The sequence below is a fragment of the Aedes albopictus genome, chromosome 1 (assembly GCF_035046485.1).
Source record: "Aedes albopictus strain Foshan chromosome 1, AalbF5, whole genome shotgun sequence".
Classification (NCBI taxonomy): Eukaryota; Metazoa; Arthropoda; class Insecta; order Diptera; family Culicidae; genus Aedes; species Aedes albopictus.
The window spans coordinates 312,120,528-312,375,079 of NC_085136.1; the positions used below are offsets into that span (position 1 = coordinate 312,120,528).

Below are 254,552 nucleotides of genomic sequence, written 5' to 3' on the forward strand. Positions count from 1 at the left end.
TTCTATCAGTTTATCTCTCAGTTAATAACTGTGGAAGTACTCATAGAACAGTGAGCTGAGAAGAGGCTTTGTCCCAGTGAGGATGTTACGCCACATAGTTTTTGAATGGAACTACTTTTTGGTAAAGGACAATTATCCATTTGGTTTTGCAAACTTTTTGGAAAACTTCACGTTTCAGCTTGCCCCACCCGTTTCACTTGTCCCGTGTACCTTATCTTAAAAAAAAATCCTCATAAATTTCCTTTACAATATTTTAGAAGAAATTCTCCAAAAAAATCCTTTTACACTTCGTCTTAGGATTATCTGAGAAATTTCACAAAGAGCTCCTATTCTAAATCTTCCATAGACTCATTTCAAAAGCTGCTTAATTCAGTTTTCCTTTGGCAATCTCTCAGGATTTTTTTTTGAATATTCACCAAATTTTTTAAACATTTTTTTAAATCCACACTTGATTTCTACCCACAAATCCTCCACCCATTCCTTAACAAATTATTCCTGAAATTCTTACATGATGTTTTCATAAATTCCTTCCGCAGATCCTTACGTAATATGTACTTGCAGGTATGTATTCAAAAAATCCATCAGATATTGTTTTAAGAATTCTTCCGAAAATTATTCCTGCTTTTTTTTTTAATTCCTGGCTTCCTTCAATAAATTTTCAAGGAATTTTTTAGAAATTTCCGAGGAAATGTCTTCAGAAATTTCTTTAGGGTTTCCTTCAGAGAGTTTTGCATGATATTTTTCAGAGATTTGAGCAGACATTTTTTTAAGGAAGTTTACATGGATTCCTTTCAAAATTGTTAGATGGGTTATTTCAGTCCAGAAATTCAGAATACATATTCAGAATTGTATATCTCCAATGCTTTACTTTTCAGAGATTTCTCCAGACAATCTCTCGGGCATTGTTTTTTTTTTTCAAAAAATATCTAAATTTATTTAAAGAATTATTTTTAAAATCCTCCTTGGATTTGTTCTGAAAATTGATATACGATTAAGAAATTATTCCAGAAATTCCTTCCGCAATTCTCTCAGGGATTTATTTAACACTTCATCCAGGAAATCCATCAGATATTCCTTTAAAAATTTCTTCCAAAATTTCGCCACATACTCAAAGAATTGTTTCAGAAATTTTCCAAATATTCTTTCGGAAGTGTTTCTGTGTTTTTATCAGAAATTCTTCCCGAAATTTCTTCAGACAATCCTCCATAAACTCCTACAACGTTTTTTGCAGGGATTTCTTTCGTTTGGATATCATTTAAAATTTCCGAAGGAATGTCTCAGCAATTTCTTTATGGGTTTCTCAAAGATTTATTTTTTATATTTTTGAGTGATTCAAGCAGGAATCCCTCTTGGGGATTTCTTCAAAAATGTTTTAGAGATTTCTACAAAAAAAATTGCAGAGAATCTTCCAGGGGCTTTTTAAATTTTTAAATTGCTGCATGGGTTCCACATCCCCTAGAAATTCTTTCCAGAAAATCTTCCACGGATTCCTCGAAATAATTCTTTCCATAAATTATTCATAAACTGTTTCTTAAAAACTCTTTTGATATTTTTTCAGAAATTTCTCTAAGGATTTCTCAAGGAAACCATTCATAGACTTTCACCGAAATTATACCATGGGTTCCTTCTGAAATCCCTCCAGAGTTTCTTTCGAAAAATCTTGCATGGATCACTTCAGAATGCTCAAAGCAACTCTATATAAAAATCGAATTTCTATAGATTATTTTTCAGTTCATTGGAAAAATCCTTCAGTGATTCCTCCAACAATTTCTCCAAAGATTTCTTTAGAAAATCTTCCAAGAATTCCTTTAGAAATTGCTCCGTGGATTATGTAGGGCTTCCACGAATTCTTCCAGATGTTCTCCAGAGGTTTCCTTACATATCTAGTTAGTTTTTTTTTTCAATAATTTCTTCAGAAATTTCTCAACGATTTTTAAGAAAATTTGGCATAGATTTTTTTTTCGCAAAATATTCCAGTGATTCAAGTTTTTTTGAAGATTTTTTTCACGAACTCATCCAGGATTTTCCAAAATAGAATGTTTGAAACATGTTATTAAAGAATAATGGAATGAAGAGGGAAGAAGATACAACACAATAAAGAATGTTTTCCGTCATTAGAATTAATCGAACAAACACGTTGATGAAAATAGAAGCTCCACAGGACATTGCACAGGTATCCAAGCGTCTTTTTTCGCGGCTAATTAAATACACTCGATAAACCCATAATTGATTCAGCGAATCTTTAAGGCCTAATTCCCAGCAGTCTGTTTCATTACTATGACTATGGCAGGCAGGCAGGCAGCTTATTGATTTTGGCGTGTCCCCAGTGGAATTTCACTGTGCGCCACGCAGTTTTCCGTTCAGCGCTTCCCCTTTTGGCTGTCTAATTGTTGATTTAATTAATTACGCAGCACACAATTCATCAAGTGCAGCAGATTCTTCCTGCTCGGCGGGGGCACCACGAGGAGCGCTCCTCCGCTGCTGATCCAACGCCCATCCTCGTTCGTTGTCAATTCGTTTAATGTATGTAGGAAAATAGCCGCAGTTATCAGGGGTTTCAGAGCCCATCACCCTATTACTTTGAGGTGGAAAATGACGAATCCGTCAAGCGGTAAATCATCACTGCAATCAATGGACCACTATTAATTATATGCTAATAAAACACGAGCCTGAATTCTGCTGCTCGATAAATTGAAGTTGGTGGGGAGAGGAAGAAAGGGTGGATTCCACAAAATGACTGCGTTTAAATAGAAATTTGGCCAGCTGCTTCAGTCACAGAATTTAATATTATATGTAGTTGATGTCCTTCAACCTTGGAGATTAATAATAATGGCAAACTGTGGAAACACTGATGTATCTTTTAAATGTGCACGTATAAACTATTTTTGTAATTGAAACTTATGGACATCTTTTACACAATCAGCATAATGACAGCATTAGTTAAAGTGGTTGTGGTTCACCAACAAAAACTCCTTCTCGTAGCAACCGACGAGAAGTAGTGGTGATCTCAATCTTTAGTAGCATCGCACGTCATACTGACATTCCTTCCTTTCCTCGATAACCGTAAGGACGTGGCCGGCGCCGTTATTGATTTAATAATGTTTAGAATTCCTGGAAGTGCGCATTGGGAATGGTAAGCTACTTGCAAATAGAGCAGAGCAGAACCACAGCCAGAGCCAGAGCCAGAGCCAGAGCCAGAGCCAGAGCCAGAGCCAGAGCCAGAGTCAGAGAAGAGCAGAGCCAGAGCCAGAGCCAGAGCCAGAGCCAGAGCCAGAGCCAGAGCCAGAGCCAGAGCCAGAGCCAGAGCCAGAGCCAGAGTAAGAGCAAGAGCTTCTAAGGAGGTGGCAGGAATGTTTCTGAGGAGTTTCAAGAATTTTCAGGGTGTTACAGGAGGGTGCTGTAGGAGTTTCCCCTTGAATTTAGGAGGAATTTGAAAAGCTTTCAAGGAAATGTCACGGGTTTTTAGAGGGAGTTTTGAGACGTTTCAGGTGACATCAGAGATATATCCCAGGAAAAGCTCTTCAAGCTCCACAAAAAACCCTAAAACCCCCTAAAATCTGCTAAAACACTTATGGAACGCCCCTAAGACCTTCTGAACAATCTAGAACACGCCTGAAATTCGCTGAAATGTTACTGAGACCCCCTGAAAAAATTGGTAACGATCCTGAAATCCACTGAAGCCCACTGGAACACCATGGTACATCTCTAAACCTCTATGAAATGCTCCTGAAACACCCTGGAACACCCCTGGAATGCCCGCTGGACCCCCTGAAGCCCCCATGGAACACCACCGAAAATCCCTGTAAGGACCCTGATCGCCTTTAAGCCCCTGTAACGCTCCTGAAACCTACTAGAACACCCTGACACATCCCTTAAAACCTTTAGAATGTCACTGAACCAAATGCCCGTCAAATCCCTTGATAACCTCTGGAACGCCCCTGGTTCCCTCTGAAGTCATTTGTAACAATCCTGAAACTTTTTGTTACTGTAAACCGGGGTCAAATTGATCTCCTAGTTGAAATTTATCAGACGATTTTCCATTAGATAAAGCATGCTCTCAATAGTTTCCATAGAAGTATCGTATCGTATCAGATTCCAACAGCACGATACTCGTAAGGAAAAAACATGAAGAATGCTGTATTTAACTGAAAAACGTCTGATCAATTTCGACCCGGAGATCAATTTGACCCCGGATTTCGGTAAGCCCCAGTAATCCCTTGAAACCCCCTGGAAACCTCTGAAACGCTCCTGAAACCTACTGGAATACACTTAAACGTCACTGAAATCCTATTGAACGCTCTTAAAGCTCCCTGGACCACCTCTGAAAACCATTGAAAACCCCTGAAACATTCCTGAAACCTCATGCAGCTCTCTGGAACACTTGGGCACATCTTCAATCCCCAATGGAACGTCCCTTGAACAGCCTGGAACACACCTGAAACGCCCATGGAGTTGCCTGAAGTCACTCCTCTCAAGTAAAATTTTAATGACCAACTAGACTTGTAGAGGTTTTAAGAACCGTCATAAAACCTTATACTTTTTGTTTTGGTTTTATGATGGTTCGAATAGCCTCTTCTAGTCTAATTGACTATAAAAATGTTATTTATGCTGAAACCCCCAGGAACCCTGAATCTCCTTGAAACGCCCCTAAAACTCCCTCGTATTACCTTACCGGTCAGGCTAAGGCCGGGGTGGCCTCTGCTGTACATAGTAGCCGCCTCCACTCCACTCGGTCAATGGCTGTTTGTCTCCAGTTCCGCACTCTGCGTAGGGTCCGCAGATCGTCCTCAACTTGAGTCGACCCACCTAGCTCGCTGCGCTCCACGTCTTCTTGTACCGGTCGGATGGCTCTCGAAAACCATTTTAGTCGGGTTGCTATCCGACATAATGATGACGTGACCCGCCCACCGTAGCCTCCCGATTTTCGTGGTATGGACGATGGTTGGTTCTCTCAGCAGCTGATGCAGCTCGTGGTTCATTCACCTTCTCCAAGTCCCGTCTTCCATCTGCACTCCGCCGTAGATGGTACTCAACACCTCCCGTTCGAAAACTCCAAGGGCGCGACGGTCCTCTTCACGTAGGGTCCATGCTTCGTGTCCATAGAGGACTACCGGTCTAATCAGCGTTTTGTAGATAGTTAACTTCGTGTGACGACGAACTTTGTTCGATCGTAGAGTTCTGCGGAGTCCAAAGTAAGCTCGATTTCCTGCCACAATGCGCCTCTGAATTTCTCTGCTGGTGTCGTTGTCGGCGGTCACCAGTGAGCCCAAGTACACGAATTCTTCAGCCGCCTCGATTTCATCACCGTCGATATAAATTCGGGGTGGCGGGCAAGGTGATTCCTCCCTGGAGCCCTTTGTCATCATATACTTTGTCTTCGCCATCATCTCAAATTTACGAGCTATAATATCAATATCATCAGCGAAACCAAGCATCTGAACGGACTTCGTGAAAATCGTCCCACTCGTGTTTATCACCGCTCTCCTTATCACAGCCTCTAACGCAATGTTGTGCAGCAAGCACGAAAGACCATCACCTTGCCGTAGCCCTCTGCGAGATTCGAAGGGACTCGAGAGTGTCCCTGATACTCGAACTACGCACATCACTCGATCCATCGTCGCCTTGATCAACCGTATCAGTTTATCCGGGAATCCGTATTCGTGCATAATCTGCCATAGCTGTTCTCGATCGATTGTATCATACGCCGATTTGAAATCGATGAACAAGTGATGTGTGGGCACGTTGTATTCGCGGCATTTCTGCAACACCTGGCGGATGGCGAACATCTGGTCCGTTGTAGCGCGTTCATCCATGAATCCAGCCTGATATTGCCCCACGAACTCTCTTGCTGTCGGTGATAGACGGCGGCATAGAATTTGAGAGAGTACCTTGTAGGCAGCGCTCAGTAGTGTGGAATTGCCAACTAATTGGATGATAGTTGGCATTGTGTGCTAGATCTATTCTAGTACTACAACTTTTCCAAAGAAAGTATGGTGCTATCTTGTAATACGCCAGAGATATTCGCTCACACCGCCAATTAGACGAAATCCCATAAGCTCTGGGATTCCTACAACACGGATTCCTACTGCACCCCCGAACCAATCGTGTAGTAGGAGTCTAGTCTGTACATAGATTATAACCTGAAATCGTCAACATTAGCCCTCTACAATTGGCTTTTCGGCCCGGATAAATTAGGGTGATTCTATTACATCCGGCGTCGTATAAAATCCGATCGTCGTGGAAGTCAAAACTCGATGGACCATGGTCGCATCAGACTGCTTCTAATGTTTAGCTCTTACAACAGATCTGGCATCACTGATTCAGTTCGCTCTCTCGGTTGCTGTGGTTTGGTTGTTGCTACGGATACCTTCATCTCTTGCATCGTACGTTGTCGTCATACGCCAGCTTTGCTCTCAATAGGTAGGTAGGTAGAAAGGTAAGGTAGGTGGCCAACGTCTCATTCAAGTGAGCTTTCCGCTTGAAACTGATTGTCCCCCACACGGGTCTCTTCCAGCATACTTTCACCCGTTTTTCACAGTGGTCGCGAGGAATAAGTTAAGGTCAAAATCAATAAATCGGTCTTATTCAAGGTGTATGAGGACTAGATATATTATTTTGATATTTCAGGCCAAACATTTCAATAGGTCCTATCTGCATTTGAGAGCCTCTCTTCGTTAACTTTCTCTTTAAATAATTGCAATGTAATGGTACACTTTTCAACTAGTTTTGCAGTACAAATCATAAGACGATTGTTTTGACCATCGTTCTCTGCAAGGAGGCAATCATAATTTTAACTGGCTTTCGCAGTCTAGGGGATCAAAACGGATAGTTTTGTTCTGCCCGACGTTTCGGCACTTTGTATTTGGCCTTTTTCAAGGGTGGAACTGTCTTGAAAAAGGCCAAATACAAAGTGCCGAAACGTCGGGCAGAACAAAACTATCCGTTTTGATCCCCTAGACTGCGAAAGCCAGTTAAAATTGAGAAATCATCCAGTCGAATAATTACGCAGGCAATCATAATTCAAATACAGCTGAGATATTACCAAAGCAAAACAGCTGAGATATTACCAAAAGAGAGGGAAACCAAAGAGAGCCTCTCTTCTGCAGATAGGACCTTTATATATGTTTGGCCTGAATTTGCATTTTCCCTGATGGAAGTGTTTATAAATTAAGCAGCTTAAAAAATGTGTTTTTTTTGTGGGACTTGAGCAGTCTTGCCAGTTGACAAAAAACATTATCCAAAACATAATATATAGAAAAAAACTAAATGAAAGTTTGTGCTCACTTAGATCTTGTTTAGTTTACGTGTGTTATGTATTAGAATGAATCCTACATGATAAGCTTATTTTATCGTATTCCAGCTTGATAAACAGTCATCATTAATCGAATATCTGCGGAGACTCAGATTCAAGCTCAGATCCCTGTTTACAGAAAATTCAAAATTAATGTTTAAATTTGACAATATAAATTAAGATTATACCCCTGATTTAGCAGTGCTGCCAGCCTAAAAATGTATCTTTTCACTATCCAAATCACGCACGCCAACTTTACCGTAATTCTGTATTTGCTACCTCATAATGTATCTTAAGTATTCTATTTTTTCTTTAACTTTATGAGCAGCGCCGCCAGACTGAATACGCTTGGTGGTCTAGTAGCTACCGCTTCTGATTCGTAAGCAGAAAGCTCTGGGTTTAGTCCCTGGCTCGTTTCTTCCCTCGTACATTGTATCTTCCTATATACCTTTTCCTTCCTTTCTACATATACAACTCATGTTCATGTACATGTTCATAGCCATCGCTAGAACAGAAATGGGTTGAAAAAGTCGTTTCTCTTCCTTCCAAACTTTCACAGCATTTTTATCTGTCAGATAACGCCTACGAGGTATGCAATCATGCGAATTGTGTCGCATATCTTCAGAACAATAAAACACACAATTCTATCACCATACGCCTGGCATCCACGCACCAATGTGTGAACCGTTTGCCAACCATATCCCACCAACACTCTGCTATCCGCATGAATTTGTTCAGACGTAGAGGTATATTTGGTCGGCTGTGGTTACATTGACCCCTTTATGAGCAGCGCTGCCAGTTTTTAAAATCACATGATCTTCAAGTTTTCTGGCCACGTATTTGATACACTTTTTTGTCAGTTTTGGCCACCACTTTCTAGAGAACCCCATCAATGTGCTTTCGCCAGAAAACGTGGACCTAGTTTCCCATGTATTTGTGCGGCGTTGCGTGTGCCATGCCGTAGGATCGAAGTGCCCCCAACGGGTGTCCCTTCTACTGGTATTGGTGTGTTGTTGTTCACCTGTTCCCTCATACTACTGGGGTAGGTACGTGCGCTGCATGCTGTTGTTGCTTCTTCGCCTCTCCCTGCTTCTCCGCAGCTCCTCACGCTCCAAATGTTCGTCAAGAGCAATTGAAAGATGTAATTTTATCGATTTTCAACGCTCACGACTCCCCCGCTCCAGTTTCCGCCGACATTGCACGTTGTTGCGGGCGGAGATCCAGCAGGTAGGTTCGAGTTGGATGCTGCAAAGACCGCGTGCTGATACTGCTGCTGTTGTAACGTACGCGAGACGAATACGCCGTTCGCCGAATCAACACGAGAGAGTTATTTTCGCCAACTCGCTCCCACCTTTCTCTCCATCAAAACACTCTCACTCGCGTCACTGTTCAAAAATTAGGCTCGCGAGGATGCTTCAAAGTTCAATACTCTCACGCTTCTTCACTTTTTCTCTCAAACTTTCTCCGCTCCCTTTCGTGTGCTCGTCGCATACTGCGATTCGGGAAAATTCATCCTTTCCCTTCACTCTCGCATTCACCACCCACCCACCCACTCACCGGGAAAATCATCTCAACACCCGCACTCTCAAACGAGAGCATAATTGTTCTTTGGGGCTGTCCATAAACCACGTGGTCATTAGGGGGGGGGGGGGGGGGTTCGGCCAATGATCATTTTGTATGGACAAATAAAAAAAATGTATGGACTAATGACCACGTGGGGGGGGGGGGGGGGGGTTGAAAAGTCCCAAAAAAATGACCACGTGGTTTATGGACAGCCCCTTTTGAGCTCTTCATCACCATCGCGGCAGCGACGGCGACGGCTCGTTCGGTCAATTTTCTCACTTCTTGCCTCCGCGCCCCCGCTCCCGGCCATTGTTCTCAATCTTCTGCGTATGTGTGTTCGTTCGGTTCGTTCGTTCGTTCGTTCTACGGAGGACGCGACGCTTGAATGGTTCTCACGCGTCGTGGCGCTCCTCTTGATTTGCTTGCTCACTTTTGATTTCACACTTGTGAGATTTTTTTTTCGCCGTTTTCGTCGTCGTCGTCGTACCAAAATCAACTCGCTGCTGGAACATCACGTGGAAAATGGCGTGCATCGCCGTCGTCGTCGTCGTGAGGGTGGATCAGCGCGGTATTGGGGGTTTCTTTTTATGAATTGTTTTGGTTGACTCGTGAAGGTGGGACGGAGTGCTGGTGACCGACCGACGACGATGGGATGTGAGGCGAGGTATTCTCGAGTGCTGAGTTGTGTGAGTGAGAGATTCTGTCTGATGGGTCGTGCTCCATGTTTGTGCGGTGCCTCCCGTTTTTTGTTTGTTTTTCTTCCAAGACGTAAAATAGAGTTAACTGTTTTCTTATTTAATGTTATGAGTAGTTTTTGCGAATGGGGAGGATGGTTTGTTTATAATTGGGCTTGGTTTTATTGGCGCTTGTTGGCGAGGTGTTGTCCGTGTACTTCGTACTTGGGGAATTTACTGGTTTTCACGCGATACGGGTTGGGTCTTGGGTGGTTGTTTACAGAGCTGTATAGGATGTTTCTAAAAACGAAGATTATAGTTTGTTTTTCAGCCAGATTTGATTAGTAGATAAGGCCGGAACAAATCTCATTTTCTTCTTTTGTGACTTTACTCGTTGACTCGTCAAGGGGGAGGATGATAAATAATAAGTGCATTTGATGCAAAATTACCCAAACAATTAGGCAAAATCGTCAAACTCATCGGATTTGTTAAGAAATTTTCTCGACGACTCTAATTTCACTTTAAAAAGTTTAAATTTCTTCAATAATTTATTTGTGTCCCCCCTCAAAATGTCGGATTCCGACCAAAATTTTCCAAGGGGGCGGTGACATTAGAGAAATTCGAAATTTGTGTCAGCCTAATGTGGACTATATTATCTCTCGGATTCTTTGCAAAGTTGCATTTGTTTTCGAACACTTCCTCTGCCATGGTATAAATCTATAAATCTATAAATCACTGACATCACAATCAAAAATTCTTTGGAAATTCCTTACATCAATTCTTGTAGGTAATGCTTCAGAAATGGCTTTGGGAATCTAGATTATCAACTGCTTCTTCCAGAATTTCTACGGCAATTCCTAAAGGAACTCCCTCTGCAGTTTTCTCAGATTTCCTATGACAACTTCTTCAGAAAATCCGTCGATAATTTCTTCGGAAATTTCTGCGATAGTTTTCTGAAAACTTCTTTGCCAATTCCTACGGGAAATAGTTGGGCAATTCTTTCAGAATTTTCATTGGAAATTGTTTCTGCGAATTCCCTGTGAATTTGTTGGCTGGTAATGTCCTTGGAACAACCTTTGGCAGAAATTCTTCGGTAGTTCCGTTGGAAACTCTTTCTATGAGATTTGATCCAACAATTGCTATAGAATTTTTCGTTGGTTTCTTGGGCATTTTTTAAAAAACTACTTCGGTAATCCCTTCAGAACTTTGTTCGGCAACTTTTGTTTATACTCGTTCGGCTATTATTTTGGAAAATAGTTATGTCATTTCCTTTCGCAATACGCTAGGTAATTGCTTCTTCAGTAATTTTGGTAGTTTCGTTGGCAATCCATTTGCTAATGAATTTGTTACTTTGATATTGTTTTTAAATAACTCCTTTCGGGGATCACTCGGCAGGTACTTAGAAAGTTCCTTCTACAATCCGTTTGTACATTTTATGGCTATATAAAAAAAAATGTGATTATTCCCCTGAAAATTCGTCTGACAATTCCTTTCGAAAATCATTATGTTGTTACTCTGGAAATTACATTAGATATTTTTTTTGCGATTTAAAAAAAAATCCAGGACTCCACATTGAAATGACCGAGGGGAATCACCAAAGAATTACCAAAAAAATTTCAAAAAAAAAAAATGAAAAAGAAATTCTCAAAGAATTTGCTATAACATTCCACGAAGCAAATTCCAAAAATGTTAACATAGAATTTGCCGAATGAATGTTCAAAGGACTAGCAACAAAAACTGCCAAAGGAAATCCGAAAGAAATGGCCAAATGCCAAACCCACACACATTTTGAAAGAAGAATCCAAAAAAACATGAAAATTGCAAATAAATGTCTAAAAGCACAATCGAAAGAATTCCAAAATCAATTCCCGAAAGAAATTCTAAAACAATTGCCGGAAGAATTCCTGAAGATATTTCCGAAGAAGCTGTCGGAAAAAATCCCTAAGAAATTGCCGTAGGAATTCCATAGTCTTGGCCAGAGAGATGTCCAATGAATTTTTCGAAGTAGTATAAAAGTTAACAAAGTATGCCGGAGGATGTGCTTAAGAAGTATTCAAAGGAATGGAAACAAAAACTATCAAGAGAATCCGGAAGTAATTGAAGGACATCAAAACTGAATTTCTAAAGAAGCATTCAAAAGGGTTGCAGAAGCGATAATGAATATTGAATAAGTTTCTAAAAGCACTACCAAAACAATTCCAAAATCAATTCACGAAAGAAAAGCTTACGTATTTGCCGGATGAATTTCCAACGAAATTTCCCACGAATTTTTAAAAGGAGTTGTAGGAAAAAAATTCCAAAAGTGTAGCCGAAGAATTTCCAAAGACATTGCTAGAGAGATTCTCAAAAAATTTGTCGTCAGAGTTGAAAGAAGAAATATAAAAAGAAATGGAATTCGCATAGGCATGACTGAGTGATTTCCCATATAAATTCTAGAAAGAAATTTCGAAGGAATTTGTAAATTATCTCTTTAAATAATTGCTAAATTACTTGTGGAGAATATATAAAGATATTGCAAAAAAAAATGCCAGATAAAACAAAGAATTAACGGAGAGAACTATCGAAGGAATTGCCGAAGAAACTTTCAAAGGAAATGACGATAAAATTTAGCCAATTGGAAATGCCAAAATTTTTTTTCGAAAGGGCTTTCGAAAAAAAAAACGATGATAAACTGCTGAAGGAATCCAAAATGACATTGTTGAAGGAATTCCCGCAGTAAATTCCGCAAAACATAGCAATTTTCTTTTTCTAAAAACAATTTTTCTAATTTCAAATAAATTATCGAAAAAAAAAGAAAAAATGCTTATTAGGGAGCGTCCATAAATGATGTAGCTTTTTAAAGCGATTTTTAATACGCTCTCCCCCCTCGTAGTATTTCGTCACTAATTTGGATACCCCCTATACATATATGACGTAGCTTGTTTAACAACCCCCACGAATATTATGAAAAAACAAAAACAGCAAGAAAACATTGATTGATTGATTGATTTGTCTTTATTAAAGAGACTTTCAGCCCTTGGCTGGTTCGTAAGAAAACATTGCCGACTGTGGAGCGGACCTGGTGTGATGGTTAAAGCACGTGACTATCACGCCGAGGACCTGGGATCGAATCCCACTCCCGACAAACTCGCAAAATGTGAGTTCTTCCTTCGGAAGGGAAGTAAAGTGTGGGTCCCGAGATGAACTAGCCCAGGGCTAAAAATCTCGTTAATACAGATAAAAAAAAATATTTCAGCCTTATGTTTTTTCAGCCTTTTGATATTTTCAGCCTTTCGTTATTCAGCCTTTTGTCATTCAGCCTTTTGTTATTTCAGCCTTTTGTGTATCAGCCTTTTGTACGTAACCCATGTTTTAGACACCCTCAGGTATAGGGCACTGCATTGTTTTGATTTTGTATGGGATTTTGACGTTTCTTGGCCTTGTTGTTTACAAAATTTCTGTAAGAGTGAAAGAGAAAGAGAGAGTTTCATGCAGTGCCCTATATATGATTTGGACAGGGCAATTATCTCAATGTTTAGCCATGAATAGTGTTAAGTCATAGAAGTAGCATAAATTAACAAATATTTTCTTGCAAGTAATCAAATATATCCGCTTAACAGGCATCTATTTGATAACTAGGGTTTTTATCAAATTTTCGTCTTCCCAAGCACCGACCAATAATGATCGAGTTTATTCTTGCACCTCTCCTAATGCCTCATTGCCAATTTGGTATTATTTACTAATTTATAAGTTAGCTTTCATATCACGTTGTGAAAGAACTATAATTTCCTTAAAATAATAAGGTTGAACAACTGTACCTCGAATTATATTTCCATCTTGCCCATGTCTATTTAGGGCGAAACCTGAATTGAATTCCGGGCACACTTTCTACGTGACACTATGGTACATAGGATGGTCAAAAATTATGATTTGACTTTAAGTGTTTATTCGAAAAGTCGATCGAGTTCTTCGCAACGCAAATCAAATCATGTTTACAAAGTATGATTGAACGGAAAGCTTTTTAAATAAGGTGGTTGTAGCTTGAGAATATCGACCAAAACATTCCAATTAATATTTTTGCCCACCAGATCATTACACAGTGCAAGGCGGAAACCATTCTCTGTGGTTGTAAAATACGATGTTTCGTATACGCAGAAAATCAACGCACACTTTTGCTTGCATCCTCCCTAGACGATGAAAGCTTGTTGTTTACATTTTACCGACGGGAAAAAATGATTTATTTAATTAATTGAACAGCTTTTGCTGCTTCCTGTAGCAGTGAAATCTATCTTTGAAGGACTACACTGCTTTTGTGGGGTGTGAGTTGAAGGTTGGTTCAGCAAGTGCATCTGCTGAAGTGAAAATTGAACGGTGATGACGATCAACTCGACTAGCTACTGCTTTGGTGTGGTTATCGTCGTCGCATGCAAAACGAGAAAAATTGGGAAGTCACAAGTGTGTGTGTGTGTGTGTGTGATCCAACTAACCTAAAGTGACCAGATATATTTTGCTCTGATGCGGGATACAGTTTTACTAAACCAGGATGTCGATTACCTGGAAAGCCAGGGACTGCTAGGGAATTTATTTCTGGGCTTGGAAAATCAGGGAATTTCACGGGGAATTTGGTTAACGATCAGGGAACTTTTTCACGACACTCAGGGAACAAAGTATTAGATCTCTACAAGGAAACTAGGGAATTTGGAAAACTAGCTTAAGATTTTTTTTCTAAATGTCTGATTTTTTTCATGGAAAATTTCTGCCAAATATTGAAGGGATAGCTGGAGAAAATTCAGGAATAAGTTTTTGACAAAACTATGGGAATTTTTCAGTTGCATTCAAATGTAAAGTACTGGTGGATTACTGGAGAACATTTTCCAAAACATTTCTTGGAAAGTATTCTGAAACAATTCTCCAATATTTCATCACAAATATGAAGTGTATCTTTATCAAACTTTATAAGAATATACCTACGTTTCTAAAAAAGATATTTGTTTCCTGGAATTCTTTCCATTTGTAGCTAAAAAATCTACCGCCGGTGGAGTTTGCAGAGTGATCCATATGCCATATACTTCTATGGAAATCCTTCGATTATTTCCGAAACCCCCCGGGAAAATCTGACAAGGGGAATCCTGTATGTAACCTTCCACGAATCAAGTAGCCATTTAGGCATGTTTATCTGACGGGTTCTAACAGATATTTCTATAAGAAAGCCCTGTGGATTGTTACTGGAAATTCATTTTTGGAATTTTTGAAAAAAAAAATATGAACAAAATTCTGGTAAGACACTTTTAAATTCACTTGCAGAGATTCAAAAATGTTCAGTCAGCTCTCAATTAGTCCACTTCAGTGTGAAGTGCTTATGAAAACCAAATTTTACCTTCATCCTCCTCCCAACAACTCTGCCTTTACTTTATACAATGTCAGATTAAAATCCTCAAAATTCTAAAACAATTGTAAGCCTGGTTAAATTTTGTTTTTGCTTAGCATATATATTTACATTTGTCTAAAGGTTGGTTTTCAGAAGAACTGAAACAATTCAACATGTTGGTCAAGAAAACGACATTTTAATTGTTGAAATCCGGGACATTTCCGGGACACTTTGCAGTGCGGGACGACTAGCTTGAATCCGGGACTGTCCCGCACAATCCGGGACGTCTGGTCACTTTAAACTAACCCCCACTGTCCGGCAGTGGTATTATGGAAGAAAGTTTTCTGCAATATCATTTTGACACTATTGCAAAAAGCTTTAGTCCGGGAGTTAGAAGGTGATAGCTCTATTGCAGATTCAGAGACCCATTTCAGAATGGCTGGAGAGACACGTCCATTCAGAAGTCACTTTCACTTACAATAAGCCCCGCATGTGTACATTACCGTTGTCATTTGGACAATGATAATGCAAACACACTTCCTGATTCAAAGGAAATCTTTGAAACTGGCGCGTAGTTTAGTTCATTTTGTTATAGTAAAAGTAATCAGAACATTCTCACCGGAATCTATCCAATCCAAGGTAGCGCTGCTATCACCATGGGAACGTCTTCGTTGTGCAGTCAGGCTTCCTCCTCGTCTCGCCACCGTTGTGCTTGCAGTCAGTCATCATTTGAACACACGTCACTTTAGCTCCCACAAAAATATGAATGTTAAGCCACACGGGATGATTATGTTATCCCTCGCGAATCACTGATGGCATGGCGGTACTTTCATAGCCACATACGTAAAAAAAACACGACAGAATACTGCAGTCGTAGCGCCTTTACAACAACTTTACTATGGAAAACTACTGGAAGGCGTAGCGCCATTGACCGTTCTACGTGAAAACGCGAAATAGACGGCACATTCCCACACTCTCGAAACAAATTTCAGCACCGTTTCCAAATCCGAACTTCTTTAGCAGCGGCATTCAAACACACACAATTTTTAACCCCCCCCCCCCCCCCCGCTGTCGCACGATTCATTTGAAAATTATAAATTATTATATTTCTTCAAAATCAATCAATCCATTTCTCACTATTAAAATTCACAAATGACAAGCACTCTTTCACACGCGGAAGCTATCCGGATGGCGTAGCACCGGCCAGAATCACAAAAAAATTGGCGAACGCGAAAAATACGCGACGAGCAAAACAAAACACGTCTGATCGCGGCTACGCCTACTGCGCTCTTCCAGAAAAATTGGGAAGTCGCAAGTGGAGTGAAATTGAAACGTGAAATTTTGCGTAATTATTTGATTTCCAGTGCTTAGGAGGGTGGTTGTCGATAGTCTACATCTTTTTGCTTCCATCTAATGAGGCATCGGCAAATGTAAGAAAGAATATCTGTAATGATTAGATATTTTCCTTCTGAGGAAACGAATATTAGTGCATGCGACGAAGTATTTATTTACCCTATTACAGTTTCTGTTAACATCGAGGAAATATCGCCAGATCTACAGAATACGCCTCCATGTATGCAATCGCATAGTATCTACATGTAGTTCGTCAAATGACCAAACTATATTTACAGTAGAAAACTTGTGATGTATTATGGACACCACCTTTTTTAAGCGTTCTAGATGAATGTTAAGAGATTGACTGCCTAATGCTTCTCTATAGGGCATTGCATGAAATTCTCTCCTTCTCTTTCACTCCTACAGAAATTTTGTAAACAACAAGGCCACGAAACTTTAAATTCCCATACAAAATCAAAACAGTGCAGTGCCCTATTGAACATTTTCCATTGCAATAAGGTTTTTTTTCTAAATTTCTAACGATTTTCTGGGTGAAAACTGGGTAAAGGGAACCAAATTAGTTCCACATTGACAACAAAGCAAGTTTATAAAGTTCTAGTCATGGTTGATACTACATGATAAACATGAGTTTGAGATTCCAAAAAATATCAATCTACCTAAAAATGTGATGTCTCATCGACCCTTAAAAGTGGCATTTTATAACGCTCTAGAAACCTCATTTTTGACAGGAATTGTTGGCAACTACGAGGATGACACCATAACATTTTTGATACGATATTCGCAATATTTGATGAGCTATTTGGTCGGCGTTAAGTCAGACCGGACCATCTGTTTTTCAATGATTTCGAGAAAATGTCCTGCAAGCACTTGAAATTTCAAATCTCTGACATTATTTTCATAAATAGGGTAGCGAACCACTTGAGCAGCGACCGGTATTTTGGGCACTCTTCGCTATAACTCAGTCAATTCCAAACCAATTGAATTGAACTTTTGTACACGGCTAGATACTATACGTTTCTCATCGCGTTCCAAAAATTGTGTCAATTGGTTTAGAATTGACTGAGTTATAGCAGAAAAGGACCCCTACCATGATGGTTCCACTTCCCTACTATTATTCTTTTAATGATACATCTGCATCGAAATAACGTCGAAAAGTTCAGGTTTAACGAATTCCTCAGCTTATCTTTACCTGCCCGAAAAATCGCGCAGTCCATTCTGCCTGATCGCTGACCATTTCAGATAATGATGACTACCCACGACGGTATACATAGGACAATCCATGGTGACTTACCGCGATGGGGTCACAGCAGAAAGTGTAAACAAAGTGTAAATACAACTTAACAAAGTTTCGTCAAGTGTCGTCCGTGCTTGACAAATTCTTTTGTGTTCAACTGTCACCCCGATCAGTGGATGTCAAAAATGCATGGTAAACAAAAGGAATCAGCTGTCTCATGGATTGCCTTATTGCCTAGTTTTTGCAGTTTTAGTGTGCCTTGATGTTTTAGTTATTTCATAGGATACATATCGCCCATTTCGAAGTCCCTTTTCTTCCATGATTACCTCGCAGAGCCTCATGCCAGATTCATTTGTTGTGTCCACGCCTCCTACAATTCCTCTATCGCAGCAAATGACTTTGTCGAGCGTCGATGTTGGAAGCACTCGCCTACTTTGTACCCAGCTCGCCATAACAGCCAGCAGCAGCGTGCTACGCAGAACGCGCGATCCAATCAGAACGACGACGACGACGCGTCTCTTAATTTAGAGCGAAATTTATTATCGCAACAATTATTGTCAAATTGACAGTAATCAGAACGCGAACGGCGGCAGCGTGACACAGCTTGCTGCTGGCTACACGGTGATTGTCGAACGACAATGCTGAGACTCTGGGACACAATACCTACAACAGGAGCATCGCCGTCGTCAACGTTGAGTTTTTGGTATTCTGCTAATGGTGACTGATGGCTGCTCGGCTCGCAATGAACGGTAGATGCTTTGTAGGTGGAAGATTTTTCACTGTAATGATATATGTATTTATTTGCAAGTCCGATAAGAGCAATAGCTTTGCCGTCGATATGCCTCAGCGTTGAGTGAAGAATTTACGTCATTTGACAATTCTAGGACTTTTACTATTTGTTTTACATGTTCATCATCAATCTCAGTATCGCACCCACTTTACAGCAAAATTCATATAATGTTATATGCCTGTTCTCCCTAATAGATATTTCCTCTTTTTTTTCCTTTTTTACTGATTTTCAACTAAAACTACTGGCAACCCTGTCCATGACATTGGTCAATTAATCAATCGACTATTGTTTTCATCGCATAACGTTCGGTAGCTTCCAAACGTAATCATGTTGCAATTATCGAACGCCCACTGTCCCATGGATGGTATCCTCTTGGCCACTGAGAACCTCGCTCAAGCCTAAGTGAACGAAGAGCAGGCTAATTATAGACCGCCGAGATTGACCATCGTTTCACGAAATTGTCGTCCGTCGCCGTTCTTGAGGGGTTTGTTGGTCAGCAGAGTCAGTCCTGCTCGCCCGTAGTCGGTGGTGAGGTATGAGCGCTTGCACGCTGACGTCATCACTGTCTCCTTCTCTTTCTTTCCTTCGGCGTCGGTCCATAAAGCCGTCCTTGCCCTCAAAAAAAATTTGAGGGCAATGTTTACAAATCGTATGAGAATTCGATAAGGTTATGTTTTTGATGCAAGCCTCTATGGTAGGCACTTCCGCGTCATTCGTCGCTTCGCGGTTAAGTTTGACAGCTCTATTATTCGTCGTTTTTGGCTGTGGCCGAATCATCACCCCTCAGCGTCTGACCCTCAAGAAGACAGGTAGTAAACAGATCAAAACCATTCATAAATGTTTCCGAGTGATCGAGGAATTGATGAGAGTATGCATTGAGAATGGCGATACGTCTCCAAAGACGTAATCAGCATTCAGATATCGCGAGATTCGCATCTCACAAACCAAAAGAAACCTGATGCACACCAAACCACAGACAGACGTAACACCTTGAACGATTTTCATGGAAATCAATCGCCCAGTTCACACTACCATCACCTGGTGGAAAAGTTGCACGAATCACTGTGTTGTGCAATATCGTCAACAGAAGGCGCTAGTGTGAAACGTCAAACGCATAGAAAGCCGATATGCGCGCCTCTGGTTGTGAAAGCCACAACTATGAAAATTTAAAATGATCGTTAAAAGCGTGGTTGATAGAAATTTCGCAAGTATTACGTCTGTTTGTATGTGACCAAACCTTCAACTAATAATAATATAAACCATGCAGATATCCTTTTTATTGTTTTATTAGGTAGATCACAGATGAACAGACATAACACTCTGATAATTCCCATCATACATTGATATATCGACTTATTGATAAAAAAAGAAAATGATAGTTGGTTAACTGACCACTCGTGGCGCTCGCATCGTTTTTGTTCCAGTTTGACGTTTGCCTACTACCACCACCTAGTTCATGGTTGGCCCAACTCAATCGTTTTAGAATTGGGCGAATATGTTTCCGTGACTATGATTTGGATCGAAAAATGTTCCAGATGTTACGTCTGTGGTTAGATTATATTTTGTTGAACGAAAACCTTAACTTTTCTTATTCAAGTTAGAGAAGACGTTTGATAACTGCTTACGTTTCACTTATCGAATGAAATTCGATAACTATAACAACTGACAAACGCCAAAGAACTGTCAGTTGCTGCAAAATGCAGCCAATTGACCAATCCAAATTCCTGTGTGGTAGTGGGTTGTGTTCAGATTTCCCGTGTTAATCTATCTGTAAGAACTTTGTAAACATCTTTTGTTCTCACGTATATGGATAGGCTTGCAGTAGGTTTCGTGAGACTTTTTTTGAACAGCTCAATGTGCATTCTGCAAACATCGCACTGCAACAGAAGTGCATGCGAAAAACATCGCATCTCTGATGGCATTTCACATGACAGATAGCAGTGTGATAACTGCAAAATTGTTGCAGTTAGCGGACTTGCAGTTAAAGCGTTTGCTCCGAGTGAACGTCTACTGTATATATACAACGAAATTCCGATAGTATAACTGTATATAACTGCAACAGACCATATACGGTCAGATGGTCAAATTTCCTAAATAAACCGCCATCTTCATAATGACCAACAGATGCCCAAACTGACGGCATACATATAGACGCTAATCAACCTTTTACTTATGGCGTAAATAACTACAGTTCAAAAGCGAGAACGTCGTCCCTTCGTATAGGACACTGCTTTTCGTTTTGTTGGGTTTGACCAACAAAAACAAAGGCGGATGCTGTAGATCCACACGAGCAAACATAAACAATGACATTCGACGAGCATGCAAATAAGGGTGGACAATGCGTAAAAGTTTAACTATGTACACTTTTATAGAGAATCAACCATATATACCCCGGTTGAGTGAAACATCAATCCACAGCAAACTTTTTCAGGAAAATGATAATGGGAGAACAGAAGAAATCTTTGAAGATGTTTTTGGGGAGATCCTGAGGTTATGTACTGTTAGGGTTTGGCCTCACAGCCTTAAGGGGAATGGAAAACATTAGTTTTTGATTATTCCCGACGTTTCGATCCATTTGGGACCTTTTTCAAGGGTTAAATTTTTAAGGTTTTGTGGTCAAAAACAGTTTTGCTAAACTTAAAGAGTTATACGTTCGTCTTGGTTTGGTTTTACCCCGATCGAGTATGGACCATCGTTATATGGTCAAACTGTTTCTTCTCTAGCGGTCTGGAATTCGGGTTCTATCTTCACGATCTTCCACCATTACTCAGGGTGGAGGGATCTTTGAAGACGTTTCTGAACGAATTTATGGTAAACGTATCCTAGAAACGTTCCAGAAGAAATCCTTCTGGACATATTGTTCTTGGTCTATATGACCCAGACAAGCTCGCTGAACGTATAGAACGCTGTCGTGGTGCGCCTAGCCTAACATCTTTGGAGGTTACCTACAAATTTTCAGGATATTCCAGAAGAAATTTCTGGAAACATTTATGAAAGAATTCTTAAAAATACTTTTTTGACATTTCGTTGTGAAAACGTCAACTTTTCACAGAGCAAACGGCCTACTTTTTTCATTGAAACATAAGTGCCGAAAAGTGCCACTTTTCGACACTTGTGCTGAAAAGTGGCACCAACATCCATTTTATTTATTTATTTTCGTGTGTGTAATAGTAGGATGAACTGAATGTTAATTGAGGTTGATTGACCATGCTACTCAGTCATACTTCGTTCTGCAGAAGTATATAACCTTAAAAAAACCTATTCAAACCTTATTTTTCGAAACGACAAAAAATTGTGTATGCAACGATTTTTTCAGCACTCATCGTATTTATGTACGAATCGTGCTAATATGTTATCTTTTTGCAGCTCGTTGCATCAATAACTATTATGCAATTCAGTATCATTATTTCAACTTTGTTATTTGTTTCAGTATCATTTCGTACGTTTTCGTACTAGTTCATTGCGCAACTGATATGAGTTGCATAATGAAAAATAGTTGCATAATGTTCAGACGCATAAATAACTGTTGAGGAAATTACTGGAGACATTTTTGAAGGAATCACTGAAATCAATCCGCAAGATTTACAGATGACTTTCCTTATGGATTGCTTGGAAACATTCCAGAAGGTATTCTCGTACGAATCGCTGATTGCATTATTTGCATTTCTCTGAAGGTATTCCCGAAAGACCCCTTGGTGAAATGCCCGAATGAATTTCTGCAGATATTCTTAAAGAAATTTCTATGGACTTCTCCGAATGATTCCCTGTAGATTCCCAAGAGACTCAATGATATAACTATCAGAAGACCTAGTGACATTACTAAGGGAATCTCAGATTAAAAAAAAACGTAACTACTTAAGAAATCTGTTCATTATCCAGAAAGTCCACTGGAGCCAAAGGAAAAACAATCTCTTTTTGAGAGTGCTGTTGAGTTGCATGAAGTGTCTGACGTACGGTGCACAGCTTTTAAAGAAGATGAAGAAGGAACAGAAACTCTTGAATGAGTCCCTGAAATTATTTTTCCAGGAATTGCTGAAGACATTTCTAAAGGAATTCTTTAAGATATTCCTGAAGGGATTCTTGGCAGAATGCTTGGAGCCATTCCTAAAGGAATTTCTGAAAACATTATTCAACGAATTCCTTAAACACCCTTAAAGAATTTCTGCAGACAATCCTGAAGGAGTTCCTACCCGACTAGAAAATTGTAACAAAAACATTACACAATTTTAACAAACCATGATATTTACAACTCATTGTGTTCTAATAATGTTCGACATTCTTGGTGTTTTCTAAATACTATATCTCAATTATATCACATTATGTTAGAAATGTTGTTTACTAACTCATTGTATTATAATTTTGTTCAAAGCCTTCGACAAATGTTACAAAAATATATCAAATTTAGATAGAAACTAGTAATCCTGAGGCTTAAATTCATACCACATTATGTTATAATTTTGATCTGATTATATCAGAATAGGTTATTATATTGATAAGACCGGTGTACTTTTTGTTACTATTTTTTACATCACCCTACATCTAGTTTATAACATATTAAGTTATAGAAATATGTCATAACATCATAACACAATATGATATAAACTAGATATAATTTTCTAGTCGAGTGTGGATGCTAATATTGAGTTTTGGATAAGCGATGATGCATGAAAATGAAAATGAGTAAAGAATTAAACACTTAGAAAAATAAGAAATCAAATTAATAAAGTTACTTAAAAACCCTTCTGCACGTCAGTATGCAAATTCAAAGAAGAAAAACAAAGAAAATTCGTAAGAACAGTATCATCCATGGCAAGGACGGACAAGCGGATGGATATACAGATGGACGACAGCGGCTCGCTAATCGAAATCGAAGGATTGGGGGGAGAGGGAGTGGAACCGCCGCACCGCAGGGGGACCGTAAAATCTGAAACCTCAAAACAAAATCGACGCGGATGAATGGTCGGACAGCATCCGAGTCGAGAACCCAGAGGAAAAGAATGGCGGACGATGGCGATGAAAAATAAAATCTTGGTCATTAGAGCGTGAACACGTTCCAATGTGATAATAAAAGAAGATTTTTTTGTCGACCGCTTTCGAATGGTAGGGAATTTGGACGCTGAGAAGTGTTGCTGATGCAGCACAGTATCGTACGCAACAGTTGGAGCGTTGACAGAGGGCGAGAGGCGCCTGCCCTACCGATTATTTCCGGGGAAGTGTATTTTCGTGCCAGAATGAGAAGCGGTGTTGGACCGTTTTCCGAATGCGAAGGAATGCCGCCAGTGGATGACAATTTATTTGGATTGATGACTTGGTTTTGGTTTTTGTTCCATTTTTGTAGTGAAGTGCGACACTCACTGGTAAGGTGACACCATGTTGGTACAGTACAGTAGAGTTTAAAATTTTGACCGGGTAAGCCCTATACGCATAACTCTGAATATCCACCTCGATCGTGAATTCGAAATTTTGCATTAACGACATTTTTATCCCTAGGTTAATTTATTTTGGGACCCACGCTTTACTTCTAGGGTGCGGGTACCGGTTTTGGCCAGTATAAGAGAAATCATTTTTATAAAAAAAAAACAATAATCCTATGGAAACAATCAATGCGCTTACGATTCGCCACATACACTCCCGTTCAAAAGTTTGGGATCACCCCCTCAAAAACATGTAATTTTTCTAGGCCCGTATCTCCGCCAATTTGCGTCCGATTTTAAAACCCTAGGTTTCATTCAAAAGATAATAAGTCAAAGAAACTTTGAACATGGTTTAAAACAAACTTTTTCAAAAAAAATTGTATGTAAACTTAACCCAAGGTTGCCAAATTTTCTAAAAAATGAATATAAACTTACGGCACTGTCGCTGGAAGTTGGGTCGACCAAATTTTAAGATGAGAGCGGTAATATGACCCATTTTCTATTAGCTTTCAACTGCTTTTCACAGAACTTAGCTAAAAAATCTAGAAAAAAAGTTATTAAGTAAATTAATCCTTGATGTCATCGACCAAAAGTTTGGGATCACCCCTCAATATGATGTTTCGGCCAAAAATTTGGGGTCACTTTCGTAAAACATGGAAAAGTGATTTGGTGATATCTTCGTCATCTATAGTTCAACTTTAATTATTTTTGGCTCATTTCAAAGATAATTAACTAAATTTACGTTTGATGTCTTCAACTTAACGTACTTAACGATTTTTGTATATAAAAATGTTATGTAAAGTTAGGGTCTCCAGTTTGCCTAGTGGTTAAGGCTATGGATCGCCAATCCGGAGACGGCGGGTTCGATTCCCGTTTCGGTCGGGAAAATTTCTCGACTCCCTGGGCATAGTGTATCATAGTGTACTTGCCTCACAATATACAAATTCATGCAATGGCAGGCAAAGAAAGCCCTTCAATTAATAACTGTGGAAGTGCTCAAAGAACATTAAGTTGAAGCGAGGCAGGCCAAGTCCTAGTGCGGACTTAGAGCCATAAAGAAGAAGAAGAAGCTTAATCATTTTTTATTCGAAGGACATCGTCAACTACGGACTGCACCATCTTCAAAGATAAGTCAAGTTCAGTCAAATGCCATTGGTGCGGACGGTATTCCGATCTCCTTCGTATAACTTTTATGTTCATTAATTTATCCTACTTACGACTATTTAACCTAAATAACTCCATCATAGACTTCATCATGGGACATTCCCGGCGATTTGGAAGAAAGGTTTTGTTACTCCGATTCCATAGATTTCGAATCCAGCACAATCCAAGGATTTTCGACCGATTACAGTGCTTCCTGTTATCTCCAAAGTGCTGGAGAAGTGTCTGCTATATTAAATTGTCGAACACGTGGACAGCAACGGTTCGCAACTGTTAGCGAAATATCTGGCAGGATACAGGAAGCAATTCAGCACAACCACGACGTTGGCTAAAATCACGCACGATGACTACAACAACGTCGATGGGGTTATGGTACTTCTCCGTCGCTTTCAACTGCGTCAACCACAGGAAGTTGCTATCAAAGCTACGTGAAGAATTCCACTTCTTGGTATGTTTCCTGATCCCAAGTAGAGCGCTCGAGTAAAATTCCTCCTTTTTCCGTAAGTAATTTTGACGTTTGTTTAACTGACAGCATTTTAACGAAACGGTACTGTAAAAAGGATGCAAAGAATATTCAAATTGACAATTTCTACAGGAGTTACTTGCAGGATTCATCCTTATTGAATTCCCTAAATAGTTTCTTCTAGGAATGCCTCAGTTTTTTTTTATTGTTATGCTTCTGAAAATTTTCCAGTAGTTCCTTCAAGAGCTTCTTAAGTCGTTTCTGTAGGGATTTCTATAACAATTCCTTTTGAGATTCTTGTAGAAACACTTTCTGGGTTTCCTCCCAGAGTTCTCCCAGAATTCCTTCTGTGATACTTCAGAGAATTGATTCTAAAATTGTCTCAAGCAGTTCATAACTATTTTCCGGAAATTCCTCCATAATAACCCTGATTTTTTTTTAGAATCTACACATTCTTCTTGCAGAAAAACCTCAGCTCAGGAATTCCTTCAGGAGTGCCACGAGAATTCCTCCGAGAGTTCCTACGAAATTCCTACAGGAGCCCCCCGGAATACCTCCACGGCTTCCCCAGGACTACTTCCTAGAATTGAACGGGATATTTCGAGAAATTCCCCAAGAATTCCTCCAGCATTTTTAGCCAAACTCCTCCAGGATTTCTCAGTGAATTCCTCTAAGGTGATTCCTTCATAAATGATCCTAAACAGTAATAATGCCCGGAAACTCATCTATCAGTTCCCTCAGTTTCACAAAATATCTTCCATAGTTCTCCGGGAATTCCTCCAGGAGTTTCCCGAGAACTCCTCCAGGAATGTACTGAGAAAATCCTTCAAAAGTTCCACGGCAATTTCTCCAGGAGCTCCCCGGTAGTTTCTTCAAGATTTCTCCGGGAATACCTACAGGAGTTCCCTGGGATTTTTTTCAGGTGTTTCCCAGGAATTCCTCCAGGAGTTCTTCGGGTTTTTCTCCAGGAGCTCTCCGAGATTTACTTCATGAGTTCCGCAGGAATTCCTACATATATCCTGGAGTTCCCCGAGAATTTTCGAGAAAGTTCCTTGGAAATCCCTTTTGAAAATCCCCAGGAATTCCTCTTGGAACTCCTAGAAAATTCTTCTAGGTATATTCCACGAATTCCTCCAGAACTCTTCCAGAAAATCCTAAAGGAGCTCCCTAGGAATTCCTGTAGTAGTTCCCCGGACATTTCTTCAAAAAATCTCCTAAGATACCACCAAGAGTTCCCCGGAAATTCCTCCAGGAGTTCCCAGGATATTCCCCCAGGAGTTCCCCAGGTTTTTCTCCAGGAGTTCTCCGAGATTTACTTCATGAGTTCCCCAGGAATTCCTCCATAAATTCTCCGAGAATATATCCTGGAGTTCCCCGGGAATTTCCGAGAAAGTTTCCCGGAAATTCCTAATGAAATACCCCAGGAATTCCTCTTGGAGTTCCTAGGAAATTCTTCCAGATGTATTCCACGAATTCCTCCAGGATTCCTCCAGAAATTACTCAAAGAGATCCCCGGAAATTCCTGTAGTAGATCCCTGGAAAATTATGGAGGAGAACAGCTTTCCCGGGAAGCTGACTAGACTGATAAGAGCAACGATGGACGGTGTGCAGAACAGCGTAAGGATTTCGGGTGAACTATCCAGTTCATTCGAATCTCGACGGGGACTACGACAAGGTGATGGACGTTCCTGCCTACTATTCAACATCGCCCTGGAAGGTGTTATGCGACGAGCCGGGCTCAACAGCCGGGGTACGATCTTCACGAAATCCAGCCAATTTGTCTGTTTTGCGGATGACATGGATATTATTGCCAGAACATTTGGACCGGTGGCAGAACTGTACACCCGCCTGAAACGCGAAGCAGCAATGGTCGGACTGGTGGTGAATGCCTAAAAAAAACAAAGTACATGCTGGTAGGCGGAACCGAACACGACCGGATCCGTCTGGGTAGTAATATTACGATAGATACTTTCGAGGTGGTGGAGGAATTCGTCTACCTCGGATCCTTACTGACGGCTGACAACAACGTGAGCCGTGAAATTCGGAGGCGCATCATCAGCGGAAGTCGGGCCTACTACGGGCTCCAGAAGAAACTGCGGTCGAAAAAGATTCACCCACGCACCAAATGCACTATGTACAAAACGCTAGTAAGACCGGTGGTCCTCTACGGGCACGAGACATGGACCATGCTCGAGGAGGACCTGCAAGCACTCGGAGTTTTCGAGCGACGCGTGCTAAGGACGATCTTCGGCGGTGTGTAGGAGAACGGTGTGTGGCGGAGAAGGATGAACCACGAGCTCGCTGCACTTTACGGCGAACCCAGCATCCAGAAGGTGGCCAAAGCCGGAAGGATACGGTGGGCAGGGCATGTTGTAAGAATGCCGGACAACAAGCCTGCAAAGCTGGTGTTTACAACTGATCCGGTTGGCACAAGAAGGCGTGGAGCGCAGAGAGCACGATGGACGGACCAGGTGGAGCGTGACTTGGCAAGCATTGTGCGCGACCGAGGATGGAGAGCGGCAGCCACAAACCGAGTATTGTGGCGTACTATTGTTGATTATGTCTTGTCCTAATGATGTTGAATAAATAAATGTATGTATGTATGTACCTTCACGGATCCCAGTAGATTATACAATGCTATTATCATTTATGGCGAAAAAACATACAATTAGTCTTGCAGATTTGAAGGACTTCACTATAGAACATTCAATTTAAATTTTCAGAGTACCTAGAAAACCCCAGACTACAAAACACCCTTTGATATTTTTGACGAAGGTTAAATGAGTACACGGGACGATAACACGCATCTAAATTGAGCTTTTAGAACAAGTGGTATGTCTATTATTTCGTTTCTCAAAACTTCATAATGTTCAGGATGTGCTAGGTAGTCAATTAAGTATCAGATACAAATATTTTCATTTTTCCTAATTTGGGACTCCATTTGCAACAACTTTGCCGAAGACAATGTACTATTTAATTAAATGTGTGAATTCTAGTTTAAACTGAACTGTTCTATTGTTTGATAATACAAATATTTTCATTTGCCGAAATTTTTGACAGTTTGTTAGAACAAACAGAGATATGGTAGTTTCAACATAAAATAACAGATTGTTTTGAACGACTGCGTTTTTGCCACTAACAAAGCCGGGAAGTGATTGTGTTGGTGACGGCAACTCCTGCGGTAGCTCGGAAATCTATTTTTAGACACTCGACAAGCGGATGGAAGCGAGAACGAATAAAAAAAGGCAAAAAACTAAGACCGGCCAACTTTTTTTTTGATGCTGTCTTGAGTACCTGCGTTATTGAGTTATCCATCACGGCCAAAACTGCACTTGGAAGTTGGAGTGATGGATTTGCTACACTTTCTTCGTTGTGGCGATGTTGGGGTAAGAATTTTGAAGATGTGTGAGTGCTTCCGGGTCATGTTTATGGTCCCCATTTTGTTGAAACAAATGCAAATTTTTACGCTATATGAAATGATGGGAATTGGTTGTTATGATCGATAAACTCTAAGTAAGAACAAAAAAATATAACTTTGGAATAAATAAATGCTCAGTTTAAAAATCAACCATGCGTTTTATTGTTTTAAACAAGCCTCATTTTTCTGCGTGTGTATGACCCATCCAGCTCCAAAGGATTAAAAATTTCTTAAACATTTCCTGCAAGCATTTCCACAAAGATTCCTTCGGAAATTCCTCAAAAATTTCTTTCAAAGATCCATTCAGGTGTGGCTCGAAACATGACGTCAGAAATTCATCAAAGATATTTTCCCATGAGATACTCCTGCTAGATTACTCCATGGAGAAATCTCTAATAGAATGCTTGGAGAATCTCGAGCATGAAACGAGCTCACCAATATTGTGTACTACATTTATTCTACTAACTTTACAAAAACATCTTTAACCATTCTTGCAGCAACCAGTCGATATGTGTTTCCATCTAGATTATGCATATGGATTGAATATCCATTATCGCAAACATCATCAACCACTGACGATGGGCCGCCACCGAAATTATCTGTTCCATATTTTCCACAAATCCATTCGCCTCCTATAATCAGGGAATCGCATTTCCACCCTTTCTCTTTCGCCAGCTCTCCCACTCCCACCACATATGTACATTGTTGAATGTTGATCCTTGTGGGTAAGGGCTTGTGTACCTGTGTCGCTCCGTCGAACCAAATGCAGACTCGCGAACGATAGAGCGTTTATAAATAATTGAATAAAGGATTTTCGATTCGAACCTCTACGATCGATGAAGGATTACTACCTTTGTGCTGGGAGGGGAGAACGAGATGCTGTGAGTCTCCATAGGGATTCGCAATGGTGGGAAAGTTTAAGCACGGTGGTGGTGGCGATGTGGACGCCAGGTTGGAAAATGTGAATTACCATCAATGCGCGTTCGAAGACAGTGCCAGTAAGAAGATCATCATCTAGGTAGAGTGTACCTACATTGAAGGATAAACGAAAGGGGAGAGAAAGTATGAAAAATGAATTCCATATTTAATATTGATGTAGCGGGAAAGGGATTGAAAGGACTGTTGGTGGTGTCGTGTCGATGATGAGCGTTTGATTGAATATGGTTATCGAACGTGCTGAATTATGCAAGTTTTTCATTTGATTTCCGATCGTGAATGTGGAGACTATCAGGACTGTAATGGGATTGTATTGTACCAGATGAGTAATATAATTGGGCACCTCTACTTCTTAAACTCATCTTACCATCTGAAGATTCTCTTTTATAGTAACTAGATTCTCATCTCTCTACAAGAAAGATACAGGATCCAGTAAAAACCCATCACCACGCTTATTTGCCATCGGAAAATTATGGAATCTCACCAATCGCAAAACAGCACGATACATCTCTCAGCGTGTTCAATTTTGAAATATTTGCTGAAAGACTACCTCCTGCCAATCCCGCCACCAACCCCATCCCCAGCACCAATTACAATCCATTCCTCTTCATCGTTCATCCATCATACACCGCTCGCAAACCGCAAATAAGCAGCACTGAAGCAGCTGACGATGGGAAAGCTGCCAGAAACGTCAAAAAGCGAAACACCGTCGTCATCATATCATCGGTGCCTAAACATTGCTGCAACAACCCTCCTAGCTAGAGGTAGGTACCTACATGTACGGACGGCACGGCACTCGGAAAGAATACCGATACATCAGCATATCGGAAAAAGGCAAAATAGCATCATCGTCGATACACGGCTCCGACCGGATTCCCACCCAACTTTGAGCATCGCAGGGCAACAAAGCTCCGGCATATCGAATCACATTTGTCTAGTGATGAACAGGGGGAAGAGTTACCTTCTCCTCCCCCTCCAACGCCGAGTTTCTGCGAATTGGAAATGCGAAGCGAAGCTTTCTCGAATAGATAAATGATGTGGGATAGAACAACGTTTTCAATAGGAGGCAATCAGTGAAGTACTAGATTGAAAGTAGTGAGCTAGATTTTTGTATGGTGAGATGATCAATTCTCCATTTCTGCAATGAAATGGTGCAAACAGCGTGGGTTATATGATTTCTTGCCTTATTTGATGCTGTTTGAGCAAAAGTTTGGGTTACTGTGTTGTTAAAGTTGCAAGAAATAAATAATACAACAACACAGTTATCCAAATTTTTGCTCAACTAGCATCAAATTAGGCAAGAAATCATATAACCCACTCTGTTTGCACCATTTCATTGCAGAAATGGAGGATTGATCATCTCACCATACAAAAATTCAGCTCACTACTTTCAATCTAGTACTTCACTGATTGCCTCCTATTTCTGCACCCAACACGTGAGGGCGTAACAAAGTTAACATTTTTTTTCAGTTTTATCGAACGTTTAAATGAGAAATTAAAAAATCATAGTTTCTCGTGTTTTTTACTCCGAGAAGCAGGGATCGAATATTTCTCCCAACAAAGCATTCAAAATGTGAGCTCTTTCTTCGGTTGGGAGTTCGAGCCATTAGTCCCAAAATATGCTGTAGTGTAGGTTAATAAAAACAATCACATTCACTAACGAGACTTGTACCCAGATGATTTTATTTCAATGTACATGCACCAACCCAAGGACTAAAGTTGATGCAAACCAGTGCTGCAATTTATTGACAGGCCTTTATGATAGCGATATTTTGCTTTTTTCATTTTCTCCGTTTTGGTTTTCCTGTCAAAGTTGCTTTCCGATCAGCAACACGGGAGCGAAATGAAATAGGTACTCACACTCGCACGCAGCGTGCTGAAAGCGAGAGCTGACAGGACTAAATTTCCATTCAATTTTATGTAGTTGAGTGTTTTCACCCGTGCTAACGTATAGGGCACTCACTCTCACAAGCCGCCACTTGAGACGAATGGCCTTTCAGCATGAGTAGTGTGTGGATGATTGGGAATTGATCTTGTTGGGTCGCTCACGAATGGAGCTCTCGGACTCTGTCAGTTCTCACATCGAGGAACTGAAAACGACCGCCGCAGTTATTCATTTTCGGCTGAAAAACAGGCACTGAGACTGATATTTTGCAGGACTGATGCTGACATTTTAAAATCAGTTCAAGTGCTACATAGAAAACAAAAGACTTAAAATCAGAAATTACCAAAGTAGCAGGAACCAAGAAAAATAGAAATAAATGGCAAAATATATAAATTTTCTTCAAAAATCCGAATTTTTGATGAAGTTTATTCAACAGTTTCTTTGGGAATTTCTTGCGTAGTTCCTTAAGTATATAGTAGTCCCTTCGGTAAGGTATATGGTTTTTTTTTCTGTAATATGTTAGAGAATTGAAAATTCCTGTGATGATTTTCTTTAAGAATTCTTTTGGTAGTTGCTGTGGAAAATTCTTCGGCAATAATTTGAAAATTGATCGTTATTTTCTATTTCAGAAATATGTTTAGAAATTATTTTCCGTGAATACATTTGGAACTCCTTTAATTTTTTTGGGATAGTTTTGGTAACTTTGACATTTTGACCAAGGTTCAGACATTGAATTCCTTCAAGCAAGCTTTGTTTAATCCTTTGGAGCCGGATTGTTGTTCCTCAGCTGTCGCAACCTCGCTGGCCTCGAATACGTTTCATATGCCTGGTTTCATTGCCGGGGTCATATTGACCCCTCCGGCTCCAAAGGGTTAATAGAGTTTTGGCAGTTCCATTGGGCTTCAACGATGTATTTTAAAATGTCTTTGGAAATTTCAACAGAAATTAATCAGAAATTCTTTCGGCATTTTTTTAACTTCTTCAAACATTCTTTCAGCTATTTACTGAGAAATCCTCCGGCAGTTTCTACATTCATCCGTACTGAACTTTCTTTGGAAAATGCATCGGCAGGTTTTTTTAGTGTTCTAAAAAACCTAACAATCATTTTTGACAATTCCTTCGGCCATTCATTTCACAATTTTTCAGGCAACTTCAGAAGTTCCTAACTGAAGTCGCTGAAGAAATTTATAAAAAAAATACGAAATGGAGTCCAAATTTCCAAATTTATACACAAATAATTTGAAAATGGATTTCCCGAAACCATTACTAATGAACTTGTCAAATAATTGATTTAAATATTGCTTCGTATTTTCGTCGAGAATTCCTTCAGCAAGGTTTTTTTTATGGTTTTTCGGTAGTTCCATTGGAACTTGTTCAGTAACTGTAGGGTGCATGTACCAGTTATCGCACTATCTAAGGAAAACTACTTCTACAAAAAAAAAAAGAAGAAGACCGATGAATGTCGTCGATATGTCAAATGATTGATTAGTTTTCATACTTTACAGGAAAAATATAGAATCGGATCCAAAATTAATTTTAGTATTTAATACAGCGTGTGCTAATGATAGGAACCCTGCATCAGTTATGGCCACACTTTCTTATTTCAGTTCCACTTCGCACTATTTCCATGCATTTTTATGGGATTACTCATAACTGGTACACTATGGCAAAATAGGGTGCAAGGAAGCCGACATTTTAAGGAAAATTATTTATTTCTATCATAATTTGACCAAATTGTGTAGTTTAAATGAGTGCAATCATCTTTTGTACACAATTTAAGATAGTAGTAGTTAATTTAGATATTGCTTAAATCATTTCTTCGAAAAATCAATCGGCAAAATTTAATTTAGAATGTTTTTGGTAGTTTCATTGGATTTTTTTTCAGATATTTCTATGGGCATTTCTTTAACCTTCCGTCCATCATGCGGTCGGTTACCACTGCTAACACCGCACTAGTGCTGTATACAAGAAGCGAGTATTTTCAGCGTGTTGTACAAAATCCAATAGCGCGACTACTGGAGGGTTAAGAAATTACGCCAGAAATAACTGTGAAACGTTTTCGGCATTTTGTTTGGAAATTGATTAGGTATTCCTTTGGTGTTTTGTATCATTATTTTTGAAAATTTAATAGGAAACATTTTATGGCAATTTTTGTGGATGTTCCTTCGGTAACTTATTTAGAAGTTTATTAGGAAACTCATTTATGATATAATTTGCAGCGTGCCTTCGGCATATTTTTGTGAATTGTTTCGGTCATTCCTATAAAAATTTTCTCTTTCAACTTTTTTGAAAATTCGAAAATTCCAAATTGAAATTACAGATGAAATATACAAAGAAATTTCAAAAGGGAATGCGATTATCACATGAAATGCCCAAATAATTCTAAAATGGTATTAACGAAACCATTTTCATAGAAATTATCGAAAACATCTTAACACTTGCCTGAACAATTCTCAAAGGATTCGCTAAAGGAACTCAATGGAAATTGTCCAAGAGTTTAATATTTTTTCATCTGTATTGAAGAGGCTTTCAGCTCTAGGCTGGTTCGTTTTAAAATTCCTGTAAAAATAATCAAAGAAATTTTAAAGCGAAAGCTGTTTCAATGGAATTGGTCGAATCAAATTCCATAAAAATGCCGAAAAACACTTCAAATAAGTTGCTGAAAAAAATCCCACAGAAATTTCCGAAAGAATTTTCAAATAAAGTTACGAAGAATCTGCCGTAAGAATATTTTAAATAACTGCTCGAAAAATTTCCAATTGAGCAATGTTCCAAAAACATTGCCAAAGAAATCAATCCTCAAAGAAGTTGCTGAAAAATTTTCAGACAAATAATCTGTAAGAATTATTTTATAATATTCATCAAAAAAATCTCCTAAAATATCCAAAGAAATTGTCAGCAGATTCACGGAAGAATCATTTATAGAACTGTAGCCGAAGCAACTACCGACGAAGTTCCAAAAAAAAGTGCCTGAGAATTTTTTAATTGAGTTGCTGATGAATTTCCTCAAGAAATTCTTGAAACAAATCCGAAGGAATGGCCTAAAAAAACTACCAACGGATGCCACTAAGAATGCAGTATGTACTAAAGAATCCACGAAGAAATCGTCTAAGGAATCTTTATAAGAATAAAAGGAGAAATGCGCAAAAGAACTACTAAATGTGTTGCCAAAAAAATCCTCAAAAAATTTGTCGGTGAAATTTCTCAAAGAATTTTTGGTGACTATCACCATAGTATAGGTATAATAATTCTGCAGAAATATAGAAATAGAAATGATTGAGAAAGTCCTAAAACTATTGGTAACAAAACTCCCGACATAATATCCAAAGGATTTGTCGATGAAATTGTAAAACTCTTGTTATGTTTTGAAGAACCGTGCAAATTTAATTCCGTAGAATACCCCAAAGAAGTTTTCCAAAGGAGTTGCTGATGAAATTTCAAAAAAAAAAATTCCGAAGAAATTCCCACAGTTATTGCCCCTTAAGTTTACACAGGCATCACAGGGGGATTTACCAAAGGAACTGCCGGGAGAATTCTCAAATAATAACGAATTGCAAAGGAATACCCGTACAAATTGGCGAGACAATTCCCAGGGAAATGCAGATAGTGTTTTCAAAGAAATTGCCAAAGGAATTCTTTAATAAATTTTCTCAAAAGTCGAAAAAAAAAATGCACAACGATATTTTGCTAGTAAAAAGTTAGTTTTTTTTTCTCTTTGTATTAACGAAATTTTTAGCCCTAGGCTAGTTCATCCCGGGATGCACGCTTTACTTCCCTTCCGAAGGAAGAACTCGCATTTTGTAAGTTTGTCGAAAGTGGGATTCGATCCCAGGTCCTCAGCGTGATAGTCAGGTGTTTTAACCATCACACCAAAAGTCAGTTACAGTTTCCAAAATAAATGATTTCCAATTTCCAGAAAATTAATCCCATAGAAATTCACAGACATAATTCACAAAAAAATCCCAGCGGGTGTTCTGAATGAACATTCAAATTCTTCAGAAAGAAATTTTCAAAGAATTGTGGATAGTATTTACAAAGGAAGGAATTGCCAAAGAGGCTCATAAAATAACCTGAAATTATTCAAGAAATTTGCCATCAAATTGCGCAGGAATTACTAAAAACATTTCCAAAGAAACGGACACAGAAATAGCTCTACTGAAGAATTCACGAAGGTCATTGTCAAATCCTCATTAGAATTAATGGAGGAATTTGCAAAAGAATTACTGAAGAAATTTTTATAAGTGGTGCCAAAAGATGCCTCAGAGAAATGGGTTCTTAAGCCTTACCTAGATTCTTGGCAAACCACCATCTACCCATAGATCATACTTTGAAGGTTTCATTAAGGTGAAACGGGACGCCGTGTTATTTTTCCTATCTTGCCTCTCTTTCTAACAATTTGCCTCGCGATTTTGATGATGGTAATCTCGAGTTCTATTGCACTGAAGATGATGAAAAACAATCAGCATGTGCAGTGCAAGTGAGCATACACAATGATAGGTTTTTGTTGCAAAATATGAAGTAGAATCTGAGTTTACCATCTCAGTAGCAACAGAGCAATGGCGGATATTTACTCGACCGTCCCGTCCGCCCTTAAGCACATATTTGAGTGAATCCAAAGATGGCCGTCACAATGGCTATCTGGCAAATAACAAAAGGACGGATATCGTCTTCTAAACAACAAACAGAGCTGTGGAGAGGACCTGGTGTGTTGGTTAAAGCACGTGACTATCACGCCGAGGGCCTGGGATCGATTCCCACTCCCGACAAACTCGCAAATTATGAGCGTTGGTCCCGAGATAAACTAGCCTAAGGCTGAAAATCTCGTTAATACAGATAAAAAAAACAGAGCTGAAAAATCAACGAGTAGCCTTGCTCACTCGTGGTGAACACTGAGTAGCATTTTCTTTTTCAGGCATTTTGTGGATGACGAGATCGGTGCTCGAGATAATTCACCTGGACGCGCTCCCTTCTTCTTTTTCTTCTATATGGCTCTACGTCCCACTGGGATTTGGCCTGCCTCGCTTCAACTTAGTGTTCTTTGAGCATTTCCACAGTTATTAATTGAAGGGCTTCCTTTGCCTGCCATTGCATGAATTTGTGAGGCAAGTACAATGATACACCAATGAGAGTCTAATAGAGGTGGGGAAGAAGATACTTCGTGTGCGTGAGATTCGTGTCTGGTGCAAAACATGTCACTACTACAAGCAAAGCCAGCTTCGATAAGAACGCGTGTCAAATAGTGACGTCACTATTTGTGTTTACATTTTTCTTTGCTTACTAATACATAGCCATGTCTTCTTATTCCCCACCTGTAATATACTCTCATTGATGATACACTATGCCCACTGCCCAGGGAGTCGAGAAAATTTTCCCGACCGGGACGGGAATCGAACCCGTCGCCTCCGGATTGGCGATCCATAACCTTAACCACTAGGCTAACTGGAGACCTGGAGCTCATGCTTTCAGTGATTTTTTTTTGCTTATACGTCAGATAGGACCATTTTGGAATCCCAAAAAAAAAAAAATGTGGAAATTATCGTATGCCATTAAGTCAAGTTCGATCTCAAATGTAAAATTGGAACTGTCTATCATTTTACGAATTTAAAGTTTTCTAATTATTTCTTCGTTTTTCACCTTTGAGAAAAGTACAGTTGCGACCAGAATGCCATTCTTGATCGAACTACTGTCGCGTCGTGTACTGAGTACACGCACCATGAAAAATGCACGCTTGTTGTACACAGCGTGACCGTGGTGTCGTTGAGGGTGTTCGAAGACGCGACTGCTGGAGGGTTAAAATTTCAAAATGGTTGATGAAAAAACTACCGAAAACATTTCCGAAAGATTTACTGATAGAATCAATTGCCAAATAATCTTCTGTAGAAATTGTTGAAGAAGTTTCCAAAGAAGCTGCCATAAAAACTTTAAAAGTTACTATCGATAAAATTTTCAAAAGATATTTTGGAAAACATTTTCAAGAAATTTTCAGACATAATACTGAATATATTAAAAAAACTGAAGGCGATTCAAAGGAGAAGTTGAAGAAATTTCCAAAGAATTTCTCGAAATCAATAGCATTTGAATATCCACAGGCATTACTGAGGGATTGCTCAAGGGAATTACCGGATCAATCCTCAAATACACTAGGGTCGAGGGTCTTTTTTTTTCACGAGGAATTCGTACCGTGTAAAAATAACCCGGGGATATCTTCAGATATCCGGGGATTATCTTAGAGAGTTCAAGTGGTAAGTGAGAAGGATAGTGCAGCAAGAGTGAGTTCTAGGGGTTGGCGGGAGGGGACAAGAAATGGTTTAAGGGTTTGTAGGGGGAGCGCATGCTGGTTTCAAGGAGGGGATCAGAGGATACTTAGAGGTGTTGAGTACTGTGTAGACGGACGATGCGAAGGATTGAGGAGACTGTCACGAAGTGTTCAAGAGGGTATATGCACAGTATATGGCTTTGTTTGGGTGAGGCATGAGGCTCAGAGGGTTTCCAGGAAAGTTTCAGCAGATCACGAATATAGGCCTTATGATATACAAGCATAATCATTAGGCTGTTGTTACATAAATAATAAGGGACAACACTCACAGGTACATAAGGCACAGTTTTGTAGACAATCATTTTTAAAAGATGTTCCAGATCATGTTCTAAGTTTTTCGCTAGTAAAGGCCTAATAATCTACCGTCAAGGCGCCATTCACCGTGGGGGCTCCATTCACCGTGTGCCTTCGAATATTTTTTCATTATTTCCATATTATGATTGAATGATATGACAATTTCCCTTCAATTTCACCAATACAACATTAATGTATTGTTACCATGTCAAAACGCTCATTAAAAACATCTAAAAGTATCATTTTGACACTAAAGTGTGTTTACATGAAGCGGGTTTCTGCTCGTTCTTTGCATTCATGGTGAAAAAACGAAAACTGCGCTAAGGTGATTTAAGCGATAAACTAAATGTAGTAACGTTTTTATTCCACCAAGAAGCAATTAAATTCACATATTAGGTATGTATTTTGCATTACCGAAGTAAGTTTAACAAGAAAGTACGATTACTCGTACTTTTTAATTGAAACCAAAAAGGCACGGTAAATGGGCACCCTAAAAATCAATGGTCTCCATTCACCGTGCCCCATATTGTCCCATATATCTAGAAAAAATCGAAAATTTGAAAATTTGATTTTCTGATAAAATCTTACAAGTTATTACTTGAAATGAATTTAAACGAAAAAAATTCCCTTGGCTGGGTTGTTTTGATCATTTTTAAACAAAGTAGAATAAAATTTCTCATACACGGTGAATGGTGACCTACCACGGAATTAGGCGACCCTACTACCCTTTACTAATTGTACTATATCACCAAATTTTGTGAAAATTTTTCTACTTCTTTGGATATTGCTTTAATTTTAACCTATAATAAAGGCAATTAAAAGCGGTACCAACCATGTTTATAAGACTGGTGTCACATGATAGCCCTTATTTGCCCCGAATCCTCTTAAATCCACGGTGAATGGTGCCTTGACGGTACATGAGTTATCAATGGGTTGTTGCTACAGTATTGGTGCGGTGAAACATCCTATAGATACATGGAGCGTTGTTCTGTACAGAACTAATTTCCAAAGATATTCAAGGTCATCCGAGTATTCCCCATGAGTAAAGGCCTTTAAATCTATAAGCATAATCAATTAATTGTTGTTACATTACTGATACGATGCAACATCCTACTAGCAACAAAGTACTAGTTTCCAAAGATGTTCTAGGTCCTCCTTCCACTTTCACGAGTGAAGGCCCTTGGATCTTCAAGCCTAATCGATGAATTGTTGCTAAATTAATTGCATGGTGTAACATCCTACAGGTTCATGGAGCATAGATTTGTATATAATTAGTTTTCAAAGATGTTCTACGTCCTTCAATAACTTCTGTGAGTAAAAGCCTTATGATTTACAAAGGAAATCAACGGTTTATTGTTACATTGTTGCGTTGTAACATCCTACAGGTCCATGCAGCATGGTTCTGGAGCGAGTTTTTCAAAGATGTTCTAGGCTATCCAAGATCTTACATTCGCGTAAAAAACGTGTGAAAGAAGACCTTAGTGTAAACAACAAATTGCCAAAAAAAATCCCTAAGGAATAACAAAAAATAAGGAATCACAGAAAGAATTTCCAAATAAATTTCCGAAGGATAGACTAGAGGAAAGGAATTTTTATTCTTTCAGTTCAAGAATTTATGGAAAACATTATGAATAACATTTCAAGTCAAGTCAAATAATGGACTTATTGTCTGTTTGAAGATATCTTAGTACTCCATTGAGCATAGGTCATCGAATTTACTAAGCTATTTGGTTGTCTTTAAGAGACTTATAATCAAAGTTTATACTCATAATGCCGCAGGTAACTACAGGTCTATCAAGTCTTTTTCTTCTTATTTATGACTCTACGTCCTCACTGGGACTTGACCTGCCTCGCTCAACTTAGTGTTCTTTGAGCACTTCCACAGTTATTAATTGAAGGGCGTTCTTTGCCTGCCATTGCATGAATTTGTATATTGTGAGGCAAGTACAATGATACACTATGCCTAGGGAAATTGAGAAAATTTTCCCGACTGGAACGAGAATCGAACCCGCCATCTTCAGATCCATAGCCTTAACCACTGGCTAACTGGAGACCCTGGAGGTCTATCAAGTGAGAGCAAATAAATTGTGAAGGCGGAAAACATATTCCAATATAAGCTAAATGGTAAGCATATTTGGTGGAAGTGTTTTTTTTTCATACTCGCAAAGTAATGCTATTTGATTGTGCAATGACGCTGAAGAGCAAGAGAGGTTATGAGTGCTGATTGAAAAAAATGGAAAAGAACCACACGTGAGGATCCGGCGCGATTGGACTTCCGCCGGGGGGAAGTGAAAAGAACCACATATGGACTTGTGTGAGGACCCGGCGCGATTGGAGTTCCGCTGGGGGGAAGTGAAAGGAACCACACATGGACTTGTGTGAGGATCCGGCGCGATTGGAGTCGCCGGGGGAAAATGGAAAAATCCACACATGGACTTGTGTGAGGACCCGGCGCGATTGGAGTTCCGCCGGGGAAAAATGAAAAGAACCACACATGGACTTGTGTGAGGATCCAGCGCGATTGGAGTCGCCGGGGGAAAATGGAAAAATCCACACATGGACTTGTGTGAGGACCCGGCGCGATTGGAGTTCCGCCGGGGGAAAATGGAAAAATCCACACATGGACTTGTGTGAGGATCTGGCGCGATTGGAGTTCCGCCGGGGAAAATGAAAAAAAGCCACAAACGAACAGCGACATCGGAGTGTGAAGATCCGTACGAGATTGAATTATCGTCGGTAAGTTAAAAAAAAACAGACGTTATGCAATTGGTTGTGCTTTTGATTGAGTGCTCGTATTGAAGAGCATCTTATGCATGTGGATTACCGTCAGAAGATGCAGATCGAAGCTCGAGAAGTGCCAGCTCAATGTTCATAAATCCGCATACATGGACTTGTGTGCGCAATTTCAGACGCGTTTGGACTACCGTCGATATTGTAAGGGAATTCATTTCTTGATTTTAACGAGAAGCTACAGGATGCTCACGTGTATTCATGTTCGTACGACTTGCGACAACGACAGCAAATAGTGCTTGTTGCGACTCTTTAGAAAGAAACCCAGCGGACGTGGTTATGCGTCCGTCTTTGTGGTGTACTGATAGCCTCGGATGTGCTTGGAGAGTCACCGAAATAAAAAAAAAAAGCATCTCGGATTGAGAAACTATGGAGAATATAAAAGTTACTGTACAATTTTTATAGATTCGAAAATCCCGGAGTTGTTTGAACAACATTGAACGCTTCTTTCACAAGTTGAATGTGTCCTATAATGTTGAAATTCATGCATAAAAACAAAAGATTTGAAAAACCGTCGTGCAGGTAGCGACATTAGTAATTTTGGCGTATTGTGAGTGCCCCAGACTGCAGGTGGAGGAAAATTTCCGTTAAACGAAAAATACTCAACTGGTTCACCAGATGTTTCATGTTGTGGTTTCTAAGGGTTGTAATTATGAGGTGCTATTGCGGACCGATTGGAGAACCGTTTGAATGAGAACGATTTCGCTTAGAAAAGATTTCATGTCAATTTAGTATTCTCGGGCGAGTTTTGTCTCACGATGAAAGGTACATTTCGTTGAAAAAAATCAAGAAAAGTAACATACCAAATGTGGTAGCAACCGGACATAAAACTAGTATATGAACCAACATATAAAGTCTTTAACACATCATTCATTACGTCTAAGTTTGCATTTTTGAAAGTTTTTCAATGGGAAATCTGTCAAACTACTGCCACGCAAAGGCATACGTACCATTATATGGAGCTTTTAAGACATGCACCGCATTTAGATTGCCAAAACATGTTCAGGAACATTTTTTAAATAAAAGGCAATGTTGAAAACAACTTGTATAAATTCACGAATGAAAATCGATCAACAGATTATGTCATCGAAATTTCTGTTAGGTATGAATCACTTAACACGGGCATTTTGAAACATGGACAATCGTCAGAATAATTATGTTTCAAATAAAACCATGCATGGAATAATAACATATTTAAGGATTCTCAAATAAATGCTTTGTTCGCATTAATAAATACTCCTTTTCAATTTAAAACTGTAAATGTGCTCCAAGAACACAAAGTTGGAGAGAAGCAGTCGTTCCAGTGAGAACGTAGAGCCACAAAAGAAGAAGAAGACGAAGAACCATGATAGCAACTAGAGAGATCACAAAGCTAAATTAAAAGCTATGGTTCGTGAGGACAAGCGAAGGCGGAAGAAGCACCCTGAGTAACGTTATGATTGAATGTTAATATAGAGTGAAGGAAGAGTCGATATTCAACCTACATAGTAATGCAGTATTGGAGGAGTATAATGAAAACATGGTGGTCATTTATGCATTTGGTCAAACCATAGTCGTCTCTAAATGACGAGATGTGGTTGCAACCATGCGAACGGGCCCTTCCGGTGTTCTGCAAGTGAGAAACAAGTGCAGGTTTATTCAAAAAACATACAGGACCTCGAAGAAGCAAATTTTAACAGCTAAGAAGTAACATTTTTGAATATAACTGGCACACGGACACGACTCTTACGATCATGAGATCGTCTGAGATTCTGGCAACGAAATGTTTCTGTTATTGGCTTAGTGGGTTTGCCTAGAAGAATCAATTGAATTACCCTGTGTTTTAGTAAATCAATAGGTTGACGAAATAATATTCCAGACGCATATGAAGGCCGTATACAATATGTAGCTGGGAGATGGTAACCTTTTTTTTGTGTTTTTTTGTCGAGAGGAGAAGGAAGATGTGGCATACCAGTTTAGCACCCTATGCGCAGAGATGCGAATCGTCAGCATTCGCGACCCAACCGCAACAACAATATTCCATCAGACACCGCGACTTCGCGACGTCGCGACGCGCACGTCGTCGGTCGTCAGCGACACGAAGACTCGAGCCGGTCGGACAGGAGAGACCGCGCCGCCGACGATCGTCCTCTTTCGCATCGCAGCAACCGGGGCGGCAAGCACGTGTCATCCAAAACAGGCTGGAGGCAATTTTGCGGCAATCGGCCGAAACTGTAGTGCGGAAATTTACAGCGGTGAAGTGATGACGTTTGATGGATTGTGTTCGTATGAAGTGGCCAAGTTTTGCGTTACGTAATTAATGTATCATATCCATGTAGCCGAGGCGGTAAACGCACGGGTATTCAGCATGACCATGCTGAGGGTGACGGGTTCGATTCCCGGTCGGTCCAGGATCTTTTCGTAAAGGAAATTTCCTTGACTTCCTTGGGCATAGAGTATCTTAGTGCCTGCCACACGATATACACATGCAAAATGGTCATTGGCAGAGAAAGCTCTTAGTTAATAACTGTGGAAGTGCTCATAGAACACTAAGCTGAGAAGCAGGCTTTGTCCCAGTGAGGACGTTACGCCAAGAAGAGGAGATCCAACGCCTCCATGGATATTTAATTTACTATTATGTGTATTTTTTATGTTATTTTATTGCACCAACCATTATAATTTTTAAATTAATTAACATTGTTTTAAAATCTTGTGTTAACCCTTTAGTGATCGCGCTGTTGTATATAGAACATATAGAACTGCTGTCGTAAGATCATATTTCTTCTTAAATTTGACTAATTTAAAAAAATAACTTGTGTTAAGAATTGTTGTCGTAAGATCACAGTTCTTATGGCACTCCTTGGAGTAATTCCAATTAATTTATTACATATAATTTCAAAAGTTCAAAAAAATTTTATCGTAAGACTACAGCATCTATGGAACTCTTTAGATCAATTCAGGTATTTTTTTAAATAAAATATAAATTTGGCTTATGTTAAGAATTGTTGTCAAAAGATCACAATTCTAATGGAACTCCTTGCAGCAATTCGGATTAGTTTACTGATATATATTTTTTATTTGACTTGTATTAAGAATTGTTGTTGTAAAACCACAGCTCTTATGGAACTCTTTGGATAAATTCTAGCAATTTTTTTAACATTTTAAAATTTGGCTTAACAATTCTTAACATTGTTGACAAAAGATCTCAGTTCTTTTGGAACTCTGGAGTAGTTCTGATCAATTTATTGGAATTATTTTTCTAATCTGACTTGTAATTGATCAATTCTGTCGTAAGACCACAGTTCTTATGGAAGTCTTTGGATCAATTCTGTTATTTTTTTACAATTATTTCAAAATTTGGCTTATATTAAGAATTGTTTTCGAAAGATCACAGTTCTTATGGCACTCCTCTGAGTAGTTCTGATTAAATTGTTGGAATTATTTTTTTAATGTGACTTTTATTGAGAATTTCTGTCGTAAGACCACAGTTTTATGGAACTCTTCGGAATGATTCTGAATTTTTTTTTTGTAATTTGGCTTATGATAAGAATTGTTTTCGAAAGATCATAGTTCTTATGGAACTTCTTGGAGTAATACTAATTTATTTATTGAAATTATTTTAGAACTTGGCATATGTTGAAAATTGTTGTAAAATCACAGCACTTTTGGAACTTCTTGGAGTAATTATGATTAACTGAATCAACTAAAAATTCTCAATTTATTTTTAGGATCTTTGCAACAATGGCTGATTCTCGAAACGTATTATAAGGATTTCTGGTACAAACTGGGAATGCACTGATTTTTTGTAAATCTTTGTGGTAATAGATGATTTTCGAAATATATTTTAAAGATTTCTGATGCCAACTGGAAATTCACAGATTATTTTAAGAATCTCTGCGGCATTGGCTGATCCTTGGAATAAATATTAAGAGTTTCTGGCGCCAACTGGGAATTTGCTATTTTTTTTATAAATCTTTGTGTTAATAGCTGGTTTTCGGAATACATTTCAAGGATTTCTGGTACCAACTGAAAATTTACAGATTATTTTGCGAATCTGCGGATATTGCTGATTCTCGGAATACATTTTAAGGATTATTCACAGATTATGTTTAGAATTTTTGCGGTAATGGCTGATTCTCGGAATATATTTTAAGGGTTTCTGGTGCCAACTGGAAATTCAGAGAATATTTTTAGGATTTGCGGCAATGGGCGATGCACGGAATACATTGTAAGGATTTCTTGTGCAAACTGGGAATTCACTGATGTTTTTTAAATCTTTGCGGTGGTAGATGATTTTCGAAATAAATTTAAAGGATTTCTGGTGCCAACTGAAAATTCACAAATTATTTTTAGAATATTTGCAGCAACTGAAAATTCACAGATTATTTAAAAAAAAAAATGCAGCAATGGCTGATCCTTGGAATACATTTGAAGGATTTCTGGTGCCAACTGAAAATTCAGAGATTATTTTAAGAATATGCTGCAATGGCTAATGCTCGGAATAAGTTTTAAGGATTTCTTGTGCAAACTGAGAATTCAGTGACTTTTTATAAATCTTTATAGTAATAGATGATTTACGAAATAAAATTTAAGGTTTTCTGGTGCAAACTGAAAATTCACAGATTATTTTTAGAATCTTAGCGGTTAAGGCTGATTTTCGGAGTATATTTAAAGGATTTGTGGTGCAAACTGGGAATTAAATGATTTTTCTTTATAAATCTTTGTGGTAATAAATGGTTTTTGGGATAAATTATAAGGATTTCTGGTGCAAACTGAGAATTCACTGATTTGTAATAAATTTTTGTGTTATAAGCTGATCCTTGGAATATATTTTAAGGATTTCTTATGCCAACTGGAAATTCACAGATTATTTTAAGAATCTGCGGCAATGGCTGATCTTCGGAACACATTTAAAGGATTTCTGGAGCCAACTGAAAATTTACAGATTATTTTCAGAATCTCTGTGGCAATGGCTGATTCTTGGAATATATTTTAAGAATTTTGGTGCCAACTGGAGATTCACAGGTTATTTTTAAAAATTGCGGCAATAGCTGATTCTCGGAATACATTTGAAAGATTTCTGGTGTCAACTAGAAATTCACAGATTATTTTTAGAATATATGCGGCAAAGCCTGATCCTCGGAATACATTTTTGGGATTTCTTGTGCTAAATGGGAATTTAATTATTTTTTATAAATTTTTATGGTAGTAGATGATCTTCGGAATAAATTTTAAGGATTCCTGATGCATACTGGGAATTCACAAATTATTTTTAGAATCTTTGCGGCAATGCTCGGAAAACATTATAAGGATTTCTTATGCTAAATGGGAATTCACTGATTTCTAATATTTTTTTAAAATTTTGGTGTTAATAGCTGATCCTTGGAATATATTTTATGGATTCTGGTGCGAACTGGGAATTTACAGATTACTTTTGTGATGTTTGCGGCAATGCTCGGAATATATATGAAGGATGTCTGGTGCAAACTGGGAATTCATTGATTTTTTATAAGTCTATAAATCTCATAAACTGGAAATCTACAGATTATTTTTAGAATCCTTGCAGCAATGGTTGATCCTTGGAATAAATTTTAAGGATTTCTGGCGCAAACTGCGAATTTGATGTTTTTTTTATAAATTTATGTGCTAATAGCTGATTTTCAGAATACATTTCAAGGACTTGTGGTACCAACAGAAAATTCACAAATTATTTTGAGAATGTTTGGGGCAATGGCTGATTCTCGGAATATTTTTAAAAAAAATTCTGGTGCCCACTGGAAATTCACAGATTTTTTTTTCGAATTTGCGGCAACTGCTGATTCGCGGAATACTTTTTAAGGATTTCTTGTGCAAACTGGGAATTTACTGATATTTTATAAATCTTTGTAGTAATAGATGATTTTTGAAATATGTATATTTTAAGGATTTCTGGTAACAACTGGGGATTCAAAGATTAATTTTGAATTCTACGGCAATGGCTGATCCTCGGAATACATCTTAAGAATATCTGGTGCCAACCGGAAATTCACAGATTATTTTTAGAATTTTTGCGGCAATGGCTGATTCTCGGAATATATTAAAAGGATTTCTGGTGCCAACTGAAAATTCAGAGATTATTTTTAGAATCTACTGCAATGGCTGATGCTCGGAATAAGTTTTAAGGATTTCTTGTGCAAACTGGGAATACACTGATTTTTTATAAACCCTTGTGGTAATAGATGGTTTTCGAAATAAATTTTAAGGATTTCTGGTGCCAACTGAAAATTCAAGATAATTTTTAAAATCTTTTTTGGAGTATATTTAAAAGATTTTTGGTGAAAACTGGGAATTAAATGATATTTTTTAAGAAATCATTGTGATAATGAATGGTTTTCTGGTGTTAATAGGGAATTCACTGATTTCTAATACATTTTTGTGTTAAAAGCTGTTCTTTGGAATATATTTGAAGGATTTCTGATGGAAACTGAGAATTAAATGATTTTTCATAAATCTTTGTGGTAATAGCTGATTCTTGTGATAAATTTTAAGGATTTCTTATGCCAACTGGAATTTCACAGATTATTTTAAGAATCTTTGCGGCAATGGTTGATTTTCGGAATATATTTTAAGAATTTCTGGTGCCCACTGGAAATTCACAGATTTTTTTTTCTCGATTTTGCGGCAACTGCTGATTCGCGGAATAATTTTTAAGGATTTCTTGTGCAAACTGGAAATTTACTGATTTTTTATAAACCTTTGTGGTAATAGATGGTTTTCGAAATAAATTTTAAGGATTTCTGGTGCCAACTGGAAATTCAAGATAATTTTTAGAATCTTTGCGGCTAAGGCTGATTTTCGGAGTATATTTAAAGGATTTCTGATGCAAACTGAGAATTAAATGATTTTTCATAAATCTTTGTGGAAATAGTTGATTCTCGGGATAATTTTAAGGATTTCTGGTGCCAACTGGAAATTCACAAATTATTTTTAGAATCCTTACGGCAATGTTTGGAATATATTTTAGGGTTTTTGAAAATTTACTGATTTTTTAAATATATTTATGTGTTATTAGCTGACCCTCGGAATATATTTAAAGGATATCTGGTGCTAACTGGGAATTCACAAATTATTTTAAGATTTTTTGCGGCAATGCTCGGAGTATATTCAAAGGATTTCTGGTGCAAACTGGGAATTCACAGATTTTTTATAAACCTTTGTGATAGTAGATGATTTCCGAAATATATTTTAAGGATTTCTGGTGCCAACTGAAAATTCACAGATTATTTTTAGAATCTGCGGCAAAGGCTGATGCTTGGAATACATTTTAAGAATTTCTTGTGCAAACTGGGAATTCAATTTTTTTTAATCTTTAAGATCATAGCTGATCCTCGGAATATATTTTAAGGATTTCTGGTACCAACTGGAAATTCACTGATTATTTTAAGAATCTTCGGCATTGGCTGATCTGCCCATAATCGCATAGTTGACGTAAGCACCACTGTAGTTTACAGCACACTATTGAAGTTTTAACAATGATTAATGAAAGGTTTATGATTTTTTTTCACGTTGATATCTAGCTGGTGATTAGATCTTGTGTTCTATTGAATATAACTGGGCACAATTATGCACATTTGATTAATATTAACTTGTGAGTGCTGACATTGTCAATGGTGGTTTCGTCAACTATTCGATTATGGGCAGTGATTCTCGGAATATATTTTAGGGATTTCTGGCACCAACTGGAAATTCACAGATTTTTTTAAAAAATTGCGGCAATGGCTGATTCTCGGAATACATATTTGGGATCTCTTGTGCTAAATGGGAATTAAATTATGTTTTATAAATCTTTGTGGTAGTAGCTGATTCTTGAAATAAATTTTAAAAATATCTGGTGCAAACTGGAAATTAACAGATTTTTTAATTTTCGTGGTAATAGCTGATCTTCGGAATAAATTTTAAGGATTTCTGATGCATACTGGGATTTCACAAATTATTTTAAGAATCTTTGCGGTAATGCTCGGAATATATTATAAGGATTTCTTATGCAAACTGGGAATTCACTGATTTCTAATATTTTTTTAAAATTTTTGTGTTAATAGCTGATCCTTGGAATATATTTTATGGATTGTGGTGCGAACTGGGAATTTACGGATTATTTTTGTGATGTTTGCGGAAATGCTCGGAATGTATATAAAGATTTCTCGTGCAAACTGGGAATTCAGTAATTTTTTTATAAATCTCTGTAGTTATAGCGGATTCTCGGGATAAATTTTAAGGATGTCTGGTGCAAACTGGGAATTCATTGATTTTTTATAAATCTATAAATCTTATAAATTTGAAATTCACAGATTATTTTTAGAATCTTTGCGGCAATGGTTGATACTTGGAATACATTTGAAGGATTTCTGGTGCCGACTGGAAATGCACGGGTAATTTTTAAAAATTGCGGCGATGGCTGATCCATGTTTAGGATTTCTTGCGTTAAATGGAAATTAAAAGATTTTTTATGAATCTTTGTGGTAAAAACTGATTTTCGGGATAAATTTTAAGGATTTCTGGTGCAAACTAGGGATAACACATTTTTCCTCCTCTGAATAAATTTAAAGGATATCTGATGCAAACTGGGAATGAAAGAACTGGGAATTCACAAATTACTTTTAGAATCTTTGCAACAATGCTCGGAATATATTTGAAGGATTTCTGGTGCCAAATGGGACTTGACAAATTATTTTTAATATCCTTGCGGCAATGTTCGGCATATATTTCATATATTTCTTGGAGGAATTTCCGAAGGAATTCCTAGAGGAATTCCTGATAATTTTTTTGCCGATATTCCTGGAAAATTTTTTGAAGGAATGCCTAATGGAATTCCACAGGGAATCCCTAGAGAAATTCCAGGAGGAATCCCTGGAGGAATCCCTATAGGAATTTCTGGAGAAATTCCTGTAGTAATTTGAAGCAATAACTGTAGGACTTCCTGGAGCAAATCCTGAAAGAATTACTGGAGGAATACCTGAGAGAATTTCTAGAGGAATTTCTGGATGAATCCCTTTAAGAATCGCCGGAGGAATTCCTGGAGGAATCCCTGAAGAAGTTCCGGAAGAAATCCGTGGAGGTATTCCTTAAGGAAACCATGAGGAACTGGAGGAACCCCCGAATGGATTCCGAGTTCCTAAAGGAATTCAAGGAAGACTTCCAGGGGGATTTCCTGCAAGAATGTCTTGAGATGTCACTGGGGATACCTGGGAAAATTCCTGAAGGCATCCATAGAGGAATTCCTGCAGGAATCCCCGAAGGAATACCTGGAGGAATCCTTGGAAGAATTCCTGGTGGAATCCCTGGAGGAATTCCCAGTGGATTTTTTGGAGAAATTACTGGAGGAATCCCTGGAGAAATTCCTGGAGAAATCCCTGAAGAAATTTCTGAAGGAATTCCTGGAGAAAATTCGGGAGGAATCCCTGGAAGTAGCCCTAGAGAAATCCCAGAATAAATCCAGGAGGAATTCCAGGAGACATTTTTGAAGGAATCAATGAAGAAATTCCTGGAGAAATCCTTGGAACAATTCCTAGAGAAATCTAAGGAGTGATTCCAGGAGGAATCCCTGAAGAAATTTCAGGAGGAATCCCTGAAGATATTCCTGGAGGAATCCCTGGAGTAATTCCAGGAGGAACCCCGTGAAATATTCCTTGAGGAATTCCTAGAGAAAAGCCTGGAGGAGTCCCTGAAGAAATTCCTGGAGGAAACCCTAGAGAAATTCCTGGAAGAATCCCTGGAGGAATTTCTGGAAAAATTATTAAATAAATCCCTGGAGATATTCCAGGAGGAATCCCTGGAGAAATTCCTGGAGCAATCCCCAGAGAAATTCCTAGAGGAATCCCTGGACAAATTCCTGGAGGAATCCCTGAAGAAATTCCTAAAGGAATCTGTGGACAAATTCTTGGAGATACCCCTGAAGAAATTCCTGAAGGAATCCGTGAAGAAATTCCTGGAGAAATTCCTGGAGAAATCCCTGGAGTAATTCCTGGAGGAATCCCGGGAGAAAGTCCTGGAAAAATTCCAGGAGGAATCCCTATATAAATTCCTGGAGGAATCCTTGGAGCAATTCCTGGAGAAATCTAAGGAAAAATTCCAGGAGAAATCCCTGAAGAAATTCCGGGAAGAACCCCTGAAGATATTCCTGGAGGAATCCCTGGAGTAATTCCAGGAGGAATCCCGTGAAATATTCCTTGAGATATTCCTGGAGAAAATCCTGGAGGAAGTCCTGAAGAAATTCCTGGAGGAAACCATAGAGAAATTCCTTGAAGAATCCCTGGAGGAATCCCTGAAGATATTGCTGGGGGAATCCCTGGAGAAATTCCAGGAGGAATCCTTGTAGTAATTCCGGGAGCAATTCCAAGAGAAATTCCTGGAGGAAACCCTGGACAAATTCCTGGAGGAATCCCTGAAGAAATTCCTAAGTGAATCTCTGGAGAAATTCTTGGAGATATCCCCGGAGAAATTTCTGGAGGAATCCCTGAAGAAATTCTTGGAGAAATCCCTGCAGTAACTCCTGAAGGAATCCCGGGAGAAATTCTTAGAGAAATTCCAGGGGGAATCCCTGTAGAAATTCCTGGAGAAATCCTTGGAGCAATTCCTGGAGAAATCTAAGGAGAAATTCCAGGAGGAATCCCTGAAGAAATTCCTGGACGAACCCCTGAAGATATTCCTGGAGGAATCCCTGGAGTAATTCCAGGAGGAATCCCGTGCGAAATTCCTAGAGGAATCGCTGGAGAAAATCCTGGAGGACTTCCTGAAGAAATTCCTGGAGGAAACCCTAGAGAAATTCCTGGAAGAATCTCTGACGAATCCCTGAAGATATTGCTGGAGGGATCCCTGGAGATATTCCTGGAGGAATCCCTGTAGTAATTCCAGGAGGAATCCCTGGAGTAATTCCAGGAGGAATCCCGTGAAAAAATCCTAGAGGTTACCCTGGAGAATATCCTGGAGGAGTCCCTGAAGAAATTCCTGGAGGACATTCTGGAGAAATTCCTGGAAGAATCCCTGGAGGAATCCCTGGAGGAATCCCTGGAGGAATCCCTGAAGAAATTGCTGGAGGAATCCCTGAAGATATTTCTGGAGGAATCCCTGGAAGTAGCTCTGGAGAAATCCCAAGAGAAATGCCTGGAGAAAATCCAGGAGGAATCCCTGGAGAAATTCCTATAAAAAACCCTGTAGAAATTCTTGAAGGAATCCCTGGAGAAATTCCTGGAGCAATCCCTGCAATAATTCCTAGAGGAATCCCTGGAAAAATTCCTCGAGGAATCCCTGGAGAAGTTCCTGGTGAAACCCTTGAGAAATTCCTGGCGGATTTGCAGAAGGCATCTCCGGAGAAATTTCTTGATGCGGGAGGAATTCCTGGAGGAATTTCTAGATAATTTCCTGGAGGAATTCTTAGAGGAATTTCTGGAAAAATCCCTGAAGGAATTAGAGAAATTCCTGGCTGAATTCCTGGAAGAATTCCTGGAGGAATTACTCGAGGAATCCCTAGAGAAATTGCTGGAGGAATCCCTGAAGAAATTTCTGGAGGAATCCCTGAAGATATTCCTTGAGGAATCCCTGGAGAAATTCCTGGAGGAATCCCTGGAAGTAGCCCTGGAGAAATCCCAAGAGAAATTCCTGGAGATATTCCTCAGGGAAACCTAGAGGAATTTCTAAAGGAAACCCTGGAGAAATTTCTAAAGAAATGCGTGGAGAAATTTTTGGAACAATCCGTGGAGGAATCCCTTGAGAAATTCCTGGAAGAGTCCCTTGGGAAATGCCTAGAGAAATTCCAGGAGGAATCCCTGGAGAAATTCTTGGAGAAATCCCTGAATATATTATTGGAGGCATCCCTGGGGAAATTCATGGAGGCATCCCTGAAGCAATACCTGGAGGAATCCTTGGAGGTATCCTTGGAGGTATCCCTGGAGGAATTCCCAGTGAAATTTTTGGAGAAATTACTGGAGGAATCCCTGGAGAAATTCCTGGAGAAATCCCTGAACAAATTCCTGGAGAAAATTCGGGAGGAATCCCTGGAAGTAGCCCTGGAGAAATACCAGAAAAAAATCCAGGAGGAATCCCAAGAGACATTTTTGGAGGAATCCCTAAAGAAATTCCTAGAGAAATTCCTGGAGAAATCCTTGGAACAATTCCTAGAGAAATCTAAGGAGAAATTCCAGGAGGAATCCCTGAAGAAATTCCTGGAGGAATCCCTGAAGATATTCCTGGAGGAATCCCAGGAGTAATTCCTGGAGGAATATTCAGTGAAATTCCTGGTGGAATCCCTGGAAGAATTCCTGGAGGAATTCCTGGAAAAAATACTCGAGGAATCTCTGGAGAAATTCCTGGAGGAATCTCTGGAGAAATTCCTGGAAGCATCCCTGGAGAAATTCCTGGAGGAATCCCTCGAGAAATTCCTAGAGGAATCCCTGGAGAAATTCCTGGAGGAATCCCTGAAGAAATTCCTTAAGGAGGCCCTTGGGGAATACCTGGAGGAATCTAGATGAATACCTGGCGGGATCCCTAAAGGAATACTCAGAGGAATTTCTGGAAAAAAAAACCCTGAAGGAATTCTTTGAGGAACCCCTGCAGGAATGTTTGGAGGAATCCCTGGGGGATACCTGGAGGAGTTCTTATAGGAATCTGTCTGGAAATTCCCAGAGGAATATCTGAAGGAAGCCCTGGAGGAATTCCTGGTGGAGTTATTGGATAAATTACTGGCGGAATCCGTGAAGAAATTCCTGGAGGAAACCCTGGAGAAATTCCTGGAAGAATCCCTGGAAGTAGCCCTGGAGAAAGCCCAGAAGAAATTCCTGGAGATATCCCTCAAGATATTCCTGGAGGAATCCCTTGAATGATTCCAGGAGGAATGCCGTGAGAAATTTCTAAAGGAATCCCTGAAGAAATTCCTGGAGGAAACCCTGGAGAAATTCCTGGAAGAATCCCTGGAGGAATCGCTGAACAAATTCCTGGAGGAATCCCTGAAGAAATTCTTGAAGAAATTCCTGGAGGAATCCCTGAAGAAATTTCTGGAGGAATTTTTGAAGAAATTCCTGGAAGAATCCCTGAAGAAATACCTGGAGGAATCACTGAAGAAATTCCTGGAGGAATCCCTGGAGAAATTCCTGGAGGAATACCTGGAAAAATTCCTGGAAGAATCCCTGGAAGTAGCCCTTGAGAAAGCCCAGGAGAAATTCCAGGATGAATCCTTGGAGAAATTCCTAGAGGAAACCCTGGAGAAATTCCTGGAGGAATCCCTGGAAGTATCCCTGGAGAAAGCCCTGGAGAAATCCCTGGAAGGAATCCCTGAAGAAATTCCTGTTAGGAATCCCTGAAGAAATTCCTGTTAGGAATCCCTGAAGAAATTCCTGTTAGGAATTCCTGAAGAAATTCCTAGAGGAATACCTGAAGAAATTTCTGGAGGAATCCCTGAAGAAATTCCAGAAGGAATCCCTGGAGAAATTCCTGGAGGAATACCTGAAGAAATTCCTGGAGGAATCCCTGAAGAAATTCCTGGAGGAATCCCTGAAGAAATTCCTGGAGGAATCCCTGAAGAAATTCCTGGAGGAATCCCTGAAGAAATTCCTGGAGGAATCCCTGAAGAAATTCCAGGAGGAATCCCTGAAGAAATTCCTGAAGGAATCTCTGAAGAAATTCCTGGAGATATCCCTGAAGATATTTCTGGAGGAATCATTGGAGTGATTCCAGGAGGAATCCCGTGAGAAATTTCTAGAGGAATCCCTGGAAAAATTCCTGGAGGAAACCCTGGAGAATTTCCTGGAGAAATCCCTGAAGAAATTCCTGGAGGAAAAGTTGGATAAATTCCTGGAGGAATCCCTGACGAAATTCCTGGAGGTATCCCTGAAGAAATTGCTGGTGGAATCCCTGAAGAAATTCCTGGTGGAATCCCTGGAAGTAGCCCTGGTGAAAGCCCAGAAGAAATTCCTGGAGAAATTTCAGGAGGAATCTCTGGAGAAATTCCTAGAGGAAACCCTGGGAAATTCCTGGAGGAATTCCTGAAGAAACCCCTGGAGGAAAAGCTGGATAAATTCCTAGAGGAATCCCTGGAGAAATTCCTGGAGGAATCCCTGAAAAAATTCCTGGAGGAATCCCTGAAGAAATTCCTAAAGGAATCCCTGGAGAAATTCCTGGAGGAATCCCTGGAAGTAGCCCTGGAGAAAGCCCAGGAGAAATGCCTGGAGAAATCTCTGGAAGTAGCCCTGGGGAAAGCCTTGAAGATATTCCTGGAGAAATTCCAGGAGGAATCTCTGGAGAAATTTCTAGAGGAAACCCTGGGTAAATTCCTGGAGGAATTCCTGAAGAAACCCCTGGAAAAGCTGGATAAATTCCTGGAGGAATCCCTGAAGAAATTCCTGGAGGAATCCCTGAAGAAATTCCTGGAGGAATCCCTGAAGAAATTCTTAAAGGAATCCCTGGATAAATTCCTGGCTGCATCCCTGGAAGTAGCCCTGGAGAAATCCCAGGAGAAATTCCAGGATCAATCCCTGGAGAAATTCCTAGAGGAATACCTGAAGAAATTCCTGGAGGAATCCCTGAAGAAATTCCTGGAGGAATCCCTGAAGAAATTTTTGGAGGAATCCCTGAAGAAATTCCTGGAGGAATCCCTGAAGAAATTCCTGGAGGAATCCCTGAAGAAATTCCTGGAGGAATCCCTGAAGAAGTTTCTGGAGGAATCCCTGGAGAAATTCCTAGAGGAAGCCCTGGAGAAATTTCTGGAGGAATCCCTGAAGAAATTCCTGGAGGAAACCGTGGATGAATTCCTGGAGGAATTCCTGGAGAAATTCCAGGAGGAATCTCTAGAGGAATTTTTGGAGGAATCCTTGGAGAAATTCCTGAAGGAGTCCTTTGAGGAGTACCTGGAGGAATCTAGATGAATTCCTGGCGGAATCCCTGGAGAAATTTCTGGAGGAATTATTGTAGGAATCCCTCGGCGAATCCCTAGAGGATTTGCTGGAGGAATTCCTGAAGGAACCCTTGAGAAACGCTTACGAAACTGCTGGAAAATTGCTGCAGAAATAATCAAATGATTTGCCAAAGAAACTTATAAAAGAAACTAAGAATAATTCCTCAAAACACTACTGTATACGGAAATTTCCGATGCTATTTCTTACTCAAATACATTAGATTTGTTCTTCATCATGCTTATTTTTTCCTCCGCTCTGCATAATTGCCGACGAAGGATCGGCGCTAGAGGTTTGCTGCTGCAGATTAGTCAAAACTGCGGCCTTTCCCAACCAATCGCACACTCGCGTACTGCATACGGGGATTCATACTCGACGCGCACGACGGGCCGTGTTCCGGTACGGGTCACAAATGGATTTGCACAGCGGAAAATCACAAGCAATAAAAAACCCAAAACGCCCTTGCCGGACGACGGCGGTCGTCCAATTTGCAATCACAACAAATCGCTGTCATTCCGCTCGATCTCGGACCGGGAGACACTCACACATTTTCAATTTTATACTGTGCATGTTTTGTATGTATTAGTGACCCAAAAGCTATTGCACACTAATACATTCACAACAGCATAGCAACTGATGGCACCCACACATTGCAGTTTGTCAATGTGTGGTTAAAAATTGTGCTCGAATTTTTGTGCGCGCGGGCGCACCATCAAATAAGCGCGGAAAAGTGCTTCTACCGCCGACAAGCCACTTTTGCGCTTGCAGCGTGAGCGCTTTCCTTCTAAAATATGCGCGCTTTGTTTTGGGTGAGTAGCAACGGTTGTCGAACTAACATTCCTTCCCTTTCCTGATGACCGTAAGGACGTGGCCAGCGCCGTTATTGACTTTAAATAGCTGAACTCTCGAATTGTGCACATTGAGAATGGTTAGCTAGTCCCAAGCTTTCACATTCATTGGCTCTCTGTGCAACTTCGATTGTTCTGGTCAATCACGGAGTAGCAACTACGATGTGTACGGTTATCTTTGCTTTGCTTTGCTTTGCTTGAGGTAGAAATTTCATGGCAGTCCCGTATGGAACCTATAAAAATAAGGCAAAAAAGAGATGAAATTCATAAATAAACTTTTTAAATCCAAAGGCATGCGAGGATCCTCTTGAAGGGTGTTCTACTGGAACTCTTCTTGGAATTATTCGTGGCTTATGTGTCTTTGTTGCAACTTTTAGAATACCTGACGATGGTGGAGTTTTTGAAGTTTTATATGTTCAACTACCTAGAGGCATTGTTGCATTTGTTTCGACTACTGTGGATTCCATAGGCAAATCCTTAGGAGTTTACTTGGCAATATTTTCGGGAATTCTTTGAGGAGTTTTTGGGGAATTCCTTCTGTTCTATATTTGGGATTATTTTCAGCAATATATTTGGGTATTTAAAATTGCTGTGATGACTTCTTTGAGAATTTCTTCGGCAATTATCTTCAAAAAGTTATTTGGCAGTTGCTTTGGACATTCTCCAGTAATGCATTTAAAATGAGCTCGTCAATTTCTATGGATTTGTTTTCCGAAATCTATTAGATTATTATTTTTTAATTCATTTGGAACTCCTACGCCATTACCTTTGGGATTTTTCGGTAAATCATTAAAATATTGCAAAATTCCTTCAAGCAAGTTTTTTTTTTTATTTTTTTCACCATTTCCATTAGAATTCGTTCAGCGATTCCATTGAGAATCTCTTTGGAAATCTCAAAAGCAAATCCTCTGAAATTCATTCGATACTTTTTTTTTAATTTTTCGGGAATATCTTTAGGCATTCCTTCAGCGATTTCTTCGAGAATTCTTCGAGAATCTTTTGGAAAATCCTTCGATGGTTTCTTCGTATGCCAAAATTTCAAGAATTTTTTGGTTATTTCTCTGGAAAATTGTTTCGGCCATTCATTTGTAAATTTCTCTGGCAATCATTCTAAGAATTTCTTCGGCATATTATTCGTGAATCTTTTCGGCAATTTCTTTGTTAATTGACAACTCAGACAACTTCTTTGGAAATTTGAAACTCCCAACTGGACTTGCTGAAGAAAATTGCAAAGGAAATTCAAAAGGGAGTGAGATTATTAAAATAGCAATCCAAAAAATATAAAAATTAAACTGCCGAATCCATTTCTCCCTGCCAAAGAACCAAAAAATAATACCCATATAGGAATCCTTGAAGAAATACCAATGAAATTCTTTAATAAATTTCGAAAGGCATATTAAAAAGAAATTCACAAATCAATTTCCGAAAAAAAATCCTTAAGAGTTTCCAGAAAAAAATATGAAAGAATTCAGAATAAAAGCTGTTTCCAATGGAATTCTTTAGAAATATGTCGAAGGAATTTAAGAATTACAGAATAATTTTTCAAAAATAATGCTTTTGAAACACTCAAAGAAATCCTACAAGCAATTGCTGAAGAAATTTCTCAGAAAAATCTGTAATAATTTCCGATAAATTCATGAAAAATAAAGCTCAAAAACAAAAGAATCACAATGAAATGTTCATAATGATTGTGAAGGGCATTTTAAAAGACATTTCCGAAGAAATTTTTGTTGAATTTGTTGAAGGAATCCCAAAGAGATTGTCAAAGGAATTATGAAGGAAATTTTCAAAGGAAATGCCAAAGCATTTACTTTAAAATTTGCAATGGTATTGCTGATGAAAATCCTCATGAAACTTTCGAAACAAGCTGAACACTTCGCGGGATTATTCGTGGCCTATTTATCTTTTTCGCAGCTTTTAGAGAACTTGTTGATGGAGTTCTTGTAGTTTTATAGGTGGCATAGATGCAATTATTTCGAGTATTGTGAGTTCGCTAGGAATATCATTAGGAGTTTACTCGGCAGTTACTTTGGTCATTCATCTTTAGGAAACTTCTTCGGTTATGCATTTGATTTTTTTTTCTGGAAATATGCTAGGGAATTGGAAATTCCGGTGATGACCGTTCCTTCGCCAAATATTATAAGTTTTTTTTCGGTGATCTTTTTAAAATTTTGTCTTCAATACACAGGTTTTTTTTTTTGGAAACAATTTTAGAATTTTTTGGGTAAAAAATTTGGAATTCTTACCTCTTCATTATGATTTTTTAGTAATTCAATGAGATATTGCTTTTCTTTAGGAACTCATTCGAATAAGCTTTCTTTTTTGAGAATATTTTCGGAAGTTCCAATATAAGTTATTCTGCAGGGCTTAAAATCTCTGAAATAGAGACAAATCAATGAGTCAATAAAGTTATTCTGTGTTTTTTTTTACTATATTTGGGAATTTCAGTTGCAATTTCTCTGACATTCCTTCGCCAATTTCTGCAGGTATTCTCTCAGTGATTTCTTTGAGAATTCCTTCGGCATTCTTTTTGGAAATACCATTGATGGTTTCTTTGTTTATTCCTATTTAAATTTCTTCGGAAAATCAATCGGCGGTTTTTTCATATTTTTTTTTCAAAAATTGAAAAGGTGACATTTTTGGAAATTCTTTCAGGAATTCGCTCGGCTTTTCATTTGTTAATTTACCAGGCAATTATTTTGGGAATTTTTTATTCGATTTCCTCGGCATATTGAACATAAGTTGTTTCGGCCATTCCTTTGGAAATTTCTCAGATAACTTTTTTGGAATTTCAGATACTCCCAATTGGATTTGCTGAAAAAAAAAAAAAAAAATGGCAAAGGAATTTTTCACCTTGGGTGTATCCCACATCATGGTGGTTCCTGAAGAATAATGTCGGCACCAGTCTCCACTCGCGAAAGAGTTGATCCATGGTGGTATGATGGCGGTGGTAGAAGATGGTTGTTTTTCTCGAATTTCATTTTTTTTTCTGTGATCAGCTTCGAAAACTGTGAATGGGAGGTGTCGGGGATTACTTATGCTAGATATGCACATATGTATAGGGCATGGAGATGTCGATGGCGACGACGTCGCGAAGGTGGAACCGTAAAGAAGAATTGTTACTCAAAGAGGATGGATTGGATAGCCTGCCTGACGACGACGCCACGTTTGAATAAGGGATTATATTTTTGAAATGTAAACACATCGGCACAGCGTTCGAGTATAGGTAAACCTTCTTCGCTTGGGAGACAACGTACTTTCGCTGTCGGTGTAGTTTGTTCTGCGGTGGGCTGGGTTGGGTTTGGGATAGATGAAGTTGCGTGGGAAAGGTTCCTTCTTAATCTTGGGCCGTGATGTGTCGATCCGAAATTGACGCTTGATAGGAGCAAATGGGAATGTTACCGGTAATCGAATACTTAACGAGAAGCTATTGTGAGCGGGAACGGATAAATGAGGTACGGTAACACCTGTATGCATCGCTCATTTGTACCATTAAGTAAAAGTAAAGTAAAGGTAAAGTAAAGGTAAAGTAAAGGTAAAGTAAAGGTAAAGTAAAGGTAAAGTAAAGGTAAAGTAAAGGTAAAGTAAAGGTAAAGTAAAGGTAAAGTAAAGGTAAAGTAAAGGTAAAGTAAAGGTAAAGTAAAGGTAAAGTAAAGGTAAAGTAAAGGTAAAGTAAAGGTAAAGTAAAGGTAAAGTAAAGGTAAAGTAAAGGTAAAGTAAAGGTAAAGTAAAGGTAAAGTAAAGGTAAAGTAAAGGTAAAGTAAAGGTAAAGTAAAGGTAAAGTAAAGGTAAAGTAAAGGTAAAGTAAAGGTAAAGTAAAGGTAAAGTAAAGGTAAAGTAAAGGTAAAGTAAAGGTAAAGTAAAGGTAAAGTAAAGGTAAAGTAAAGGTAAAGTAAAGGTAAAGTAAAGGTAAAGTAAAGGTAAAGTAAAGATAAAGTAAAGGTAAAGTAAAGGTAAAGTAAAGGTAAAGTAAAGGAAAAGTAAAGGTAAAGTAAAGGTAAAGTAAAGGTAAAGTAAACATAAAGTAAAGGTTTAGTAAAGGTAAAGTACAGGTAAAGTAAAGGTAAAGTAAAGGTAAAGTAAAGGTAAAGTAAAGGTAAGGTAAAGGTAAAGTAAAGGTAAAGTAAAGGTAAAGTAAAGGTAAAGTAAAGGTAAAGTAAAGGTAAAGTAAAGGTAAAGTAAAGGTAAAGTAAAGGTAAAGTAAAGGTAAAGTAAAGGTAAAGTAAAGGTAAAGTAAATATAAAGTAAAGGTAAAGTAAAGGTAAAGTAGAGGTAAAGTAAAGGTAAAGAAAAGGTAAAGTAAAGGTAAAGTAAAGGTAAAGTAAAGGTAAAGTAAAGGTAAAGTAATAGTAAAGTAGTGGTAAAGTAAAGGTAAAGGAAAAGTAAATCAATGGTAAAGTAAAGGTAAAGTAAAGGTAAAGTAAAGGTAAAGTAAAGGTAAAGAAAAGGTAAAGTAAAGGTAAAGTAAAGGTAAAGTAAAGGTAAAGTAAAGGTAAAGTGAAGGTAAAGTGAAGGTAAAGTAAAGGTAAAGTAAAGGTAATGTAAAGGTAAAGTAAAGGTGGAGTAAAGGTAAAGTAAAAGTAAAGCAATGGTAAAGTAAAGGTTAAACAAATGTGAAGTTAAGGTAAAGTAAAGGTAAAGTAAAGGTAATGTAAAGGTAAAGTAAAGGTAAAGTAAAGGTAAAGTAAAGGTAAAGTAATGGTAAAGTAATGGTAAAGTAAAGGTAAAGAAAAAGTAAATCAATGGTAAAGTAAAGGTAAAATAAAGGCGAAGTAAAGGTAAAGTAAAGGTAAAATAAAGGTGGAGTAATGGTAGAGTAAAAGTAAAGCAATGGTAAAGTAAAGGTAAAACAAATGTGAAGTTAAGGTAAAGTAAAGGTGAAGTAAAGGTAATGTAAAGGTCAAGTAAAGGTAAAGTAAAGGTAAAGTAAAGGTAAAGTAAAGGTAAAGTAATGGTAAAGTAATGGTAAAGTAAAGGTAAAGAAAAAGTGAATCAATGGTAAAGTAAAGGTAAAGTAAAGGTAAATAAAGGTGATGTAAAGGGAAAGTAAAGGAAAAGTAAAGGAAAAGTAAAGGAAAAGTAACGGAAAAGAAAATGTAAAGTAAAGGTAAAATAAAGGTAAAGTAATGGTAAAGTAAATGTGAGTAAAGGTAAAGTAAAGAAAAAGTAAAGGAAAAGTAAAGGAAAGGTAAATGTAAAGTTAAGGTAAAGTAAAGGTAAAGTAAAGGTAAAGTAAAGGTAAAGTAAAATTAAAGTAATGGTAAAGAAACTGTTTGTATAAGAAATCTTACTTTACGTTATTAGCTACGTCAAAGCCCTTATTGACCGTCGCTTTTTAACGCCTAAAGCCCATTAAACAAATTCGAAATGATCTCCAAACTTTTCCTCCCTAGGATACTCCTTGTTTTCTTCTTCCCAACGGAGACTTCATTTTTAACCCAGAAGAGCACAATACAAAATAAAATTACTTATTTCGATCGCCGTCGCGTTAGTCGCCTTCATCGCCGCCCATCCACCAAATTTCCGAAATTGTCATTTTCTTTCCATCCACCTCACGAAGAAATATCCGACCTCAGGCGGACGCGACAGTCAGTCGGCGCGGCAGGCAAGTACATTAGATATCACATCCCACCCGGAGCAGCCGGAACATTATCTCAAAAGTCAGTGTGTCGGAGACGCGCGCTCCAACAAAAACAAAAAAAAAAGTTTCGAAAGGAAAACGCGCGACCTCGAGAGATGTGTCACTTCTTTTCGACTGACTTGGTTGAGCTGACTAAATAGCCGGCTGTTGGTGGAGGTTTGGTGGCCTCCCGCTGCTTTAGCTGCTTCTCCGATCTGTTGTTCCAAGTTAGAAATGGACTTTTCGTGTTGTTCCGGTGTGGTCCATTAGCATCTGAATGGAGCTGACACGGCGACGGCAACGGCGACGACGATGATGACGATTCTGGGCTAGCTGTTTTGTGGAATTTTGTATCTTTTTGCACTTTTTGGCGCACGTGGTAGAAGGGAAGGCGGCCTTGTTTTGTGGTGCGCTGTCTTGTCGCACGCGCTTTTGGGTGGAGAATAGGGAGTGTTTTTTTGTGTGGTGAAGGGCGTCTCATTTGAGGAAGGTGCGAAAAGTGGGATTTCTGAGAACTTAATTAAAAAAGAATATTTTTCAAAGACATGTTATTGAGAAAACACGATAACTGTATTGTATTGTGTTTGGTAATGTGTAATTGCGGGCTGAGCGTCTGTTTTCAGGACAAGCGACTCACAAAAGCGCCTGTTCCCCATGCAAGGGATGGTTGGTGGACGTCCGAAATCCCCACCAGGGGGGAAGGAGATGGGTGACACAAGTTTTGCCCAGCCAAAATATCCTAAGAAGCCAAAAGACACGAGCAAACGACTGAAACCCGCAAAAGTCCAGAATCCCCGGAAGGGTTCGTCGACAATCCTTGAAAGGGATTCATCAAGAATCCTCGGAGAGATTCGTCGAGAACCCTCGGAGGGATTCGTCGAGAATCATCCTGTCGAGAATCTTCGGAAATATTCGTCTGGAATCTTTGGAAAAATTCGTCAAGAAGCTTCGGAGAGATTCGTCGAGAATCTTCGGAGAGATTCGTCGAGAATCTTCGGAGAGATTCGTCGAGAATCTTCGGAGAGATTCGTCGAGAATCTTCGGAGAGATTCGTCGAGAATCTTCGGAGAGATTCGTCGAGAATCTTCGAATCCCTCCGGAGATTCTGGACGAATCCCTCCGGAGATTCTGGACGAATCCCTCCGGAGATTCTGGACGAATCCCTCCGGAGATTCTGGACGAATCCCTCCGGAGATTCTGGACGAATCCCTCCGGAGATTCTGGACGAATCCCTCCGGAGATTCTGGACGAATCCCTCCGGAGATTCTGGACGAATCCCTCCGGAGATTCTGGACGAATCCCTCCGGAGATTCTGGACGAATCCCTCCGGAGATTCTGGACGAATCCCTCCGGAGATTCTGGACGAATCCCTCCGGAGATTCTGGACGAATCCCTCCGGAGATTCTGGACGAATCCCTCCGGAGATTCTGGACGAATCCCTCCGGAGATTCTGGACGAATCCCTCCGGAGATTCTGGACGAATCCCTCCGGAGATTCTGGACGAATCCCTCCGGAGATTCTGGACGAATCCCTCCGGAGATTCTGGACGAATCCCTCCGGAGATTCTGGACGAATCCCTCCGGAGATTCTGGACGAATCCCTCCGGAGATTCTGGACGAATCCCTCCGGAGATTCTGGACGAATCCCTCCGGAGATTCTGGACGAATCCCTCCGGAGATTCTGGACGAATCCCTCCGGAGATTCTGGACGAATCCCTCCGGAGATTCTGGACGAATCCCTCCGGAGATTCTGGACGAATCCCTCCGGAGATTCTGGACGAATCCCTCCGGAGATTCTGGACGAATCCCTCCGGAGATTCTGGACGAATCCCTCCGGAGATTCTGGACGAATCCCTCCGGAGATTCTGGACGAATCCCTCCGGAGATTCTGGACGAATCCCTCCGGAGATTCTGGACGAATCCCTCCGGAGATTCTGGACGAATCCCTCCGGAGATTCTGGACGCATCCCTCCGGAGATTCTGGACGCATCCCTCCGAAGATTCTGGACGAATCCCTCCGGAGATTCTGGACGAATCCCTCCGGAGATTCTGGATGAATCCCTCCGGAGATTCTGGACGAATCCCTCCGGAGATTCTGGACGAATCCCTCCGGAGATTCTGGACGAATCCCTCCGGAGATTCTGGACGAATCCCTCCGGAGATTCTGGACGAATCCCTCCGGAGATTCTGGACGAATCCCTCCGGAGATTCTGGACGAATCCCTCCGGAGATTCTGGACGAATCCCTCCGGAGATTCTGGACGAATCCCTCCGGAGATTCTGGACGAATCCCTCCGGAGATTCTGGACGAATCCCTCCGGAGATTCTGGACGAATCCCTCCGGAGATTCTGGACGAATCCCTCCGGAGATTCTGGACGAATCCCTCCGGAGATTCTGGACGAATCCCTCCGGAGATTCTGGACGAATCCCTCCGGAGATTCTGGACGAATCCCTCCGGAGATTCTGGACGAATCCCTCCGGAGATTCTGGACGAATCCCTCCGGAGATTCTGGACGAATCCCTCCGGAGATTCTGGATGAATCCCTCCGGGGATTCTGGATGAATCCCTCCGGGGATTCTGGATGAATCCCTCCGGGGATTCTGGATGAATCCCTCCGGGGATTCTGGATGAATCCCTCCGGGGATTCTGGATGAATCCCTCCGGGGATTCTGGATGAATCCCTCCGGGGATTCTGGATGAATCCCTCCGGGGATTCTGGATGAATCCCTCCGGGGATTCTGGATGAATCCCTCCGGGGATTCTGGATGAATCCCTCCGGGGATTCTGGATGAATCCCTCCGGGGATTCTGGATGAATCCCTCCGGGGATTCTGGATGAATCCCTCCGGGGATTCCGGATGAATCCCTCCGGGGATTCCGGATGAATCCCTCCGGGGATTCTGATGAATCCTCCGGGATCTGATGAATCCCTCCGGGGATTCTGGATGAATCCCTCCGGGGATTCTGGATGATCCCTCCGGGGATTCTGGATGAATCCCTCCGGGGATTCTGGATGAATCCCTCCGGGATTCTGGATGAATCCCTCCGGGGATTCTGGATGAATCCCTCCGGGGATTCTGGATGAATCCCTCCGGGGATTCTGGATGAATCCCTCGGGGATTCTGGATGAATCCCTCCGGGATTCTGGATGAATCCCTCCGGGGATTCTGGATGAATCCCTCCGGGGATTCTGGATGAATCCCTCCGGGGATTCTGGATGAATCCCTCCGGGGATTCTGGATGAATCCCTCCGGGGATTCTGGATGAATCCCTCCGGGGATTCTGGATGAATCCCTCCGGGGATTCTGGATGAATCCCTCCGGGGATTCTGGATGAATCCCTCCGGGGATTCTGGATGAATCCCTCCGGGGATTCTGGATGAATCCCTCCGGGGATTCTGGATGAATCCCTCCGGGGATTCTGGATGAATCCCTCCGGGGATTCTGGATGAATCCCTCCGGGGATTCTGGATGAATCCCTCCGGGGATTCTGGATGAATCCCTCCGGGGATTCTGGATGAATCCCTCCGGGGATTCTGGATGAATCCCTCCGGGGATTCTGGATGAATCCCTCCGGGGATTCTGGATGAATCCCTCCGGGGATTCTGGATGAATCCCTCCGGGGATTCTGGATGAATCCCTCCGGGATTCTGGATGAATCCCTCCGGGGATTCTGGATGAATCCCTCCGGGATTCTGGATGAATCCCTCCGGGGATTCTGGATGAATCCCTCCGGGGATTCTGGATGAATCCCTCCGGGGATTCTGGATGAATCCCTCCGGGGATTCTGGATGAATCCCTCCGGGGATTCTGGATGAATCCCTCCGGGGATTCTGGATGAATCCCTCCGGGGATTCTGGATGAATCCCTCAGGGGATTCTGGATGAATCCCTCAGGGGATTCTGGATGAATCCCTCCAGGGGGATTCTGGATGAATCCCTCCAGGGGATTCTGGATGAATCCCTCCAGGGGGATTCTGGATGAATCCTCCGGGGATTCTGGTGAATCCCTCGGGGATTCTGGATGAATCCCTCCAGGGGATTCTGGATGAATCCCTCCAGGGGATTCTGGATGAATCTCTCCAGGGGGATTCTGGATGAATCCCTCCAGGGGGATTCTGGATGAATCCCTCCAGGGGGATTCTGGATGAATCCCTCCAGGGGGATTCTGGATGAATCCCTCCAGGGGGATTCTGGATGAATCCCTCCAGGGGGATTCTGGATGAATCCCTCCAGGGGGGATTCTGGATGAATCCCTCCAGGGGGATCTGGATGAATCCCTCCAGGGGGATTCTGGATGAATCCCTCCAGGGGGATTCTGGGATGAATCCCTCCAGGGGGATTCTGGATGAATCCTCCAGGGGGATTCTGGATGAATCCCTCCAGGGGGATTCTGGATGAATCCCTCCAGGGGATTCTGGAGAATCCTCAGGGGATTGATGATCCCTCCAGGGGGATTCTGGATGGAATCCCTCCAGGGGGATTCTGGATGAATCCCTCCAGGGGGATTCTGGATGAATCCCTCCAGGGGGATTCTGGATGAATCCCTCAGGGGGATTCTGGATGAATCCCTCCAGGGGGATTCTGGATGAATCCCTCCAGGGGGATTCTGGATGAATCCCTCCAGGGGGATTCTGGATGAATCCCTCCAGGGGGATTCTGGATGAATCCCTCCAGGGGGATTCTGGATGAATCCCTCCAGGGGGATTCTGATGAATCCCTCCAGGGGGATTCTGGATGAATCCCTCCAGGGGGATTCTGGATGAATCCCTCCAGGGGATTCTGGATGAATCCCTCCAGGGGGATTCTGGATGAATCCCTCCAGGGGGATTCTGGATGAATCCCTCCAGGGGGATTCTGATGAATCCCTCCAGGGGGATTCTGGATGAATCCCTCCAGGGGGATTCTGGATGAATCCCTCCAGGGGGATTCTGGATGAATCCCTCCAGGGGGATTCTGGATGAATCCCTCCAGGGGGATTCTGGATGAATCCCTCAGGGGTCTGGATGAATCCCTCAGGGGGATCTGGATGAATCCCTCCAGGGGATTCTGGATGAATCCCTCCAGGGGGATTCTGGATGAATCCCTCAGGGGGATTCTGGATGAATCCCTCCTGGGTGGATTCCAGATCTGATGAATCCCTCCAGGGGATTCTGGATGAATCCTCCAGGGGGATTCTGGTGAATCCAGGATTCGTCAGGGGGATTCTGGATGAATCCCTCCAGGGGGATTCTGGATGAATCCCTCAGGGAGCGATCTTGGATGACTCCCCTCCAGGGCGATTCTGATCACAGGTGGGGATCTTCAAAATCCTCAGGGGGATTGTTCCAGAATTCCAGATGGAAATTGACTGGAGTTTATTGAGTTATTTGTTGTCGAAAGGATTCGTCAAGGATTATTAGATAGATTTATCTAGAAGTTCTGATGAGATTCATCGAAAACCCGATCTAGAGATATTGGAAAAGTAGTCAAAACAAGAATCCTGTTTTTTTGATGGACTCGCACCCTACAATTGGAAAAGTAGTCAAAACAGAATCTGTTTTTTGATGGACTCGCACCCTACCTCAATTACGTAATTTGGGTATAAAATTCTAAAGCACGGTTCACAGTTGTAAAAAAAATCGTCATGCCATTATAAGTACTACATATTGCGGCATAACACTTCCCTCTGAAAGCATCATTATGTGCGCCGAAAACGCATGCATCAACATTTTCCACCATAAGCTAGCGAGCCAGCACCAACAGCATCTACCGTATTTCACTTGGCTGGCATGGCATCTCGCGCCGTTCTACACCATACCTACAAACCATTCGTCCAAATTGGGTCATGAAAATTAATGCTACATGCTGCTCTGCCATCCCCTCTCGCGCCAGCCACTTCCTACCGAGCATGCTTCCCACAGCATCCGAGTTCAGTCAGAGTTATGACTGTTTACGAGTGTGCGTTCATTGCGCCCGTCGTCGTCTCCGTCGGATGCTGCCTGAGCGATCGAGAGAGTGCACGAGAAAGCGAGAGCCAACTCACTCAAGTGCATTCCGCCATACTGCTGTTCGCGGTGAACGTCGGTGGAAATTCACTCTCGCGTTTTCTCCCGCTTCCTTTTGGTTCGGGAAAATCGGACTTTTCTCACGCTCCCGCGTCATCGGCGGCGCTTGGCGCGGACTCTCCGGACTCGCGGCCGTGGTCAGTCTCTCGGTTCCGATCAGAAGTGCCAGCAGAAGCCACACGGTTCGACGTCGTCGCCGATTGCGCTCTCTTCTTGGTGTGGAAGAAAAACCATCACAACACACACAGTCTGTGCGCTTGATTTTTGAATAGTGGAAAATTGTGGGATTTCCTTTTTGGAGGAAAAACTGTGACGGGGGAGTGAGTGTGAGAATTAGCACCTGGAATCCTGGAGGAGGAAAAAGCATTGCGGGCGATCACCACGGTCGAAGTCAGCGGAGTGTTATCTGCGACTCGGAAACTGGTGTCTATTGGTTAAAGGGTTGTGATCGTCATGAACGTGATTCAGGAGTGAAAAAACGGGATCGTCCTGAAGTGTGATTAATGGGGGAAGGCCGAAAAAGGTTGTAGTGACCCATCGTCGGAAGTGCGGTGTGGCGCCGCGCCGAAGAAGATGCCCGGAAGCTGTGAAGCCATCGAGTGAAATTGCTCAACAAAAGCGAAAAAGTATTACGGTTAGTGAAAACGAAATTGCTCAAATGCGAAAACCCAATCCTCCGCCGTTGCCAATTCGAGAAACGAGGAAGAGTGGATTGCGATTGTGAACGAGTGCAAGAAAAAAAAAATACTGCCCAGCTCTTCAGCGGGAGTGGTGAAAGGCTCTTGAAGAGTGAAAAGAGTAGCTGCCTGAAGAAAAAACGAAGAATGAATGTTTCATAAAGAAGGATTTCCTCTGCTGCCAGCCGACACGACGGAAGCCCGGGATTACCGTCTTGTGAATCTCCAAGGAAACGACATCGGCTCTGTTGCGCGGCCTGCTTGGATCACCTGCAAACACCGACGGCAGATGTAAGTAACGGATCATCATCGCGTATCCCGTCGCCGTTGAATACATGGGGAACCTGTTTGCTCGACAGCGATGTTCCACAGCGAAACAGGAACTGTAACGAGGAAAAATCGATTTCTTCCTGTCGCACTGTTGTCATCGTCCGACATTGTCGTAGTCTTCGTCGTCGTCGCTGTCGGAGAAGGTGAGGGAAGCACAGATGGGTTACAGCTTCCCACCGTTTTATGGGTGGGAGAAATTTATAGGTCACGAACAGCTCACGGCAACTGGGACGCTATGCTGCTGTGGAGGTGGGCTTGTGTTTTTCTTAGTGGACGAAGCATGGAATGCATAACAAAGTACGGCCACCTGTGTGCTCGAAGGCTAAAATCGAGTTTTAAAACGGCGACAGGGAGACATTGACGTCAGCGGACTAAACAATTGATTCGTTAAAACGACTCGGAGTCGGAGTTGGCAGATTGACAGAAAGTTGACTGAATTGACAGAAAGACAGTGTTGACAGAGTTGACTGATTTGGCACTGAATTGTCACAACGATTCACTTCACTGTTTTCACTCTAAACACCTTCTCGTTTTGACAGCTGTGTTTACACAGAACCTACCTTGTTATTTGCCAAATTGACGCAACCCCGAAAAAAAAAACCAGGCGTGGTCACTTTGTAAACAAACCGACTGACACGCGCCGCTAACGCTTGGAAACGTGTGTGCGGGTGGGTAGCACCCGCACCAGTCTACGTTTGACAGGTTAATGCTGTTACCGTGACTACAACCAGTGCGGCTGCTGGCGCTGCCGTCTTCGACCCGTCGGTGTTCGGTCGACGCCACATTGGTTCCAATGCAGCTAGCTGCGCTGCCTTCGTCAAATTCGCGTCAGGTAGCTCCTGTGATTGTGATGAAAAATCTAGACCAACATGTGAAAAGGGCGGATATCCAAAATGTTAAAATCGAGAAAAACGCTTGTAAAGTTTCACAATCTAAAACTAATTCCTATTTAACACTTTGTGCGTGTGCACTCAATCTTTTTCGTTGTTTTAGAAGAAAACACTATCCTCTTGGTGATTTTGTGCCAAAAAATACAAACAAGCGTTTTTCCTTGAAGAAATTGAATGAAATGAAAATAACGCCCAAATAAAAACTCATTGGTCATTACGCCCGACATGCTACGCCGCTTGGTCGCCAGCACTGGAATTACGCCTGGTCAATATTACCTAGAACCGATCGCTTTTGTTGTTACGCCCGAAGAAATTTTGTATCGAAATTAGTGGAATGCAATAGATTTTGAACCTAATCCACTGCAATAAATTGATTTTGAAGCTTTCTTAACTTAAAGTAACTAATTGAAGTTTATCTGACATTGGACAATGGAGGAGGAAGGATATTTTCTCTTGACGTTGCCTACGATGAGTGGTAAAAAAACAATGAGTAAAATGCAATGGAAATCAGATTTCGATTGAAATCTATATTCTAGCTCTTATCTATGAACAACTACTCTTTACAGTTTATCTAGTATCGTACAGCAAAGGGGGAGTTGTCCCTGCCATTGTCCATAATGCGCGTTAAAAAAAATATATAGCTACAGTACCGATGGGGAAGCGCAGGCAGCATATTATGTTCCCAACAAGCCCGTGTACAACGGATGGGTTTTGGGGTTAAACTGCACCCATTGCCAATACTCTATACACAAGGCCTCCTTCACCCTTTGCTAAAATTGGGTAAAATCCCTCCCTTGTCGCCTTTTCTGTGCACGGGCCTGGTTCCCAATATCACCTTTTGCTGAATCTACCTTCTGTGACCTATGCCGGTCAATAGTTTTGAGACCATTCGCTAACATTTTTATCACTGAAGCTTTACCTTCTGCATATCATCCAAATCCTTTGGAGAAAATATATCCTGAATAGACATTGAAGCCATATTATCGTCACTTATTGCAGTCAGTCAGCGACTTTATTGAATTTTACGATGAAAAACGCACGATTTGATCTTGGGCGTAAGAACCATCCGTGCGCAACAAGAGCAATAAGTGCGCGGCGGATTTCCACTCAGACATTTTGATGGGCGCCGAAGCACGACGTAATGACGAAGGCTTTTCAATAACGGTGTAAGTAGTTTGGGGCGACTTTAATCAAACGTGGGAGTAAAAGTTTTGTGTAAATTTGATAAATATGAATGGGGAGATGCTGTTCTCGACTGTTTATTCAACAGTGTTAACAATTTTGTGCATTTTTGTGCTTTTTTTCAAAGGCGCAAGATCATTGGCGGAACAACCAAACAAAGTGATCAAAATCAGATGTGGAAATCCGTCTTTATTTAAATTATTGTTTTCCAGAAGTGGAAACTCATTTTTTGAGCTAACGTCAGGAAAAATCATAAGTTTATGAGTTGTTTCATCAAATTATGCTGAAAAGTGATTTGTTTACATTTTGGCTCTTCCGCCCTTTTCAAATGTTTGTCTAGAAATACGCTGCTGCTGCCGCAGTGGCCTGACCAATATTGCATTCATCCAGGACCAGAGTCGGGGCGTTTGATGTCTATTATAGGTAACCTTCCACAGCGTCAGTTCCGCGTAGTTCACGTGATGTTGTAATTCACACGATGCGATGGAAGTTGGGGCGCCGCTGCTAGCAGCTGCGATGACAACAAATACAGCGGGTGGTCTTCATATTTTTCCAACCTCGGCCATTGTTGTTGACTAATGAGAACTCCGTTGTCGTCGTCGTCGTCGTCGACATCGTCGGTTTGGTGCTTCGGACAACAATAGGATCCGGAAAACGAGCGGGGTTTGGATAGAGAAGCTCCAGCGACGACGGGCTATTGTAGGAGGAATACCCGATTAAAAAGGGATTCAAGGGATGTTTCTATCCAACATCTTGATCTTGCTATTGGGAGGAACCGTACGACATGGCAAGTCCTGCACTGGTGGTGGCTTTACATCACATCACACATCACAATTTGACAGATCAAATGTATTGCTAATTTAGAGAAAATTTTCCACATTACGGAAGATTGAAAAGCTACCGCAGCTGTCAGACTGATGATTTTCACCAATGTATCATCAAGCAGTCCAAGGATACCTTGGATCGAGCCTTGGATACGACGCCGATGATCATTGTTTGTTGTTTCTTTTCAGAACATTTTACTTTGCAAGCATGCTTTGATGTGACCAAACTTTTCAATGATTCGATCATTTTCATGGCTGCGGTAGGACTTTGACAGCTGCGGTAGAACTCGGCGGCTACCGCAGAGTGGAAAATTTTCTAAAAATCCGCAATAATCAAATGTGAATTTTTCTGATACTCACACCGCATCGTAACAAGGGCACCACCGTAGGCTTAAGCATTAGCTCAACGACTTGACTTGGTTGCTTCAAATTGTACTGTTACTCGTTTTTTTTTGTCAACAAATAGCTGCCAACGCTAGTTCGAGCAACTTCATTCCGCATTTTTACATTTGTTATTTTCAAACTTTTTGTGTTTATTATTAACATAATTTTGCTACATATTTCGATGAAACCAACAAGGAACACCATCTTTGGTTTCTTTTTATTTCGTTCGTGGGCAAAAAGTGTCAAAAACTAGTGCTTCTTCGACCTGGTAGAACTAGGTTGGACTATTTTGTCCGAGCGACTTCGAGTTGCTTGAAAACGGCACAACGAACACAAACCCGAGCGACTTGAAGAAGATTGTATACAAGAGAAATTGACAGCTGAACTGACGAGTTGACGAGATGACTAGCTAGGGGCCTGTCCATACACTACCTAGACAAAAGTCTAGGGAGGATTGAGGGGATCTAAGATGCGTCTAGTGAGTTAGTTTACGCTTTTTTTATTATTCCACCGTTACCAGTGGGTTTATTAGTAAAAGTTATAGAAGCTCCATGGCTTTGTAATATACTTCTTTCTGTCATGCGTATTTCCAATATGGCAGATCGAGGTGTTAGACATATTTGACTACATTTCTTCTAAATTTCTTGGGTTGGAGTGAGTCAATGAACGCCAAAAACTAGCTCCCAAGTTCAAGCAGCTCATTGAACACAACTATCGATCATTAAAGCAAACTTTGTTGATCCTCACCGTATCTCAAAATAAAGGCACCACCGTACATGTACTTTAAAACGGTGACAGCTGTGGAGTTATGTCAGTCGAACGTACAGTTTCAGGAGGGCACCCGCTGTTCATTTCATTGTGGACGCCATAGATATTCCAATAATCGTAAGGGTCTTCTGCCTAACCCAGGTAACAATTTAATGCTGTACAAACGTTTTCCGACTATTTTAGAGTAGCCTTCTGAGTACAAGAGGTATAATCATTCATTCAGCTCCTAAATATCTAATTTTAGTGATTTTATTCATCCTTTGCCTGATTTGCGGTTCATTGAAATGTCGATTGAGAGCTTAATATGCGCTTAATCAGCATTCAATCAAATTTATTTATTGTGTAAACATAAAAAAATGATTGCATTATATTTACCATTTGTGGCTTTTTATTTCCAGAAGAGATGTTTGTGAATGTGCGAATTAATCTATGAGAAAACTGGGAATTGACATATATATCCTCGAACACGAAAGCATTACTTGTTGTGTCTGTACAATCAAGAACATGAGATGAACTAAGCCTGTATTGAGGCTGGAGAAGCGATGTGAACTCTACAAAAAACTTGTTTGGGTCACCTGTCGAAAAATATTTGATTGAAGGTTGAACAAGAGATGATTAATTCTCGATGCTGGTGTATGTTTTAAAGCTGGTTACGCAGATGAATTATGTTCAACCTTATATTCAGCCATCCCAAAAAAATACCGAAATATGTCAGAATATCTCAGAAATATCTCAGAAACTAGTAGAGACATTCTTACCGTTTCTCACAAATACATTCGATAACATCTGTCACTTCGCGAAACCCACGTCCTATTGTTTTAGGCGGGAACACATTTTCTTTTGTTTTGCATCGCGTGTGTCACTGCGGCTGTATGCCTTGCGGGTGAACGACCGCCGTCAGTCTCTAATAAAATATAAGCGTGACAATAATTGCATAATTTGTCAAGTAGTTGCGATTAAAAAAAGCAAAAATAAAGCAACAACGGATGGGTGCTTTGCAATGGTGATCGATCAAGTGCAAGGTGTCAAGTTCCGGAGCGGTAAAATTCCGGAAGGGTTTTTCCACAGTTACCGAATCCCAACCGTTAACTGCTGTGCGGGAAAACTCTTTCCGTCCGACAATCATTGTTCGATAAAACAACACTGGACGAAAAATCGCCAATAATCGAGACCCTGAGGAAGGTCCTAAATGAGACCGAAACGTCGGACAAGATTAAATAGCTGTATTTAAATTTTGTCAAGACTGGAAGAGCCATTTTCAAGCTAAAATCCTTCACTTCACTTCACTTCACTTTACGATCTTCGACAAAGTTTTCTTTAACACATACGAGCTTGATGGTCTAATGGCTACCGCTTCTTATTCATATGCAGAAGGTCCTTGGTTCTATTCCTGGCTCGTCTCTTTCCTCCTACTTTGTAACTTTCTATTTACTTTCTCTCTTTATCTCTCTCCTACATATACATCTAATGTATATCCGTATGTTCGTAGCGAACGCTAGAACCAGAAACGGATTTGAGAAAAGGCGTTTCTCTTCCTTCCAAGTATCATCACAACATAGTATCAATCTATCATATAACGCCTACAAGTTATGCAACCAAGCGAACTGTGCCGCTTCCCAGTAATCTTCAGACAATCTATCACTTTACGCCTGGCATCCATGGACCAATGCTTGAACCTAGTGCCAAAAATAAAACATTTCCTACCAACACACCGACATCCGCATGACCTTGTGCAGGTGCAGAGGATTCAACGGCCTGTTGGCAACAAGCGATTACAATCATCACTTCCCTCCCCTCCCCCAATAACCTGCATCCTGACGCAGCAGACGCCATTGTCGCCTAAAAATACAAGAGCACCGACGCTTACACACTGAATATGCCTGTTATTCCCAAGCAGCTATCTCATTGGTTCCTTGTGTGAGTGTAGCTGATCTAGCGATACTGGAGTAGCAACTGCTGGCGGTCAATTAAGCTCAAGCTCAAGCTCAAGTTACTGACTTAGTAGTAGTACATGGAAAAATGACAAATTTTAGTAAACTCAAAAATTTAGTATCAAAAAGTTACCTGCAAAACATGTAGATAATTATTTTTCCCAAGTTGTTTGGATCTATATCAAGCTGTAAAAAATATAAAATGGCGGGTAGGGGGATTAGGGGCATAATGGACACCCGGGGCGAAATGGACACCCCTGTTTTTGCCGAAACCGTTGACTTTTATGTGAAATTTTTAATGCATAAGTGTAAAGGAACAAGTCAGTGTTCTATTTTTCAAAAGTTCCATTTATATTCCTTTAAAATATCCAAAATATCATTGAAATTGAAATATGTTTTTCATATGGTGGATTTCTTATAATTTTGAAGCAGCAGTGAATAAGGTATTACGAGTGTTTGAGTGTGTCCACCATACAAACAAGTGAATTGTTAGCTTATCTACATGTATACGCAGATTTAGCAATGGATGAAGTGTTATACTTTTGATCAGATCTTACTCAAAATAGCAATTTCAATGTTGTAGTCGATTCGGGGCGAAATGAACACTGGCAATTACGAATGGATGTACGCGCGTTGCATACTGTTAGGCGTTTTAGAGTGTTTGGAAAAAATCAATCCAATTTTTTTAGCCTAAAATTTATTTAATTAACTTGGATGTGAGGTAAACTCGTCTAAGATGGAGTATTATATCTGTGGTATGGATCTCCGTAGGAAAATTACCTAACCGGTCGATATTATCAATGATACAGCACTCTTAGAAAAAATCATGTAAATTTAAGTTCACTTGGATGCACATAAAAGGAGCGGCCCGTTTGACACAAATTTACGTCTTCTATCACAAATAAAATCGAGCCAGCAATCGCTAGAGTCGAAGTGAGAAATAAAACATATGTAAGTAAAATAATGAACTGGATTCGAACTCTGATCCGCTGATTGAGAGGCACGCACTATACCTCTCGGCTGTATCACCGAGTTGTGAGACAAACGATAAATGTAAAACTGCTTCTACCTATCTGGTCAGATCGGTTTGTTGACATCTTGTGCAACCAACTCGAACTTACATGAAGGATGTAAAATTGAGTCAAATTTGCCATTCAGTCATGAAATGTTTACGTACGTTGATGATTTACGTCACGTGTAAATCCCTAATTTGTTAAGAGTGAGTATAAACTATGCGGGGGTGTCCATTATGCCCTGTACCTTTCCTGCCAGCCCCAAAAAAACACACGGTTTAAATAAAAAGAAAACCGCGTTAACTACTGTTCCTTTGAATTCCACTAAGAATTTGCATCCTTTAACAGATACGTATTTCGACCTCAACTGTAAGGTCGTCTTCAGTGTCTTGCACTTGACTCGACTACAATTTACACGGTTTACAATTCATTATTTCTTCACAATACCTGCTGTAAATGATTGAAATACATAAGTTGAAAGCCAAATGATAATATGTTAAGTTTTTGTCTGTTATATTACGGATTTTTAGAAAAATTTCCACTCTGCGGTAGCCGCCGAGTTCTACCGCAGCTGTCAAAGTCCTACCGCAGGCTTTAAAATCATCCTGTCATTGAAACTGAAGGCCGAATCAAAGCATGCTTGCAAGGTGAATTGCACTGAAAATTAACAACAAACAATGATCATCGGCGTCGTATCCAAGGGTATCCAAGGCATCGCTAGGGCTCGCTAGGGTAGATCGATGATACCTCAGTGAAAATCAGTAGTCTGACAGCTGCGGTAGCTTTTCGTTCTACCGTAAAACGGAAAGTTTTCTCTAAATTAGCAATACAGGCCTAACATAGTCATTTGGTTAGGGTGTCCATTATGCCCCTAATCCCCCTATTGTTAATTTTTGTACGGTGAAAAATATTTGTATGATATTTATTACGAAAAATGACCATATTTCAAAAAATCTCGCCGGGGCGACCTGTAAACGTTATTTCTGAAAGTTGCCGTCATACAAAAGTTTGTTTCTAACACCCTTAGCTTTCATTTGCAGGGTGAGCCCCCAAGCTTTTTGACCATGTGCAATTTTGGGACATCCTAACCCACACACATTATTTCGCAGGTACTTACAAATTCAGTATAACTTATTTGTTGCAGAGAATCGTTGGTTAAAATGCCAGAATAGCGTTACGTAGTTATGGATTAAAATCCTATCAGGATCAAATAATAGCATCTTTCGAAAGAGTTAAGGGGGCATCCATTTAATACGTCACGCAAAATTTGGGAACTTTAGACCCCCTCCCCTTCGTACGGGTTTGTCGTATACCTAATATGTACATTGCTTGTCACACATTCCAAAACTCCCCCTCCCCCCTATGAGCGTGACGTGCTTTATGAATGCCCCCTAAGAAGCTTCCAAAATTTTCCGACTCCATCTATAACTTTCTGTCTTTGAAAGGTTGAACAATTTGAACGTTACTCAGTAATGTTACCAATACGCAGTCCTCATTGAACCTTTTTTCATATCTTATGTTTTGATCTCGCTTTAAGTATAACACCGGCGTATCTACAATAATCGATTTTTCTTCATCGATTTCCTTTCTTTGGATTATTCAGGGAAATACTATCAGTTTTCTGATGATCTCCGTGTAAGATGAATACCACCTGCATCTACAATTATAAAAATAATTGAATTTGATTTGCCGCCCAAGTTACCAAAGAGAAAAATCGACGAAGAGTATTCGATTATTGTAAATATGCCAATATGTGTAACCCGTGGTTACAATTTTGTGTACTTTTGTCGTTACGTGCCTTTCACCCACCTACACCACTGTGTTTTGGATCATTTTAATTTGTTTGTTTTTATATTTACTTTTTATTTGATATTTATTTAGTTAGAATGTAGGGAAATTGTATCGCATTTATTGTATCGGTGAGTCATTTGACCCCCAATCTCCCCCTCATTGCACACATCGGCAAAAGCAGCAGCAGCAGAACAATCGAGTGCGGTGTGTGGTGGCTGTTTTGTTTTGGATCGAAAGAGAGAAAGTGTCGAACCACGAATCGCGACGGACGCAACATTCTACAACTCCGCGGAATACGTGCCAAAGTTATTAATTATTGCCGTTTTCGCGTTGTCCGTGTAGCCTGGATGGTTGTTTCCAGTCTCGTTGGGAGTGAACATAAGTGAAGATTTGTGCCGGCCCGTGGTTCGGACACAAGAAGTGTAGTGCTTGTGACAGTGCTGTGCTAGGGTGAGGACCACCGCCATTGCGTTGCGGTTCGCAAAGCGTCCAAAATCCCACCGTTCTCGCTACACGGGCTCAGTCAATAGAGCTTTGTCTCGCCCGTGTAGCTAATAGCCAAGGAGAACGAAGGCAAGACAGTACAAAGGGGCGTACTGCCTGCGGTAGTAAACTGAGGTTTCTACCGGGACTTGCTACGGCGAGTAGCCTGTCCGGTGATTTTTCACCACCGTCGCTAGGGGGGATCCGACAAAGGAGCACGCTCTTCCCCCTAGCTAATAGTCAAGGACGGTTGCTTAGGTAACCCCCAAAGTTCCCAATAAGGGCCTGTCCATAAACTACGTAGACTCTTAGGGGGGGACGGGGGGGGGGGGGGGTTTGGCCAAAGTCTACGCTCCATACAAATTTCGAAAATTTTGCCCTAAGAAGAAGTGTAGAGTAAGAAAGAAGAAGAAGAAGAGAAGGAAGCTCCCCATAATCCGTGCGGGAGCAGAGAACGACCACCGCGCCGATCACCACAACTGCAGCAAGGGCCCCAACGAGCAACAGCAACGATAAGTGCAAAGAGGAGAACGGGGTAAAACGCACTTCAGGTTAGATTAGAATATAAGTATTTAAAATTGCACAATTATTTATGTTGTCATTAAATTCCATCCGAAATCCAGAATTTAGTGGAGGTACCCTTCTTAAAGCCGCCCTGCCGGGTAACAGCGGGTAAGGGCTGAAAGTCTCTCCTTACATATGATACTAAGCGTGAGAGATGTTCTCTTCTGTTCACTATTCGTAATTGACAATACTAGCTTCGAAATTTTGCTTATGGGCCATCCACAAGCCACGTAGTCATATTATGGAGGGGTTGTGAGAGATGGTTGAATTAGGGGTAAAGTTCATGGTACATACATATATACTAATTATAAATATTTCGTATGAACCAACGACCACGCAGGGAGGATGAGGGGTTACGACCACGTGATTTAGTGAAAGCCCCAACAATATCTATGAATGACGCTTTTGTTATATTACCTTGAATTCGAACCCACCTTGCTATTAAATATTTGCCATCCCTATTTGAATAACCCCCAGCCCTATGTGAACAGAAATCGAGAATAAAAGCAATCATTGTAGAACTACGAACCCACACGGTTTGGTTTGCAATCAGCTTTGCAGTCTGCAGCCCCTTTTAGAGCATTGGAGTTCTCATCTTGATCATGAAAGGTTCTACCGGTACATACAATGCTGTTTCAGTTGAAGCTCAGAAGCTTTCACTACAATCTTCTCAACTTCTCCTTTCATCTCCATTAGTGTATAGTATTCATGCTAACACAGATCGCAGATCACGGACTTGCAAAGATAAGTTTATTCAACCCAGTGCAGGTTAAACTACCTTCTACAATAACATAAACCATCTAATCTTTACCAGGCAAAGTCATAGTAAGCCTTTTTCTTTTATAACTATAACCAGACCTGGATCTAGGATTCTGGGTGTCCAGGGTTGGAGCGGATGTATGGGAGCTACAAAAGCGATGAGAAGAAAACTTCCTCTTTCTTTTCAAACGGTACTTGAGCAACGTCAAAAATAAAGTTACTGTGTGGTGACCAAAAATGTTATTGTGGGGCTCCTTAAATGTTGGGACTCGGGATCATGAACTCCTTCGGACTCCCCCTAGATCCTGCCCTAACTATAACTCATCAAGTGTACATATAATTGGTTGGAGAGAACTCATCTAGTTTCATCTCGTCAGCTTATTGGGTTTTTAAATTTTGAAAAATGTTTTGATTTTTTGGTGTTGTACGAAAGAGCACCTTTTTCTTAGCCGTTATGTTTTTTCAGATTTTTAGAACTTAATTTTGGTACCTTAAATCAATTTCGAAGAGATTTTTTAAATCACCTTTTGACAGCATTAACTCTACATTTACCATAGGTGCTTATTGGGCGACACAGTTCGGTAACTTTTTACAAAATGCTTTCTTTTTGCGCCTAAAAACTAACCTTCAAACTAGCCGCAAACACGATCACTTTTTATGTACTCTCTGCGCTGCACAGTGGCTGATTTCGTCATTTTAGCGCGCTTAATTAATAACTTTTAAACTATGACGTTTAGCGTCATGGTGTCTTCGAGAAAGTTTTTCGCTATAATAAGAAGCTTCTTTTGAACTATTGTAAGAAATGACCAATCCCCCTAAAAGTGAGATAGAAAAGTTATTTTTTGCATTTTTCAAGATACAAGATTGGTATCTTCACAAAAATTGTAGATAATGTTATTTGGAGCAACTTTGTCAAAGACGCCAAGTTTGTAACTCCGTTACTTTTCAAGATACGTTACGTTTTTTATCATCAGCCCCTTGAAAAGGGTTTTTGCGCAATAACTTTCGAAGGATTGATCCTACATTTTTCTGATGTTCTACAAAGTTATAGATAATGGTAAAACACATAACTTTGCCGAACACGACATCCTGCTAATTTCAAAAATAAAATAGTTATTACGGTTTTTGTAGTTTTTTGGGGCATATTTCAAGCATATATAAACTAGCTATAGGCAATTATATGCAAATTTCCTTTTACGCATGTAAATATACAAGTAATTGCCTCTCTTAGAAAGCCAAAACCATCAAACTGTAAGAGACTGTAAGATGGTTTTTGTACAGAAACTTTCAACCATCTATGCTACTTTTATATGGGATTTATCCGTATCTTCACCATATTTTTTTGAGAGTTCATTCCAGCTTGCATTTGTATTGTTATTGTAAGTGTGTGAATATATAGAAAGGATTGTGGTGCATTCTGCAACATTCATGAAGTACGTTACATGAAAACTTACTATCTACTTCTATTTTCTGACTAACTGGCAGTGCTGCACGTAGTCCACGAAAAGAACGCATAAAGTGTTACTTTTTTTGTCAGATCACGATTAAACAGCACCTTACTGTAAAGTACAATAAGATTTATAATTAGCTATAACTATTGTAGACATGTACTAGAGGGAGCCTTCACAAAATATGTCACGCGCAAGTTTAGAATTTGAGAAAAAAAAATGGGACTTCATTCGCTCTTTTCGTGGACTACATGCAGCACTGTGAGTTAGTAAGAAAATATAAATAGATGATAAGTTTTCGTGTAACGTACTTCATGAATGCTCCAGAATGCATCACAATCCATTCTATATATTCACACACACGTACAATAACAATAAAAATGCAAGCTGCCATGAACTGTCAAATAAATATGTTGAAGATATGAATAAATCCCATATAAAAGTAACATAGATGGTTGAAAGTTTCTGTACAAAAACCATCTTACAGTTTCTTACAGTTTGATGCTTTTGGCTTTCTCAGAGAGGCAATTACTTGTATATTCACATGCTTGAAAGGAAATTTGCATATAATTGCCTATAGCTAGGTTATATATGCTTGAAATATGGCCCAAAAAACTATAAAAACCGTAATAACTATTTTATTTTTGAAATTAGCAGGATGTCGTGTTCGGCGAAGTTATGTGTTTTACCATTATCTATAACTTTGTAGAACATCAGAAAAATGTAGAATCAATCCTGCGAAAGTTATTGCGCAAAAACCCTTTTCAAGGGGCTGATGATAAAAAACGTAACGTATCTTAAAAAGTAACGGAGTTACAAACTTGGCGTCTTTGACAAAGTTGCTCCAAATAACATTATCTACAACTTTTGTGAAGACACCAACCTTGTATCTTAAAAAATGCAAAAACTAAATTTTCTATCTCACTTTTAGGGGGATTGATCATTTTTTACAATAGTTCAAAAGAAGCTCCTTATTATAGCGAAAAACTTTCTCGAAGACACCATGACGCTAAACGTCATAGTTAAAAAGTTATTAATTAAGCGCGCTAAAATGACGAAATCAGCCACTGTGCGCTGCGCTGAACAACAAATTATTGGCAAGGAATCTTACGAATCTTGCTGTACATACGCTCACTTTTTCGTTTTGCTTCAAGCATTTTTGCAATTATTTTGCAGCATTCAAGATGGATCTCCGTATCTTCAGAATGAAGTTTTTCGAATAAAAATTTAACTCTTGATAACTGTTTACTCGGGCTATCAGTAGGGGTACCGCGAGCTGCAGTACAAAGTCCAAACCAGCAGCCAACCCGAGCAGGAATAAATAACTGCCACATAACTGGAGCATACCAAAGTCAGGTATCATACCAAGACAAGGTATTGGTCGGTTATCCAAGTATTGGAAATAATTTATTTTGGTATTTTGTAGGTGTTGGTACAATACCTCAGCGAGTTATTGGTTTGGTGTTGAGGACTGCTTGAGGTATTATTCAATTATGGAAAAATCGGTATTTGTATAGAAAAATCGCCGATTATTATTTAGGTATTGCCATACCTGATCTCATTATTCACGCGTTATGCACAGAATACACACCAGTTATTATTTTAGTTATTTTACCTCTTATGCAGGGCTGATTAAGGGGAAGCTTCATGGAAAACCTGGTAGAACCCGACTTTGGCGCACGTTTCGATTTTTTAAAAATTAATGGAAAGTGATATGAAAAATCTAAAAAAATCAGTTTTTAGCTAAGATCCTAAGGTTTATGTTCGTAAAAAAATATTTGATTTTACTCAAAATTTGAAGAAGTTGGACTCTCGAGAACACCAAAACTTTTGGTAGGAAAACCGCTCCCATGCCGCAAATTTTTGTGTTTGCACAACGATTTCTCCCGTAAAAATATGTTTTATCATATAACTATGTACGGTCATTTTGCTCAGAAACTAATAACGAGTCGAATGGTATATAAATATCAGGGGGTTTCATACAAAAATCTACATTGAGAGGCATTTGTATGAAAACATTTCCAAAATTATTGCGCGCCACCGCGATCGAACAGCAGCTAACGGTTTCTTGGCTGGCCTGCGGTGGGCACCCGTGCGGATGATGCAACGAAACAAAGCAGCAGATTTGCTTCACTGACGTTGATCCGGTAAAATAGTTGGACACAAATTGATTTCAGAAAAAATATGTAATTGATTGCATGTTGGTTAATGCACGTGCAGTACACGGATGATTTACTAATAGAAATAATGCATCTAGACAAATAAACAATGGTTACTCAAATATAGTGTTTCAGGTATGGTAATCGTATTTACATATATTGCAGTACAATATTGAAAAAAAAAATCATTTTTATTATTGAGTAGCTTGAGAAAGGAATGCGCGATATTTCTGATGAAAAAAAAAAACGCGATATCTCGCGTAATTCGTGATTAGGGCCTAAAAGCCATTGGTAACCAAGTGTGTAGCACGATGCTACCGAGTAGATGAATGAATAAACAAAAATTTAAACGCCAGCTTGATCAAGAGGAGACTGTCCTCTATCTGCCAATAGGTTGAATTTTGATGTTTACCTGCAATTCTACACAGAAACAACGAGCTACACACATGGTTACCGATGGTTTTTAGGGCGAGATCATAAGTTACACAAGTTATGATGATAAGTTCAGCTGAGGATCATTTTGGGGAATATAAATAGGATTGAAGAAATCTCGCAGCGGTAAACGTGCGGTTAACCAATATTTAGAAGGACCATGCTGAAATTACTGGACTCGATTTCCGAACGGTCCAGGATCTTTTTTGTGATTATTTGTGATTTTTTGTGATTTCTAATGAATATTTGAGTACACTGAGCTTGCTCGAGGATTTTTTAGAGTATTCCTCGATTTTTTGTGATTATTTAGGAATACTAATGAATATTTGAGCCTGCTGAGCTTATTCGAGGATTCTTGAAGAATGTTAGGAGTTTTCCTCGATTTTACGACAGCTAAGAAATTCAGATGAATATTTGAGTTCACTGAGTTTGCACGATGATTCTTGAAGAGTTTTAGAGTGTTCCTCGATTTTTTGTTATTATTTAGGAATTCTAATGAATATTTGAGTACACTGAGCTTGCTCGAGAATTCTTGAAGAATTTGAGAATATTCCTCGACATTTTGTGATTATTTAGGAATACTAATGAAAATTTGAGGTTGCTGAGCTTATTCGAGGATTCTTGAAGAATGTCAGGAGTTTTCCTCGATTTTACGATATTTGAAAAAATCAGATGGATATTTGAGTTCACTGAGCTTGCTCGTGGATTCTTGAAGAGTTTTAGAATATTCCTCGATTTTTTGTGATTATTTAGGAATTCTAATGAATATTTGAGTTCACTGAGCTTGCTCGAGGATTCTTGAAGAGTTTTAGAGTATTCCTCGATATTTTGTGATTATTTAGGAATTCTAATGAATATTTGAGTTTGCTGAGCTTGCTCGAGGATTCTTGAAGAGTTTTAGAGTATTCCTCGATTTTACGATATTTGAAAAAAACAGATGAATATTTGAGTTCACTGAGCTTGCTCGAGGATTCTTGAAGAGTTTTAGAATATTCCTCGATATTTTGTGATTATTTAGGAATTCTAATGAATATTTGAGTTCACTGAGCTTGCTCGAGGATTCTTGAAGAGTTTTAGAGTATTCCTCGATATTTTGTGATTATTTAGGAATTCTAATGAATATTTGAGGTTGCTGAGCTTATTCGAGGATTCTTGAAGAATGTCAGGAGTTTTCCTCGATTTTACGATATTTGAAAAAATCAGATGGATATTTGAGTTCACTGAGTTTGCTCGAGGATTCTTGAAGAGTTTTAGAGTATTCCTCGATTTTACGATATTTGAAAAAATCAGATGAATATTTGAGTTCACTGAGCTTGCTCGAGGATTTTTGAAGAGTTTTAGAATATTCCTCGATTTTTTGTGATTATTTAGGAATACTAATGAAAATTTGAGGTTGCTGAGCTTATTCGAGGATTCTTGAAGAATGTCAGGAGTTTTCCTCGATTTTACGATATTTGAAAAAATCAGATGGATATTTGAGTTCACTGAGTTTGCTCGAGGATTCTTGAAGAGTTTTAGAGTGTTCCTCGATTTTTTGTTATTATTTAGGAATTCTAATGAATATTTGAGTACACTGAGCTTGCTCGAGAATTCTTGAAGAATTTGAGAATATTCCTCGACTTTTTGTGATTATTTAGGAATACTAATGAAAATTTGAGGTTGCTGAGCTTATTCGAGGATTCTTGAAGAATGTCAGGAGTTTTCCTCGATTTTACGATATTTGAAAAAATCAGATGGATATTTGAGTTCACTGAGCTTGCTCGAGGATTCTTGAAGAGTTTTAGAATATTCCTCGATTTTTTGTGATTATTTAGGAATTCTAATGAATATTTGAGTTCACTGAGCTTGCTCGAGGATTCTTGAAGAGTTTTAGAATATTCCTCGATTTTTTGTGATTATTTAGGAATTCTAATGAATATTTGAGTTCACTGAGCTTGCTCGAGGATTCTTGAAGAGTTTTAGAATATTCCTCGATTTTTTGTGATTATTTAGGAATTCTAATGAATATTTGAGTTTCCTGAGCTTGCTCGAGGATTCTTGAAGAGTTTTAGAGTATTCCTCGATTTTACGATATTTGAAAAAATCAGATGAATATTTGAGTTCACTGAGCTTGCTCGAGGATTCTTGAAGAGTTTTAGAATATTCCTCTATTTTTTGTGATTATTTAGGAATTCTAATGAATATTTGAGTTCACTGAGCTTGCTCGAGGATTCTTGAAGAGTTTTAGAGTATTCCTCGATTTTACGATATTTGAAAAAAATCAGATGAATATTTGAGTTCACTGAGCTTGCTCGAGGATTCTTGAAGAGTTTTAGAATATTCCTCGATTTTTTGTGATTATTTAGGAATTCTAATGAATATTTGAGTTCACTGAGCTTGCTCGAGGATTCTTGAAGAGTTTTAGAGTATTCCTCGATTTTTCGATATTTGAAAAAATCAGATGAATATTTGAGTTCACTGAGCTTGCTCGAGGATTCTTGAAGAGTTTTAGAATATTCCTCGATTTTTTGTGATTATTTAGGAATACTAATGAAAATTTGAGGTTGCTGAGCTTATTCGAGGATTCTTGAAGAATGTCAGGAGTTTTCCTCGATTTTACGATATTTGAAAAAATCAGATGGATATTTGAGTTCACTGAGCTTGCTCGTGGATTCTTGAAGAGTTTTAGAGTATTCCTCGATTTTTTGTGATTATTTAGGAATTCTAATGAATATTTGAGTACACTGAGCTTGCTCGAGAATTCTTGAAGAATTTGAGAATATTCCTCGACTTTTTGTGATTATTTAGGAATACTAATGAATATTTGAGTTCACTGAGCTTATTCGAGGATTCTTGAAGAGTTTTAGAGTATTCCTCGATATTTTGTGATTATTCAGGAATTCTAATGAATATTTGAGTTCACTGAGCTTGCTCGAGGATTCTTTAGAGTATTCCTCGATTTTTTGTGATGATTTAGGAATTCTTATGAATATTTGAGTACACTGAGCTTGCTCGAGGCTTCTTGAAGAGTTTTAGAGTATTCCTCGATTTTTTGTGATTGTTTAGGAATTTTAGTAAATATTTGAGTTCACTGAGCTTGCTCGAGAATTCTTGAAGAATTTGAGAGTATTCCTCGACTTTTTGTGATTATTTAGGAATTCTAATGAATATTTGAGTACACTGAGCTTGCTCGAGGCTTCTTGAAGAGTTTTAGAGTATTCCTCGATTTTTTGTGATTGTTTAGGAATTTTAGTAAATATTTGAGTTCACTGAGCTTGCTCGAGAATTCTTGAATATTCACTAGAATTCCCAGGTAATCATAAAAATCAACAAAAATTCACAAATACTTCAACAACCCCTCGAGCAAGCTCATTGAACTCAAATATTTACCAGAATTTCCAGGTCATCATAAAAATTAACAAAAAATCACAAATACTTAAACAAACCCTCGAGCAAGCTGATTGAACTCAAATATTCAACAGAATTTTCAGATCATCATAAATCATAAATCAACAAATATTTACAAATACTTCAACAAACTCTCGAGCAAGCTCATTGAACTCGAATATTCACCAGAATTCTCAGGCCATCAGAAAAATCAACAAATATTCACAAATTCTTCCAGATCATCATAAATATCGACAAATATTCACAAATACTTCAAGAGCCCTCGAGTAAAATCATTCAATTCAACTATTCACCAAAATTCCCAGGTCATCATAAAAATCAACAAATACTTCAACAAACCCTCGAGCAAGCTCATTCAACTCAAATATTCACCAGAATTTCCAGATCATCATTAAAATCAACAAATATTCACAAATACTTCAAGAACCCTCGAGCAAGCTGATTGAACTCAAATATTCAACAGAATTTCCAGAGGAATTTCCTTTCAGAATTTCCTTTAAGAATTTCCTTTCGGAATTTCCTTTACGAATTTCTTTTCGGAATTCCCTTTAGGAATTTCCTTTCGGGATTTCCCTTACGAATTTCCTTTAGGAATTTCCTTTAGGAATTTTATTTGGGAATTTCCTTTAGGAATTTCCTTTCGGAATTTCCTTTAGGAATTTCCTTTAGGAATTTCCTTTAGGAATTTCCTTTAGAAATTTCCTTTAGATATTTTCTTTAGGAATTTCCTTCAGGAATTTTCTTTAGGAATTTTCTTCAGGAATTTTCTTTGGGAGTTTTCTCTAAGGATTTTGTTCAGGAATTTCTTTTAGAAATTTCTTTCAAGGATTTTCGTTTAGGAATATTATTCACGAATTTCCTTTCGGAATTTCCCTTACGAATTTCCTTTAGGAATTTCCTTTAGGAACGTCCTTTACGAATTTTTTTTAGGAATGTCCTTTAGGGATTTTCTTTAGGAATTTCCTTTAGGAATATCCTTTAGGAATTTCCTTTAGGAATGTCCTTTAGGAATTTCTTTTAGTAATTTCTTTTAGGAATTTCCTTTAGGAATTTCCTTTAGGAATTTCCTTTAAGAATTTCCTTTAGGAATTTCCTTTAGGGGTTTCCTTTAGGAATTTCCTTTAGGGATTTCCTTTAGGAATTTCCTTTAGGAATTTTCCTTTCGGAATTTCCTTCAGGAATTTCCTTTCGGAATTTCCTTTAGGAATTTCCTTTCGGAATTTCCTTTAGGAATTTCCTTTCGGAATTTCCTTTAGGAATTTCCTTTCGGAATTTCCCTTAGGAATTTCCTTTTGGAATTTCCTTTAGGAATTTCCTTTTGGAATTTCCTTTAAGAATTTCCTTTCGGAATTTCCTTTCGAAATTTCTTTTAGGAATTTCCTTTCGGAATTTCCTTTAGGAATTTCCTTTCGGAATTTCCTTTAGGAATTTCCTTTCGGAATTTCCTTTAGGAATTTCCTTTCGAAATTTCCTTGAGGAATTTCTTTTCGGAATTTCCTTTAGGAATTTCCTTTAGGAATTTCCTTTAGGAATTTCCTTTAGGGATTTCCTTTAGGGATTTCCTTTAGGATTTTCCTTTAGGAATTTCCTTTAGGAATTTCCTTTAGGAATTTCCTTTAGGAATTTCCTTTAGAAATTTCCTTTAGGTATTTTCTTTAGGAATTTACTTTAGGAATTTACTTTAGGAATTTCCTTTAGGAATTTCCATTCAGAATTTCCCTTACGAATTTCCTTTCGGAAATTCCCTTACGAGTTTCCTTTCGGAATTTCCCTTACAAATTTCCTTTAGGAACGTCCTTTAGGAATTTTCTTTAGGAATGTCCTTTAGGAAATTCAATGTTACCCCGGATTACGGTACTACGAATTTTTCGGTCAACTATGCTCATGCTAATCTGATTTTTTTTCTGACTATTGATTACTCAGGATTTCCTTAAAAATATTTCCGTAGGCCATGAATTCCAAGAGACAAGAGAAATTGCGCATTTTTGAAAAATCTGAACCTGATTCCGTTGCCGTAACGATATGTTAGGCTGATTTTGAAGAAGCTGTTACATAATTTGTCACTTACCTTTAATTTTCCAAAGAACACAATTTTAGGGATCTTCGCATATTGGTTGATTGTGATAGGTTTTTCTACGCTTTTTTTTTTTCATGTGCACGCATGCCAATTTTATATTTGCTTTCAAGGGCGTAGCCAGCTTTTCGGCCAGGGGGAGGCGAGCACCCTTACACTGAAAACCAAATTGCAGTTACAAGGAGTTCAAATACTTCATCATTTAAAAAATAAAAATAAAAGTGAAGTATGAAATATGGGCGATTTACAGGAATGGTTCAATGGAAGAATCATATATGATTATAAACCTGAGGAATTCCTCAAGATATTGCTTCAGGAATTTCTTAACAAATGCCATCAAGAATTTGAATTTATCCAGCAGTTTTCTCAGAAATTTCTTGAATATTTTTCCAGGTTATTTTAATGTAGATATTCTAGCAGAAATTACCTTCGGAAAACTTGCAGTAATTCCGTTGGGAATACCTTCAGAAATTTTATCAATAATTCCTCCAGAAGTTTTATTACGAATTTTACCATGCATTCTTTTGAGAATATCCCCAGTAATTCTTTACAAATATCATTCTTAATTCCACCAGAAATCCGTTTGAGAAGCTCCAGAAAATACTTTAAGAATTTCTCCGGGAATTCTTTAAAAAATTCCAATCAAATTAAGATTCCTTTCCTTGAGGAATACCCAAAGAAATGTTTGGATAAATTTCTTCGAAAAATCCTTTAATGAATTCCTAAGGAATTACCGGAAAAAAAATTTTGAAAATTTCTGGAGGAATATCTTTGGAAGTTGCCAGCTTGTGAATGGAAAAATTCAACATGCTGCACTCCTGTACAGACAGAATCGTGCAGATAGTCCATCGTGCCATCAGTGCCCTAACATCGAGGAAGATCTGGAGCACAAATTTACCGGTTGCCGTCGAACATTCGCATTATGGAGACATCTTCAACCACGGTTGGAAGCAACCCTTGGTAGGAGGACAACCTTCAACGATCTTCGGATACCAGAACTGGAAAACGTTTCCAGAGGAAGAAAATCACAGGCACTAAAGTTATTTATTAATTACGTTAATTTTGTTTTAGATGCCAACCACGATTTTTCGGTGGAAGCGTTAGATTTTGTTTTAAACTGTGTTTAATTCTGTAATATGTGAGCGTCTCGTTTGAATAAAGTACCAATAAATGTGTTAAAAAAAAGAGGAATGCATTCGGAAAATCTTTAAGGAATCAATTAAAAAAATATTTCAGGAATTTATTTCGAAAATCCTTGAGGAATTCCACCCGAAATTCCTTGACAAATTCTTCAGAAATTTCTTGAGGAATCCCTTAATTTCTAAAGCTCCTTGAGAAATTCCATAAGACATTCTTTCGATAATTCTTCTACGATTTTCTTTAGAAGATTCTTCGGGAATTCCTTGAGGAATTTCTTTGAAATAGATTTAGAATATTCCTTGAGGAACTCCTTCGGAGTTTTCGTGAGAAATTCTTCCGAAAATTCCTTGAGGAATACCTTCAAAAATTCTTTGAGGAATTCATCCGGAAATTTCTGTGAGAATTCCTTCCCAAATTCCTGAAACAATTCTTTCGAAAATATTGAAAAATATCCACTAAAAGTCTCATGAGATATCCCTTCTGAAATTCTATAAGAAATTTCTTTAAAAATATTTCAAAACTTCCTTGAAAAAAATATTTTGGAAATTCCAGAAGAAATGCTTTTTGTGATTTTTTATTTCCTAGGGGAACTCATTCGGAAATTCTTTGAAGAATTTCTTTAAAAATGCCTTGATAAGGAAAATTCGGAAATTGTTAAAGGAGTTCGTTTGGAAATTTTTTTGACAAATGTCTGAAATGTCTTATGGAATACCTTCGGAAATTTCGTGAGAAATTGTTTGATAAGTTCGTTGAGAAATTTTTTGGTTTTTTTATAAATCTTTACGAAATTCCTCGAGGAATTCCAGCGAAAGATCCTTGAGAAGTTTCTTCGGAAATTCCTCAAGAAATTCCTTCAAAAATGTATTGCGGAAATCCTACGAAAACTTGAGAAACTTCTTCAAACATTCCTTCAGAAACACGTTTGGGGATTATGTGAGAAAATCCTAAGGAAATTTTTTGAGGACAACCGTCAAAAATTTTTGGAGGAATTCATTCGGAAACTTTTGGAGGTATTTCAAGGCAAATCGATAAGAAATTTCTTTGGAAATTCCGGGAGGGATTTCTTTGGAAATTCGTAGAGGAATTCCTTCGGAAATTCAGGAGGAAATTCTTTGAAAATTCCAGGAGAAATTCCTTTGAAAATTCCTGGAGGAATTCCTACGGAAATTCCTGGACAAACTCCTCCGGAAACTCATGGAGGAATTCTTCGTGAAAATTCTGGAGGAATTTCCTCGGAAATTCTTGGAGGAATTCCTTCGAGAATTCGTGGAGGATTTCCTTCGGGAATACCTGGAGAAATTCCTTCCTGAAATTTCTGGAGGAATTCCTTCGGAAATTAATGGAGGAATTCCTTCAGAAAATCCTTGAGCGATTCCTTCGCAAAAGTCCTGGAGGAATTCCTTCTGAAATTTATGAAGGAACTCCTTCTGAAATTCGTGAAGGAATTCCTGGAGAAATTCTTTCGAAAATTCCTGGCGGAATTCCTTCGGATATTCATGAAAGAATTCCTTCGGAAATTCCGGCAGGAAATTCCTTTGAAAATCCCTGGAGGAATTCCACCGGAAATTACTGCAGGAATTTCCTCGGAAATTCCAGGAAGAATTCCTTCGGAAATTGCTGGAAGATTTCCCTCGGAAATTCCAGGAGGAGCTCCTTCGGAAATTGCAGAAGGAATTTCTTTGAAAATTCCTGAAGGATCTCCTTCGGAAATTCCTGGAGAACTTCTTCCGGAAATTTCTGAAGAAATTCATCCGGAAATTCATGGAGGAATTTCTCAGGAAATTCCTGGAGGAATTCCTTTGAAAATTCGTGGAGGAATTTCTTCAGAAATTCGTAAATGAATTGTTTCGGAAAATTTCTGGAACAATTCCTTCGGAAATTCATGGAGGAACTTCTTTGGAAAATGCTTTAGGATGTCCTTCGCAAAATTCGTGGAGGAATTCCTTCGGAAATTCGTGGAGTGATTCCGTCGGAAAATTTCTGGAGGAATTCCTTTGGAAATTCATGTAGGAATTCCTTCGGACATTCATGGAGGAATTCCTTCGGAAATTCCAGAGGAAAAATTCTTTAAAAATTCCAAGAGGAATTCCTTTGAAAATTCCAAGAAGAATTTCTTCAGAAATTCTTGGAGGAATTCCTCCGGAAATTCCTCGAGGAATTTCTTCGGAAATTCGTAGAGGAATTCCGTCGGAAAATTTCTGGGGAATTCCTTCGGAAATTCATGGAGGCATTCATTCGGAAAATCCTTTAGAAATTCCTTGGCAAAATTCCTGGAGGAATTTGTTCGGCAATTCATGGAGGAATTCCTTAGAAAATTCATGGAGGGATTTCTTCGGACATTCAAGAAGGAATTCCTTCGGAAATTCCAGGAAGAAATCCTTTGAAAATCCCAAGAGGAATTCCCTTGAAAATTCCTGGAAGAATTCCTTCGGAAATTCCTGGCGGAATCCTTCCGGAAATTCCTAGAGTAATTCCTCCAGAAATTTGTGAAGGATTTTTTTCCGAAACCTCCTGGAGGAATTTCTCCGGAAGTTCCTGGAGGATTTCCCTCGGAAGTTCCTGGAGGAATTGCCATGGAAATTCCTGGAGAAATTCTCTCGGAAATACATGGAGGAATTCATTCGGAAAATCCTTCGCAAAACTCCTGGTGGAATTACATCGGAAATCCATTTAGAAATTTCTTTGGAAATTTCCAAAGGAATTTCTCCAGGAATTTCCGGCAGAATTTCTCCTGGAATTTCTGAAGGAATTCTTCCTGGAATTTCCAAAAAAAAATCCTTTAGGAATTTCCAAAAGAGTTTCTCCAGGAATTTCCGAAAGATTTTCCAAAGTGATTCCTCCAGGAATATCCAATGGAATTCCTCCGGGATTTTTTTAAGAAATTCGTCCAAGAATTTCCGAAGGAATTCCTCCAGGAATTTCCGAAATAATTGCTCCACGAATTTCAGAAGGAATGCATCCAAGAGATTCCGGAGGGATTGCTCCAGGAAATTCCGAAGAAATTCCCCTAAGAATTTCAGAAAGATTTCCTGCGGGAATTTCCAAAGGAATTCCTTCATGAATCTTCAAACGAATTCGTCCAGCAATTTCCGAAGGAATTCCTCCCGGAATTTCCGAAGGAATTCCTCCAGGAATTTCCGAAAGAATTCCTCCAGGAATGTTTAAAGGAATTTGTAAAGGAATTCCTCCACGAATTTTCGAGGGAATTTCTCTTGGAATTTCCAAAAATAAAAATCAAAAAGACTTTCCGAAAGAATACTTCCAGGAATTTCCGAAGGAATTCTTCCAGGAATTTGCGAAGGGATTCCTCCAAGAATTTTGGAAGGAATTCCTTCTGGAATTTTTTAAGGAATTCCTCCAGGATTTTTTGAAGGAATTGCCTTAGGAATTTCCGAAGCATTTCCTCCCGGAATTTCCGAAAGAATTCCTTCAGGAATTACTAAAGAAATTCCTTCTGGAATTTCCGAATGAATTCCTCCAGGAATCTCCATAGAAATTCGTCCAGCAATTGCCGAAGGAATTCCTCCCGGAATTTCTGAAAGAATTCCTCTAGAAATTTCCGAAAGTATTCATCCAAGATTTTTCGATGGACCTCGCCAAGGAATTTTCGATGGAATTCCTCCAGTAATTTCCGAACGAAGTCCTTAAGGAATTTCTCCAGAAATTTCCAAAGGAATTCTTCCAGGATTTGCGAAGGGATTCCTCCAAAAATTATGAAAGGCATTCCTCCAGGAATATCCAATGGGATTCGTCCAGCAATTTCCAATGGAATTCCTTCAGGAATGTTCGAAAGAATTCCTGAATTTCTATGGAGATTCCTGGAGGAATTCATTCGGAAATTCCAGAAGGAATTTGTTTAGTAATTCCTGGAGGAATTATTTCGGAAATTCCGGGAGGAAATGCTTCGGAAATTCCTGAGGCAATTCCTTCAAAAAATCCTGGAGGAATTCCTTAAAAAATTCCAGAAGGAATTCCTTCCAAAATTCTTGGAGGAATCCCTTCGTAAATTCCTGGAAGAATTCCGTCGGAAATTCCTGAAGGAATTCGTTCGGAAATTCCTGAAGTAATTCCTTCGGAAATTTCTGGAGGTATTCCTTCGGAAATTCCTTGGGGAGTTCCCTCGAAAAATCTTGGATGAATACCTCCGGAAATTTCTGGAGGAATTCTTTCAAAAATCTATAGAGAAGTTCCTCAGAAAATCCTTGGATGAATTCCTTAGGACATTCCTGGAAAAAAATATTCTAAACCTCTTAGAGGAATGCTTTTTATGATTCCTAGAGGAATTCCTTCTGAAATTACTGGACGATTTCCTTTGGTAATTCCAGGAGGAATTCCTTCGGAAATTGCTGGAATAATTTCTTCGGAAATTACTGGAAGAATTCCTTCGGAAATTCCTGGAAGTATTCTTTCGGAAAGTCTTTTTGGTTTTTTATTTTTTTATTTGGAAATTCTTGGACGAATTTCTGTAAAAAATCCCGGAGGAAAATTGGAAATTCCTGGAGGAATCCCTTTGGAAAATCTTTCGGAAATTCCTGGAGAAACTCTTTTGGAAATTCCTAAAGGATTTTTTTTTGAAATTCCAGGAAGAATTCCTTCAGAAATTCCAGGAGAAATTCTGTCGGAAATTCCTGGAGAAATTACTTTGGAAATTTCCAAAGAAATTTCTCCATGAATTTCCGATGTAATTCCACCAGGAATTTTGCGAAGGATTTTCCGAATGAATACCTCCATGTATTTCCGAGAGAATTCCTCCAGGGATTCCAGGAGAAATTCTGTCGGAAATTCCTGGAGAAATTACTTTGGAAATTTCCAAAGAAATTTCTCCATGAATTTCCGATGTAATTCCACCAGGAATTTGGCGAAGGATTTTCCGAATGAATACCTCCATGTATTTCCGAGAGAATTCCTCCAGGGATTTCCATGGCAATTCCTCCAAGAATTTCCGAGGGAAATCCTCCAGGAACTTCCGGAGAAATTCCTCCAGGACGTTTCGGAAAAAATCCTTCACAATTTTCTGGAGGAATTACTCTAGGAATTTCCGGAGGGATTCCTCCAGGAATTTCCGAAGGAATTCTTCCAGGAATTTTCAAGGGAATTCCTCTTGGGATTTTCAAAGGATTTCCTCCTGGAATTTCCGAAGGAATTCCTTCATGAATGTTCGAAGAAATCCCTCCATGAATTTTCGAAGGAATTCCTCCATTAATTGCCGAACAAATTCCTCCAGGAATTTTGCCAAGGAATTTCTAAAGGATTTTCCGAAGGAATGCCTCCATGAATATCCGAAGGGATTCCTCCAGAAATTTTCCGATGGAATTTCTCTACGAATTTCCGAAGAAATTCCTCGATGAATTTCCGGAGAAATTCCTCCAAGAATTTCTGAAGAAATTCTTCTAGGAATTTTCAAAGGAATTCCTCTTGGAATTTTTAAAGAATTTTTCCTCTGGAATTTCCGAAGGAATTCCTCCATGAATGTCCGAAGGAATTCCTACATGAATTTCCAAAGGAATTCCTCCAGAAATTTTCCGACGGAATCCCTCCACGAATTTCCGAAGGAATTCCTCCAGGAATTTTGCGAAGGACATCCTAAAGCATTTTCCAAAGGAGTTCCTCCATGAATTTCTGAAGGAATTGCTCCAGAAATTTTCCGAAAGGATTCATTTACGAATTTCTGAAGAAATTCCTCCACGAATTTTCAAAGGAATTCCTCCAGGAATTTCCTGAGAAATTCCTCCATGAATTTCCGGATGAATTTCTTCAGAAATTTCCGGAAGAAATTCTCCAGGAATTTCCGAAGGAGATCCTTCAGGAATTTTCAAAGAAATTACTTCTGCAATTTCCGAAGGAACTCCTCCTGGAATTTCCGAGGGAAATCTTCCAGCAATTTCCGAAGGAATTCTTCCTGGAATTTCCGAGGAAATTCCTGCAGTAATTTCCGGTAGAATTCCGGCAGTAATTTCCGGTGGAATTCCTCCAGGGATTTTCAAAGGAATTTCCTGCCGGAATTTCCGAAGGAATTCTTTCATGAATATCCGAAGAAATTCCGCCAGGAATTTTCGAAAGAATTTCTCCAGGAATTCCTTCACGAATTTCCGAAGGAGTTCCTTCATAAATTTCAGAAGGAATTCCTCCAGGACTTTTGCGAAGGAATCGCTCAAGGATTTTCCGAAGAAATTCCTCCAGGAATTCCCGAAGGAAATCCTCCACGAATTCTCGAAGGAATTCCTCCAAGAATTTCCGAGGAAATTCCTCCAGAATTTTCACGAAGAATTCCTCCATGAGTTTCCGGAGGAGTTTGTCCAGGAATTTCCGTAGGAATTCCTCCAGGAATTTTCAAAGGAATTTCTCCTGGAATTTTCAAAGGATTTCCTCCTGAATTTCCGAAGGAATTCCTCTACGAATTTCCAAAGAAATCCCTCCCGGAATTTCCAAAGAAATTTCTTATCGATTTGCCTTGAAATACCTCCAAAAATTTCCGAATGAATTCCTCCAAAAATTTTTGACGGTTGTCCTCAAAAAATTTCCTTAGGATTTTCTCACATAATCCCCAAACGTGTTTCTGAAGGAATGTTTGAAGAAGTTTCTCAAGTTTTCGTAGGATTTCCGCAATACATTTTTGAAGGAATTTCTTGAGGAATTTCCGAAGAAACTTCTCAAGGATCTTTCGCTGGAATTCCTCGAGGAATTTCGTAAAGATTTATAAAGAAAACCAAAAAATTTCTCAACGAACTTATCAAACAATTTCTCACGAAATTTCCGAAGGTATTCCATAAGACATTTCAGACATTTGTCAAAAAAATTTCCAAACGAACTCCTTTAACAATTTCCAAATTTTCCTTATCAAGGCATTTTTAAAGAAATTCTTCAAAGAATTTCCGAATGAGTTCCCCTAGGAAATAAAAAATCACAAAAAGCATTTCTTCTGGAATTTCCAAAATATTTTTTTCAAGGAAGTTTTGAAATATTTTTAAAGAAATTCCTTATGGAATTTCAGAAGGGATATCTCATGAGACTTTTAGTGGATATTTATCAATATTTTCGAAAGAATAGTTTCAGGAATTTGGGAAGGAATTCTCACAGAAATTTCCGGATGAATTCCTCACAGAATTTTTAAAGGTATTCCTCAAGGAATTTTGGGAAGAATTTCTCACGAAAACTCCGAAGGAGTTCCTCAAGGAATATTCTAAATCTATTTCAAAGAAATTCCTCAAGGAATTCCCAAAGAATCTTCTAAAGGAAATCGTAGAAGGACTCTCGAAAGAATGTCTTATGGAATTTCTCAAGGAGCTTTAGAAATGAAGGGATTCCTCAAGAAATTTCTGAAGAATTTGTCAAGGAATTTCGGGTGGAATTCCTCAAGGATTTTCGAAATAAATTCCTGAAATAATTTTTTAATTGATTCCTTTAAGAATTTCCGAATGCATTCCTCTGGCAAGTTCCAAAAAATTTTTCCGGTAATTCCTTAGGAATTTATTAAAGGATTTTTCGAAGAAATTTATCCAAACATTTCTTAGGGTATTCCTCAAGGAAAGGAATCTTAATTTGATGGGAATTTTTGAAAGAATTCCCGGAGAAATTCTTAAAGTATTTTCTGGAGCTTCTCAAACGGATTTTTGGTGGAATTAAGAATGATATTTGTAAAGAATTACTGGGGATATTCTCAAAAGAATGCATGGTAAAATTCGTAATAAAACTTCTGGAGGAATTATTGATAAAATTTCTGAAGGTATTCCCAACGGAATTACTGCAAGTTTTCCGAAGGTAATTTCTGCTGGAACATCTACATTAAAATAACCTGGAAAAATATTAAAGAAATTTCTGAGAAAACTGCTGGATAAATTCAAATTCTTGATGGCATTTGTTAAGAAATTGAGGAATTCCTCAGGATTATAATCATATATGATTCTTCCATTGAACCATTCCTGTTAATCGCCCATATTTCATACTTCACTTTTATTTTTATTTTTTAAATGATGAAATTTGAACTCCTTGTAACTGCAATTTGGAATTTCCGAACGAATTCCTTCAGGAATTTCCGAAGGAATTCTTCCAGGAATTTGCGAAGGGATTCCTCCAAGAATTTTGGAAGGAATTCCTTCTGGATTTTTTTAAGGAATTCCTCCAGGATTTTTTGAAGGAATTGCTTCAGGAATTGCGAAGCAATTCCTCCCGGAATTTCCGAAAGAATTCCTCCAGGAATTCCTAAAGAAATTCCTTCTGGAATTTCCGAATGAATTCCTCCAGGAATCTCCACAGAAGTTCGTCCAGCAATTGCCGAAGGAATTTATGAAAGAATTCCTCCAGAAATTTCCGAAAGTATTCATCCAAGATTTTTCGAAGGACCTCGTCAAGGAATTTTCGATGGAATTCCTCCAGTAATTTCCGAACGAAGTCCTTCAGGAATTTCTCCAGAAATTTCCAAAGGAATTCTTCCAGGATTTGCGAAGGGATTCCTCCAAGAATTATGAAAGGCATTCCTCCAGGAATTTCCAATGGAATTCGTCCAGCAATTTCCGATGGAATTCCTTCAGGAATGTTCGAAAGAATTCCTCCAGAAATTCCTAAAGGAATTTCTCCTGGGATTTCCGAATAAATTCCTCCGGGAATCTCCAAAGGAATTCGTCCAGCAATTTCCGAAGGAATTCCTCCCAGAATTTATGAAAGAATTCCTCCAGAAATTTCCGAAAGTATTCATCCAAGATTTTTCGAAGGACCTCGCCAAGGAATTTTCGATGGAATTCCTCCAGTAATTTCCGAACGAAGTCCTTCAGGAATTTCGCCAGAAATTTCCAAAGGAATTCTTCCAGGATTTGCGAAAGGATTCCTCCAAGAATTATGAAAGGCATTCCTCCAGGAATTTCCAGTGGAATTCGTCCAGCAATTTCCGATGGAATTCCTTCAGGAATGTTCGAAAGAATTCCTCCAGGAATTCCTAAAGGAATTTCTCCTGGAATTTCCGAATAAATTCCTCCGGGAATCTCCATAGGAATTCGTCCAGAAATTTCCGAAGGAATTCCTCCCAGAATTTATGAAAGAATTCCTCCAGAAATTTCCGAAAGTATTCATCCAAGATTTTTCGAAGGACCTCGCCAAGGAATTTTCGATCGAATTCCTCCAGTAATTTCTGAACGAAGTCTTTCAGGAGTTTCCGATGGAATTTCTCCAGAAATTTCCAAAGGAATTCTTCCAGGATTTGCGAAGGGATTCCTCCAAGATTTATGGAAGGCATTCCTCCAGGAATTTCGAATGGAATTCGTCCAGCAATTTCCGATGGAAATCCTTCAGGAATTTCCGAAAGAATTCCTCCAGGAATTTTTTGAAGGAATTCCTAATGGAATTTCCGAAGGAATTTCTCCCGGAGTTTCCGAAAGAATTCCTTCAGGATTTTCCGAAGCAATTCTGCTAGGAATTTCCGACGGTATTCCTCCAGGAATTTCAAAAAAAAAATCTAAAAAGAATTTCCGAAAAAATTCCTCCAGGATTTTTTGAAGGAATTTCTCCAGGAATTTCCGAAGGAATTCATCCACGAATTTCCAAAAGAATTCGTCCAGCAATTTCCGAAGGAAATTGCCGAAGAAATTATTGCAGGAATTTCCGAAGGAATTCCTCCTGGAATTTCCAATGAAATTCGTCCAGCAGTTTCCGAAGGAATTCCTCCCGAAATTTCTGGAAGAAGTCCTTCGGAGTGTCCTGGAATTTCCGAAGGAATTCCTCCAGGAATTCCGCTAGGAATTTCCGAAGGAATTCCTGCAAGAATTTCCAAAAAAAAAATCCTAAAAATATTTCCAAAAAAAATTCTCCACGACTTTCCGAAGGAATTCCTCCAGGACTTTCCGAAGGAATTCCTCCAGGAATTTTCAATGAAATTCGTCCAGCAATTTCCGAAGAAATTCCTCCAGGAATTTCCAAAAGCATTCCTCCAGGGCGTTTGGAATTATTTTGTCCAGGAATTTCGTAAGGAATTCACCTAAGGATTTCCTCACGAATTTCTCTATGGATTTCTGAAAGAATTCCTCCAGGTATCTCCGAAGGTATTCATCCAAGATTTCCCCAAAGAACTACCCAAGGAATTTCTGAAGGAATCCTTCAGGAATTTCCGAAGGAATTCCTTCGGGAATTTCCGATGGAATTCTTCCAGGAATTTGCGAAGGAATTCCTCCAGAAATTTTGGTTGGAATTCCTTCATGAATTTCCAAAGGAATTCCTCCACGTATTTCCGAAGGAATACCCTCAGGAATTTTCGAAGATATTCCTCCAAGAATTTCCGAAGGAATTCCTGCATACATTAAAAAAATACAAGGATGCAGGAGAATTTTACTTTTACTAGTCAAAAACAGCTCTGATCATCTAAGTTTTTCGGTTAAGTTAGAATATAGTTGCTCGGTCAGGGGGGGGCCTACAAACCACCCCCCCTCCCCCCGGAACAATATTGCTTACAATTAGTTGTCAATGAATGAAACAAGGCCAGGTCTTATATTTTTTGAAAAAAAAAAATCTTTTTCAAGCTCGATGCATACCTGTGCTTTCGTTTTTGCTATCATTAAATCTCTCTAAAATGAGTTATAGTTTTATAGGCTATAACTTATTCAAATGAACTCGGATCAATTTGCGGTTTTCGGCAATTTTGTTGAAGATAGATTTTCTGATAAAGATGGAAAATTTGGTGATGGTTGAACATATACATCGCTACCTAGACTAAAAAACTGAAAACATGTTGTTTCTTCGTATATCTGGATGGATTTTCCCATACAAACTTCCAGACCGTTGAGCGCCCCCTTAGACTTGTAGACTTGTCCGATTTCGCTCAAAATTTAACAGTAGTTTCTGAGAGTCAACAATAAAATATTTTTGGGGTAAGACTTTAGATTTTAATAGTTTTATGTTTTCCGTACATACATATACATCGCGTCGGTTTTGTCGGTTTTGGATATGTACGCCATATGACAAAATGGTATGATACCCTATATATTGAACAATCCCGACAGATGTTTCACATTCTTTTTTATTTCTATATAATACTAAAAGTAAAATCGGACAGAATATATTCGACAAATAATCTTCCTCCGTATTTATTCGCTATAAAAATTAAAAAAAAATCTCTTATCATAAAAGCCACCATAATTGTTCAATGATCATTATTAAGATTCTTTCAAGTTTTCCTGCTAGAGTAAGTAATTCAGGCTCCTCTTGAATTTCTCAAAATATTAAGTCAGTAATTCTGACATGTTTTTTTTTAGGAATTTTGTCAACAACTCTGCTCTTAGTGTTGTATAAAAAAATCATTTGGGAGTAACGTATGAGGAGTATTTTAATTTATCCTTCTCAAATTATGCCACACGACGCGACGGCTGGTCGCGACGATTACACAAGTTTACAAAATAAAACGAAAGTCGTGAACTTCTGTCAACGACCAAAATTTTTGAAGCACAACTAAGTACTGATTTCGAAACCGACCTTCAAAAAATTTTAAGTAGAACAGTTTTTGAGTTTTAGCTCAATATCGAGTTTTGCAACTTTTCAAAATATGTAATTTACTAAAATTCAAATATATTGCGTTTTGTTCAACCAATTTTAAATCTTTTTTAATAAATTAAAAGCTGAATACAATACCATTCGATCATCTGAATACGGGTTTTGCGTCAGATTGATGAAATTCAAGATATTGGCGCGTTTTAGGGGCGATCTTCTTAAAATTTAGCAAAATTTCCAAAAATTTTTGAAGAAATGAATTTTTTTCAATAAGAAAAAACTAACTTAAAAATTCTTTCTCGTCGTTTATTTGACATATCATATGTAGGCGAGTTACAGTAAAAATTTCAGCTCAATCGGAGCATTGACTACGGAGAATGAGATGTTTGAAGTGAGCGACTTTGCTTAAAAATAAAACAAAAATCGATTTCAAATCATCAACCTTGTATGGAAAGTCGAAAAAAAATCCGTCCTACTGTAATTTTTTTCCTTCGCGTTTTCGAACTCAGGGCATGATTCTACACCAAAAACGATCATCAGCTTACCGAGTTCAAAAATGCTGTAAACTAGTGTTATGGTCTAACAAATCAGCAAAACTTACAATATACCTTTATACATAGCACATCACCATCACATGTTCCGGTTTGAAAACTTACTTCGCTATTTCTTAAACATTATGTGTAGAAAATGTGACACAACGGAAAAAACGTTAAAATATGCTATATTGACCAATACAAATTATCCCCTAGTTCTAGCATCTTTATTACACCCGCGAACTATGCATTTGTTCCATGTGAGCATAGCGACAAATCTTTTCTATTATTTTACCGTTTCATGTTCTTTCCCATCATTCGCACGGGTGCCCACCGCAGGCCAGCCAAGAAACCGTTAGCTGCTGTTCGATCGCGGTGGCGCGCAATAATTTTGGAAATGTTTTCATACAAATGCCTCTCAATGTAGATTTTTGTATGAAACCCCCTGATATTTATATACCATTCGACTCGTTATTAGTTTCTGAGCAAAATGACCGTACATAGTTATATGATAAAACATATTTTTACGGGAGAAATCGTTGTGCAAACACAAAAATTTGCGGCATGGGAGCGGTTTTCCTACCAAAAGTTTTGGTGTTCTCGAGAGTCCAACTTCTTCAAATTTTGAGTAAAATCAAATATTTTTTTACGAACATAAACCTTAGGATCTTAGCTAAAAACTGATTTTTTTAGATTTTTCATATCACTTTCCATTAATTTTTAAAAAATCGAAACGTGCGCCAAAGTCGGATTCTACCAGGTTTTCCATGAAGCTTCCCCTTAATATCTCATTTAGGTTGTAGGTATTCGGTTTTCCATACCTGAGTTAGTTATTATTCAGCTATTTTCTCCTGCTCGGGAAGCCATGCGGTTACTAGGCGAAGCGAGGGTGATAATTCTGTTTCTCTGTTCTGGACATGAACCCGCATATCAACCTGCCGTCGCAATCCAGACCCATCTCGTATAGTGCAAAGCCCGTCTGCTTTTCCATGAAATAGAAAAAAAATGGAATGAACTGAAAATTAATACGAGTGCTGCACACCAGTAGCGCTCGGTATTGCGATTTACAAGGAATTCTGCTGCTGCAGCTCGGTTTCAGAAGCCGGTCAAAGCTGGCTGACTGCGGAGGCTGGAAGGGATATTGTTTGGTTTACGTTACCTGCTGGTTGTCAAAGCAACGGGGTTCACGCTTTGGAATGAATTAACTACATCGGCTGTTTTCCTACTCTCCGCATCGACCATTGTGGCGCTAGCTTCTATGCGCGAAAAATCGCTAAAAGTAAATCGCAAAAATATTGTATGGCGAATAGCATCTAAAGGCAAATTTATCGAAGTGGAATACATTATTCGAAAAAATATTTGGTAGTGGTTGTGGACAATGGTGACTACTATAAAGCCTACCAAATATTTTTTCAGTAAAAGCTTTCTATTTCAAGTAATTCAAGTTTAGATGCTTTTCACCATACAAAATAAAATGGATTTTCTCCTGCTGATCAACTGTGGCTGCGCGCAAAGCGGGTAGTCCATTGTAAACACTGGGGATTTTGTAGATTGGCAGATGTAAGGTTTTTATTCTTAATTACTTAACCTAAATTACAGCTCTATTGTCCACTGGGCACTACGTGAGCAATTTCAATTGACAGTAGCATTTTATATTTTTGTACAGCGCCTAGATTCTATTCTACTTTATCGAACTGGTTGCCTTTCTGCTGCTTTCACTTTTTCTACTTTATACCTAGTAGAATGATGAGCACAAGGATGATGATGCATGGCCGTTGTTCCTTTCCAGTTCGATTGGGGGGTCCATTATGAGTAGCAGTTCGCACATGTCCAGGTATCCGGGTTCGTTTGATCCATGGGGCTCAGAAGAGGGTCAGTGTCAGTTGCTCTCGGGGAAGAGCAACTGACGAAAAAAAGTGCCGGGGCTGTTAATCAAACCCATGACCATCCGCATATGAAGCGAACGTGTGACCAAGTACGCCACGGGCCCCGGCAGATGTAAGGTTGGCAACAAATTAACAAGAATAAGTTCCAGTAAACAGAAATTAGAACACATTGAATTGCTTTGACGTCGATGCACATAACATGAAGACGTGGTAGATGGACTGCATGAAATTTAGATTACAAAAAAAAAACACATGCTCAGCTGGAATTCGAACCAACGACGCCTGTTCATTGGATGGCCGCTTCTGCGTCCTCCAAGCTACGGAGTTGTTTGAATATCTCTACCGCCCGTTGGCGTAGATCTGAATCCGATTTTCCCCTTAGCACATAGCACATTGCACACGTAAAAGTGGGAGAAAATATCTAATAATTCCGATGTTCAGTTTTTATATTAAGAATGTGCGACAGATGATGTACTTTCACCATCATGCATGAGTTTAAAAAGCATCTTTCAATAAAATTTGAGCACCAATTAATAAGAAACAAGTGAAACATATACTCACCGCATCCAGCAGAGGTGTTTCGATGTTCTAAATCATCAACTGCTTTACAGAGATTCATACATTTTCTCAACAAGTTTAGTGGTTACATGACAGCTAATAGCTTTTTCATATGACTTCATATTTACTTCATACTAAACTAGCCTTTGTTCCTAGCTTTGTTCTTTAGTGTGTCAAGTTCTGTTGAATTTGGTTTTGTAAACATGATCCGTATAGCAATTGTATTTGATTGATTAAAACTAGAACTGTGCACTACTCCAAGTGCAAAAAAAACTATGCAAATGATGTGCATCACAGCAAGTAAACAACTAAGAAAAAAATATGACGTTTGCGAGATCCTTCTCGATCGAGAAGGGTTGCCAGATTCGCAGAAATAACGTATGCTAATCCGGCAAAAACATCCTCATTTTTTAAGCGATTGTATAATTATAATTTATTCTCAAAGTTTCATCTCATAAGTAACCCCACCACCACCCTCGCTGCTCCAAGTGCGACCTCACGGAACTTGTAACAAATACCAAACGCCTGGACTTGGAAGCAGCGCAAGCACAGACATTTTCAGCAGCCAGTGTGCTTCTCCATTCCATGGCATGGCATGCTGTGAGAACCTAAACACCCGTCGCCATCGTCGTCGCCGTCGACGTCCTTGTAAGCGCAGCCGCCGCCATTGCTAGTAAAAACAACCCAGTCAGGCAGATGAGAATAAATGGGAAAACGGCAAAATAAATTAATTACCGGTGAAATGTGAGGTTAAATATAACTCAATTTGTTATCATCGCCACCACCACACCACGTGTACAACGGTGCCGGCAGTTTCCCACCGTCGTGGTCGCCATCGCATCGCCACAAAGACGCGACCGATCATGAGTTTCCGAGTCCGAGGGATTGCTGCGATTGAAAAACAACAACTAACCGTGGCTTGGGCTAAGATGAAGGCGACTCAATGGCTACTGTGATCATCTTCCCAGCCGAATGGAGTTTCCTGTTTCTGTTCACAGACAGGAGGTTCACTTTCTTCAGTCGATGATTAATTGAGGTTACCGTTACGGTCAAGATAAATAACGATTGTTTACCTCATGGCACGCGAGAGTTTATCCCACGCTTGTTAATGAGCTAGCTCTATCTATCTCTTTCGGATGGAATCTGTTCCTCTGATGCCCCACGTAACAGATAGTCAGCTCCGTCAAGTCCATAAGGACTGTCCATAAACCACATGGTCATTTTCTGAATATTCCAAACACAGCCCCCTCTCCCACCACGTGGTATGTATTTTGTTCATACAAAAATGTTTGAATTTATATGGACCATGGTCTTTGTCTTAGTAAGTAACTTATGTAGAAACGTCTTCATGAGTTACTCTGGTATCTCTGGAGTAATTTATGAAGGAATTCCAATTGCGTTCTCGGAGGAAATCCTCAGAGGCATCCAATGACAAATCCCTGGAGTAATTTCTATTGAAATCGCTGGGAAAAGCACTTTTTAAATTCCTGATGAAATTCCTGGATAAATACCCGGAGGAACTCCTGAAAAAAGCTTGCGGGAATATCTGCAGCAGTTTCTGAAGAAATACCAACATAAATTTCTTAAGAAACTCCAGCATGAATTCCAGCATAATTTCCAGCGAGAAATTCTAAAAAATATCTGAAGGGGTTTTCATGGCGTTTCAATGCGTTTGGATGTTTTTGAGCTTTCCAGAGGTCTTGTACTGACTTTTCGAACACTCTAAGCAGAATACCCTCTTCAAATGATTACACTCTAGCTCTGAGTGATCAATGTCGATGAACAGGTGGTGCGTTTGGACCTGGTATCCACGGCATTTTTGGAGAGTTTACCGCACGGTGAAGATCTGATCCGTTGTCGAGCGGCCGTCGACGAAGCCGGCCTGATAATTTCTCACTAAATCATTCCCTCCAGGTGAAAGACGACGGAATAAGAGCTGAGATAGCACTTTGTAGAAGGCATTCAGTATTGCGATCGCTTGGAAGTTTTCACACTTCAACTTGTTACTTTTCTTGTAGATGGGGTAAATGACTTCCTCTGATAGTAGTTCGGTCTCACAGATCCGGATTATCAGCCACTGCAGGTAGTTGGCCAACTTTTCTCGGGCCATTTGGATGAGTTCTGCTTCGTACTGCTGACGTACTGACTTATTCTTGAGCTGCTGAATAGCATTCTTAACTACCCTTAACGTGGGAGTGGGTTCGTTGTCGTCCAGTGCGGTACTGACGTAGTCATTTGTCCCGCTGCCCTTATCTTCCAAGTCTGCACTCCCCACGTCATTCAGGTGTTCGTCGTAAGTACTGCTTCCACTTTTTGATCACTTCACGTCCATCAGTCAAGATGGCCCGTCGTAATATCTGCACATCTAGGCTCGCGGCACGAATCATTTACTGGATGCGGTGAACATCTGATAGGACTTTCCTGTTTGCTGAAATTCCCTTTAAGAGTCCTGTAGGAATTTTTCTCAAAATTTCTAAAAAAAATCTCCAGGATTACATCCAGCGACATCATCATTTTCTTAGACGGCATACATTCTCTCCTTTTATTATCCCTTCAAAATGCAGTCACGTCCATGGATTTCCATGAGCATTTCCTCAGGGATTCCTCCAAAGATTCTTTCAGGAATTTTCCTTGGCAATTTTTCTGGAATTTCTCAAGAAATTTCTCAAAAGATGCTTCTTGAAACTGGTCCACGGGCTTCCATAGAAACTTTTCTTCCGAATTCCGAAATTCCAGCTGGGATTCTTTAAGGGGTTCTTTAGAATATATCTTCAACGATTACTATATAGGTGCAGGCTTCTATTGCTTCATGTTTTTCTTCAAACGTTTTTGATGACATTCCTACAGAAACATTGTCAACAAATTATCCAGGAGTTTTTTCAAGATGTCTTCAAAAAAAATTCAGAAAAGTTCTCAAGAAATACTTTTTGAAATTTATCTAGGGGTTTTCAGAGAATTTATCGTAACTTTTCTTCAAAAGATGCAATTCCAGAAGAATTTATTGTTACAAAGATTTGAAGATTCTTTAAGAATTGCCTCAGGGGGTTCCTTTTAGAAAATAAAAAAATCCCAAAAACATTCCCAGAAACTATTGCCTTATTTTTTTCCTGAGGATCCTTCAGGTTGTGACGAGCACCCAGGTGATCGTTGATATAGAATATTTACCGAACGATCATTCTATACGAGTAGTATAGGTTTGAACCGCTCTCTGCTCGGTCGCCTTTGGTTGCTATTGTTTTTTCCAGAAGTATTAAATAAAAGTGAGTGAATATCATAAAATCCAACTTTATTTCGGCGTTTTGTAAAGAAAAGTTCCTGACCAAATCATCATGTTACAAGGTATTACTTCAATTATTTAGGGATTTTTTGGGGAATGAGTTCGGAAATTCTGGAATTTCTGGAAGTTTCTCTAGGGGTTCAAGTATTCTTCATTTTTACCGATGATACTCTCAAAAATTCTTGGAGAAATTATTACAAAATCTATCTTTTAGCATTTTCAAGAAAATTAAAAAAATCTATGAATACCTGCAGAGGTTTCTCCAGTTCTTCCAGGTGTTATTTCAAAGATTTTTTTTTAACAAAATCTTGTTTTATTTCTTTGGAGGTTCTCTAAAGCATTCCTCCAGGACCTTTTTTTATTGGTTATGCAGAATTTTCTCCAGAAAATGCTCCAGGAAATAGTTTAGGTATTTTTGTGTACAAATCCCTTCAGAAATTGTAAAAGAAAATTTTCTGAGAATTTCTTCAAATGTATTTCCAAGATTTCTTAGAAATTTATTCAAGGATTTCTTTAACACTACCATCAGTACCTTTATCTGTGATTTCTGCGGACATTTTTAAGAGAATAAATTCCTCATACATTCCTTTACGGATTTTTTTCCAGCAATCTCTCAAGTTTCTCGAGCATTTTTATTTTGGAATTATTCATGCAGGAATTCCTTAAGAGGCATTCATACAGGAATTGCTTAAGGGATAACTTCAGAAAAAGCTCAAGGACTTTTGTCAATTCATGGACAAAAATACTTCAAGAAATTTTTCTAGGAGTCTCCAAAAGTATATCTAGGAGTTTCAAGCGACTTCTAGAGACAGGGGATTTCTTAGAAATTCTTTCAGAGTATAGTTTTTAAGTAATGTTTGTGAAATTTCTTGGGGAAATTCTGAAAATACCTGAAGGAATATCTGTACAAATTTAGCAGAGATCTCTTAAAACGTTTCAAGAGATAATTATGCGGCCACCACAAGAGCAATATTTAAAAAATCCAAGTCACAGAAGAATTTTCTCACAGAATTCTTGATGAAAGAAACGTTGAAAAGAAATTCTAAAGAAATCCCTGTATGATTTGAGAAGAGAATTTTTTTAAAGATTTCTTTAAAAAATGATTGAAGAACTTTGAAACGATGAAACCCCTTGCTGAAATTCCTGAAGCAAAAATTCTGAAGAAGTCTCTGGAGATGGCTAATTTTTGGGGAAATCTGTGGACTAATTTCTGAAAAAAAAAAACATTTTTTATATCTGTATTAACGAGATTTTTAGCCCTAGGCTAGTTCATCTCAGGACCTACGCTTTACTTCCCTTCCGAAGGAAGAACTCACATTTTTGCGAGTTTGACGGGAGTGGAAAAAAAACCTTGAATATCTAGAGCAACGCATAGATTAGCGTCAGTAGAGATTCCAGATAGGCTGTCGAGATATTTCCAATGGAATTTGCGTAGAAACATTTTTCAACAAAAAGTAGGAAACATTTTTCAATAAATTCCTTTAGGAATCTGTGTAGAGATTGGTGGAGTTATCCTTATAGGCAATGCTGAATAAACTTCTGGGGTAATACGAGGAACTTGGAAGAATATTTAAAGGAAACCCCAAAGAAATCTCTGTATGAGCTTCTGCTGGAATCTCTGGGAGAATTCCTATCTGAATTACTAAACGTAATCATGCAAGAACCTCTGGAGGAATGCCTAACGAATTTTCTGAACACATCCGTGAGGCAATTTTCAAAGCAATTCCTGAACAAATCTCTAGTGGACTTCCTGAAAAATACCTGAAGGACTATCTGGGAAATTTTTTGTAGAGGCCATTAGAAGAATTTATTGAACAATCTTTGAAATAATTTTTATAGGAATCCCTGTGGAACATTCTGAAGGAATCCTTGGAGCAATTCCCGATGATTTTTTAAACAAATCCCTAGAAGAATTTCTAAAATAATTCTCTGTGGAAATTCAGAAGCGACCCATAGAAATCTATCTAAAAATTCTTGGAAAAATTCATGAGGGAATAACTAAAGGAATCTATTGAGAAATTTCTTTAAAAATCTCTGCAAAAAAATCTGACAAAATCGCCAAAGTTTCTGCAAGAAATCTTAGTAGATTATTTAAGACCGAATTCCTACAGTAGTTTTTGAAGAAATCCATAGAAGAATTCCTTGGATTTGAAATCCTTTCACTAGTTTATGGAGGAATATCATAAGGATCTTTTTGAAGAAATTTTCAAGAAAATCGGAAAAATATCCTGGAAGAATTCCGGAAGAATTTTTGAAGAATTCATTGGAGAAATTCCTTGAGGAACCTTTGAGTTTCTTAAATAAACGCTGAATCCATGGATGATTTGCTGAAGGAATTTTCGTACGGATTCCTGAAAATGGAGGATTTTCTATGGCAAACTATAAAAGCTTTTCTGGAGGAATTTTTTGAAAATATTTTTTTGATTTAGGGTCTTGTACCATTTGGGCAGGTGTATCTATTTTGGGCACTTGCCGCTATAACTAAGTCACTTCAAACCGATTGATTTGAATTTTTGTACAGAGTTAGATACTGTACGTGTCTAACTCTATACAAAATTTCAAATCAATCGGTTTGAAATAGACTTAGTTATAAATGCAAGTGTCCAAAATAGGTACACCTGTCCAAATGGTACAAGACCCTATTTATTGATCCTTTAACGAATATTCCGAAGAATATTCTATAGGATATTTTGAAGCGATCCGTGGAAGAAGTTCTTATGAACTTTCAAAAGACATCCGTGGAAGACTCCCTGAAAAGAATTCCTGGAGAATTGTTAAAAGGAATCTATGGAGAAATATCAGGAAGAATCTATGAAAGACGTAACTAAAAAGTTCTTCAATTAATTTCTTGGGTGATCTTTTGAAAACCTTGGAGGAAATTCTAAAGGAAACTAAGATTTTTTGTTAAGGAAGCAATGAAATGATGCCTGCAGGATTAAAAAAATGTACCACGATGTGTCCCTTCATTTATGTAACGCTACTTAAATGGATAATGACTATATTCAGTGCTAAACATATGCTCCAGTTAGCCTAGTGGTTAAGGCTATGGATTGCCAATCCGGAGACGGTGGATTCGATTCCCGTTCCGGCCGGGAAAATTTTCTCGACTTCCTGGGCATAGTGTATCATTATACTTGCCTCACAATGTACCAATTCATGTAATGGCAGGCAAAGAAAGCCCTTTAGTTAATAACTGTGGAAATGCTCAATGAACACTAAGTTGAAGCGCGGCAGGCCAAGTCCCAGTGGGGACGTAGAGCCATAAAGAAGAAGAAGAGCATATGCTCAAAAACTACGGTTTCGAATGCTTGTGTTTTTAGAAGGTTGCGAGGGAAGTCGACTACACTAATAGATCATGGGGTTAATAGACTGAACAGGGCATTACGTTGAATAGTGCATGAAAAATATTTCTGATGATTTCTCGAGAAAATTTATAAAGATATCTCAGAAGACATGTATTCATGAAGGAATCGTTGGAACAAGTCATTTATGAAGGTACCCTGAAAAATGAAAATAATTTAGGTATCCCGGGAAGAATCTTTGAAGAAATCGTTGCAGAAATACTGAGAGTACTATAGAGAATACCCTGGAATAATCTCGGGGTATCCCAGGAGAAACCAATGAAAGGATTCTGAGAAGAATCCTTGCAGGATTACCAGGAGGAATTTTCCAATATTTTTTGGAATAAGTAGCCTTGACATGTCTTTATATCAGTCTATATGTCTATCTGTCTGTAATGATTGCATGCAAATGGGTAAAATTTTCATACTTGTGCCTACAGATCCAGTGAGGTATTGACAGGATCACCAAGGATAAGGTAGGACAACGGCAGACCCGTGCACAGATAAGGAGGAGCTTTCCCTAAGCCGGAGGGGCGCCGAGTATTTGCCGATGTTCCATGGCAATAGGAGATATTCAACCCCAAAACCCCTCCCTTGTGTACGGGCTTGGGCTTCGGAATAGGGTAGAGAGTAGAGCTGCGGGTTAGGGTGAAGGGAACAGTAGAAGATAGTGTAAAGAGTTAGGATAGACATTATGACAGTGGGAAGGGTAGAGGGTTACAATAGAGGGTAGGGTAGAGGTTTAGGGTAGAAAGTAGGGTGAAGAAATGAGCTTTTCTAGAGACACCTCCAGTTATTCATTTCTGGATTTCTTCAGCCATTTGCCTCGAGATTCGTCCCAGAATTTCTGCCAGGATTCCTCTAGATGGTCTTTCCGGACTTCCTCTAGAGATTCCTCTTCAGATCTCTTCAGGGATTTCTGCAGGGATTGTTTTACAAAATCCTTTAAGGATTCTTGTGGGAATGCTTGTTGGTATTGCTTCGGGGATTCCTGCTGAAATTCTCCAAATATTGCTTCCAGGATTCCGTAGAGGATGCAATCCTGGAGGGATTTGTGCCTGAATTCCTGACAGAATTCCTATCAAAGTTCTTCCCGAGTTTTCAGGAATATATTCTATGATTTTTTCCTCCTCAGCTTTCAGTTGGGATTCCTGCCGTGATTCTTCTAAGGATTTCATCAGAAATCACTTCAGGGTTTTCTTTGAGAATTGCTTTAGAAAGTCCTGAAAGGATTCTTTTAGTTATTCTAGCTGGCATATCTTTAGGTATTCCTGTTGGGGTGATTTTACGGATTCCTAATGGTATTCTTTCAATGACATATTAAAAAAAAAAAACTAGTGGAGTTCTTTTGGGTAAGTATGCTGGACCTCCTGCTGGTATTCCTTGAAAGATTCTTCCCGGGATTTTTTGAGAAATTCCTCTCGGGACTCCTTCTGGGATTTCTCCAGTAATTCGTCCGGGGATTTCTTCTCTGATTCATTCAGAGATTCCAGCCGAGAAAAACGATTTTCTGTTTGTACTTATCCAAGTAAGATTGTATTGTGTAATCCTTTGTATAATATTGTTAGATGTTATTAAGAGTTGAAGACGCTTATCTAGCGGAACTGATATGATTCGAGATGTGGTAGATAATGTCATACGACAATCGATGTCTAAGCTTCATTAACCTTATGTCAACATTCCGTACCAGATGCAACGGCCGTGGTGAGACTAATGAACGGCAGAACGGCCAACATTTGCACCTGTGCTAGAGTTATGTGCGATTCATCGAGACCCGATAAGGATTATTTGTCTTTGAGGCTTCGAGGCAATATTAAAATCAATCCATCTACTGGCAGCCACAAGGACAGCCATCTTGTTCTGTTGCACCCACCCACGAACAACAAAGGCAAATTCCAACACACGTCCGACTCAATGCGAATGCATTTCAAAGCGTGTTCATGGAAACGAGGAACAGGCAATGGCAGGGTTCCGGGGTCAGGAAAGTGGTCACCCCAACTCAACTCCATTCATCGCTCGAACAAAACATCCCCAACAACGCAGCGTCGATAGCGCGGCGATAAGGAAGTAAACATTGTATATTTTTCAATCCGCAGAAGAACTTTAACTGACCTTTCGACCTAGAACAAGTGCCTGGGGTTCTCCGTAGTCCGCACACTTTTTGGTTTGTCAACGTCGTCCCTCAACGATGATCATTAGGTTACGTCACCTACAACAGTACCTACGTTACGTGTACGTAACACTAATTCAATAAATCAAAGAAACTTTTTCCCGTGTTTAATTCGATAGCCTGCGGCGACGACGGTGACGGCGACGTTGGAGTCCCTCCTGTCAATGTTGGCTCAAAAAATCAACTCAAATCCAATTGCCATCCGTCCCTCGAGTCAGTCGGCTCTAATTCCCCACATTAGCCAATGACGTACCATTTGTACCAACCAGTTACCAGGCGTCTCCATCCGTGTGCCGCGAATCAACCCACGACTGTGTGACCTGACCTGGCAGCAGCCGCTCAGCAGCAGTCGTGGCTCAGCTTAGGAGAGGCAAAAATTAGATTTGTATTCATCCTGCGGATCTCCATGGAAGTTGAGGTGGGGGTGGTGATGGTGGTGGCAGTGAAGCAACCAAGCCAGCCAGCCAGCGCATCAAACTGTGTGACCACCTCAGGCACGGGCTGGGTCGCCTCCGGGCTGCATCACCACCACCAAGTACAAAAAGGTTGCTGAGCCGGATAACACGCTGCTGCTGATGCTGCTAGGTACAAAAGCCGGGCGAACGAGGGATGGATGGAGGAGGCGCTTGATGTTTTGCTCTTTGTGCGTGTGAGACCGGGTCGGTCGGTCGGTTGGTTTGATGCGGAGATGAAGTCTGAGTCGCCTCGGGGTCTGTGTGTTGTTGGTTGAGGCCTAGTGATGGTTGTGTCGACGGCAACGGCGACGGCGGAGCTAGGCACTTGTCGAAGGAAAATTATGTAAATGTAATTAATTAGAGGCACGAGCAAGTTAGGCGCTTTGGAGTTGTCTTCATCGTCGCCCCATCGACGCTGCGTTGTTGGGGATGTTTTGTTTGAGCGATGAATGGAGTTGAGTTGGGGTGGACCGCTTCCTTCTACCTTTGCATGTTCCTCGTTTCCATGAGCACGCTTTGAAATGCATTCGAATTGAGTCGGATCTGTGTTGGACTTTGCCTTTGTTGTCCGTGGGTGGGAGCAACAGAACAGGATGGCTGTCAGGTGATGGATTGATTTTAATATTGCCTGAAAGCCTCAAAGACAAATAATCCTTATCGGATTCTCGATGCATCGCACATTTGTCTCACCACAGTCAGTCGTTTCATCTGGTACGGGAGGTGGAGATAAGTGAAACCTTAATGTCGATGGGCAGATGGCATAATCTCTCACGTCTCGGATCATATCAGAACCGCTTGGTATGCGTCTCCTACTCTTAAATTTAGAGCCTAAACACAGAGAACAGACGTCCAAGCTCATGTAGTGCTATTGTGTAAAGCAATGCAACGGTTGTTTTGAAATAACTGGGAATGTGGCCATTACGCGGCGCTGTCAAATTTCGAATCGGGGTACAAATTTGCCGTTGTTTTACTTTTTGGCGCTAGTGTCACCAAGTGTGCACCCTAGTATAGTTCCAACAAGAAAATGTGTTGGTTTTACTTGGAAAACAATAATTGAATTCTTGTTCAACTTGTTTCTTATTGATTATAATGAAATTAATTATCAATGGGTTGCTCAAATTTTGTTGCTGGATTAGTGAAATAATCATAAACATCTTGTTATTCAAGCAAATACAGCTCAGAATCTGAGTAGGAAAATTTAAAGGTGCGCTAGTGAAATATTTCTTCAGAATGCGCCATCATGGTGTCGAAACAAGTTTTTGAGTGGGGAAGTCACCGTCGATGTCGCTACTGAGCTTGTTTTTTCTTTACACAACATTTTCAAGCAATTTTGTTCGAGCATGTTCGTCTGTTCTCTGTGGCCTAAAGAACATCAAACAATGTTACACAAAGGTAGACTTACACGGTAAACAACATAATGTCACATGGATAAGCACACATGACGAAGCCATTTTCCGTCTTTTTATTCTTGGGGTAACGTCCTCACATGATCAGAGCCTTCTTTTTAGTTCATTATCAATTGAGCACTTCTACAACTCTTTACTTAGAGTATCGATATTTCCATAACTAAAAGTTCCTTGACTGACCGGGAATCGAGCTATGATGACGTGGTCTTACATACTACATGCATGAATACGTCTTCGGCTAATTGGGTCTATTCGACTACACTGAAACTTCTCTTTATACAGGTTATTTTATGCACCTTTTATTTACGCACCATTTTGTATGCCCTGCATGAAAAGAAGAGATCTACGTTGAAATAAGGCGTAGCCTAAGGAGCTTCAGCGGAATACCAGGAACTCTCAGGAGTGTTTAAAGGGGATCCCAGGGGATTTCAGGGGACACCACGAGGTCTCAGGGGCGTTCAAGGGAGTTTCGGGATTCTCTTAGGAGTCTTTTCGGAGTGCCAAGGGGTCTGAGGTGCGTTTCAGGAGGTTTTAATGGGCCTCAGGGGCACTTCCATGAGTCTTAGGGGGTTGCGGGGCAGTTCCAGCGGATGTCAGAGGCATTTCATGGAGTTTCGGGGGCATGTCAGAAGCTACCAAGGGGTATCAGGAGGTCACACGGGCGTTTAAGAGCGTCTCAATGGCGTCTCAGGGGTCTCAAGGTGTTACAAGGGCTCGAGGGGGTCTTCGGGCTGCTTCAGGAAGTCCCTTGAGCGTTGCTGGGCTTCTCAGGGGTGATTTAAGAGGTTCTATCGTCGTTTCAGAGGATCCAAAGAGGTTTCAGGTGGTTTTTGTGGCATTTCAGGGGCTCCCAGGAGGTTTCAGGCAGTGACTATATTCTTTACGTTGAATAGAGTTTCGCAATGCAGACCTGCCGGCCCAGTGTTTCCGAAACCTGTCATGCAGGTAACTCGAGAACCGTAAATGCGAGAATGTGGGGACATTGATTTGAGGAGCAGGTTTCGGGGGTCTGAGAGGGTTTCCAAAGGCATTGTTGAGCGTTTAAGTGGGTTTTTGATGGGAAGGCGTAACAGGTGCGTTTTCTGTGGTTTGGAAAAATCTCATGTGCGTTACAAGGGGTTCGAGGAGGTTTTATGGGGATTGCGGCGGATTCAGAGCTGTTACGGAGGTGTTTTTGGGGGTTTCGGAGGGTCTCATGTGCGCTACATGGAGTCTAAGGGAGTTTTAGGATATTTCAAAGATTTTTCAGATATCCCTTCACAAAAACCCTTGAAACCTTTTGAATCGCTTCTGAACTGCCTCGAAACCTCCATAATCCCATTGAAGTGGATACAATCCTGACCTGAAATGTCTCGAAATCCCCTGAAACCGCCGTAATCTCATTGAATGGCCCTTGAAACACCTTGGAACGCCTTTTAAGGTCTCCAGAGTCCCCTGAAACGCACCTGAAATACTATCGAACGCTGTTTAAACCTCTAGGAATTTCTGAAACCCTCTGTAACACTCTAAAATGCCTTTAAACGCCCCCGAAATCACTTGCGACGCCCTTTGAAGGTTCCTGAGACCCCCCAACCCCAGAATCGTCCTCAAAGTCCCTTGAAACGTCCCAGAAACCTCCCTAATACAATTGAAACGCCCCTGTAATCTCCGTAATCCCATTAAAACGCCAACGAAACCTGATGGAATGTTCTTAAAAGGCCTCTGAAAACCCCTGAAACAACTCCCTTAATCGTCCCTGAAGCTCCTTAGAACCGCCTTTTCAGGCTTTCTGGGAACTTCCTGGAAATCCCTTTGTCCCCATCTCAATTTCCCAAGAGCAAAACCTGTTCTCCCGAACTAAAGCGCCCACTTAATCAGTTCGAGGGATCAACAGGTTTCAGGGGATTCTTAGAGGTACTGTTATTGGTTTCAAAGGATTTGAGGCACGTTAGTGGAGGTTTTTTTTTGGGTTTTCCGAGACGTTTCAGGTGTGCTATTAGAGATTTTATCGGGTGTTTATATAGTCGTTTATGTACTTTTAACCCTACTCTAACCAAACTATTATATCACCCCAATATATGACAGTAAATCTCATTCCTCCTTCATGGCAGGACTGCTCCGAAATTGTTCTTGTTTTATGCATAATAAAAATTACACTACATAATTCAATGTGTACATCCGCGCACGATTATCGGGATTCTAGGAACTACAGGGGTTTTCAGTAGCGATAGAAACTGTTACATGGACGTTACAGGAACTGCAGGATGATTGGAAGAGTGGGCCTCTAAGTCCCTGAAACCTCCTTTAACCCCAGAGAAGGTCTGAAAGTCCATGAACTTCTTGAATTCCTAAAATCCTAAAATCTCATAAAATCCACTGAAAATTCTCAGAAACGGTTCCGAAAACCACTTCAAACCCCCTCAAACTTGCTGTAACGCATCTGCAGCCTTCTGAAAGCACACAAAACCCCACTGAACTTTCAGGAACCCCTCTAAAACCCACTCAAAACCCTCCGTAATCCCCTGAAGTGGTTCCAAAACCCCTCTGAAATACCCTCAACCCACATGTAACGCATCTGAAATTCCCGAAAACGCCTCTGAAATCCCTCGATTTATAAAACCCTAGGGTTTTCGGAGGTGTTTGAGAGGTTTTTAGGGACTTTTTGGAGAATTTCTGAAATATCTCCGGAAACCACTGAGACCCTGCTTTGTAAGGCACCTATGAACACCTTCCGAAACTCCCATAGCGTGTCTGAAACCTACTGAATATCTCCTGAAACGTCATGTAAAGGTTCCATATCCCCTAAAACCTCCTTTAACCCTTTGGGGCCACAGCGGTCATATATGATTTCGGCGATGAAATAGAACACAACAAAACTTACTCGAGGCCAGCGAGGTTGCGAAAGCAGCGGCAAAACAAGCGGCTCCGAACGGGTAAACCCCCTCAAATACCCTGTACCGCATCTGCAACCTATTGAAACACCCAAATCTGGTGATTTCAGATGTGTTAGATAGGATTTCAGGAACTTCTCAGAAACCTCCAGCGAATCTCAGAGAACCCTCGAACGCCCTCAAAACCCCGTGAGACCGTCTGTCACCCTTCCGAGTAGCACACATGTTCCACAAAAGTACACAGGACTCATGTATGACTGAATTTGGTGGAATAAGAGTTGCACTATCTTTTGTAGAGTATGCGCCGCGATCTAGGCCGCGATTGATTTATTTGAACAATTCATCAGCTTCTAGAAACTTCCCGACTAGGAGATCATAACAAAATTATATCATTATATGTTATCATGTTATACAGATTTTTTCTAACATAGGCAGTTATAATTTAGATGCAGGATGTTGTTAAAATAACAAAAATTCTAACTAAAAATCATAAGGGTTCTAACAAAAGTGTACCAGAGTTTGTTACAAATACATCAAAAATATATCAAGCCCTGTTTTAAGTTTTGATAAAATATATCAAAATTATAATACAGTTTGATATTTTCAATTAGGGTAAAAATCAAATAGGGTAAAAACTAAATTTTTACTCATTTTTGGGTAATTACTTTAAGTGTGTTATTCTATTTTTAAAAAATAATAGGTCACATAAAAAAACTTTCGAGTTACAAAACTTACAAACATGGACGGGATTTGAACCACCAATCCTGCCATCGTAAATATACAGTCGCCTTTACCAATGAGGCTATCACAGCACTTGAAGTGAGGGACGATAGAAGCTTTACTGGTTCCACGTATTGCCAGTTTCTCTATTCCCCCATCTCTTGTTTGTCAGTCGCAGGATAAAAATAGACAGAGATTTGAATGCAAGATCAAACAATGAACCTCTCTCTCTTACCAACAGCGCTTTCGCGGTGCGCAGGCATGCGCACTGAAACACTAATAACAGTGGTGGCGTTCGCATGGCCCGTCGTCGGCTATTTATTTCCAAGGAACTAAGAGAACAACGAAAAAATTGCTAGACGACTATTTATGATTGAGCTTCGTCATGGGGTGCATTTTGGCGGCGACAAAGATTCTTTCAGGACGGAGATGATATTTATTTTATTTTTTGTTTTGTTCGCGCTGCGAGAACGGCGATTATACACGTACCTACGTGAGCGAAGGTAAAATGTGGCTTTGTTTTAATTTGTCACAATTATATCATATGCCGATATGATTACTTCTGCAAAGATGCTGTTTAGTTTTATTCTGTTTTAGATTATTTTTAGTAATGAAAAAAAATATTTATGATATAATGTCAAACAATATATGGTCGAATAATAATAGATCGAAAGAAAAAAGTTATAATAGACAAATGCAATCAATCATCAATTGAGAAGAATTGTCTGTATCATAGTTGACATTTTTATTGATTAGAATTATTTAGTAGGTGGGCTATCTTCCCGCTCACTAACATTTATTACTTCATAATACATAGTCTGTTCGGTACTTTTTGACGTTATAATTAGAAGTTAGAATAGCAGTACTGTTAAAATAACATATAAATCCAACTAAGTTTACTCAATTTCGAGATTAAAAAAAAAACTCATGTGCAGATGTATCACTTTTTGAAGCTAAAATTTTACTTAACCTATAAGAATTGGGAATCGTAGAAAAGTGATAGGATTTTGGCACCGTAACGGGACTAGGACATTGAAAGAAGGAAATAAATACTTAGATAAACATATCAATAGCTATGATCCTATATTTACCCAAAACTCAAATTAAAGCAATGAATAAAATAAAAAATACGGAAGAGTCTGATGAAATTTCTAGGAGTTGCAATGCCTTTACCGATATGGCCTTCGTGTGTTAAGGAAACCCCGAATTGCCATATGCGTGGAATATTCGATAGACCAGCTGCAGTAGCATATTTGCCCATCCTAGGCCCAAAGTATTGACTTTAAAGAAATCATTACGAAGCATGTTTCACGAGAGACCATGTCTTTTCAATACGCTAACTCCAACAATGACGATATTAGAATAGTGGGGCTTAGATGCAAAGGGGTGTAAGTTACAAAAACCCACTTTCGAGTAAATGAGCTTTGAAGTTTTTCACCAGTTTTTCATCCCATTCAAAATGTATGGAGTTTCAATATCAACCCAATTTTCTCTGATTACTGTATTTTTTTCTAATCATCATAAAAAATATCTTTAAAATGTTCCTGAAAACTTGAAATCTGAAGATTTTTTGATATGCTCAGTTCAAACTCGACAAAATGGTCACTTACACCTCTTTGCATCTGGGCCCATCAATAGCATAAAAACATGTTCCAGAAAATTTGGACTTTTGGGAATACCGCGTAACCCAATCGTTATATTCGCATAACCAATCAATAAAAAAAGATTTCTTATTCAAACGAGTCGAAGTTCACTTAAATCGGTTCAAAGTTGAAAAAAATATGAGTATTTTTCAGTTTTGAGGGTAGCCGGATACGCTTCCGGCATTCTACGCAATAAAAAACAAGCAAAACTGCAGCCCCTCAACAGCAATTGAATGTTTTTTTCATAAATTTTTCAATTACATGGAATAAAGCTGTTGCCTTTTAAGCATTTTTTGAACTTTTACCTGCATCCATCGACCTTTTGCTCTACAAGCAATGAGAAAAACGAATACATAATCAAATTTCTCATTGTTTTGTAATATAGTTAAAAATTAAAATAATTTCATATTCTGATATAATTATGTTATATTTTCAACTGATCATTTTGTTCAGTTGCAAAAATAACACAGTTATAACAGAGTTTGTTCTGATTTATTTGTAACAAAACTAGTTACAAAAGATTATAATATATTTTGTTATAATTTAGTTTGAAAAAGTAATAAACAGTCCATGTCATAACTAAATTATAACATAATTTGTTAGTTATATCACATTAAGATATAATTATGATATATTCTTGTTACGTTCATCTAGTCGGGTTCTGCGACGATTTCAGTAAAAGAGAAAGTAGGACGAAAGGAACGGTCCAGGGATTGAACTGAGGACCTTCGGCATGTAAATCAGAAGCGGATACTTATCGGATTAAGTTAGCTGACCTATTATTGATTGCCATCTGTTTCAAAACTACTGTGAAAACTCAATACGAAACCATCAGAGTGCCAAACCGCTTCGCCCCGTGATTCACAATGTGTCAATCTCCACCACCGCCACCACCAGTCGATTAATCATGGACTGACTAGTTCGTGTTGTTTGACACCTCCCACGCCCCAAAAAACCCAAAGTCTTCTTTAGAAACAAACAAACGGGACCGAGCACTCTCCGGCCAGCGGTTGAAAATCCATCAAGCCACTTTCCATCGGATCCCCTCCCTTCACAGACCAGACGACAATCCATCAGTGGCGTCATCGTCCGTCGGTGAGTGCGTGCCAGTTGTGTGCGCTTTTCCAACGCATTGATGGCGAATCGTAATTTGTAGATTTAACAGCATCTGGGAAGACGGTGAATCCAGAACAAGCAGTGACTGTAGTAATGGATGCCACAAGCATCCATACCATACGCTGCAGGACAATTGCCCCCCATCGGCGTATTCACGTAACGCCAAAATAAACCAAACAACATGTCATCAGTACGGACTGTTTCCATGTGTAGATTTGTAAAACTGAACTGTGCAGTTTTTTGATTGGTCTTGACCATCCGAAAAGAACTTTGGAAAAGTAAGTGCAATTCCAAAGGACTTGTATTGTTACAGTTCATTGTGCAAATAGCTACTATAGCGGTTGCAGATATCAAGGACTAAGCTTCAGGATAGTTTGGCTAAGTCTCAATGTCTCAAATAATATAGTTATATCCTTGGTCCAGCAATTATAGATAATGTCTCTCTAGTGAATTGCTTAAAGGGTTTAAAGCATGGTTTAAAGCCTTAATAGTGTCGAATTTGAAGTGTGTTTGATCCTTATTCATGTGAAGTTAACCCATCATTAGGCCTGAAACTCTTCCCAGAAGGTGTGCGTTCGTTCCAACGTGAAAATCATAATCCACATCATTCCAAACACACGCACCCACAATCGAGACCATCGTCATTGATTTGTGCTATTCTAGACATATTAGGAGGAGGCACGAGCTAAAACCGTAAATGTTCCTCCCCGATTACAGCAGTCCGATAATGGAGTCATTATCCAGTTCCTGCCTCCCGACCGCCTTGTCTCTCCTCACACCGTAATATGCTCGTATGCGAACCAACAGCCATCTAGCGGCGGCGATGGCCGAAGTCTCAGCTGTGCTTCCGTTGCCTAATCCTTTTCTGGTACAGTTGAAGCTGGTCCACATGAATCACCCCCCACCGCTGATACCGAAAAAGCATCGTCGATTACTAACGATGAGTCGTTCAGATATTACGAATCACCAGGACTTGGTACACTTCGATACATACATTCGCGTGATTTCAAACAAGTTTGTGAAAATTAATCAAACATCTAGTTTTTGATGACGGGCTTGATGGTCTAGTGATCGTCGCTCCGGATTCGTAAACAGAAAGCATTGGGTTCCAGCCTTGGCCCGTTCCTCCGTTCCTTTCCTCCTGCTTTCGTTCTTCTTTCTCTCTTCTATCCACATTTACAGCTTTTGAACATATGACTAGTTCACAGCCATAGCTAGAACTAGAAACGGGTTGAAAAAGCCGTTTCTCTTCGTTTCAAATTCACTAAAAAGTGTAAATCTAGCATATTACGCCTAGTAGGTACGCCTGGCAACCACGCACCAACGTGAACCTCTGCCACAGCGCCATTTCCTAAACATTCCAATATTCCAGCTTATACTTGCGTTGACCATTCTGACGTAGTAGGCGTCATTTTCGCATTGAAAAGAATATCATCAACACTCTCATACTGAAGATGCCTGTTAAGGCGAAACTGGATCCATTTCCTCACTTTTTGGTTTTTGATTATTTATTAAATAACGAAGCGATATTTTCAAAATCGGTTTTCGTGCACATGTAGAGTATGGATCAGGGTATCTTCTGATTTTTTTACGCGAGAGAAAATGTTTTTCGTTTTTGCAGAAACCATTTTTAAACAAAATTTCACTAAAAAATGGTTTCTGCAAAAACGAAAAACATTTTCTACAACGTAAAAAATTCAGAATATACCTCGATCCATGCTCTACATGTGCACGAAAACCGATTTTGAAAATATTGCTTCGTTATTTAATAAAAAATCAAAAACCGAAAAAATGAGAAAATGCTTCCAGTTTCGCCTTAATACTAAAGGGTGTAAAAAATTTAAAAAGGAGCAATTTCAAATAGTGTAGAATCAGCATCTAAGTTAAAATACACATAAATAAAAACTAAAAAAAAAAGCAATTTCAAAAGTTCAGTGTTGAGACTGGATCTTTATTCTGGAAGATCTGTGTTGCGAATCCAAATGAGTGATGTAAAGGATTGGATCCAGTTGAATCCTGCGTTACGCAGTCATTCGAAAGACCCCTCATAAAACTGACGAGAAGCTGATGACCGAGCCGGACCGAAGCCCAAACCGGACGGGACGCAAATAAATCATAAAATAGGATTATACACATCAGCGATAAATTATTGACGAGTCCTCCGGTTCTCTTCTGCTGGCTGGAACCGGGGGGATCCCCGGTCCGATTGCGTTGTTGATGATGACGGTAGAAAGAGGACGGGGCTGGACAGGGATGGAACAGGAGTGGCGCAACATAATACCTATCATTATCTCTCTATTGTACCTAAGTGGTTGGACAGGATTTCAGCATTTCGGTATCTCTCCGGCGGGAGCTTTCGACAAATGACAAAGACGGAGACGACGATAAGGACGTCGTCGGACGGGTGGGGGTGGGGAGGAATCTTGATTTCTCTTCTGTGTGGGAGGGACCGCACTTTGATACAAACGCTTTTCATTAGTCTGTTTGTGGTTTCCTCGTAGCCTTTGGGGCCTGCATGCCGGTCAGATGAAGGAACGGAGTATATATATATGTGTAGGTAACAGCAATCGATTCTATTGCTGAGGATGAATGTTTGGTCTGTGCTTCTTTTGTTTGGGACATAACCTATCCCCAGTAGATTACTGTAGCACTCGTTTGGCAAATGTTCACGCAATGATTTGGCTAGCTATTTGTATTTGCTTCCTGATTACATAGGGTAGGCCAAAATAGAATAAACCGGATTCTCGGCGGATCCAGTAAACAGATTGATCTGTTACGCCGACGCGACGGATCACCAAGTGGTTTCCCGTATTTCGACTGTTATAAATTCTTCTCTATCCAGGCACATCTGGCTGGCCATTCTGAAAATGTCAAGGGCGTCTTGATGACTACTGTCGAGATACCATCCGTACCCGGAGTCTTGTTCAACTTGGGCGACTTCGCTATTGCGGTGAGCTCGTCGTTCGACGAGCGTTCTTGGGGTTCCGACTCGCCCTTCATTTTGGCATCACCTCAAGGAGTCGTGTTTTCTGCCAGGCAGAGATTTTCGAAGCAGGTTCGTTGCGTAAACGTAATCTGTTTGTTCAGTGCCAGTTTAGCCGCTTTGTAGGCCTCACTTCGTTCTGTTCTGCCCTCATTGGTGCGAGCTCTTTACATCGTTCTTCTAGCTTTTAGGCAGGATTCACGGAGTTCTGCGATTTCTGGACACCACCAGTATACCGGCTTGCGTCAATTTCTGGGTAGGGATCGCCTTGGCAATGCGGCGTTACATGCACGGCTCAGGGTTCCGACTAGATCACCGCTGGATAGATCGTCGGTGTAACCTTCCATAAGCAATAGCTCCACAAATGCCGGCTTGTCCAGGCGCGAGGTCAACGTTCGATGACGTTCGGCTGTGGCTGTCTTCCTCCGTGTTCCACCTTGTATTGAATCGCCAGATGGTCACTGTGCGTGTATCCTTCGTCGACCGAGATAATGTTTAGACCCGGGCAGGTCAAAAGGTCGCATAAATGATGGACTCTGTATCATTCCTAATGAAGGTTTTTTTGTAGCCTACGATCGCGATATTCACGTTCAGTCTAGCCATAGCTACGAATTGAACCCAGCCTTTCGCATTGGCCTGGACATTTAGGCCCGCCCGTCGTGTGACCCTTGTTTGCCGTGCAAAACAGGCATTTTGGTGCCTAGTTCCACTCCCTGGCGATATGGACCTCCACTCCGCATTTCCTGCGAAGCTTGCTTCTGTTGAGGCCTTCAAACGCCCGCGACTTATGACCTTGATCAAACGATAATGCTTGTGTAACCCTGCTAAACGATAATGCAGGTTACACAACTAAATCTGAACCACTGTGAAGCAGCGCAGCAGTTGCTGTGGCAGTCAGTCTCGGAGTCAAGTACGGAGATCGCCCTGCTAGCTGACCCCTACCGCATCCCACCCGATAACGGGAATTGGGTAGCGGATAAGGCCAAGCTAGCGGCGATCTGTACAACCGGTCGTTTCCCGATCCAGGAAATAATTTCCAGGTCGCACGAGGGCTTCGCAATAGCGAAGATCAATGGGGTGTATTACTGTAGTTGTATTGCCCCACCCAGGTGGCCGATGGACCAGCTCTCAGCAATGCTGGATGCGTTAACAAACGCGCTAGTAGGGTTGAGCCCCGTGGTCATCGGCGGAGACTTAAACGCCTGGGCGATTGAGTGAGGTAGCCGATCGACTAACGTGAGAGGCTGGGCACTATTCGAAGCCATGGCAAGGCTGAATGTGGATGTTGCGAACGTAGGTGAAAAAATGACCTACAGTAGGAACGGAGCAGAGTCCATCATTGACGTGACCATCTGGAGCCCGGGTTTAAACCCTAGCTCAGACTGGAGGGTCGACGATGGGTGCACGCACAGTGACCACCTGGCGGTACGATATTCGGTGGAACATGGTGGAAGGAGGACGCAGCCGAAGGTCATCGGCAGTCATCGAGGATCTCGCGCTTCGATAAGGCGTCATTTGTCGAAAGACTTCTTATGGAGAATAACACCGACGATCTGTCCAGTGAAGATCTAGTCAGATCTCTAAGCCGCGCGTGCGATGCCGCGATGCCTAGGCGTGCGCTACCCAGAAATGGATGGAGAGCTCAGAGCGTCCTGCCTATGAGCTAGGAGGAGAATGCAAAGAGCTCGTACCGATGAGGGTTGAGCGGAAAGAGGTGAGGCCTATAGGGCGGCTTAACTGGCACTGAACAAAGAGATTAAGACACGAAAATGAGCGTTTTTCAAAAATCTCTGCCAGGCAGCCAACACGACACCCTGGGGCGATGCATACAGAGTAGTCATGGCCAAAACTAAAGGAGCGTCAGCGTCCCCGGAACGCTCACCCGTGATGCTGCAGAGGATCGTGGAAACGCTGTTCCCGCGCCACGATATCAGACTATGGGCTGCCACCCCCGCTGGCCGAACCGACCAAGAGGAGGTAGCCCCAGTGACGAACGATGAGCTCATCGTATTTGCGAAGTCGCTCAAGTCGAACAAGGCTCCGGGTCCGAATGATATCCTGACGGTAGCCATCAAGTCGGCCATTGAGGCATGCCCTGATATGTTCAGAATGGCTATGTAGATGTACCTGAACAGAGGTGAATTTCCGGAGCGGTGGATAAGGCAAAGATTAGTTCTGTTGCCCAAACACGGGAAGCCACCCGGCGACCCGTCGGCACACAGACCTATCTGCCTTCTGGACACCTCCGGGAAACTGTTGACACGAATCATTCTGTCGAGGCTAATGGTCTAACCGAGAAATCAGACGACTCTGGGCTCTCGGATAACCAGTTTGGCCTCCGGAAAGGTCGATCGACGGTGGACGCTATTAAGGCCGTAACCGAAACGGCCGAGATTGCGCTGCAGAAAAAGCGTAGAGGAATTCGTTACTGCGCGGTAGTCACGTTGGATGTGAAGAATGCGTTCAATAGCGTCAGTTGGTCAGCCATTGAATGCGCCATTCAACACCTAGGAGTCCCAGATAGCATACGAAGGATACTAGAGAGCTATTTCCAGAATAGGGTGTTACTCTATGACACGGACGAGGGCGAAAAGAGATACAACATCACCGCTGGAGTACCACAAGGGTCAATCTTGGGCCCGGTACTATGGAACGCGGCGTACTATGGCCTATTGAGGCTCACACTTCCACCGGACGTGAAGCTGGTCGGCTTTGCCGATGACATTACTCTCACGGTATACGGCGAGTCGATAGAGGAAGTAGAACTGACAGCGGCGCATGCAATTGGCATAATCGAAAAACGCGATGAGGTCACGTCACCCGGACAAGACGGAAATGGGGGTGGTGAACAACCGCAAGTCTGAACAACATGCGGTGGTCACCACAGGCAGGTGCGCGATCAACTCGAAGCGCTCATTGAAGCAACTCGGTTTCATGATCGAACTTTGGCAGCCACATGGAGTATGCTTGCAAGAGGGCAAGCATGGTGATTATGGAACTATCGAAGATAATGTCAAATAGCTCGGCAATAGTTTCGAGTAAGCGTAGACTTCTCGCGACAGAAGTGGTCTCCATACAACGGTATGGCACTGCTGCATGGTCGTGCGTGCTAGTGGTCAAGCGAAACGTAGAGCGGCTAGAAAGTACACACAGGTTGATGGGCCTTGGGGTCATCAGCGCATACCGTACGGTGTTAAAGGACGCGGTATGCGTGCTGGCGGGTATGATGCCCATAGCACTTGTGGTGTCAGAGGACGAGGAGTGCTTCGTGAGAATCGGCACAAGAGGCGCGAGACGGATAGCCAGAACATCGTCGATGTTGAAATGGCAGAGGGATTTGTCATTCTCCAACAAAGGTAGATGGACACACAGGCTCATACCGATCGTGTCCAAGTGGAAGAACAGGTCCCATGGCGAGGTGAATTTGGCATACATAATTTCTGTCAGGCCATGGATGCTTTAGGTGGTATCTGCACAGGCCCGAGCCTCCCAAGCAACACACATGTTATAATAAAGTTACGACAGCGCAAGTTTTAGTTGTATAGAAGTTTATTTTACGTAATTTTAACATTGTGTTGAAATAACGTAAAATAAACTTCTATACAACCAAAACTTGCGCTGTCGTAACTTTTATATAACAAGTGTGTTGCTTGGGCTCCGGGGAAGAGCGAACAACTTAAGGCGGTAGCAGGTGGAACGCTTACCATTAGAGTGTACTCATTGTACGAAGTCATCTCCCTTCTCGAAGTCATCCCTAACGGGCCTACCGCTAAGGTAAGGAAGAGAGAGAAAGAGGTTTTAGTGTCGACCCCACATCACCTGAGAACCCACCTCTCGGGTATCTGTAGAAGCAGATTTCCTCTTTCTATAAAAAAAAAGCACTTGAAGCACACCACTGGCGGTTCGTATAAGCTTAGCGGGCACACTGACCAGTCTACCCTGATGTTGCCGACTGCAGTGGCCTTGTTCACCACCCTTTCGGGGAGCTTGAATGTGGCAATCTGTGTGCACGCCGGGCCTTTTCGTACGTGAATTGGTACCTCTACCTCACATTGCAAGCTCCTCGGCTTTGATGGTATCGTCTAGGGTTTTACTCTGGATAGTCGCCTCCACCATCATTTCTTTGGCCTGCGCCTTCTCACCCTGGACCACTAGGGCCAAATGGTGCCTTGTAGGAGGTGCCATTTTCGACCACCTCTTTCTTCAGCACCATCATCATCTCCGACTCGGTCTTGAAGACCAGCGCGTCGCTCTCATTGTGCTTACGGGCTGGCTTAGCTTTTTTTCTCAAAGGTTTTTCTTTACCGTGATCCAAAAGTTCTCCTTCCCTTGGTCCTTTGGGGTTGACAACTTGGTGCTTGGTTTCAGCGCGCTTTGCAACCAGCTTGGGAACCTTCGTCCACGTTACTCTGCCGGGTGCTTATTGTCCCCAGCAGTGCACACCTCTTCGGCAGGTTTCGGCCATGCAGCCCGAGCCTTAGAGCGGTCTGCTGTTTCCTCTACGGCCTCAGCGAGCTGCATTGGTTCGTGCGTCATCGTCGGGCTTCCAGCTCAGAAGAAGCTGTCCGTTTAGGTGGACGCGCTTCGCCCCTCGACCAGAAGGTCGTACTTCTTCTTGGCCAGAGTCACCTACTTGCAGAGTTTAAGCAGACCTTGTTAAAGGTCCTTGCTGATGTTGTTCCACTCACTGGTGTACCCAATCAGCTCATCTGCTAACATCTTTTGTAGCCCACTACAAAAGATACAAATACCTACACGGTTCGTGGTTGCCGTTCTCAATCCTCGATCACGCCTGATGCTCGCCAGGTCACGCTTCACCTGGTCCGCCCATCGTGCTCTCTGCGCTCCACGGCTTCTTGTGCCACCCGGATCAGTGGCAAACACCAGCTTTGCAGGGTTGTTATCCGGCATTCTTGCAACATGCCCTGCCCACCGTATCCTTCCGGCTTTGTCCATCTTCTGGATGCTGGATTCGCCGTAAAGTGCAGCGATCTCGTGGTTCACCCTTCTCCGCCGCACACCGTTCTCCTGCATACCGCCGAAGATCGTCCTTAGCACGCGTCGCTCGAAAACTCCGAGTGCTTGCAGGTCCTCCTCAAGCATGGTCCATGTCTCGTTTCCATAGGGGACCACCGGTCTTATTAGCGTTTTGTACATGGTGCATTCGGTGAGTGGGTGTATCCTTTTAGACCGCAGCTTCTTATAGAGCCCGTAGTAGGCTCGACTTCCGCTGATGATGCACCTCCGAATTTCACGACTCACGTTGTTGTCAGCCGTCAGTAATGATCCGAGGTAGACGAATTCCTCTACCACCTCGAAAGTATCCCCGTCTATCGTTACATTACTACCCAGACGGATCCGGTCGTGTTCGGTTGCGCCTACCAGCGTGTACTTTGTTTTTGAGGCTTTCGCCACCAGTCCTACCTTTGCTGCTTCGCGTTTCAGGCGGGTGTACAGCTCTGCCACCGTTCCAAATGTTCTGGCGATAATGTCCATGTCGTCCGCAAAGCACACAAATTGACCGGATTTTGTGAAAATCGTTCCCCGGCTGTTGAGTCCGGCTCGTCGCATCACACCTTCCAGAGCGATGTTGAAGAGTAGGCATGAGAGTCCCATCACCTTGTCGCAGTCTCCGGCGAGATTCGAATGAACTGGATAGTTCACCCGAAACCCTTACGCAGTTTTGCACACCGTCCATCGTTGCTCTTATAAGTCTGGTAAGCTTCCCGGGAAAGCTGTTCTCGTCCATAATTTTCCATAGCTCTGTGCGGTCGATACTGTCGTATGCCGCTTTGAAGTCGATGAACAGGTGGTGCGTTGGGACCTGGTATTCACGGCATTTCTGGAGGATTTGTCGTACGGTGAAGATCTGGTCCGTTGTCGACCGGTCGTCGAAAAAGCCGGCTTGATAACTACCCCCGAACTCATTCGTTTTAGGTTACAGGCGACGGAAGATGATTTGGGATAGCACTTTGTAGGCAACATTCAAAATGGTGATCGCTCTGAAGTTCTCACATTCCAAATGGTCGCCTTTCTTGTGAATGGGGCAGATTACCTCTTCCTTCCACCCCTCCTGTAGCTGTTCGGTTTCTGTTGGAGACTAACATAGTAGCCAACCATCGATCAGTTGTTGTCCAAGCCTAGGACAGGATAAGACAACTAGTCAGCCCAAAAGAGACCAATTTGGGGACCAATAATCTTAGCAACGCGAAAAAACAAGCCAGCAAGCTATGAAATTAGACAGAGAAGTTGCAGATGTCACATCCTATCCTAGGTCCAAGCAATCATCGCTCATACCTTGGCAACCGCAGCAACCACCAATCAACCTAACAACTTGACACTATATAAGTACCGATACCTGTGAACACTTTTCATTCTGTACCTACCACTCGAACAATAAAGATTAGTAGTAAAGTACAACAGTTGGCGACGAGGTAATCAAGAATTCAACGCTCAAGAGGAAGAACCATGGCACCACCTGGCGGAGACAGCGAAACTCTGATGCAGCAAATTGTCCGGCAGAACCAGCAGATGGCAGAGCAAAACGCGCGGTTGATGGTCTTGCTGGAGCGATTCGGCATTCAAGAAGGCTCTGGATCCGGCCGATCTTCAAGCAACCCGGAATTCATCATTGAATCTCTGGCGTCGAACATCCACGAGTTCTCCTACGACCCGGACAATGGCCAAGTTTTCGACCGGTGGTATCGCAAGTACGAGGATCTCTTCCTGAAGGACGGTGCGAAATTGGACGATGCAGCGAAGGCACGTTTGCTCCTGAGAAGCCTCAGTGTCAACGTTTTCGACCGTTATGTCAATTTCGTGCTTCCGAAACATCCCCGTGAGTTCACCTTCGAGGAAACTGTCAAGAAACTCAAGGAATTGTTCAGCATCCGGATTTCGCTCTTCAGCAAACGGTACCAATGCTTCCAGCTGACGAAGAGCGATGCGGACGATTATGTGACTTACGCGGGAAAAGTTAACAAGGCCTGTGAAGATTTTGAACTGAACAAGCTAACTCCAGACCAGTTCAAAAGCTTGGTTTTCATTTGCGGACTTCGCTCAACGAAGGACGCGGACATCCGGACGCGGCTACTCTCGAAGCTTGAAACGAACGCCGACGAAGATTGCAAACTCGAATCGCTCATCACGGAATGTCAACGTCTTCAAAATCTCAAGCATGATACCGCTATGGTGGAACAGAAGCATACTTCGATCAGCTCCATCTGCGCAGTCAAACAGAAGAAGCCTCAATCGAACCCATCTGGACCAAAAACCAAACCTAGTGGCAAATCAAGCACCCCGAAGACACCCTGTTGGCAGTGCGGCGGCATGCACTTCGTTCGCGATTGTTCGTTCTCAAACCACGTTTGTAAGGACTGCAAGCAAACCGGACACAAAGAAGGCTACTGCGGCTGTTACTCAGCGAAGACATCTACCAAGAAGAAGAAGTCGAAGGTCAACGGTGTTTTCGCGATCAACCAGGTTAGTAGTGAGTCCCGGCGGAAGTTCCTGACCGTGAATATCGATGGATCTGAAGTGACGCTGCAGTTTGATACGGCTTCGGACATCACCATCATCTCTCGGAAAATCTGGAACAAATGTCTTGGATCCCCTCAACTACTTCCCACAACAAGAGCAGCAACAACAGCGTCTGGCAAGCCTCTTCAGCTTCTTGGTGAACTTCAAAGCGCAATCACACTTGGAGGTGTCACCAAACCAGGAAAACTTTACGTGGCCAGCAACAATCTCAACCTGTTTGGCCTGGAATGGATCGACTTGTTTGGACTATGGGACAAGCCATTGTCGGCGATCTGCAATCAAGTTCACGCCGATCAACCCAACGCAATCCAGCACTACAAGGCAAGATTCCCAGACGTTTTCCGGCAAGGTTTAGGACACTGCACAAAAACCAAGGTACGCCTGTTCCTGAAACCCGAAGCTATGCCAGTCTACAAACCGAAACGGCCTGTACCATTCACATCCGTGGAGAAAGTCGATGCAGAACTGGACCGTCTTCAACAACTGGGTATCATCAGCCCAGTTGACTTTTCCCAGTGGGCTGCACCAATCGTAGTGGTCAAGAAACCAGGAGGAAAGATTCGGATCTGTGCCGATTATTCAACCGGTCTGAACGCCGCCCTGGAGTCGAACAACTACCCGTTGCCAGTTCCCGACGACATCTTCAGCAAGCTCAACGGATGCAAGTATTTCAGCATAATCGACCTTAGTGATGCCTATCTGCAAGTAGAAGTGGATGACGACTCGAAAAACTTGCTGACCATCAACACACACCGTGGACTATTTCGTTTCAACAGGCTAGCTCCTGGGGTGAAGTCGGCTCCAGGAGCATTCCAGCAGCTGATGAACACGATGATCGCAGATATCCAAGGTGTCGAATCGTTCCTGGATGACCTGATGGTATTCAGCAAAACCGAGAAGGAGCATCGTGAAATCCTCACCGCTCTTTTTCAACGACTGCAAGAGTATGGCTTCATTCTCCGTGAAGAAAAGTGCAACCTGCTACAGCTTCAAATCAAGTATCTTGCACACATCGTTGACGAATCTGGACTACGACCGGATCCAGCCAAAATCGAAGCCATTGTCAAGATGCCTGCTCCCAGCGACATTTCCAGTCTACGATCGTTCCTCGGTGCGGTGAATTTCTATGGCAAGTTCGTATCAGAAATGCACCAGCTACGAAGACCACTCGACGCGCTTCTCAAGAAGGATGCCAAGTTCGTTTGGAACAACGACTGCCAGAAGTCTTTCCAAAGATTCAAAGAAGTGCTCCAGTCAGATCTTCTCCTAACGCATTACGACCCGACTCTGGACATCATCGTAGCAGCAGACGCATCCCAGTCAGGAATTGGAGCCTGCATCATGCACAAGTTTCCCAACGGCGCTCTCAAAGCGGTGGCACATGCATCCCGTTCCCTCACCGATGCTGAAAAACGTTACGGACAGGTGGAGAAGGAAGGTCTAGCCCTGGTATTCGCTGTAACGAAGTTCCACCGGATGTTACTTGGACGCAAGTTTACGCTACAAACGGATCATCAGCCGCTCTTGAGGATATTTGGATCGAAAAAGGGGATTCCAATCCACACCGCCAATCGCTTACAACGCTGGGCACTGACGCTTCTGTGTTACGATTTTGACATCCAGTATGTATCCACCACCCAGTTCGGAAATGCCGATGTTCTTTCCCGTCTCATCAGCGGCCATTCAAGACCGGAGGAAGATTTCATCATCGCTTCAATCCAACTGGAAGATGACATTGAAGTACCTCTTCAAGAAGCAGTCGAAGTAATTCCTGTGACGTTTGACATGGTACGTAGCACTACAACGAATTGCTCCGTTCTCCAGCAAGTTGTCAAGCACATCGAAAATGGATGGCCTACTCACATCAAGGACATTACAAACCCCGATGTTCGACCGTTCCATACCCATCAGGACGCCCTGGAATTGGTAAAGGGATGTGTTATGCTTGGAAACCGATTGGTGATTCCTGAAACATTGCGAAAACGGATTCTGAAGCAGCTCCATAGAGGACATCCAGGGATGGAAAGGATGAAAGCTCTCGCTAGAAGTCACGTCTACTGGCCCAAGATCGACGACAGTATTTCCGATTACGTCAAGCAGTGCGACAAATGCGCTACTCATTCGAAGACACTTCCGAAAGTTCCTCTTCAATCATGGCCGCTCGCACAATCTCCTTGGGAACGCATCCACATAGATTTTGCTGGTCCAGTCAACGGCCTGCATTTTCTAGTGGTAATCGACGCCTTTTCCAAGTGGCCGGAAATCAGCATTGTACGCTCACCGACCACAGCAGCAGTCATCAATTTCCTGGACGAAGTGTTTGCTCGCTTTGGAGTTCCAATCACCATCGTATCCGACAACGGCACACAATTTTCATCGGCGCAGTTCGCGGAATTCTGCAAGAAGAACGGAATCCAACATTTGAGAATCTCTCCGTATCATCCGCAGTCGAACGGCCAGGCGGAACGCTTTGTAGAAACCTTGAAGACGGCTTTGCTCAAGATTAACGAGGGGGAAAAGATCTCCGAGTCACTGCAAATCTTCCTACAAGCCTACAGAACAACCCCAAGTCGTATCCTGAATGGAAAAACTCCGTCTCAGCTGATGATCGGAAGGAACATGCGGACAGTCCTGAGTCTACTCCAACCACGACAGCCGATGACCCCAATCATCAATCAACGACAAAATGACCAGTTCAACCGGAAACATGGCGTAGTACCTAGGAACCTACAAGCTGGTGATGCAGTTTATGCCAAGGTCTACCAATCCAATTCAAAATGGAAATGGGCTCCCGGAGTCATTATTGAAGTCATTGGGCAAGTAAACTTCAACGTTCTATTGGACGAATGGCATGGCCGACGGAAGTTGATCCGTTCACATGCCAACCAAATCAAGCATCGCTTTGACGACCAACAACCAACAAAGGAACCAACGGAGAAATCTTCCCTCAACATATTCGTGGACGAGTTTGGACTGCAGGATAATTTCCAACAAAATGAAGTCACTACCGTTGCTCCTCCAGAACCAGTACCAGACCAAGAAGTTTCCATTGATGCCACCGTGGATGCCACTGATGATGACGAAGCACTACCAGAAATCGAAGTAAGCCTGCCGGAATCAATTCAGCATTCACAACCTGATGAGGAAGCCTCTACGAGTCGACCCAGGCGAATGATCCAGATGCCATCTAGACTGGAACCTTTCCTAGTATTCTGGAAATAAGAAGGGAGGAATGTTGGAGACTAACATAGTAGCCAACCATCGATCAGTTGTTGTCCAAGCAATCATCGCTCATACCTTGGCAACCGCAGCAACCACCAATCAACCTAACAACTTGACACTATATAAGTACCGATACCTGTGAACACTTTTCATTCTGTACCTACCACTCGAACAATAAAGATTAGTAGTAAAGTACAACAGTTTCCCAGATCCTGACTATCAGCCGGTGCAGACAGGTGGCCAACTTTTTTGGGCCCATCTTGATGAGTTCAGCTGCGATACCATCCTTACCAGCTGCTTTGTTGGTTTTGAACTGATGAATGGCATCCTTAACCTCCCTCAGCGTGGGGACTGGTTCATTTCCGTCCTCCGCTGCACTAGTGGTCCCCCGTGCCTACGTTCTCCACGCCATCGAAGTGCTGCTTCTACCTTTCGATCACGTCCGTCCTTATCCGTGCATCTTTCGGCCCGCGGCACGAAGCCGTTGCGGGATGCGTTGAGCTTTATATAGAACTTCCGTGTTTCTTGGGAACGGCGCAGCAGTTCCATTTCTTCACACTCCGCTTCTTCCAGGTGGCGCTTTTTCTCCCGAAAGAGGCAGGTCTGCTGTTTTCGCTTCTGTTTGTAACATTCCACATTCTGTCAGGTCCCTTGCTGCAGCATTACCTCCCACGCTGCGTTCTTCTCCTCCAAACTCGGTCTGCACTCTTCGTCGAACCATTCGTTCCGTCCATTCCGTTCCACGTACCCGATGGTGCTCTCTGATGCTTTCACCAAAGACCCAATTAAGACTTCCAACTCCCATACAATCCATCGAAATTTTAGGGCTCATGAAGTACTAGAACAATAAAGAACCTTACCTTCTTTTTGAACAACCTTATTCTTTGCTCTGAACTGAAAATCTAGAACTCCAGTGTTGTTGCTAGGAGAAAATTGCTTGTTGTTGACTCAATAACAAACAAGCAAAATGCCTTGCTTGGTGAGTAGTAACGATGGTAGGTATTTCATGGATAAATTTTCAACTAAAATTAACGCTTTATTTTTCATTTTAGAAGTTTTCCAATCCAGAAGATGCCGTATGATCTGACCAAAGACCCAATGGTAAACCAACCCAAGCGTCGATTCGCGAGAGATCTAGAAGCATCTCCAAATAAAAGCATTGGGTTACATATTGCGAATTATTTCATCAGGGTTCAATACAATTCGTCGGGCACATGACTATGGAAAAATTTGGATACTACAACCCCATAACGGATGCAAAAATGATTCTCTGGCCTTTATCATAATTTTAATCGCCAGATCGCCGAATGGCAAAATAATTCTCTTGCATTACATCATCCTCTCTTCCGTTTGTGTCATCCACACTGCAACACAGCCTACTACAGAAAAATGTCGAAAGAATACTATTTAGTTGCAAGGTAAGTCTAAAAAAGGTGAACTTCGATGTGTCAAATTTGGGGACCGGGACCGAATGAAGTACTAGAAGAGGTCCCTGGTTTGAACCCAAGTGCGACGTCTTAGTTGGGTCTTTGCTTTCACTGTATTCCAGTAGTCCTCTAGAGGGGCCTCATCGAGCTCGCCCTCGCCTGACAACGCGACCTCGAGATTCTGCGCGTATGCTGAGGTGTCATCAGGTTGTTTTAGTCGCTCTAGGTTGTACCGTGGTGGTCGCTGGTACCGTACATTGTTGATGACATAGAGTTTTGGGCGCAGTGTGACCATCACCACGAACGCCGATGCCGTATAGTTCTCCCAGCTACGTAGCTTCGCGAAACCTCCACCAACTCGAGCGATTCCTGCTGCGGCTGCGGTTCTTCCGCTTTCTCCACTTCCAGCAGCAACGTGATTCAGTGACATTTCAACTTTGGGTTTTCTTCTAGAAGTTTCTTGAAGTTGAAAACATCTTCAAGACTACTTCCTAGCTCCGGCTACGGTCCTCCTGTTGGGCCCATAACCTGTAGCAGAGCAACTACGAAAAACGATTGACTTCGTTGAATACTAGCAATGGACTCGTGAATGGAATGAAATATTTATTGACTACCTTAGGAACTGATAACAGGTCCATAACGACGTGAATTACAAAGCTACTAAGATCGCAACAGAAACGGTTCTAAGGTTTCCCACGGAACGAATTTAATACTGAAACCTTGGGAACTGATAGTAGATGAAATGCTTGACGTGTTTGGTACTGCTTCCCCGTTTATGCCACCACTTTCGCAACGCGCACAATATAATCAATCCTGACAAATTTTCTTTCTGTTTTCTCCGCAATTTTTCAGATAAAATCAACCACAGCCCCCATAACTGTTAACGACAGGCAAAACAAGCGGAATCTCGGATTTCAACGCTGTCGTCGCCATTGTTGCCGCATATCGCCCCCAGTAGAAATGGCTCGAAAAATCGCACTCAAAACCAAATAACTCACCGGCAAGTCACCATGTAGCCAGTGTGAAGACAAAAAAAAACAGCAGATCCGCCAAACGTAACGGAACGGGACGAAAAATGTGAACAAAACTCTTCGTAACACATTCGGGCTCATCCGTGCGACGGATGTCAGGTTGGCAGAACGCGGGCCGTCGAGCAACCAAGCGAAATTGAGCGAACGAACGAACGAACGACTGAAACCAGAAGAACCGCGGGCGGAACTATAAATGTAAATTAAATAATTAAAAATAATTTCTCATTTCGGGCCGAGAGAGTGAGTGGCGGAAAAATAAGAATCAATTCGCGTCGCGACGGGAAAGTGATTAGCGCGGTAGTGTGATGAAAACATTCCTCAAGGTGAGGCTAGAAAGCGAGGTGTGCCAAACGTCAAAACGCAGTTCAATCGCAGTATGCGCCGGGCAGAGGGGGTATTGTTGTAGTTATCCCCGAATTTGTGAAAGGAAAATCTCTTCTCCGAAGGTTGTGCTCTACAGTTTTACTCACTGTTTTAATATCTTTCCTCACGACTACATTGTAATAAGCTTTTAGCTAGATAAGAGTAAATAGAAAAGAAGTGTTTCTACACGTCGTACTCTCACAAGTATAAATATATATATATTTCTGTGGTAGTTACTGTATTAATGGGAAGAAGAAGAGAAAATGTTAAATAGTTGTTACTCGGTAGCTCTCTTTCTAGTGTAATTGTATAGTAGAACAAAGAAACGTATTTTCTATCGCAAAATTTTTAACCTGCTGTGAAACGTGTTGTAACCTGCTAGAAGCAGATATCTCGAGCGGTTGTGAACTCTGAGAAGAAAACCCAAACCTTTCCCACTATCAAGCGCGGAGTGAAGTTTCAACTCTGACGCAACCCGAAACCGGCAGACAAGAAGAAGAAGAAGAAGAAAAACCATCAAAGCAACAAAACCAAGTACACATATACATTCATAACGAGTACCGTCCTATTAAAAAAAAGTAGAGGAAATTTTAACCACACAAGAGCGAAGCAAATACTCAAAAGTCTCGACGAGTCTCCGAAAAATGTGCCAAATTCGCGTCGCCACTTCCGTACTGGTGGCCGCCGTATTCGTCGCGTCGAACAGCCAAGCTCAGCAAGCGAGGAGCACAACAGGTCATGTCTGTGGCTACTGCGACCGTCACTATTGTAACTGAGAGATGAGTGATGCCCTCAGTAGGCGGCATAGTTGAACGACGCGATTAAATACTAGAACAAGCGGGGAAAGTGATGGAGCAGCGTCCACCGTCGAATGTGTTGTTGTCGTTGTCGTCGTTGTTACTGTTGCTGGTGCTGCCGCCGACAGGAGAAATATGAACCGCGCGCCGGAAGGTGCCAACAAGGTCGCTGCGATATCTCGGAGGGATAGCATCTAACGGGGGAAGGTGAGAAAAACGTAATTAATCTTGATAATTACCGGGTACAACTCGGTGAAACTCAGCTGAATTACGGCAGCCATCGACGATATTAATGGGGTTCCTGTGAGTGTGGAAACAGAAGAATTGTTGATAAACAGAGTCCCAGACAAAAGCGCTGGACGCTCCCGTTGCATCGGTAATCGAAGAAGGCGTGCAGCGCGTGCAGAATACAGTTGCCAAGCAACGCGGAACGTGTCAAAAGCCGTCGGCCTACTGATTCTGAAGTGAAAAAGAGGTGATGTGAAGCTGGGTGTGAAGGGTCTTGATCGAACGACAAGTGAGCTAGTCAGCTGGTGTACCGAAGTGTGCGTGTGATTAGATCTTGTTCTACGGAGAACGAAGACCGTCGTCAAGTGGTTGTGGTTTGTGAACGACCCGGGAAATCCGGTAGTGGACGAATAGGTCAAGAGTACTCGTGGCTGAGACATCGCCGTTGCTGGGAAGGTTGTTTGGCAGAAAAGTGTTTGAACGAGTGAGAAGGAACTGTGAAACAGGTAAGAAAGGAGTGGAGGAAGTAGAGATGCGAGGGAAAACATATTTTGGGCAAATGTAGTCTGTTTACTTGCGTCACGCCGTCAGATGTCTCGTGCTGCGAAAATGGAGGACGCAACCCGACTGTTGATTACAGCAATGCTAAACGAGTACTGAAGCTAACTTAAAGTTAGTACATACAAGTTGGCTTATGTTTGTTGCACATGGAAAATGTTTTGCGCAAACATTTGGGAAAAAGGGTTATTTGATTTTCTTGCTAGCACATGTAGAATCCGCAATATTTATTGTGATAATATTATAGAGGATCTCCATTGAAATACAGTCAATATTTGTTGGTTGAACTAAACTAACCTTTTAGACCAGTTGGTCAAGAACTTTTATTTTTGACGTAACTCTTAGTTACAGGCACTTAAAACTGAAGGTTAAATGATGATCTATACATCTTACACAGAAAGAAAATCTGAAATCTACATTTGACGTAAGTTTTAGAACGTTTCAATTTCCATTTCATATCATTCGATTTTACAGAGAAGAATTTCTTGCACGCGAAGTTGCAAGCAAGCTGCATACTGCAGACAACATGTAATTTTACAATTCGATGGAGAATTGTGTTGAAAGCGTTGGTACTCATTTTGTTACAGCGAACACGATGTATCAATTTTGAACTGTGTACTTCACATTTCCGATAATCGTGGTAACAGTAGTCTTTGATAACTGCAAAATGTTAATGTTTCGCTCATTGGATGAAACTTGATAACTGCAACACATTGCAGAATTGTCAGCTGCTGAGTGGCAGAATGCAGCTAATGCAAGGAGTACTTGGAAAATATCTAAACCTTACCTAAATGCTAAGTTTTGCAGTTATAGCACCGTTATCCGTCGAATGCTAGAAAAACTTTAAGGAAACATGTAAATCTATGCGGACTGGACCTGGTGGGATGGTGAGAACACATGACTGTCACACCGAGGAACTGGGATCGAGTCCCACTCCCGACAAAGTCACACATATGTGGATTCTTCCTTCAGAAGAATAGTAAAGCCGTGGGTTTCGAGATGAACCATCCTCTCGTCAAAAATGTCGCTAGAAAAGATAAAATAAAATCTTAGGGAAAACGTACGATTTCAATTCAAATTGAAAAAAAAGCTTGTCCTGGAACAAGTCGTTGGTTGCAAGGAAGGAAGAGGACACTAAAAAACAGAAAATAGCAATACTGTAATTCTACTATAGCTGAAACCTTGTAGTAAAGAGCTGCTAATTTTGGCACTGCAGTCTTGTGGAATTAATTCGATATTTTTAGATTTTTCCCAACGTTTCAGCTCGTATTGAAGACTTTTTTCATAGGCTAATTCTGACTATTCGTTTTTTTTATTGGGGTGACAAAACGAGTTGAAACATTGGGAAAATCTAAAACTGCCGTTTTTATATTATGAAGACTGCAGTGCCGAAATAAGTAGCTCTATAGATCGTTACTGTAGAACTCTCTTCACCTATAGTAAACTTTTCTAGAACTGTTACAGAAATTACTCCAACGATTCCTTAAGAGGTTTCTCCAATATTTTTTCTAAGAAGTCCTCTACGATTCTTTTCAGCAATTTCTTAACCAGTTTCTCCAAGCATTCGTCTTGGAATTTTTGCTGCAATTTCTGACAATTTCTTAATGTGTTCTTCCGGTTTTTTTACAAGAATTTCTTCATGTCCGAACAAATTCTTAGAATTAGTATGTATGGAATCTTTAAACAAAAACTCTCTGATCAAAGGAAAGTTCTGACTTAGACTATTTAAGTTCTTCGCCCATCATTCACAGCCTAGCTTTTCCGTCCTCAATGACAAATTTGTTTCCAAAAATATTATCTTAAAAAATGCACGGAAAAACTTTGAAGATATTAGAGTAGCGCATCACTTGGGCAGCGGCCGGAATTTTGGGCACTCTCCGCTATAATTCAGTAAATTCCGAACCAATTGACTTGAAATTTTGTAAACGGCTAGATACCATACGTATTCCATCGCGTTCCAAAAATAGTGTCAATTGGTTCTGAATTATATGAATGAGTGTAATCAGTTTCGTACCTTTAAATTCCGCCCTATGTTGCTTATCCTTTGACAGATACGCGTATTTCGACTACCACTTGTAATCTTCCTCAGTGTCAGTGTCATGAATAAGCCTAAGGCTGAAAATTCTTATAACCAAGAAATTGCAGCGATGATCATCAAAAGGAGTCTCCAGTTAGCCTAGTGGTTAAGGCTATGGATCGTCAATCCGGAGACGGCGGGTTCGATTCCGGTTCCGGTCGGGAAAATTTTATCGACTCCCTTGGCATGGTGTTTCATTGTGCTTGCCTCACAATATACAAATTCATGCAATGCCTGGCAAAGAAAGCCCTCCATTTAATAACTGTGTAAGTGCTCAAAGAACACTTAGTTGGAGAGAGGCAGGCCAAATTCCAGTGGCAGCGTAGAAGAAGAAGAAGAAGAAGAAGAATCACAAGGAGTGCATGGGTAATGCATCAAAAACTTCGCCAAGGTGTTGTTCTTTCGAGAAATTCAGTATTTATCAGACAAATTCTCAAAAAGTGCCCGCGAACTTTTCTCAAGTTTTTTTAGAAGTTCTTCTGGTAGGGAAGTGGAACCATCTCCGCAAGGGTCCTATTTTGGGCACTTTTCTGCTATAACTCAGCTAATTCAGAACCTTGTACCGACTTTTCAAACCCTCTAAGCCAAATACCCTCTATGAATGAGTGTAATCAGTTTCGTACCTTTTAATTCCGCCCTATGTTGCTTATCCTTTGACAGATACGCGTATTGCGACTACCACTTGTAATCTTCCTCAGTGTCAGTTATCCACTGGACGTTGGTTTTTTAAAAAATCCTAAAAAAACTTTTTCAGAAATTTCACGACCTCCTTAAGGACTTTCCTAGAATTCTTCCAAGGTTTCTCCCAGGGATTCTACCAAGGATGATTTAGATAAGTTTTTCTATGATTATTTTTCAATTATTCCCATTATCCTTGACCAACTCTTCCAAAGTTTCTCCATAATTTCTTCCAGTATTTTTATTTGAATCTTTCTCCAGTAGTTTCCCACTCCAAGCACTCTGTCAAGGATTTTTTTTTCTAAAAAATCTTCCCAAGCCTTCCTTTGAAGTTTTTTTTTAAATTCAGTTTTGCTTCCAAGTAATGTCTTGGAGGATTTTTAGAACCCTTTCAGCAATTCTCTCACAAAACTCTCTAGGAATTGTTTCAATGATTGCTCAAGGAGTTCTAACAATGATTCCATCGGGTGTTTTCCCGAGAATCCCTCCCAAAGGCCCCAACAGCATTCTTCCGGAAATTTCTCTTGGCAAACGGAAGGATTGCGGAAGCAAAGTTTGGGAAGCGATACGAAATCCAGGCGCAACTTCTTGAAGGTACAACTAGACGAATTAAGGATGAATTTCCTGGATAATTCCTAGAAAAAGATCCCGAAGAAATCCCAAAAGGAACTTCTGAAGGAATCTATAATGAAATTTCTGGAGAAATCCTTAAGGAAATCCCTTGAAAATCTTGGTGGAATCTTAGAATGAAGTCCTAGGAAGTATCCTAGAAGAAACTTATAAAGGAATCTCATAAAGAATTCCTGAAAGAATCTCGGAGAGAACACTTGGAGAAAACTCAGAAGTATAAGGAATTTACTGAAGAATCTAAGGAGGAATTCTTGGACAAATTTGAAAAGGAAATCCTGAAGCAATACCTCCCTGCATCAAACGAATTTTCAGGTATTTTTGATTGACTGAAGTTCACACTAAACAACAGCAGCATTCTCTTGAAATGCACCATGGTTTCATTGTTATTCCATCAGAATTTTGTAATTTTCTAGAAACTCACAAGCAATTCCTGTGGAGTGGACCTGAAGTGATGGTTTGAACACTTGACTATCATACTGAGGACCTGGGATCGAATCCCACTTCCGACAAACTTACAAAATGTGAAGAGAAGTAAAATCGTGGGTCCCGAGATGAACTAGCCTAGGGCTCACAATCTCGTTAATACAGATAAGAAAAAAGAATCTTGCAATTCCTCCGACAACTGTTTTAGAATATAGTTCCTCCTATGTACTTCTTTAGATTTTATGCTCGATTACCTCAATTAACCCCGCCAGAAAAAAATGATGCTCTGTTGTTTATCCGTGAGTTGTGGATAGAGAAAGAGAGAATTATCGTGAGTGCTGAAGTAGGAGACTTTTTTCATCTCATGCAGAGAAATTTGATGCCTGATTTGCCAGAGTTTCTTCAGGGATTTCTCCAATCATTATTCCAAGAAGTCTACGAAGATTTTTTGCCAGGATTTTACGTTTCTGTGAAGGATTTTTTTAAAAGAAATTTCATTCAAGTTCGAATCGGAAACTCCTGCGCCAGCATCGCCCACAAGATCGCCTAGCATGCGTTTTGGAATTTCCAAAATTTCTCTTCGAAGTTATTGTCAGGAGCGCTTCTCGAAAATTTATTGAAACAATTCGTGGGAGAACTTTTTCAGAATTTTGTATGAGAAGTCCTTACCAATTTCTTTTAATGTATTGCCCATGCACCCAGAGACTATTATTATTGTTTTCTAAATGCTTCTTGGACTTTCTGTAAAAATTTGTGTGCGGAATTCTTGGTGAATCTTTAGGAGGAAATTCCAGAAAAAAACTACAGTAAATTTTTGTAGCATGGCAAAACTCTTTTTGAAATTTTCAGGCCTACTGAAGAATTTTCTCGTGGGAGTTCTTTCTAAGCAGGACTTTTTTCAGGAATTGTCCAACTATTCTCAAAAAAAAAAAAAACTCGTCCCCGTATTTCTTGACCAATTCTTTCAATGTGGCTTTTGCAGGCTTTCATGCAGAAAATCTTCCAAGGATGCTACCTGCGATTTTTTCAGGAGTTTCGCAAAATATATTTTTTTAGTAATTTCTCTGAATACTCTACAACCACTCCCACTGGAATTTCTCCATTAAATTTTCTGTGAATTTCTTGAAGGATTTTTCTGAAGATTTCTACAAAAATTGCATTAACGATTCCATTATAAACTCTATTTAAAATTTCTGCAGCAGATTTACTGGGATTTTATCCAATTTTCCAAAATCTTCCAAGAATTTTTCAAGGTATATTTTGTTTTGGTGAAATCGTCAGAATTTTTGAATTTGAATTTGAAAAGGTTCTTAAAAAAAATCAAACGAATCCATGGATAATTTTTTGGAGTCATCCCTGAAAAATATCATGGAGGAGTTTTTCAAGAAACACTTGGCGAAGAAATCCTGGAAAATTTATCGATGCATTTCTGAACTTCCTGAAGTACTTTTCGGAGGGAAATTTTTCAAGAATTACTCCTCGGATTCTACCAAGGATGTATTCCAGGAATTTTCCAATGAATGTTTTAAAAATAATTCATATAATGTATTCTTGATTTTCTCTTCCAAGGTATTCTCCATAGCTTCTACCAAAGCCTCCAATTTTGTTTTTTTTTTTTATGAAATCATTCTCCTAAAATTTTCCCAAGTCTTACTTCTAGAATTCTTTCGAAGATTTCTCCAGATATACTGCCAAGGTATTTTTCGAATATTCTCAAAGAATTTTTCTGATAAATCTTCCAAAACTTTACGGTTTTTTTTAACGATTTTTTTTCCTTCAAAGAAATTTCTTCGAAGATTTTTAAGGAACTTTATCCGGAATTATTGTCAGCTCTCTAAGTTTTCGGATTTAACAGATGTTTCACCATGTTTTGTGATTCTGGGACGCAAGTGTGCTCTTTCGGATAATCCTTCCTTTATAAATTCCTATATACATTTCTTCTGAGATGCTTTTAGGAATTTGGGAAATCTCAAGTTTTTTTTTATGAAATCATTTGGAAATTCTCCAAATCTAATTTAATGTTTTCCGAAGAAGTCTTTTATCTTTATTAACGAGATGGTTTTCTCAAAGCTAATGCATCTCATGACTCACGCCTCAACTTCCCTTTCGAAGGAAATAGTCACTTTTTATGAGTTTGTCGAAAAAAAAACATTCGATCCCAAGCCCTCGGCGTTGTGAGTATGTGCTCTAGCCATCCCGCCAGGTCCGGTTTGACCCAAGAAGTTCCTTCTGGGATTCCTCCAGGTTATCTTATATCATTCTGCTATTCAAAGACTCCTTTGAGAATTGGTTTTGAAATATGTTTCTTCCCATACACTTCTTTTGAATTTTCTCTTCGATTACCTCAACAAACCTCGCCAGAAATTCCATTAACTTTTTTTATTTCTAGGTTTATCATTTTTTTCAGAATTTTCATTGAAACAACATTCTCACAGATTTTTTAGAATTATTCCAGCGAGAACTTATCCAAAGATTTCTCTAGGTATTCCTTTAGAATGCCAGTATTTCTGTAGAAACTTCTCCAGAATTTTGATTAAAAAAAAAAGGAAAATCCTCTAGGTATTGTCTTTGGGTCTTCTTCAGGAATTTCTCAAGATTTTTTTTCAAAAGATTCATTTTGAAATAAGTCCACGGATTTCTGCAGATATCCATTTAAATATTCCTCCTGGGATTTCATCCGGAATTATTTTCAATTCCTTCATGTGTTTCTTCAAAGAATTTTGTAGGAAATCCTCAAACAATGTGATCAGAATTGCCTAAAAAAAGCAATTTCTCCAGAGGGTTCTTCAGGAATTCTCTCAAACATTTTTTCAAAAGAGGCATTCAGGGATTTTTTTTACAGGGGATTCTAAGGTTCTTTTTGGGATTTTTTTTTCAGAAATTTTTCTAAATTTTAACTTGGATTTTCCTTCAGTATTTTTTCCGGGAACTGTCCAAAGATTCTCTCAACAATTTCTGCAGTTATTACTCCAGAATCTATTCATTGGCTTTTTTCAGCGGATCCTTCAAAACAATATTTTCTTCGGAAATTTCCTCAGTGGCTCTCTGAAAATTTCCTTCAAGTTTTTGCTTTATTCTGCAGGTTTTCTTTAAGAAATTTCAACAGGTAGTACTTCAAGGTTTGAATTTTATCCTTCAGAAATTGTATAAGAAATTGTTCTTAATATTCCTTCAGAAGAGTGGAATTAACTGAGATATTTCTGCAAGAACTCCAGCACTAGCTTTGTCTTCAATTTCAGAAGACATTTTTAGAGAGATTTGTTAAGAAAATCTTCTATGGATATCTCCAAAAAATTCTCAAAAAAAATTTCCCTTGAAATTACTTTCTGAGGTCATCCACAGGTTTCTTTTGACTTTTTTCTAGGCATTAAGGAGGTATCTTAAGGAGTTTCTTCAGCTGTTCTCCCAGGTATTTAGCTAGGAACTCCTCTAGAGATAACTTCAGAAATGGCTTTCAAAAATGAATTTTGAAATCTCCAAAGGTATCAGCAGGTGTTATATTTTTTTCAATTTTTCTCCAGACAATTCTCCAGCGATTTCTTTTGAAAATTCTTCAGGATTTTTTCCCAGAATTCTTCCAGTATTTTTTGTGCCCTTTCTGGAAGAACTTCTAAAAAAACAATAAATCAAATTTCTCAAAAAATCTTTTAAATTCCGAATAAATCTCCGGAGATATTTTTGAAGTCATCCTTGGAGGAATTTCTGTTAAAATCCAAACAGGAATTTCTGAAAGAATCCATGAAGTAGTTTTTGAAGAAATCTCTAGTTGAATCGCTGAAGAAATCGCAAGAGGAACTCTTGAAAGAATATCTTGCGGAATATTTGATGATACCAGGGAAATTTTTTGATCTGCACCATTATTTCAGTATTTCAGTATTTCATTCCGTGTTTGTACGAAAAAATAATTGAGAAAATCGACCGGGAACGCACCGAAAACGAGAAAGTTTGAAATTCCATTCTGCGGGGCATTTTTCTACAGAGCTACATGTCAAAAAACACAGTAGGCAGGCTGAACGACGTTTGCCGGGACAGCTAGTTTTTTAATAAAATTCTGGGAGGTTTTCTGGAAGTATTCCTGGAACAATATGTGGATGTATGTAATGGAATTCTTGTAGGATTTTCTAAAATCTGGAGAAACGTTTTGATAAGTCTAAATATTTCTAAAAATATCCTGTTTCATAGGGTTATCCTTATAGGGGATTCTTGCTGGATATTCTGAAGAAATTTCTGGACATATTCCTGCGGGAATTTTCAATGGAATCCCTAGATCCATTACTCAACAAATCTCTGGTGGACTTCTAGTAAAAAAAAACTGTTCGAATTTGCGAAGGAATCTCTGAAAGATTTTCTGAAGAAACCACTGGAACTTATGTAAGGATCTTTAACCCTTATGTGGTCGACAGGGTATCCCGGTACCCAGCGCCTATTTAAAAAGCACGGTGTAGAAAAAAGCAAAAAGTTTGTCGGACAAATAACGGTTAAAATATTTTTTGAAGGATTATTGTAGGAAACTTCGGATGATGTCTGAATCAAAAATAAAGGATTTTTCGATCGAAGCTGTAGAAGTGTTTCTGACGGCGATTCAGATAGATTCCCAAGTAATAATGAATGCTGAACAGTGAGAGTAATAGCTGAACATTGGCTGGTCAATGGTGTCAGAGTCTGAATACAACGACAGTTGAACATTGGTCTGAAGTATGGCTTGTTCAACCTCTTAAGTCAGCAATACATAGATGGCTGAATATCAAATTAAATAGACTATTATTCATCTGTGTAACCAGCTTTAAAACATACACTAACATGTAGAATTAATCTTCTCTTGTTCAACTTTTAGTCAAATAATTTTTGACAGCTGACCCAAAAAAGTTTTTTGTAGAATTTACATCGCTTTTTCAGCCTCAGTACAGGCTTAGTTCAACTGATGTTCTTGATTATTCAGACACAACAAGTAATGCTTCCGTGTTTGAGGATACGTATACAATTGTATGTGGTGTAGGTACTAAGGTGAGTGACTAAATCAGGAGGTACGACTTCATCTCTTCTGGAAATTAAATGCCGCAGATGGTAGATATAATATTACGGAATTGTTTTTTACACAATGAATAAATTTGATTGATTAAGCTCATATTAAGCCTTAAATCAGCGTTTCATGAACCTCATAATAGCTAAAGTTTGATTAAAATCACCAAAATTAGATGTTAAGGGGCTGAATAAATACCTCGTGTGCTCAGCTTTTGTTCAAAGGAAGGATGCTTTCAAACAGTTGAAGAATAGTTTGTACTGTATCAAATTGTTACCTGGGATTGTTTTTTTTATATCATGCAGGAATTGCTGAAAGCGTTTCTGAAGGAGTCTGTGGATGATTTCATAAAATAATTTATTTTTTAGATTCTTTAGAGGAATCTGTGAAGAAATCCATGGAAGCTTCTATTGTTTTTGGAGAAATGGGAGAAATTGGAGGATCATCTAGGGAATATTCTAAAAGAAATTCTGGAAATGGGAAGATATTTTGAAGAACTTAAAACAATTAATGGAAAAATTTCTGAAAGAATGGTTTCTAAATAAATGCATTCAGCAATTTTAGAAGGAATTCAACAAAGGGAGGAGTTTCTCAATTAAATTCTGAGGAAATCTCTATAAAAAATTGGAGAAAATTCTAAAAAAAACTTAAATGTTTCTGATGGAATTCCAGGAATAATACTTGTAGGCATTCTCAGAGTTGTCTTCGAATGCATGCCTGGCAAACTTTCTTAAAATTTCCTAAGATTTTTCATCTATGTATGATTTTTTGAAAATATTCATGGATGATATTCTGAAGGATTTCTTCGATAAATTTCTTGAGGAATCTCTCAAGGATTTTCTGAAGGAATCATTAAATTATAAATATCTGAAGAAGTTCACGGGGAATTTTTGAAACAATGCATGGTAGATTTTCTCAAAAAAAAACTTTGGATTTATTTTGGAGAAATAGCCAGTGAAAATTCTGTATTAATCTTTGTTAAAAACTTTAGAAATCCCTGGAAGAATTTATGGAGTAATCTTTGAATAAATTTCTGAAAAATCCTGAAACAAATATCTGAAAGAATGCACGTAATATTTGTTTTATTTTGAGGAGATTCTTGAAGAATCCCTGGAAAATGACCCAATATCACAGAGTTTTTGCACATATGAAGGCACAAAAAACATGGGAAATCTCACACAGTTTCCTTTTTTTTAATATTCCTCTAGTAACATTTTTCAATCGAATAGACTAGAAGAGGTTCTTAAAACTGTCATAAAATAAAAGGTATGAGATTTTATGACGGTTCTCAAAACTTCGCCCCAAATAGAAGATCACCAACATGAAATTGGCCAATGGTAAATTCATTTTCTTATATGAAGAGCAAAACTTGACTGATGTTCTATTTTCTTTCCAAATCGAACTTGAATCGGATTTCATAGCACCTCAAAGCGCCGATTACTGTTGTAACCAGTGTGATCTTGACCAGCAGCAACTGTCCGAAACAAACGCGCCATCTGCCGGTGCGGTCGGTGACTGACGGTGAGAGTCGTTGTTGGTGCGAGTTTATGATGCGTGTTGCTGACTTTCTAATGTAACGGTCAACGGGAAAGAGGCTTCCCGCCAAGCAAGAAGTTAATGGCGAAATGCTCCCCTCATCAGCAGGGAAGGGAGACAAAGCACAACCCGGGTATAAGAAAAGAGCTCAATAATAGCATATTTTGATATTGAGATCAAAATGTGATATTAGTTTGATTGATATAAGAGATAAAAGATCTAAAAATAATATCTAAAATTTACTCTTGGAACATCATCATCAGATCATATTTAGATCTTGTAAGATCTAATCAATAGCAGCAAGTTATTCGTTTGATCTTGAAATATCAAATTTTGATATTGTTCAGATGTTCCAGGAACATTTTTCAGATATTATTTTCAGATCTTTTATCTCTTATGTCAATCAAACCAATATCACGTTTTGATCGTCAGTACTTCACCTCTACCCGGGAAAACTCAAAATACAAAAACCAGGCCTGACGCATAATTGCGCTCCATTTAATGACAACCAATCAGTCACACGCATCTGTCTGCGATCTGCGTGCGTCTCCATGCGAGTGGGATTCTGACTGGTGATGTCACTCAAAAGGGGGAAGGGTTGCCAGATTTTCGATTTCGTCAGCTGATGGATTTCTGAAACGTTCTGAACAGCAGTTATAAACAAAATCATAGTTTTGACAAAATTCCATTATTTGACAAACCTAGGATAGGTCCAAAATTTGTTAGATAATGCAAATCAATGTGCAATGGCTGCAGATGAGAATCTGACAACCCTTCCGAGGGGTCCACCATTTCGCATAATTTGTGTGGCGAGTGTAGACGAGAGGTTTCCCCGAAGCGAAACGTTCTTCCTCATTACGCCGATGATGCACAAGGCCTGTGGTGCATGCACTGCACGGGCAGTCTTGGAGTCCGGGCAATGGCCCTGCGGTTGGTTAGTGACAGGGGTAACCGAAGGGGGGATAAAACGGGATGATGTTGATGATGACGCCCTGCGGTTGACATATCTGCTAGGTTTTGGTTTTTGCTATATAGGCGAATCGTGATGGTTGTGAAATGCGTCGCCTGTTGTTGTTGCGCTGCGTGCGTTGCGTCGTGTGCATTACCGTTCTATCTGTTCGTATCTGAAGTTTCACGGAGAGCACAGCAGTGAAATTAATCAGCACATCATCAAGAATTAAACCTCGACGGACCGGGCTGTGATGGTGCAAGGATAATGGGGCGCTTGCTTGACGGGGTAGGGGTGCTCAAATAATCGAATTCCCAAGTTTTTAAAGTTTATTTTTATTTTTTTTTTCAAATTTTATTTTTTTTTTATTTTGTTTATTTTTTTAACGATTCAATTTTCTGCGTTAACGTGATTTGTTTCGCTGCAACTTTAGTGTCCTAATTTTATTTTTGCTATTATTTTGTATTGAAACTATCAGAAAATCATTTTTTACATTTCTTGTTTTTTTCTTTTTTTTTCTTTTTTTCAAATCTCAAACATTTGCTATGTTGATGTTAACCTTTGCATTGAAACTAAATTTTCTTAATGATCATAGCTCTATGGTTTCAAGACCTTTTTTTATTTTTTGTTTCAATTTATTTTTTTTTTATTTTTTTAGTTTTTGAACTGTTTTTTCTATTTATCCTATAGTAACAAATCTAGTTAAATTTCTTGTAATTGCCTTACATTTCTGATTGTGGTTAGCCAATAGAGTAATTCTGTACAATGCCCCACGTAACTATAACCTAATTCCCAGCAATGACCAACCCTAACTCAAACCACACTGTACAAGGCACAAACCGGTCAACGATAGTCCGCTTTTCCTTCTATCAAGCAGATTCCACTCACTTTTGAAACGCCACCAAGACTCTGTCACTGCCGGTGACAACAACGGCAACAATTTCCACCGTCCCACCATTACTCCTGCTTCACGAAGCTTTACACTTAGAGATGTTGTAAAATATATATAACTCTCTCTCTTGCGTCGCGCGAATGCAGCAATTCCTCGCCTCACTCATCCACTCCAACCGTGGCCCCAACCACACAGCTCCAAGCGAAACTTGTTTTGTATTGTTAGCGTGAACGCTATTAAAATACGAGAAAATTATCTTCATTATAATTTTAATTATAAAACCCCATGGGTACAGCCGCGGCCGTAGCCGTACATATGTGCCAGTCGTCGACGTCGCTTTTCCTGCTAGTGCACATACATAGATGTCCTTTGGTATGCCACAGAATGGGCCGCAGAACGTTGTGCACGGTGATCTTTCTCGCCGAGACCAACAATTGAAAATTTTGACTTGGTCGTGCATTTAAATAGTGTTATAACACTCGGTGCCGCGTAAGATTGATGCCATTTTGCATCTGAGACGGAAACATGATTCATCAGAAACGATGAAGTAACCACCTCAAAACTAGCACTTTTTATTCATGAAAAATTCTGGTTCATGAGGAACGAGGAACACGCCCATTATTGTTGGGATGACGAAGACGACGTGGTCTTCGTTGTTTTCTGTTGTTGAAAGAATGCAACACGGTTGATTAAGTGTGAGATTTTTGGCGGAACAGCTCATACTACTGCCCTATGACTGTTTTTACTAGGGGAAGGTCGCCACTTCTGTTGCTTGATAAAAGCCACTTCTGAAATATGACACAACCCATCTTTGTGGCATGACAGAAGCCACTTCTGTGGCTTCACAGAAGCCACTTCTGTGACTTGACAGAAGTCATTTCTGTGGAATAACAGATGCCACTTCAGTAGCTTGACAGAAGCCACTAATGTGGCTTGGTAGAAGCCACATCAGTGGCTTGACAGAAGCCACTTCTGTGGTATGACAGCAGCAACTTCTGTGGCATGATAGAAGCTACTTCTGTTGCATGCCAGAAGCCACTTCTGTAGTATGACCGAAGCCACTTCTGTGCTAGACGGAAGCCACTTCTGTGGCTTAACAGAAGCGACTACATTGGCATGACAGATGCCACTTCTGTGGCTTAACAGAAGCGACTTCATTGGTAGAAGCCACTTCAATGGCTTGACGGAAGGCACTTCTGTGGCTGGACAGAAGCCACTTCCATGGGTTGACAGAAGCCACTTCAGTGGCTTGACAGAAGTCTTTTCTGTGGCTTGACAGAAGTCTTTTCTGTGGCTTGACAGAAGCCACTTCTATGGCTCTACAGAAGCCACTTCTGTGGCTTGACAGAAGCCACTTCTGTGGCTTGACAGAAGCCACTTCTGCGGCACTAAAGAAGCCACTTTTGCTGTTTGGCAGAAGCCGTTTCTGTGGCTTGGTAGAAGCCACTTCTGTAGCATGATAGAAGCCACTTATGTGGCTTGACAAGAGCCATTTATGTTGACTTGATAGAAGCAATTAGTGAAACATGGCAGAAGCCACTTCTGTAGCATGACCGAAATCACTTCTGTGGCATGACAGAAGCCACTTCTGTGGCATGACAGAAGCCATTTCTGTGGGATGACAGAAGCCATTAATGTGGCATGACAGAAACCATTTCTGTGGCTTGACAGAAGCCCGTTCTGTGGCTTGACAGAAGCCAGTTATGTGGCATGACAGAATCCACTTCAGTGGCTCGACAGAAGTCTTTTCTGTGGCTTGACAGAAACCACCTTTGTGGCTTGGCAGAAGTCACTTCTATGGCATGACAGAAGCCACTTCTGTAGCATGACAGATGTCTTTCCTATGGTTTTACAGAAGCTACTTCGGTTGCTTGATAGAAGCCACTTCTGAAATATGACAGAAGCCACTTGTAGCTTGACAAAACTTCTGTGACTGCATAAATTTAATTTATACTATATGGCACTGTGGATACGACACTCCATTTTTTTTGTAGCCACTCCAATTGAACTATTCCATTTGTACCATTTAATGGAGATGCAGTCACGTTCATCATATTTTTTTAACTATCGAATGCTTCCCACACAAACTGTCGTCGCCATGCAAGGAAGGAAAAACTGCTGCACCATTTCCCACGAACTTAACAAAAAAAAAAACACCACCACCACCACGTCCATATTCATAAGAAAAATCACATAAATCAATGACAGATCGAAATGGGCATCAGCAGCGTGACCAACCTCCACCGTCCATCCACCCATGGCCGCTAGCCACGCGGAACCAACGCTACCGTTACGCGAACGTCATCCCGGTGCGATGGAACACAGTCACAGTGGGTACACAGGACAAACGCGAAAAAAAAAAATGCCAATATTTATGTAAACGACGACGCCAAAATTTATGCCTTCCCGAAATGGAACACACGGTGGAGTATGGGCGAGTGAGTGGTGGGAAAAACAACAACGAGAGATTTTTTTTTGGTCATACCTCTAACCTGGGTACGTGTACTGTACATACGAAGCAGTTGATCTAAATACGCTGTTGTAGAGTTAGCCACCGACCCGTGGCTGTTTGGCTTTACTTTCGGCGAGCACCTTTGCAAGAGGAGAAAGTTTTGAAATCGTACGGAAACGATTTTGTACATACGTAATTTCTGTGTACATCAGTTTTCATTAAAATTGAATTGATTTCCTTAGGGACGATAGTCAAGATGTTTCTGCGTTACATATAAGGTAACGCTTCTTCATGGTTCTGCAATAAAAGTCATCCCAATCTCAATTTGCAAAAAAAAAACAAAAAACTGCTTAAAAGAGTTATTTGAATCAAAAAAATAATGTGAAAACACATATAAAGTTACAATGAATAACGCGTTACATTGAATGGAGAATATGACCAACATTCAGCTTTATGGAAATCGCCTACTTTCATTTCAAAAAATAGAGAAAAATTAGCTTAAAACCAAGCTTAAAACACAATAATTGAAGCAAAAAAAATAAAAATAAAAAAAAAAACAAAAAAAATAAAAATAAAAATAATAAACATTTATTGCTATTAACGTTGAATAACGCTGATACAATGCGTTGCATTGTAGAAATCGCATACAACTATTTCCAAAAATAATGGAAAATTTGCAATATGTAATAAAAAAAAGGAACAAAATCTCAAATTTAAGTAAGTTAGCTCAACGCTGTTACAAACTATTATATTGAAAACAAGTTAAGTAGAATGCGATGGGCATACTCGTTGTGCATGACAGTTTTGCGGATGGAAACGAAGATTCCCGCTGAGCCAGGGATGACAAATGTCACACAATTTCTCGAAAAAAATGTCATGGCAATTTTCAGTCCTACCTTTTTTTGAGAATTTCCGTTTGTGAGCATCAACAATGTCAATAAACAATTCTCACTGTGGGCAATGGATTTGGAAAAAAAAACAAAATTACACTCTCATAACATTTCCCAACCCTGCTTTGAGCTGTCACGCAGCTGTCTGAGTATGATCGGGGCTTGCAATTTTGCATCTTTCACAGAGTCATGAGATGTTACAACACACGTCCCTCGTACGCACTTTGGGTGAATGATTCCCAGCCTTTTGACCTCGCAAATCTGACAAATGTGGCGACGACCAGGCTAGGGAGGAGGGCCGTGGCGAGGGGGCAACTCGGAGTGGTGGCATGCGAGGGGCATTTCCATGAAGTTATTCTTTATTGGCAAAGTCTGCGAATGGTTTCGACAATGCGCACCACCATTGTCGATCCCGGGAAAAAATCCAGGCTTTGCAACGAGTGGGGGTGTAAGTGAGTGGGATGAGGGCAGGAAACAGCCAGGGATTTATGGAACATTCTAGCATTCTAGCGTTAATAAATTTTGGATAACATTCGAAGCAAAAAAAAATAATCAAAAAAAAAATCAATTTTGTCACTGGTTTTTTTTTCCAGAATTTTCTTATGCAAATTTATTCTGTAATATCGTATTGTGAACTTGTCTGGATCGTCACTCTCAATTCAGGAGATATCCTGGAGCTCTTTCTCAAATTCTTCACAAAATATAACTAACAACTTTAGTAAGGACATTTTTTTATTACCGTACGGGATTGGGCCGAAGGGTTCCAGATTTTCATGAAACTTTTTCCACAGGCAGGGCTAATGAATATAAGAATAAAAAAAAAAATAAGAAAAATTCAGGGTCGCTTATTTTTCTCAGGTGGAAATTCTTTGTTTTCCCCTGACACTCTTTACTTGGAAAAATCATTACTCAAGAACGAAGCATCATAGAAACGAAGTTTTTTTTAGAAAATGAACGCAAATTTTCTCAGAAATTTAAAAAAAATATGAACTGGAAAAAGTTTTCTACAAAATTTTCCACAGTTGAGGGAATTCGTAAAGATCAGCCGGTAAAACAATGCCCGAACACGTAAAAAAATATCAAAAAAAAAATTTTGAGAAAGTTATTCAATAAGCTTTAATCGCTGAAATTTTTGGAATGCACTTTTTTTTTCGTTTTTGAGTTATGTTGAAAAATGTCCATATAAGCCTTTTCTTTGAAAAATCATAACTCAAGAACGAAGCATCATAGAAACAACTGTTTTTTTGAAAATGAAAGCAAATTTTCTCAGGAATCCAAAACAATATGAAAAAGAAAAAGTTGTCCATAAAATTTTCCACCGTTGAGAAAATTCATACAGAAAAGACGGAAAAACTATGCCCGAACTCGAGGGAAATTCCCAAAAAAAATATGTTTGAGAAGGTAGTTATATAAGCTTTGATGGCTGAAATGTTTGGGATGCACTTGTTTTTCGTTCTTGAGTTATGGCCAATTATGTGAAAAAATGATCACATAATATATGCGTACATGGTTATTTTTCACAAAATTAACCATAACTCAAGATAGAAAAAAAAAATCTATTCCAAAAATTTCAGCAAACAAAGCTTATAAAATTACCTACTCTAAAATATTTTTTGAAAATTTTTCCGCGAGTTCGGGAATAGTTTTTCCGTCTTTTCTTTTTGAATTTTCCCAACGGTGAAAAATTTAGTGGAAAACTTTTTCCACTTCATACTTTTATTGATTCCTGAAAAAATTGCTTTCATTTTCATTAAAAACTTTGTTTCTACGATGCTTAGTTCTTGAGTTATAATTTTTCAAAGAAAAGGCTTATATGATACATTTGGACATTTTTAAACAAAATTGGCCATATCTCAATAAGGAAAAAAAAGTGCATTCCAAAAATTTCAGCGATTAAAGCTTATTAATTAACCTTCTCAAAAATATTTTTTTTGAAAATTTTTCACGTGTTCGGGCATTGTTTTTCCGGCTTTACTTTACGAAAACTTTTTTCAGTTCACATTTTTTTTTAGATTTTTGAGAAAAATTGCTTTCAAAAAAAAAAAAAAAATCGTGGAAAAAAACTTTGTTTCTATGATGCTTCGTTCTTGAGTTATGATTTTTCAAAGTAAGTAGTGTCAGGGGAAGGCAAAGAATTTCCACCTGAGTTTTCCGGGAAAATAGACGACCCTGAATTTTTCTCAATTTTTTTTGTTCATATTTTTTTCTTGTTGGGTACATTTCCACTGCGACTAATTGTTGATCTATTGTGGCGGGCCCCTATTTAATATATATGCCATATGCCAGTGTGTCATACCACTATGAGTTAAGTGATTCCACTTGCTGACTGTAGGTATTATCCCAGTAAGGTATTACTAGATCGAATAAAATGTATATCCTTGCTAGGAGAAGTCATCCATACGTCTGATGGTTGTATTACACTCCTATCAAAATATGTGTGCCTCTTATGGAAAAGTGCATCACAGTTACACAATAAATGCTCCGAATCTTCCTTGCAACTTCTACAGAATCGACAAGTGTCATCTTCCAATATTCCTAGAAGTTTTAAAAAGTTTTTGCTTGAGCAGTGACCTGTTACTAAACCACAAAAAGTATTCAGATCTTTTTTAGACAAACTCAGAAGGTTTCGAGTAATGTTTTAGTTTGGAGATATAATTCTTTTAGATTGTCGTTCTATTACCGTGCTTTTCCAAACTTCTTCTATCATATTCTTCTCCCAGTTTTTCAGTTCCAGTTTGAGGGTACATTCTGAGGCCCCACAAAATGGTTCTGGACCTAGGAAAGGTTTTGAAGATCCAAGTCTTGCTAACAAATCCGCCTTTTCGTTTCCTTGAATCCCACAGTGCCCAGGTACCCAGAATAGATTAACAGTGCTGTTTTTAGCCACCTCGTGTAGTGATTGAATGCATTCCCAAACAAATTTTGAAGTGCATGTGAAAGATTTCAACCAAGAGCAGCCTGGCTGTCCGAGAAAATACATATATTTGCATGCTTATAGTTACGTCGTAAAGAAATAGAAGTACATTCTAATATTGCCTGTATTTCTACTTGAAATACAGTTGGCCATTTACCCATAGATATAGATATGTTAATTCCAGGGCCAGTGACACCAGCTCCAACGCTGTCATTTATTTTTGAGCCATCTGTGAAAAAAAAAACACTGAGCCTGGCCGAATATTAGGCCTGATTCCCACTCAGTGCGACTTGGAAATGTTACATTGAATAATGGTTCAAAGATATACTGCCTGTTCATCCAATACTGTTTTGTTCATATATTCATGAGCCCAGCCTGTGGAAAAATTTTCATGAAAATCTTTGACCCTTCGGCCCAATTTGTACGATAATAAAAAAAATGCCTATGCAAATGCAATTTTTGTGCTGTAAAACTTTAGTTAGGTACTGTTAAAAATGGTTTAGGAACAGAACTTCGAACGACAAAACATCGAATGCCAAAACATGGAAAGGGCTAAAACGTAATCTTAGTAATTGTGAGTTCATTATTCTTTTTAAGGAAATCCATTTTTTCACTTTTTGACCTTTTGTCCCTTCGACATTTTGCCCTTTCGACGTTTTGTCATCCATCCGTTAAGGGGCCATTAGACTGTTTGTCATAATGATAAATATTTGCCATTGCAGTCCGACATTCATCCGAGGTTGCCATGATTTACGTTGTATTGGTCATTTGTTGGGCTTGTTTGGCTCAATATTTGTCATGTCTAATGGGACCTTTAGAAATACAGACGTAGATCGATAGTTCGTATTCTCGATTTATTTTTGTACATCGAGTTCACCTTTTATTAATCAGTTATTGTCTACACTTCATTTCAAAACTCTGAAAATCTCTTATTTCGGTAAAACCAGATGATTAAAAATTCAAAAAAAAAATTAAAGAAATTTACCTAATGAAATTACAAAATTTTGATATTTTTGTTGAGCTGTTACAAAGAAGATCAATAATTCGCCATATTTTTGTTACTTAGACGAATCTTTGTTGTTGTTTTTTTTTCTTCACTTCTCAAATCAATACTGTCCACGAGGACATTTGATAGACTTTAGTCCCCCTCTCTGTGTGCAGCCATGGACATTTCTAGAATTCCGTTTCGCCTTATCAATTGTTTAACGTTGAATATGAACGGCCTCTTGGAAGAATTGCTGAAGCCATTAAAAAAAAAGCATACATTGTAATGACCGTAAAGTTTTGGCATTCATAAGAAAACCATTATTGGAAATGCTGTCATATAGTGTTTCAGACGTTTAAAATAAAAGTCAATATCAAGTTCCAGTCTCATTCCCACTACCATTCAAAAGTTGTGAAAATTTCTGAAAAAATCTTAAGAACTTATTGGTAGGCTTTACAGAGAAATTCCTGCAGTACATTTCTAAAGCCCTTGCCGGTGAAGTTTTTAGAGCAGATTATTGGTAGATGGAGGAATTGTTAAAATTAGATACAAACCAATTAAACATTGAAAATATGGTGAAAAATCTGATAAGAATTTTTGATGTAAGTACCTTGAGCAATTCTCTGTGAATTCCTCTAGAAAATTCATAATTTCCTTCTAAATAAACTTAAAAAAAATTCTAAAGATTCTAAGGAAACTGCTTCATGGAATCCTTATGAAAATTCTTCAGGTAGTCTTTCATAGATTTCTTTAAAAAGTTCTTTTGGAACATCTTTCGTGGCATAAGATGAATAGGCCTCGGGCCGTATATTTTTCCAATAAAGACACCTAATCATTCATAAGCTGCTTCAGAAATTCCTCATAAATTTCTTTAAGAATCTCCTGTATAATCCAGAGAGAATTCCTCCATAGTTTGATTCCTAAGTCTGTACGAGATTTTTTCCGGGAAATCATCCATGGTTTTCTTCAGAAAGCTTTCAGCGATTCCTTCAGAATATCAAAAGTTCAGATTTCCTTCAGAATTTCATCCAAGGATTCCTTTAGGGAATCTGTTCTGGATTCCTTCCAAAATTGCTTCATGGCTTTCTGCATAAATTATTCCTGGAACTCGGTTTTGAATTCTACCAATGTTTCTTTCAGAAACTTCTCCTGTGGCTTCGTCAGAAATTCTTCCGGGCATTCTTTCAGAAATATCTCTAGGGTTTCTTTTAGTTGTTCTCTGATGAATTTCTGCAGGAATCTCTCCAAGATTTTTTTTATAGTTCCTATTAGAACTTCACCAGGGATTATTTGTGAAAATTTTCTAATGATTTGTTTGGAAAATCCGTAGAAAATTACACCGTGGATTCCTTCACAGTTGCCTACAGGTAATCCTTTAAAAATTTTTCACATTTTTTTTCATGGATTATTCCAGTGTTCTTTTCAGAAAATATTCCAGAGACTCCCTCTAAATTTTCTACGGATATTTTTTTAGGAAATTCAACTAAGATTTGCTCAACAATTTCTTTGGGGGTTGCATTGTGAATTCCTGCAGATATGTGTCCTGGAATTTCTACGGGAATTCATCTAGAAAATCCTATTCCCGTTTCTCCAGTTGTTCTTGCATTATTACTTTCAGTGATTCAGGCAGAAACGGCAGAAATTTCTCTAGAGATTCCTTCAGGATGTCCTCCAGATATTCCTCTACGCATTCCCTCTAAGGATAACTCGTAGTATTTCTCCTTGGATTACTTAAGGAATTAATTCAGAAATATTTCCTAGGAATTCCAAAAGGGATTCTTTCGAAATATACCAAGAGTTTTTTTCAGCTATATTTATGCATGCGTTTTTCCGGGTATTCCTTAAGAAATTCCCCCAGAAATATTTTTAGAAAATCCGCCAAGATTATTACAAAATGATTTCTCCTGAAATTTCCCTTAAAATCATCAGTTAATTTTTCTAGGAATTCCACCAAAGTGTTCCGAAGAGTTTCTCCAGGAACTTTTCCAACAAATACCTGCAAAAGTTCTCCAGAGATTACAGTGACCCCACACCGATGAATCACCTTAATTTTTGTACACTATTTATGAATCACCATGTTGATCAAATGGAGTGATCCATAAACTGTGGTCATTTTTGCCGATTCATAAATTGTGGGGTCACTGTACTTCCGAATTCCTATGGAAATTCACTCAAGAGTACTTCTTAAAATTTCCAAAAAAGGTGTACAGAAAATTTCTTCCGAAATTGTTTATGGAATTCTTTTAGAAATCTCTGTGAGGATTCCCATTGAAATTCCTTCAGGGATTTCATTAAAAATATCTCCAGAAACCTCATCAAATTTATAGCGCTTTCTACAGGAATTTTCTTCCAAAATACTTCCATGGAGTTTTTTGGATTTATTCTAAAAATGTCTTCTTCCTTCGGAATTTCAGGAATTCATTGAGAAGTGCCCCCGGTTCCATTACAAACTCCTTCCGGATTCGTTGAAAGATGTCTGCATGAATACCTCCAGAGAGTTCCTCCAGAAATTTTTCAGAAGTTTTTCTAGAACTCGCAGAAAAAAAACAATACTGCAAGAATTCTAGAGAAATCCTTGAAGAAATTCCCAAGCAAATCTCTGTAGGATTTGCCGAGGGAATCCACTATAAACAATCCTGGTGGTGCCTTTGGAGATTCCTCGAAGAAATTCATGAAAATTATCTGGAGGGATATGCGGAAAAAATTGCTTTGGCAATTTCTGTAATTATTTTTGGAATAACTTCCGGATGAATTCCTGGGAGAATACCTGAACATACATCTTGATTCTTTGAAAAAAAAAAGATTTTGAGAAACTTGTGGAGAAACTCTGGAAAAAAATTCAAGGAATTGCTTGAGGAATTTCTGAAAGAAACTCTTGAAAATATCCACAAAAATTGCAGACAAAGATGATGATGGAATTCGTGAAAAAAATCCCATAGTAAATTCCAGAAAGATCTCTGGATGTTTCTCTGAAGGAATCTTTGTAAGAACTTGGATATATTCTCAGCAGAATTGATTCCAGCGTTTCTCAAACTGTAAGTCGCGACCCACTGGTGAGTCGCTGGCTGGTTTTTGGTGGGTCGAAGGCTTGGGCGAAATTATAATAAATATCTTATTTATCTTATGTCAGCTAGTCATTTTGTAATGTATATAAAACCCATGGATAATCGACAGAGTTATTTTTAGAAGTGCGTTTTCTCCTTAATTCTATTCAATTTTTTTGTGATAAGTTTTATAGAAGACACTACACCGTCTTCAGCCAGAGGCTGCACAGACTGAACATTACATACACGAGACAACGGACAACACACTTAACACCCAGTGGCCCAATGGAGAATTTTCCGTTTGACGAAAAGTTTTCCCCGACTGGAGCGGGAATCGGACCCGCACGAAACGCCTAGACGACTGACGCCGCTAACCGCACGGCCACGAAGCCCACTATTCTACTGTCTGCGTTCTGAAATCGATTCTGAAAGTATGAGTCTTAAATCAAACAGATTTTTGTTGTTGATTTTAGTCTGCATGGCCAGCGAGATATTTACTCACCAAGTTCAGCAGTTAAAATATATATAAAAAGAAATATCAAAAATCAGTTAAAAAAAATACATAACTTATACAAGGAACCTTACTTTTACCGAGCTTAAGTAAAGCTTACCTTCGGTAAAAGTCTGCTGAATGTCGATAATCTAAACTTTAACAGAAATCAGAACAACTGAAAGTGATTTCAATAAAAATATAATTAAAATAATTGTGTACAAAGGATATGACTAAAAAATTCAAGAGAATTCATCTGACCAGACCATCCAGCTGTACTATATGATGATGATGATGATGATTGAAGTGTACCCACCATCATCGCAAGGATTACCTATGGCTGCAGAATCACTGCATGGAATGATCTACCTGATGGTTTGATGTAGCAGGGCGAGTTAAAATTGCTGAATTCCTTCGGTAGTCAACATAAAGTTGCTATCTCATGACAAAAGTCTGGCTACTCCACGAACTTAAGTCCGGGCATCAGTTCATTTAACTCCCTTAGGCTACCCCCCTGTGTGTGTGTAAACCCCGTCATATGAATATAAAATTGTAATATATTATAATACAAAAACAATGGAATGTTAAATAAGATAACTCTTAATTGATATTTCTACCCAATTAATACAAACACTGTTGGTTTAAACAGCTGTACTATATTTCTAAAAACTCTTCTTGATGTTCACCCACTTGCTGTAAGTATTTATAGCATTTTCGACCCGATCTTTCATTTGAAGTTCGGCAGTGATACAAAAACGCTACTATACCTTCAAAGAATTTGTATAAAACGTATTTTTTTTGTTTATTTCTAGAATATGTGAGAGAAACCTTAAACCTGTTCTCTAGTGCTGTTTGATGTCAGACTTGGTTAGAAACTTGGAAACTTATCTCAAACTTCTAAGACTAAGAGTTTACCGAAACTGGGCACCTAGATACCTTAAGTGTGCAATAATAAGAAAACTTTTTTTTAAGTTTGAAAACAACGAACCGTTAGATTATTGAAGCCTATGGAAGTGATGAAATGTATTTATTAGAAAGTTAGTCTAAATTTGCCAAAATGACGTACACGAATTTTATGAAAATAAGTTCTGGTGGGTCGCCAAATTCTTTAAATATCAAAAGTGGGTCGCAAGCTGAAAAAGTTTGAGAACCCCTGGATTATTCAATATCAGCTGGGGTTAGTACATAAAAACCCTAATTAATTCACCTATCGGCGATGGCGCTTTTCTCGTGCCTTCGAAAACACATTTCATACGTTTATCAGAAATCCATTTCATGGCATCAGAGATCATATCGTTTATCTTTTTTTTTGAGCCTTAATCTCTTGAAAAACAACCGCAATCTTAAATTTTGAGCCGCCGTTTTGGATTTAAGTCCGGCAGCTAGGAAATTCTGGTCGCTATTTTTGGACTCCAGACTTCTTCCCCATACAAAATATATCCATATGACATGGTTTCAGGTCCTAAAACTCCATTAAACATTCGCAATCTTGAATTTAGAACCGCCATATTGGAATTTAATCCGCTATCTTGGATATTCTGGTTGCCACTTTCGGACTCCGGACATCTTCTTCATACCAAATATACCCATATGGCAGTTTTAGAGCCTAAAGCTCTATTGAACAGCCGCCACCTTTAAGTTGGAGCCGCCATCTTTAACATTAGGCTACCATCTTGAATTTTGGGCCGATAAATTTATCAACCATAATAAAGGTTACAAAAATCGCCGCAGTTTGATGTGTCGCATGATGGGGCTTGGTTCAGTTTAATATACGGCCAGTTCCACCGGTGCTGGTCCGGATAACTGAAATGACCATAATTCCGGAACGCCTTGACCGATCCGAACCATTTATGATAGCAAACAATGCGGTAAAATTCCGGTTCGATTCAAGCTATAATCCGAAATATTGGCCAATAGGAAGTGACTTTAAACTGAGTGAACTTTTTTGCGCACAGACATACATACATACACATATACAGACATCATTTCAATTTGTTGAACTGAGTTGATTGGTACATGTGAATTGACCCTCCGAGCCTACTATCGAAAATTTGTTTTTTAAGTGAACATATAGCCTTTCAGCACACTTTGGTGTACGAGAAAGGCAAAACCCTTTGCAAGGAGATTTTTTTCCAAAGGAAATCCTGCTAGAACAAAAAAATCCTGAGGAAGTCTATAGAGAACCACTGACTACTGAAATTGCTGCAAAATAGAAGATTTTTAGAAGGAATCTTTTGAAACATATACAGACAAACAGAAGAATCCTCTGCAGGTTCATTCATAGAAGAACTTCTTGAATATTTCCATGGCAAATGCCAGGGAATACATTCTGGAGTAGTTTTGCAGGAACTGTAATCTTTGTATTGCAGAAATTTCTAAATCACTAGAAACATTTCTGAACGAATTCCTGAAGAAAGGTCTGTTGAAATCTTAAGCTTTCTATGGAGCAGCTTCTAGAGAAACCCCTGAAGGAACTTCCAGATGAATTTCTGGAGGAATCCTTCTAGAGGAATTAAAAAATGCACAACATCACAATTAAGCCACGGTTCGTGGCTGCCGCTCTCCACCCTTGATCACACCCAATGCTCGTCAGATGACGCTCCACTTGGTCCGCCTATCGTGCTCTCTGCTCCCAAAGGATATAGAGTAATGCCCGGAGGATGCTCTGGCGAAATTTCAAAATATTTTCTGAAACAGCTCCTAGAAAAAAAATTTGAATTGCTTAATTAAACCCCAGGAGGAATTTCCGAAAGAAATTCGAAGTATCAATGATAGAAATTCTTCAAAAATTGCATCTTACAAATTGCCATTCTTACAAATCCCCGATGGAACCCGTAGATGAATTTCTAGAAGGATTTCTTGAGAATTAAAAAAAAACTTAGAGAAAAACTTTTTGAGGAAATTCTAATAATATGGCTGGAAGAATCCCTTCAGAAATGTTCGAAAAAATATATGCACGAACTTCCCCCTGGTAGGAATTTTATAAAAAAATGCTAAAGACTCAGAAAACATAAAAACCTGAAAAAAAATCTGAAGAAACTTGTAGACTAGATTCGAGATAAATATTTCGAGAAATTTCTTGAGAAACTCCTGGAGAAAACCCAAGAAAACTTCCTGAACAAATTAAATTAAATTTCAGAAAAGGAATATTCTTTTTGCTTTATTTAAGTAGTCAGGAAGGTTCGATGGGAGCCGTGCTTCCTAAAACTCATATGTTACTATGTAAATATCCAAGATTACGAGATAAAATTCCGGAAAACATTCCCAGTAATTTTTTTTATTGATTTTCCAGGTTTTCGTTTTAAAATATTTTGCAGGATATTTCGTTTTATCAGGAATTTGTGAGGAGAATATTTAATTAAATAAATGTAAAATCATGAATAAATTGTTTAACGAAATGCGCAGCACTGGAAAATCAATTACAATTGCTTCCAAAATTACCTGGGCACAATTGGGCATTCTCACAGAAATTTGACGACTAGTTTTTCCAGATGAAAAGTAATATTTCGCTCGAACATTCCCTAGAAATTCATTTACGAGAAGTGCTTGTAATCTTACCAAGCACTTCTGCCCTGTCCTGTTTCCTCCTAGAGATTGTCTTTGAGATATTTGTCTAATCTTCTTCAGTGAGGCCACCTTACTGGAAAAACCCCTTTAATAATCCACCTAGCGGTGATGGCGCCATTCTCGATCCTTCGAAGACCCATTTCAATAAAACTCAAGTGACATGTTGATGTATATCGAACTTTCATACAACGAATAGAAGTCCATTTCAGGATACCAGAAATCATATCGTTTATCTGGCTTTTAATGTTCAATCCTCAAACTGTTAAGAAAAAGCCACTATCTTGAAATTGGAGCCGCCATTTTGGATTTAAGATCGTCATCTTAGATGTTATGGTCGCCATTTTTGGAGTCCAGGCATCTTTCCTACGAAATATATACCCATATTGAGCCTAAAACTTAATAACCGTTATGTGTCCGAAAAACTTTTTGAATTTTTTCTACACCGTGCTTTTTAAATGGGCGTTGGGTACCCGGGTACCATGTCGGCCACATAAGGGTAAAACAGCCGCCATCTTGAATTTGGAGCGGCCATATTCGATTTTAGGTCGCCATCTTGAATATCCTGATCGCCATTTTTTACTCTGGGCATCTTCGCATACCAAATTTACCCGTATTGCATAGTTTTAGAGCCTAAAACTCTATTCAACAGTCGCCATCTTGAATTTGGAGCCGCCATCTTAAATTTTAGATCGCCATTTTAGATATTATGGTCGCCATTTTTGCACTTCGGACATCTTCCCTACACCAAATATACCAATATTGCATGGTTTTAGAGCCTAAAACTCCATTAAACAGCTGCGATCTTAAATTTGGAGCCGCTATATGATTTTAGGTCGCCATCTTGGATATCCTGGTCGCCATTTTTGGACTCCGGATATTTTCTCTACATCAAATATACCGACATTGCATGGTTTTAGAGCCTAAAACTCTATTAAACAAGCGCCAACTTGAATTTGGAACCGCCATCTTGAGCATTTGGCTGCCATCTTGAATTTTGGGCCCACATCATGGGGCTTCTGGTCTCCAGTGTTGATTTCCACACAAAATTGTCAACCATGCTAAAGGTAACAAAATTCGACGCAGTTTGATGTATCGCATTCTGTTTTATATACGGCCAGTTCTAATGGTGCTGAAAAGGCCATAACTCTGGAACACCTTGACCGATCCGGACCATTTTCAATAGCAAACAATGCGGTAAAGTTCTGGTTCGATTCAAGCTATAATCCGAAAAATCGGCCAATGAGAAGTGTCTTAAAAGTGAGTAATTTCATTTTGCGCACAGACATACACACATACACACATACAGACACCATCTCAATTCGTCAAACTGAGCTGATTGGTATATGCGACATGATCCTCCGAGCTTTTTTTTTTTTTTCGAAAAATCGTTTTTTGAGTGATCATATAGCCTTTCCAGTACACTTAGTGTTCGAGAAAGGCAAAAATCGTCTTAAGCAACTTTCATCGAGATTCTATAGTTTTCTAAAAAACCCAGATTAATCCACCTAGTGGTGATAGTGCCTTTCTCGTCGAATAAGTAATCAGTATTTTTCCGTCGACGTTAGCCAAAGTGTTCCTGAATCCTGAGGATACTCTAGAACAGAACAAATCCCTTTCTCTTTCTTTTGTCACAGTTCTCGTTGTCTCGCCAATGGGGAGATGATAAATAATACATGTATTTGATGAAAAAATACCCAATCAATTAAGCAAAATCTAGTTAAGCGATTTGTTGAGAAATTTTATGGAGGATTCTTTTTCACCTTAAAATTTAAAAATTTCTTGATTCATTTCTTTGTGCCCTTCCTCAAAATGTTGAATTCCGACTTAAATTTTCCAAGAGGGGGAGGGGTTAATATAGGAGAAAATTGAAATTTGTGTCAGCCGTATTCAGAAAAGCAAGAGTTTCATCAAAGCCATAATCAAATTTGGAAACTTATTATACTCTCAGTTGACTGCTTGACCGCCTTCACTAGCACTGGATGCCGATCATTATCAAGACAATTCGATTTTTTTTTTTCTGCACACTTCAGTCTATATTTTATTATCGTTGAATATAAGATTCTTATAAAATTTGTCGAAAAAAAGGCAAACACGTGAATGAAACCCATTCCATTTAACCAACCAGTTGCATCAAAATTGGGCGCAGCAATTTTAAACGCAAAAGGGGATTGATGCGATAAAATTTAAATTTTCAGTTTCGTAATTTCAGCGAAGCAATCAGGATTGCCGATAATCTTAGGTGTGGTCAGAGACTATTTTCTTGCTGACCGTTTATCTCCGGGGCACCTGGAGCCGGTTCCGGAACACAACCGGTGTTACGCAAAGATGCGTAGCCTTAAATTTGAACCCAACATTATTGAAAATATGAACACCCCTTTAAATCATATCAGTGAAGACATTTAGTAGCTAGCGAGAAGGTACCTTCAGTGAATGAGCAAATCGTGCTCCCTAATTTTATCAACGAATTTGTAAGTTAATTATTGTATATTTGTACTTATAATTTGATAAATATGAGTTTGCAGCTATGTAGCTGATCATGACAAATACCTGTCTAATTTCTGCTGAAAGAGTCGGTGGTATCGAGCACCTCCCGCAACAACCGGTTCAGATATCTCATTATCTGGATTTATTGGCAATTATCGTTGACAAATAACGGAAGCAGCTTGTTTGGCATGACGCTTTTCGACCTGCTATTCTTCGGTCTGCATCAGATGCCTTCAGCTGGATTCACCACTTCGACTCCGTCAGTATAAGCAGTTCAGATATGATCTGAAACTATTTTCCTGCTAAAAGCCCAGTTTCATGTTCGAAAGGAATCGCTCAAGAAATTTCTTGACCGATTCCTGGCAGAAACTTTCTATAATGACTGCCATTTCAACTGTCATTTCTTCTCAACCGCGTACTGCAATCGAAGAAAAACGATTTCTTGAGTGATTCAGGCAAGGAATTTCCCATGCATTCAGATAGGGTGAGAAACTCCTTCCGAACTGCAAACAGTTCTTTACCGTTCATCTGGTTATCGAAAAAGCCGCTATTTGATGTGTCATATGCATGAGTTTGGTTTAGTTATTTAATTGATCACTTCCGGCGGGACACCTGGAACCGGTTCTGGAACACTAACGTTTCAGATATTATCCGAAACTATTTTCCTGCTTACCGTTCATCTGGTTATCGAAAAGCCGCTATTTGGTGTGTCATATGCATGAGTTTGGTTTAGTTATTTAATTGATCACTTCTGGCGGGACACCTGGAACCGGTTCTGGAACACTAACGTTTCAGATATTATCCGAAACTATTTTCCTGCTTACCCTTCATCTGGTTATCGAAAAAGCCGCTATTTGATGTGTCACATGCATGGGTTTGGTTCACTTTCTCAATGTGCCACTTCCGGCGGGACCCCTGGAACCGGTTCTGGATCACAATCGGTTCAGATATGGTCTGAAACTATTTTCCTGCTAAACATTCACCTGATTATCTGAAAACTCGCTATTTTATGTGCCGCATGCCTGGGTTTGGTTCAGTTTTTTAATTGGCTACTTCGGAACCGGTTCCGGAATATTACCGGTTCAGATATGGTCTGAAACTATTTTGCTGCCTACCGTTTATCTGTTTATCGAAAAAGCCGCTATTTGATGTGTCGCATGTATGTGTTTAGTTTACTTTTATATTTGGCCACTTCCGGAGGGGCACCAGGAACCGGTTCCGGAACATTACCGGTTCAGATATAGTCTGAAACTATTTTGCTGCCTACCGTTTATCTGTTTATCGAAAAAGCCGCTATTTGATGTGTCGCATGTATGTGTTTAGTTTACTTTTATATTTGGCCACTTCCGGAGGGGCACCAGGAACCGGTTCCGGAACATTACCGGTTCAGATATAGTCTGAAACTATTTTGCTGCTTACCGTTCATCAGGTTATCAAAAATGCCGCGGTTTGATGGGTCGCATGCATGGGTTTGTAACATTTTCATATCTGGCCCCTTCCTGGGGTACCGGTCCGGAACACCTAAATGGCCATAACTCCGGAACGGCTGGACCGATCCGAACCATTTCCAATAGGAAACAATGGGACCAGATTCCGCGTCGAATGAACCGTCGGTCATTAAAATCGGTTGAGGTTTACTGCCAAAAAGTGATGTGAGTTTTTTTTGTACACATACACACATACACACATACACACACACACACATACACACACAGACATCACCTCAATTCGTCGAGCTGAGTCGATTGGTATATAAGACTTGACCCCTCCGGAGGCTCTATCAAATTTTCATTTTTGGAGTGAACATATAGCCTTTCGGTACACCTTGGTGTACGAGAAAGGCAAAAAAGGGTTTCCCCGAGTTCAAAAGTATCTCATCAATGTACAATTTTTAGACTCACCAAGCTGTAAAAAACACCAAAGGAAAATAACGGCCTCGATTGCAAAAAAAATCCAATGAATTTGGCAAAATCTTTTCTCATATCTCATGCGCCTTTATGTTATACAGGCTGAGTATAATTCCACACACTGCTTTCATCTTCCAGAAATATCGATTCATTCCAATAACGACCGGATGTCAAGACGGATTATCTTCCGAGCCGTACTGACATTTTACCTTGACCGGTTCGGCCAGACACTTCGTTCGTTCCGGTAATCTCATCTCTTGTCTTCATCATCTTGGAAGATCCAATCAAATCGACATTGGCTGTCCAACTCTAGTCGACTAGGGAACAACCACCCCGTCGGGACGCTCTGAAGTAACCAATCAATTCACCCAAAATAAAAGCCCCAGACCTAATCAGCGATTCCACTCACAACCTGCCAATCTAATGATTTGTGCGTTCCACTTGGGTTGCCCCTCCTCTGCTGTGTGGGACACGATTTCGACTTTCTTCCTAGTGCTGCTGGTTACTAGGACGAACAAATCTACTCCCCTTCTCAGATCCGAAAAGCTCTTTCCTCAATTGGGAAAAGAATCCGTTTCGCTTCCCCTCGCTCTATCGAACCACCGAACCCCGAAAGGCGCCGTCACCTTTCCACAAAATTGAAAATTCAGAAATCACAACACGCACACTTCCATTTCCGCCTCCGCGCCACACCGCCCCCCTTACATGGCCACCGCCACCAAGAGGTAGGTAGTGTGAAAGCAGAGCAGGGCAGGGAATCGATTCAAAAGTCAATTTCGAAGGCAGTTCGACTTCTTTATCCTCCTCACTTTGTTCGAGCTTCTTCGGTTCCGGGTCTTTTTCTGTGTGCTGCAGTCACCGCCAGCAACTTCTCCGCTGAAGTATAGTTGATTTGCGCCTCCCAATTTAGGCGAAACGACTTGAGTAATCCACTCGGTGAAGAAATGGTATTTCACGATCAAATGGGTTTGGAAAGGTCTTCCAGACCATCATATGGCATGAAGAAATGTTATTTGGTTGGCGATTCTCAGTACCTGACAAAATAATAGCACTTTGCATTGTTTCTCGGGTAATCAAATTAGTGAAATTTGAGGTTTTATCACGGTTAGATCGAGCAGAATTGAGGGGCGACACAGCTTTAAAGCCTTGATGATGTTACTTCCCAAGTAACAGTAACAGAGTCATTTCAGTTCAATGATGATTCTTGAAACCTCTTCAGAACCTCATAGACTGGAAATGGTTTTATCGCATCCCACTTGTCAGTTAATATTTACTCTAAAAAAATTAGGGCTTGTTCATAAATGTCGTAACGCTGAAGGGGGTGGGTGGATGCCAAGACTTAAATTTATCGGAGATGAACCAGCCGTGGGCTGAAAATCTCCTTAATAAAGCTAATAATAGAGACTTAAACTGGCATCAGAAATGCTTATTAGCGCCTTTAAATTCTGGATTTTATGGATGAATCTATACATTCTAAGTTGAAAGGCTGATTGCGATTCGATTCTTACTGCGAAATACGACAGATCTCACAAGTAAGAAAATAGATAACATCAAAGCATCCGAACAAAAACGTTTCTCAGTGGAAGAAGATACAAACTTGGAAAATGACTGAAAACTCGTCGTAGGTACTTTTTGTGTTTGAGTTTGGCGCCTTCGGTATTGCTGTCATACATCCTTCTGGGAAGGCAAAAGAGAACGTTGCCGTCGGTCGATGTTTAGGTGTTCTTATCGACGACAATGACGACGCGACGGTGATTCTTCTATTTCACTTTTCAGTGGCGGCCGATAATGAATATCAAGTAAATTGGTTTTTCTTTTCTAGTTTATCTTGAGCTTTGGAGTGGGAAATTCACTATTACGGTCTTAGAGTCCTTGTGAGACAGGAAAGTGATGTCAGATTCCATTACAATCGGTCGCCAGAAAATGTGAATATGATGTAATGTTATATTTGTCACAAGCCCCCTCGTAAATAATATTTGGCCAGATTATTTTTTCATTACATAGAATGTATGTGCAATGTGCATAAACTTTATAGTGATTCGAACGTTTTGAAAATTTCGAGAGCGTCTCTTTCAAAAGGTTTTGAGCATTTCTTCGGAAATCACTGTTTCCCAGTAACTCCATTGAACTTTTTCTGGATTTTTTTTTAAAACCCGTTGATGTACGTAGAGTATCTAACCCAATACAAAAATCAAATCAAATGGTTTGAAATTTTCTCAGTTTTACCGGCAAGTTCCCAAAATAGGGACACTTTCCCAAATTGTACAAAGCTCTCTTTGGGAATTCCTCCGGAAATTTCTTAGGAATATCGTTTAGAAACAACTTGGAAATTTTTTTGGCAATTTAAAAAAAATATATAAGCCAACCCTTCAAAAATTGTGACGGGAGCTTTTTGCTCCTCATTTTGGAAATTTCTCAAGCATTTTTTAATTGCTTCTGCAGTTTTTTTTTTGGTGTTTTTCTTATCAATTGTTTTGACCATTTTTTTTTTTTAAATTTACCAAGTCATCCCTTTGACAATCTTTTTGAAAATTTCTTAGGTAATGCCTTCAAAAATTAATTCGGCAATGCTTTTTGGACTTTCATCGCAATTTGTTGGGAAGTTGTTTTGGCAATTGCTATGAAATTCCCTGTGCAATTATTTCGGGCAAAGTTTTTTGTAAATCTTGTAAGAATTTCGACATCAATGCCTTCCGGAATTTCGACAGCAATTTCTTTGATGATCTTTTGATAGTTAGTTAATTTAAAAAAATAATTTATAAACATCTTTAAAAATTTAGATTTTTTATGAATTCTTTCTGTAATTCCTATGAATTCTTCAGACAGCATCTTAGTGAATTTTGCAGTGCAGCTTGAGAAAATTTCTGCGCCAGTTTCTTTGGGAATGTCTTTAGTATTTTCTTTCGAACTTGTATCTTCCTGTTACAGTTCCTCTAAGAACTCCTCTGGAAAATTCTTAATTTCTAAAGCAATTGTATGAGAAATATCCAATGAAACTACCGAATGAATTTCCAAAGTATATTGCGGAAGCATTGTTGAAGAATTTGTAACTTTTTTGCCTTGGAAATATCCAAATTTATTACTTGTAAAATTTCTGCCTCAATTGCCGTGGAAGCTACTTTTAAAATTTTCGACAAAAAAAATGATAGGAATTACTAAATATCGGCAAAATTTACAAAAAAGTTATCGAATGACCAGCTGTATAAATTTTGCATGAATTGTAGAAGCAATTAATAACATTTTTTTTTGAAAAAAAAAAAAAACTTTCTAATTAACTTGTCAAATGAAATGGAATTGCCGAAGAAGTTTTCGAGGAATTAACTTGCATACACTGAAATGCAAATAGAATTAGCAATTTCCGTATGATTTTACAATGAAATAACTGAAAATATTGCCAAAGAAATTGTCGTTGAAAATTCCATTTCTAGTGAGTTTTAATATACTTGCTAGTTCCTCACACATCAATTTCCGAAGATAGAAACTCCCAGAGAAAATGGTGAACAAATTCCATTCAAACTAACGAAGAAATTACCATTTCTTTGCAAACAAAAAAAAAAAAACAAAGAAATCACCGAAGCATCCTTTAGAACTACAAATCAAATTCTCAAAGGAAGGAGTTCCAAAGGCATAGCCGACAATGTTTTCGACAAAATTCATGATCTCCCCATTTGTAGTTTTATGATGATTTTATAGCTTCAAGTTTAAAAACTTTTTACTTTCATTAAGGAAAAGATCGTCTTCAAGCAATAAAACACCTAAGTTGTTGCGATATAAGTGAAGTTCAATCCGGAATTACCCAAACTCTGTCAGAAGTCTCTTAAACTCATATGTATGAATGAAACATTTTTTTAAAATTTCATTCAAAATATTGGCCAAATATCTCGAAGCTATATTTTCAACAGACTAGTAGAATAATGTCAGTTCTGTCAAAGTTTTTTAGGAAAGAGTAAAACAAAATCATGGTCAAAAATATAAAAACTTCATTTTTTTCCGACGAAGTTTTGGCAAAACTCATAGAGAAGTTTTCGACAGATTTGGTTCATAGTAATTTATATGATTCCTCTCTGTATTCTATGACCTATTCTAGAATGCACATATGGACTTAGACAAATGTTTTTCAATTTTCAGGAAACTTTTTTTCAGAAATAATTTATGTATTTCTATAATATCTTGTGCCCTCTGATAGTAATTCCTTAGGGTGTGTTTGAAATAGTATGCCTCGTTTTAGAATTTTAAACTGTGGAAATAAATAATTAATTAATAAAAAAAAAAATAAAACATAAAAATAGATAACTGTTCCCATGCTTTCAAAATATATATACATTTTTGAAAGTTTATAAGAGTCTTTATTTTTGGCGGAGCCTTGAAACAAATTTCTGCTTAAGTCTATTGGAGGTTCTAATGGGACATCTAATGTTTATTGAGTGTCAATGAAACTATACAAATTTGAAGGAGCACATTTTAGAAACTTCTGATGAAATACCAAAAAAAAAATCTTCAAATTTCAAAAAATCGTGGCAATAAATTGAGTGAGTATATGAAGTGAATCTTTGAATAGAGCTCCAAGAAAAGTTTTAGTACTTGAAAGGAAACCCCACTCGACGCACGCCAAGTGTGTTATTAAAAAATAGGATAACTTGTTTTTTTTCTTCTTATTCTGAAGTGTTATGGTAAATTTGTGAAAGATTTTTTGTTGAGCTTATGGTAAAGCCTTTATGAATCCAGAGTGAATTTATGTGCATTCTTTTTTGGAGAACTTCTTTGTAAAATTTCTGGTGGCAAAAGATTCCAGCAAAACTACTACATAAAATTCTCGGAAAAATTTGAGACAATTTTCAAAAGCAGCTGGAGCAGTCCTGATAAATTTTTGATAAAATTTCAATTAGGCTGACACAAATTTCAATTTTCTCTTATGTCCTCCATCCTCCGTTCGCATAATTTATGGTTGAAATTCAACATTTCGAGGGGGGCTCAAATAAATGAATCAAGAAATTTTAAAATTTTAAGGTTAAGTTAGAGTCGCCCAGATAATTGTACTACAAATCCGATTGGTTGACCGATTTTGACTGATTGTTTGGGTACTTTTTCTTCAAATACATTTATTATTTATCATCCTCCCTTGAACAGTCAATGAGCACTGTGATAAAAGAGAAAAATGAGATTTGTTCTGGTCTTACTTTCAAAAACCCTAATTAATCCACCTAGCGATGATGGCGCCTTTCTCGTGCCTTCTTCTAACATCAATTTTAACAAAACTCAAGTGACTTGTTGATGAATATCGACAAACACTTTAAACAAAAATCAATTTCATTGCACCAGTAATCATATCGTTTATCTGGCTGGTGATTGTTGAGGCTTAATTTCCATAAAACAGCCACCATCTTGGATTTTAGACCTCCACCTTGGATATTCTGGTCGCCACTTTTGGACTCTCTCATCTTCTCCATACCAAATTTACCATCTTCTCAATACCAAATATACCAATACCTAAAACCCGATTAGTCATCCCTCTTCTTGAATTTTGATCCACCATCTTGAGTAAAAGGCCGCTATCTAGAATTTTGGATCGACATCGTGGAATTTATGGTTTTTAGTGTTGATTTTAGCACAAAAATTGTCACCCATGCAATATGTCGCATGATACTTAGGACTTGTTTCAGTTTTATATAGGACCAGTTCCACCGGGCGGTGTTGGTCTGGATTACTAAAACGCCTTAACCGATCCGGGCCATTTTCAATAGCAAGCGACATCACAAAAATGGACAAACTCATGAATGACATAAAAAACAACAACAACGACGACTGTAACAGCCATGAACTCGGCCGACTAAAGAGAGGACAACGAACATCGATTCTATTTGGACAGAAGGGAGATTCTCGATTGCCATCGACGGTTCTCCGCTCTCCCTGTTCTGGAAGTGTGTCACATCATCAACACAGACAGGATGGTAAACAAACGAAGCGACTGCGACAGCCTTAGTATTATTTATGCAGGAATATTATACACACTAGAGACTACAACCAAAACAAAACACGTAGATAGGCAGAGAATTGACGACACCAACACCCAATGAGACCCAGTAGAAAATTTCAACCCACAGAACTTGCATACAACATTTTCACAGATTTCTGACACAGATTTCTGAATCAAATTGATGGTTTAAAATTGGAATAGCTTAGTGACAAAAAAAGTAGCGACCCGCCATACAAAACTTCCCAGTTTTTCGTGATGAAAAATAGTTAGTAGTGTCCTAAATGTTATGTAAAATTACTTGTTTTGATCATTGTTTGTAAAATTGTAGGAAATTGATGAAGTTTGTCCATAACCTGACTACATTCTACATTCTATGTGCAGAGTGTGATTTTGGATGCAAAGTAAAGAGACCGCTTCTTTTCATTCGGGCCGACCGCGTCGTCGTCGACGTTAATTTGAATGTGCACATCGTCGTACCCTTGTATAGTTGTAGCGATTCAATGTGATTTCGGAGAAGAGGTCAGTTAGTGGAAGATGCTGCAGCACTTACGCACTGGACACTTCGAAGGATGTTTATTGGTGAGCTCGTTCCATTTTATCATAATAATTACTGCTAAAGGTTGTATAAAATTCTGCTCTGCTTTTTGTGTATCTATCTAACAAATATTGAAAAGTTCGCCACGTCATGTGTCGGCGCTAGTTTCCAATGCACATTCAGTTGATAATAAATATCTTTCTTTCATTTTTTGCATTTACACAAAAAATTGAATGGTTCGTCATCTTCGGTGTCGACATCTGTAATATTTTAGTCAAAATGAATAAATGTTTTGACTCAAGTAAAGGTTGCATGAATCATCACTTACCAAAGTGAATCCAAATCATGCGACTCTCTCCCTCCCCACTAACAAAAACTCCTTCCCGTGACAGTCGTGGAGAAAATGAGGTGATCTCGGTCTCTAGTAGCAACGTACGTCACACTTACATTCCTTTCCTTCCTCGATGACAGTAAGGACGTGGCCGGCGCCGTTATTGACTAATAAAGTCTGGAATTCTCGAACTGTGCACATTGAGAGCGGTAGTTACTCCCAAGCTCCGTTTCTTGGTTCCTTGTGCAATTTCGATTGTTCTGGTAAATCACGGAGTAGCAACTACGAATTGTACGGTCATCTATGCTCATGCTCATGCTGAACCTGACTACATTCTATGTGCATTCCATACCACCAGACGAAGAACGATTTTTCTGTAAGTTTTGTAGTTTTTCCTGTCTAATTTTTATATGTACAATGTCCAATTTCAAATAGAACCCTTGAAAAAGATGGCATAGAGCATCGAAACGTCGGGCATAGAGAACATATGACGTTTTGATTGCATACCGAAGACTGCAAGGCCGAAAGAAACCCTCAAGTCCAAGAATCAAAAGTCGATAGCATCCACAGAGTTGCAATAGACTTGAGCTGTTTCATACCGTTTACCGAAAGATGTTCTAATCATCGGGCCACAGTTGGGAACTATTTTGCTCTCCTGCCACAAGTAGAGACAAATTCCTGGCCATCTTCAGCCTGTACAGCCTATCCGACTTCTGTTCAACCGCTACTACTTCCTGCTTGGGACTGACGGCCTTGCATGACTCATTGTCGAAGGTGACCTGGTACCAGCTTTGACAATTTTTGCTCGCGGATAATAGATTCAACATGCCGCAGCCCGTGGTGTAGTGGCTACACCTTCACTTCATAAGTGGATGGGCATGGGTTCGATCCCAGCCCCGGCACTTGCAATTTTTCACCAGTTTCTCGTCCCCCCGGGAGCGGCTGACGCCTGACCCTCTTCTGAGCATATGCTCTAACGGGCCCGGAAACTTGGATATCGGCCAACGGCAACTCATAATGGACTCCCAATCGTAGTGGAAAAAGAACAAGAGCCACACATCAATATTCTCGTGCTCATCATTCTACCAAGGACAGGGTAGAAAGGTGATAGCAGCGTAAAGGCAAACAATGCGATAAAGTAGAATTAGCATGGAATACATTTAGGCGCTGTACAAAGTGTAAGTGTAGCTGCCAGTTGGAATCGCTCACGCAGTGCCCTAGTGGACCAAAGAACTGATGGGTTAAGTGGTTGAAGAATAAAAAAAAAAAACCGGATTAATCCACCTAGTGGTGATAGTGCCTTTCTCGTCGAATATGTACTCATGATCTTTCCGTCGACGTAAGCATCCTGAATCCTGTGAATAATTTATTTATGAAATCAAGAATCCAAGCCATCATCGAGTTACTGAAGACACATATTTCCGGTGTTATGTTCAATGTATAGGCAGAGCTGAAAAATATCACACCTCTTAGTTGACTGCGTGACCTTTACTATTACTAGAATACCATCAATACCAAGACGAGAATAACAAGCTTAAATATAATTTATTTCACAACCAAAAATCACTTTACAGTCTTCGATAACCTTTTTCCTGCACACTTCAGGCTATATTTTATTATCAAGTGAAAGCAAGTGCAAGTGAAATTTTTCGTACTGAATCCAATTCAAAAAAGAACCATATCACAGAGCGCGAGGAGCAATCAGTCGGATCGAAATTTTGCGTAGCAATTTTAGATGCAAAAGGGGATTGAAAAGCTTTGCTCGAGGTTGATGCGATTAAATTTCAATTTTCTCATGGAACCCCCATTCTACTGTATATTTACACCTCAGGAATATGAGAAGATGTGATTTGATGAGCCTGCTTCAGTTTTGTTAAGATTTTGTTCTCTAACACATATTTATCGCTTGCATTGATTATTTTCACTGTTTTACTACTTCCTGTGAGATACCCAGAACCGGTTTCAAGACTGTACCTATTGTCTCAAATATGGTATGAGACTAGTCTCTTGCTAATTGTTCAACAGGGAAAATTGATGTGCATGCATGGATTTGATTCATTTTACATTTTTGTCATTCTGGCAGGACATACAAAACGGGTTCTACCGGTAGACTCTAATGTGATCTGAGACTATTTTTTTGTAAAACGTTCATCAGGTTATCGAAAAAGCTGTGGTTTGATATGTCGCATGCGAGGGTTTGGCTCTTATATGCATTTGACCACTTTCAGCAAGACACCCGGAACCGGTTCCGGAATACTACTGGTTGTCTCACTGGTTGCTAACCGTTCATCAGGTTATCTAAACAGCCGCGATTTGATGTGTTGCATGCATGGATTTGGTTCACTTTTACATTTGACCACTTCCGGCGGGACATCCGGAACTGGTTCTAGAGCAGTACCGGTAGTCTCTTCTGGCTATTTTCCTGCTTACTGTTCACCAGGTTATCGAAAAGCCGCTTTTTGATGTGCCGCATGCATAGGTTTGGTCAAGGGTTTGGTTCACTTTTATATTGGACCACTTCCGGCGGGGCATCCGGAGCCGGTTCCGGAACACAACCGATAGTCTCTGCTTTGATTAAAGGCTATTTTCCTGCTTACCGTTCTTCAGGTTATCGGAAAAGCTGCAATTTAATATGTCGTATGCATGGGTTTGTTTCCTATCTACATTTGACCACTTCCGGCGGGACATCCGGAGCCGGTTCCGGAACACTACCGGTAGTCTCTGCTGTGATCTAAAGCTATTTTCCTGCTTACCGTTCTTCGGGTTATCGAAAAAGCAGCTATTAAATGTGTCGCATTAAATGGGTTTGGTTCCCATCTACATTTGACCACTTCCGGCGGGACACACGGAACCGGTTCCGGAACACTACCAGTAGTCTCTGCTGAGTCAAAGGCTATATTCCAGCTCACTGTTCATCAGGTTATCGAAAAAGCCGCTATTTGATGTGTCGCATGCATAGATTTGGCTCACTTTTATATTTGGCCACCTCCGGCGGGACATCCGGAACCGATTCCGAAATACTACTGGTTCAGATATGGACTGAGAGTATTTTCCTGCATACCGTTCGTCAGGTTATGGAAAATGCCGCGGTCTGATATGTCGCATGCATGGATTTGGCTCACTTTTATATTTGGCCACCTCCGGCGGGACATCCGGAACCGATTCCGGAATACTGCTGGTTCAGATATGGACTGAGAGTATTTTCCTGCTTACCGTTCGTCAGGTTATGGAAAAAGCCACGGTCTGATATGTCGCATGCATGGTTTTGTAGCATTTTCATATCTGGCCCCTCCCTGGGGTACCGATCCGGAACACCTAAATGGCCATAACTCCGGAACGGCTGAACCGATCCGAACCATTTTCAATAGGAAACAATGGGAGCAGATTCCGCGTCGAATGAACCATCGGTCATAAAAATCGGTTGAGGTTTACTGCCAAAAAGTGATGTGAGTTTATTTTGTACACACACATACTCACACACACACATACACACACACACACATACATACACACACACAGACATCACCTCAATTCGTCGAGCTGAGTTGATTGGTATATGTGGCTCGACCCTCCGGGCCTTCTATCAAAAAGTCATTTTTGGAGTGAACATATAGCCTTTCCAGTACACTTAGTGTACGAGAAAGGCAAAAATAGATTTTTAACTGAATCTGGAGAGCACAGAACTCATGGTTATTTAATACGACTTACCTCCAATGTCCACCCCAGCACCCATGGCTGTGACAGCCGTCTCGAAGCTATTCACAACGTTGATGCTAGCCAACACGACAGGCAGCGGCCTTACCCGCAGATTGCTGTAGAACGCGCCATCGCAGTCCGGCTTGCAGTTATTTTGCCTTGACAATGTCCACTGACGACTCCAATCCCAGGATCATCGGTTCATGCTGCTTTGGTAGCCTCTTCATCAGTAAATTTGCCAGCAAGGCTTCTTTAGCAATTAAAGGCCAAATTCTAAAGGCCAGCTAGGCTTACCAAGAGAAATACCAAAGAAAATCTTGTAGTCATTCTCGAAGAAGCTGAAGAAATCTCTGAGTATACTCGAGAAGGAATCCCTGAGTATACTCGAGGAGGAACCCTTGAAGGAATCACTGGAGGAACGCCTGAGTGAACTCCTGAAAGAGTTCTTGGAAAACCCTTGGAGGTATCAAGGAAGGAACTTCAGTAGAAACCATAAACGGAACTTCTGGAGGAGTCACAAAAGGAACTTCTAGACAAATCCCTGATGGAGCTCCGAATCACATAAGAAATTTCAGGTGGAATCACTGGATGAACTTCGAGGATTAATTCCTGAAGGAGTTCCTGGAATGTATTTATTTAGGAATTCCTGGCGAAATTTCTAAAGCAACAGGAGAAATCTCTTCAGCATTTCCAAGAGAATATAGTCTGAAGGTTGTAAATAACACAAACTTAAAACATATTCGCGGGCTCGGCTTTCCATTTGTTAGCTGGGCTGCGGACCTGGTGTGATGGTTAGAACACTAGACTATCACGCTGAGGACCTGGGATGGAATCCCACTTCCGAAAAACTCACAAAAAATGTGGGTTCTTCTTTCGGAAGGGAAGTAAAGCGTTGGGTCCCGAGACGAACTAGCCTAGGGCTGAAAATCTCGTTAATACAGATAAAAAACAAAAACATTTCTTAGCTGATTCTCAGCAAAACAGTTGCCGAATTCCAGTAATGAACTGTCAAAGTTGCTGAGATCTTGGCTGTGCGGATCTCAGCGAAAGATTAGAACAATGCTGAGATGGAGGAATCCTCGAATGAACTCCAGGGGAAACTTCTGACGGATTTTCGAAAAAAATACATGAAAGTAACCACAAATAAATTCCTGAGGAAATTGTTCATGAATACCAAGAAGAAATTCCTCGAGGAGTCCCTGAAAGAGTACCTATAGGAATCCCAGAAGGCATGTCTAGAGGAATCGCTGAAGGAATCCTTGAAGGAGGTCCTAGAAAAATCTCTCCAGCAATTCTGAAGGAATTTCTGAATGAATTCCTGACAAACTTCTTGGAGGAATCTCTCTAGAAATGCCCCGAGAAATCTCTGAAAAACTTTCTGAATAAACCTCATGAAACAATTCCTGAATGAATTCATAATCAATTTTCTGGAGGAATTTATGAATAAACTCCAGGAGAAACACCTGAAGGAGTTTCCGTGGAGGAATCTGTGAAGGAACTCGTGAATTTAACTCTGAAGGAATCCCGGAAGAATTTGCTTATCCTTATTGTTAAAAGTCCTAGGGGAATCTTTTAAGAAATTCCTGAAGAATACCTTGTATGAGTTCCTGGAGAGATTCTTGGAGGAGTTTAGAAATCGCACAAGAAATTCCAGAGCAATAACTTCAAGGAGCCCACGATAAATTCCTCTGAGAATTTCAGTAGGAAGCCCTCAAAAGTTTTTAAAGTAAGCCCTGTAGGAAGCCCTGGAAAAAATCGTAGAGTAATGTCTGAATCAGCGGAAGTAAAAGAAAAAATGTCGCTAATTCGGTTTGAACTGAAAATATAACAATAATAATACGATCAAAAGTGCAAAATTTCAGAATCAGAACTATGTCACGAAGAACTCCACCAGCACTTCTATGATTCACTATCAGACAGCTGCCGAAATCAAGAAGTTGTTCACTTCTGAGCGCATTTTGATCGTCGAATTTCACTCAATTTATTAGGAAGATGTTGTTCAATTATTGATTAGATCCCTCCCCTCCTTCCTACTTCAAGTCTCACTCCGCCGCCGCCATCATCCAAAATTCAAAGATTGACGTCTGTTTTGCGTGTCAGCAGCCTCCGACCAATAATGGAAGAAGAAGCCTCGCAAAATGATGAACAATCCCTACTTTCACTTTGATTGAAATTGAAAAAGCCCCGGCGTCGTCGTCGTCGCCGGAACTACGAGCCTACGGAAGCGGGGTAGCAGCGTGTTGCCGGATGATGAAGCTGGATGGACGGGAAGCTGGAAGATTGTCCGGGTCCATTAGTGGTATGAAAAATGACGGCCCGAAAGCCCCGGCCAGATTGGCTGTGTGCGACGTGCTACAATTAATCATTCGCCGATTTTTCCGATCCGATCCGATGCGATGCGATGGTGTAAAGTTTATTGCTGCCGTTTTGAGGGATCGGGATTATAAAACCGGATCAATTCAATACCGACCGGCGTGCGAAGACCCTTTTGTGGTGGAAGCTTTTTGGGAAAATTAAGCCGGATTGGCCGGGATGCTTTTTAGGCAATCTTCTTTTTTTTGTCGGTGGAGGTTTCGACTCAATAAATTTAAAATAACTCCACAAACTGTTGCCAATGAATCTGAATGCTGGAATTGCTTTTTTCCACAAACAGCCCTAAAAATAAATCTAGCCCTTTTTATCTCAATCATTCAACCTGTTGCGAGGCAATCCGCTTTACGATTCGATTGCCTATCGGAGAAAAACTTTTAATGAACCGGAGCTGGAGCTGTCGCTATCGTTCGCTCTCCGGTCCGAGCAAGTTGTATTCAGCAGAAAAATCACTCCGAACTCAGGGCAATTAAACTAACAAGATGGACTCGACCGCGTTTGTGTTTGCATGCTAATCGTAAAGTTTTATTAATGTAATTATAATTTTACTGGAGCCCCTATCTCAATGTTTGCGTCCAGGAGACAGCCTTTTTAAAATCTCTGCAGCTTCTACTGCTCGCAAAATATTGTGCGTATAGGGTGAATGCTTTTAGTTGATCATCAATATGTACTGCATTTGTCGATCTTCCTAGATAGCTGTGTACTGTCAGCGGCTGTCTAAACCCGGTGTCTTTATACCGTATCATGCCTCGAGCATGTGTGCTTGTCAACAACTCAATCGTTGCTACACTGTTCTCTGTACTACCCGAGTAACCACGTCGTTGAAGCTGTACGTACTGTATACATGACATGGTACAATCATTACGTTAAAATTGGCCATAAAGTTCAATAAATTCAAACTTTTCGATGAGCTAAAAGTGCACCTTTTATGAAAATTCATCTTTTTAAATACTAAATACATGGCAATGTGATTCATAAGTTGAAGAGTATTAGTTTTCATTTTAATGTTCTTTGGGTAGAAGTTTTTGGCCAATAATAAGTTGAAATTACCTCCTAAAAATTTGTCCAACAATTTTTCGAAAAGATCCAACACTATCGCCACTTACCCTACGTAACGTCCTCGGTGCGGACAATGTTGATGACAGCAGCGCAGTCAGTCGTCGCGTCGGTGGCATAACAGTAGGTAATAAAGAGGAATTAAATTTAATTTCGGCACTCGACTTTATTGTTCACGCGAATAAATCGCTGGGGACAAGAAAGAGAGACACGGAAATTGGGGATCAAATCGTGCTCCCATAACGGAGAGAAGATTGCAATCGCACTCTTGCGTTCCGTCTGAATGGTTATTCAAATACATAATTCGCAACGATGAAAGATAACCTTAAAATAAATATTTCGTCGTTGAGAATAACATCGTTCGTTCAAACGAAAACTTTCCAAATGATTTCCTATGTACTTCTGTCAGCAATTTGGTAAAGTGTTTTTAATAGGAAAAATGGAAGTTTAACTCGTTAATTACAACTACAATCAAAATCTTTGAATACATTTTTATCAATAGTAAAGTTGCTGTGAAAAAAACATGTTTCCATGAAAATAATGAAAGTTTAAGGTGCAATTCCAAAAAAAATCAATGCAGGTCCTGATAATACAAGTTCTATTCCAACACATGCATCTTCTTACATCTTTTTTAGGGGTTTCTTCATAAAGGCGGATAAAATGAGAAGATTCTTTTTTACACGTGTATTTTTCCTTCCTGTTCATCTTTACACTTCCTCACTCCTTTTCTCCTAACCTCACTTTTCCTTTTCGTCATCTCACCTCTAATCACATCCTGCTTTCTTTTTTACGCCTCTTTCCGTCATTTACTGCTTACCGATCGGAATCAAACTGGTCTGGAACGTGCGCTAGCTGCTGACGCCGACGCTCCTCTCTGGCGGCGTGATTCTGCACCATCGCTACAGATAATCCGCGGGGCACTCCTCCTCGAACGATGCGCTCTTGTTTCCTAAGCGTGGGGCGACTCCAATCACGATCGTGCAGCATCCGGTAGGCTTCCGCCGCAAGCTGCCGGATCCGGTGGGCTTCTGCTGGCAAGATCCACCAACTAATCTTCGTTCGATCACGGATTGGCCTCCCGTCGAGCCGGATAATTGAACCCGGGATGCGTCTACTACCGGAAGGAAACGTCCTCGTCAAGCGCACAATAGGCGGATCTCGCACTAAAACCTTCATCGCGGATGCGTCGCGACCGATCTCCTAAACGAACACCCGGCTCGTAACCGTGACACTTTTCCCGGTTTAGCTAATCACGTCCGCACGGCTTGAAGGTGGCCCGAAGAAGAAGGACGTCTTTCTTCGCTTCAAGTTCGTATGCCTCCCGTTTTTGTTCCTTTAGTTCGTCTTGTTTACGAATGACAGCGAATGACGTGGCATTGATCCATGACAGTTCTCTTTTTGTCGATAAAATCGATTAGGGAACGTTCAAAAATTACGTCCATCATTTGGGGGAGGGGGGGGGGGGTCTACAAAAGTGTGACAGTACGTGTATTAGGTATAGGGAAAATGCGTGACAGAGGGGGGAGGGGGGGTCTAGAATGCCCGAAAAATGATGGACGTAATATTTGAATCTTCCCTTACCGGTGAGAGGAGTACGTTCGCCGATGAAGTCAACGCGTATGCCAGTTTATTCCGAATCGGTTATGCACTGAGCGAAACTTACTTAAAAATAGCGACATATCTGTTTTAACAAAGTTTTTCGACTGATGATTACTTCTCAACGCTACGCACATTTCTTTTATTTGAACGAAAGATCATGACTTACATCAAAACCTAACATAAACGTAACACACATTCTGATCCATATTGATACAAATCAATTCTAAACGAGTAACGAAGATGATAACTACTCAGTGGCTAAGGCTATGGATCGCCAATCCGGAGACGGCGGATTCGATTCCCGTTCCAGTTGGGAAATTTTTCTCGACTCCCTGGGCATAGTGTATCATTGTACTTGCCTCACAATATATAAATTCATGCAATGGCAGGCAAAGAAAGCCCTTCAATTAAAAGTGTGGAAGCGCTCAAAGAACACTAAGTTGAAGCAAGGCAGGCCAAGTCCTAGTGGGGACTTAGAGCCATAAAGAAGAAGAAGAAGAACACTATTGCCCAAAGTTTTGCTCAAATGGCTTCAAATTAGAGACGAAATCATAATACTTTTTGCACCATTTCATTGCAGAAACGGAGAATGCATCTAGTACTACACCAAACGTGTCCTATTGAATAAATACCGGGGGAAATCTCTGAAGGAATCCTTGATGGAAATCTTGTGAGGAATGCTTGATGGGAACTCACGTGGAATTTTTAAAGAAAACTGGGAAAAGCCCTAGAGAAGTCTTGTGAGAATTCAATGATGAATCCCTTGGTGGAATATCTGGAAAAAGCCCGGTAGGGATCCCGAAAGGAATGTTTAAAAAATTTCTGGAGAAATCCGTGAAAAAATACCGGGAATCCTTTTGGAAATGCAGGAAGAAACGTCTGAAAAAAAATAAAAGAGGAATTTTGGGCTGGAATCGGTAGAAGAATACTTGAAGTGGCCCTTCTTTGGATGAAATACCGGGAGGAATTTCAAAAGAAATCCTAGAACGAATCTCTACAGAATTTTTCGGAATGGTAGCAATCCAAAAATAATTCTCTGGATGAATTGCTGAATGTTTTCAGTGATATAAATCACATCACTAATATTCATCTAAAAATGTTCTCGACTTATTACTCTTAGGTTGGTTAACGAGAAAAAACAGCGAAGAGCGTTAAGTGGGGTTTAGGGACTAGAGAAGGAGTTGAGGTAGGTGCGATTATTAAGGGGTCCCCAAAAACTTTCATTGGCATCTTGCACCTATTTTTTATTCAGCTCAGAGTTTAATAACTGTCTAAGAGTGTCGAAGAACTACAGGCGTAGTCAGTTATCTGCTGGAGCATTTTGAATGAAATTCATGCTTTTCCTGCCTCGTGCAACCATGTGCTGTGAAGCTGTGAGTTTGATGTCAGTCTGCGATTTTCCAAAACCTCCCTTGAGGACAGGTTATCGGATCTACTTACAAACGTAACTATTTGTTTCCAATGCTTCATACTGATGTGCCCTTGAAGCTCTTCTGATAACGGGAAGTTCCCTCAATACACTGGAACAACCCCGAAAAGCCTTGAAACGCTTTCAAACGCCTGAAATCCTCGAGCACTCCTCTGAAACCCCCTGAAGTCTTCTGTAGCTCCCATGACTCGCAATTGGATTTGAAACGCTTTAAAATGCATTAAAACCACTTTGAAATCTCCCTGAAACCACCTCGATGCTCTTCTGAAAGCCACTAAAACAGGGCCGAGAACCTCTCTGATACCTCCTAAAGTTCCTCTGAAATCTCCCTGAAACTCCGCTTGACTTTACATTGAAGTATCGTTTACACTTTCCTTTCCCTAAACCCTTAGCACCTTCTTCCCCCGCAAAGATATCCACAAAGCCACCTGGAGATCACCCGACCACCAAACAGAAAACCAAATCGACCACATTCTAATCGACGATAAATTCTTCTCGGATATAACCAATGTCCGCACATACCGCAGTGCCAATATAGATTCGGATCACTACTAAGTCGCTGTATGCATGCTCTCAAAACTTTCGACAGTTATCACCACGCGTCGAAGTCGAACACCGCGGCTCAACATCGAGCAACTTCGTAACGTAGAAGTGGCTCAAGACTACGCGCAGCAGTTAGCAGTGGCCCTACCAACGGAAGAGCAGCTTGGCGCAGCTACACTTGAAGATGGCTGGAGGGACATCCGATCCGCCATAGGTAGCAGTGCTGAAAAAATCATTTCGCCATATCTAAATTCAATCACCTACAGCTCATTTCAGAAGCTGAACCTGAGAATATAGTATATGAAAAACTTGTGCGGCAAGACCAGTTCTGCAAGAAAGTCACGGAAAAACCGCTATATTTAGAATGTTTAAGGTAAATGTCACGAACTACCTTTGAAAAATACCAAATGATATTCATCGTGAATATCATTTGCATTTTTCGAAGGTAGTCCGTGACATTTACCTTAAATATTCGAAAAATATCGTTTTTTCAGTGACTTTCTTGCAGAACTGGTCTAACTGCACAAGTTTTTCATATACCGTATTCTCAGGTTCAGCTTCTGGAATGATCTGTAGGTGATTGAATTTAGATATGATGAAATGAATTTTTCAGCACTGAAGGTAGTACCTCGGCTACAGCACTAGGCTTCGCGACTCCGAATCACAGAAACGACGGTGAATGTGATCAGTTGAAAAACGAAAAGACTGCAGCATGGGCGAGAATGCTGCAACACCGTACGAGAGCGAATGAGGCACGTTACAAACAGGCGCGAAACAGGCGCGAAGCGATGGAAGAGCTGTACCGCGCTGAGGACACACGAAAGTTCTACGAGAAGCTGAACCGCTCGCGCAGAGGCTTTGTGCCACAAGCCGACATGTGCCGAGATAATCACGGGAATATTCTCACGAGCGAGCGTGGGGTGGTCGAGAGGTGGCAGCAGTATTACGATGAGCACCTCAGTGGCGACGTTGCAAGTACCGAAGGTGGCGTGGTAACAGATCTAGGAGTATGTGCACAGGATGAAAGACTTCCGGCCCCTGACCTCCAAGAGATTGAGGAGGAGGTTGGCCGGTTGAAAAACAACAAAGCCGCTGGAGCAGATCAACTACCAAGCGAGCTTCTAAAATACGGTGGAGAAACACTGGTGAGAGCACTACACTGGGTCATTACCAAGATTTGGGAGGGGGAAGTATTACCGGAGCAATGGATGGAAGGTATCGTGTGTCCCATCTACAAAAAGGGCGGCAAGTTGGATTGCGGGAACTACCGCGCGATCACACTACTGAGTGCTGCATACAAGATTCTCTCTCAAATTTTAAGCCGCCGTCTATCACCGATTGCAAGAGAGTTTCGTGGGGCAATATCAGGCTGGATTAATGTGTGAACGCGCTACAACGGACCAGATGTTCGCCATCCGCCAGGTGTTGCAGGAATGCCGTGAATACAACGTGCCCACACATCGCTTGTTCATCGATTTCAAAACGGCGTATGATACAATCGATCAAGAACAGCTATGGCAGATTATGCACGAATACGGATCCCCGGATAAACTGATACGATTGATCAAGGCGACGATGGATCGAGTGATGTGCGTAGTTCGAGTATCAGTGACACTCTCGAGTCCCTTCGAATCTCGCAGAGGGTTACGACAAGGTGATGGTCTTTTGTGCTTGCCGTTTAACATCGCCTTAGAAGGTGTTATAAGGAGAGCGGGAATAAACACGAGTGGAACGATTTTCACGAAGTCCGTTCAGCTGATTGGTTTCACTGATGATATTGATATTATTACTCGTAAATTTGAGACGATGACGGAGACGTACATCCGACTAAAGAGTGAAGCCAGGTGAATCGGACTAGTCATTAATGTGTCGAAGATAAAGTACATGGTGACGAAAGGGCTCCAGGGTGGAGTCATCGTGCCCGCCACTCCGAATTTCCATCGACAGTGATGAAATCGAGGTGGTTGAAAGCTTCGTGTGCTTGGGCTGACTGGTGACCATCGACAACGACACCAGCAGAGAAATTCAGAGACGCATTGTGGCAGGAAATCGAGCTTACTTTGAACTCCGCAAAACTCTACGAACGAATAAGGTTCATCGTCACACGGCGGGGGAAGAACAACTGACGAAAATTGGCTAGTGCCCGGGGCTGAGATCGAACCCATGGCCATTCACTTATGAAGTGAACGTGTAGCCACTACGCCACGGGCCCCGGCTCATACGAAGTTAATTATGTAAAAAACGCTGATTAGACCGGTAGTCCTCTATGGGCACGAAGTATGGACTCAAAGTGCAGAGGACCAACGCGCCCTTGCAGTTTTTGAGCGGATGGTGTTGGCGGAGTACAGATGGGAGACGAGGCTTGGAGAAGGCGAATGAACCACGAGCTGCATCAGTTGCTGAGAGAACAAACCATCGTCTACACCGCGAAAATCGGGAGGCTACGGTGGACGGGTCACGTCATCAGAATGTTGGAAGCAACCCGACTAAAATGGTTCTCGAGAGTCATCCGACCGGTACAAGAAGACGTGGTGCGCAGCGAGCTAGGTGGGACGATCTGTGGACCAATCGCATGAACCGAGTCCAATGGAGACGACTCCCACGTACAGCAGAGGATTCAGGTCTTAGTCTGACCGGTAACGTAAGTAACTTGGTAAGTAAGCTTTCAAGCTTAACTTAAAAAATTGTCAGAAACGTGATTAATGTGTTAGTCTTAACTACCCGAATATTGCATGATATAATGGTATACAGCAAAAAAAAAAGCTTCAAGTCCCACGTGCAATCTGATCCACAAAAAAAAACCATCCGTCCCTAATTCGATGAATTCACCTCAATCAGAGTGCAGAACACACAGAATATTCAGCCTCAGAGACAGGTCCCACATGGCAAGAGTCCAATTCGTGTGTCCATAGAACCACAACAAAAAGAGATTGATTCACCTCTTTTTTGTCCGTCGCCGTCGTCCGCATAGGAACAGAGAGAACAACCAGCACTCAGCATTGCCTTTGGGAACGCAGCTCAACTCACTGACGGACGATGGCGATGGCGACGCCATCGGTGACGAATTGCACCTACTTCCAAGACCAACCACCACTATGAGTGTTCGTTTGTTACCTTCCAAATGTGATTTTCCTCAAATGAGTCGTACCAGAATCAAATCTGTTTTGCTCGTCTGGTCTAGAGAGATGGGGGAAAGGAAAACCGAGCGAACTAAAAACTAGAAAAGCGCATCGACATCTCGAGACGCACACCTGTCGATGTCTGTTTAGAGGGAACCCAGAAGCAGCGTGTAGTGCGCTTCGCTCCTTTTGGTCCAAATTCTCAAACCATGGTGCGGTGTGTCGACCGGCGGGAGACACTAACCTGCCAGACTGCTACCAACTATGATCAAGTTGATGCCGGTTTCTATCCAATGCTATATGCTGATGAGTGGATGGCCTCCTCTTTGCTGTGGCGTCTCCCCGATTCTGAATACAAGGCGAGCTAGAGCATCGTCGTCACACTAGCGGAGCATAACGAGTCCGTCTTGAATTCGACCAGATCTTCTTCATGCCAAACGAGGGGCGTCGTAGAGCACCATGCGGCTCCACCTCGCCGCTGCAGCTTCATCAACCCGCGTGTCTCTCTAATGAGCTCGTCGTTTCGGCTGCTGGCCCACAAATTTTGGAACCAGTTCAAATCGTCTCCAAATTCAATCGAATCAAACTTATTTCGGCATTCCATTGCGGACCGCGTGGTTGGACCCCTCGTCATTCCTTAGCATTGCCACCACCACCACTAGCAGCCCCTGTCGCACAATCAAGCGGCTCTGATATTCTGACAGATCTATTGCATACAGAGACTGTTGTGTCTGCGTTGTCTCAGTACTGTGAATCAGACTTGAACATATCGCGACGAAAGGGAAAATCTTTTCAAAACTTCGTAAATTGTGGACTGACACTCCTTTTCAATATTACTTATTAAACACCTCTCATGGCAGCTAGTTGTCATAAATAAGTTTATTCAATTTGTATGATATTTGTATCTGGCTGTCTTCGTATCTCAAGATTGAGGAGGTACGTCCAGAAGTTTTGGTCACTACCCACCCAGCCCAGACAATCAGGAGTCACATAAGGGTGCATGTATTACATTTTACAAAGTTCTATTTTAAGTTATTTTCGCATATATGTACGGCGGTGTGACAACCTTCATTGCACGTGATGTTATTTTTTGAATTTATGGCGATATATCTCGTAAAGTCGTATAGAATAAAAATCAACTTATATTAATCACGACTACATCGCAATAAGCAACATTTTAATCGCGATGAGCGAGCGTGCGAACGAAACAAACAGTTTCAGATAAATTCGCCCTATCACGCACTGCGATGGTTATACGACTTCACATTGTACTTTATCTATATCAGTTTAGCCCTTTGAAAATTCACCCATTCGATAAAACAGAATACTGTCTTCGGCAAAGTTTTTGAAAACTGAGTCCTTTATTAGGGAAAAATGCGAATATTTGTATTTGGGACTTCATTGATAACCTTGAACATCCTGAACATCATGAAATTTGGAAAACCGAAATAATTGATATACCGCTTGTTCTAAAAGCTAAACTTGGAAGTGGGTTACGTTTATATGTATTCATTAAGCCTTCGTCAAGAAAATCAAAAGGTGTTTTATATTCTGGGATGTTCTAGGTGTTCCAAACAGTCCTACAGGGAAGTCCTTCAAATCTACATGAGTAATTTTATGTATTTTCGCCACAAATAATAGCATTGCATAACCTACTGGGATCCGTGAAGCTCCTGACATCTACAATGTCATTTATAGATACTAAAGGGAAATTTCAGGTCAGCCAAACTTCCTTGGAGTTCAGAACTTCAGGTCTACACTCGTAACAGTAGCTACTAACTTATTACAAACCTTTGGGACATTGAAGGTCGTCTAAACTGTTCTGTGATGAAGTCCTTCAAATCTACAAGAATAACTATATGTGTTTTCACCATAAATAATAGTATTGTATAATCTGCGGGGATCCGCTAAGCTCTTGAAATCTCAAATGTCATTTAGAGACACTACAAGGATATTCGAGGTCAACCAAACTACCTTGAAGTTCAGGACTTCAGGTCTACACTCGTAACAGTATCCATATCTGTTATACTGAGTACCATTGCATAACCAACCGCAGTTACTGGAGCAATCTAATGTCTACTAGCTTATTATAAACCTCTAGGACATTCAGGGTCGTCTAAATTGTTCTATAATGAAGTCCTTTAAGTATACAAGAAAAACTTTATGTGTTTTCGCGATAAGTAATAGTATGGCATAATCTGCTGGGATCCGCGAAGCTCTTGAAATATCAAATGTCATTTAGAGACACTACAGGGATATTCTAGGTCAGCCAAACTACTTTGGAGTTCAGGACTTCAGGTCTACACTCGTAACAGTATCCATATCTGTTATACTGAGTACCGCTGCATAACCAACCGCAGTAACTGGAGCAATCTGAAGTCTACTAGCTTATTATAAACCTTTAGGACATTCAGGGTCATCCAAACTGTTCTATAATGAAGTCCTTCAAATCTACAAGAATAACTTTATGTGTTTTGCCATAAATAATTGCATAGCATAGTCTGCTGAGATCCGTGCAGCTCTTGAAACCTCAAATGCCGTTTAGAGACACTATGGAAATGTTCCAGGTCATCCAAACTATTTTTGAGTTTAGAAATTTAGGTCTACACTCGTAATATCAGCTATATCTGACATACTGAGTAACGTTTCATAATCAATCGTGGTGACTGGACCAATTTGAAGTTCGCTATATATTATTATGAACCTTTGGGACATTGAGGGTCGTCCAAAATATCCTGAAGTTTAGCTCTTCATAGTAACAGTAGTTATTCTCACAAAGAACTGTAATCTGTAATCCCCCTGGCATATCATGAGTCATTTCAAGATAGTGTTGAGATATTGCAGATCAACAACACTACTCGGAAGACCATAGCTTTAGGTCTACTTTTGTGATAACAGCTTTTGCCACTACGTTAAGTAGTATTACATAATCCACTGTACTTGCCAAAGCAGTTAGAGGAACAATAAGCGTTTGGGATATTATAGGCTTCCTTGCTGTTATGAAGCTTAGTTGATGAAAACAACCACTGTAACTTTCAGAAGACTTACTGGACATGATAGATTACAAATCGTAGCTTTGTATAATGAAAAAAAAAAATTACCGTTGCACTTGTAGACTTTAGGATCTAAGCTCAAGAACAGTTTGGATGACCTGGGATATCCCGACTGATCTGATATTGTCTTTTGCCCTTTCAGAAGAGTTACTGGACATGATAGATTACAAATCGTAGCTTTGTATAATGAAATAAGTTATCGTTACACCCGCAGACCTTAGGATCTAAACTCAAGAACAGTTTGGATAACCTAGGATATCTCGACTGATCTGATATTGTCTATTAAGCTTCTAGAAGAATTACTGGTCATAAATAGATTACAAATCGTAGCTTTGTATAATGAAAAAAAAAATACCGTTGCACTCGTAGACTTTAGGATCTAAACTCAAGAACAGTTTGGATGACCTGGGATATCCCGACTGATCTGATGTCTGTTGAACTTTCAGAAGACGTAGCTTTGTATAATGAAAGAAGTTATCGTTAACTCAAGATCAGTTTGGATGACCTAGGATATCCCGACTGATCTGATATTGTCTATTAACCTTTCAGAAGACTTACTGGACATGATGGATTACAAACCGTAGCTTTGTATAATGAAAGAAGTTACCGTTATACCCATAGACTTAAGGATCTAATTTAAAGAATTGTTTGGATGACCTAGGATATCCAGAAAAAATATTCTTCATAATATTCTACCGTTATTATGCTATTGAAAACCAAAACTACAGAAAAGTGTCGAACAAACTCCATAATAACGCTTGGAAAAATTCCGGCTTCAAAGGGTTAAATCACATGTAAGAATAAAATCACATAAATGTGCAACTAAACCCGTAAAAAGTGTCCATACGAACTCGCATAAGCAAGAATCGTACACATTAACAGCTACAAGAAGGTTGTTTTCGTGGCCCTGATAGCTAACAATCGGTGTCGCTGGCTATATAGTGGCAGTTAAAACTGTGCGGGAAATCACGCTTCGTCCTTTTTAACTCCAGATAAAAGCGTAGGTAAACCAAGTGAATTTAACAATAACTAAGGTGAATTATAAACTCATGAATATCAATCAGTCTGTTTCATAGTTAATGTTAGATGTAAAGTGTAAAGAGTGACTCGTGAATCCAAACGTCATTAACTCGACACTGAAGTGACAACAATTACTTGTTATGCCAATTTTATGAAGTCGCATAAGATGATGTATTGTATCGTAAAAGTGCACATCCAAGTAACATTTTTCAGGCAAATGAACTAGAAGAGGTTCTTAGAACCACCATAAAACCAAAATAAAATATATAAGGTTGTATGAAAGTTCTGAAAACCTTAACAAGATTAATTGGCCTTCAAAATGTTACTTGTGCACCGAATATCGCAAAAGACTGCATCTTATGCGATGTAACTTCACCATACACTAAAACTTCAATTTATGCCCTTCCTCCGATTTACGCACTTATTCTCAAATAGTATTACCCCAATTTCCCTTCCTTGTGTGTATATTGCGGTTCTAGGAATTCAAAAACAACAACTAACATGTGATATGATGAAAATTTGAAGTTGTTTCTCAAATTTTCCGTCTCAAGGAGCACTTCCAAAAGCAGTGTTGTAAAATTGATTGGTTCCCAATATTGGATGACGGGCCACGCAAACTTCTCAAGATCCCACAGTTCCAGAAAAGGGTGCGCCTCAAGGAGCATGTGCATCACATGCATTACAATAGAGTGGTGTTGCACAGATCAGTGGTTCCCATGTAGAGGCCACGGGCCATGCTGATTCCTCAAACACCGACATTGCGTTAAGGAAGTAAAAAGGCATTCAGATTGTGTGTCGAAAGAAGCATTCATAACAATATAGTTGCGTTACAAAACTCAGTGGTTCACAAGCTGGGGTCAAGGGCCATGCTGATTTCGCAAGAATTGAAAGTCCGAGGAGCAGGCGTGAATGTGTCTGCCTCTCAAAGAGCACTTATTACATAATAGTCGTGCTGTAAGCCTCAGGGTTTTTCTTTCTGGAGTTACGGCCCATGTGAATTTTTCAAGAATTAATGTGGGATAAGAAAGTGGGAATAGTTTTCGTATTCTGCGTCTCAAGAAGCATTTATTACAGCATTGTAAAATTCAGTGGTTCCCTAGGGTCACGGATCATGCTATATTTTGCCATAAGAGAGGGTATGAATTCTTTTCAAATTTGCACTTTCGATGCACTTTTCCTTAGCACTTTCAATACTTGAGATATTCTTGTGGTCTGTGATTCCAGATTGAGGACCACTGAGTTTGGCAAAACAATCCGTTCTTCGTGAGGCGCAGAATCGAAAAAAACATTTTAATTTCACACTCAAATTTGTGTTTCTTAAGAATTCGTGCCCCGTGACCGTGGATTGTGAATCGCTAGTCGAATACAGCGTTAGCGCAGATCGATTTTTGGCTCTAACAGGCGCGCGTCCTGAATCTGTACTACATACCCAGTCAACCAGTGATCGCATAAGATGTTAAAGTGGAGGCGATATACGTACATTTTACATGCGCCTAAATGGAGGCATGTACGCATATGGCCTCCACTTTATCATCTTATGCAACTGAGATGAACAATCCGATTTCACAACTTCTACAGGTTCCCGTACTTGAGAAATTTCCGTGACCTGTGACCACATATTGGGAACCACTGAGCTATATTTTAGCACAGAGAAAAGACTTCTGTCTTTGCTTTCTACCATGTGTAAAACTTTGTAACGGCCATATCAGAGTATGTCGTTATGCTCCCGTTACGTGGCGCTAGCATCTCATCACTCACATTGTCATGTTGTCATTTTTGTTTCCTGTGTTCGCCGTTTTTGGCATTTGAGCGCTAGTGTCGCTTTGTGGGCTAGGGGCTAGTGTGTTTTAATGATGAACACCGCCATCGTGTGGTCGAATCGACTTCATACAACGTATTTTTGTTTTTTTTGTTCGAGTTTAAACGTCTGTTCTCTGCGTTTGAAGTTTCCGGTGGGCATGGTCCACCTTCCATCGAACAGATGATCGCGCAGAGATCATCCAGGTAGCGTTGCTATTGTGGCATCGGTCTACGGCCGCGCTTCCCAAACTCTGTTTTCGCGGCGCAACAGCCTCTTGCAGACTCGCCAAAACGAGTAGAAAAAAGCGAGCCTGCGACGCGTTGGGGCGCCGCGAAAACCGAGTTTGGAAAGCTCTGGTCTACGGGATTGAATCAGAGCTCTTGGATGGAAAGGGGTCCCCAGCAAACACGAAGTCGTATATGATACTGAATAGGATGCTAAGGTGGAGGCCATATGCGTACATGCTTTCATTTGACCGCGTGTAAAGTGTACGCATATCGCCAAATTTCAGTGCACGCGGTATCAGTTCTTGATATTTTCTATGGAGTTGGAAGCAGGCATGGTATCCACTCTGCCCGCCCTTCAATGCACCAGTACATTAGCTAGGTGTCCTCCTCAAAGAGCGTATCGTGATGTTTGCTGCTGCAAGGCTACGCAGCTTACCGTAATGGTGTGTTGTGCAACAGCCCCTCTCCAGAACAATGCCTGAGTGGTCCCATAGAGTTGTAGAGCTTGTCAGCAATGGACATGGTTGAGTGGGTCGAGGATGTAGTTCAGTCATACCGTGAAGTCTTTGCAGCTGTACACCAGTGAAACCTGGTGTGTATCACTCAAGAAATTCAACGGAAACGATCTAACTTTTTGCATGGAATTAGATGGAGGACGCATATAAACTTGATAAAATTAACCCAACAAACATTGATGCTGTACAAAAGTTGTATAAGCCACTCTTAAAATCAATTTCAAAAATTTTGGCTGAATAAGGTGTTATTCAGCTATCATTGTTAGTGTGGAAGTTTCAATAAGACTTATTCCAGGGGAACAGTGACAAATTAGCATCGCCGCCCAAGATACAAAACGATACTTATCATTTCTAGCCCATAGTGTGCAACCTAAAGGAATACACTCAGAGTGGACACCAGATGAAGAAGAAGATCGTTAGCCGTCGGTCATCTGCAAGCTAGGCGGCAAACGAAAGCAAAGCGAAGTTGGAAAGCGCGCATCGCCATGACTCTACCCAGGCAGGCCAACGAAATTCGACGTAATTTAATGATAAAAATTTAATTATGTTACATTTTGAGCTGAATTCTTTCGTCCGTCGTCATCGTAGTCGTCTGTTGTCTTCGTTCGTGCACACCATAGTCCCACAGAGAGTGAGCAGCCCTGTATAGCATTGCGATTCGTAGCTTAGTGCTCTTTCCGACGCTTGGGGAGGGGAGGAGGCGAAGCGCAACAACGGAGTCCGAGAAATTCCGTTACTTTGTCTCGGTTGGTCTTCTTCCACCATCCATCGCATCGCATCGCCGGTTCGCATTGTGGGACGATTCGTAGGAAAGTACCAATTTCGAAGGTTTTCAGAAAAGCAGCAGTGTAGCTTTGATGTTTTCTGTATACTGTTCCACTCCGGCATTGACTGGTGGAAATTCTAGAATGACAGTCTCGATGCTGCTGGTGGAGGAGAGGAAGGAATTCAGTCCGTTTCTTATTGTCAATTTCGAAATCAAAGAAGTGCACGGTGTCCGGGAAAACAAATCAACTAAATTGGAGCTGGGTTAAACAGTCTTTGTTTCTTTTCGGACGGTGGTGGCAAAATGGTTGTCGAATTCTTGCCGGGTGAAAGCTGAACGATTTCTTTGATGGTATGAAGATGTTCGAAGAAAAGCGATGCAGTCTCCGTCATGCGATGCCGTTGAACATTTTCTAATGAATTGTTGGATGCCGTCAGGCAACCGATTCTAAGCAAAAAAAATGTAGGTACAGATATGATTGTTCTATTTGAGAATTGCTAACTTCGAATAGCTAGACTTGAATTGAGCTTGTGGTACCGAAGCTTTCCAAAGGGCTTCCAGATGGCTCTGAATGGGTTAACAGGAGATTCCGGGGGTATTTAGGGCATTCAGAGAGGTTGCAGGGCGTTTCAGAGTTCCAGGCCATTAAGGATAATCGCCAATAACTGTACACCTTAAAAACTCGCCAATCGTTGCACACTTAATGTTATTTTTATGAGGTGTGCAACAATTGACGAATTACCCTTTCGAGGATATTTCCACTGAAAGGCCCTTGAATCCCCATGCAACCCCACATGGAACGTCTCTGAAACCCTATAGGACTCCAAGGAACTTCCATGCCTGTAGTTTCATTGAACTACCCTGAAACCCCTTAAAAACCCATGTCAAGTCAAGTCAGGGTCCGCAGATTGTCCTCCACTTGGTCGACCCACCTAGCTCGCTGCACACCACGTCTTCATGTACCGGTCGGATGACTTTTGAGAACCATTTTAGTCGGGTTGCTATCCGACATCCTGATGACGTTACCCGTCCACCGCAGCCTCCCAATTTTCGCGGAGTGGACGATGGTTGGTTCTCTCAGCAGCTGATACAGCTCGTGGTTCATTCGCCTTCTCCAAGTTTCCTCAGTTAAAAAATGGGTAATTCTTCCAGAAGTTTTTCCGACAATTGTCCTAATAATTCCTTCGGGGTTTCTTCTAGTTGTTCTTCTTCCACAAATTCCTTGATTAAATCTTCCAGAAGTTCCTCTGGGACCTGGTCCGGGGTATCTACAGGATCTTTTCCAGAAGTTTTCCCTGGAGTTCTGTATGGAAATTCTCTAGGAATTTCGATGATCTTCAGATGATCTGCTGGGAATTCTTCCATAAGAGTGCAGAAATTATGTCAGAAATTTCTCCAGGATTGTTATTGGGAGTGCTTGGAAAATTCCGAGGGGAAAAATGCGGAAATCCATAAATGTATCCAAATAAATGCTCCTCCTTCTGTTAAAAGGTGAAAACTCCACCAAGTGTTTCTGCGGAAACGTTTCTAGGAGTTTCTCATAGATTCCCGGAGTTATTTGAACAGGAATTCCCGCAGAATCTCCTTAACTTCACAGAATCGCAAAAAACAGTGCCTGCTGCAAAAAATAACGAAAGCATTTTTGAAGAAATTCTTGAAGATACTACCGAAGGAATTCTCGAATATATATCTTTACTCCTGTAAACAATTGTGTATGTTTTTTGTGAAAACAAATCCGGAAGACCTTCGAACTTCTGGTGGAATTCTCTAAGGAACTACTGGAGAGATCATCGAAGAAACTTCTGAAAAATTGAGGGAGGATTTCCCAAAAGAAATCTTCAAGGAGCTGCTGGTTGAACTCATGAAGAAATTTCTTATGAAATATAAGAGTTTACGGGGAGAGAAGGGAGAGCTCTTGATGCGATTCTGCTAAACATTTCTGAAAAAACTTTAGGCTTTTCCAAAAGCATTTCCGGATAAATTCCTGAAAGAACTTTCGAAAGAATTCCCAAAAGAATGCTTGGAAGCACTTTGAAAAGAGATTGTGAACTGCTATAAGTTTTTTAGGGACATTTTGACATTTTCAAATAAATTTTGGGAGGAATTTCTGAAAATATTTCCAGACGAATTACTGTAGAAATCATCAATGAAACTTTTCGAACCCTCAATGAATTCTTGTAGCGATTCTCAGCAGCAACCAAATATTGGTTTATGCTAGAATTTTAGGGGAACTCTGGAAGACATCACCAATTTGAAATTTAGGATGAATTTTAGAAAAAAAAACACGAATGAATTCTTGGAGGAATGCATCATGTAGGGATTTGGTTGATTGCTATTTCTACACTTTAAGCTCAGAGAAATGATTGAACGGATTCCTACAAGAACTCTTGTAGAGTTTCCTGAAGGATTTTGGAATTAAAAAGCGACAAGAATTGAAAAGCCGAAAAATACAGCAGGAATTAACATAAAAATTTAAAAACGAATTATAGAAAAAAAAAAACAAAAACATTCATTAAAAAATCTGCAACAATCCCCGATGGTATTCCAAAGAACCTCGATATAGTATCGTATAATTACACTAGTTTACAGCATTTTTGAACTCGGTAAGCTGATGATCGTTTTTAGTGTAGAATCATGCTCTGAGTTCGAAAACGCGAAGGAAAAAAAATACAGTAGAGCGGAAAATTTTTCAACTTTCCATACAAGGTTGATGATTTGAAATCGATTTTTGTTCTATTTTTAAGCAAAGCCACTCACTTCACACATCTCATTCTCTGTAATCAATGCTCCGATTGATCTGATTTTTTTACTGTAACTCGCCTACATATGATATGTCAAATAAACGTTGAGAAAGAATTTTTCAATTGTTTTTTTCTTATTGAAAAAAATACATTTCTTCATATATTTTTGGAAAATTTGCTAAAATTTAAGGAGATCGTCTCCAAAACTCACCAATATCTTGAATTTCATCAATTTGACGCAAAACTTGCATTCAGATGAACGAATGGTATTATATTCAGCTTTTAATTTATGGAAAAAGATTTAAAATTGGTTGAACAAAACGCAAGATATTTTAATTTTATTAAATTCCATATTTTAAAAAGCTGTAAATCTCGATATTGAGCTAAAACTCAAAAGCTGTTCTATTTTGAATTTTTTGAAGCACGGTTTCGAAATCAGTGCTAAATTATGCTTCAAAAATTTTGGTCGTTGACAGAAGTTCACTACTTTCGTTTTATTTTGTAAACTAGTGTAATATATTGTTAAATTTTCCAAAAAATCTATATATATAAAAATGAGTTTGTAGCTTCTTTGAGGCAACAAAACTCACGAACGGCCGAACCGATCAGCATGACCCTTGCACGTTTCAATTCGTATTCATGGTAGCTGTGTTTATATGTATAAAAAGTTACGGAAATCTTTTAAAAAGGTATGAAAATTGTGAAAATACTGATTTTTTATGAGCCGGGAACAAATTCAGCATGATCAAAATTAAATCAATCTAGAGTGCGGTGACGTTATGAGCTAAACAGTTGTCAAAACATCACAGCTAGGCAAGACGAAGTTTGCCGGGACAGCTAGTATTCTATAAATATTTTACCGAAGGAATTAACAAATAAGCCACCGATGAAGTTTCAAAAAGAAAAAATAAGAAATTTTCAAAGTAATTGCCAAAAATGTTAAGAAATCTTTAAAGGATTACCGAGGAGAATCTTTAAAAAAATATAGTTTTAGGAAGCAAGTAGGAATTCTCGAACGTATTGTTGTAGGAATTTCCAAAGACATGACTATTTCCTTTGACTATAAAAAAAACTGCACGATAAAATGTTTGAAAACACAGGAAATATTGATTTTTTACCAAAAGTAGATTATCCCAGGTCCCAAGCAACACACATGGTTACAAAACAGTGACGGCAGCGTATGTAAGGGTTGCACAGAAGTTACTGTGACTTACTGTGCAACTCTTACATATGCTGCCGTCACTGTTTTTTAATCATGTGTTGCTTGGGGTGTTTGCAGGTTAAAACAGTGCTTTATACGATGTGGTACGTGCATCCTCATGCGTTTTTGGTAGTCTGGGTAAGAATATAGGGCGGCAAAAAAAAATATAACAAAATTCCAATCATTGAATGAAATGAGCTCAAAAATCTTCCCTTTTTTCTGCATCAATCAACACCTTTTACACTATCACCCTTCTCGATCTGATAGCATTTTAACGTTTCAGAAAACAAATAAGAATTCCTTCAGGAAATTGCCAAGTGCTTGCCTGATGTGACAAAAAAATCAGATGGAATTCGCTAAGCAATTGCTGATAGATATCTAACGGAATTTAAAAATAACTATTGAAAAAAAAAACAAAAAGAAAAACAAGTTGTTGAACTAATGTTTACACGAATTTATATAAATCTTCCACAAGAAATTCATCAGAAATTCTCAAATATTCTCAAATAATAGGGGATATTGGCAAATGAGATACTTTGTGAGAGCAAAAGCATTGACTAAACCAAGCAGTCTGGTACATCTACTAGATTTTTTTGGAAGAATCAATACTATTTTTTTTTTTTGGTTTGAAATTCTGGTTTATTCTCGTCAATGCATTTTATCTACAATTTAAAAATCTAAATCTAGGTGAAAATTCAAAGCAGCTACATCAATTCTTCCGTTACAGGTGTTAACAAAGCAGATGTAATTAATTAACAATCTTAAAATTTCCACTCTCGTTGCGCGTCCGATTCCTGCTGGTCTCGCAAGGTCTTCAAAAGAGAGTCGCCTCCAGCCATTCATCGTACCTGCAAGCCTCTGCTGTAGAACCGTCCAAGCCGGGCCGACACGAGCACAGGTAGAAAACTTGTGTTGGAGGGTTTCAACTGTACCATTTCCACATATGGTGCAGTTCTCGTCTGTCACACGTTGCATGGTGAAGAGCAGTTTTCGATGTTCGGTTTTACCGTTTACGAACAGATAGAGCTGAGTACGCTGTGCCGAAGAAAGCTGCTTGTCTGCAATATTCCGCCAAACGCGTGGCCAGTTGCTGGCTGGATTGTTACGCTCCACCTTAGGCAGCTCAGTTTGCTCAATGAAATGCCGGTGGATGAGATCGGCGGAGGGGTTATCTTGGATCAGGTGGGGAAGTAGGGAGTGGTTGGAAAGGATTATTTTTATATCAGGAAGATCTATTGGAATTGCTGGGTGGGGATTATCGCGGAGTAGAAAGGATCTATAATAGGGAATGGAATCGATCTCGTGAAAGTGACGGTTGATAGCTAGGGACTTCGCCTTCAAAGCCACCAAATGAAGGTTCAAGCCTCCAAGCTCCTTGCGGCGAGCAAGCTGTATCATCGGAATGCGCGCAGTTACACCTCTCCACAGAAAGGCTTCATCGTTGACGTTATTTTCGCCGTGTGTATACCGAGCGGTGGTAACACAGAGAAAAGGTACCACAGCTTCGACGTGCCAAACGTGTTCAGCATAATCACCTTCTGATGTATGGTCAGCATGCGCAACGATTGTAGCCACATTAGCTGAGCAAACTTTCCCACCGCCGCGGTCCAGTTGATCGTTGTCATCAAGCGAATGGAATTCGCAAAGACTATGCCCAAAATTCTGACCGTGTTGGCTGTTTGAAGCCAGTGGGTGTCGATTTCATTGCCTTCGGTAGAACCAACATTGATTGCAACCGTTTTGCGCAGGTTGAGTTTCGCAGCGGCAACTACTTCGAAGCGAGTGAACATTTCATTCATTGCTTCAATTTGGGCCGTCGACGTCACAATTACGCTGATGTCATCGGCATACGCAACGAGAAGATCGTCGCCGCATATTCGTTCGAGTCGGCGTACCAGAGGGTGAAGGTACAGCACGAAGAGGTGCATGGACAGCGGATCACCTTGTCGAACCGAGCGTTGAATTTCAAACGGACGTGAGAGACGCCCGTTTATTAGCAGCCGAGAGGTTGATCGGCTGGCGATATGCGAGAGGAGTGCGATGAGATCCCGATTAAACCCGAGCGACCGCATGGTGTCGAAGAGAAAGGAGTGACGGACCCGATCGAAAGCATTCTCCAAGTCGAAGCTGATGAGCTTACCTGCGCGCCGCTGGTGTCGGAGGCTTGCTATCCGGTCTTTCAGAGCAAGAGTGGCTTGGAAGATGTTACGCTCCCCATTCGAGCATTTCTGCCCATCGCTTAGAACGTGGTGCGCTCTCATTACACTCTCCAGCCTGGTTTTGAGAATGCGTGAAAGTAACTTATAGTCGCTGTTGCACGCAAAAACGGCTACGCTCAAAAATGTGTTCGGCCTGCACATTTTTAGTAAACATCCATGCCGCACATGACTGTGTTGGAAACACACATTTTTTTTTAAATTGCTCGTACGCTCACATGAGCATGTATTTTGCAATAATTTCGACATGGCAACCTCACTGGGTTTATAAACCACCTTCAAATACCGAAAAATATTGATATTTTGCAAAAATGTGAGCGTACGAGCAATTTAAAAAAATGTGTGTTTCCAACACAGTCCCTGTGCGGCATGGGCGCTACTCAAAAAAATGAGAGCTTTTATTTTAGAGAGTGAGCAACGAGATGGGACGGTATGATCGGGCCGTGTTGTCGCCTCCTTTCTTTTTAACCAACACGATGATCCCTTCAACGAACGCAGGGGGAACATTGCCTGCTAATGCCTCGTTCATCAAGAGATTCAGCTCTCGATGGATGACGTCAAACATACGTAGGTAAAATTCTCGAGGTATACCATCGTTGCCGGGGGAACGCCGTGGGGCACTCGCTTTGATGGTTGAGAGAATCTCTGCTGTGGTGATCTCGCTTGTGCAGGCTTCGTTGAGGGGATCGTCTGGGGGGATAACTTGTTCGCATGCAAATCCGTCGTCGTTGTTGTTTGCTGGTTCTTCAGTATAGAGCCCCGAAAAGAAGTTCAACAGATTTGCTTCGATCGCCGGTGGGTCCGCAACGATGTCGTTCTCGTCGGTGCGCAGCTGCGTTATGGCTGTTCTTCTCCGCCGTCTTTCCCCCAAATGGAATATTGACATGGGTTCACCGGCCACATACGTCTCGTTGGCGCGCATAAACATGTGCGAAAAGTTACGTTGGAGTGCCAACATCTCTCCTTTTAAACGATTTATGGTGGCTAGCATTTCGGGGTGTTGATAGTACCCGTCGTACGCTAGCCGTAGTTGCGCATACAGACGCTGGTGCGCATCGTGAAAATCGTCGAATGCGATTCGTGATTTGCGCTTGAAGAACGTTTTTATTTTAGGCTTAGCGTACGACAGCCACCAATCGATCCACGAGCCGTAGTTTCTTCGCTGCCGGGTCCAATATTGCCACTGGTATTGGAACTCTTCAATGTTCTCTTCGGTGAGAAGATGTGGTCGGAGCGACCAGAAACCGCGTCCGGGCTCATGTCCGAGCTGTGGAAGGCAGAGTCGGAGTGTCAACGCCTTGTGGTCTATGAACGAGCAGACATGGGTGTGCGCAACACGTAAGTTGTTTCGCAAGCTACTGCTGACGTAAATGCGGTCGAGGCGTGATTGCGCATTCCGGCAGACGTATGTAAACCCTGTATCACGCGGACACAACTTTTCCCATACATCGTGGAGCTGTAGCTGCTGCACAGCTGCTTTGAGGGCTGGGCTGGTATTCGGGCTGGAGGAATCGCATTCGCGCAGCACACAGTTGAAATCACCTGCGAGGACGACGTGGGCAGTGGGGTGACGGAGGTAGTAGGCGAGCGTGCCGTTGAAAAAGTTCTCCCGAGCCACTCCACAATGGTCCGAATCCACGTTTTAGCAGGAAAAAAATCCGTATCTCTGTTTCCGTTAATTTTAGGCGTTTGGTGTCTTCAGAGAAGTTGTTTGAATTTGTTTGCTGCATCTTTTCCAAAATTTTTTGATTAGGGTGGTCCTCGTTTTAACTCAAATCTGGAATAGAACTTTTTAATTTTAAGTCATACGCGATCGAGTTCTTCAGCAAAGTTGTAGGCAATGCTATTTCAAGCAACTTTGCCGAATACGCCGTTTATCTAGCTCTTCATTTGAACATAGTAGGTCAATTTTAAGTTTTGACTTAGGGTGAGCCCCCAAAAAACGGTTTTTTCGCAATAACTTTTTTATTTGATTTTTTTCGAAGATGTGAGCTTCGGAGCATTTGAAGAGCAAGTAATGATGCATATTTGTTCTGAACATTGCATGTTGCTAGGTCTTGTTATTCAAATGTTATGGGCAATTTTGACTTAAAAACAACGATGTCTTAAAATGCTTATATCTCATGGAGCTGGTAAAATAAAAAATGTTCTTTAAGCGGCATTTGGAAGGTCACATATAAAGCCAAATTTGGAGCAAAAATTACAAGAACGTTATTTTTTAAATTGGAATAAATCGACTCCAAAAAAAACCCTTAAAAAATCGAAAAACTTCATATAACTCATACAATTTTAAAGATAGAGTCAAACTGTCTTCGGAAAAAATGTGGGTTTTTACCATACCTAAAAGTTTTCCATACACGAGTTTTTTAAAAAAACGTGAAACAAAAGCTTGAAATTGATAATTTGATTCTTAGGGGTACATGCTATGTTTTTCTAGGAAATCAGAACGATTATATTCTTTAAAACAAATTATCAATTTCAAGCTTTTGTTTCACGTTTTACAAAAAAGTCGTGTATTGAAAACTTTTAGGTATGGTAAAAACCCACATTTTTTCCGAAGACAGTTTGACTCTATCTTTAAAATTGTATGAGTTATATGAAGTTTTTCGATTTTTTAAGGGGATTTTTGGAGTCGATTTATTCCAATTTAAAAAATAACGTTCTTGTAATTTTTGCTCCAAATTTGGCTTCATATGTGACCTTCCAAATGCCGCTTAAAGAACTTTTTTTATTTTACCAGCTCCATGAGATATAAGCATTTTAAGACATAGTTGTTTTTAAGTCAAAATTGCCCATAACATTTGAATGACAAGACCTAACAACATGCAATGTTCAGAACAAATATGCGTCATTACTTGCTCTTCAAATGCTCCGAAGCTCACATCTTCGAAAAAAATCAAATAAAAAAGTTATTGCGAAAAAACCGTTTTTTGGGGGCTCACCCTAAGTCAAAACTTAAAATTGACCTACTATGTTCAAATGAAGAGCTAGATAAACGGCGTATTCGGCAAAGTTGCTCGAAATAGCATTGCCTACAACTTTGCTGAAGAACTCGATCGCGTATGACTTAAAATTAAAAAGTTCTATTCCAGATTTGAGTTAAAACGAGGACCACCCTAATCAAAAATTTTTGGAAAAGATGCAGCAAACAAATTCAAACAACTTCTCTGAAGACACCAAACGCCTAAAATTAACAAAAACAGAGATACGAATTTTTTTCCTGCTAAAACGTGGATTCGGACCATTGTGCACTCGTTGCGCGGTACCGGAGGGAGCGTAGATATTGCAAATTGTTGTATCGTGCACTCTCAGAGCAATCAGCCGGCCGTCCAGGCTTTTCTCGATGTGAGAGACCTGGATGTGTTCCTTCAAAGCAACAGCTGTTCCTCTTCTCGTGTGGTCTACGTTGGCAAAAACGACAAAGCCAGGCAAGGAAAGCTGTTCGTTCTCTACCTCTTGCAGACACACAATATCAAGGTCTTGGCTGTTGATGAAGGTTCGCAGCGCCGCAAGTTTCGTGGGATTGGTGATCGTGCCGATGTTTATTGAGGCGATGTTGTACGACGTGAGAGCCATTACAATAGCCGATCACCCTCCTGCTCATCGTCGGCGGTATCTCGACGGGGCTTTTTTCCGGGTGGTCGGTGCCTGCTTCGGCTGCTGTTCGTTGATGCTGATGACTCGTCAGTTTCGTTGCCGCCCTTGCTGGACGATCGTAGCGCGTAAGCTGGCTTCTTGAATAAATCAGCCAGAGCGGAGTCGGACTTCGAGACTTCGGGAAGTGAAGACTGGTGGGGGTTAGATGATGCATGAGAGCTCTGTGGCTGCACGCGGGACGATGTTGTGCAATCTGGTCTGATGGACCGTTGCCTCGTGTACGCGAAGCAGACTGTTCGGTCTGGCTCGGAGGCTTCGGCAGCTCGGGAAAAGCAGCCGATGATGTTAGCTGTGGCACGGTAGAGCCCTGACCAACCGGTTTCGTGTACGGTGGTCTCGCACCAGTCGATTTTTTGGGTGGTTGGCGGTTACTGCTTTGCTTCGCTACGTTGACATAGCTCTTTTGCACTAGCAGCTTCTTATTCTGGACACATGATATGCCAGTGTGTGCAGACTCTTTGCAATGTTTGCAAGATAGTAGTTGCCCCTTATACACGACAAACGCCTGTTGCCCATCGATGGTGACCCACGAGTCGATGTTGCGCTTGATCAGCATTCGGGCCGACCACACTCCTAGCGGAATGCCACCGAAATCGAAGCCCTCGCCCCACGTTAGTTCGTGAATCGCGATCACTTCACCGAACGCACTCAAGAACTCAACGGTCTTCTCTTTCGTCACATCTTCGGGAAGGTCGTGGACCTTTACTTCAACACTTCCATCCTCGATGGTTAATCGAAGCACGTATTTCTTCCCTTCCAGTTCCACTTCATGTCGACCGTCGTACTCGTCCACTATTTTCTGTGCGAGCGTCAGGTCGCTGACCTTGACGAACACACACTGTTCACCTCTACTACACTGTAGTCTTTTCACATCTTCTTTCTTCAGTCCGAGAACTGTGCGGCAAAATCCATGCACTTTCTCGAAGGACGGTTTCACCGGAAAGTTCGAGTAATCGATCCTGAAGGTGTTTTCTCGCCTCATCGCGTAATCACGGCACACGCGACGCGGCACTGCGAGGGTATAACGAGAACGACCAGAAAAAAAGCTTGACTTATGAGGAGCGCAATCGTAAATCACGTCTGTGTCTCTCAGAAGCTGAGCGATAACTGCCTATTCACAATCTCAGAAAATGATATTTTACCAACCGGAGGTAGTATTTTAAAAGATTTGTATCTTACGCTACTGGACAATAAATAAACAAACAAACAAACAAACATTTTTTTTAAATTTAAGGTTGATATACTCAAGTCATGTATTTTGGAGAACATAGGAGGAACACCTGAAACGTCTGGAAAATCCAGGAGAAATCTCCCAATAAAAAAATCCTAAACTATATTTTTGAATTCCTGGAGGAATCCATAGAGAAATTTCTAGGGGAAACTATTGGAGGAAATTCTGGAGGATTTTCTGAAAAAAAAACACAAAGGATTACACGGTTTAATTTCTGCAAGGATCTCTGCAAGAAAGTCTTACAACCCTTCCGTAAAAATCCTCATAAATATCTTTGAAAGAACATATGGAAAAAATTCTGAAGGAATCCTTGGAGAATTTTCAAAGACTTTTTTAAGAAATCCTTGGAGCAATTCTTGAAGAGAAATTACTTGAAAAAATATCTTATTGAATGTGTTGAAATCTGGGGAATTTTCTTATTAATCTCTTATAGAATTAGTAAAGCAACCCTTGGAGAGCTTCTGAGAAAATTTAGAAGAAATTCTGAATTTCTGATTCTTAGTGAATCCTGTTTCTAAATAAAATCCATGAAGTTTTTTTTTGAGAAAGTTCATGGAAGGTTTTTAGATGAATGTTTTTTAAAAACTGGAGGAATCTCTATGAAAAAAAACCAAGAAATTTGTAGATGAATTCTGAAGTCTAAAGGAATCTCTGGAATATTTTGTGAAAGAATTTTCGACTGTTTTTTGTAGGATTTCCTGCATGATTTTTTAAAGTGAACCTACAATGAGTTTCCAAAGGAGTCTCTGAAAAAATTTCTTCATGAATCCCTGGGGTTCATTTTTCAAATGTATCCTAGAATTGATTTCAGCAAGGGTCCATGAAAAAAATCTGTGGAAGGTTTTTCGAAGTAATTCTTGGAGAAATTTCCAGGAAAACCTCTGGTAGATAATCTGAAGATATTTCAGAAGAAATTATTAGTCGAATTTATAATAAAAGCCGTGTGAGATTTTCTGATAGAATCTCTCGAAAATATTTGTGATCGAAACCCCATAGGAGTTTCTATAGGAATCCCTGCAGTAAATTTCCGAATGGTTCTCATCATTTTTTTAAGACTCCCTGGTGGAATTTCTAAAGAAATCTAAGAAATCAAAATGCCTGGAGCAATTTCAAAAACAAATCCCGGAAACAGTTTTAGAATAAATCCTTGGAAGATCGTATGAGGGAATGCTTAAAGGAATTTCTGAAGGATTTTTCGGAAAGTCTTTCTAGTGCCGGTTTTTCTAGATCCGAGAATAAGGATAAATTTTCAACGTATTTTTTAAATCCCTAGAGGAATTTCCGCAGAACCTCATACACAATTTTCTTACACAACTCTTTGTGAAACTTCTGGAATAATCCCTAGTGGAATTTCTGGAGAAATTGGAAGTTGCTGTGGGAGTTTCTGGTGAAATCCTTGGAAGAGTTTTTAAAGTAAACAAAGTACAAATTCTTGAAGGAACTTTTGAAACATTTTCGAAAAACTCTGGAATAGTTTTAGAAGGCATCGCTGATAGTTTTGTTAAAGGAATCTCTGGAGAAATTTCAGAATATATGGCCAAAAAAAATTCTGAAGTATTCTCTGCACCCGTTTCTGAACGAATTTCAAAAAATTTCCGGATGAATCCATGGAAAATTTTTTGAAAGACTTCATGAGGGAGTTTTTGGCCAAATACTCGGACAAATTGCCGAAATAATTTTTCAAGAAAGATTTTTTAGAAGATTTTTAGAAGAAATTTTTGGCAGTTTTTCTAAAAGAATCTCTAATAGATTCTTCAAACGAACGCCTAGAGAAATCTTGGAATAAGAATCCAGAGGAATTTCTGAAGCAATTTATGGCCGAATTTCATAAACAGAATCTCTGAAATAATTTGTGAAAATTCATGGAGTAATTGGTAAATCAATTCATGCCAAATTTAGTGAAATGGTACTTTGTGACACTCCTGGAGTATCACGTGGATGCCTTTCTGCAGTAATCTGTAAGATAATCAATTGATTTGGAAAGTTTTCTTCAGAAACCGTCGTTATGAAGTTGAAAATTCTTTGTTCACCACAGAAAGGCTATATGTTTTTTCAAGTCACAAATACCAATCAACTCAGCTCGACGAGATGACGTCTGTATGTGTGTATGTATGTATGTCTGTGCATAAAAAAGTTCATTCACTTTAGAGGCACTTCACGCTGGTAAATTTTACGGATTTTAGCCCCAATCGAATTGAAATTTTGCCGCATTGTTTGCTTTTAAAAATGGTCTAAATCGGTTGAGGCGTTCCGAAGTTATGACCATTTTAGTGATCTGGACCAGTACCGGCGGTACTGGCCCCAATATATAAAACTGAACCGAACCCCATCATGCGACATATCAAATAGCGCTGTTTTTTTGTAACCTTTGACGTTTTTTTTTGCGGAGTTCAACAATGGAGACCAGAAATCCATGATGTCGGTTTAAATTAAAAATGGCGACCTATAATCCAAGATGGCGGCTCAAAATTTAAGATCGCAACTGTTTTGTTGAACTTTAGGCTCTAAAACCATGCAAAATGAATATATATGGTATAAGGGAGACGGCAGCTCGAAGTTCAACATGGCGGCCAAAAATTCAAGATGGCGGCTGTTGATGAGTTTTAGGCTTTGAAACTATGCAGTTTGGAAATGTTTGTGTGGAAAAGATGATCGGAACCCAAAAATAGCGGTCAAAGTTTCCAAACTGGCGGCCTAATATCCATGATGGCAGTCAAAAATCGAACATGGCGACCAGAAATTCAATATGGCGGCTGCTGTGATGAGTTTAAGACTCTCAAACAATTGAATATGGGTTTATTTGGTGTGGAAAAGATGTCTGGAATCCAAAGGTGGAAATTAAAATATCTAAGATGGTGACCAAAACCCAAGATGGTGCCAAACATTCAAGATGGCGACTGTTTTGATGAGTTTTAGGCTCTAAAACTATGCAGTTTGGAAATGTTTGTGTGGAAAAGATGATCGGAACCCAAAAATAGCGATCAAAGTATCCAAAAAGGTGGCCTAATATCCAAGATGGCAACCAAAAATCGAAGATGGCGGCCCACAATTCAAGATGGTGGCTGTTTTGATGAGTTTTTGTGTCTCAAAATCATGCAATATGGGTAAATTTGGTGTGGGGAAGATGTCTGGAGTCTAAAAATGGCGATCGAAACACCAAAGATGGAAGCTCAAAATCCAAGATGGCGGCCATAAATTTAAGATGGCTGTTGTTCTGATGAGTTTAAGACTCCTCAATCATGCAGTATGAGTATATTTGGCATTTGAGAGATATCTGGCATCCAAAAGTGGCAACCAAAATATATAGCGGCCTAATATCCAAGATGGCGTCCAAAAATCCAAGATGGTTGCCCAATATTTAAGATGGCGACAATTTTGATGAGCTTCAGGCTGTTTGATATTTTAAAGATGTCCGAATTACGAAAATGGCAGAGTATCCAATATGACGGCTCGAAATTGAAGATGGCGAAACAAATTTTTTTAGATGGCAGATGTTTTTGAAGTTTTATGGAGTTTTAACTCAGATATAATGTACTTTTATCATTCCTTTTTATCACTCCATAGAAAAAAAAGTATAACTCTGAGTGAAATGATTTGCATCGACAGTGATTCATTCCCGATCATCCCACACAGATTTCCTCGAGAAATGATTTCACTTATCCTTGCCAAAGGATTACTTTTAATTTCAACGCGAAGTTTTTTTTCCTCCTTTCCCAGAAATATCCTTCCCCTGGCCACCATCATCACCACCGCATTGCTGCTTGAAGCCAGACAGAAATAGCTCTCCAAGATCTTGGAAGAAAAATGTGAAAGAAAAAGAAACGCACCCAGAAAAAGTCACTTCCCATTTCCCAAGAACGCCCAAGTAGCTGAAAAGAACTTTTATTTTGCCTTTGGAGTTGCCTTCGAGTGGCTTTTCAGCCCCCAACGTTGAAATAACTTTAGTTACTGCCAGTGGAGAGCAAAAAAAAAAAAAAAAACGAAAAGAAAAGCGCCGAGCATAGGAGAAAAAACATCTTCGCCGCACAAACGTTCCTCCGTTGGGAAGCGCAAACCGAACGCGAAATGTAAATAAGCATTCGAGTTAATTACTTTTTAATATGAAAATTGAGATTGCTGTGGCTGCTGGTGGTGGGGCGAGGACTCGGTGCAAAAAGAAATAATGACACGGTCTCTGAACTTTCTTCTCCGGGGAAGGAAGGATCCGCTCTCCCCTCGGTCCTTGCGCCGAGTGATTCATCGATTTCCAGAAGCGAGATTCTTATTTTCTTTTTTGACGCGGGCACAAGTTTCCACTTGGCCGCACCCGAAGTCAATTTATCAGCTTGAGGAACCGATCAAACAACCTGTAATTAACGTCACACTGAACAACTGATGACCGCCGATGGATGAGGTTTGTGTTTTCTTTTTGGGTTCGGGATTTGTTGAAGAACTGTGATGAATTTTAAGAAATGAAATGAGAGAAGTTTGTTTGAAGGACTAGACTCATTGAGAAATTTGGATGGGTTTTATGGAGTTTTAGAAGTGGTCATTTTCTATAGGATAGCGCTCGATTTCCTCGAAGAGTTATTGCGAAAGTTGTAAACAATCTAGGGTTTTCAGGTAATTCAGAATTTTCGGTGACAGTTTTCATTCAAATATTTCCAGTTTTCTAGTTCAATTGACATTTTTCAATCGAGAATTTTCAATTGACATTTTTCAATTGACAATTTTCAATTGACAACTAACAATTGACAATTTTCAATTGACAATTTTCAATTGACAATTTTTAATTGACAATTTTCAACTGACAATTTTCAAAGAACAATTTTCAATAGACAATTTTGAATTGACAACTTTCAATTGACAATTTTCAATTGACAATTTTCAATTGACAATTTTCAATTGACAATTTTGAATTGACAATTTTCAATTGACAATTTTCAATTGACAATTTTCAATTGACAATTTTCAATTGACAATTTTCAATTGACAATTTTCAATTGACAATTTTCAATTGACAATTTTCAATTGACAATTTTCAATTGACAATTTTCAATTGACAATTTTCAATTGACAATTTTCAATTGACAATTTTCAATTGACAATTTTCAATTGACAATTTTCAATTGACAATTTTCAATTGACAATTTTCAATTGACAATTTTCAATTGACAATTTTCAATTGACAATTTTCAATTGACAATTTTCAATTGACAATTTTCAATTGACAATTTTCAATTGACAATTTTCAATTGACAATTTTCAATTGACAATTTTCAATTGACAATTTTCAATTGACAATTTTCAATTGACAATTTTCAATTGACAATTTTCAATTGACAATTTTCAATTGACAATTTTCAATTGACAATTTTCAATTGACAATTTTCAATTGACAATTTTCAATTGACAATTTTCAATTGACAATTTTCAATTGACAACTTTCAATTGACAATTTTCAATTGACAATTTTCAATTGACAATTTTCAATTGACAATTTTCAATTGACAATTTTCAATTGACAATTTTCAATTGACAATTTTCAATTGACAATTTTTAATTGACAATTTTCAATTGACAATTTTCAATTGACAATTTTCAATTGACAATTTTCCATTGACAATTTTCAATTGACAATTTTCAATTGACAATTTTCAATTGACAATTTTCAATTGACAATTTTCAATTGACAATTTTCAATTGACAATTTTCAATTGACAATTTTCAATTGACAATTTTCAATTGACAATTTTTAATTGACAATTTTCAATTGACAATTTTCAATTGACAATTTTCAATTGACATTTTTTAAACGACATGTTTCAATTTAGAATTTTCAATTGACAAGTTTTAATTGACAGTTTTCAATTGACAATTTTCAATTGACAAGTCTCAATTGACAATTTCCAATTGACAAGCTTCAATTGACAATTTTCAATTGACAGTTTTGAATTGACAGTTTTCAATTGACGGTTTTCATTTAACATTTTTCAATTAAAAAACCTCTGTAGTGCTTCCATTGCACTTCATGCTGTCTTCTATCTTGAAATATAAAAAAGTGACCGTCATTGTTGATCATTTCCATATCAAAGTTCTTATTTAATGCAAACAATCTGAACTGCGTATTATCTTCAACAAATAAAAGATCCAAACGCATCTCCAACGTCGTCACCCCAGTTTCCGTAGACCTGCACTGCAACGATGTCAATTTCGCAACGATTGTTATTACTGCCACCACGCCAAACTCGGTGTCTGTGCCCGCTGCTCCGTCGTCGCACCCATCGCTCGAATCGAAAAAGAAAGAAATCCTCGAAATAAAGTTAAATTTAATTACAAAAATTGTTCAGAAGAGCGTCTGCGGCGGTGGTGGCCCACCGCTGTGATCCCCCTCGACATCTTCCGAAAGCCGTGAGTGGCTCATGAGTAAAACAATTTCATTCCACTCCGATCTCACCTCACTCTCACCCCGCTCGCCTCGCACAATGGTCGTCCTTCGCGAGCAAACATTCTTGAAACATAATTTGTTGTTGTTGTTGATTCTTTCGGGGTGCTTCGCACAGAAAAATCGTCATCCCTCCGCCACCACCAGTCACCGTGGCAAGATTTCTTTTAACTCGAAATACTTTTGCTTCTTTTTCCCGTTGTTGTTACTCTTGGAGAGAAAATGGGGAGGTTTTGTCTACCTCCGTCGTCATCCGTATGGTGTGGTTTGGCTGTCTTTTATTACTTGTGGGTAATTATTTTGGATTCTTGCTCTCGATTGCTCTACTTCACAAACGGTGAGGTGCATTCTTTCCTGATAACTGGCAAAAAGTTATGAGAAAATTTCGAAGTAGTTTACTGGGAGAAGGGAAATGGGGAAAGGTACAGTTTCAAGGATCATAAATTGTGGAAAGTTTCTCCTTGGTAGTTATGTGGCGACATTGTTTTGTGAAAGGAAACTTTTTTGCGGGTTGGTTTTCTTATGAATTAATAATATTCAACTGACAGGATTCAGTTGAAAATTTTCAACAATCTGCGAGTTTTTATCATCAGCTTACAATAAACGACAATTTTCGATTGACATTTTTTCATTATCAATTTTCAATTGACAATTGACAGTAACCAATTGATAATCATCCATCGATGATTATCAATTGACAATTTTCAATTGACAATTTTCAATTGACAATTTTCAATTGACAATTTTCAATTGACAATTTTCAATTGACAATTTTCAATTGACAATTTTCAATTGACAATTTTCAATTGACAATTTTCAATTGACAATTTTCAATTGACAATTTTCAATTGACAATTTTCAATTGACAATTTTCAATTGACAATTTTCAATTGACAATTTTCAATTAGTTGACAATTTTCAATTGACAGTGTTCAATTGACAATTTTCAATTCACAATTTTTAATTGACTATTTTCAATTGACATTTTTCAATTGACAATTCGCAATTGACAATTTTCGACTTAAAATTTGCAATTGACAATTTTCAACTAAAAATTTTGAATTAACAATTTTCAATTGAAAATTTTCAATTGAAAATTTTCAATAGACAATTTTCAATTAACGATTTTTAATCGACGATTTTCAATTGACATTTTTTATTTGATAATTATCAATAATTTTCAATTGACCGTTTTCTATTGCCAATTTTCAGTTGACAATTTTCTACTGACAATTTTCTATTGACAATTTTCAAAAGAAATTCTATTCGACAGTTTTCGTCGATTTCAAGTTGATAGTGTCAACAAGCATATATGGGACATAATTCGCAACAATCTCTGCATTGTAGAATGCTTCATTTCGAGCAAACGAATAAACGGGTTTGCAACAAACTAAAGCTCATTTTCCTCCCGATGCAGTTTTCCAATTTCACCCTCGAAACCATCGTCGACCGAACGACGAATGGTTGCATTTGGGGAAATTTGGTACCTTCAGGCAGCCGCGAGTGCTCATTGCGTTGTCTGTACTGTGCTACTGTCTCGTAAATTGTGCTCATCCATTGAAGCAAAGTTGTACTTTCGCTGCGTGTGTCTGTGCGCGCGTACACAAATTTGCAATTTCGTTGAAAATCACTCCATCTCGCACTGACTGATTTCGATTACGATGCCGGAGACGGGACCGCGCCACTGTCCGACTGAAACCAGCTACTTGAGTGCAGACGACTGGTGATGACAACGTGGCAACCGATGACAACAAAAGTGTACCATAGCCCGAGAATAATATGATTTCGATTTGGAATTATTAAAAGCAAAAGCGTAAAACGGTGAGTGGTTAAATTGTGAATAACTGAAACCGGAACGATAATATAATAAAAAGAGAAAAGGAAAAAGAAGTGAAAAAGGAGTAAATATTGAAGAAAAAAAAAGAAACGATAAGAGAAAAGGAAACAAGAGCATACAAAAAAAAACGAAAACAGACGATAAGAGGAAAAGCGAAAAATACATGAAAAGACGAGAAGAGACAGAAAAGGACGAGAAAGGCAAGAGCAAACGAGAAGGCGAAAGAGATGAGATGAAACGAGAGTAGACGAGAAAAAACTAGAAGAGACTAGAAGAGGCTAGAAGAGACTAGAAGAGACTAGAAGAGACTAGAAGAGACTAGAAGAGACTAGAAGAGACCTAGAAGAGACTAGAAGAGACTAGAAGAGACTAGAAGGGACTAGAAGAGACTAGAAGATACCAGAAGAGACTAAAAGAGACTAGAAGAGACTAGAAGAGACTAGAAGAGACTAGAAGAGACCTAGAAGAGACTAGAAGAGACTAGAAGAGACTAGAAGAGACTAGAAGGGACTAGAAGAGACTAGAAGATACCAGAAGAGACCAGAAGAGACTAGAAGAGACTAGAAGAGACTAGAAGAGACTAGAAGAGACTAGAAGAGATTAGAAGAGATTAGAATAGACTAGAAGAGACTAGATGAAACTAGAAGGGACCAGAAGAGACTAGAAGATACTAAAAGAGACTAGAAGAGACGAGAAGAAATTAGAAGAGACTAAAGGAGACTAGAAAATACTAGAAGAGACTAGAAGAGACTATAAGAGACTAGAAGTGAGAAGAACAGACTAGAAGAGACTAGAAGAAAGAAGAGACTAGAAGTGAAAAGAAAAGACTAGAAGAGACTAGAAGAGACTAGAAGAGACTAGAAGAGACTAGAAGAGACTAGAAGAGACTAGAAGAGATTAGAAGAGACTTGAAGAGACTAGAAGATACTAGAAGAGACTAGAAGAGACTAGAAGAGACTAGAAGAGACTAGAAGAGACTAGAAGAGACTAGAAGAGACTAGAAGAGACTAGAAGAGACTAGAAGAGACTAGAAGAGACTAGAAGAGACTAGAAGAGACTAGAAGAGACTAGAAGAGACTTGAACAGACTTGAAGAGACTAGAGGAGACTAGAACAGACTAAAAGATACTAAAAGGTACTAAAAGAGAGTAGAAGATATAAGAAGATACTAGAAGATACTTAAAGATACTAAAAGAGACTAGAAGTGACTAAAAGGGAATAGAAAAAACTAGATGATACCACTAGAAGAGACTAGAAGAGACTAGAAGAGACTTGAACAGACTTGAAGAGACTAGAGGAGACTAGAACAGACTAAAAGATACTAAAAGGTACTAAAAGAGAGTAGAAGATATAAGAAGATACTAGAAGATACTTAAACATACTAAAAGAGACTAGAAGTGACTAAAAGGGAATAGAAAAAACTAGATGATACCACTAGAAGAGATTAGAGGGGTCTCCAGTTAGTTTAGTGGTTAAGGCTATGAATCGCCAATCCGGAGACGGCGGGTTCGATTCCCGTTCCAGTCGGAAAAATTTTCTCGACTCCCTGGGCATAGTGTATCATTGTCCTTGCCTCACAATATACAAATTCATGCAATGGCAGGCAAAGAAAGCCCTTCAATTAATAACTGTGGATGTGCTCAAAAGAACACTAAGTTGAAGTGAGGCAGGCCAAGTCCCAGTGGGGACGTAGAGCCATAGAGAATAAGAAGAAGAAGAGATTAGAATAGACCAGAAGAGACTAGAAGAGACTAGAAGAGACTAGAAGAGACTAGAAGAGACTAGAAGAGACTAGAAGAGACTAGAAGAGACTAGAAGAGACTAGAAGAGACTAGAAGAGACTAGAAGAGACTAGAAGAGACTAGAAGAGACTAGAAGAGACTAGAAGAGACTAGAAGAGACTAGAAGAGACTAGAAGAGACTAGAAGAGACTAGAAGAGACTAGAAGAGACTAGAAGAGACTAGAAGAGACTAGAAGAGACTAGAAGAGACTAGAAGAGACTAGAAGAGACTAGAAGAGACTAGAAGAGACTAGAAGAGACTAGAAGAGACTAGAAGAGACTAGAAGAGACTAGAAGAGACTAGAAGAGACTAGAAGAGACTAGAAGAGACTAGAAGAGACTAGAAGAGACTAGAAGAGACTAGAAGAGACTAGAAGAGACTAGAAGAGACTAGAAGAGACTAGAAGAGACTAGAAGAGACTAGAAGAGACTAGAAGAGACTAGAAGAGACTAGAAGAGACTAGAAGAGACTAGAAGAGACTAGAAGAGACTAGAAGAGACTAGAAGAGACTAGAAGAGACTAGAAGAGACTAGAAGAGACTAGAAGAGACTAGACGAGACTAGACGAGACTAGAAGAGCCAGAGCCAGAGCAGAGCCAGAGCAGAGCCAGAGCAGAGCCAGAGCAGAGCCAGAGCAGAGCCAGAGCAGAGCCAGAGCAGAGCCAGAGCAGAGCCAGAGCAGAGCCAGAGCAGAGCCAGAGCCAGAGCCAGAGCCAGAGCCAGAGCCAGAGCCAGAGCCAGAGCCAGAGCCAGAGCCAGAGCCAGAGCCAGAGCCAGAGCAGAGCCAGAGTCAGAGCCAGAGCCAGAGCCAGAGCCAGAGCCAGAGCCAGAGCCAGAGCCAGAGCCAGAGCCAGAGCCAGAGCCAGAGCCAGAGCCAGAGCCAGAGCCAGAGCCAGAGCCAGAGCCAGAGCCAGAGCCAGAGCCAGAGCCAGAGCCAGAGCCAGAGCCAGAGCCAGAGCCAGAGCCAGAGCCAGAGCCAGAGCCAGAGCCAGAGCCAGAGCCAGAGCCAGAGCCAGAGCCAGAGCCAGAGCCAGAGCCAGAGCCAGAGCCAGAGCCAGAGCCAGAGCCAGAGCCAGAGCCAGAGCCAGAGCCAGAGCCAGAGCCAGAGCCAGAGCCAGAGCCAGAGCCAGAGCCAGAGCCAGAGCCAGAGCCAGAGCCAGAGCCAGAGCCAGAGCCAGAGCCAGAGCCAGAGCCAGAGCCAGAGCCAGAGCCAGAGCCAGAGCCAGAGCCAGAGCCAGAGCCAGAGCCAGAGCCAGAGCCAGAGCCAGAGCCAGAGCCAGAGCCAGAGCCAGAGCCAGAGCCAGAGCCAGAGCCAGAGCCAGAGCCAGAGCCAGAGCCAGAGCCAGAGCCAGAGCCAGAGCCAGAGCCAGAGCCAGAGCCAGAGCCAGAGCCAGAGCCAGAGCCAGAGCCAGAGCCAGAGCCAGAGCCAGAGCCAGAGCCAGAGCCAGAGCCAGAGCCAGAGCCAGAGCCAGAGCCAGAGCCAGAGCCAGAGCCAGAGCCAGAGCCAGAGCCAGAGCCAGAGCCAGAGCCAGAGCCAGAGCCAGAGCCAGAGCCAGAGCCAGAGCCAGAGCCAGAGCCAGAGCCAGAGCCAGAGCCAGAGCCAGAGCCAGAGCCAGAGCCAGAGCCAGAGCCAGAGCCAGAGCCAGAGCCAGAGCCAGAGCCAGAGCCAGAGCCAGAGCCAGAGCCAGAGCCAGAGCCAGAGCCAGAGCCAGAGCCAGAGCCAGAGCCAGAGCCAGAGCCAGAGCCAGAGCCAGAGCCAGAGCCAGAGCCAGAGCCAGAGCCAGAGCCAGAGCCAGAGCCAGAGCCAGAGCCAGAGCCAGAGCCAGAGCCAGAGCCAGAGCCAGAGCCAGAGCCAGAGCCAGAGCCAGAGCCAGAGCCAGAGCCAGAGCCAGAGCCAGAGCCAGAGCCAGAGCCAGAGCCAGAGCCAGAGCCAGAGCCAGAGCCAGAGCCAGAGCCAGAGCCAGAGCCAGAGCCAGAGCCAGAGCCAGAGCCAGAGCCAGAGCCAGAGCCAGAGCCAGAGCCAGAGCCAGAGCCAGAGCCAGAGCCAGAGCCAGAGCCAGAGCCAGAGCCAGAGCCAGAGCCAGAGCCAGAGCCAGAGCCAGAGCCAGAGCCAGAGCCAGAGCCAGAGCCAGAGCCAGAGCCAGAGCCAGAGCCAGAGCCAGAGCCAGAGCCAGAGCCAGAGCCAGAGCCAGAGCCAGAGCCAGAGCACAGAGCCAGAGCACAGAGCCAGAGCACAGAGCCAGAGCACAGAGCCAGAGCACAGAGCCAGAGCACAGAGCCAGAGCACAGAGCCAGAGCACAGAGCCAGAGCACAGAGCCAGAGCACAGAGCCAGAGCACAGAGCCAGAGCACAGAGCCAGAGCACAGAGCCAGAGCACAGAGCCAGAGCACAGAGCCAGAGCACAGAGCCAGAGCACAGAGCCAGAGCACAGAGCCAGAGCACAGAGCCAGAGCACAGAGCCAGAGCACAGAGCCAGAGCACAGAGCCAGAGCACAGAGCCAGAGCACAGAGCCAGAGCACAGAGCCAGAGCACAGAGCCAGAGCACAGAGCCAGAGCACAGAGCCAGAGCACAGAGCCAGAGCACAGAGCCAGAGCACAGAGCCAGAGCACAGAGCCAGAGCACAGAGCCAGAGCACAGAGCCAGAGCACAGAGCCAGAGCACAGAGCCAGAGCACAGAGCCAGAGCACAGAGCCAGAGCACAGAGCCAGAGCACAGAGCCAGAGCACAGAGCCAGAGCACAGAGCCAGAGCACAGAGCCAGAGCACAGAGCCAGAGCACAGAGCCAGAGCACAGAGCCAGAGCACAGAGCCAGAGCACAGAGCCAGAGCACAGAGCCAGAGCACAGAGCCAGAGCACAGAGCCAGAGCACAGAGCCAGAGCACAGAGCCAGAGCACAGAGCCAGAGCACAGAGCCAGAGCACAGAGCCAGAGCACAGAGCCAGAGCACAGAGCCAGAGCACAGAGCCAGAGCACAGAGCCAGAGCACAGAGCCAGAGCACAGAGCCAGAGCACAGAGCCAGAGCACAGAGCCAGAGCACAGAGCCAGAGCACAGAGCCAGAGCACAGAGCCAGAGCACAGAGCCAGAGCACAGAGCCAGAGCACAGAGCCAGAGCACAGAGCCAGAGCACAGAGCCAGAGCACAGAGCCAGAGCACAGAGCCAGAGCACAGAGCCAGAGCACAGAGCCAGAGCACAGAGCCAGAGCACAGAGCCAGAGCACAGAGCCAGAGCACAGAGCCAGAGCACAGAGCCAGAGCACAGAGCCAGAGCACAGAGCCAGAGCACAGAGCCAGAGCACAGAGCCAGAGCACAGAGCCAGAGCACAGAGCCAGAGCACAGAGCCAGAGCACAGAGCCAGAGCACAGAACCAGAGCACAGAGCCAGAGCACAGAGCCAGAGCCAAGGCAGAGCCAGAGCCAGAGCCAGAGCTTGGTTCACTCTTTCAGATTATTTATGTGACAGTACTCAAACATCGTTCAGCTCGGGACACCATGTCGGAACTGGATGCACCGAATCCGTCTCGCGAGTCGCGCAGAGTAGTTAGTCTAAAATAGAGCAAATTGTTGATGAGCAGAAATGGCAACATTGTTCCGAATCGTTAAGCTTTTTGGCAGTTTTCCTCCGTCCCGCTGGCTGGCGTGGCGACACACGGTGGTAACAGCAGGCACTTGACGTTACCTATACTACCCTAAGTTTTCGAACCGGCCTGGAGGCAGCTGTTTGTCAATTTTAGGCTCACCCTTTTCAAAAAAAATAGGAGGGGGGTGATCAATTAACCGTGACGAGAGTTTCGTGGGTGTTTTTGACAAATGTGACCAACCCGTTAAATAGTTTGGGACCTACTTTGGAGTGACTTCCCCACAAGGACGGATTGGGACGCATGCGGTTAATGAACCGTTTTTACTAATCGGAAACTCCTCCTCCACTGTCTTTGAATTCGAACGGTCGTCTGGTTGATTGCTTGGAAAGGAATTTGGTTACAAACTTTGGACAAGCGCCCATGTTTGGTAGCTTTGACAGCACACGCAGCTGAATGACAGTTGAATCGTGGACGGTTGAGGCCATACGGGTGAAATTATGGGGAGGGATGGGTTAAACGGTGTGTTCAGGAATATATTGGATCATAATCGTGGAACACATGTCAAGCTATGTCTGAATTTTTAGTCTCCTGCATTTGTTTCTTCTTTTATTGATATCTTATGATTTTTCATTATATTTTTTTTCTTTATTTTTTACGTACCTTAAGTGTTTTATCGTCTTTTTTTTAAATATATTGATCAGTTTGCTTCTATTTCTTGTTTTCTATCTATTTACATCTTTCATACAAACTCTACATATTTTTTAAATTTTTTTCAGTTTTTTTTTTCGGTTTGATGTAAAGATCAAATAAAACTTTGTAATATTTTTGTTCTCCGACGTTTCTCTTAAGCTCGACAATTATGTGAAATAGTTGTTTCTCCCCTGAATCATCAATCCCGACGGGGTCAAGCTAGATTAGGAGCTGTTTTGGGGTAAGTGGCTTAGAGGGAGAAGAAGGGAAAAGTTTCTAATTAGACATCCGGCCCGGTCCTTTTCCGTCTGCTGTGATGCTTTCCGCAACAAACTTGCCAAGTGGTGGGTTGTCCGGAAAGCTCCGGATCATCATTAATTAATCGGAGAGGCAGTGCCAGTAAGTTTTGTGAGTTGAGAGTCGGACACGGGAAGAAGCTGTGGGGTGGACTTATGCATTAGGCCGTTTCCAGAGTGGAACTGTTTAGTGGAATTGCAGTCAAAGGGTAGAAAATTAAAAGTTTTCTGATATTTGTTTATCTTATATATGTTCGACTAATGAATGTGCTTTGTCCACGAAAAGCCTTGAATGGAAGATATGAAGCTTAAACTTTAAGACATATCATGAAATCATCTAATGGGTTACATTTGGAAATATAAAACTGAACTGAAAGGCTTCGAACCCTCTTCATGAATTGACTTACAAAAAAATATGTGTATGTTTTATGTATGTTTGGAGCGGATCTGGTGTGATGGTTAAAGCACGTGACTATCACGCCGAGGACCTGGGATCGAATCCCACTCCCACTCGCAAAATGCGAGTTCTTCCATTGGAAGGAAAGTAAAACGTGGGTCCTGAAATGAACTAGCCTAGGGCTAAAAATCTCGTTAATACAGATAAAAATAATTAAAAAAAATATGTTTGTTTAAATGTGTGTATAATATTATGATTATTTCTTGACCGAAGATATTTCAACGCAAGGCCGGTTAATATCATTAATCGTTAAACAAAAGTACTGCCTGATCAAAAAATGAATATATTAATTGTTTTGTTTTTTTTTCTTCTTTTTTCTTTTGGTTTACGAATATATTACTTATCAAATTCCATTTCTCTTTATCTGCTCCACAGGTTGGTACGCTGGCTAAACATCAGACTGTAGCGAAACGACTGAAACTCTCAATTGGTACGTAAACTCATCGATCCGCAATTTCTGGCGACCCAGATCTCATCCACTCTATTTCAATCAACAAGGGTGAAGTGCTTCCATCGCCTCTCATTTTTCGATTTAATCCCTCCATCAACCACTCGGCTAATCCCTTGAAGTTCGTCGATGGCAGGGCTACAGATGTGTATTCACCTCTCTCCACCTTCCCTAGTTCCCCAGTTCACTTGTGCCAATTAAGCGCACCTTTTCCACCTGAGATGTTGCTCGAGTATGGCGGCGGTGAGAGTTTTATCACGTTTCGTCACCACAGGTTGCCGTGCCGCCGCTGTCTTCAGGGGAGTGGAGATCCTTTTGCGACGTCTTTGCCCCTGCCTACTCTAGAAGGGATGGGAAAAAAGGAACCACGTCACAATAGAGTGAAGTGGGGGAAAATATGAAGTTGGAGAAGGTTTCGAAATGAAGTTATAAATTACACGGTTTCGCACATTTTTGCATTGCTCTAATTTTCACTTTTTTTTTATTGATATCGACTAGAAACTTATAATTCTGAAGTTTTTGGAGAGAGATATCGAACAATTTTGAGGTTTTCCGATCATTCCCCTCTCAGAATCGAACGAAACTTTGTGGACATAAACAATAGGTCTTTCTAAGCAACTTTGCATGTTTTGTTTTTCAAAATTTTTCAAGAGTAACATTTGAAGAGGGCCTGATTTTTTTTCATAGATTTTTTTCAAATCGATGTAGCTCAAAAATGACAAGACCTACAAAAAAGTGTTGTATGGCGGACTATCGTGAAATTCCAGGAAGTTTTTTAGAAAAATATCTTAAAAATACAAAATTAATTCCTACACTTAAAAATAAAGGTTTTAAAAAATTAAATCGATATTACAAAAAACCCTATGTTTTTAAATCGATGATTTTTTTTTCTGAAAAAAGGTATTTCAATTACCTACATTTTCTCCAAACAATGTTGCTGTGACATATATAAGGGAAAAAAGTTTTTCTAACAAAAACTTTTTTCATGTCCACATTGAGTGAATATTTTTCATCGTGTTTCGTGCCAACATGGCCATATATAGGTTCATTAGCCTCTCCTCAACCAATGAAACTTTATGGATGTTTAAAAAATTGTTGAAGAAGCAATTTTGCATAATCTAACATTTATCTAGACTACCATTTGAAAAGGGCGTATTAGGGTGGCCCACACTTATATGAAAAACATAAAATTCGAAAAATGACAAGTCTTCCAAAATTAACATTAACAGTCGAATCCTAAGGAAGTCCAGTTCTAAATAATGTTAAAGTTGTTTTAATTTCCAACACACTCATCCATTTGTTTTAACCATTCATTAATAAATATTACTTGAGCCAACATAATCAAGGTTTTTTCTAATATCATTTTTAATAGAAATTCCTTTAAAATTTCCAGAAAATAATGGCAGAAATCTCGAACGATTTTTTATTATATTGATACAGAAAATGTATGAGAAAAAAAAACAAGATTAATCCACCTAGTGGTAATAATGCCTTTCTCGTCCAATATGTACTTATGATCTTTCCATCGACGTTAGCCAAAATATTCCTGAGTCCTGTGAACACTTCATATAGTAAAGCAACAATTTTAACAAAGCCATCATCAATTAGGGAAACTTATTGATGGTACATATTCCGATGTTATGATCAACAGCAAAACAGAGCTAAACAATATCAGACCTCTCAGTTGACTGCTTGACCACCTTATCCCTAGTCGTTCATTGGGGTCATTATGACCCCATTCCAGGCACTTCGGCAGCGGGGTGAGCGGCAGCTAATGCATGAAGAAGGTTGACTTCATTCACAATCACAGATCACTTTGTGATCTTCGACAATTTTTTTTTCCAGCACACTTCAGGCTATATTATGTTATCATTGGTCCTTACTAGAAAAAATGCGGGAAATGGTAATTTTTCATTCAATTTTCAATCGCAATGAGAAGAGCGAGGGCTCAACCAGCCGTACCCAAATTGTGAGCAGTATCGAAAATTACTTAGCAAAGCCAGGTCAAGATCAAGAAAAGGAGATTGAAGATTGAAAAAACTTTAATCGGTGTTGATGTGATCAAATAATAATTTAACCATAAAACGTTGATCCATCCTACTATATATTTACACCGCAGGAATCTGAAATGGTGTGATTTGATGAGATCGCTTTGGTTACGATTTTGTTCTCTTGCATATATGAAGACTTTGACCATGTCTTCACTTATAATAGTTTCACCCAACGTTTAAAGGCTATCAAAAAACCACGATTTGATTTGTCGCTTTTGTTCACTTTTAAAATTCCGCTATTTGATGTGTAGCTTGCATGGGTTTTGTTCAATTTTGCGTTTGACTACTTCCGGCGGGACACCTGGAACCGATTCCGGTTGTCTCAAATATGGTCTGAGACTATGTTCTTGTCAACTGATCATCGGGTTACCTAAAAAGCCGAATGCTAATGTGATCTGAGGTTATTTTCTTGCTAACTGTTCGGCAAATTTTTGAATAAGCCGCGATTTTATGTGTCGCATGCATGATTTTGGTCCACTTCTATTTAATCACTTCTATTTAATCACTAAATACTATTAGAACTAAGATGTGGCCTGAGACTATTTTCTTATTGACCGTTCATCAGATTATCAAAAACTTCTATATTTTACCACTTCCGGCGGGTTACTCGTCTCGTCACCAGTTCTAGAACACTACCGGTTCCCCAAAATATGGTGTGAGATTATTTGCTGGGTAACCGTTTATCATGTTACTGTATAAGTCATTGATATGTCGCATGTATCGGTTCTCTTTTACATTTGACCATTTCTGGCGGGACACCCGGAATCGATTCCGTTACACACTGATATGGCTTGCGTTTATTTTCTTGCAACTGTTCATCATGTTACCTAAAAAGCCGTGATTTTAGGTATCGTTAACATGGGTTTGTTTCAATTTTATATTAAGCCGCTTTTCGAGGGAAATCCGGAACTAGTTTCGGAACTACTGGCAGTCTTTTATGTGATCTTAGCCTACTTCCTTGATAAGCGGTCATCAAGTTGTCGCTTTGATATGTCGCATGCATGGATTTGGTTCACTTCTATATTTGGCCTCTTTCGGCGGGACACCTGGAACCGGTTCTGGAACACTACCGGTTCAGATATGATCTGAGACTATTTTCTTGCCAGGTTTCATTAGGTTATCAAAAAAGCCGCGCTTTGATATGTCGCATGCATGGATATGGTTCGCTTTTATATTTGGCCACTTCCGACGGGACATCCAGAACCGGTTTAAATATAGTCTGAAACTGTTTTCTTGCTAACTGTTCATCAGATTATCGAAAATGCCGCAGTTTGATGTGCCGCATGCATGGGTTTGGATCACTTTTGTATTTGACCACTTCTAGCGGGACATCCGGAACCGGTTCCGGAACGCTACCGGTCCAGATACGGTCTGAGACTGTTTTCTTGTTAACTGTTCATCAGGATATCGAAATTACCGCGATTAGATGTGTCGCATGCATAGTTTTGGATTATTTTTATATTTGGCCACTTCCAGCGGGACATCCGGAACCGATTCTGGAATGCTACCGGTTCTGATATGGACTGAGACTATTTTCTTGTTAGCTTTCATTAGGTTATCAAAAAAGCCGCGCTTTTATATGTCGCATGCATGGATTTGATTAACTTTTATATATGGCCACTTCCGGCGGGACATCCGGAACCGGTGCCGGAACACTACCGGTTCTGATATGGTCTGAGATTGTTTTCTTGCTAACTGTTTATCAGGCTATCGAAAATGCCGCAGTTTGATGTGTCGCATGTATGAGTTTGTTACATTTTTATGTATGACCCCTTTCAAGAGTACTGATCCGGAACACCTAAATGGCCATAACTCCGGAACAGCTGGACCGATCCGAATCATCTTCAATATGAAACACTAGGACCAGATTCCGCTTCGAATGAATTGTCGGTCATTAAAATCGGTTGAGGTTTACTACCAAAATGTGATGTGAGTTTTTTTCTACACGTACACACATACACACACACAGACATCACCTCAATTCGTCGAGCTGAGTTGATTGGTATATGCGACTCGACCCTCCGGGCCTTCTATCAAAAAGTCATTTTTGGAGTGAACATATAGCCTTTCCAGTACACTTAGTGTACGAGAAAGGCAAAAAATGTGAAAAATAATCTCTAGATCTATTTTAACTTCTCCGCTAATTTCTTCTGAAATGCATTCTTAATTCGGAAAGAAAATCTCTAGAACTCAACCATACTTACAAAAAATGAGTCTAAACGCTTTAAATAATCCGCCGAAAGTTCTTGCTAGAGTTTTTCAAAAATGTTTCATCAGTTCTGGTTAGGTCGTATGTATGGTAAAAAGAATCAATTCCAATAATTCCTAAAATTCTTCTGAATTCCGGTAGAATTTTCTTGAATTTTTTTCAAGAGAATCATGAATTGTTTTTAATATTATCTTCGAAAATTTACAACAAAACTGAACAGGAATATTCCTACAATGCTTTGAAACGCTTCACGGAGAATTGTTCAAAATATCTTGAAAAATGCTCCACAGAAATAGACATAATTATTCAGCAGGATCGATTTGACTCTCCATTCGTCAGAATTTTTTCGATGATTTTTTTTTCAAAATTTTCAGTTAAATTTATTGTGATGTTGCACAAGACTGGCTAATCGAAATTAAAAAAAATGTAACGAGTTTGAGTGGAAGTAATTCTATATTAAGCTGGAATCATTCCAGTTAGAACCACAACATATTGCAAACATCTTGCCAGTAGACAGTTACTTAAAGCACTAATAATAAAAATAAAATCTTATGATGTTTATCGCACTATTTATTTTTCTTCTTTTTTTTTTCATGCAATTGTTTGCAATGATTTAGTAGTAGTTGGTAATTCTAAAGCAGCGATTACCAAATTGCGGCTGTTTAGTAGAATTTGTGCGGCCTGCGAAATGATTTTGAAATCACGTAAAGTATGTCCCGCTGATGGGTTTTATAATAACAACAAGAATTTTGAATTTATTTCTACCAGAAGTTATTTCCAATCATTCCAATCTTGTATTTAGGTCTATAATTAATCTTAACCTTTTGAGACCAGAGGGGTCATATGCGACCACGGCGATGAATCCGATCATTATAAATATAATTAGTTAATTCCATAATTAATTCCAAAGGAAAACAGTCTGGCTTCAAAAGACTAAAAGAAGATGCTACCACAGTTTTTCAAAATTGCTTTCACAATTTGGTGGAATTAAGTATATGGCAAGATACTATTGAAGTGAATCCAAAATAGGCTGTCCCAATAAAAGTCGATCTCCAAAAAGTCACGGTGCTCAACCCTAAAATGAAAAATATGGATATATGAAGCATTTTGCCTTTCTCGTACAGTAAGTGTACTGGAAAGACTAAATGTTCACTCAATATACGATTTTTCGAAAAAAGGCTCGGAGGGTTAAGTCTCATACTAATCAACTCAGTTCGACGAATTGAGATGATGTCTGTATGTGTGTATGTCTGTGCGCAAAATAAGTTCGCTCACTTTTAAGGCACTTCCCGTTGGCCGATTTTTCGGATTATAGCTCGAATCGAACCGGAGTTTTACCGCATGGTTTGCTATTGAAAATGGTCCAGATCGGTCAAGGCGTTCCGGAGTTATGGCCATTTCAGTGATCCGGACCAGCACCGGTAGAACTGGCCATACATATATAAAACTGAACCAAGTCCCATCATGCGACACATCAAACTGTAGGCGATTTTTGTAACTTTTACCATGGTTGACGAATTTAGTGCGTATATCGACACTGGAGACCAGAAATTCCACGATGTCGGCCCAAAATTTAAGATGGCAGCCTAATATTCAAGATAACGGCTCCAAACTCAAGATGGTGGCTGTTCAATAGTTTTAGGCTCGAGAATTATGCAATATTGGATATGATTGGTATGGGAAAGATGTCTGAAGTTTAAAAATTTCGTCCTAGACATTCAAGATGGCGGCTCAACATTCAAGATGCCGGAGGAAAATTTAAGATGGCGACTGTTTAATGGAGTTTTAGGTCATGAAACCTTGCTATATGGTTATGTTTGGTGTGGCGAAGATGTCTGGAGGGGATTTGTACAGGATTTTTTTTTTTTTCAAAATATCTCATTAAGATGTTTTGTTAGGTATTTCACCAAGAGTTGTTAGCTCAGAAGGAACCCAACTTTGGCTTCCTTAAATATTCCTGTTTTTTTAGAATTTCTTTTAGGAGTTCTTTTATAATTTACTTCAGATTTTTTTTTTAAATTCCTCCTAAATTTTTCTCCAACGATACTTTCGGAAATATCTTTATAGACTTTTTCAATATTCTTAAAATTACTTCAGAAATTCCAGCAGGGTTTCTTCAAAAGTTGTTTCATGGATTCTTTCAGAAGTTGTTCCAGCAGTTCCTTCAGAGATTGCTCTAGAAATTTATCCATGGCAATGACTGGCAATCCACGGCACATCTCGTCAGTAATCTGCCGAAGCATTACAATGTCCTTTTTATGGAATTTGTAATAAATTTTGGAATTCAATCAGCTGAATACACGCTAAGATAGTATCCTAAGCAACATTTTCATGGCCAATTAGGCTTGTGGAGCTGTCATAAAACCTTCTAGCTTTTATATTGTTTTTAAGATGGTCCTAAAGAGCTCTTCTGGTCCATTTGGCTAAGAAATGTTACTTGGGATAAGGTATCTACCAAACATTTCAGGAATAGGCATATTACAATTCTCTGTGAGGAAGTCATTAGAAATCTTGAAGGAAGTTTGTTGGAAAGCTTTAAGGACAAACGTCTTGAAATCCCGCTTCAACAGTGCATCAGAATTTCAGACGCACAAATCTCAAGAAGCAAGCTTCAAACAACAGTGCATTTTATAATTCTGTTCATGCTCACTTGCAATTAGCTTAAAATAAAAAGATCATATGCGCTAGTTTTGTTTACGAAGAGATTTGTGCGCACGAAATCGTGAGTAGGTGCTAAAGTCGGCCATTGTGGCGACCATTTTGGGATTCTAACAAGTCTGTCCTTAAGGAAAAGTCTGGTGAATGGGCAGTTTGCATGCATTCTCCAAAAATGTTGTCATTGCTGAGGGATCTGTAAAAAATATTGCCAGAGAATCACTCCATATACTCTGCTTATCGTGGTCATCGTTAAAGCGAGAGATATTTATAAATAATGAAGGCTCTATCCCATTTGGCATAATGCCATTTGGCATAACGCCGTTTGCATAATGTCATTTGGCATAAAGGCCATTTAGCATAGTGGTCATTTGGCGTAATGCCGTTTGGCATAATACAAAGAACAGCCTTCTAGAAAACACAGCCTCGTAAGAATGTGCATAATCCTCGTTATGCCAAATGGCCATTATGAAAGACAGAAAGGGAATGAAGACAGAAAGGGAAGCATGAGATTAAGGTAAATATTCAAAACTAAGTATGACATGAGATGCGCTTTGGCGCTGTCATGGGTGCTCCTCAAATCAATTTTTTGATATGAAGTGCTCCGTGAGTCAAAAAGTTGAAAACCTCTGCATAATAAAATAATACAAATTGCAAGTTTTAAACTGATTAGATATTAAAAATATTACCATTCAAAAATATAAATCGAAGTACAAAAAATCAAGGGTCTATATAATCGAGGGTCACCTAAATCGAGGTATACTTGTAATAATAATTTAATAGAGATAAAGTTTAGATATCCTGCCACAATTCACCGAGAAATGCTTGAATCAGTTCATGCTAATATTTCAACTAAATTTCGTCCCACTTTACCCTACCTCCAAGGTTGTTGCTCGTCACCAGCTTATCTCCTGTCGTGTTGTTGTAGGTTTTTCGCATTCGTTGAGTTAGGTAGCATACGTACGTATACGAAGAGTGATGCTCGTCGCAATACCCAGGACTACATATAAGAGAACCTGATGGTGGTAGGGTGCTTGTTAAAAAGTTGAGTGAGGTCGTCTGGCGTGTGAGAGTGTACTGCGTGCCTGCCTGCCTCAGCAATGTTTACGTTGGTACATACGAGAACCGTGATGAGCGTGTTTAATGAGGTCAAGTACCCCTGTAACCGGGTAACGATCAAGCCTGCCTAGCAGGGTGCTTACAGACAAAAGCTCAAAGCCTCGTCGCAGCTTCGTTCCTCTCTGTGTTGGTGGAAGATTGGCTTTGCTCGTCAGGACTTTCTTGGAGTTTGGCTCGGATAATGACGGGGTCGAAGATGAAGTCAAAATAAGCGGTTGTTCGTCGTAGGTATCAATTCACTAATAAAACATGTTAGGTAAAGAGTACTTTGGCATAGATTCAGAAACTGAACATTTGAGGGCAGGTGTTAAAAAATTTATGTCTTGCCAGCTTGATTATTATACCATCATCTTGGATATTTCAGTCGTAATTTTTAAGCTCCAGACATCTTCCTCATACCAAATATACCGATATTGCTTGGTTTTAGGGCCTAAAACACCATTAAACATCCGCCATCTTGAAGTTGGAGCAGCCATCTTGGATTTTCTGGTCGCCGTTTCTGGACTTTGGACATCTTCCCAATACCAAATATACCCATATTGAATGGTTTTGGAGCATCTTAACCATCTCAAATAGCCGCCATTCTTAATTTGGAGCCGCCATCTTGAATATTAGGCTGCCATCTTGAATTTTAGGTCGACGTCGTGGAAATTCTGGTCTCCAGTGATGTTTTCCACACAAAATTCCCATGTATCTTATGGGGCTTGGTTCAGTTTTATATACGGCTAGTTCTACCGGTGATGGTCCGGGTCACTGAAATGGCCATAACTCCGAAACGCCTTGACCGATCCGGACCATTTTCTATAGCAAACAATGCGGTAAAATTCCGGTTCGATTCGAGCTATAATCCGAAAAATCGGCCAATGGAAAAGGCCTTAAAAGTAAGTGAACTTATTTTGCGCACAGACATACATACACACACATACATACACACATACAGACATCATCCCAATTAGTTGATTGGTATATGTGACTTGAACCTCCCGGCCTTCTATCAAAAATTTGTTTTTTGAGTGAACATATAGCCTTTCAGTACAGTTTGGTGTACGAGAAAACAAAAAAAAAATAAAAAGTAAATAAAAGTCAACAAAAAAGGAAATCACAAATGATACATAAAATCGAAACATATTTTTTGCAATGATAAAAAAAACTGCAAGATACACAATGTAAATATAACGATACGAAAACTCCAAAACATTCTCTCCATCAGAAACGAGGAAAAGGTAATTCGGCTATAACATTTCAAAAAACCATAACATAATTCCTCCGAACCATATAAGATACTGATTCTCAATTGAAACGACCTCGCCATCAACCTGAGATATCGGTTTCTGACAGTATCTTCAAACCACCAAAAAAAAGTATCTCTAGATGTAACCACATCTGCCCCAAGGCCCTTTTCAATTCCAATCAAAACCGCTTTCATTTCCCGCGACACGTGTATTTTCATCTCTTGTTCGCGTCTTCTTGCCCTCAAGGGTATATTGTTTAGAGAATTGTCTTTCGAAACGACGACAGATAGATCGAACCGAGAACGTAAATAAACCGTACGACGCCACATTTTATGTTCCGTGTAGCTCTCGCCACTTGCCCCCCAATCAGCCCCTCCCGCGGATCCCGATCACATAATACAATCGAAACAAGACAGAATGAACACCACCCAACACCCCATTCATTCGCCATTCAGACTCACTCCTCCTCACAGACGGAGGACATCCATCCCATTGTGCTATTTAATTCTATAAAAAGAGCGACACGTCAACCATCCAACCAACTTCTGCCATGTTCTTTGCGTCTCACCCACACCTGGGAATCTCATCTTATGCCTCCCCAATCCCCCTTTTCGTGGACGAGGCACATAATTCGACACCTCTGACATCGACGACGGCAACGGCAACGCTGGTGGGGCGTCGCTATTGCGTCTTGGAAGATGTTTCGATCGGTGCGGTGGTCGGTCGGTTGACCCTTCCCATCCAGACGGGGAAGCGGGTTGTGGACCATTGCCAACAGAAATCTGGCCAAAATATGCCCGACGACGACGGCGGCGTCGTCGATCGTTCGATACACGGTGCGGTGGTGGTTGTCGGTCGTCAGTCAGGGAGAAGCTGCTTGTTCGTTGATGCGAGTCGAGTAGTGAGAGCAGTGGTAAGGGAGGATATCCAAAAGAACGCTGCTGTACCTATGTACGACTGTGGCGCCTCAAATGAGACGTTTCATGATGAATCACACTAATGAGCTTTCGCTGAGTGGTTTTTGGCTCTTTGGTTGGGTTGGTTTCGGTCGTTTTGCGGAGCGAGTGTGGTACAGGTGGACTGCGATTACGGCATGGCGGCGCGGATACGGGTGAATTCTTTAGGTTTTAGTGTAGAAGCTAGATACATAGCATGGGACAATTAGAAATTCCAGCGTATTTCAGAATATCTTTCAGAGATTTTATTCAGAAATCCCCAAGTAACAGAACTGGCTGGATAACAGTTTCTTAAGTTAAAGTTAGCTTAAAAGTGCTCAATATAGGACCCCTGCCGAGATGGTTCCACATCCCTATACCGTTCAATACAAAGTCGTTTTCACATACAAACCTATACAAACTAGTCAACTTTTAATTATCATATCTTATTTATTTAAATATTAACCGATTGCTTTAATTTTTCTGTGACAAAACATTTCTAATTTCAAAAACTATTGTAAATGTTCGGTAATAACTATTGTTGAAAAAGTTACAGATTTGTTGAATTTTAACAATAAAAATACATCAAGACCCAAACTTTAATAACAAAAAAATGGTTAATAGAAATGTCTTATAGTTCGTCACACAAGAATGAAAACAATCGGTTGAGAAATAAGTAAGCTATGGTAATCTAAACTTGACTAATTTGTATGGGAAAATGGCTTTGGTGCATTTTTAACGTTCGATACTGTAATAAAACCTAATACCTTTCATTTTGGTTTTATGATGGTTCTAAGAACCTTTTCTAGTTTATTTGACTATAAAATGGTACTTGGGAACTTGCTGTGATCAAGCAGAAATTGTTTTAGAAGTTTTACAAGCATTTTTTTTTTACAAGTTCAAAATATAAAGAATATTTTGCTTCCTTAAACCTTTGGATAAAATTTCTTCCAGCTGTATTACTTTAAATTGTTCCTACCATTTGTTCAGTTAGGGTCTCTCCATAAACTTCGTAGACTCGAAGGAAGGGAGGGGGGTTGTCTGGCCAAAGTATACGGTCCATACATTTTTTTTTAAATTTTGTATGGACGAAAGTTTACGATGGGGGAAGGGGGATTCTGAGATGACCAAACATAAGTCTACGTAGTTTATGGACAGGGCCTTATTGGAGTTACGGTTACGGTTCGACTAATTTCGGCACAGCAGTTTTGGGGAATTAAAACGATAGTTTTAGATTTTTCCCAATGTTTCGACTCGTATTAGAGTCTTCTTCAAGGGATACTGTAATTATGGGAATCATTATTGTGTAGATTACATGTTCCGATAGTTCACTTACATTCTGATTAATCGTTTTTCGTTTGGGTTGACATACATGTGTCGGTGTCTAAACTATTGAACATATTATTGAACATATTATTCTAAAAGTGGTTTGGATTAGACCTGCATGTATGATATTAAATGAAATGTAGCGAGTTTTCTAAATTTCACCTAATGAAGTAACTAAATTCTTTGCACTACACATCTGGTGGAGGTAACGGTTGGTTTGAAGATGGTGAATCATTAGTTGCTTGATGGGTTTGAAAAGTTTCGCAAAAGGTTTGTAAGATGGCTGCGTATGTTGAGTTTAACCCACTAATGTTTGTGCGATGATTTACTGTGTGTGACGTGTTTGTGATATGGCACATTTCCAGAAATGCGAGTGTATTCGTGTGGTTGCTTCTGTCTAACACTGTGACCTGGCCTAGATTGAGCATGTGGTCGTGATCGATGCAATGTTCGATTATCGCTGTTCGTTCTCTCAATGTTATATCTGTATCTGTTTTACTATACCCTAATTTTAGCCTGTTTGGTTTGTTAATATGTGTTTTGTGTCCGTATAATCTTGTTTGTAATCTGTTGTTGGTCATACAAATGTAGCGTTGTTTACAATTGCTGATTGGTATTTTGTATACTACTCTACTCCTATCTAGCATACTAATCGGGTCTTTTACAGGTGTATGGGAACGTTGAATGGTTTTGGTTGTCTGCATGTGATGGTGATTTTGTTGTAGTCTCTGTTTAGGATGCGGATGATGCATTCAGATAGTCCGATGACGTATAGGATGGATCGGCATATCAGATGTTCTTCGTGGTTTGTTGTTGTTGACTCGATGTTATATGCTTTTGGAGGTCGTTGAATTATTGAGGCAATTTTTCGTTGAGTGTCCATTCCAGGTGCTGAAGGATCTGTGCTGGTTATTATAGGAGGTCGTGTCGATGAGATGGCGTTGGAGCATGTTGATGACTGTAGCTGTGACTGATTTGTCGGACGATCGATCGATGGTTTGGATGGCTGGATTGTTGGTTGGGACGATTATTGGATGGTTGGCGGCATAGCTGTTCGGGCTGGTATTTCTGCGATAGAAGCTGTTTGTTCCTGTTTTCCGTGACGATTGTTTTGATTGATGTACAGATGGATGATTCTGTTTATCAATGTTTTCTGATACCCGTTCATGATGAGCTGATTCTGGATGATTTTCTTCTTCGCAGCTATGTTTAGGTTGGTAAATAGTGTACAGACAGACTCTGTGTATAAAGTTTCTTGCGACGTTTACTTTAAATTTGGGTAGGTGGATGTAATTCCAGTTCAGCATCCTTCCGGAAGCTATTGGTTTCATGAACCATTCGGTATGCAGAGTTTGGTCTTCGTTTCTGATTACCGTTGTATATAGGTATGGCAACTTTCCATTAACTTCGGTTTCTAGCGTAAACTGTAGCCTCACTTCGTGTCGGTTGAACGCGTCGAGTACTTGTCCCTTGGCATCGGCCGCAATGGCCATGAAGATATCATCCACATACTTTTTGAGTATTGGAATCGGGAAGGGAAGTGAGGACATAGCTTTATCGATTACTGTGTAGAGATCGATGTCGGCTAGGATTGGTGACAGAGGACTGCACATTGCTGTACCGAAAATTTGTCGATAGTGTTGTCCTTCGAACCTAAAAAAGCTGGCGTCCACACACAAATCGACGATTTCGATAAACAGGTCCAAGTTGATCTCCGTGTTGATTTCTGACCACCTATCGATGACACTCTTTCTTACCAGTTCCCGGGGAACGTTTGTAAAGAGCGATACGACATCTAACGATATGAAGATGTATCCTTCAGGTAGCTTTGTGTTTTGCATGTCCTGGCAAAAGGCGAAAGAACTGATGGTGTTGTATTTGCTCACCAGCGATTCTTGCAGGACTTGGGCTACGAACTTCGACAACTGGTATGTGGGAGCAGTCATATTAGGGATGACTGGTCTGAGAGGCAGACCGGGCTTGTGGGTCTTTGGTTGACCATAGATTCTTGGGCAAACCGAATCATGTCTGGTTAGTTGACGTACAGTGTATTCATTTATGAGCTTTAGGTCTTTAAGCCTTCTCACTATGTTGTTGTTCTTCGACTGGAAACTTGATGCTGGGTCCCTGTTTACTTTCGTGTAGGATCGTCTTCTATCAAGGTCCTCATTTTTTGGTTGTAGTCCTCTTTGTACATTATTACTGTCCTATTGCCCTTATCTACAGATATGATGCATATTTCTGTGTGGCTTTTCAGAAACCGCATTGTGTTTCTCGTAGCTGATACACAGAATCACAAAACCGGGTCATTGCGTTGACGACTCTGCATCTATTTTGATCCTGCACTTGTTTTTGTTGATCCATCCTGAGATTTTTTTCTACATCTGCCATGACGTGATACAGTGGAACTTGTTGTATATCGGTATGAGGAAGAGCAAATATCGGTCCTAGGCAAGGTCCTAGGCTTAGGAGATGCATCGTTTTGTTGGGAACCTGTTTAGTGGTAGCATTCGTTATGGCGGTTTCGTTGAAGCAGATTGGGTTTCGTGGATGCCCTGGATCGTCGGAGAATTCTTCAGAAATTCCTACAGAGAGTATTTAAGGAAGTTTTCAAGGAATTACTGCTGCTGTTGCTGTTTCTAAGATTCATCTAGAAATTTTTGCAAGCATTATTATATAAAAAAATTTCTCATGGACTCTCTGAGATTTTTATACAGCGATTGTTTGAAAAATACCTTCGAGACGTCTATTTGGATATTTTTCCCAGGGATTCTTTCGGAAATTTTTCCTGGGATTTCTTCAAAAAATCCTTTAAATCAGGCCTGCCCAACCTTTTGAGACCACGGGCCGCAACTGAAACTCCAAGGCAGATGGCGGGCCAGACATTGAAATTAAAAAAAATATTAATAATTCCACACAATACCAGTTCAAATTTGTGCGTAGTTTCAACATATCATTGGAAATCCTAGTTCTTCAGAATACTCAAGTACAATGCATAGAACGGTATTAATGCTGGAAACTAATATCTCTGCTAATGTAGCGACATTTTTTTTTGGGATCATTAAGATACTGCTATAAAAAAAATATTTTGAAGTCATATTAAATTCTTTTGCTTACCCAAAATCAATCCTGAAATATCGTTTCCTTGGAAAATGCTACTGAAATGTTGAATTTCTGGCATAACGTTGATAAATAACTTCAAAATTTCGATAAGCTCTGTATTTCTAAGACTGCTTAACTCAACTTGAATGTGAAGTTTTTCTCGAAATGTATATAACGATATTTTTGTAACTTTTATTTCGAAACGATTTAAAATAATTGAAGTATTTACTGCCATAATGGTTTATTAGTCGTACGGCGGGCCGCAGGAAACGTCCTCGCGGGCCGGATCCGGCCCGCGGGCCGTACGTTGAACAGCCCTGCTTTAAATTAACCTTTTTCAATGGATTCTTTTAGAAAAACTTCTATGAATTGCTTCAATAATTCCTCTAGAGATTCCTCCACAAACTTGTCTCTCTCCATTGATTTTCAGTCTTCCGATGGTTTTCCCAGTAATTCGTCCATGGATTTTTATGAGATCCATCAGGAATTCCTTGGAAAACCTTCCACAGTTTCCTTCAAAAATTCCTTCAAAAAAAAAAAAAAACTTCCAGGAATTCTTTAAGATCATCTTCTATTGGGTCCTTTTGATGATCCTCCAGAGCTTCTTCTAGGAATTCCTCCAGGGATATCCTATGAAAATATTTCAAAGATTGCTTAAAAATTCTCCCAGGATTTTTTTCACAAAATTATCTGGGGATTCTTTCAGAAATTTCTGCAATAATATCTTCATGAACTTCTCAAAATAATCATTCCAAAATTTCTTAAAAATTCTCGCCAAGGATTTTTTTCAAAATATCTTTCAGGGAATTCTACAAACACTCCTCTTAGGGTTCCTTCTGTAATTTCTATAGTTTTTTTTTTGAAAAATTTTCCCGGGGTCCTTTGGAAACTTCTCCAGTTATAATTCAAAATATCTGTTTATGATTCTTGTAGAACTTTTTTCAGGATTTTTTTAGAAATTCCTCTAAGAATTCATTCAGAATCTCTTTCATAGATTGTTTCATCAAACTGACCTTTCCATATTATTTTTTTTCAAATTTTTTTTTCTAAATTCTTTCAGGGATGCTTTCAGGAATCCTTTAACAAATTTTTCATAAGAATCCTCAGGAAATTTCTCCAAGATATCGTTTAGAAATAACTGCTTCATGAATTCCTTAACAAAATCTGCTGTGAACCCTTTCAGAAAATCCCCCACAAGTTTCTGTTTTTTTTTTTTTCAGAAATTCATCCATGATTTTCATTGAATATTCTCAAGAGTTTCTTTAAAACTTCTCCAGAAATTTCTCGACGGAATCCATGGACTTCCTCAAAAATTCAATCGTGGATTCTTTCATATAGTGCTCCAACGTTTACTTCAGAAAACCAAAAATTCAGAATTTCTTAATATAGAAAACTCTTCCAGGGGTTCTTATGGAGAGTATCTTTCTGAGATTCATTGAGAATTTATCCAAGAAGACCTCCAAATATTCACATAGAAATTTCGAGAATGACTTTAGAAAACCTACAATATTTTTTTAATATATCATAAATTTCTATAGCAATTTTTTAATGGATTTTTTGAGAGAAAATTCTTCAAAAATTCTTTTTTTAATATTTTTATTTATGTGTTTTTTTTAACTCAAAGCAAATTCGACATTCCTAGGAATTCCTTCATAAAATCATCCAAGAATTAATTGCGAAAATTTTACAGCGATTCCTTCAGAAATTCTTGCAAGCATTCTTCATAAAATTATTACAGGGTTTCGTTCAAAGATCCCTTCAAGAATTGCTGCATAAACTTCTCCAACTAATTATTTAGAAATACTTTTACTGATTTCTTCAGAAATTCTGAATTTCTTTATCCATTCCTTCTCAATTCCTCCAGCTGTTTCTCCAGAAATTCTTCCAGGGATACCTCTAAGAATCCGTACGAAAAAATTTCATGAATCCATTCATGGACTCCTTTGGACTCTTGAGTTTTCTAGAGATTCATTCAGAAATTTCTCGAAGGATCCTTTTAAAAATTTCCATGTATTTTTTCAAAAATTTTCTTCATGAATGCATTTACAAATTGTTCGAACAGTTGCTTCAAGAAAACAGAAACTCAGATTTTATCAAAATTTTCGTCTAAGTTTCCTCCAAACACTTTCCCAGGGATTTTTTAAGGAAATCCTCTAGTAGTTTATTAAGAAAACTCTCCCAGGATAGCTTCAAATGTACCTCCAAAAATTCTTTTAATTTTTTTTCCGATGATCTCTTCAGAAAACTTGGAATGATTTTTTCCTAAATTATTTCACGGTTTCGTTTAGCAATTCTACCCGGAAATATTTGAGAAAAATTGCCATGAATTCCTTCTGAAATTGTTCCAGTTTTTTATGGCAATATTTCACCTTCATAGCTTCATTCAAGGAATATTTAAGATGTTTCTCCTGCGAATCATACAGACATTCTTGCAGGAATTCTTTACGATGTTCTTACCGCGTTTTATGCAGACATTTATTTAAAAAAAATGCTTCATAAATTTCTTCAACGATTTTTTTAGAAAGCCTCCCATGAGTTCTTTAAAAATTTCTAACAGGATACTGCTACAAAAAAAAACATCTAAGCTTTCCATCAGATTTTTTTTAAAGATTCCTTCAGAAATTTCAGGGAATACTTGATAAAACATTCCATGAATATCTTCTAAAACTGTTTCATCGATTTCTCAGCAATTCCTCCAGCGGTTTCTTCAGAAATTCTACCAGGGAAACCTCATGTCTCAAGGATTTCATCCAGTGATTCCTCCAGATATTCCAGGATATTCAGTGGTTCGCAAAATCCTCTTTCTCAAAAATGTCACCATGGATTCTATCAGAAATTGCTCCAACGATTACCTTAGAAAACCAGAAATTCAGAATTTCTCTAAAAGATTGCTTCAAAAATACCTTCAAAGATTTATCTGAAAATATCTTTGAAAAACCTTCAATAAATTCTTTTGAAAATTATTTCATGAATACCTTTAATAGTTTCTCCAGGAATTTTAGAAAAAGTTTTGCACGTATTCTTTCAGAAATTAGTCAAGGAATTCCATCATAAAATCTTTCAAGAATTCGTTGAGAAACTTCTCCAGTAATTCTTCCAGAAACTCTTGCTGGGTTTACTTCAGACATTCCTTAAAGCATTGCTTCATAAATTTCTGGAATGATTTATTTAGAAAGATTTCTATCAATTTCATTCTAATGATTTCCTAAGAATTTAGTTAGAGATTCCATCAGAAATCCCAGGGAATCCTTGATAAAACAATCCATGATATTTTTTTCTAAAATGCTTCACCAATTCTTTAGAAATTCCAGTGGTTTCCTCTGAAATTCTTCCAAGAAAACATCCAAGAATTTGTATAGGTATTCTTTCATGAGATTATCTAGAGATTCCTTCAGGAATTTCTCCAGGGACCTTATTGGAAATTCACGGTGGAATGAATGATTCAAGAATATCCTCCAGGTATTCCTCCAGAGATTTTTGCATGTTTTTTCCCAATGATTCCAGCAGGAATCTTTCCAGGGATTCCAGCAGAAACTTATACGTACTCCTTATTCAGGAGTTCCCATGCTCCAAAATTCCTTCAGGATTTCTTTCAAGGATACCGCTAGGATTTTGTCCACGTATAATTTCAAGAATTTATTCAGAAATTTGTTCGGAAGGGACTTATTCATTTTAAATTATTTCAGTAGGAATTTATTCAGAAATTCTAGCATAATAAATAGTCGCAAATTTTTTTCTTTAAATTCCTCATGTGGAATTTCTTAAGACATTTATTCAAGAATTATTACTGAAATTATTTTAGTGGTTCCTGATCTCTAGGAATAACTTTAGTGCTTCCTCTAGGAATTCTTTAACATTTTTCCAGGAATTTTTCTCGAAGCTCAGCAGCAGACGTCTAGTAGCAGATTCTTCAGAAAATTTAACATTCTTAAATTCTTAGGTCGATCGAAATAGCGATACAAAAAGCTCTTGGAAGAAATAAGTTTCACCAGATATTGTTTTTTTTTTATCTCTTGACTGTAGAATTATCCAGATTAGACGAAATCATTCCATTATTGTTTTCCGGACGCAATACTGAAGTCATTTCGAAGAGGTCGTACTAGTATAGGAGTGCCAAATGTGGAAACCACGAGTCCCCAGCTTTGTTTTTCCATGAGTTGAACTGATATTAAAATGTGTTCACTGCACAAAATTGGCATGTTTTCGACTAACATGCAAGTATACATGAACATTGTTTTTCAAAGGTTTGGAATGCTAGCATATTTTCAATGCGTAGCAATGCCAAAAACATTTTTGTCAAACAAGACTTCGAGCCCTTCTCTCTCTCTCTCTCTCTCTCTCTCTCTCTCTCTCTCTCTCTCTCTCTCTCTCTCTCTCTTCTCTCTTCTTGGCGTAACGTCCTCACTGGGACAAAGCCTGCTTCTCAGCTTAGTGTTCTATGGGCACTTCCACAGTTTTTAACTGAGAGCTTCCTCTGCCAATGACCATTTTGCATGTGTATATCGTGTGGCAGGCACGAAGATACTCTATGCCTTAGGAAGTCAAGGAAATTTTCTTTACGACCGGGAATCGAGCCCGTCACCCTCAGCATGGTCATGCTGAATACCCGTGCGTTTACCGCCTCGGCTATATGGGCCCCAATACGTAGCAACGTTAAAAACCATGTTGGTCAAGCAAGACTTCAAAAGCTTCTGGATATTTAATCAGTCCACTCAGATAACCAACATCCTCCAACTAATGCTTCTAATTATTACAAGATCCCCATCAGATAAATCACGACCCAACCTTGACCACCAGGATCCTCCTCCCAAACTGCAATGAAATTAATTCACTAATAAAAACTGCCATAAAACAAAAGTGGACTTATCTGGCACTCTATTGTGTGTGCGCTACTGTGCTGTGTCTTTTATCCGCCGGATCTCTTCCCTCGGGCCACAGCACACCGCACCGCGCTCGGAAGCTGACCATCAACTGAGAGCCTTCCTTCCAACTCCGAAAGTGTTGTGTGTTGATCTCGTTGACGACGACGCAACGACGAGTCATAAGAAGGAGAGAGCAAAAAAAAAAAAACTTTCAGCGAGGGTAGCTAAGGAAAAAAAAGTTCTTATCTCGGTGCTCTTGTGCTACAACATTGCCACCACTTCCGGTCCTCCTGGACGCCGCCCGCCCACTCCACTGGGCGGTGTACTCCGAAATCCCACAATGACCTTTCCTTGCATTTGCTCCATCCGCACTACTGGCACTGACTGACTGGACTCCGGCACTAGTGCTGCGATGAATGCTTAGAAGTAAAATGTGCTTCGCCGCCGCCATTGTAGTAAAAGTTTTCCCACGCGAACTCGTAAATATGTAGCCGTTGCTGCAGTGGAGGAAAAAAAAAGGAAAGTGTAGTGGTAGTCACAGTAAAAAAATACTAAAACGAACCTAAGAAAAAAAAAGGAAATTCCGAGTGGGATTTGAACGCTGGCATACTTACTGACCGATGCCTGCGCGCGATCTTTCACGACCACCTCACCAACCTAATATCAAAGCGAATTAAACAAAATTTCGCAACTTTTTGTACAGTGTGAGTTTAACAGAGCCCGTGTCTTTGCCATCGGAGGGAAGACAAACGCTTTTACATCGTCTCGGAAATGGAAAGACGAATGCGGGTGGATCCCAAGGAGAGGGGGAAATCATCCACAACAGCATCCAGTTTGCGAAGGAGCAAGTGTGATGAAGAGTGCACTCTTCATCCACTTTAGGCCCTAATGACACGCGGCGAGTGCAAAGGGAGGGCAAAGACGACCGACCGCCCCCGACCAACGGACCAGTCGCATCTTCTTTTCTGCATGATGATGACTGGGAGAGAATGGGGAGGTGTATCCAGGAGACACAGCGGAAGCTGCCGGCTTGCTTCCATTCAGTGTTTTATGTGAAAATGCGAAGATGGTACTACTCACACTTTTGAAGTGGGTCGGTGCATGAAAAACAACATACTTGTTGTTGGGGATGAGTAAGAGTTGGTGGAGTAAGTTTTTCTTGTGGATGGGAGGGAAGCTGCCCTGTCAGTGGAAAGGGATCCAGTTTGTGAAAAACTTTTCCCAAGGGTTGATTTCCTTTTTAATTTTCATCACCCAGTAACTTTCGCTTTGAAGAGGTTTAGTACCCCCCAGGTTGGCGAGCCTCGAGCGAACTGGCGTGGGAGTTTTTATTTTTACATGAACCGAATGTATCATGATTATGATGTTGCGAATGGGTGAGTATTAAAGTCTTTTTAGAGTATGCAGAAAGGAATATTTATTATCAGTTTTTATAAGAAATTACGTTATTTTTTTAGAACCTGGAAAAAATCAAAGAGTATTAATTCCATTTGATAACACCATCAATTCAGAATTCCTTAGACATTTTTTTTAAGATTTTTTTTTTGGAAATTCTTTTATGAATCCCCTCCTTAATATCCAGGAGAATTATTCTGACAATTTCTTCGATATTTTTGGCAGTAATGATTTGAGGGATTGCTTTAGCAGTTTCTTACAAAATGCCTGTATGGGAGATTTTTTTTTAGGAATTTTATCTGCATTCCGTAAAAAAAATCGCAGGCAATTTTTTTGGTCACTGTTTTGGTTTTTAATTTTTGAACTTGAACTTCTTCGGTATTCCTTTGGAAATTCCTTCAACAAATATTTTTAAGAGCTGCTTTGGGAATTCTCTTGAAAAATCTTTGGCATTTCTTTCACAATTCTTTTGCAGATTCCTTCAAAAACTCCTTTGATGATTCCCGGAGGAGGATTTCTCCAACGTGAACTTTAGAGAATTTTCTTGGCAAATTCATCAAGAAATTGTTTTTTTGAGTTAACTCTGAAACTCCTTCGCAAATATTCTTTCAAAATTCGTTCGAAAATTTCTTTGAGATTACTTGCCGTTTTGGTGGAAATTTCTTCGGCAACTTCTTTGCCATACATTGCACTTCTTTAGCATTAGCTTAGGCGTGTCCGTGTCTAAGGCAATTTCTTAAGAAATAGGGCCAGCGATTCATTTTAGAGTTTTTAAGGAAATTTTTCAGGAATTTCTTCGGGTTTCTCTTCGAGAATTCGTTTGAGAATTCCATTTGCATTTTAAATGTTTTGAAAAATTTTATCACCAGGTCGAATTAGAAATTTCCAAAGAAATGGCTGGACGAATTCTCCAAGAAATTTTCAAAATACTTCGCAAAGAATATACCGAAAAATGTGAAAGAAATTCTAAAAAAAATGTCTGAAAATTTTTCAAATCAATGGCCAAAGCAATTTACAGAAACTCACGTAAAAGCTTCCTATTAAAATTTCGAAAGATTTTTCAAAAAAATTGCCATAGGTATTCCGAAAAGAAGAGCAGAACTTCGAAGTAATCCACAAAGGGATTACCGAAGCAATTCTCGATGAAAAATTCAAAGAAATTCCCAAAGAAAATTTCGGATAAATTCAAAAAAAAAGGTGAAAAAAAAACGCAGAAACAGTCCCTGGCGAAAAATATATGCAAATCAAGAAATTCTAGAGAATCACAAAAATAATCTCAATAAAGTTGCCGAAGACTTTGACAAAAGGAATTGCCGAAGGAGTTTTGGGGAAATTGCTGTTGAAGTTTTCAAACAAGTTTCCAGAGAAATTTCTCATCAATCCAATGAAACTAAAGTAATTCTCAAAAAAAAAAACTGCCGGAGAAATTCTCACAGGAACCAATAGCCAAAGGAATTACCATAGCAATTTGCAAAACAGTTGACGAACAATTTTCAGCTATAATTTCATCCAATCCCAAATATATCGTAGAAAAAATATAAAAAAACGGAAAATTTCTGAAAAAAATCAAAATTTTCTGAAGAAATTTCTTGAGGAATCCAAATGATGTGATGTGATGTGATGTAAAGCCACCACCAGTGCAGGACTTGCCATGTCGTACGGTTCCTCTTAATAGCCAGAACAAAATGTTGGACAGTCAGTATATTCCCAATTTTGTTGTATGAAGGGCCAAAAGGGAATGTGGACCCATATGTACTTTGACAAATGCGCAATCCACTTCAAGGGCAGAGAATCTCCTTCCAACGAAATGTTCCTATCCCAGCATCCAACTCCTTGCAGTATATATTTCTTGAGGAATCTAAATATGTATATAAAATGAATTTATAGTCCCTTTGAGGCAACAAAACTCATGAACGACGATTGGGATGACTCTTCAATGGTTTTATTCGTATTCATGGTGGCTGTGTTTTTAAGTGAAAAAGTTACGAAAATGAACTGAAAAAGTAGGAAAATTGATAAAGTACTGATTTTCTATGATCTGAGAAGAAAATCGGAACGACCGAAATATAACCGATCTAGAGTGCCATGCTGAAATGAACTTAACAAATGTCAAGCCACCACAACATGGCAAGCCAAAGTTTGTCGGGACAACTAGTACATAATGAAACTCTTCAAGAAATTTGTCACGAATTCTTAAATTCTTAAAGTTCATAAAGATTGTAACAAAACCATTGGAGAAATTTTTGAAAAAATCTTGGAAAAAATTGCTGAAGAGAATCCTTGGAGCGAAGGGAAGAAAATTTTAGAAAGAAATATCTGAAAGAATTCATGGATGAATTTCCTAAAGAGTTTTAAGAATATAACGAATTTTGGATGGAACCGCTAGAGTAATTTTGGAATGTCGAATTTTTTATAAAGATTTTCTGAAAGAATATATAGAGGGGCTCGTAAAGGAATCAATAAATTTTATTTGAAAGGAATTCATGGAAGGTTTCCCAGGCGATCTCTTGGAAAAAATCTGCAAGAAACCCCCTAGACGGTCTACTGAACTAATCCTCGAAGAAGTGTTAAGGTATTCTAAGAGCATTTCGAAAAAAAAAATGGGTTAACTTTTGAATGAATTTATGATTTTCTGAAAGAATGCGTGGGAGATTTTCCGATGAATTTATGCAGCAAGTTTGGAAACAATCCATGGAAAGCTTTCTTTAGGGGTTCCAGGAGAATTTTTTGGAAAATATTACAGAGTTAGAAGGAAATTCCTGCGGAAATCCGAAGAAGATTCTGTATATTTCTGGTTTTCAAATCAATCTTAGGGAAAAAGAACCCTTAAAACAATTCTGAACAAATCTCTGAAGAAACATTTTCAAATCAATTACAGAAAGCTTTTTAGAAATAAATCTCTGAAGGAATTTCTGAAAAATCCCTGTGAGACTTTAATATGAGAAATCTATAGATGATGTGCTTGAAGGTATCCATTCGAAATTTTTCTTGATAAATTGTAGAAAATTTATGTAGAAAAAGCTCCATAAATTTCTAAAGCAATAGAAAAATCCAAACGAATCTTTGGAGAATATTTTAAAGGAATCCGTGGAGGTATTTCTAGTGCAATTCCTGGAGGAAATCTAGAAAAAAAAATGGAAAATTTTCTGAAAAACCCGCGGAAGAACCTCCGAAGGAATCACTGATGAATAGGCTGTCCCAAAACAAAAATCTATATTCGAAAAGTCAAGATGCTCAACCGTAAAATGAATGTTATGCATATTTGTAGTATTTTTTTTAAGACACGGACACGTTTAATGTTTCCAGTGAGCTATTTGCTCTTTGAAGGAAGCACGACACTAGACAACGGACTAGCATGCAACGCCCAGTGGCACAGCCTTTTTCCTGACTTTTCCTGACAGCTGCGGCGGAAATCGAACCCGCGCTCCTTAGCACGATGCGACTAAAGGTTTGGTGACCTTAGCCGCACGACCACGAAGCCACTGAACATTTTGATTTTCTGAAAAAAAAAACATTAGGAGGTTCCGCCAGGGCGATATTTAAAAAAAGATCCTTTTCATGAAAATTCTCAAAAAACAAGTCATTTTTTCGTAATATTTTTTCAACTTCTGAATTTTTTCAATATTTTTTTTTATTTACTGATGGATTTGATAAAGGAATTCATGAAAAATATACATTGCGTTTTTTTAGCATTAGATTCAGCGTGTCCGTGTTTAAGACAATTTCTAAAGAAATATGTCCAGCGATTCGTTTTGGAATTTCTCAAAAAAATTTTCTCAGGAATTTCTTCGGGCTTCCCTCCTAGAATTCCTTTGAGAATTCCATTTGCAATTCCTTTCTCAAATTATTTTGGCCTCTTTTTTTTAGTAAAATTTAAACAGCAAATCCAATTGAAAATCTCTAAAGACATGGCTGAAGGCATCCTCAAAGAAATACACAATACTTTGCGGAGAATATACCGAAAAATGTGGAAGAAATTCTCAAAAAAATGCTTTCTATTAAAATTTCAAAAGAGGAAACCAAGGGAACACCAAAGCTTTAGTTGATGTAAAAGTCAAAGGAATTTCCAAAGAAAATTCCGTAAAAATAAAAAAAAGACAAAAAAAAAAATGAAAAAAACAATGCTGAAACAGTTTTTGGCGAAACAAATTTACAAATCACGAAATTCTAAAGAATCACAGAAACAATCTCACTAAAATTGTCGAAGACTTTGGCAAAAGGAATTACCGAAGAAGTTTCGAGGAAATCGCTGTTGAAATTTCCAAATCAATTTCCAAATTTGCTTTTGCCTGTATTATCGAGATTTTTAGCCCTAGGCTAGTTCATCTCGGGACCCACGCTTTACTTCCCTTCCGAAGGAAGAACTCACATTGTGAGAGTTTGTCAGGAGTGGGATTCGATCCCAGGTCCTCGGTGTGATAGTCAAGTGTTCTAACCATCCAACCAGGTCCGCTCCCAATTAAAAAAAATAAATAAAAAAATGTAAAAAATTCTATTCTAATTCCACCGAAACTACCGAAGTAATTTTCAAAAAAAAAAAAAAAAAAGATCTGCCGGAGACATTCGCACTGCAATAATTAAACCAATAGCCAAACGAATTACCAAAGAAATTTCCAAGGAAATTTGCAAAGAAATTTCCAAAGAAGTTGGCGAACAATTTTCAGCTATAATCGCATCAAATTCCAAATATGTTGCCAAAGACTTTGACAAAAGGAATTGCCGAAGAAGTTTCGGGGAAATCGCTGTTGAAATTTCCAAATCAATTTCCAATTTTTCTTTTTTTTTATATGCATTAACGAGATTTTTTGCCCTAGGCTAGTTCATCTCGGGATTTCTTCCCTTCCGAAGGAAGAACTCACATTTTGTGAGTTTGTCGGGAGTGGGATTCGATCCCAGGTCCTCGGTGTGATAGTCAAGTGTTCTAACCATCCCATCAGGCCCGCTCCTAATAAAAAAAAAAAAATAAAAAAAATATAAAAAAAATCTATTCTAATTCCACCGAAACCACTGAAGTAATTCTCAAAAAAAAAGATCTGCCGGAGAAATTCGCACTGCAATAACCAAACCAATAGCCAAAGGAATTACCAAAGAAATTTCCAAAGTAGTTTGACGAACAATTTTCAGCTATAATCGCATCAAATTCCAAATAAAATCAAATGGGCTATGATACCGAAAGAATTCACATAAGAATTCCTGAAGATATATTTGATGGTCAAAATAATTGGCTCCAGTAATTCCTTATAAACTGCAAAAAAAATGTACATGATTTATTTATAAATGAAAGAATTCTAGAAATACTTTTTGGAATAATTCCTGGAGGAATGTCTGAAGGAACATGTAGAAAATTTCTGAAGAAAAATAAAGCTGAATTTTCTGAAGAAAGTCTTTGAGGAATACATAATTAAACTCCTCAAAATATCCCCTCGAGGTTTGTCACGAATTCCTAAATTCTTAAAGTCCTTAAAAAACGCCTGAATTTTTTTTCTGAGATTCTTAAGGGAATCAGTGGAGACATATCTAGAGGTATCATTCGAGAAAGTAAAGGAGGAACTTTTGAGAAAAAAAAAACAAGAGGAATTCCTGATGGAATCTATGTATGGGATTCTAAAAAAACCAATGCAGAAATTTCCGAAAAAAAAATCTTTGAAAGATTTGCTGGAGGGAATCCTCGGAGCGAATGGAAAGGGAATCCTGAAGGGAGTATCTGAAGGAATCCCTGGATGAGTTTCTCAAAGAATCCCTGGAAGAATTTCGGAAGGAACCGCTGGAGCAATTTACCATGAGTTATTTCTGAAAGATATCCGTGGAAGATTTTCTGGAAGAAAAAATAGAGAGGCTTGTAAAGGAATCAAGAAAAAATTGTTTTGAAAGGAATTCATGGAAGGCTTCCTAGACGAACTCTTGGAAAAATCTGCAAGAAACCCTAGACGATTTACTGAACTAATCCTCGAATCTTTTAGACCTTATGACTTAGCTCTAAAAGAATTTCTTAAAAATGGGTTATTTTTTGAATGAATTCTGAATTTATGATTTTATGAAAGAATCCGTGGGAGATTTCTCGAAGAATGTATCCGGCAGCTTTGGAAAAAATCCATGGAATGCTTTCTAAAGAGGTTCCAGGAGAAATTTCTGGAGGATATTACAGAGTCGGAAGAAATTTCTGGAGGAACCCCAAGAAGATTCTCTGTGTATCTGGTTGAATTTCTCAAGGATTCTCTAGAATATTTCAAAACAAATTTCAGGGAAGAAAAGTCTTTCGAAAAATTTCTGAATAAATTTCTGAGGAGAAATTAATTTCAGAAAGCTTTGTAGAAAGAAATCCCTGGAAGAATTTCAGAAAAATACCTGTAAGACTTTCCAATGAAATACTTAAAACAAATTCTGGTGAAATCTCTAGACGATGTTTTTGAAGGTGTTCATTCGAAAATTTGTGAAGAAAACGCTTCAGTAATTTTTAAGGCAAAATTATAAAATCCAAACGAATCCTTGGAGGATATATTGAAAGAATCCCTGATGGTATTATTTCTAGTAGAATTTCCGGACGAATCATTGATAATAAATTTGAGAGATTTTCTGAAAAAAAAAAACCGCGAAAGAACTTCCGAAGGAATCACTGATGGATAGGATCGATATTCTAAAAGTCAAGGTGCTCAACCCATAAATGAACGATATGCATATTTGAAGCATTTATGTAGAACATTTCGATTTTCTAAAATAAAAAAAATCATTTTACGGTTCCGCCACGACGATTTTTGGAAAATGATTCATTTCCATAAAAATTCTCGAAAAACTATTTTTTCATAATATTTTTTCAACTTTCGAATTTATAAAGGAATTTAGGAAAAAAAAAACAATCCTTAAAAAATACCTGTAGAAATGTTTAAATTTCAAAGATCCGGCTTTCTCAGTCTTAGACTATTCAAAACGGTGTGTTTTGCTTTGCCCGACGTTTCGGCTCTTTTATTAGGCCTTGTTTTTCAGGAGGAACGGTTGACAGCTATCCCCTTGAAAAAGCCCAATAAAAGAGCCGAAACGGCGGGCAAAGCAAAACACACCGTTTTGAATAGTCATAGACTGAGAAAGCCAGATCTTCGGAAGTAACAGATTTCCAGTCGCATTTTTCCAGCAGAAGTTTTTTCATAAATTCTTGCACAAACTTCACAAAGAATCCCTGAATGATTTTCTGATTGAAAATCGAGGAAAAATTCTTAAGCAAAGCATGCAATATTAGCTAGAAGAAATCTTTGGTAAACTTCTTAATGATTCTCATATCTGCCGCCATAAAGGGTGCATCCAGTACTTAATGGATGGCCCCAAAGCAGCTCATGGAAGATTGTCTGTTGTTGGATCTGCAAACATAACGAGATGTATCTAAGTACTTCGATTATGTTTCATGCTTACACAACCTCAAATAGCCTCAATATAGCAATAGCTGAACTCATTTCCTCTTTAAGGGTCTCCAACAATTCACTGAGTGAAGGTCATCTAGTCTACAAGCGTAATTAGTCTGCAACTCACAATAAACACTCTGCATCAAACCTGCAAGCTTGTGAAGTCCCCAAAAACGCCTTGTAACCACTCTAAGATCACTCTAAAGCTCCTGTCCCATGTAACAATTTTTAGTCAATTAGCCTAGAAAAGGTTCCACAAACCATCATAAAACCAAAATATGAGGTATTAGGTTTTATGACGTTTCTCAAATCCTCTACGAGGCCAATTAGACTTCAAAATATGAAATGGGAAGAAAGCTTCTAAATTTCTCGAAACCTCTATAAACGTCCTGAAACGCCCATCTGAAACCCCCCTTCAAACGACCATGAAGTTCATCTGCAAGCCAGTGAAGCTCTCTGAGGCCCTAGAAGATTTCTCTAAAGCGCCACGAAACGCCTCTAACCAGGAAATCCATTTGAAACCCTACAAAACGCCATTAATTGCCTTGATACCCATCCGAAACACCCATGGAACCT

General features: G+C 39.9%; 2 protein-coding genes and 1 long non-coding RNA gene across 3 annotated transcripts; all 3 read left to right on the forward strand.

The window, feature by feature from the left end:
* The first annotated feature begins 68,447 nt into the window (after positions 1-68,447).
* Positions 68,448-228,976, forward strand: LOC134285746 (uncharacterized). Its single transcript, XR_009996589.1, has 3 exons — positions 68,448-69,309; positions 138,042-140,114; positions 225,627-228,976. It is a non-coding gene; the product is annotated as an uncharacterized LOC134285746 (long non-coding RNA).
* Positions 131,753-135,762, forward strand: LOC134286585 (uncharacterized protein K02A2.6-like). The gene is made up of 2 exons (XM_062848236.1): positions 131,753-131,767; positions 131,845-135,762. Exons 1-2 carry the CDS (start codon positions 131,753-131,755, stop codon positions 135,760-135,762), a joined length of 3,933 nt encoding a protein of 1,310 aa, XP_062704220.1.
* Positions 221,199-222,302, forward strand: LOC134287700 (uncharacterized; the record flags this gene model as incomplete). The annotated part of the gene is made up of 1 exon (XM_062850241.1): positions 221,199-222,302. A coding segment is annotated over one exon (1,104 nt), but the record flags the coding sequence as incomplete, so codon positions are not given.
* Positions 228,977-254,552: the final 25,576 nt, after the last annotated feature.